This window comes from Pelecanus crispus, chromosome W (genome assembly GCF_030463565.1).
Source record: "Pelecanus crispus isolate bPelCri1 chromosome W, bPelCri1.pri, whole genome shotgun sequence".
Taxonomy (NCBI): domain Eukaryota; kingdom Metazoa; phylum Chordata; class Aves; order Pelecaniformes; family Pelecanidae; genus Pelecanus; species Pelecanus crispus.
In genome coordinates, this window is record NC_134675.1 from 6,626,519 (window position 1) to 6,914,876 (window position 288,358).

The 288,358-nt window shown below is 43.8% G+C and overlaps 4 protein-coding genes across 4 annotated transcripts; 3 read left to right on the forward strand and 1 right to left on the reverse strand.

The window, feature by feature from the left end:
* Positions 1–56,422: 56,422 nt before the first annotated feature.
* LOC142596578 (uncharacterized) lies at positions 56,423–61,491 on the reverse strand. The gene is given in 4 exon segments (XM_075725759.1): positions 56,423–56,584; positions 56,739–59,175; positions 59,177–59,731; positions 60,032–61,491. Coding segments are annotated over 4 exon segments (4,614 nt in total).
* A 30,031-nt stretch (positions 61,492–91,522) lies between these two features.
* On the forward strand, positions 91,523–179,352 carry LOC142596460 (growth hormone receptor-like). Its single transcript, XM_075725568.1, has 4 exons — positions 91,523–91,592; positions 170,922–171,051; positions 177,947–178,107; positions 179,168–179,352. Exons 1-4 carry the CDS (start codon positions 91,523–91,525, stop codon positions 179,350–179,352), a joined length of 546 nt encoding a protein of 181 aa, XP_075581683.1.
* Positions 179,353–197,342: 17,990 nt separating this feature from the next.
* LOC142596579 (growth hormone receptor-like) lies at positions 197,343–202,380 on the forward strand. Its single transcript, XM_075725760.1, has 4 exons — positions 197,343–197,493; positions 199,659–199,749; positions 201,087–201,156; positions 201,418–202,380. Exons 1-4 carry the CDS (start codon positions 197,343–197,345, stop codon positions 202,378–202,380), a joined length of 1,275 nt encoding a protein of 424 aa, XP_075581875.1.
* A 50,017-nt stretch (positions 202,381–252,397) lies between these two features.
* LOC104024006 (zinc finger protein 131) lies at positions 252,398–270,240 on the forward strand. The gene is made up of 7 exons (XM_075725655.1): positions 252,398–252,521; positions 254,015–254,116; positions 257,660–257,804; positions 260,988–261,348; positions 261,451–261,673; positions 267,034–267,164; positions 269,605–270,240. Exons 1-7 carry the CDS (start codon positions 252,398–252,400, stop codon positions 270,238–270,240), a joined length of 1,722 nt encoding a protein of 573 aa, XP_075581770.1.
* The last annotated feature ends 18,118 nt before the right edge of the window (positions 270,241–288,358 follow it).

The window sequence follows — 288,358 nt, forward strand, 5'->3', positions numbered from 1 at the left end:
GCAATCGCTAGCCCTTGTTCTCATGGGGGACTTCAACTTGCCAGACATCTGCTGGAAATACCACACAGCAGAGAGGCAGCAGTCTCAAAAGTTCCTAGAGCATGTGGGGGATAACTTTCTAATGCAGCTGGTAAGCGAGCCTACCAGGGGAGGTGCCCCGCTTGACCTGCTGTTTACCAACAGAGAAGGGCTTGTGGGAAATGTCGAGGTCGGAGGCCGTCTCGGGCTTAGCGACCACGACATGATAAAGTTCTCAATTTTGGGTGATGCTAAGCGGAGGGGCACCAAAACTATTACCATGGACTTCCGGAGGGCAGACTTTGCCCTCTTCAGGACCCTGGTTGGGAAAGTCCCTTGGGAGGCGGTCCTGAAGGGCAAAGGGGTCCAGGAAGGCTGGGCCCTCTTCAAGAAGGAAGTCTTAAGGGCGCAGGAGCGGGCTGTCCCCGTGTGTCGTAAGACCAACCGGAGGGGAAATCGACCGGCCTGGCTGAATAGGGAGCTTTTGCGGGGACTCAGGGAAAAAAGGAGAGTCTACCGCCTTTGGCAGAAGGGGCGGGCAGCTCAGGAGGAGTACAGGGATCTTGTTAGGTCCTGCAGGGAGGAAATTAGAAAGGCAAAAGCCCAGCTAGAACTCAATCTGGCCAGTGCTGTAAAAGACAATAAAAAATGCTTTTATAAGTACATCAGCAATAAAAGGAGAGCCAAGGAGGATCTCCATTCTTTGCTGGATGTGGGGGGGAACATTGTCACCGAGGACAAGGAAAAGGCTGAAGTACTTAACGCCTTCTTTGCCTCTGTGTTCAACAGCCAGACCGGTCATCCCCAGGGTACTCAGGCCCTTGAGCAAGAGGATAGGGATAGGGACCAGAATGGAGCCCTCATAGTCCAGGAGGAAGCAGTTAATGACCTGCTATGCCACCTGGACGCTCACAAGTCTATGGGGCCGGATGGGATCCACCCGAGAGTACTGAGGGAGCTGGCAGAGGAGCTTGCCAAGCCACTTTCCATCATCTATCAACAGTCCTGGTTAACAGGGGAGGTCCCTGATGACTGGAGGCTTGCCAATGTGACGCCCATCTACAAGAAGGGCCGGAAGGAGGACCCGGGGAACTACAGGCCTGTCAGCCTGACCTCGGTGCCGGGGAAGATTATGGAGAGGTTCATCTTGAGCGAACTCCACAGGCAAGTACAGGTCAACCAGGGGATCAGGCCCAGCCAGCATGGGTTCACAAAAGGCAGGTCCTGCTTGACCAACCTGATCTCCTTCTATGACCTGGTGACCCGCCTGGTAGATGATGGAAAGGCTGTGGATGTCATCTACCTCGACTTTAGCAAAGCTTTTGACACCGTCTCGCATAATATCCTCCTCGGGAAGCTGGCAGCTCACGGCTTAGACAGGCATACTCTTCGCTGGGTAAAGAACTGTCTGGGTGGCCGAGCCCAGAGAGTAGTGATAAATGGTGTTAAGTCCAGTTGGCGGCCGGTCACGAGCGGTGTTCCCCAGGGCTCTGTTTTAGGGCCAGTCTTGTTCAATATCTTTATCAATGATCTGGATGAGGGGATCGAGTGCACCCTCAGTAAGTTTGCAGACGACACCAAATTGGGTGGGAGTGTCGATCTGCTCGAGGGTAGGATGGCCCTGCAGAGGGACCTGGACAGACTGGATCGATGGGCCGTGGCCAACTGTATGAGGTTCAACAAGGCCAAGTGCCGGGTCCTGCACTTCGGTCACAACAACCCCATGCAACGCTACAGGCTTGGGGAGGAGTGGCTGGAAAGCTGCCTGGCCGAAAAGGACCTGGGGGTGTTAGTAGATAGCCGGCTGAACATGAGCCAGCAGTGTGCCCAGGTGGCCAAGAAGGCCAACAGCATCCTGGCTTGTATCAGGAATGCTGTGGCCAGCAGGAGCAGGGAGGTGATTGTCCCCCTGTACTCGGCGCTGGTGAGGCCGCACCTGGAATACTGTGTCCAGTTTTGGGCCCCTCACTACAAGAAAGACATTGAGGTGCTGGAGCGTGTTCAGAGGCGGGCAACGAAGCTGGTGAAGGGTCTGGAGAACAAGTCTTATGAGGAGCGGCTGAGGGAACTGGGGTTGTTTAGCCTGGAAAAGAGGAGGCTGAGGGGAGACCTTATCGCTCTCTACAACTACCTGAAAGGAGGTTGTAGTGAGGTGGGTGTTGGTCTCTTCTCCCAAGTAGCTAGCGATAGGACAAGAGGAAATGGGCTTAAGCTGCGCCAGGGGAGGTTTAGACTGGAAATTAGGAAAAATTTCTTTACGGAAAGGGTGGTCAGGCATTGGAACAGGCTGCCCAGAGAGGTGGTGGAGTCACCATCCCTGGAGGCGTTTAAAAAACGGGTAGATGTGGCACTTCGGGATATGGTTTAGTCTGGTCTACCCTTGATTAGTCTAGAGTGGGCTTGGTAGTGTAGGTTAATGGTTGGACTGGATGATCTTAAAGGTCTTTTCCAACCTAGATGATTCTATGATTCTATGATTCTATGATTCTATGATTCTATCACGGGCAAAAAAGACTCGACTTGAGGAAAATTAATTTAATTTATTGACAATCAAATCAGAGTAGGGTAATGATTTAAAGATTTAAACGCGGTGTAACCGAAACCAGCACTTAGTCGCCGAGGCGAGCAGCTCCAGTGCCGGCACGATCCACAGCGGAGCGCTCTAGCGCGGTGCACAGGGGGGTTTCCCGAACCGGGGGAACCTCAGGGGGAGCGGAGAGCGCCGCCAGGAGCCCGCAGCTCCCGCCACAGCGGCTGACGAGACCCGGGCGGGGCCAGGAGCAACGGCGGCCAAGCCCCCCCCCCATAAAAGAAGCCCCTGGGGAGCACTAGCGACCAGGGTGGACAAACAGGGCGTGGCGCGGCAGTTTGCGCGGTAGGGCGCGCAGGAAGGGCGCTGTGGCTCTGCCAGCTCGACCAGGGAGCAATGGTATGCACCCGGCAGAAAGCCATGGCCTCTGTAAGCTCTGCACCCACCACGACTGATGCAGTTTCCCAGACAGAGCTGTGGTGGGAACATGCTGCCACCCAGGTGTCAGGCGTGTGCCCTACTCTTATGCCAGTACTGGACGGCAGTAGTGAGCACACCTGCGGGAGGTGCGCCCAGGTAGAGGAACTCCTCAGCTTAGTGGCAGAGCTCTGGGAGGAGGTGAGTAGGTTGAGGAGTATCAGGGAGTGTGAGAAAGAAATAGACTACTGGATCCGCACCCTACCTTCCCTGAGACAGGCTTGTCAGGCAGACAGGACACATAATATGGAGGATTCCCTATCCTCTCTCCACCTCGATGAACACAGTGACTTAAGGGACAGGGGGCAATGGTGACAAGTTCCTGCCTGGTGCAGCAGGCGTGTCTCCTCTGTGACTGCCCCACCTTCCCAGGTGCCCTTGCATAATAGGTATGAGGCTCTGCAAGTGGAACCAAACAATAACGAGGATGATGGTTCATCTAGCTTGGAGGTGTTTCCGAGGTTAAGTTGGCCTATGCCCTGTGTCAAAACCACTTCCATTAGGAAAAAAAGATGGCTCATGGTCATAGGAGACTCTCTCCTGAGGGGAACAGAAGGCCCAATATGCAGACTGGACCCACTTCTTAGGGAAGTCTGCTGCCTCCCTGGGCCCGGGTTAAAGATGTGAAGAGAAAGCTTCCTACCCTGGTATGGCCCTCAGATTGATTTTTCAGGTAGGCAGCAATGAAGTTGCAAAAAGAAGTCCAAGGGAAATCAAGACAGACTTCAGGGCCTTGGGACAACTGGTTAAGGGATCAGGAGCACAAGTAGTGTTCTCCTCTATCCTTCCAGTTGCAGGGAATGATGTTGGAAGAAACAGGAATACCCAGCTGATCAATACCTGGCTCCGTGACTGGTGTCACCAGCAGAATTTGGGGGTGTTTTTGATCATGGGTTGGTTTACATGACACCAGGTCTGCTGGCAACAGACAGGGTACACCTGTCTCAAAGGGGGAAAAGGATCTTTGTGCAGGAGTTAGCAGGGCTCATTGAAAGAGCTTTAAACTAGATTCAAAGGGGGAAAGGGATAAAACCAGGCTCGCTAGAGATAAGCCTGGGGACAGCACGCCAATGTTTGAGGGACAATGTGCTAGTGAGGTCCTTCGGTCTGACGTCTCAATGGAGGTAGGGGATGGAGAGCCATGCAGTAGCAAAGATGCAAGGGATATGGATGTGTTAGAAACCACGAAAGTGCCTGAGAATGGTCATGTAGGAATTAGGGCTTCTCCCCACAAAAAAGGTGGCAGGATCAATAGCCCAACTGAAGTGCATCTACACCAATGCACGCAGCATGGGCAACAAACAGGAGGAGCTGGAAGCCCTTGTGCAGCAGGATAGCTATGACATAGTTGCCATCACAGAAACATGGTGGGATGACTCTCATGACTGGAGTGCTGCACTGCACTATAAACTCTTCAGAAGGTATAGGCAAGGAAGGAGAAGTGGTGGGGTGGCTCTGTATGTTAGGGAGTGTTTTGATTGTCTAGAGCTTGATGATGGTGACAATAGGGTTGAGTGTTTATGGGTAAGAATCAGGGGGAAGGCCAATAAGGCAGATATCGTGGTGGGAGTCTGTTATAGACCGCCCAACCAGGATGAAGAGGCAGATGAAATATTCTATAAGCAGCTGGGAGAAGTCTCACAATCACTAGCCCTTGTTCTCATGGGGGACTTCAACCTACCAGATGTCTGCTGGAAATACAATACAGCAGAGAGGAAACAGTCTAGAAGGTTCCTGGAGTGTGTGGAAGATAACTTCCTGACACAGGTGGTAAGTCAGCCTACCAGGGGAGGTGCCTCACTTGACCTGCTGTTTATGAACAGAGAAGGACTTGTGGGTGATGTGACGGTTGGAGGCTGTCTTGGGCACAGTGATCATGAAATGATAGTTTTCGATTCTCGGAGAAGTAAGGAGGAGGGTCAGCAGAACTGCTACCTTGGACTTCTGGAGGGCAGACTTTGGCCTGTTTAGGAGACTGGTTGACAGAGTCCTTTGGGAGGCAGTCCTGAAGGGCAAAGGGGTCCAGGAAGGCTGGGCCTTCTTCAACACGGAAGCCTTAAAGGCACAGAAGCAGGCTGTCCCCATGTGCCAAAAGATGAACTGGTGGGGAAGAAGACCGGCCTGGCTGAACAGAGAGCTTTGGCTGGAACTCAGGAAAAAAAAAAAGAGACTTTATGACCTTTGGAAGGAGGGGCAGGCAACTCAGGAGGACTACAAGGATGTCGTGAGGTTATGCAGGGAGAAAATTAGAAGGGCCAAAGCCCAACTAGAATTTAATCTGGCTACTGCTGTAAAAGACAATAAAAACTGGTTCTATAAATACATTAACAACAAAAGGAGGGCTAAGGAGAATCTCCATCCTTTATTTGATGCAGGGGAAACATAGTGACAAAGGATGAGGAAAAGGCTGAGGTACTTAATGCCACCTTTGCGGTTCTTGGGATACCCAGCCCCCTGAGCTGGAAGACAGGGATGGGGAGGAGAATGAAGCCCCCATAATCCAAGGGGAAATGGTTAGCGACCTGCTACACCACTTAGACACACACACAAGTCTATGGGGCTGGATGGGATCCACCCAAGGGAGCTGAGGGAGCTGGCAGAAGTGCTCACCAAGCCACTTTCAATCCTTTATGAGCAGTCCTGGCTAACCGGGAGGTCTCAGTTGACTGGAGGTTAGCAAATGTGATGCCCATCTACAAGAAGGGCCACAAGGAGGATCCAGGGAACTACAGGACTGTCAGCCTGACCTCGGTGCTGGGGAAGGTTATGGAGCAGATCATCCTGAGTTCCATCATGGAGCACGTACAGGACAACCAGGTGACCAGGCCCAGCCAGCATGGGTTTATTAAAGGCAGGTCCTGCTTGATTAACATGATCTCCTTCTATGACAAGGTGACCTGCTTAGCGGATGAGGGAAAGGCTGTGGATGTTGTCTACCTGGACTTTAGTAAAGCCTTTGACACCATCTCCCACAGCATTCTTATTAGGAAGCTGGCAGCTCATGGCTTGGACGGACGTACTCTTCACTGGGTAAAAAGCTGGCTGGATGGCTGGGCCCAAAGAGATGTGGTGAATGGAGTTAAGTCCAGTTGGCGGCCAGTCACAAGTGGTGTTCCCCAGGACTCAGTACTGGGGCCAGTTCTGTTTAATATCTTTATCAATGATCTGGATGAGGGGATCGAGTGTGCCCTCAGTAAGTTTGAAGATGACACCAAGCTGGGCGGGAGTGTCGATCTGCTGGAGGGTAGGATGGCCCTGCAGAGGGACCTGGACAGGCTGGATCGATGGGCTGAGGCCAACTGTATGAGGTTCAACAAGGCCAAGTGCCGGGTCCTGCACTTGGGTCACAACAACCCCATGCAATGCTACAGGCTTGGGGAAGAGTGGCTGGAAAGCTGCCTGGTTGAAAAGGACCTGGGGGTGCTGGTTGACAGCCAGCTGAACATGAGCCAGCAGTGTGCCCAGGTGGCCAAGAAGGCCAACAGCATCCTGGCTTGTGTCAGGAATAGTGTGGCCAACAGGAGCAGGGAGCTGATTGTCCCCCTGTACTCGGCGCTGGTGAGGCCGCGCCTGGAATACTGTGTCCAGTTTTGGGCCCCTCAGTACAAGAAAGACATTGAGGTTCTGGAGCGTGTTCAGAGAAGGGCAACGAAGCTGGTGAAGGGTCTAGAGAGCAAGTCTTATGAGGAGCGGCTGAGGGAACTGGGGTTGTTTAGTCTGGAGAAGAGGAGGCTGAGGGGAGACCTCATTGCTCTCTACAACTACCTGAAAGGAGGTTGTAGTGAGGTGGGTGTTGGTCTCTTCTCCCAAGTAGATAACGATAGGACGAGAGGAAATGGGCTCAAGCTGTGCCAGGGGAGGTTTAGATTGGATGTTAGGAGAAATTTCTTCACAGAAAGGGTAGTCAAGCATTGGAACAGGCTGCCCAGAGAGGTGGTGGAGTCACCATCCCTGGAAGAGTTCAGAAAACGGGTAGACGTGGCAGTTTGGGACATAGTTTAGTGGGCATGGGGGTTTTGGGTTGATGGTTGGAGTGATGATCTTAGAGGTCCTTTCCAATCTTAATGATTCCTAGTTTTTACTTTCATTATAAATGATCCAGCCACCAAGCCAGGAGGCGTCGGGTTGCTACTCTACCCTGAATTGGTTTAGTGGTGGACTTGGTAATGTTAGGTTAATGGTTGGACTGGATGATCTTAAAGGTCTTTTCCAACCTAAACGATTCTATGATTCTAATGACCAATAAACCCAAATCTTAAAACACCTTCCCCCCAGCCCTCCCTTCTTCCCAGGCACCAAGTTCACTCCCGGTTTCTATGTCTCTTCCACCCAAACGACACAGGGTGTCGCAACTATGATTTTTTTACACGGCTTTGATTTAGCAGCAATTTAGGATTCATTAATATTTTTGAGATAGATCACAAAATTAAGTTGTATAATTCTTAACAGTATTTAAGCATCAGCCAATTTAACAGAGCGATTCAATGCAATTTGTTACAATCAAAATAGTGACTTAGTTAAAGATTTGAGAATGGCAAGGATCACCCGAAACTTACAGCAGGGTTGCACACACAGATGGGGTTTAAATCAAATCTCACAGAGACAGACTGACAAACAGCTCTAAATCAAATCATGCACACACTCACCCCAACAGACAGACAAACAGTTCTGAATCAAATTGAACACACACACACACAGAGGTTGACCTGTGATTAAAATTTCCCTTTTCATGAGTTTCATTAATTACTCACTTTTATGTGCCAGCATTCATCAATGGACAGTCGGTGAACCTCGTGAAATCAGGCCTTTGAGTCCTCACGAAATCATTGACAGACGATCCTTCAGTCCTCACGAACTCTATCCTGAGAGGCATCCCAGCTCAGGGGGAGATACCAGGTCACACAGCCTGCTGTGGTCCCGGAGAGCTCAAAAGGTCTCCCTCTTGGATCGCTATTTATAGGATCTCAAGATGATTGGCTTTGGTCAGTATTTTACATTCTGGCCACAATTTGTGCTGAGTCATTCTGGTACACAATTCAGGCAGCAGATGGCCCAGGTGTGTCTGACACCCAAGTCTCTGCACTTATGACCAAGATAACAGCACAATAGGGCTTATCCTGGGATCTCAGAGTGGCCCAGGGTGTGGGGGGGAGGGGGCTGCACCACCACAGGCTTTTTTTGGTGGGTTGCGCTTTGCTTGTTTTTCTTCAAGCTGAGGATAGGATCTGTGTTATGGACCCTTGTGTTCATTTCCATTGTCTCTTCTGCTTCACTTCCCAAATCTTGATCCAGGGCTTCTCCTTACCATGGGGGAATTCAAAGACCTATCTTGTCAGGGAGGATGGAATCCTCTTCTGCACTGGCAGAGCAATGGGGCTCTGAATAGCAGCATCCTACAGTGAAACCCCATACTTCTAGAGCTCAGATGCTGATGAAATATAACTGGCCACAGCGAAACACTGTTAGTTGTGATGTGGGGCATGACTGCGATAGGACATAACTCCTGGGTTACCTAAAACTTGGAAAGTAGGAAGAGTGAACTGAGTCACCAGAGCTGGTAGAGCCAAATCCAAAAATGATGTTTGTTAAGGTTTAACAGCCCCCCCTTCTGAGGCTGCCTGCTTTGCCAAGGGAAATCACTGTATTCACCATTCCCTCACAGTAACCATCAGAGATGCTGTAGGCCCATCATGTGGAATAGCTTCTGGTAGGGAAAAATAGGGAAGATAATGAATAAGTGGCTAGTTGGAGGGACAAGGCCCTCATTTAAATGACCTTGAGTTGCCTTGGTCACAAGGCAGAGTCTGTCAGAGATGCACTCATGCTACTCCCAGTCTCTGCCCAGACCATAATCAGAGGTAATGCCATGAACCCTGCTGACCTAGGAGCTCTGCTGGTATTTATCGCTCCAGCAAACAGTAAACTTGTCAGCCTAATGAATTAAGTAGCTTTGGGGTGAAGCTGCAGCACATGAGACTCATTAGCTTATTGTGAAATAAGCAGAATGTTATGGAATAGCACAGATTATCAGAAAAGGCTACAGAGGACCAACATCTCCTTTGTCCCTGCAAGCAGGATTATCAGGTCATGGCATGAACTTTAGCAAGTCTTGCTGCTTCCAACACTTATAGGTACATAACTGCTCTAAACGTCTTGTTATTTAACTAGTTTTGAGCCTGTCGTGGTTTAGCCCCAGCCAGCAACTAAGCACCATGCAGCCGCTCACTCACTCCCCCTGCCCCAATGGGATGGGGGAGAGAATCGGAGGAGTAAGAGTGAGAAACACTCCTGGGTTGAGATAAGAACAGTTTAATAATTGAAATAAAGTAAAATAGTAATGATAATGATAACAATATAATAATGATAATAATACTAACAATATACAAAGCAAGTGATGCACAATGCAATTGCTCACCACCCGCCCACTGATACCCAGCCAGTTCCCGAGCAGCGATCGCTGCTCCCTGGCCAACCCCCCCCAGTTTATATACTGAGCATGACATCATATGGTATGGAATAGCCCTTTGGTCAGTTTGGATCAACTATTCTGGCTGTGCCCCCTCCCAGTTTCTTGTGCCCCTGGCAGAGCATGGGAAGCTGAGAAGTCCTTGACTAGCATAAGCAGTACTCAGCAACAACTAAAAACATCAGCATGTTATCAACATTCTTCTCCTACTAAATCCAAAACACAGCACTATGCCTGCTACTAGGAAGAAAATTAACTCTATCCCAGACAAAACCAGGACAGAGCCCCTGATTTGCTTGGCCCTAGCTATAGGGCTGATTTTTGTTGCTTATGAAATAGAGTAAGGAAAAGAATGAGTACTACGATGGTTATAGCAGCATTTCATTTCTGTTCTTCTAAGCTGCATTTCACTTTCAATACAAATTTCTTGGGTTCTGTCTTTGAAGCAGAAGAGGGGAGCCTCATCCTTCTCAAGGATGAAGGTTTGGTTTCAAAAAAGATAATGAAAACTGTACATTAGTAGATGCAAGTCAGCTGTTCTGCACTCTTGGCTGCCTATAAATAGCCAGGACACTGTTAAAAAAATAGCTAGCATTTGCAGATATAAGGGAAACATTTCTCTTAATAGCTCAAGGCATTAAAAAAATGTGGTGTTAGGCTAGATTATGGGAACTTTGAGGAATTCTAGCATAGTATCCTAGCATTAAGAATTCACAGATTTTATTTTAATGATATAGATGAACAAGATAATTCAGAATACCATTAAATCTTTGTTTCTGACAAATATCTTCACTGTCTCCTTTCTTCTAATATATTTATTCAAATGGATCTTTCAATCGTATATCTTTAAGAAACTTGCAAATAAAAAAAAGAAAAATCTTGAGAGTGGGGAAAGGAAGATACTTCCCCCCACAGTGCAATAGGGAAGGAGTTAACTGACTTCTGATAACAGAAAAGCCCGTGAGTCCAAGGTATTGCAATCATGGGTGCAGACAAATAATCAGATCAGTGACCAGATAAGAGAATCTTTCTCCAGCAAATCTTTGAAATTTATAGTTCAATTACAAGGGTGGGCTGGGAACGATCATAAGGAGCCTCAGCTTCCCAGAAAATATTAAGCTGAACAGAAGCAGAAAGTGCAGCTGAAAGTGGGGAAGGAGAGAGGTGGGATCTGAGAATGCTGGCAAAGGTTTGGAAAGAATATTAATATAAATAAGCATTAATGTTTTCCTTTTACATGGAACAGACTCCAGAAAGTGAGGCTTGATATAGGATGCAGCAGCTGAAAGGAGCAACTGAGACAATGAGGACAGTTGCTCTAGTATTTTTAATTCCATCTGTGTACTTCTGAACTGTGATCTCCAAAAGCTGTGTCTGGGTGGGGAGCAGGGGGGGTGAGATTGGAGATCACCAGCTGGGAGGGAAACTCTCAGAAGTTTACACAAAGCACCATTTAAAAGCTGAGTGCATTGGTTCAAAGCAAGATTTTGGTTGGGTTACATAGAAAGCTGGTAGATGTTTGGATAGAGTATAATAACCCCCCCTTGTTTTCACTCTACCGAGTTTTAAATTATGGAAATTTAATTAGAGACAGCTCAAGGAGGCAGATAACCATGGCTAAATTTGTACTAATAAATGAAAAAGAACCAGTCACAGATGGGCAATGCCCACACTACATAGCTTTTGGCCATGGGTTTTCTCTGGGCCCCCATCCAGCACTTGTATAGAATAATGATTATTTCTGTGTGGTGGCTAAAACTGTGTGAAGGCTCAGGTTTCAGTCTGCCAGCCCAGTATTTTCATTGCATGAAACTGAGGGCATGCGTTGCATGCCCCTGACATGTACTATGCTGTGTACCTGGGGATTCAGACACTGCTGGGATAGTGCTGGAGGACTGTGTAAGAGAAAGGAGCCAGTCCCGGTGGTTTAGGTATCTCCATACTGTCTACTAGAAGCAGTCCCCAGCAAGTGTTATCCCCCAGCATTATTTAGGACTTGTTGACTCAGGTCAAAACTATGCCAAGGAGCGTGTTAAGTGATGTGGGCGATTTAGGGCCCAGTGAGTGAGCTCATTGCCTGGTCCTGTTTTACTTAGCAATATGGTGAAAATATTTTCATTAAAATAGAGAAGATGGGATTTAGTACAAGGTGAAAAAGAGAGTGCAGAACTGATGACTGGATGTGGCTTTGCCAGTGATGCTTAGGGAATCAGGATACATACGTGCACATACTCCTATTAGGACCTCCAAATGCACTGCCTGTCCTGCTCCTCCTCCTCATGTGGCATGGCTTCTCTTCTTCCCCAGTAGCAGTGGCGTCTCTTCCCCCAGCAACCACCAGCTCCATCCAGCACTGTGGTGACTGTGGCTTGCTCTAAAGGAGGGGCTATGGTCAGAAAGATGTATCAGACAAGGGATTTTGTATGGAGATAGGAAGTATTAATAAGACAAAAAAAGCAATTCACTGAATCCTGAAATTCAGTTCACTGGAAATTTCAAAATGTTTGGGTTTTGGTCTAAATCAAAACAAAGCAAACAAAAAGGAGTAAAAAATAAAAGTATTTCCATTGAACTGGAAATTCTCCTTTTTGGTCAGCTCAGCAGCAGGATTATTAGAAAAACAAAATACAAAGCATGATTAGGGGAATCTCCATTCCTACTAGAATCAACTATTGTAGCAGCCACCTCCCTAAGAGGGGACTAAAGCAGCTTGATAAAAGCAAAGTGAAAGCTGAGAGGCAATAAAGTAACTATCAATATACCTAAGGAAAGCACTGGGGAGGAGGTGAGTAATTTTAGGTAAAGGACAATTTTGACACATAAGGAAATGGATTTTTGCAGGCCATGAATATATTTAAGCTGAAATGAGATGAATACTCATAACCATTAGAGAAGCTGAGTTTTGATGCCCCAAAACTCAAACCCATCTTGCTTAAGATGGAGTTTAAGAGAGTTTGAGATGTTTAGATGACACAATAGCTGGAAATAGTGGACTAGACCCCTGCATCTAAATTGCAGGGGATGTGTTGAAGAACATCATCATTCCCTCTCTGCCCATGTGAATAAGCAGTTGGGAGTCAGTAGTGTGTACCTGTATCTCATGTCACCCAACTATCAGGATGTATGTAGGCTATATACCTGATCCTATGCGTTGGGGATGTCTGTGTTTCACTCTTCAGCAGTTATTCAAAACTTTCCATCCATTTCTGGGTTTGCTGTCTCTGTAAACTTCATTAAAATTGGCAGATCCGGGGAAAAAAATAAAAATGAGTCAGTCCCAACATGTGAGTAGATTTAAAGCCATGACAGTATATTGTTGGAACCACTGAAATATGTACATACCAAAAGACAGTAATCTTACTGTCGTAATCCTTGTTCTGCCAGCCCCAACCCATCCTACCCAGCTGTACGTTATTCTGACTTTCTCCACTGCAAATAAATGGATAGGACTTGGAGGTCCCAGTCCTTTAGGCAGCTATGAAATCTCAGCATTGATGTTCCATTTCTTCTGTACGGTGTCAGAAACAGTGTCTGTGCTCCACACATAACAGAAGCTATAGTTTCTCACATGATATGTTTCCAGAATTACAAACTTCCCTTACATTTCCCTGCCCTCGGGAAAGTTAATGGCTTGTTTCATATTTTAAATTAAACTTCAGGAACCCAACAGAAATACTACAGTGGCACTTCTGTGCAGAGGCTTTGGCCAGGCATGGTTTGATCTGGGAGCGAAGGCAGAGGCAAACAGAACTTTAATCCTGTGCCCTCGGTGTGCGATGGAGACGTGGCCCTGGCTGCTGGCCTCCTCATCATGTCAGGGCTACGTCTGCCCCCGGGGTAATAGCTGGAAACTACTTCAAAGTTATAAAAGGTTGAATTTATGAAAACAGGAAACAGAAGTTTTGTGACAGTTTCTTACTAGAGGAAGTACACGTAAACATGTTGTGTAGTGAGTGTATAATATAGCACACATGAAGTCATGAGCACAATTGCTGGGGTGAAAGTAGGTGGTGTTCTTGCTAAACAGTGTGTATGCAAGTAGCACAAGTCTCTTAATGTTACAGGGCCCTCCTTTTGGCTGTGTCAAATTATGGGATTATTTCTGTACAAGCTATATTTAGATGTGGCCTGTGTCAGAGGTTTCAGCTGGCTGGACATCTAAGCATCTGTGTCAGGATGGATGGAATGTTATCAAGTACAGTCAAAGGGAAATGGAAAGGACACATCTGCTGGTGCTCCGCTTTGGGGTTGGAACTGTTCCGATTAAAAATGAAATAAAAAAACCACACTAGGTAAATGTCACTGCCATTGTGTGAAGCCATTTAAACACTGCATTTGCAAATTACTTCAGGGCTGATATCTAAAGTGCACTGTGCTCAAGTCAACAATGATAAATAAAAGCACAATTTGACTCCACCACCACAGAGAAACATGGGGGACTGGCATAGAAGTTGGATAAAAGACCTCTTTTCCCTGTTTCACTGTTGGTCTTTCTGTTCTTTCTGCTCACTTGGTCAATAATATAAAAATCCTATAAAAAATCCTCAAAAAGAAAGAATAGGGGAAAAGTGACATGCTTAGATTTAATTTTATATACGTGTCACTCTGTATGTGTCCCTCTATCATTCTGTTTTTATGTGATCATTTCAAGCGCATAAAGCAGATTTGAACAAATTTCATTTAAAAAAAAAGAAAGTGTGGGGTGGGAAAGATTGTGACAAGCCAAGTTAAAAGTATGAGGAAATGAAGGAAATCAACAAGAGGAGTAGGGAAACCTAAACCATGAACACAAAAATGACCTTGTTGGCAAAACATAGACTTATTAGTATGATCACTCACATAATAGGACTATTTAATAATAAAGGCTATGGCTCTGTACTGGTCCTGAATTCCAGACAGGGGAGGAAGTTAGACTTGTTGAAAGCCTCAGGCTAATGGTGAAAGAAGATAAGAACACATCTGCGACTGTTGTTAGACCAAGCCACCCGAACAGAGAATATCTGCTGAGGAAGCCTTTCTTACGAGTAACATGACAAATCATTCAATGCACAGGACAAGAGAGTCATGAGAGAGTTTAGCCCCAGCCAGCAACTGAGCACCACGCAGCCACTCGCTCACTCCCCCTACCCCAATGGGATGGGGGAAGAGAATCAGAGGAGTAAGAGTGAGAAACACTCCTGGGTTGAGATAAGAACAGTTTAATAACTGAAATAAAGTAAAATGGTAAGGATGATAATAACAATATAATAATGATAATAATAATAATATACAAAGCAAGTGATGCACAATGCAATTGCTCACCACCCGCCGACCGATACCCAGACAGTTCCTGAGCAGTGATCGCTGCTCCCCGGCCAACCCCCCCCAGTTTATATACTGAGCATGACATCATATGGTATGGAATAGCCCTTTGGTCAGTTTGGATCAACTATTCTGGCTGTGCCCCCTCCCAGCTTCTTGTGCACCTGGAAGAGCACGGGAAGCTGAAAAGTCCTTGACTCGCATAAGCAGTACTTAGCAACAACTAAACCATCAGTGTGTTATCAACATTATTCTCCTACTAAATCCAAAACACAGCACTATGCCTTCTACTAGGAACAAAATTAGCTCTGTCCCAGCTGAAACCAGGACAACTGTCCAAAGAACAGTTAGGAAAGGAATCATCAGGACAGAGATCAATTAGCAAGCTCTAAATTGAAAATCATCAGTCACCATTTCTGGTGCAGTAGAAAAAAACAGACAGAGGAGAGGCTCTTCTGGATGTGGTTCTAACCAGTGAAGTATAGTTGTTTGAGAATAGGATGATGAAAGGCAACTTGGAGACAGTGACTATGAAATTATAGAGTTCACAATCCTGAGAAAGAAAATAGGGGAAAACAAGAAAATCATGGACTTGAAGCAGGCAAACTTCCACCAGCTCAAGTCAACAACAAAATCAAAGGAAAATGTAATAAAGTTGTTGTGGCAGAAAATATAAGCTATCCCTATCAGAAGGGAAAAGTACTGAGAGATGAGTTTAGGTAAGCCAGAAGCTTCTAATTGATCTCAAGCTCACAAAGTTCCACCTGGAAAGTGGAAATCAGATCAAATTCTAAAACATATAAAATAATAGCACATGTATATAAAACCCAATCAGAAAACCAGGGCACAAAGCCAACATACAATTACAAAAGAATTCAAAAGGTAATGTGTTTTCTATTCTATTAATAATAAGGAAGAACAAGGAAAATGTTGGTTGTTTTTCCTGTCTATTTGGGGGAGCGGGGAGGAAGGCGATGACATATCAACTGATGATCCCAAGAAGGTCAGAGTATTTAAAACTTTTTTTGTATGTCAGCTGCAGGCACATGACTAGCATAATTAACATTCATGACAAATGGTTAAGAACTCAATCTAAAACAGGGAAGAAATAGGACAGGAGAGCATTATGAAATGTTCTTAAGTCAACCAAACCGGATAGACTATGGCCTGGGATATTTTAAGAATTAGGTGAAGTACTCAGATTAGCTATTACCTGAGAATTCATGAAAGATGGATAAGATATATAAGACTGGGAAAGGACAAAAATAACAGCTGCCTTTCAAAAAAGGAAGGGAGAGAGCAGAGGAAGAAGAGCCTGGAAATAATATACTAATCAATTTAATTTCAACTTGAAGAAAAAAAATCTAGAATCAATCGAACTACTTGCAAACACTTGAAAGATAGCAGGAAAAGTAATAGCATAAAAACTAATTTGCTAATGCATATATTTTTAAATCCATTTACTTTACTTTGATACTGTCATATCACAAAATTAGGGTTTTACAGGGACCTGTCTTTGTTATGACTATTCAACATTTTTATTAACAATCTAGATAACAGTCTTATTAAATGTGCAGATGAGACAAAGTTGGAAAGAAATGCAAATGTAAATGTGTTGGAAGACATAATTCAAATTCAGAATTATCTTGAGAAGTTGCAGCAGTGGAATGAAAAATGGAAGAAATACAACAGGGATGATGTACTGCATTTAGGTGGGAATAATCAAATACAAAAATACAGGCCAGGGAATGACTATTTAAGAATTAATTTTTCAGAGAAGTACCTGGAGGTAATAGGTCACAAATTGAAGATGTATCAAAAATATCAATCTATTACAAATGCAAGACGCAAGGAATGTGTTGTGAAGTATAAACAGTATAGCCCTTAAGCCTTCATTTTCTCAGCACTCCTAGAATGTCAGGTAGAGGACTTGGTCCCTTTGGGGCACTATACTTCAGAAAAGACATGGGCCAACTGGAGAAAGTCCAAAACAGCGCAAGTGATTAGAGGTAAAGAGAATGTGATCTATGGCAAAAGATTTTAAAAATAGAGATTTTTTGGCCTAAGAAAGAGAAAAGACTGAAGAGTACACGGCAATTCTTTTCAAAAAGAGAAGATAATCTGACCACAATTTCCACCGTGAATAGAAGAATTCAGGAATTTAAATTGTAGCAAGAAGAATAGTGGTTAGGCATTAAGGAAAACATTCTAATAATAAACTTGTGAAGTTCAGATACAGATGGCTTTGGTAGGTAGAGGGATCTTTACCACTGAGACTTGTTAAAAAAGCTAGTCAAGAAAATACCAAGAATTAGGTAGGGACAGTTAATCCTGCTCTGGGACACACGAATTAACTACATCAGGAGTAGGTAACCTGTAGGTTTCAACTGCATTTGGCTCCTCAGCAATTCAAATGTGGTTACCATGTCAAAGCAATGATGTGTCAAGCACGTCAAGTACATGATGAGCAGGTGGCCTGTCCTGGTATGGGAGCTACTGCTCAGTCTGAGTCTCTACCTATGAAAAAGTAGTAGTCATCAGGTCCTGTTTAGAGTGAAATCACCTATTTTCCTGGAACCCACTTTATTTTCAGCTTGGCCCCCATCCCATCATGGAGCTCTGGAGTCCCGTAAGAACACTGTTGTTCATAGGACTCCTGTTCCTTGGCCTTTCTAAGACATATGGTATGCATCACATGGCTTCTGTCCAAAGTAAAACATTGTTATGCAGCTCCATTAATCAGAAAGGCTGGACACTCCCTGAACTGGATGACTCTTGATGTCATTTCTCTGTCAGCTGACTTTTGCCCTCACTGCCTTTCAGTAGTTATGAGTGCTGAGAATAGTCAAAGTACAAGCATCCAGGATGAAATGAGTTTGAAATACTCTTGTGCAGCAATTTCACCCAGGCAGTGGCTGAGGGCCAAAGGACATTAGATCGTGTAGATGGACAACCAAACTGTTTTTTACAAATGGAATGGAAAGTCCATGGGAGAACTCTGACGAGGGAGGAGAGAAGGATTTGTCAAGCAAGAATAAAATGGTCCAGAGACCTGCATTTCTATTGCAGTGTAGTTATGGCTCAATTAAGATTTCTGAAGGGAGAACTATCAGTGTAATCCCATCAGCAAAAAGGGCTCTATAGGGAAACCTGGGAACTACAGACCAGTGGGTCTGATTTTTACACCTGATTTGATGGATAATACAGAATAGGGTTGGGAAGAATGTGAATGAACATGGTCTTCTGCGAGAGTCAAAGTTCTATCTCACATCATCTTATGAACATCCATGCATATAACAATATTCTGCTTTGAAAGACATTTCTCTGTAGAGCATATGAATGATACATTTGAATGAGCGGCCCTGTCCTTATCAGAAACTCCGTATTATGGCTAACAAGGGGAGCGAGTACAAACAACTACCCTGACAGCCTTGAAACAGAGCGGTATCATTGTTACTGGAATTCCAGTAATTACCGACCCAGATTGTGGCTCGGATGGAAATTTACTGGTGATTAAAGCCAATCATCTCACGATCCTATAAACAGCAGTCCTAAGTGAGGCCCTTTGAGCTCTCCTGGACTGCCGCGGGCCGCACCAGCATCTCCCTCTGAGCAGGACTCCTCTCAGAGCTAGCAAACTCTTAAAGTTTGCTATCGGAGGTCCATTGCCGAAGACCGATGGTGGAGGCTGGGCTGGAACCCTTCACTCCTTGAGGCTCAACCCTCACCCGCTGAGAAATGCCAAGACATTTGATGTGAATATTTCACTGAACTCGAGGGGAAATTTGAAAAGGTATACCATTTTTTTATGTGTATATATATATGTATGTATGTATTCATGTCTGTGTGTATGCATGTGTGAATCAATTTAAGTAGTCTGTAGATCATAGAACAGAAACATAGAATCATAGAATCGTTTAGGTTGTAAAAAGTCCTTTAAGATCATCCTGTCCAACCATTAACCTAACATTACCAAGTCCACCACTAAACCAATTAAGGGTAGAGTAGCAATTTCATGTTTCCTTGCTTGGTGGCTGGATTATTTATAATGAAAGTAAAAACTAGGAATCATTAAGATTGGATAGGACTTCTAAACCATCACTCCAACCATCAACCCAACACCACCATGCCCACTAAACCATGTCCCAAACTGCCACGTATACATGTTTTTTGAACACTTCCAGGGATGGTGATTCCACCACCTCTCTGGGCAGCCTGTTCCAATGTTTGACTACCCTTGCCATAAAGAAATTCTTCCTAATACCCAATCTAAACCTCCCCTGGCACAGCTTGAGCCCATTTCCTCTCGTCCTATTGTTATCTACATGGGAGAAGAGACCAACACCCACCTCACTACAACCTCCTTTCAGGTAGTTGTAGAGAGCGATAAGGTCTCCCCTCAGCCTCCTCTTCTCCAGACTAAACAACCCCAGTTCCCTCAGCCGCTCCTCAGAAGGCCTGTGCTCCAGACCCTTCACCAGCTTCGTTGCCCTTCTCTGGACACGCTCCAGCACCTCAATGTCTTTCTTGTATTGAGGGGCCCAAAACTGGACACAGTATTCCAGGTGCGGCCTCACCAGTGCCGAGTACAGGGGGACAATCACCTCCCTGCTCCTGCTGGCCACACTATTCCTGATACAAGCCAGGATGCTGTTGGCTTTCTTGGCCACCTGGGCACACTGCTGGCTCATGTTCAGCCAGCTGTCAACCAACACCCCCAGGTCCTTTTCAGCCAGGCAGCTTTCCAGCCACTCTTCCCCAAGCCTGTAGCGTTGCATGGGGTTGTTGTGACCCAAGTGCAGGACCTAGCACTTGGCCTTGTTGAACCTCATACAGTTGGCCTCGGCCCATCGATCCAGCCTGTCCAGGTCCCTCTGCAGGGCCATCCTACCCTCCAGCAGATTGACACTCCCACCCAGTTTGCTGTCATCTTCAAACTTACTTAGGGTGCACTCAATCCCCTCATCCAGATCGTTGATAAAGATATCAAACAAGACTGGCCCCAAAACAGAGCCCTGGGGAACACCGCTCATGACTGGCAGCCAACTGGACTTAACTCCATTCACCACTACTCTCTGGGCTCGGCCACCCAGACAGTTTTTTACCCAGCGAAGACTACACCCATCCAAGCCATGGGCTGCAGCTTCCCAAGGAGAATGCTATGGGAGACTGTGTCAAAGGCTTTCCTGAAGTCCAGGTAGATGATGTCCACAGCCTTTCCTTCATCCACCAGGTGGGTCACCAGGTCATAGAAGGAGATCAGGTTGGTCAAGCAGGACCTGCCTTTCATGAACCCATGCTGGCTGGGCCTGATCCCCTGGTTGACCTGCACTTGCCTGTGGAGTTCACTCAAGATTAACCTCTCCATAATCTCCCCCGGCACCGAGGTCAGGCTGACAGGCCTGTACTTCCCCGGGCCCTCCTTCCGGCCCTTCTTGTAGATGGGCGTCACATTGGCAAGCCTCCAGTCATCAGGGACCTCCCCTGTTAACCAGGACTGCTGATAGATGATGGAAAGTGGCTTGGCGAGCTCCTCTGCCAGCTCCCTCAATACTCTCAGGTGGATCCCATCTGGCCCCATAGACTTGTGAGCGTCCAGGTGGCATAGCAGGTCATTAACTGCTTCCTCCTGGACTATGAGGGCTCCATTCTGCTCCCCGTCCCTGTCTTCCAGCTCAGGGGGCTGAGTACCCTGGGGATGACTGGTCTGGGTATTAAAGACAGAGGCAAAGGTGGCATTAAGTACCTCAGCCTTTTCCTTGTCCTCGGTGACAATGTTCCCTCTCACATCCAGCAAAGGATGGAGATCCTCCTTGGCTCTCCTTTTATTGCTGATGTACTTATAAAAGCATTTTTTATTATCTTTTACAACATTGGTCAGATTAACTTCTTGCTGGGCTTTTGCTTTTCTATTTTCCTCCCTGCATGATCTAACAAGACCACTGTACTCTTCCTGAGTTGCCCGACCCTTCTTCCAAAGGCGGTAGACTCTCCTTTTTTCCATGAGTCCCTGCAAATCTCCCTATTCAGCCAGGCTGGTCGTCTTCCCCGCCAGTTGGTCTTACGGCACAGGGGGACAGCCCGCTCCTGCGCCCTTAAGACTTCCTTCTTGAAGAAGGCCCAGCCTTCCCGGACCCCTTTGCCCTTCAGGACTGCCTCCCAAGGGACTTTCCCAACCAGCGTCCTGAACAGGCCAAAGTCTGCCCTCCAGAAATCCATGGTAACAGTTTTGCTACCCCTCCTGTTGGCATCGCCCAGAATAGAGAATTCTTATCATATCGTGGTCGCTAAGCCCAAGACGGCCTCTGACCACAACATCTCCCACGAGTCCTTCTCTGTTAGTAAACAGCAGGTCAAGCGAGACACCTCCCCTGGTAGGCTCACTTACCAGCTGCGTCAGGAAGTTATCCTCCACACACTCTAGGAACTTCTGAGACTGTTGCCTCTCTGCTGTGTTGTATTTCCAGCAGATGTCCAGCAAGTTGAAGTCCCCCACGAGAACAAGGGCTGGCGATTGCGAGACTTCTGCCAGCCGCTTGTAGAGCACTTCATCTATCTCTACATCCTGGTTGGGTGGTCTATAGCAGACTCCCAACAGGACATCTGCCTTGCTGGCCTTCCCCCTCATCCTTACCCATAAACACTCGACCTTGTCATCACCACTGTCGAGCTCTATACAGTCAAAACACTCCCTAACATACAGAACCACCCCACCGCCTCTCCTTCCCTGCCTATCCCTTCTGAAGAGCTTATAGCCATCCAGTGCAGCACTCCAGTCATGAGAGTTGTCCCACCAGGTTTCTGTGATGGCGACTATGTCATAGCTATCCTGCTGCACAAGGGCTTCCAGCTCCTCTTGCTTGTTGCCCATGCTACATGCACTGGTGTACATGCACTTGAGCCGGGCTATCGATTTCACCCCCAATGTTGCCATGCTGCCCCTGGGCTCCTCACTAGTGAGCCTGGTTATATCCCCTTCCCCCTTCAAACCTAGTTTAAAGCCCTCTCGATGAGTTCCGCCAACTCATGAGCGAGGATCCTTTTCCCCTTTGGAGACAGCTGATCTCCATCAGCCGCCAGCAGGCCCGGTGCCGTGTAAACCTTCCCATGATGGAAAAAACCAAAATTCCACTGGCAGCACCAGCCTTTGAGCCACCTGTTAATCAGGTGAGATTTCCCATTCCTTTCAGCACACTTAACTGCCACTGACGGGATTGAGAAAAACACTACCTGCGCTCCCGATCCTGCGACCAATCGCCCCAGTGCCCTGAAGTCCCTCTTCATTGCTTTAGGACTTCTCTCTGTAATCTCATCACTGCCCACCTGTACAACCAGCAATGGCTAATAATTGGAGGGCCTTATGAGATCGGGGAGTTTCATAGTAACGTCCCTAACCCGGGCCCCAGGGAGGCAGCAGACTTCCCTGTGGGATGGGTCCAGATGGCAGATTGGGCCCTCAGTTCCCCCCAGGAGAGAATCGCCTACCACAACTACCCTCCTTTTTTTCTTAACAGGGGCAGTTGTAATCCGTGGGGGTGACTGACTGGCCCTCGGCAACCCCCTGGCTGGACCTTCACCTTCACCTCCTTCCCCACTTGCCTGGCCCTCAACTTCCAGAGCCCCATATCTGTTGTGTAAGGGCAACTGGGAAGGTGAGGGAGGGCAGGGACCTGTTTCCATTCCCCTCCGTCTCTTGGATCCCCTCCTTCTGCTTGCCGGCAAGAAGGTAGGGGATCCTCCACTCCTTGTGGGGCCTCCGCCTGCTGCCTTGGCCCCAGGGATGATAGTTTGCGGCTCCACCAATCTATCTCCCTCTCACACTCCCTGATACTCCTTAGCCTTTCCACCTCCTCCTTCAGCTCTGCCACCAGGCTGAGGAGATCATCTACCTGGTCACACCGAAGACATCTGCTGTCTCCGCTGCCCTCCGGTACAAGCGACAGGCTCAGGCACTCCCTGCAGCCAGACCTGGACGGCTGCATGTTTGTGCGGGAGCTCCGTCTGGGTCACCACATTCCTTCTGGCAGAGGCTTTTGGGCAAGTGGTAACCATAGCTGCCAGGTATTCTCCTGGGAGGATGATGACCACTGCCTAATTTTCCCTTTGGAACTAGGAGGAGGGGGACTTGGCCTTCCCCACTCACCCTGCCCGTGTGAACTGCCAGGCAAACTGACGTGCCACGCCCTTCTGACGCGCCACGCCCTGTTTTCCTGTCCTGTTCGTCATGCTCCTGGTCGCTCGCGCTCCCTGGAGGCTGCTTTTATAGGTGGGAGGGTTTGGCCGCCGTCACTCCTGTCCCCGCCCATGCTGCATCAGAGCTGCCGAACATCAGCAGCTCGCCCTTTCCCGCCCTTTCCCGCTCTAGGCGGGGGGCCGGGCTGCCCGCTCTCTCCCTGCGCTTTTGCTGCCTTAGCAAGGGTGCCCCGTCTGCTCCAGAACCCTTCGCCTCGGTGACTGCCAAGTGATATTCATCGAAGATACCTGAAATACAAGAACTCGAGATTTTGATATCAACAGAAGACATAAAATAAGAGAAGTTGGGGTACAGAACCATACAGCATTCTCACACATTATATGACACCATCCCTGGAAGCGTTCAAAAAACGGGTAGACGTGGCACTCTGGGACATGGTTTAGTCTAGTCTACCCTTGACTGTTTTAGTGTGGATTTGGTAGTGTAGGTTAATGGTTGGACTGGATGATCTTAAAGGTCTTTTCTAACCTAAACAATTCTATGATTCTATGCATCTTCACACGTAGACTAATAGGTCGCAGTCCCACCACGCAATCCATCAGTGTAAACAATTCAATTTCCCCTGTAGTTAATATTTTGGGAGAGATACCATCTAGAAGAATTTCAGTCCTCACCATGTTTTGTACTGGAGGTGGTGTAATACGATCATAGGGTGTTTGATTATGAATATTCTGGCTGTTTAACAAAAAAACTGCTTTAGTAAGATGTGAACGCCAATGTTCTAAAGTTTTAGTACTGGTTAGCTTTTTTAATTGTTCCTTCAACATCCTATTCATTCTCTCAATCAAGCCATCAGCTTGGGGATGGTAGCTGTCGTGGTTTAGCCCCAGCCAGCAACTAAGCACCACGCAGCCGCTCGCTCACTCCCCCTACCCTGATGGGATGGGGGAGAGAATCAGAAGAGTAAGAGTGAGAAACATTCCTGGGTTGAGATAAGAACAGTTTAAGAATTGAAATAAAGTAAAATGGTAATGATAATAATAACAATATAATAATGATAATAATAATAATAATATACAAAGCAAGTGATGCACAATGCAATTGCTCACCACCCGCTGACCGATACCCAGACAGTTCCCAAGCAGCGATCGCTGCTCCCCGTAGAACCCCCCCAGTTTCTATACTGTCCATGACGTGATATCGTATGGAATAGCCCTTTGGGCAGTTTGGGTCAGCTGTCCTGGCTGTGCCCCCTCCCAGCTTTTTGTGCACCTGGCAGAGCATGGGAAGCTGAAAAGTCCTTGACTAGCATAAGCAGTACTGAGCAACAACTAAACCATCAGTGTGTTATCAGCATTCTTCTCATGCTAAATCCAAAACACAGCACTATGCCTGCTACTAGGAAGAAAATTAACTCTATCCCAGCCAAAACCAGGACAGTAGCCAATGTGGAATATCCAGTCTAGCCCTTGAGCCCAGTCTTGGACCTTATGTCCACTTGTCCTGGTTTCGGCTGGGATAGAGTTAATTTTCTTCCTAGCAGCAGGCATAGTGCTGTGTTTTGGATTTAGTAGGAGAAGAATGTTGATAACATGCTGATGTTTTTAGTTGTTGCTGAGTACTGCTTATGCTAGTCAAGGACTTTTTCAGCTTCCCATGCTCTGCCAGGCGCACAAGAAACTGGGAGGGGGCACAGCCAGAATAGTTGATCCAAACTGACCAAAGGGCTATTCCATACCATATGATGTCATGCTCAGTATATAAACTGGGGGGGGTTGGCCGGGGAGCAGCGATCGCTGCTCGGGAACTGTCTGGGTATCGGTCGGGGGGTGGTGAGCAATTGCATTGTGCATCACTTGCTTCGTGTATCATTATTATTATTATCATTATTATACTGTTACTATTAGCATTACTATTTTCCTTTATTTCAATTATTAAACTGTTCTTATCTCAGCCCAGGAGTGTTTCTCACTCTTACTCCTCCAATTCTCTCCCCCATCCCATCGGGGTAGGGGGAGTGAGCGAGCGGCTGCGTGGTGCTTAGTTGCTGGCTGGGGCTAAACCACGACAGTCCTTCATGATCACACAACGGGCTCGAATAGGAAACCCCAGTCGCCCAGGAATCTTGGAAGTCATCATGGACTGGCCAGAAGGAAAAAACCTTAGAATATCACCAGAGGAGGAGGTGACACGTGCTGAAGAGGCCCCACTGTATAATAAATTGCCAGAAAATGAAAAGCAATATGCCCTGTTCACTGATGGGTCCTGTCGTCTTGTGGGAAAGCATCGGAGGTGGAAAGCTGCTGTATGGAGTCCTATACGACAAGTCGCAGAAACTGCTGAAGGAGAAGGGGAGTCGAGTCAGTTTGCAGAGGTGAAAGCCATCCAGCTGGCTTTAGATATTGCTGAAAGAGAAAAGTGGCCAGTCCTTTATCTCTATACTGACTCATGGATGGTGGCAAATGCCCTGTGGGGGTGGCTGCAGCAATGGAAGCAGAGCAACTGGCAGCGCAGAGGCAAACCAATCTGGGCTGCCGCATTGTGGCAAGATATTGCTGCCCGGGTAGAGAAACTGGTTGTAAAAGTTCGTCACGTAGATGCTCATGTACCTAAGAGTCGGGCCACTGAGGAACATCAAAACAACCAGCAAGTAGATCAGGCTGCTAAGATTGAAGTGGCTCAGGTGGATTTGGACTGGCAACATAAGGGTGAATTATTTATAGCTCGGTGGGCCCATGACGCCTCAGGCCATCAAGGAAGGGATGCAACGTATAAATGGGCTCGTGATCGAGGGGTGGACTTAACTATGGACAGTATTGCACAGGTTATTCATGAGTGTGAAACATGCGCTGCAATCAAGCAAGCCAAGCAGTTCAAGCCCCTTGGGTATAGTGAGCGATGGCTGAAATATAAATATGGGGAGGCCTGGCAGATTGATTACATCACGCTCCCACAGACCCGCCAAGGCAAGCGCTATGTGCTCACCATGGTGGAAGCAACCACTGGATGGTTGGAAACATATCCCGTGCCCCATGCCACCGCCCGGAACACCATCCTGGGCCTTGAAAAGCAAGTCCTGTGGCGACACGGCACCCCAGAAAGAATTGAGTCAGACAACGGGACTCATTTCCGAAACAACCTCATAGACACCTGGGCCAAAGAGCACGGCATTGAGTGGGTGTATCACATCCCTTACCATGCACCAGCCTCCGGGAAAATTGAGCGATACAATGGTTTGTTAAAGACTACCCTGAGAGCAATGGGTGGTGGGACGTTTAAACATTGGGATACGCATTTAGCCAAAGCCACCTGGTTAGTCAACACCAGGGGATCTGCCAATCGAGCTGGCCCTGCCCAATCAAAACTTCTACGTACTGTAGAAGGAGATAAAGTTCCTGTAGTGCACATGAAAAATATGCTGGGGAAGACAGTCTGGGTTACTTCCCCCTCTGGCAAAGGCAAACCCATTCGTGGGATTGCTTTTGCTCAAGGACCTGGGTGCACTTGGTGGGTGATGCGAAAGGATGGGGAAGCCCAATGTGTACCTCAAGGGAATTTGATTTTGGGTGAAAATAGCCAATGAACTGAATTGTATGATATTAATTGCTTTATAATACTGTATGTTATCTCTTAACTGTATGTTATCTCTTAACTGCATGTTAATATAATAATATAGTAGGTTAATATTAAGTATATAATACTGTATATTATGGTTGCTATATGCCGCATCAATGGTATTGCAGTAAGAATTGCCCAGCTTAATGAAAATGAACTTTGATGAAACCATGTTGGAATGAGAACTGACTTCAGCATGCAACAGTCCAACACTGCACACCACCTCTCCTGCTCTGAAAGACTGTGATGACAGATGGAACCCAAAGTCATGGGCTAAATGAACTCAATGGACATTTTAGAGGGATGGGCCATAGACGAAGGGAATGATATCTGTGTGTATATCAAGATAGGGAAAGCGGTGGTGATTAATTGGAACACATTGGAAAGGGGAGGGCCTGTGCATGATGTAGATGGTATAGAATAAGGGGTGGATACTGTCCTGGTTTCGGCTGGGATAGAGTTAATTTTCTTCCTAGCAGCAGGCATAGTGCTGTGTTTTGGATTTAGTAGGAGAAGAATGTTGATAACATGCTGATGGTTTTAGTTGTTGCTGAGTACTTCTTATGCTAGTCAAGGACTTTTTCAGCTTCCCATGCTCTGCCAGGCGCACAAGAAACTGGGAGGGGGCACAGCCAGAATAGTTGATCCAAACTGACCAAAGGGCTATTCCATACCATATGACGTCATGCTCAGTATATAAACTGGGGGGGGGTTGGCCGGGGAGCAGCGATCGCTGCTCGGGAACTGTCTGGGTATCGGTCGGCGGGTGGTGAGCAATTGCATTGTGCATCACTTGCTTCGTGTATCATTATTATTATTATCATTATTATACTGTTACTATTAGCATTACTATTTTACTTTATTTCAATTATTAAACTGTTCTTATCTCAGCCCAGGAGTGTTTCTCACTCTTACTCCTCCAATTCTCTCCCCCATCCCATCGGGGTAGGGGGAGTGAGCGAGCGGCTGCGTGGTGCTTAGTTGCTGGCTGGGGCTAAACCACGACACCACTAAAGTGTGTTCCTTTGTCACTTTGTATTTGGTGAGGAGGTCCGTACTGATGAATGAGTTGTTCTAATGCTTCAGTTGTGCTATGTTGATTAGCATATTTGGTGGGCTTAGCAAAAAACAGTCCTGACACTGTATCTACAGCAGTGAATACATATTGCCACCCCCTCGACAGGGGCAGGGGGCCAATGTAATCGACCTGCCAGGTATTCAAGGCCCACTGACCCTATTTTATCTTTCTCCATGGCCTATATAATGCCCTTAAATGTAGCTGCATACAAATAGTACAGTTATGTGCACATGGTTTATAAATATGTAATGGCAGAGGAGTTTGTGAGCAATGTCCCTTGTGTGCACAGTATGAGCTGATCAATGTCAACAAGCTATATGTGCATTTATAGCTTGAGCATGTACTTTGGCAGAGGTCATATCATATACTTCCCTATTATTTTCTGACTCAAGCGAATCATCTTTTTGATGAGCTGAGATATGCCTTACTTTTAAAGAATACCTTTGTACATATTGCCAAATTTGTTGCCATATGTCTGCCCCCATATAGGGTATTTTTGTACATGCCAATCCTCTTGGGCCCAGCGGGGTAACCACATTGTGAGGCTTTTGTATACAACCCAACTGTGAGTGTATATGTGCCCACTTTTAAAAAGGGAAGAAAGGAGGACCCTGGGAACTACCAACCTGTCAGCCTCACCTCTGTGCCTGGGAAGATCATGGAAGAGATCCTCCTAGATGATATGCTGAAGCACATGGAGGACAGGGAGGTGATTCGAGACAGCCAGCACGGCTTCACCAAGGGCAAGTCCTGCCTGACCAACCTAGTGGCTTTCTATGAAGGAGTGACTGCATCAGTGGACAAGGGAAAAGCAATGGATGTCATCTATCTGGACTTCTGTAAAGCCTTCGACACGGTCCCCCACAACATCCTTATCTCTAAATTGGAGAGATATGGGTTTGATGGGTGGACTGTTCGGTGGATAAGGAATTGGCTGGATGGTCGCATCCAGAGGGTCATGGTCAACAGCTCGATGTCCACATGGAGACCGGTGACAAGTGGAGTCCCTCAGGGGTCCGTACTGGGACCGGTGCTGTTTAACATCTTCATCAATGACATAACCAGTGGGATCGAGTGCACCCTCAGCAAGTTTGCAGATGACACCAAGCTGAGTGGTGCAGTTGACACGCCAGAAGGACGAGATGCCATCCAAAGGGACCTGGACAAGCTGGAGAGGTGGGCCTGTGTGAACCTCATGAAGTTCAACAAGGCCAAGTGCAAGGTCCTGCACCTGGGACGGGGCAAACCCCAGTACCAATACAGGCTAGGGGATGAAGGGATTGAGAGCAGCCCTGCGGAGAAGGACTTGGGGGTACTGGTGGATGAAAAGCTGGACATGAGCCAACAATGTGCGCTTGCAGCCCAGAAAGCCAACCAAATCCTGGGCTGCATCAAAAGAAGCATGGCCAGCAGGTCGAGGGAGGTGATTCTGCCTCTCTGCTCTGCTCTGGTGAGACCTCATCTGGAGTACTGCGTCCAGCTCTGGAGTCCTCAGCACAAGAAGGACATGGCCCTGTTGGAGTGGGTCCAGAGGAGGGCCACAAAAATGATCCGAGGGCTGGAGCACCTCTCCTATGAGGCCAGGCTGAGAGAGTTGGGGTTGTTCAGCCTGGAGAAGAGAAGGCTGCGAGGAGACCTTATTGCGGCCTTTCAGTACTTAAAGGGGGCCTACAGGAAAGATGGGGGCAATCTTTTTAGCAAGGCCTGTTGTGAAAGAACAAGGAATAATGGATTTAAACTAAAGAAGAATAGATTTAGACTAGACATAAGAAAGAAATTTTTTACACTGAGGGTGGTCAAGCACTGGAACAGGTTGCCCAGAGAGGTAGTGGAGGCCCCATCCCTGGCAACATTCCAGGTCAGGTTGGATGGGGCTCTGAGCCCCCTGATCTACTTAAAGCTGTCCCTGCTCCCTGCAGGGGGGTTGGGCTAGATGACCTCTAAAGGTCCCTTCCAACCCAAAGCATTCTATGATTCTATGATTCCCTTCCAGGATGGCAAGAGATGCTGCAATAACTTCAGCCCACTGGCTAGATGCCTGTACACCTGTTTGCCATAATATAATTCCTGGAACCAGAGCATATGCAACTGCTCTCCATTGTCTTTGTCCAGTTGCTGTATGTTGCACTTCCATCAGTAAACCAGGCATCTTTTTTGTGCTGTTCTATTAACTCATCATAAGGGGGAGCTTCCTCCACAGGAGATGTAGGAATCTATGAATGGAGATCCAAGAGGAAAAGTTTCCCCTAGTGTGGGCATATGATTAAATGATACAGTTCCTAGAAGAGTGGCATGTGGAGTGGTTACATGTGGTTTTCCCAGTAGAAATCGTTGCTGTAAATAATGTTTCCATTTCCAATGTGTGGCTGCCTGAGCTACCCCTGCATGGGCCCTAATGGAATCGTCAGTAACCTACCCATGAATAGGTATAGGTGTGTGTACAGTCACGCTGTCCTGGCCTGTGATTCTTTCAGTTTCTTGTAGTGCCCAAACTACAGCTAAAATTTGTTTTTCCGTTAGAGTATAATGTATAGTGGAGCCTTGTAATGCCTTGGACCAAAATCCTACAGGTTCTTTCTGATTTTTCGACCCAGTCATCTGCCACAGTCCCTTCAGAGGTATACCTGCTGCGGCACAGACATAACCACGGCCACAGACGTTAGCTGTAGATAACGACATGATGGATGCCTTAGAAACAACAGAGAGAGCAAGAGACTGCAGACTGTAGCAGGGTGTTCCTTCATTTTCCTTTCTCACTTTGCCTGTGCCTTCCTCTCCTGCATGCATGTTCATATTGATTCCTTGGAGATTAGTTCCTTAAAGAAAATACTCTGTTTCCACAGATATTTGTTGGTTAGGTAATTATTCTGCTTTCATGTAAAGTATTCAAGGGAGCTTTGCTCTGTAGCTTTAAAGGAAGTAACCCAGACAACCCACAACCTAAAATTTTGCACATATTCAGAGGCTGAGAGCAGGGCTGCTATTAAATATTGTTTTTATTTTTGCATACAGCAAGTACTGTGCATTCCCAGCTCTTGGTACAAGTCTGATCATGGTTGGAACATGCATTTTATTAGTGTGGTTTCTTTTTGTGGCAAGCAATCATGTGCCTTAACAGAATAACCTAAATGGTACTTTTTTCTGCAATTCAGTTTATGATGGAAATTTAGATTAAAAGAATGCTTATTTCTTTCAGCTATTCTTATATCTTAGATGAATAGAGAACATTAAGAAGGTGAAGTAAGGAAAGAGGAGGCATTAACCTAGTCACTGCACAGAATTTTGACTTGCTCCTATCCTATGAACAGAAATTTTGATGGAACACACAATATGTGCTTAAAAGATTGATTTACTCCCTATAGAAGTTATCACTTAGGTTTCACACACCACCAGTGCTTTTTTTTTTCTTTAGTTTTAGTTTTCTAAAGTCATGACATAGTGGGGGAAACACATTCATGTGAACCATTCTCTATCTTATTTCTACAAGACCAACATGTTCCTTTTACATCCTCCATTTTTCCCTTACTATCTAAATAAGATCAGTGGAGATTAATTGGAGAAAGATGTTATATTACTGAAAAAATATGGATTCATAGTCCCTATGCCTGGAGGCCAGTAACAAGTGGAGTACCACAGGATATATACTGGTATCTGTCCTGTTTAACATCTGTATCAATGACCTGGAGGAGGTAATGTGCACTCTCATCAAGTTTGCAGATAACACCAAACTGGAGGGACCAGTCAATACGCTCAAGAGCAGGGCTATCTTCCAGCAGGACCTAGACAGGCTGGAGGAATGGGCTGATGGAAACCATGTGAAATTCTGCCAGGACAAATACAAAATCCTGCCCTGTGAAGAAAGAAGCCCATGCAGTGATACAAGCTGAGGACTGACTGCATGGGGAGCAGTCCTGCTGAAAAGAACCTGGTGGACTTAGACAGCAAGCTGCTGTGTGCCCTGGCAGCAGTGAAAGCCAACAGCATCATGGGCTGTGTGAATAGGAGCACAGACAGGAGATTGAGGGAAGTCATTTTCCCCCTTCACTTGGCTGGCAGTCATGAGATGACATCTCGTGTACTGCATCCAGTTTTGCCCCCCTCCCTACAAGAGAGACATTGCCAAACTGGAGTGAGCCCAGTGGAGGGCCACCAGGATGCTCAGGGGCTGGAGCATCAGCCCTGCGAGGGGAGCCTGAGGGATGGGGCTGCTTCAGCCTGGAGAAGGGAAGGCTTTGGGGGCACCTCAGAGCAGCTTTCCCCTTGCTACAAGCAGGTCACTGAGAAGACAGAGCCAGGCTCTCCACAGCAGTGCATGGTGGCAAGAGGAGAGACAATGGGCATAAGTTGAAATGTGAAGTTCAGACTGGAGAAGAAAGGAAACCTTTTTCCCCATGAGGACAGTGCAGCAGTGGAACAGGTTGCCCCAAGATTGTGTTGTGCAGTCTCTGTCCTTGGAAGTTTCTGAAACCTAGCTGGGTGAAGCCCTGAGCAACAAGGTCTGACCTCTTCACTGACTCTGCCTCGAGCAGGAGGTTGGACTAGGGAACTCCTGAGGTCCCTTCCAAGCTGAATTTTCCTGTGATTCTATGATTGTTAAACACAAAGCAAAGAAAACAGATAAAAGCCCCCATAGATTTAAGCTGCAGGTAAGAATGTAGAATATGAACAATGTCTTGATTTAATTTCAGTCTCCTGCAGTTTTTCATGCAGTTTTGAAAAATAAAAACTGGTTTAGTAATTTAATATAAATAGTTCCTCACTCAAGAGAAACACATTCATAGTCACTTAAACGGCAAATGATATAGAATTTTGAGCTATTCAGACTAGCCCTCAGAGTCTCAAGCCTCGTCTAAAAGCTCAGCAGGTAGAGAAATATCAATTAAGAGTGCATTTTGCAATATTATATTGGCAAAAAACCCAGCAACAAAAATGTCACTTTATTTCCTTCCAGTATAAACTCTACCAGCCAAATAAACTCTTTTTTTCTAGCATGGACCCTGCATGTGGACCCCGTTATATTGATCTAGAGATGTATATATTAACATAGCTTTTGCTGACTATAAGAAACTATTGCCTGCTAAACCAAGCAATCAGAGTTTGATCAGTTAACTCCACCTATGACAGATTTTACTGATATAGCTACCTTTATGCTGTACAAGCACAGATTTAAGCTAGTGCTTACACTAGGCATTCACAGCTAGTCTTGCAGAAATTATTGCTGATCATAATATAATGTGTACCACCTGTAGCCACTTTAAAGTGAAGGAACATCTTCCAGATGAAGAACTATTAAGAACTGAGTTGTTAGAATCCTATTTGACATCCTGTTGATAAATATTGCATTATACACTAACATAAACAGAAAGCAAAACCAGATTCAGCCATCATTTTATCTTCTGCACCTGGTTTCAGAGCATCACGCTCAGAATGGAGAGGACTTTCAATATGCTGTTTGGAACAGATTCAAGTGGCAACTGCGTATACAGAGAAAAGAGTACTTACATTAGCTGATGTTGGTATTATTGGATATTATGTCAGTACAAATAGTCAGAATTCAGGTATCTTTACTAAGGGTATGCAAGTCAGACTTGCTTTTCCAGGCTTTCTAAAGGGATTGGAGGAAATCTGGAAAAGTGATAATACAGTGTAAATGGAGAAAAAAAAAGGGAAAAAAAGGTGAAGTACATAGTTATACATGAAATTATACAGAGTTTGAAAGGTAGATGTTTCCTAACAGATGTATAAAGAATATAATCAATTCCTATATTGTTGCTGAGCTAAATTGAAGATTCATGCTTCATACGATATCAAACTCAGATATTCTGAAGCTAATTTCTGTTGATGATTAAAATACTACCACAGACTAGCAGCACAGAATAAGTGTATCACAATATCCCCCCCAAATCCTCCAATGAAACTGAGTATACTAGTTATTTTAAAAAAAGAAGACAGATTTTTTTTTTAATAAGAAAGAAGCCAAGAGATCACTGACCGTGTATTATCCTATTTACTTGTATTGGAGCAATGGAGGGAAAACATGGCCTTAGAGCTCTGGCTCCAGGACTAGCTGTAGACAGTGTGGAGACCTGAAGCCTAATTTAGGGGTGAAGTCCTAATTATTAAAAAAAATATCAAATTCTCTTGTCTTCCACTTTCAGAGAATCTGTTACACACTTTCAACCCCTTCTTACTGCTGTAGTGATGACCTTCACCCCTCCAAAGCCCCCCTGCTATCGCAACCCAGGACCCCAAACCAGCACCTACCTACAACTCTTACCTGTCTCCTGTCGTCCCAACCCCGTCCACACCCCCACAAGCTTTCTGACTGAAAATTACTTTGGCTGCTTTTGCCTAAATCTGGTCTTGTTGGCAGTGAACTGTGTTTGACATTAATCCCTGTGAAACTAAACCACCTGCCATATGAAGAAGTAAAAACCACTATCTAGTATACAGAAAGTGCAGGGAGGTCTAAATCTGGAATATATAATAAATCTACTGATTTATTATTATCTATGCTTATTCAAACATATAATGAGGGAACAGTATTTTCTCTGGTTTATCTATGTGGTATTTTAGATGTTCAACTCTCACTGCTACTAGGCCAATACAAAACAATTTGTAATAATCTCAGATTTATTCTTGTTATGTTACAGGAATGTTGTATTAAACACCATAAATATCTCTGGAGCTGGAATGCAAGTCTTCCTCTCCTAACACAGTGCTCCAACCACAAAACTACACAGTCAGGATCAGGTCCATGATTGCAATTTCTAACCCAATGAGTTGCTAATCATGCTCTGCCATATCTTCAGTAGCAAGAGGTAACAATGAAAGGCCTGAGGAACAACCGCTAGTTTGGCAGCACAGGCATCTCCCAGGAGATGTGGATGTGAATCCCCTAACCAGTGGTAAGAACTGAAACTAAATGTTCTTTTCACATATATTAATGGAAACACTATGGTATTGCTTGACACTGTTGAAAGAATATAGAGTTCTGTTTCCACATTTTTTGAAATGAGAAAAAGGCAAGAGATGGTTCTGGTGTAGGAATAAGAAAGATGTATCTGTGTGCCCTTAGTTTAAAACCCAAGTGACACTTCTGGCAGATAGTTATCAAGATGTCAGATTTCAATTCCCTTAAGCTGATCGAAAATTGATGAGGTCATATTTGACTGTCCATGTTGCCCCAGCTGCATATCCCCCCCCCCCCCCCCCCATTTGGTCTGGCACTCACAGGAGTGGGCAGAGAGTCAGCCTGGAGTGACAGCCTGGCTGAGGACTGATCACTTGCTGTTTGCAGGTCAGTCTTTGAGGCACACCAGCTCCCTGAAGCCAAGCAGCACCCAGTTGCACAGCTTCTGGTGCAAGAACAAGGGAAGGGCAGCACCAACTTGAGCAGCAAAAGGTGCCAGGAACTGCACCATCCGCTGGCCACTGTAACCCAACAACTTCCATGTGGTGGCACCAGCATTCATGTTCATTGAACCACAGCAGGGAACTCAGGTGAGCTACAATTCTCTTCTAGGTTAATTTCAGAGGGGGCTCTGCATCATGGCTTACCAAAATAGCTTACCAACTGATTGTGAAACTCTTGCAACACTGGCTTGTGTGGCTCTCATCCCACCTCTGTTGTATGAGGAAGCCAGATGCTGAGCCAGCATAGAGGAGGCCACTGTAAGGCCTTAAAGATCAGTATGTAACTGCTGAAGTCTCCTTTGTGCATGTGGGTACTCTGTCAACATAAATGATACCTAAATAAAATAAACTGATGGCACTATGCTCTTTTTGACTGTTTTCTATCCTAAGGTACCTTTCAAAAGAAAAACCTGTATTATTATAAGAAAAGTCCAAGCAGTCGTTCTCCCTTTTCCTGTAGCTCATGTTTATGCTTGCACTACTTAGCCCTGTGTGTGCTCTGCCAGACGCCTGGTTGAGGAAGGTGCCCAGGCACATCACTGCACTTTCAGCTGTTCAAAACCACTTCGTTTCTACCTGGCAGCTGCATGCACAGCACACTGACACCTGCTTCATCCTAAAATCGAATTTACCACCTTCCTGAAAACAAACCTGGGCGCCAGCCCTGCCCTTACCGACACAGGCCGGGGCCGGGTGCCCGGGCCCTCGCCCCCCACCAGCGAGCCAATCCGCCGAGGACGGTCCGCGGAAGAGTGGCGCCGCGAGGATGGCTCCGGCAGCCGCTCCACGGACCTGCCAGGGGAGCGGCGTAACTTCTCCGCGCAGACCCCCACCTCCGCATCGCAGAGCTGGCATCCCCCTCCGCGGCCTCTGGGGGGAAACTTCTCCCTCCTGCTACCCCCTCCGGCAGGGAGATGCACTGTAGTAGCCACCGCCTTCCCCTAGGTGGAGCCCCACGGCGTAGTGAAAGTGACACACACCGGCTGGGGCTCCCGGGCGACCGGGCAGCTAGTAGCACTCCTGGGAACGCGCAGGGCCGCCCCCGCCCGCCCGGCCCTCCCGCCCCGAGGCGGCCACCCCCCCCCCCCCCGAACAGACATGTTTACCCAGTGCGCTATCAGCTCCGCTCACCGATCCTCTCCTCCCCACGCCTGACGGCCAGCGAGCTGCTAAGCGGGGCACGGCGGCTATGGGGGGAGGAGGAAGAGGCGGCAGCGGCGGGCAGGGCAGGGCAGGCGCGGAGGGGGCCGCGGCGAACGAAGTGAGTGCTTTCGAAGGCGGGGCTCGGCGGGTTGCCTGCGGCGGGGGAGCGGAGGCGCGTGTGCGGGGAGGGGCGGCAGCCTGCGCTCCCCGGCTGTCCCCCGCCCCTGCCTGATCTCCCCGCCCCGCGGGAGGGGGTGCGGTGGGGAGGGGTGCAGGCTCAGCCCCGCGTCCGGCTGTCCTCGCTCGCCGTTTTCGGTCGTTACTGTCCTAGAAGTTGGGGCTGACCCGGCGGAGGGAGCGCGATGCGCGGCGGACCCTCGCTGAGGCGCTTCGATGGTGCTGGCGCTCGCCGGGGTGGGCGGCGCCGAAACTTGGGGGAAGTTTCTGAGCGATTCGGTGAGTACTGGGCGGTGGCTTTGCGCCTCTTCTCTGGCGGCCGGGCGGCGGCTGCGTCCCGCGTGGGGCGGCTGCGGGGCAGCTTCCTCGCCCCCAGCCCCGGCAGGCCGGGGTCTGTCTCCTCTCGGGTTTCGCCTCCCGTCCACCTGGCTTTCGCGTGGGGGTGGCGGTGGGTCTCTGAACAGTCTCCGGCCACCCGCCCCGCGGTCCCAGTCGGATACCGTCGGTCCCCGGGGAGCGGTGATCGCTGCCGCGGCGCGGGGCAGAGCGGCGGCGTCGGTACCGTCACCCCTCTGGGAGCGGGGGCGCCCGGTGCGTCCCGCTGGCGTGGGCAGTGGGGCGCTGGACACGGGCTGTGGCCGCAGACCCGCGGTATGGACGGCTAGCACGGGGCAGGCGTGGGGGTGAAAATCTTTGTGACCCTGGGTGCTGTGGGTGATGAAAGGAGATAGATGATGGGGAAGCTGTCTGGAGAGGGAAAACATGGCCTTAGAGCTCTGGCTAAACACTGTTCTTTAGAGAAACCTTTTCTGTATGGACTTGAATTTAAAAAGCAGAGCGAGAACAGTACATGAGCTGCCAGCGTCTCAGTTTTTCCTTCTGTAATGAATCTATTTGGAGTGTTTCTTCTGTGTGGTTTATTCCAGTTTATACGATTTCCTCTCTCTCTTTTTTTTTAATTGTGCTGGTTTTGGCTGGGGTAGAGTTAATTTTCTTCATAGTAGCTTGTATGGGGCTATGTTTTGGATTTGTGCTGGAAACAGTGTTGATAACACAGTTACTGCTGAGCAGTGCTTACACAGAGTCAAGGTCTTTTCTGCTCCTCACCCCACCCCACCAGCAAGTAGGCTGGGGGTGCACAAGAAGTTGGGAGGGGACACAGCTGGGACAGCTGACCCCAGCTGACCAAAGGGACATTCCATGCCATATGACATCATGCTCAGCATATAAAGCTGGGGGAAGAAGAAGGAGGGGGGGGGACATTTGGAGTTATGGTGTTTGTCTTCCCAAGTAACCATTACATGTGATGGAGCCCTGCTTTCCTGGAGATGGCTGAACACCTGCCTGCCTGCCAATGGGAAGGAGTGAATAAATTCCTTGTTTTGCTTTGCTTGCATGTGCGGCTTTGCTTTACCTATTGAACTGTCTTTATCTCAACCCATGAGTTTTCTCACTTTTACTCTTCTGATTCTCTTCCCCCCTCCCACTGTGGGGGAGTGAGCGAGTGGCTGTGTGGTGCTTAGTTGCTGGCTGGGGTTAAACCATGACATTAATTTTTCATGCCATCAATAATTGATTGAGTTTCTTAGTGTGTGGTCTGCTGTAAGTACTGCACAGGCAGAGAAGCTGAAGAGAATATTTTTAAAAACAAATATTGCAAATATTCTGAGCAGAAGTATATGAAATAGAATGTGTTATTGCAGGAATAACTATTGTTTACTCACAGCAACATCTTCAGTGATATTTGTTGCAAACTCTCACAGGGCTAATTCTAGAGATCAAGTGAGTGGATGTGCATTACAGTTACTCATATTTTTAGTAGTATATATCTTGTTCAGAATCTAGTGTATTATTAACTTACTGAATTCAGTCACAGCTTCCCTTTCCTCCTCATGTAGCAACTACAAAAGACCCACACCTGGTCATCTTTCTGTTTGTGGTTAAATCAGAAATAAGAATGAAGCAATTAAAAAACTGTAGCCTGCCACTTGAGATGGATCCAATTTAAATACTGTGAACCTTTAAGCAGGTGTTTACTGATAGGAAAAATTGAAATTACTTACAAGGTAAATAGGTGCTTAACGTAAAAATCTGAAAGACTATTAGCTGTAGCATAGACTTGGTTGCTCACATCAGTGATGAAAAATGTAGTTTGGAATAGAATCAATATACAGGTATTTGGTAAGATTTATTTAAAATACCAGCATTTATTTAAAAGATGCTATTTTAAATACTGAGATTTGAGTAGATTGCAATTGAGATGTTTTGTGGCTCTCTGCTAAATATAAGTATTGCTGAAAGTTATTCAGACAGCTTGAAATGTTTAAATAGGAATGTGGTGTCTTTCATCTCCACCACATCTCAGTCTCGCATTACTAGATTTGCAACTTGCTGTGTTAATTCAGGACGTTAGCGTGTTTTAATAATTATAAAGGATTGACAAACAAGACAGCTTGCAATGCTTCTGAGGAGTCATTTCTAAAATTGCCAGTAAATGGTAGTGGTACTTTTATTAAATATATGAAAATAACTGCTGAAACTTATTCTAATGTATAGAGAAGTCATAGATACCCCCCAAATATTTTGGAGTCAAATTCTCCGAGTATGGTCAAGCACTGTTTTTATTACTATGGGCTGTTTCATTGTCTCCCAGTGTTGATATGTCTGCGCAGCACAGTGCAGCACCATGCAAATATATAAACTTGGGGGCTCTATAGCCACTTTTATAGAGGTGATATTTTTTGTAGCTGTCCTGGTTTCGGCTGGAATAGAGTTAATTTCCTTCCTAGTAGCAGGCATAGTGCTGTGTTTTGGATTTAGTAGGAGAAGAATGTTGATAACACACTTATGTTTTTAGTTGTTGCTGAGTACTGCTTATGCTAGTCAAGGACTTTTCAGCTTCCCATGCTCTGCCAGGTACACAAGAAACTGGGAGGGGGCACAGCCAGAATAGTTGATCCAAACTGCTCAAAGGGCTATTCCATACCATATGACGTCATGCTCAGTATAGAAACTGGGGGGGGGTGGCCAGGGAGCAGCGATCGCTGCTCGGGAACTGTCTGGGTATCGGTCGGTGGGTGGTGAGCAATTGCATTGTGCATCACTTGCTTTGTATATTATTATTACTATTATTATTATATTGTTATTATTATTTTACTTTATTTTATTTCAATTATTAAACTGTTCTTATCTCAACCCAGGAGTGTTTCTCACTCTTACTCCTCCAATTCTCTCCCCCATCCCATTGGGGTAGGGGGAGTGAGCGAGCGGCTGCGTGGTGCTTAGTTGCTGGCTGGGGCTAAACCACGACAGTAGCACTGTGCAGCACAGCAGCACCGCTCCCAGAGAGCGCTTGGGTGTCTGTGCCATGCTGGGTGTGTTGGGGAGATGAATGGAGCTCGATTATGCATGTTTTTACTAACTGAAGTAGCACACGATACTGTATGTGACCTCTTGTGCCCATTTCCAGTAGGGAAAGCTAAAATAAGTCTTTGATGGCAATTCCCCTATTTCTGGGTTGGTACCCTTCTTTACAATGATCTGGAGGCCAAGGAAGTATAATATATGTTGGTCCTTTTAGGTTGTATAACTTTTACTCACAGGGTCTTTCCCTTGACTATGCATACGTTTCCGTTAATGTGTATATAAATTAAAGGTAGGCCTTACTCCTATCAAATTAAGCTTCCTTTTGCTGCAGAAATTGTTTTTTTATCAAAGCTAGTATTTATCTTGTGCTACTAATGGGAGCATCAAACTGAATAAATATAACATTATGTATCGTATTTGAAATACCAGATTTCCATGGACAAAATAGAAGCTGTGAATATTTGTCATTGAGAAAGCAACATAGGCTGAGATGCTTTGATTATTTTTTTTGTCTGATTTAAAAAAAAAATATTTAATCAGACATGACAGCACTTGTATTCAGCCCAGTTGAAGCTCTTGCAATCTCAAGATAGGTGTCAAAACATTTTCAAAGTATTGCAAATAAATAAAAATTACAGTAATAACAAGAAGAGGGGATAAAGTTGGTGGGGAAAGGAAAGGCAAGGATACCAGTGGTGCAATAATGAGTCCCCTCAGTCCACATGGGAGTCCCTGAATGAAGGGTTTGCTAAAGGGTCAGGTTCATTTTAACTAAAAGGATCTTGCTTATTTTTTCGCCACATATTGATCTGATGGAAAGACAAATCTTTGGCCCAGTGGAGCTGGGATGGTAATTCTGGGAAGAGGGCAGTGTGAGGAAAGCAGGCAGAGAGGCGGCGGGGCTGCCACTACAGTCGTGGCAAAGGTGAAAGGCTGATGCAACGAGATACTAGCTTGGCAGGAACGGATTTATGTCAGGACTTGAAAGAACACTTTGTGCTCAAATTGTTTATCATAAGGGAAATCTTTATTGTATATGAATCCCAAGTTAAGCTCTTTGTGTGAGGTGGGTGTTTATTTGCACATAATTTTAATTCATGAGACAAGCATCGTTTTACCTGTCCTGGTTTCGGCTGGGATAGAGTTAATTTTCTTCCTAGCAGCAGGCATAGTGCTGTGTTTTGGATTTAGTAGGAGAAGAATGTTGATAACATGCTGATGTTTTTAGTTGTTGCTGAGTACTGCTTATGCTAGTCAAGGACTTTTTCAGCTTCCCATGCTCTGCCAGGCGCACAAGAAACTGGGAGGGGGCACAGCCAGAATAGTTGATCCAAACTGACCAAAGGGCTATTCCATACCATATGACGTCATGCTCAGTATATAAACTGGGGGGGGGTGGCCAGGGAGCAGCGATCGCTGCTCGGGAACTGTCTGGGTATCGGTCGGCGGGTGGTGAGCAATTGCATTGTGCATCACTTGCTTCGTGTATCATTATTATTATTATCATTATTATACTGTTACTATTAGCATTACTATTTTACTTTATTTCAATTATTAAACTGTTCTTATCTCAACCCAGGAGTGTTTCTCACTCTTACTCCTCCGATTCTCTCCCCCATCCCATCGGGGTAGGGGGAGTGAGCGAGCGGCTGCGTGGTACTGAGTTGCTGGCTGGGGCTAAACCACGACATTACCAAAGAGCTGGTTCTCAATGTATAAGAAACAGTTTTTCCTAGTAAACTATAAAGGCTGTTTCCTGACAGAGATGGATGTTTTCTGTATCACATTTGCTGCAGATTATGAAATGAAAATACATTTAAGCATGATATTTTATTGACCTTTAGAAAGCAGGTATTCTGTTGAAAATGAAAGGCATCACCAGAAACTTTATTTTTTTTATTAATAAGTTAATATAAACTTCAGAAACGCTTCACAGTAGCAGGGTGGTTTGCAATAGGATGGGACTTAATGTCTTACCTAAACAAGGTAATTTTCCTTACTGTTTGCTGAGCATTTCAGAGGTACAATATTGTGGGGATGTAAAGGACAATTCAAATGAAGGAATAACTGCTGGAAAACACCCTTGTCCAGTCGTCTGCTTTGAGCATTAATGGTCACTGATGTGAAAGATACTTGTATTAAGTGTGTGGATGCACGTGCACAGGCACTCAGTTCAGAATAACTTTTCAGGTGTAAGGTTGTCCCACTTCATTTGTTATCAATGTAGTCAGTAGCTAAAGGATTATAGCAGTAATCAAGCACTCTTCATTTATGAGCTCTAAAACTTCAGCTGTTATGCTATTCATACTTATCATGCTAATCACAATTATGTTAGTCTTTTGACTTTCCAAAAATCCACTGACTGCGATGCCAACATCCATATCTTCTAAATCATACTCAATTTTATAACTTTGAGTTAAGATATTCCTATTTGTGTAGTGATACAGTCTGCAATGTAGTCTTTTGTCCTGCTACATGGCCGAACTAGCAGTTATGTTTTGTGGAAGGGATCTACTGTGTGGGAATGTGGTCATACAGGGGAAGGAGAGGTAACACAGGGCTGTATGGAGAATGCTGGAGATGTGGTGGAGACAACGAACTCTACATGGGGAACGCAGATGGGAGGCTATGGAGCTCTAGTAGATTTAGGAGAAAATTTTAACCTCTCTACGTTAGAGAGTAAACACAGCACCCATTCTTCTGGCGTAGAAGGAGTTATGCTTTCCTGTCTCTCCTTTTCTGTAGTCACTTAGAGACACGCAGTGTTAGATACCCTGGTTTCGGCTGGGATAGAGTTAATTTTCTTCCTAGCAGCAGGCATAGTGCTGTGTTTTGTATTTAGTAGGAGAAGAATGTTGATAACACACTGATGTTTTAGTTGTTGCTAAGTACTGCTTATGCTAGTCAAGGACTTTTCAGCTTCCCATGCTCTGCCAGGGGCACAAGAAACTGGGAGGGGGCACAGCCAGAATAGTTGATCCAAACTGCCCAAAGGGCTATTCCATACCATATGATGTCATGCTCAGTATATAAGCTGGGGGGGGTTGGCCGGGGAGGAGCGATCGCTGCTCGGGAACTGTCTGGGTATTGGTCGGTGGGTGGTGAGCAATTGCATTGTGCATCACTTGCTTTGTATATTGTTATTATCATTATTATATTGTTGTTGTTATTACTATTATTATTATTTTTTACCTTATTTCAATTATTAAACTGTTCTTATCTCAACCCAGGAGTGTTTTTTTTCACTCTTACTCCTCCGATTCTCTCCCCCATCCCATCGGGGTAGGGGGAGTGAGTGAGCGGCTGCGTGGTGCTTAGTTGCTGGCTGGGGCTAAACCACGACAGTGCCTGACCAGTATGCAACAGTTTTGGGTTTTATTCTGTATGTGGTTCATCTCTACGACCTTACTGATATAGCTGAACAACTCCTTTTGTGCCTGTTGGAGTTTGAGGATTGGGTAGCAATGGTCTGACTGTGAGAGAGAGTCTGTAGGTCAGGAGAAATAGACTGAAAGAACCAACAAATTTTATTTCAGGTGTCTCGGTTAAATGAGCATGCTTGTCAGTTTTTGCTTCACTTCACAAACTGTGTGCCTTATTCTTAGCTGCTCTCAAATGTTCAGCTAGTAGTCTAATTTCTGCTGTATTTCATGTTTTTTTTTTCTTTTTTCGCCTGCCTTTTTCACACACACATAGGAATTTATGTCAGTGTTACCTTGAGAATGAATTGGTGCAGTGGGCTTTCCTTTATTGCAGTTGTTGTTTGAATTTGGTACTGAATGCTTATTAATTTGTGTTTGCTCAAGAACCATGTTATGAACCTACTTTATTAACTTATAATTGTTTTGAGTGATGCCTGGTATACTGTTTTCATCCCCAAAAGCTTGAACTGTTTGGTGTTTTGACTGTTCATGAGATTGCTTGTGGCTTTGTGATGCTATAAAAAGTGAGTGAAGAGGTTGTCGTGGTTTAGCCAGGACAGAGGTATAAGAAAGCGGGATTCCTTCTAGATTATGGTTCTTGTCCCTTGCTTCACATGAGTTGAAGAGGCCTGATTGTGATTACATTTGGGACCAAACTTTATCTGTTCTGCCTGGAGTAAGGAAGGTCTGGGATGAAGATTGAGAGAAGAAAAGCAATTAGAAGTAATGAGCTGGCATATCTTTAGATTTGATTACTTTTTATGGCTTAGCCTAGTTACGGGAAGAAGAATGCATAAGAAGAAAAGGTATGTCCAGGGAACTCTATGGTACTTTTACTTACAAAGAAACCCCCAAGAAAACTGTTGTTTTTGTAATGACTGTGACAGTTTGAACTCAGGCACAGAGCAGCTCTAAGGACTAAGTCAGATGTTAAGTAAACAGGGCAGAATATAGCACGGTCAGGGCTCTGGGACTCCACGAGCCCATCTGTACTTCACAGCACACACAGGTCAAGCCCAGTGAACTGTGTCTATGCTGGGGTTTTGGTCTTCCAGGTTGAGTCCTGGCTTTTGTAGGGCATATTCTAGGGCCATACTTGTCTCAGTGAGTTGAGCCACTGGAAGGAATGACTTAGAGCATGCAGTGGGAAATCTTGCCTATTTTTCCTGACTCCATTTGCAGTTCTTGGCTCATCCACACATGTAACTGAAGCACATGCAGCCAAAACTTTTCAGACTTGACTTGTGCTTGTTCTAGCCAGTGCCAACCGGCTGGTCCAGCATGTATAGGTAAACTGTTCTTGCTCATGGCCACAATGTTACTGTGATAGGATCCAAGAGAGTGTGTGAGACAGCATTTTACACCTTTTAGCTGTGATTTCTGACCTTTGGAGAGCAGCAGTGAGTCTCAGGGTCCGTTTGTACTGGGTGGTGGTAACAAACACTGCACAGGAGAGATGCTTGTTACGTGATGCAGTCACTGCTAGCCTCCTGTAAGCTAGCCACTTCTGCTGGTGCAGGACAGCTTGTACGGCACCAGAGGTCGACCTTGAGTCTCCCCTGGTGCTTTCTGCCAGAGGCTCCAGGTAGGGCCATTCTCCCCGGCTGAGGTGTAGAGCACATTCTTTACATCTTACCCTGTTGCATGAACTATCTCCTGTTTAATTTGTTCAGAGGCTTGTTGTTGCTCAGGGCCCCATTTGAAATCATTCTTCTTCCAGATCACTTGATAGAGAGGGCTTACAATCTGGCTGTAATTTGGAATATGCATTCTCCAAAACCCCACAACACCTAAGAAAGCTTGTGTTTCCTTTTTGCTAGTTGGTGGGGACATAGCTGTTATTTTGTTGATCACATCCATTGGGATCTGACGACGTCCATCTTGCCATTTTATTCCTAAAAACTGGATCTCCTGTGCAGGTCCCTTGACCTTACTCTGATGGCAAAACCATCCTTCAGAAGGATTTGGACTATTTTCTTTCCCTTCTCAAAGACTTCTTCTGCTGTGTTGCCCCACACAATGATGTCATCCATGTACTGCAGATGTTCTGGAGCTTCACCCTGTTCCAGTGCCGTCTGGATCAGTCCATGGCAAATGGTGGGGCTGTGCTTCCACCCCTGGGGCAGTCGGTTCCAGGTGTACTGAACACCCCTCCAGGTAAAAGCAAACTGGGGCCTGCACTCTGCTGCCAAAGGGCTTGAGAAAAACGCATTAGCGATGTCAGTTGTGGCATACCACTTGGCTGCCTTTGACTCCAGTTCATATTGAAGTTCTAGCATGTCTGGCACGGCAGCACTCAGCAGCGGTGTAACTTCGTTCAGGCCACGATAGTCCACTGTTAGTCTCCGCTCCCCATTAGACTTTCACACTGGCCATATGGTTAAAGGGTGAGCGAGTCTTGCTGATCACTCCCTGGCTCTCCAGTCGACGAATCAGGTTATGGATGGGAATCAGGGAGTCTCAGTTGGTGCGATATTGCCGCCGATGCACTGTTGTGGTAGCGATAGACACCTGTTGTTCTTTGACCCTCAGCAACCCCACAACAGAAGGGTCCTCTGAGAGACCGGGCAAGGTGGACAGCTGTTTCATTTCCTCCATCTCCAAGGCAGCTATACCAAAAGTCCACCAGTACCCTTTTAGGTCCTTGAAATACCCTCTCCTGAGGTAGTCTATGCCAAGGATGCACGGAGCATCTGGGCCAGTCACAATGGGGTGCTTCTGCCACTCATTCCCAGTTAGGCTCACTTTGGCCTCCAGTACAGTGAGCTGTTGGGATCCCCCTGTCACTCCAGAAATACAGATGGGTTCTGCCCCTCTATAGTTTGATGGCATTAGGGTACACTGTGCACCAGTGTCCACTAGAGCCTTCTACTCCTGTGGGTCTGACGTTCCAGGCCATCGAATCCACACAGTCCAGTAAACCCGGTTGTCCCTTTCCTCCACCTGGCTGGAGGCAGGGCCCCTCTAATACTGGTCATAGTATTCGCTGTTCACTTCCTGTAAATCTGAATCAAAAGTCCCTTCTTTAAGATCAGAAGTATCAATAGAAGTATCTTAAATGCCCAGGGATGTTCAAGATACTGAAAAGTTATAGCAATGAAGGAGGAAACATCATAGAAGAAGGTAGCGAAGGTGCCATTCTGTATTTCTTCCACGACAAACCTCTCAGAGGAAGAGGCATAATTCCTAATTATCTCCACGAGGTGGTACCTGAAGTTCAGTAATGGCTTCAGTACAAAACCCAAATACCAAAGAATCCTCAAGGTCAGTGTTTTAATAATAAATCTCCCAGGCAAAAAATCACTAATCACTGCAGAGCACATCAAACTGCAAAAACCAACACCATTCTTTAACACGTACAGCAAAAAAAGGAGCACGGTGCAGATCAGATGAACTAATGCCGAGAACAGATGAATCAATATCATGACCTGCAACTATTAGCAGATATAAATCCCTTCTAATACACTCTGGCCAATCTGTCATTATCTCAAATCCTTCGTGCCCCACATTGGGCACCAAAAAGGACTGTCGTGGTTTAACCCCAGCCAGCAACTAAGCACCACGCAGCCGCTCACTCTCTCCCCCCACCCCAATGTGATGGGGGAGAGAATCGGAAGAGTAAGAGTGAGAGAACTCCTGGGTTGAGATAAGAACAGTTTAATAATTGAAACAAAGTATAGTAAAATAGTTGTAGTAATAATATACAAAGTATGTGATGCACAATGCAGTTGCTCGCCACCTGCTGACAGATGCCCAGCCAGTCCCCAAGCAGCGATCGCTGCCCCCCAGCCAACCCCCCCCAGTTTCTATACTGAGCATGATGTCATATGGTATGGAATAGCCCTTTGGTCAGTTTGGATCAACTATTCTGGCTGTGCCCCCTCCCAGTTTCTTGTGCACCTGGCAGAGCATGGGAAGCTGAAGAGTCCTTGAGTAGCATAAGCAGTACTTAGCAACAACTAAAAACATCAGTGTGTTATCAGCATTCTTCTCATCCTAAATCCAAAACACAGCACTATGCCTGCTGCTAGGAAGAAAATTAACTCTGTCCCAGCCGAAACCAGGACAGTATCCACCCCTTATTCTATACCATCTACGTCATGCACAGGCCCTCCCCTTTCCAATGTGTTCCAATTAATCACCACCGCTTTCCCTATCTTGATATACACACAGATATCATTCCCTTCGTCTATGGCCCATCCCTCTAAAATGTCCATTGAGTTCATTTAGCCCATGACTTTGGGTTCCATCTGTCATCACAGTCTTTCAGAGCAGGAGAGGTGGTGTGCAGTGTTGGACTGTTGCATGCTGAAGTCAGTTCTCATTCCAACATGGTTTCATCAAAGTTCATTTTCATTAAGCTGGGCAATTCTTACTGCAATACCATTGATGCGGCATATAGCAATCATAATATATAGTATTATATACTTACTATTAACCTACTATATTATTATATTAACATTATACTATATTATTATATTAACATGCAGTTAAGAGATAACATACCGTTAAGAGATAACATACAGTATTATAAAGCAATTAATATCATACAATTCAGTTCATTGGCTACTTTCTCACAAAATCAGATTCCCTTGAGGTACACATTGGACTTCCCCATCCTTTCGCATCACCCACCAAGTGTACCCAGGTCCTTGAGCAAAAGCAGTCCCACGAATGGGTTTGCCTTTGCCAGAGGGGGAAGTAACCCAGACTGTCTTCCCCAGCATATTTTTCATGTGCACTACAGGAACTTTATCTCCTTCTACAGTACATAGAAGTTTTGCTTGGGCGAGGCCAGCTCGATTGGCAGATCCCCTGGTGTTGACTAACCAGGTGGGTTTTGCTAAATGCGTATCCCAATGTTTGAATGTCCCACCACCCATTGCTCTCAGGGGAGGCTTTAACAATCCATTGTATCGCTCAATTTTCCCTGAGGCTGGTGCATGGTAAGGGATGTGATACACCCATTCAATGCCGTGCTCTTTGGCCCAGGTGTCTATGAGGTTGTTTGGGAAATGAGTCCCGTTGTCTTACTCAATTCTTTCTGGGGTGCCATGTCACCACAGGACTTGCTTTTCAAGGCCCAGGATGGTGTTCCGGGCGGTGGCATGGGGCATGGGATATGTTTCCAGCCATCCGGTGGTTGCTTCCTCCATGGTGAGCACATAGCGCTTGCCTTGGCGGGTCTGTGGGAGTGTGATATAATCAATCTGCCAGACCTCCCCATATTTATATTTCAGCCATCGTTCACTATACCTGAGGGGCTTGAACTGCTTGGCTTGCTTGATTGCAGCGCATGTTTCACACTCATGAATAACCTGTGCAATACTGTCCATAGTTAAGTCCACCCCTCGATCACGAGCCCATCTATATGTTGCATCCCTTCCTTGATGTCCTGAGGCGTCATGGGCCCACCAAGCTATAAATAATTCACCCTTATGTTGCCAGTCCAAATCCACCTGAGCCACTTCAATCTTAGCAGCCTGATCTACTTGCTGGTTGTTTTGATGTTCCTCAGTTCCCCGTCTCTTGGGTACATGAGCATCTACGTGACGAACTTTTACAACCAGGTTCTCTACCCGGGCAGCAATATCTTGCCACAATGTGGCAGCCCAGATTGGTTTGCCTCTGCGCTGCCAGTTGCTCTGCTTCCATTGCTGCAGCCACCCCCACAGGGCATTTGCCACCATCCATGAGTCAGTATAGAGATAAATGACTGGCCACTTTTCTCTTTCAGCAATATCTAAAGCCAGCTGGATGGCTTTCACCTCTGCAAACTGACTCGACTCCCCTTCTGCTTCAGCAGTTTCTGCGACTTGTCGTATAGGACTCCATACAGCAGCTTTCCACCTCCGATGCTTTCCCACAAGATGACAGGACCCATCAGTGAACAGGGCATATTGCTTTTCATTTTCTGGCAATTTATTATACAGTGGGGCCTCTTCAGCACGTGTCACCTCCTCCTCTGGTGATATTCTAAAGTTTTTGCCTTCTGGCCAGTCCATGATGACTTCCAAGATTCCTGGGCGACTGGGGTTTCCTGTTTGAGCCCGTTGTGTGATTAGTGCAACCCACTTACTCCACGTAGCATCAGTTGCATGATGTGTAGAGGGGACCCTCCCTTTGAACATCCAGCCCCGCACCGGCAGTCGGGGTGCCAGCAGGAGTGGTGCTTCAGTACCAACCACTTCCGAAGCAGATCGAACCCCTTCATATGCTGCCAATATCTCTTTCTCAGTTGGAGTATAGTGGGCTTCGGATCCTTTCTGTCCCCAATTCCAAAACCCTAGGGGTTGACCTCGAGTCTCCCCTGGTGCTTTCTGCCAGAGGCTCCAGGTAGGGCCATTCTCCCCGGCTGCAGTGTAGAGCACATTTTTAATACCCTGCCCTGCCCGGACTGGCCCAAGGGCTACTGCATGAACTATCTCCCATTTAATTTGTTCAAAGGCTTGTTGTTGCTCAGGGCCCCATTTGAAATCGTTCTTCTTCCGGGTCACTTGATAGAGAGGGCTTACGATCTGGCTGTAATTTGGAATATGCATTCTCCAAAAACCCACGACGCCTAAGAAAGCTTGTGTTTCCTTTTTGCTAGTTGGTGGGGACATAGCTTTTATTTTGTTGATCACATCCATTGGGATCTGATGACGTCCATCTTGCCATTTTATTCCTAAAAACTGGATGTCCTGTGCAGGCCCCTTGACCTTACTCTGTTTTATGGCAAAACCAGCCTTCAGAAGGATTTGGACTATTTTCTTTCCCTTCTCAAAAACTTCTTCTGCTGTGTTGCCCCACACAATGATGTCATCAATGTACTGCAGATGTTCTGGAGCTTCACCCTGTTCCAGTGCTGTCTGGATCAGTCCATGGCAAATGGTGGGGCTGTGCTTCCACCCCTGGGGCAGTCGGTTCCAGGTGTACTGAACACCCCTCCAGGTAAAAGCAAACTGGGGCCTGCACTCTGCTGCCAAAGGGATGGAGAAAAATGCATTAGCAATATCAATTGTGGCATACCACTTGGCGGCCTTTGACTCCAGTTCGTATTGAAGTTCTAGCATATCTGGCACGGCAGCACTCAGCAGCGGTGTAACTTCGTTCAGGCCACGATAGTCCACTGTTAGTCTCCACTCCCCATTAGACTTTCGCACTGGCCATATGGGACTGTTAAAGGGTGAGCGAGTCTTGCTGATCACTCCCTGGCTCTCCAGTCGACAAATCAGGTTATGGATGGGAATCAGGGAGTCTCGATTGGTGCGATATTGCCGCCTGTGCACAGTTGTGGTAGCGATGGGCACCTGTTGTTCCTCAACCTTCAGCAACCCCACAGTAGAAGGGTCCTCTGAGAGACTGGGCAAGGTGGACAGCTGTTTCATTTCCTCTGTCTCCAAGGCAGCTATACCAAAAGCCTACCGGTACCCTTTTGGGTCCTTGAAATACCCTCTCCTGAGGTAGTCTATGCCAAGGATGCACGGAGCGTCTGGGCCAGTCACAATGGGGTGCTTTTGCCACTCATTCCCAGTTAGGCTCACTTCAGCTTCCAGTACAGTGAGCTGTTGGGATCCCCCTGTCACTCCAGAAATACAGATGGGTTCTGCCCCTCTATAGTTTGATGGCATTAGCGTGCACTGTGCACCAGTGTCCACTAGAGCCTTCTACTCCTGTGGGTCTGACGTTCCAGGCCATCGAATCCGCACAGTCCAGTAACCCCGGTTGTCCCTTTCCTCCACCTGGCTGGAGGCAGGGCCCCTCTAACACTGGTCACAGTATTCGCTGTTCACTTCCTGTAAATGTGAATCAAAAGTCCCCTGATCAAGGTCGGAAGTAAAATCAGCCCTCTTACTCTGTCTGGGGAACTGCTCACTGGAAACTGGAGCTGCAATTTTCCTGGGAGAACCGCCTTTTCTAATAGTTTTTCCTTGCAACTCACGCACCCGTGCCTCTAAGGTTGAGGTGGGTTTTCCATCCCACTTTCTCATGTCCTCTCCATAATCACGCAGGTAAAACCACAGGGTGCCCCGTGGTGTGTATCCTCTATATCTTCTCTCTTGAGCACAGGGACGTTGACTCCTAATGGCTGAGACACTGGTCCGTGCAGGTGGGGAGTAGCACAGATCCTCTCTGAGTTGTTGGAACTCTTGGCATATTTTTTCAGACAGTTTTTCCACAGCCGAGACACAGGCCCGTAGAGAGGAAGAGATACTTTCTTCATATTCCCGGAGACAGCCAGCCACTTCATCCACCGTTGGTGCCTCATCATCTTTCCAGGCCAGTATTGCCAATGAGTTGGCATACGATGCTGGTGCGCTCCGTACCACCTTCCGCCACATGGGTCGTGTGCACGTGACTTCATCTGGATCTTTGGGTAACTGCTCATCGTTCAGGTCACTGTAAATCACCTCCAGCACGCCTAATTCCCTCAGGTACTGGATACCCTTCTCTACGGTGGTCCATTTGCTTGGGCGGTATAAAACATCCTCCTTGAAGGGATACCTTTCCTTCACGCTTGACAGAAGTCGCCTCCAGAGGCTGAGGGATTGTGCCCCTTTTCCAATTGCTTTGTCAATGCCCCCTTCCCTGGAAAGGGATCCCAGCTGCTTGGCTTCCCTACCCTCTAAATCCAGGCTACTGGCCCCGTTATCCCAGCATCGGAGCAGCCAGGTGATGATGTGCTCGCCTGGATGACGACCGAAATCTTTTCACATATCTCGCAGCTCACTCAGGGATAGAGATCGGGTGGTCACCATCTCATTTATGGGTTCTTCCTCCTCTGGTTCTCGTGATGGCCCTGGTTCATCTTCATCCCTTACTAAACGAACTGATTTTCTTGTGTATTTTTTCTTCTGTATATGGGCAACTGATACTGGCGCGGGTTGGTTCTCTGGTTTAGCCACGGTGCCCGTCACCGGGGTTGGAGTAGCCGCTGTGCCCATGGCTGTGGTTTGAGTAGCCGCAGTGCTTGTTGTTTTGTCATCAGGTCCAGAGACCTTCTCTTTCTTTTGAGGGTACTGAATAGTGTTGACCACGGCTCGATAGGCATGGGCCAGCCCCCAGCATGTTGCAATGATTTGTGTCTCTCTGGAGTTGCCAGGGTGACAACATACTTTTTCCAAATACTTTACTAATTCTTCAGGATTCTGCACTTGTTCAGGGGTGAAGTTCCAAAACACTGGAGGTCCCCACTGCCCTAGGTACTTGCGCATACGATCCCACACACCCTGCCACTCATAACTATCCAGCCTTGGGGTAGATCTCTGGATGATACTTTTAAACTGCTTACTGACCTTTATCAAAATGGAAACAACATTCCCAAGAATTATCAATAGAAGTATCTTAACTGCCCAGGGGTGTTCAAGATACAGGAAAGTTGTTGTAATGAAGGAGGAAACATCATAGAAGAAGGTAGCAAAGGTGCCATTCTGTATTTCCTCCATAACAGGCCTCTCAGAGTAAGAAGTATAATTGCTAACTCTCTCCATGAGGTAGTACCCGAAGTACAGCAGTGACTTCTGTATGAAACCCAAATACCAAGGAATGCTCAAGGTCAGGGTTTTGATAAGGAGCCTCCCAAGCAAAAGGTCATGAATCACTGCAGAGCATAGCACACTACACAAACTGACAGCAAGCTTTAACGCGTGCTGCAAAAAAAAGAACATGGCGCAGATCAGATGAACTAATATCGTGACTGGCAACTGTTAACAGACTCCTTAATACACTCTGGTTAATCTGTTGTTATCTCAAACCCTTCGTGCCCCACGTTGGGCACCAAAAAGGACTGTCGTGGTTTAGCCCCAGCCAGCAACTAAGCACCACGCAGCCGCTCGCTCACTCCCCCTACCCCGATGGGATGGGGGAGAGAATTGGAGGAGTAAGAGTGAGAAACACTCCTGGGCTGAGATAAGAACAGTTTAATAATTGAAATAAAGTAAAATAGTAATGATAATAATAACAATATAATAATGATAATAATAATAATGATATATGAAGCAAGTGATGCACAATGCAATTGCTCACCACCCGACGACCAATACCCAGACAGTTCCCGAGCAGCGATCGCTGCTCCCCGGCCAACCCCCCCCAGTTTATATACTGAGCATGACGTCATATGGTATGGAATAGCCCTTTGGGCAGTTTGGATCAACTATTCTGGCTGTGCCCCCTCCCAGTTTCTTGTGCACCTGGCAGAGCCTGGGAAGCTGAAAAGTCCTTGACTAGCATAAGCAGTACTGAGCAACAACTAAACCATCAGCATGTTATCAACATTCTTCTCGTACTAAATCCAAAACACAGCACTATGCCAGCTACTAGGAAGAAAATTAACTCTATCCCAGCCGAAATCAGGACAGATAGACATAATGCTACTGCTAATGATAATGTGGTAGACACTGAGTGGGCACACCTCCCTGTCCTTGAAGACTTTGCAGCGTGGATAGGAAAGCTGTCACCCCTCATGTGGACAGGACAGCAGAGCCCTGGAGCACCTCTGAGTGAGCTCCACAGGGTCTGTGGAGGTTCTGCAGCACTGCAGGGTTGATTTGGTTTTCTTAATTACCTAGTTGGAAAGTTATTCAAAAAAAACCTTCTTCACCACAGTTGATGCTGTGTTAGCATGGCAGCCATGGATAACCACCAACCATTGCTTTCTCTGCAACAGCCTTTCCAAGCTGAGGCTGATACAAAAACTCGCAGATACTATTCTTCAATGTCCGAACCTCTCCTCAAGAGGAAACGGAGTCTTCAGAAAGTTCCCGAAATAAAACTCAATAGCAAAAAAGTTACTATTAAGCAGGCATTCTTTATTACAGCGCTGGGCAGCACTGGGGATCGTTCCACCATGAGTGCTCCAACGATTTGGCAAACTTCCAGAGATTTTATACTATCAAGTTATCCATATTCATATGATTTCTGGGAATTCATCTACATAAACATGAGATTTCTTGGAACTCATTAACATATGCAAATGTCTAATCCGCAGGCGTAGTCATCCTCTTTGGTGGTCTTCAGGGGTCCTCTGGTGGTCTCCAATAGTCGTCTTCACTTGTCCGCTAGTTGAACTTTTGGGCTTCCTTTGTCCATTTATGGTCATTCGAATTAGCTCATCAGTCCTTTGGCCTTGGAAAGCTACGAGACCAGCTCCTTGAGTGCTTATCTCAGCACGGGGGTCCTGAGTCTATGTTATCAGTGTTTTATGCAGGAAGCCTAACAAGCTTGCTCAGGGTCTGTTTTAATCGTGCCAGACAAGGAGTCACATTCAGCAGATAACTAAAACTATCTGAGTCAGGTATTGTCAGAGGTTTAGCCCTTTCATTCCCCCCTTTTCTTTAAACTTTGTATATTCCTTTACAAAGTTTCTAAATTTTCATATTTCATTATCTTAGGCAGAGCCCAAACTCTTATGGCCAGTTTCTTTAGCTTATACCACAAAAGGCAATTGACAATTGTTAGTATTATAACAAACACTAACAATATCAAAAGCGGATGAACTAAAATATTCAAAGTTTTCTCTGCAGAGGGTGAGTATCCTGAAAAGATATCCCACCAGTGATGGGCGGTATCAGATTCAATTTGACTAGACAGTCCAACAAGTTTGTCTTTAGTTATTACCGTTTTAATGACAGATTCTGCTAGTGTCTTGTTTCTTTTTCTTAAATGTTCTTGAAGTTCTTGAGACTGGTTTAAGATCTCATTTAGTTTTCTCAGAGATAAACTTGCATGGCTTAATTTTAGGCTCTCATAATGCCAAAACATTGCTACTTGTTCTTCTGTATATGCAAAGAACGAATACGTTTGGCCATGCCAAGTTAGATGGGTTATATTCTTAAGGCATCCTATGAATGGGGTGGTCACGTTGTATTCTTCAACTACTGATCGATTGTTAGTCACTAAACATACATATCTAGCATTAACTTCTACAAACATTTCAAATACATTAGGAGACAGGATTGTCCATTTACAATTGTTAATAGAATGTTCTAACAAGCAAGGTTCATATAATTGAGACTGTTGTCCACACAAAATGCCATCAGAGGTGGTTTCACAAAGATCCAAATCATATGTTTTATTATCATTCCCAATATACTTCCCTTGGAATTCTGGTAACCAATATTCTAGGCTCTCTTGACTCGAGAAGAGTGTTGGCAGAATTAAGAATTTACACATTATTTCAGGGTTGGTTACATTATAATATATTAATTTCCCTGCACACCATCTATCATAACACTGTACAAATTGTGAAAATGCTTTTACCCAGTGTTTAGGGTGGACCCATTGTCTAAATAATTTTCTCCACATAAACTCATTATTACTCATCAAGTAGGACTGTACCTTATTCTTTTGTTCCAATTGCCACATAACTTGTAGGGTACAAACAGTCCAATCCATAAAAGTTGTCAGATTTTTAAGTGATTGTAGCTGGGCAATTATACTTTTATTAAAGAGATTCAAGGACTCTTTATCATATTTTAAAGTTTGCATCTGAGGATTAAAGGTGGTTGGCATCCATTCAGCCTGAATCTTGATGGCTTGAGTTACATCAAATCCGGCTGCTCCAACTTTGTTTCTTAAAGTTTCGAGGTCTACTGAGTTTAGGAGTCCTATTCCAGTTCCTACGCCTCCAAGTAAAGTGTCATACCAAGCTCGTTTTGCTCTACAGGGAGGCGTAGCTGGAAAGGAAATATTAAAGAACAACATATGTTTTTGCCTTATCTTTGCTACCTTCTTACAAGTGGATGGTAACCTAATTATTTGGTCTTGATTCACAATGGGCCGTGGATTCAACAATGTTAAGGAAGCCCCCGCTCCAGCAGTTCTATTAACACTTCCATTTGTACACATTAGTGTATCCCAGTTACCTGTTTTCCAAGTCTGTGTCTCACTTATGAGGGGGTTATTTTGAAGAAAACACTTCTTCATTTGCAATGGAGGCCCTATGCCTTTGATAACACAACATTTTAAGGGGACATTCGTTATTACAGTGACATTGGTTAAATTTGAACATAATACAAAGGTCATTCCGTGCCATCCTGTCAATTTATCACTCCTAGTATAGGGTTTCCATAGAGAGCAGTTTTCAGCAAAAAGAACCAATGTCTCAGCGTTATTTCCCCAAATCCACCGAAAACCATCGACAGATTCATCTTTTTTCTCTAGTGGCCAGCTGGGAGTAAATGCACTTACCAATTCTAGACAAAAGCATAACAATATTAATGTTAGTTTCGGACTAGCCTTATAGATGTGGGTCCCATGCGTTGGGACTTCCATAGTCCATCAGGCGCTTTTTTAATTCTCGAATAGTGGATCCAAGCAACGTGCCTCTCAAGCTTGACTGCAGTGTAGGTCGTGAGCAGAACTTGAAAAGGGCCGTTCCACTTCTCTTCGAGAGGATCACCTGAAATGTTTTTAACATAAACCCAATCTCCAGGTTTGAACAAATGTACTGGGGAATCTAAACCCCATGCTCGGGTAGATATCACTAATCCATTTACTTTTTGTAACTGTTTCCCCAATGCAATCATATACCGTTGTAAATTAATTTCTCCCACCTGAGTGAGATCTTGCCCCTGATACCTAGTTTGAAATGGTCTCCCAAATAGAATTTCAAATGGACTCAATTTTTCCTTAGTTCTTGGTTTGACTCGGAGTCTTAGTAATGCAATAGGGAGGGCTTGGTCCCATCTTAAATTGGTTTCCTGAAAAATTTTACTCAATTGTGTCTTTATTAAATGATTCATCTTTTCTACTTGCCCACTCGCTTGCGGACGATAAGCTGTGTGTAATTTCCAATTAATTTCTAAAAATTTACTAACTTGTTGAACTACTTGTGACACAAAGTGTGGTCCCCTATCAGAGGAGATCACTTCTGGCACTCCAAATCTAGGAATAATTTCTTTCAGTAGAATTTTTGTTACTTCTCGGGCTTTATTTGTTCTGCAAGGGAAAGCTTCAGGCCACCCAGAAAAGGTATCAGTTAATACTAATAGATACCTATACCCCCCTTTTCTAGGGAGTTCCGAAAAATCTATTTGCCAATTTTGACCTGGAGCATTCCCTTTATCAATACTTCCAAATTTTACACGATTCTCTACCTTGGGATTATTCTTCAAGCATATTTCACATCTATTAACCACAGTTTTTACAGTTTGAAGCAGATTTCTGGCTACTATTTGCTTAGTGAGGGAATTACACAAAGCTTCAGTTCCCCAATGAGTTTTGTCATGTTCTGTTTTTACTAATTTCCATAATATTCTAAAGGGAACTATTATTCTGTTATCTTTCAACCTTGCCCACCTTGATGGGCAAATTTCAGCCTTTAAATCAGTAATTAATTTCTGATCCTTTTCATCATATTCAACTACCTCAGGTAGTGGCAAAGATTTTTCAGGAATTAGACTTAATATCTCACCTTGTTCGGCAGCTTGCCTTGCCTTATGATCAGCCAATTTATTTCCCACTTCCCTGTCAGTGTTACCTCTCTGATGTTCTTTGCAGTGCATAATCGCTACAGCTGACGGAAGCCGTACAGCATCTAAAAGTCGCAAAATTATATCAGCGTGTTTTATGACTTTTCCTTGAGCAGTTAAAAGTCCTCGCTCCTTCCAAATTGCCCCATGGGCATGAACTACACCAAAGGCATATTTTGAATCTGTCCAGATATTCACTCGCAATCCTTCAGCAAGCTCTAACGCCCTTACTAGAGCAACTATTTCAGCTCGTTGTGCAGATGTGCCCTTAGGGAGTGACTTCGCTTCCACCACTTGGTCTGTGGTGGTCACAGCATATCCTGCCATTCGAACTCCATTCTTTACAAAACTGCTCCCATCGGTATACCAGGTGTGGTCAGCTTCTTCTAGCGGCTCCTCCTTCAAGTCAGGCCTACTCGCATACACAGTCTCAATGGTTTCTATGCAATCATGCGCGACAGCCTCCATTTCCTGTTTATTGGTTAAAAAGGAAGCAGGATTGATAACAGTAGATGTGACAATTTCTACATCATCTTGTTCTATCAAAACTGCTTGATATTTCAAGAATCTTGATGGCGAGAGCCAGTGTCCCCCCTTTTGTTCTAAAACGGAGGTTACAGTGTGGGAAGTGTGCACAATCATCTTCTGCCCCAACGTAAATTTTCGGGCTTCCTGGATGATCAAGACAACGGCAGCCACTGCCCGAAGACATCCTGGCCATCCTTTGCTTACTTCATCCAATTGTTTGGAGAAGTACGCTACAGCTCGTTTATAAGGACCCATCTTCTGGGCCAGAATTCCCAATGCCACTCCTTGCCTTTCATAAGAGAACAGCCAGAAGGGCTTCGTTACGTCGGGCAGGCCCAAAGCTGGAGCTCTCATTAATTCCAGTTTTAGTTCTTTGAATGCCCTCTTGGCCTCATCAGTCCATATTAATTGTATCTGGCTGTTTTTCAGCAGTTCATATAGGGGTTTAACCAAAAGTCCATAGTTATATATCCATAATCTGCACCAACCTGTCATTCCCAGAAATGTTCAAAGTTCTTTTACCGTAGTCGGTTCTGGAGTCCTGCAAATGGCTTCTTTTTGGTCATTCCCGAGCTGTCTCTGTCCCTTAGAAATCACGAATCCCAGGTATATTACTTCCTTTTTCAAGATCTGGGCTTTCTGTAATGAGACTCGATAACCCCTCAGTCCAAGAAAATTTAATAAGCTCACAGTCCATTCTTTACATTCTTCATCCTTTTCAGTGGCTATTAAAATATCATCCACATACTGTAAAAGGGTACCTTTTCCTGGAGGTCTTTCCCAGGTCTCTAATTCCTTAGCTAATTGATTTCCAAAGATCGTGGGGCTATTTTTAAATCCTTGAGGTAACACTGTCCAGGTTAGTTGGGTTTTTCGTCCTGAATCAGGGTTTTCCCATTCAAAGGCAAATAACTTGCGGCTCTCAGGGGCCAAGGTGAGGCAAAAGAATGCATCTTTCAGATCTAGTACTGTGAACCATTCATGTTTCTTTTAAACTAGTTAATAAAGTGTATGGGTTTGCCACTACTGGGTGTAAATCTTCAACTATCTTATTTATTGCCCGCAGGTCTTGTACCAATCGATAGGTTTTGCCATCAGGCTTTTTGATAGGCAAAATAGGAGTGTTATACTCTGAAGAACATTCAATCAATAATCCAACTCTTATAAATTCTTCTATAATGCTTTTCACTCCTTGCCTGTCTTCCAATTTCAAGGGATATTGTTTTACCTTAATAGGTCGTGCTCCCTCTTTGAGTTTAACAACAATTAATTCTGCATTTTTGGCCTTTCCCGGTATTCCCGAGGCCCATACTCCTGGGTATACCTGGTCTTTTATTTCTTGTATAATTTCTTCTTCTTTAGCTCGAGGTTCAGTGAGAGCTAGACTTAGAATTTCTATGTGCTTTTCTTCTGGTATTTTAAAAACAATTTCTCCCCTGTTAAATTTTATTTCAGCACTTAATTGTTCTAATAAGTCTCTTCCCAAAAGTGGTCTAGGAGCTTCGGGCAGGTAGAGAAATTTATGAATCCCTACACTCTTCCCAATTCTGAATTTTAAGGGTTTCAAAAAGAAAGCCTTCTCAACCTGTCCTGTTGCTCCCACAATATTAACATTTTGCCTACTTACGGGCAATAAATTTTGATTTAATACTGAAAACGTGGCACCTGTATCTACTAGAAATTCTATAGGTTTTTCTTCTTTCCCTAGCTGTACTCTTACCAAGGGCTCTGCTAGGGAAGATTCCCTTGGTCCCCGTCAATCTTCTCCCATGTTGGCAACTTTCACCACTTTGCCCACTCTTGGGCAATCCTTTTTCCAATGCCCCATTTCTTTACAGTAAGCACACTGGTTTCTTAAGAGGGGCTGGTTTCCTTTGGGTGGGGCACTTACACCCCTTCTCATGGCTCCTCCTCCCTTAGTATTGTTTCCTGAGGAGTTCCAAGAGGGTGGTGTCCGACCCCCTGTGGTGCGCAAGGCAGCCACTATAGCATTAGCAATTGTTTTACTCATTATTTTCTCTTTCTGACTATCTCTGTTCCGATACACTTGCCAAGCAATCTCCAGCAATTTCTCTAAATCTCTCGCATCCGTTCTTTGCACCTTCTGTAACTTTCTCCTAATATCATCCATCGACTGTCCCAAAAACAGGAATATTAGCTGACCCTTTCCCTCCTGGGTGGTAGGGTCTAAAGAAGTATATTTCTGCATTGCTGCTTCTAACCGATTCAGGAAGTCAGTGGGTGATTCCTTTTTATCTTGTTTTATCTCGTACAATTTAGACCAATTTACTGATTTTGGGACAGCATTTTTTATTCCATATGCAATCAATTCCCTGTACCTCACTAATAAATCCCTGGCTCCCGCTTGGTTAGGGTCCCAGCCAGGATTGGTAACTGGAACATGATTATCCACCGTTCCTGGCAGAGTTCCAGACAGAACCAGCGTCTGTACCTGGGCTCTGGCTGCTCTCACAATCATCTGCTTTTCTGATTTACTAAATGCCGCATCCAACATTGCATCCACATCCTCCCAATCAGGGTCCTGAGTTTTCACAATCAATTCAAATCCTTTAGCAACCTTTTCGGGATCATCCCGATAATTCTTTGCAACAGCTCGCCAGCTGTCCAAGTCTGCTAAAGTAAAAGGCACTTTAATTCTAACAGGTCCTCCCACTCCCACTGCCTGCCTTAGTGGAGCCTGTATAATAGGTCCCACTTTACTCCGAGTTCTGGCAGTGATGGGTGAAAATCTGATATTAGTTTCTTCCCTGACTCGTGCCTCTGATTCTTCACCCCCGACAGCACCAGCATCTCCCTCCCAACCACCTTCTCTCTCTAGTGGAGGCAAATAATCCTCCAGCCTTTCATTCTGCGGGCCAACTTTTAAACATCTCTGTCCAATGCTACACGCCGAGCAACACCTCTTTAATTCTTTCCCCTGTCTATTTTTCTCTCCTTCTATCGCCAGAACCATAGGGTCCTGGGGCGCTAGATTAATTCCACATTGTTTCTGCCATTCAGGGTGATTTCGCAAAGTGAAAAACATATCTGCATAAACTACTTCATCCCATTTTCTCTCTCGTCTTAGAAATAACATAAGTTGCAACAAAGTATTATACTCTAAAGTTCCGTTAAAAGGCCATTTTTCGCTATCATCCAACTTATATAAAGGCCACCACTGATTACAATATTTTATCAAGGTTTTACGATTCACGTTCCCTCCAGATGGCCCCCCAATATCTTTCCAGTGAGCTAAAATGCAGCCCAAAGGGCTCTTTTTCAGAACTCCGCCTTGTTGGTTCCCCATTCTAAAGTTTACATAACACAAGGACAAGGACAGAGACTGGGACACAAACAACACACACAACTAACAATTACTATCATAGATACAATAACAAATGTCGACATAGGATGATCAGAGATTTTCAAATATGTGCGCACCAAACTTAGAACTATATGACCCACGGTATGTAAACCGAAATCAAATACAAATGCACAAACAGACGACGGTACTAACCAGATGATCAATACAACCATGCAACGTAGTAATCAGGTGATTAATACAAATCGTATATGCAATTGTATGCCAGAAAAACAAACACACGCGTATGTAAACCAAAATCAAATACAAATGCACAAACAGATGACCGTACTAATCAAATGGTCAATACAACCATGCAACGTAGTAACCAGGTGACTAATACAAATCATATATGCAATTGTATGCCACCCTGCGGGGTTCTCACGAACCGCGACTTACGAGTAGCTCCAAATGACCGGTCAAAACAGAAAAACAAAAAAGAATGCCTTATTCTTACCAGAGGTCCTTGTCTGCCCCCGCACGGATCCGCCGAATCGAAGAGTCCCTCCAGAGAAGTCTCCGGGGCCGGCCAAGGGAGTCTCCGACTCAGAGGGTCCTGCAGCCGGACAGAGATGGTCCCACCTGGGTCGCCAAAACTGATACAAAAACTTGCAGATACTATTCTTCAAAGTCCGAACCTCTCCTCAAGAGGAAACGGAGTCTTCAGAAAGTTCCCGAAATAAAACTCAATAGCAAAAAAGTTACTATTAAGCAGGCATTCTTTATTACAGCGCTGGGCAGCACTGGGGATCGTTCCACCATGAGTGCTCCAACGATTTGGCAAACTTCCAGAGATTTTATACTATCAAGTTATCCATATTCATATGATTTCTGGGAATTCATCTACATAAACATGAGATTTCTTGGAACTCATTAACATATGCAAATGTCTAATCCGCAGGCGTAGTCATCCTCTTTGGTGGTCTTCAGGGGTCCTCTGGTGGTCTCCAATAGTCGTCTTCACTTGTCCGCTAGTTGAACTTTTGGGCTTCCTTTGTCCATTTATGGTCATTCGAATTAGCTCATCAGTCCTTTGGCCTTGGAAAGCTACGAGACCAGCTCCTTGAGTGCTTATCTCAGCACGGGGGTCCTGAGTCTATGTTATCAGTGTTTTATGCAGGAAGCCTAACAAGCTTGCTCAGGGTCTGTTTTAATCGTGCCAGACAAGGAGTCACATTCAGCAGATAACTAAAACTATCTGAGTCAGGTATTGTCAGAGGTTTAGCCCTTTCAAGGCTTTGTGCTTTCCTTCCTCCCTCCTCCTCCCTCCTGCTCCCCCATATGTCTCATGTCTCTTCTGTAAGCCAAATGCCGCTCTTTAAACCTTTCTCAGTTGGTCAGGTTTTCTGAACTTCATATCTTTATTGCTCTCTCCTGTGCGTGATTTGGTTTGTCAGTAACCTTGGAAAGGAGAAGCAGCCCAAAAGGGAACGTGGTGTTCAGTAGCATCTGGGAGTGGGGCAACTAATCTCCTTTCCCACGTGTGCTGCTCCTGTTAATGTGTTACAGAATTCCTGGTGCCTTTGAGACGATGACATCGTGTTGTTGGCTCACATTCAGTTTGTGGCTTACTCCAAACTCCTCTTCCATTATAGGGCTGCTCCCCCCCCCCCCCCCCCCCCCCCCCAACCTGCTGGCTAGTGGTAGAATATGACACTCTGACATTTAATCTTATAATAAAGCAATGAGAAGACTGTCATGAATCATGGGAATTCCCTTGATATAATCACTTATACCACTGTGATTTAGCAGGTATTACTCTTTTTTTGTTTTGTGTTTTGTTTTGTTTAAGCGTTGCCCAAAACAAATGTGTGTTAGAAGAAGCTTTAGACTGAAAAATGCTTTAGTGAAATACACAAAATCCATCTTTATTTCCAGGTTAGGGGTGGGCGTAATGCATTTTGCTGTGGATCTGGACATGTCCCACAGCTACGTTAGCGTGACATTGGTGCCCTGCTGCTGGCACTGTCCTGTGTCAGAGCAAACACTCAAAGTCCTGTTTGGTTTGTGGTCAGTAAAGATCCCAGCACTGCTTTTTTTCATGGATTAAGGTGATAACTGTGATGGCCAAACTAAGTTTTTGACAGTATAGTTTCCCCTTTGGCCTTAACTGCTACTTATAAAACTTTGCAAATAAAACTCCTAAACTGGCAGGCTAGTTTTCTTCAGCTAGAGGGTAAGCCTTTCTAAGAGCTTTTGCTCTCCCTGAGGTTTATTGCAAAATGAAAATGTTCTCTTTGTCTCTGGCATCAGCTCAGGTTTGTAAACTTTGTTAACCAAAGAAATATTGAGTTCATATTCCAAAACACTTGGAATCTAGTTGTTGACTTTTGGGTACGCAGGGCCGTTGCTCTCACTCAGCACAGTTTTGCCCTTAAACTTCCGGATGATCCCTGTACACATTTTCTTGTTTATTCCCTTTTCTGTTAGAGGGCTCGTTCCTGGAAAATTGAACGTGAGCACAGTTTCCAAATTGTGCTGAGAGTGATCATTCTCTTTTGCTGTAAGAGTGCTTGGTGGGATGGATTGTGGACATTTTCATAGAATCATAGAATGCTTTGGGTTGGAAGGGACCTTTAGAGGTCATCTAGCCCAACCCCCCTGCAGTGAGCAGGGACATCTTTAACTGTACGTTACTGATTTTTTAGCACTGCAGATGGGAATATTTGAATTACCAGAGATGATGAATGGATGGGGTGCATACCTAGAGAGGGAGATGGGCAGGTAGGACGTGGGTGTGGTGTTCAGCTGGGAGTTTCTGCCTGTAGAGCAAGTGGGAAGGGGTGGTAGCTGGGAGGGGCTGCAGCAGGCAATGCTTGCCAGTAGTGATCTTCTGACCTTCGCCCGCTCTCCTTGGCACTACTTGCCCCCCTGTCTTCCAGCCCGTCTCCTTCCCTTGGACATAACAGCTTCTTTCTTCATCTAAAGTTGACCTTGGCTGCACGTGTGCCGAAAGGTGAGCTCCCATTGAACAGCCTGCTTCTTTGTCTTGGCTGGGCTCCCGATCCAGGTGCTGGATTATTTTATCTTTTAATTGTTATTTTCTTGGTTTTGGGGGGATGGGAAGGACAGAAGGCAGTGCCAGATTATAAGGACTGGTTTACAGAGACTTTGAAGGTGGAGCTGTTCAGTATTGAGGAATAATGTTTTCTTTGTACAACATTAATCACTTTGCATTCCACTTTTACCGTAACAGCTCAGATATAATTACTCCACACCATGGGCTACTCTAGATGAATACTGTATATTCAAGTGAACTTTTTAACCTGCTAAATGAATCATACATAAAAAGTTAATGCTATTTATATTTAATTAAACATTTGCAAACTACGCAGGAGGGAAGAGTGTACACAAAAGCAATGTTACCCTTTATGTTCAAGCTAATCAAGGGAAGCCTGGTGTCTTTTTGAGAGACGATGAGTATGAGCTTCTGCTACAGTCAGTTGATTGTAATAAAGGGGTTGATTTTTAAAAAGGACACTGTCCACTTGAATATTGTGAAATTCGGTAATGTTAAAAAAATGCCTGATCGGGGGTATAGCCTCCCTTTTCTGATTGGTCCTGCTTATTTCTTGATAATGTTATCTTCAGAGGGTTTGGGGAGGGGGCTGGAAAGAGATGAATGCATACGGTAAGGTTCATTCTGTCTGTTTTACTCCCTGTATGCCTCTGTGTCTATTTAGCACCTTGTTAGAGATTTGACCTTACACATGATGCTATAAAATGCCTGAAGGCATTTAATTTTTAAAGAGGTGCAGTATGCCTTTATCTTGCTTTTAATGAAACTTTATAGCCTTCCTTGTTGCCTACAGAATTTTGCAAATGTGAATCCTAAAGGCTGAGGCCCCAGAAGAAATAAGAAAACTAATTTTTTAAGCACAGTTTTAAGCCAACCTCATGAATATTGAATGCCTGTGGTAAGCTTGGCAAATCAAGTAATTTCTTAATACAGTCCCATTCACTGTCTTTGGTGTATGAATATCTCAGCTACTTAAAACAAAGAGAGTAGAAATAGTATCTTTCTCTAAATCTTCTTTTTCAACCTGTGAGCAAACTGATTTACAGATATACACGTTGTCCTGGTTTTGGCTGGGATAGAGTTAATTTTCTTCCTAGTAGCTGGCATAGTGCTGTGGTTTGGATTTAGTATGAGAATAATGCTGATAACACACTGATGGTTTAGTTGTTGCTGAGCAGTGCTTCCACTAAGTCAAGGACTTTTCAGCTTCTCATACTGCCCTGCCAGTGAGGAGGCTGGGGATGCACAAGAAGCTGGGAGGGGGCACAGCCAGAATAGTTGACCCAAATTGCCCAAAGGGCTATTCCATACCATATGGCGTCATGCTGAACAAAAACTGGGGGGGTTGGCCAGGGGGCGGGGCTGCTACTCGGGGACTGGCTGGGCATCAGTCGGCAGGTGGTGAGCAATTGCATTGTGCATCACTTGCTTTGTATATTCTTTTATCATTATCATTATTTTCCCTTCCTTTTCTGTCCTATTAAACTGTCTTTATCTCAACCCACAAATTTTACCTTTTTTTCTGATTCTCTCCCCCATCCCACCAGGGGGAGTGGAGTGAGCGAATGGCTGTGTGGTGTTTAGCTGCCTGCGGGGTTAAACCATGACAGTTGTATATTAGTTGCTCTCTCTATGTGGATGCTACTTAGGTCCTGATCCTGCAGTGAGATTTCTAAGCATAAGCCACTGCTAAAATCACTGGTGCAGGATGAGAAGGCATGCATCTCTCTGAAAAGGGCTCGTTTCGTGTCTGGACAGTGCTGAGGGAGAGCAACAAGGCATGTTTTATCATGGAAATGCTGGACAGACTGTTTCAAGTGTAGGGAAGGGACAGGAAGTTCTTAGTAGTAAAACTACTGTGTAGGACTGAGTCATACTTGTTTATATATAAAAAAAGAGTTTTCTTGTTAAAATAAGCAGCAGTTGTATTTGCTTGCTGGAATTTTCTCAGTTAAACTGTTATTTCAGGAGAAAGTCTTTACCCAAAGCTTACCAAAGTACAGAAATTTCAGAGCATTTCAGAGTTTAACTGCTTTTAAAAGTGAAGAAATCATCTTGCCCTCTGTTCTTTCTATTGTTTCTTTAAGCAACGGTTAAACCATCCAACCCTCAAGGTCACTTACCATTGGGAGAGATATGAACACCAAGCTGGAAAACAGTATTTCTGCTCTACAAGAAGTCTCTCAAGTAGCTACTATTAAAACGCAGAATAGAATGGTACTAGATATATTAGCCTCTCAAGGAGGAGTGTGTACCATTATTAATAGCAGTTGTTGTACCTATGTCGACCAATCAGGAAAGGTAACCACGGATTTGAATAAGATTTGGGAACAAACTTGGGTTTTTCATGAAATTCAGAAAGACAACACATCCTTAGGGTTTGGAGAAGTTTGGAAATGGTTAACTTCCTGGATTCCAGATTTATCTTTGTTAGTTAAGAAGATAATTGGATTAATAATAGTTGTAGTAATTTTGTTAGTGTGCATTTATGTTATTATTCAATGTGTAGTTGGGTTTTGTAGGAGAGGTGGAAGTCTCAAAAGAAGATTTTGAAACTTCCAAAGGGGGGAAATGTTGCCCTTAAGTAGTAGATCTTGTTATACTAATGAAATATAGTCCTTGAGTAGCAGTGAAGTAATGCATATTTTGCTATACTGATAAAATGTAAGGAGGAAGGGAGGATGGCTAAGCGGTTGGTTGCCGACCTTCAAAGATAAGGGGAAGGTAAAACAAATGGGCATGTACAAAATAGGAGAAACTGGGTAAAAGGTAATTCGGGCAGGGGGAGATTGTGACCACCGACCTAATTAAGGACTGAAGCAAGTACCCCCCTGCACTTCTCCTGCGCAAGCACAGTGAATTAAAAAGACACTATAGCTTTAAAGACTAGGTGAGTAAACTGTTAACCAATGAAGATGAGTGCACGAAGACAGGTTATTTTCTTTGTATGTTTATGTATTAACAGTTTGCCAAATCTTCCCATATACTATGTTTTTTCTTAGAGCAACGATGATTTTGGCAGCATGCATTTAATAGGTGATTTTTTTTAATATTCTATATTTCCTTTTGGAAAGATGTTTTCTTCTACCTTCTTATAGTCCTAGTTCCTTGAACCACAGTTTTTATCCTTGCAGTAGTTTTAGTCTTTAGTTAAAATTAACCGTTTTGTTTTCCAATATCCTTTTATATTTTATTTGCATATTTAGAAATGTTTAATCAAAAAGGAGTGGGAGATTGTGAGAGGAAAGGAAATCATATTATTCAGAAGCCAGGGTTTCCACTTTTGCAGAAAATTATCTGGAGCTGGCTGATCATGAGTCAACAATGCCATTCTCTTACAAAAACACAGATATAGTAGGATGCATAAAGCTGAAAGAGAACTACATGAGGTAATCCTTTCAGTTTAGCTTTGATAAAGCCTCAGATAGACTGCTATTTCAGACTTGGGCTAACTGAAGAGAATCCAGAGGAAAGCTATGAGAATAATCGGCAATCCAGAAAACTTAGTTGAAAAATTGGTTTTGTTTCATCTAAGGAGGAAGGGAAGTATAACAGTATTCAGGTAGGTAAAGGGCTATGACAAAAAGGTAGGGAATAACCTAGTCTTCACTCTCATGGGGGGAAAAAATAGTAGAGGAATTGAATTACATCAAGAGCAACTTGGGGTACATATTTGAATAACCTTCCTAGTGGCAAGGATAGTCATGCATTGGGAAAGACTGCCAGGGGAGGTTGCAAAATCTTTTCAGGTCTTTGTTGGTCTTTAGAAAAATCCAGTAGGCAAAGATGAGAGTCAAGAAAGAATTGATCTGGCTGTGAAGAGTGGGAGTGGACCAGATGATGTCTGGCATTCCTTTCCAGCCATATTTTCTGTACTTCTGTTACACAGGTCAGAGACTTGTACCCAGTAATTTGTTTTGCTTGAAAAGCAAGTTGAAGTGATGGAGATTTTTTTTTTTTATTCAGCATCTAGTAAATTCCAGTTTTCTCTTTATTTCAGTCTTGTAAAATATTTTTTCCTTATTTCTATTCTTGATTCCTCAGTATCTCTTCTACTTCATTAAAGACCAATCTAGTATTTATAGCTTCTTTCAAACGCGGGTTATCATCAGATACAGTTGAGTAATCTGTTATGTATTTTTCTCAAATAAACTGGGGATATTATCTTGATTATAAAAAGATGCCCTAGACTTCGAATAACACTTTTAGGTCCTTGCTCTTTTGAAGTTTGTTAGTCTCTTTAAGTGTGAACATGAGAACTGGCTACAATAATCCAGTAATACAACTTTCTTCTCAGCTTATACTTGGTATTTCCCTGTTAATTTATCAAGAAAAATTCCCTTTTAAGTTACTGATATGTCAGAAACAGTTTCAACTAGTGTAGAGTTCTGGATTTCCAGCTGCCCAGATCTCAAAATACTTTACATAAACATTGACTAAACAGTTCTTCATAGCATTTCTCCAGTTCAAGTAGATAATTAACTGTAGTATTTCACTCATGGAAGACAGCCTGAATTCTGTTTTCTGGATACCACGAGATCTATCTTGTATGTCAAGTGAAATTGCTACCTACTTAGAAAGTTTGGACTTCTTGTCTGTTTACATCCTTTACAATGCTGACGGTTTCCTTTATAACCCAAAGAGGTGTATTAATTCCTATATTTGGCCTTGGACTGCAGTGTTGACCTCCTGAGCTATCCTGTCCACAGATATACTTGTAAGCATAATGCAGTATAAAACATAAATTCACCTTTCATCCCTGCTGCAAGTGCCAAAACAAATATCAGTTGTTACTTAGCTTAGCACTGCTAAGAAAATGTTCTGGTTATTGTTATGTCAAAGAGGCAAAGACTGCCAAATCTGTAAGAAGAGAAATGTGGTTTAGTAAAGTGTTTAAAACATGAAGGGCAAGATTTATTGGTAGACTCCTAAGGATATGAAGGGATTGAGGTGAAAAAAAAAAGATTTGGAGCAAGAATGTGATCCCTTGTCCAGGGTATGCTGGTGAGGCAAGTGGAAGGGTTAGAGGAGGAAAACAGGTTAAAAGCCTTGGCTATCTGAATAGAGGAAGAGAGATGGAAGGTTCTGATGACTTTTGTTAGTGTTTCATTGAAAGAATTTAGGGAATTCCTGTGCAGAGAAAAAAGCTGATGAGAGAATTTAAGGAGTGGGTTTGCAGTTGCAAAAAGGTATTTCAGCTGAGGATGTGAAACCTCATTATATTTGAGAAGTAGAGTAAGAAGTAGTAAGAAGTTTGAACTTAAGAAGGATGGAATGACTTGATTGGAGAAATCTTAAAAATGCATGTGAAGAGCCCATTTTTCCTTCTGTTTAAGACAAATATTTTCAAAACAGGTTCAGGAGAAAGTAGTTCGGGCCTCTAAGCAAGTGCCATGCATCACAGCTGATGCAAACTGGAGAGATGAATAAAGCACATATCAGATACAATCAGAATAAAACTCAGGCAAATTACGTTTTGTCTTCCTTTGAGTTTAGTTGTAGAAGAGTTATTTAACTGGAAATGGAAAGAAGTAAAGTACAGGAGGAATACAATAAAGAGAAAATTAGGATTCCTTAGGCCAAATATTTCAAGCACAAATGCTCTGGAAATAGTTTATCACAGATGCCAGAGATCCTCTTATGCATCTGTTGGTAGCCCAGCATGATGGAGGGGCAGGACTTTTGAACAATCTGTTAGGACTTATTGTGAATCCAAGTCATGTGTCTGCTTGGAAATAATCCATCCTTCCTCGATGACCCATGCAATCATAGGGTGTCCGTAGTTTACCATCTTTCTTCCAAAGCATGTCATTGATATCCTCCTCTGTTTTTTGTCTGCTGCCAGCAATTTTTCAGTTCTGTGTATAAATATACAGAAATGTGGAATCACAGGATCATTTAGGTTGGAAGGGACCCCTGGAGATCATCTAGTCCAACCTTCAGGCTCAGAGTGGGGTTTCATTAATGCAGTTGCCCTGGGCCATGTCCAATTGGGTTTTGAATATCTCCAGAAATGGAGACTCAACAACCTCTCTGAGCAACCTGTTCCACTGTTAGATCACCTCTACAGTCAAAAAGCTCATTAATGAAGATATTAAACAGCATTGACCCTTGGGCTACTCCACTAGTGACTGGCCCTCAGCTGGACTTTGTGCCACTGATTACAACCCTTTTAGCCTGGCCTTTCAGCCAGTTTTCAGTCCACTTATCTAGTCTGTGCTTCATCAGTTTGTCAATGAAGATTTTACAGAAGATGGTGTTGAAAGCCTTGCTAAAATCAAGATAAATAACATCTTCTGTTTTCCCCTTATCCACCAAGCTAATAATTTCATTGTAGAAGGCTACCAGGTTGGCCAGGTATGATTTCCCTTTCACAAATACATGCTGACTACTCCCAATCACCTTGTCCTTTGTATGTTTCAAAATGGTTTCCAGGATTATTTGCTCCATCACCTTCCCAGGAATCAAGGTGAGGCTGACTGGCCCTCAGTTCTCAGTGTTCTCCATCTTGCTCTTTTTGAAGATAAGGAGTGGCATTTGCTTCCTTCCAGTCCTCAGGAACCTCCCCAAGTTGCCATGACCTTTCAAAGATCATGGAGAGTGGCCTTGCAGTGACACTGACCAGCTCCCTCAGCACTCCTATGTGCATCCCATCAGCTCATATGGACATATATACGTGCGGCTTATTACAAGTATTCAGTTGTAATTTTTCTAACTAAAGAACAAGCATATTATGCCTCCTCTGAATCTAAGCATTAAGCTGGCTTTGCCTTCTCAATTTCTCAAGCTTTTATGTTCATTCATATTGTGTGCGCAGTACGTAAGCCACTGAAAATATTTTTTTAAGTTTTCTGGAGAACTCATTTCTGCAAGTTAATGCTGGGCTGTAGAGCCACAATAACTGTAGTTTTCAGCACACAGCCACTAGAACGTCATTCATCTTAGTTTTTAGATTCAAATTTGATGCTTGTGTCAAGTGTCCATGTAAATTATAACCTTATTGTGTTTAAGATCAATTTAAATAAATACTCTAGCATATTGTCAGCATGACTGTATATGCATGCATATATGTGTGCATCTGTAAAAAGCAGGTACATCACCATGTGGTTAAAAGCATGTATAAATGAAGTGGCAGTGCTTGGTATCCGTCTAGTCCCAGGCCACTGTCCCACATTTCCTCTGTTAGGAGACCACACACTGAAGTGGAGAAAGGTAATTGCAGTGAACATAAAACTACATGCTAATTTGTTCCTCTGCCTGCCTTATCTCTTCACTTTCTGAGGATGAAATAACCTTGATCAAGTTAATGAGTAACACAGGGAAGTTTGAGCCTGCCCTGTTCTGGGGTAACAGGGCCGCTGGCATTTCCCTTTGATCTGACAACTTCCAAGTCCAAACGTGGAGTTAATTCCATCTCAGCAGCATTGCATTGGAGCTGTTCATTTGATTTAATGAGGGGGAGGCAGTGAGTGATCTGTATACATAGTAAAATGTCTACCTTCCAGATATGGCTGAAATCTCCTGGGAGCCTATGTGCTTCCCAGGCATTCTCTTCAAGCAGTAGGTTAATTTTGGTTAGCTCTCTCCCTGGGGAGCAGCTTCCTGCCCTGATAGCCAGTGCAGCATCTTGCCCTGCCCACCTTAAGACCAACCACAGAATTCTATCTGAAAATGCCATGAATGGTTTCACAAAGATGGGATTTTTCCAGCACTGGGTCTTTGCTTAGATGCTCTTCTGAAGACCAAAAGATCTTTTGGCACATTTGGATCCATCTCATCTTTTCCAGTTTTTTATTTTTTGATAGGTTAGCTTGGGACATGCTGAGGAGATAAAATGGGCGCAGATCCTGACATCCCAATCAAGAGCTGATTCTGTTTCTTAGTTTGGGAAGCAAACTAGTCCTGGATAGGCCCTATCTTAACTCAGTGCTGCAATCCTTTCATTTGCCACATGGCAAATGAATTCTAAATTCTAACGAATAAACAAATGTGTTTCTGAGAAAAAATGTGTCTCTGAAAAAAACTCACCTGTATAGTTTATTCACACAAATCTATGTTCTCCTTTTGCTGAAGTTGTAGTTTTTCCAAGAATCATTGAAAAAGTGGCTACTTGCCATTTAAACATCTAGCTCATTACCTTATGTGCAGTACTGCCTCTTTTTCACACATAATGAAGTGTCAGAGCCAAGTGCATAGCTGTCTTCATGCTTGTGTGGCTTGTTCTAAACTGCAATATTACAAATAAACAGTGTCACTGTGTGGAGTCTCTGTGCTATCACCACTTGCTACCAAGAGTGAAACAAAATGTTCCAAGTACAATTAGGTAATCAGAAGTTAGGACATTTCCCTTTTGTTGCCCATAAAATAGCTAAGATCTTTTCTGCTGTTGAACAGGATTTCAAAATATTTTGGAAAGGCTACTGGAATAGTTTTCCCTTTCCTATTGTAGTAGGATTCTGACTTTGTAACATGGAGATCATTTCCACTTGCTAATACCCTACTGAGTGTTTTGAAAAAGGAATTTGTCAGTAGTACTTGGTAGCTCACTTCAGTCAACAGCTGCCTTAGACTTTACAACTTTGTTTCAGTCTAAGCTGTCCCTTTATTTTTGAAAAAGTGAGTTGTGGCTCACTGGTCAGTTATTCTCTCTGAGATTAAGAGTTCTTTTGAAAATCAACAATTAAATCAACTTAAGACTCCTTATAGAATTATATATAAATGGGACAATCAGTTAGATCCTCAGCCTGATAAAATGTGAGCAGGCTCTTTCTGAAAAGTGGGATATTAGAACTTGGCTGTGCATATTATGGGGTAAAAGGTAAAGACTTACCATGTATGGACCTATCTAATTCTCTTGTTTCATTATGTGAATCAGGAGAGAACCCTGCTTACAGGTTTCACTTCAGCTAACCACACATAGAATGATTTATTTTAATCTTGATTGCTATTGCATATTATTCTTGGTTTTGCATGAAAAATTCCTTCTATTATTTTTGAATGTCTGCTTAATTTTTCTCTCTGTTCAGTTCAAGGATTTTCTCTTTTGGTAGTTGTGTTTTTTTGTTTTGTTTTGTTTCTTTTTTTTTTTTTAACATAATTACAAAGGTGCCACTTGGCCTTTTGCACATTGCATTGAAGAAGGATTCCTAAGAAATATGATTAAATTTTCACTCACATTCTGTCACATTTTGTATTCAATTCTATGTTGTTTAGGGATCTGTCTGTACATTAAAACAATACGTGTAAAAGGAAGAAAATTCTATGGGTACAAATCAAGATTGCTGCTGCTATTTCTTAAGCCAAGGAAAGCTCTCATTTAAAATATTACTTTCTTCTTGTTAAGGCTAGGGCTATGTGGCCCTAGCATTCAGTCTGAATGTATACAGCATTTCTTTGTGTGATATTTGTGGTTTTTTGCAGACTGCTGCTTTTTTCTGGTTGTTTAAAGAGCCTGATACTGTGAAATCTGGTCTTTCTTCTTTTCATAGTCCCACCCACTAGAAACCAAATTATTATGAATTACTCAATGTGAGCACCAGGGCTGACTTTTTTAAATACTTTAAAAAGCTGACTTGCATCCTTGGGAAGAAGTAACCTTCCATGTTGAATTAATATTATTTTTATTTAAATATAAAAGTATTACTAACTCAAAACCATTTTAGATGCTGCTGTGCCAAATATCATGGGAGTGATAATGTGCTTAGGAATTCTGAACATAACAAATGATGTACTTTTTTTTTAAGAGCGTGCCATCTTCCTGAGAATGTTATACACTGTCCTTCTAAAGAAAAAGGAAATGCTACTTTCTTAAAATTACCAGTTTATAAGTTACTACACTGTAATTTATTGTCTAAAGTAGTAGGAGTGAGATACTGCTCATCCAAACTCTCCTCTTGATAATTCTGAGTTTTCTTCCAGTCCAGCTGATTTACACCATGGATATGCACTGAAAATGAGTCTTGATCAGTCACCCTGACTTCTCTTTGCCATTTAAATCTATGTTTGTGCATTCTAATGTCAAGGTTAGCGTAGGATCCTGCAGCTTGGCAAGCCCCCAGCGACACAAGGAGTTTCAGGCAGCCATTGCTGTTTGAGTGAGAAGCCCAGGTGCTCCGCTCAGGGCCGCTCAGGGCCGTTGTGTAGACTGCCCAGTTGGTGGCCTTTCCTGAGGTGGCCTTCCCCGAGGGAGGGCAGTGCCAGGAGGCCCATTAGGATTTTGTTTTGTCATCTTCCTGTGTCAGTGTCCTTTGCTGTTCCAGAACTCATCAGTTTTCTCTGTTTCCCCTGATTTTGCGTAGGTGCTGTGATGGCTGGAGAAGGTCATATTTTGCAGTGGAGCTGAGGGAGGCATTGAAGCATCATCCATCCCCTGCTGACCTTTGAGGTAGTGTGATAACTTTTATCTTACCTGCATGTGACTTCATTATGAATGTTGGCTAAGCAGAGTGATCAATAGTATCCTGTAGCGCTCTGCAGATAATCCTCACAAATCCCATGGTCTGTTCCTACAGAAGGTGATAATGATAATATGCAGTATACAGAATTCTGATTGGGATCCAATTGTCATATTTTAATATTCCCCCAAACAATAGAAATATTTGAATTAAAGCTGTCAAATTCAATTCTGATGTAAACTGATGGCTTCACGCCCATTTCTACCAAGCTTTAGTAGCCAGTATTTGACACAAAGGGGGCAGTGACTGGTAGAAGTGCTTCAAAGCCATTTTTCCTTGACAGAGAGAAATTATTTTACTGTATTTTATGAGACATTTCCCATTTAGAATGTTATTTAAAGTATTAATTGCCAGACTTCTAAAATGCACAATATTGAAACAAATAGAGGAAAAAAATTCTGTGTTTTTCCAGGGAGAGAAAACTTGAAAATGCATTTCAGAGCATTGTAGGTAACAAATCTTGGTTTAAATGACACTTAAATGACATCTAGTTTGAATGTATGTATTGGGTCTAATTCATACCTGGAGTGTATTACTGAAAGCTTAATCAGATTACGGTGGGGTAAATCTGAATCAAACATCACAGAAATATGCTGTGGTATAAGGGATTCAGACTCATGACAGCTCATGCTGTGGAACAGATGTTATCTAGCGTTAAATGATTACATAAGCCCTTAGAGCTGCTATCTGTGTACCGCAGCAGTTTTATGAGACTTAACTGGTGCTACTTGGGAGAAGAGACCAACACCCACCTCACTACTACCTCCTTTCAGGTAGTTGTAGAGAGCGATAAGGTCTCCCCTCAGCCTCCTCTTCTCCAGACTAAACAACCCCAGTTCCCTCAGCCGCTCCTCATAAGACTTGTTCTCCAGACCCTTCACCAGCCTTGTTGCCCGTCTCTGAACACGCTCCAGCACCTCAATGTCTTTCTTGTATTGAGGGGCCCAAAACTGGACACAGTATTCCAGGTGCGGCCTCACCAGCGCCGAGTACAGGGGGACAATCACCTCCCTGCTCCTGCTGGCCACAGCATTCCTGATACAAGCCAGGATGCTGTTGGCCTTCTTGGCCACCTGGGCACACTGCTGGCTCATGTTCAGCCGGCTATCTACCAACACCCCCAGGTCCTTTTCGGCCAGGCAGCTTTCCAGCCACTCTTCCCCAAGCCTGTAGCGTTGCATGGGGTTGTTGTGACCCAAGTGCAGGACCCGGCACTTGGCCTTGTTGAACCTCATACAGTTGGCCACGGCCCATCGATCCAGCCTGTCCAGGTCCCTCTGCAGGGCCATCCTACCCTCGAGCAGATCGACACTCCCACCGATCTTGGTGTCATCTGCAAACTTACTGAGGGCACACTCGATCCCCTCATCCAGATCATTGATAAAGATATTGAACAAGACTGGCCCTAAAACAGAGCCCTGGGGAACACCGCTCGTGACCGGCTGCCAACTGGACTTAACACCATTTACCACAACTCTCTGGGCTTGGCCACCCAACCAGTTCTTTACCCAGCGAAGAGTATGCCTGTCCAAGCCGTGAGCTGCCAGCTTCCCGAGGAGGATATTATGCGAGACGGTGTCAAAAGCTTTGCTAAAGTCCAGGTAGATGACATCCACAGCCTTTCCATCATCTACCAGGCGGGTCACCAGGTCATAAAAGGAGATCATGTTGGTCAAGCAGGACCTGCCCTTCGTGAACCCATGCTGGCTGGGTCTGATCCCCTGGTTGACCTGTACTTGCCTGTGGAGTTCGCTCAATATGAACCTCTCCATAATCTCCCCCGGCACCGAGGTCAGGCTGACAGGCCTGTACTTCCCCGGGTCCTCCTTCCGGCCCTTCTTGTAGATGGGCGTCACATTGGCAAGCCTCCAGTCATCAGGGACCTCCCCTGTTAACCAGGACTGCTGATAGATGATGGAAAGTGGCTTGGTGAGCTCCTCCGCCAGCTCCCTCAGTACTCTCGGGTGGATCCCATCTGGCCCCATAGACTTGTGAGCATCCAGGTGGCGTAGCAGGTCATTAACTGCTTCCTCCTGGACTATGTGTAAAATTAAGTAGTGACAGCAATGGTTAGTTTTCTGCAGAACTTCTAGAAAACTGTGAAGACTTTTTTTTCCCCCGATGTACAGGATTTTTTAATTTTTTTTTTACAGATAATTAAAAAACTTTTACAAAGTAGGTAATTCCATACTAAGGGGCATAGAATCGCCATAAGATAGGCTTTCCATATATCATCTAAAGAGCCATGCGTAATTTCTGTTCAGTTCTGTGTTTCATTCCTATTAAGTTGGTCAAGGAGACTTACCTGGGAGTTTCAAAGAATGCAATAGGAAGCCCTTAAATATTAAGTGTAGCTGAGAATTTATCACTTATCAGCCTTGACACCAAAGTGGGATGTAGCAAATCTGACACCAATTTTAAAAAAAGACTCAAGGAAATTGCACACCAGAAAGTTTGTCTTCTGGGCAAGGCAAGTTGGAAGAAACTTGAAAAAAGCATAGATTGGTAAATGCATGGATAAATATGATATGTTTGGGAGTCTGTGCGTCATGTTTCTTTTAAAAGGCACTTGGTGTTTGCCACCCATGCCTACTGTAAAACAGGAAAAACTGTGTTAACACTTAATAAATATTAAATCTTAAGCAAGAACATGTACAAAGTAAAATAATGTCATTATATCCTTTGAATTTGTGTTCTGTCTCTTCATCACTGAAGCACAAAAAAAAGATTAATGTAATAATTTGACTTTGAACAGGAAATTGCAAGTGTTAGGGAAGCAAATGTAGGTAAAAACTATAAATGTTAACATGGTCTATTTATTATTTGCTGTTAATGATCAAATAGTTAATACTCATTATAATTATTTCAATGAAAATGCTGACGTCAGCTATGGTTACTGTTATATAGGATTTAATTCAAACCATCTGTTTTAATCCACTTGTATATATCCTGGGTTGATCTTTGCTTGCAGTGAACTGTTTTTCTGGAAGTTAAAAGTAATAATTAAAGGAATGGAAATTGCTAGTGGTTCATGGTTTGGCAAGGAAAATAAATGCCTTTTTAAGTTCTTAGTGTCTATTTTAGAGGGCTTCTACACCAGAAATGGTTGAGGGTGGAATGTAACTGTCGTGGTTTAGCCCCAGCCAGCAACTAAGCACCGCGCAGCCGCTCGCTCACTCCCCCTGCCCCGATGGGATGGGGGAGAGAATCGGAGGAGTAAGAGTGACTAAAGAGTAATTAAACTTAATTAAGTCCATTTATTTCATAGGGCAAAGAAAATACGAGTGAGTTATTAAAAAGGTATAAAACACTGGTGAAGAATGTGGAAAAATGGTGGTGTGTATATAGAGACAACATAATTTATTTTCTAGTGAACTGTTTCATTCTCCAGTGTATTCTTCAGTGGATTTGTAGTGGATGTTTGGTCTTGCTAACTAGTTTAGTTAGCTTTGAATGTAACTGCCTCATCTGTTTTAGTCAGAAATTGCCCTGTTATCCAAGGATGCCTCCACTTGGCTCCAGAGCTCAGCTCTTCATGCTGTGAAGATCTATCAAGCCACTTCACCGGAAAAACGTTTGCATCTGGGGCAGCTCCACAAGTAATGAAATAGATGTGCGATCAATAACTTATTATCTTTCCTTTCTGACTCCGTACCATTTGCACAATAGGAAGCTGTAGAAGTTAATCAGAAAAACCCAAGGTATCTCCTGTTACTCTTGGCACGTGCCTTTCAACGCACCTAGGGCCTTTCAGAATTAAATTAAAGTTCTGGCTGGATTATGCCATGTTTTGCAGAGGTTGAAGGCAAGACTTCGCTCTTGAAAGGATGCACTGGGAGCTCTTCAGGGTATCCAGCTGTCACAGCTGAGACTGTTTAACCTCCCGTTTCTGGCCAAGCCAGTTAAGTAGTTACATCCTTGTCTACAAAAATACTTGCAGTGATATTGCAGAGCCCTCCTGAACGAGACTTCATGTTAAGAGAGGTAGCAAAGACAAAACCAGTGGAATTTAATGTGGTTGCCCAAAATATCCAACTGCTATTGTCTACTTTCCCAAGACCATGAACACTGCTCATTGTTTGAAGTAGGTTTTTCTCCGGGTTGCCCTTTCTTTCCTCCACAAGTCAAGAAACATTTTTTACCAGGAGTAACATTCTTTACAGAAACTGGCACATTTGCATGTGGTGCAATCTTGTGAATGTTTTGTTAAGTGAGTGACAACTTCCAGTTGGTGTTCTGCAGGAGGTGAGGGCTTCTTTCCAGAAGTGCTGACCATCTCAAAATAATTATATCCTCCTTGCAGAGCTCCCAGTCTGACATGTTATCTTACCCCCCCAGTACAGCAGGCTTGATATTCTGCTTCACCAGTTTATCTAACTAATAGACTTAAGTAGCAGTTCTAGTTACAGGAAAAACTGTGCAAGGATTACATCTATCAGGGTTAGTGTTTGTTCTGTCTTGTCCAACTTTGTAATGGAAGGCTTGATTGTAAATTATTCTTAAATGCTGTTTTTCAGTTATGAGATCTTGTTACTGCTGGAATTCAACATGGGTTTTTTTCCCATTTGTTAAGCCAAAAGTTCAGTTTTTCTTAAGAGAATGAGGCTCTGTTTTCTTCTTGTTTAGAGAAGTGTCAACAATTAATGTCTTACTATTTAATTTCATTATATCCCCTTGAAATCCCTTAAGAAACATGAGTTATGACCATGACAATACTTTGCACTTCCATGGGTTTTACATCTTGGCAACTTGCAAAGATGTGTGAAATATAATTAAGATCTCCAGTAATCCCAAGATACCTGTATATACACACTGGCTTTCTAGAAACTGTTATTTTTCCCAAAGTCATAGCTATCCCTAAAAAAAATAGAATATTAGGCTTAGCATGTGGCTCTTAACCCCCTTTAAGAACAGAAGTAGGGACCAATAAAAAAAATAAATGGCTTACATTGATAGGACTTCTAGATTTAAACAGAGATGGTCTCTGTTGTTCTACTTGCCTATGGGAATCCCATCATGCATTCAACTGCAGTTTATGAAAAGCTGCTATAATCTTTTAACAAATTACTTTTAGAAAAGCCCTGAGTCCATCATATCTCTCCTTTACTAGAGGTAAGCTGCCCTGACTTATATAGGTGGGGAAGTCCCACAGCATTTCCTGGTTGTTAACATAATATACCATAGGTTTTAAATACAGCACATTAGAAAGACACGTGAATTTTAGAAAAACGCATAAGAAGAAATCCTCCTTCCTTTTAATCAGGGCAAGGCTTAGGTCATAGATAAGGAATAAAAATTGTTCCTACCTCCATATTTGGGATGGCTACAGGATGGACGTGTCCCTAGGAGGAACAGAGCTGGCATACTCAAATCCTTGCAGCCCAACGTATGGGATGTGTCAGGAAAGCCGCTGTGCGGAGTGCTCAGGCTATCCTGACTTCTCAAGTGGAGTTTATTTCAGTGCTAAGATGTGAATGAGATTTGTTTTACTGGGTTTTTTGGTTTTTTTGTTTTTATTAGTAGGTGACTCCCACACGATTGGTGTGAAATTACCATTTTCATTTTTTTATTGTTTCCTGGAGGAAACGTGCCCCAATTACCTGAGTTGTCACTAGCAGCTGTACCTGTCATGGATCTCAGCAGAAAGGCAAAGGGGTGGCGATAACCTGAGCTCTTCAGATGAGGCTGAGGCATGTTGACAGGAATGAGTGAGCTTCCAAAGCTTTCTAACATTTGTCCTAAAGTAGGCAAAATCCCCATGACTCCAGGAAGAGTAATAGTTCTGTAATAACGACACTGGTCTGAAACAAGCTTTCAGCGTCTGGCTGTGCCACAGAAATTCCTCTGTGTCCTTGGCAAATTGATTAATATCTATGTCCCAGCTCCCTAGCTGTAAAGTAAGAAGGCACGTTAAGGATGAACTCCTTAATTGTTTTGAGTTGATCAGATCTTATGGTGATGAAATTGTTCAGGTTATGCAATATCCTCTGTCAACAGCACTGCATTTATTGTGCAGAGCAAAATGATAGAAAAATATATTTCTTCTTCCAATACTCATGAAGCTGGCAGGCTGCCTCCTCCACCAAGACAGGAGAAGGTGGCTGTGTGTTTGTCAGGAGGTAGGGGACAGCACCAGCAAGCAGAGAAAATGCTGCAAGTTTCCTCGAGCTAATGTTTGCTTTCTGCATAAATCTGCATACTTGCAGAAACTGTGCTTTTCTTCCAACAGGCAAGGACTTGTACTAATGTGAGTCCATAATTAATTTTTGCCATGGGAAACTATGAAATGGCCACCCACACTTTTACATCTAAATAGAGCTTGTGTTCAGACATATTCTTCAATCTGTGTGTCAACACATGCACATAGTGTGTATATGTTTCTTCCCTGGTTGTCCTGGTTTCGGCTGGGACAGAGTTAATTTTCTTCCTAGTAGCTGGCATAGTGCTGTGTTTTGGATTTAGTATGAGAAGAATGCTGATAACACGCTGATGTTTTTAGTTGTTGCTGAGTACTGCTTATGCTAGTCAAGGACTTTTCAGCTTTCCATGCTCTGCCAGGGGCACAAGAAGCTGGGAGGGGGCACAGCCAGAATAGTTGATCCAAACTGACCAAAGGGCTATTCCTATTCCCTACCATATGATGTCATGCTCAGTATAGAAACTGGGGGGGGTTGGCTGGGGGGCAGCGATTGCTGCTCGGGGACTGTCTGGGTATCGGTCAGCGGGTGGTGAGCAATTGCATTGTGCATAACTTGCTTTGTATATTATTGTTATTGCTATTATTATTATTATTATTAATATATTGTTATTATTATCATTACCATTTTACTTTATTTCAATTATTAAACTGTTCTTATCTCAACCCAGGAGTATTTCTCACTCTTACTCCTCCGATTCTCTCCCCCATCCCATCGGGGCAGGGGGAGTGAGCAAGCGGCTGCGCGGTGCTTAGTTGCTGGCTGGGGCTAAACCACGACAGTCCTTTTTGGTGCCCAACGTGGGGCTCGACGGTTTGAGATAAGAACAGATTAACCAGAGTGTATTAAGGAATCTGTTAACAGTTGCCAGTCACGATATTAGTTCATCTGATCTGCGCCATGTTCTTTTTTTTTCAGTACATGTTAAAGCTTGGTGTTGGTCTGTGGGTCTGTGCAGCGTGCAATGCTCTGCAGTGATTAATGATCTTTTGCTTGGGAGACTCCTTATCAAAACCCTGACCTTGAGCATTGCTTGGTATCTGGGTTTCATACAGAAGTCATTACTGTACTTCGGGTACCACCTCATGGAGAGAGTTAGCAATTATACCTCTTCCTCTGAGAGGCCTGTTGTGCAGGAAATACAGAATGGCACCTTTGCTGCTTTCTTCTATGATGTTTCCTCCTTCATTACAACAACTTTCCAGTATCTTGAACACCCCTGGGCAGTTAAGATACTTCTATTGATACTTCTTGGGAATGTTGTTTCCGTTTTGATAAAGGTCAGTAAGCAATTTAAGAATATCATCCAGAGATCTGCCCCAAGGCTGGAGAGTTATGAGTGGCAGGGTGTGTGGGATCGTATGGGCAAGTACCTAGGGCAGTGGGCACCTCACATGTTTTGGAACTTCACCCCTGAACAAGTGCAGAATCCTGAAGAACTAGTAAAGTATTTGGAAAAAGTATGTTGTCACCCTGGCAACTCCAGAGACACACAAATCATTGCAACCTGCTGGGGACTGGCCCATGCCTATCGAGCCGTGGTCAACACTATTCAGAACCCTCAAGGGAAAGAGAAGGTCTCTGGATCTGATGACAAAACAAAACAAGCACTGTGGCTACTCAGACCCCCACCACAGGCACTGCGGCCACTTCAACCACAGCCACAGGTACTGCAGCCACTCCAACCCCGGTGACGGGCACCGTGGCTAAACCAGAGAAACAACCAGTGCCAGTATCAGTTGCCCCTATACAGGAGAAAAAATACACGAGAAAATCGGCTCGTTTAGTAAGGGATGAAGATGAACCAGGGCCATCACGAGAACCAGAGGAGGAAGGACCCATAAATGAGATGGTAACCACCCGATCCCTATCCCTGAGTGAGCTGTGAGATATGCGAAAAGATTTCAGTCGTCATCCAGGCGAGCACATCATCACCTGGCTGCTCCGATGCTGGGATAACAGGGCCAGTAGCCTGGATTTAGAGGGTAAGGAAGCCAAGCAGCTGGGATCCCTTTCCAGGGAAGGGGGCATTGACAAAGCAATTGGAAAAGGGGCACAATCCCTCAGCCTCTGGAGGCGACTTCTGTCAAGCGTGAAGGAAAGGTATCCCTCCAAGGAGGGTGTTATATACCGCCCAGGCAAATGGACCACCGTAGAGAAGGGTATCCAGTACCTGAGGGAATTAGGCGTGCTGGAGGTGATTTATGGTGACCTGAATGATGAGCAGTTACCCAGAGATCCAGATGAAGTCAGGTGCACACGACCCATGTGGCGGAAGGTGGTACAGAGCGCACCAGCATTGTATTCCAACTCGTTGGCAATACTGGCCTGGAAAGATGATGAGGCACCAACGGTGGATGAAGTGGCTGGCTGTCTCCGGGAATATGAAGAAAGTATCTCTTCCTCCCTACGGGCCTGTGTCTCGGCTGTGGAAAAACTGTCTGAAAAACTGTCTTGAGAGTTCCAACAACTCAGAGAGTATCTGTCCTGCTCCCCACCTGTACGGACCAGTGTCTCAGCCATTAGGAGTCAACGTCCTTCTGCTCAAGAGAGAGGATATAGAGGATACACACCACGGGGCACCCTGTGGTTTTACCGGCATGACCACGGAGAGGACATGAGCAAGTGGGATGGAAAACCCACCTCAACCCTAGAGGCACGGGTGTGTGAGTTGCAAGGACAAACTATTACAAAAGTTTTTTACAGCTGGGTTTACTGGACTGTGTGGATTTGATGGCCTGGCACATGAGACCCACAGGAGTAGAAGGCTCTAGTGGACACTGGTGCACAGTGTACCCTAATGCCATCAAGCTATACAGGGGCAGAACCCATCTGTATTTCTGGAGTGACAGGGGGATCCCAACAGCTCACTGTATTGGAGGCCGAAGTGAGCCTAACTGGGAATGAGTGGCAGAAGCACCCCATTGTGACTGGCCCAGAGGCTCCGTGCATCCTTGGCATAGACTGCCTCAGGAGAGAGTATTTCAAGGACTTAAAAGGGTACTGGTGGGCTTTTGGTATAGCTGCCTTGGAGACAGAGGAAATGAAACAGCTGTCCACCTTGCCCGGTCTCTCAGAGGACCCTTCTGTTGTGGGGTTGCTGAGGGTCAAAGAACAACAGGTGCCCATCGCTACCACAGCTGTGCACAGGCGGCAATATCGCACCAACCGAGACTCCCTGATTCCCATCCATAACCTGATTCGTCGACTGGAGAGCCAAGGAGTGATCAGCAAGACTCGCTCACCCTTTAACAGTCCCATATGGCCAGTGCGAAAGTCTAATGGGGAGTGGAGACTAACAGTGGACTATCGTGGCCTGAACGAAGTTACACCGCCACTGCGTGCTGCCGTGCCAGACATGCTAGAACTTCAATACGAACTGGAGTCAAAGGCAGCCAAGTGGTGTGCCACAACTGACATTGCTAATATTTTTTTTCTCCATCCCTTTGGCAGCAGAGTGCAGGCCCCAGTTTGCTTTTACCTGGAGGGGTGTTCAGTACACCTGGAACCGACTGCCCCAGGGGTGGAAGCACAGCCCCACCATTTGCCATGGACTGATCCAGATGGCACTGGAACAGGGTGAAGCTCCAGAACATCTGCAGTACATTGATGACATCATCGTATGGGGCAATACAGCAGAAGAAGTTTTTGAGAAGGGAAAGAAAATAGTCCAAATCCTTCTGAAGGACGGTTTTGCCATCAAACAGAGTAAGGTCAAGGGGCCTGCACAGGAGATCCAGTTTTTAGGAATAAAATGGCAAGATGGACGTCGTCAGATCCCAATGGATGTGATCAACAAAATAACAGCCATGTCCCCACCAACTAGCAAAAAGGAAACACAAGTTTTCTTGGGCGTTGTGGGTTTTTGGAGAATGCATATTCATGCCTTTGAACAAATTAAACGGGAGCTAGTTCATGCAGTAGCACTTGGGCCAGTCCGGGCAGGGCAAGATGTAAAGAATGTGCTCTACACCGCAGCCGGGGAGAATGGCCCTACCTGGAGCCTCTGGCAGAAAGCACCAGGGGAGACTCGAGGTCGACCCCTAGGGTTTTGGAGTCGGGGATAGAGAGGATCCGAAGCCCTCTATACTCCAACTGAGAAAGAGATGTTGGCAGCATATGAAGGGGTTCGAGCTGCTTCAGAAGTGGTTGGTACTGAAGCACAGCTCCTGCTGGCACCCCGACTGCCGGTGCTGGGCTGGCTGTTCAAAGGGAGGGTCCCCTCTACACATCATGCAACTGATGCTACATGGAGTAAGTGGGTTGCACTAATCACACAACGGGCTCAAACAGGAAACCCCAGTCGCCCAGGAATCTTGGAAGTCATCATGGACTGGCCAGAAGGCAAAAACTTTAGAATATCACCAGAGGAGGAGGTGACACGTGCTGAGGAGGCCCCACTGTATAATAAATTGCCAGAAAATGAGAAGCAATATGCCCTGTTCACTGATGGGTCCTGTCATCTTGTGGGAAAGCATCGGAGGTGGAAAGCTGCTGTATGGAGTCCTATACGACAAGTGGCAGAAACTGCTGAAGGAGAAGGGGAGTCGAGTCAGTTTGCAGAGGTGAAAGCCATCCAGCTGGCTTTAGATATTGCTGAAAGAGAAAAGTGGCCAGTCCTTTATCTCTGTACTGATTCATGGATGGTGGCAAATGCCCTGTGGGGGTGGTTGCAGCAATGGAAGCAGAGCTACTGGCAGCGCAGAGGCAAACCCATCTGGGCTGCCGCATTGTGGCAAGATATTGCTGCCCGGGTAGAGAACCTGGTTGTAAAAGTTCGTCACGTCGATGCTCATGTACCCAAGAGTTGGGCCACTGAAGAACATCAAAACAACCAGCAAGTAGATCAGGCTGCTAAGATTGAAGTGGCTCAGCTGGATTTGGACTGGCAAGATAAGGGTGAATTATTTATAGCTTGGTGGGCCCATGACCCCTCAGGCATCAAGGAAGAGATGAGCATGTAGATGGGCTCGTGATCGAGGGGTGGACTTGACCATGGACAGTATTGCACAGGTCATCCATGAATGTGAAACATGCGCTGCAATCAAGCAAGCCAAGCGGTTCAAGCCCCTCGGGTATAGTGAACGATGGCTGAAATATAAATATGGGGAGGCCTGGCAGACTGATTATATCACACTCCCACAGACCCGCCAAGGCAAGCGCTATGTGCTCACCATGGTGGAAGCAACCACTGGATGGTTGGAAACATATCCCGTGCCCCATGCCACCTCCCGGAACACCATCCTGGGCCTTGAAAAGCAAGTCCTGTGGCGACAATGCACCCCAGAAAGGATCGAGTCAGACAACGGGACTCATTTCCAAAACAACCTCATAGACACCTGGGCCAAAGAGCACGGCATTGAGTGGGTGTATCACATCCCTTACCATGCACCAGCCTCCGGGAAAATGGAACGATACAATGGACTCTTAAAGCCTCCCCTGAGAGCAATGGGTGGTGGGACATTCAAGTATTGGGATACACATTTAGCAAAAGCCACCTGGTTAGTCAATACCAGGGGATCTGCCAATCGAGCTGGCCCTGCCCAATCAAAACTTTTACGTACTGTAGAAGGAGATAAAGTTCCTGTAGTGCACATAAAAAATATGCTGGGGAAGACAGTCTGGGTTACTTCCCCCTCTGGCAAAGGCAAACCCTTTTGTGGGACTGCTTTTGCTCAAGGACCTGGGTGCACTTGGTGGGTGATGCGAAAGGATGGGGAAGTCCAATGTGTACCTCAAGGGGATTTGATTGTGGGTGAAAATCGTCAATTAACTGAATTGTATGATGTTAATTGCCAAATAATACTGTATGTCATCTGTTCTGTGGTTGCTATATGCCACAATCAATGGTATTACAGTAAGAATTGCCCAGCTTAATGAAAATGAACTTTGATGAAACCGTGTTGGAATGAGAACTGGCTTCAGCATGCAGCAATCCAACACCGCACACCCCCTCTCCTGCCCTGAAAGACTGTGATGACAGATGGAACCCAAAGTCATGGACTAAATGAACTCAATGGACGTTTTAGAGGGATGGCCCAGAAATAAAGGGAATGATATCTGTGCGTATATATCAAGATAGGGAATGTGGTGGTGATTAATTAGAACACATTGGAAAGGGGAGGGCCTTTGCATGACGTAGATGGTATAGAATAAGGGGTAGATACTGTCCTGGTATTGGCTGGGATAGAGTTAATTTTCTTCCTAGTAGCAGGCATAGTGCTTTGTTTTGCATTTAGTATGAGAAGAATGCTGATAACACAGGGATGTTTTAGTTGTTGCTAAGTACTGCTTATGCCAGTCAAGGACTTTTCAGCTTCCCATGCTCTGCCATGGGCACAAGAAGCTGGGAGGGGGCACAGCCAGAATAGCTGACCCAAACTGCTCAAAGGGCTATTCCATACCATGTGACGTCATGCTTAGTCTACAAGCTGTGGGGAGTTGGCTGTGGGGTGGCAATCGCTGCTCGGGAACTGTCTGGGTATCGGTCGTCAGGTGGTGAGCAATTGCATTGTGCATCATTTGCTTTGTATATTGTTATTAATATTATTATTATATTGTTATTATTACTACTACTATTTTACTTTCTTTCAATTACTAAACTGTTTTTATCTCAACCCAGGAGTGTTTCTCACTCTTACTCTTCCGATTCTCTCCCCCATCCCACCAGGGTAGGGGGAGTGAGCGAGTGGCTGCGTGGTGCTTAGCTGCTGGCTGGAGTTAAACCATGACAGGTGGCTTCTGTGAGAAGCTGCCAGAAGCTTCCCCTATGTCTGATAGAGCCAGTGCCAGTTGTCTCCAAGATGGACCCACTGCTGGCCAAGGCCAAGCCAATCAGCAACAGTGGTAGCGTCTCTGTGATAACATATTTAAGAAGGGGGAAAAAATGTGCTGTGCAACAGCAGCCGGAAGAGAGGCGTGAGAATATGTGAGAGGAACAACTCTGCAGACACCAAGGTCAGTGAAGAAGGAGGGGGAGCAGGTGCTCCAGGCACTGGAGCAGACATTCCCCTGCAGCCTGTGGTGAAGACCATGGTGAGGCAGGCTGTCCCCCTGCAGCCCATGGAGGTTAATGGTGGAGCAGATATCCACCTGCAGCCCAGGGAGGACCCCATGCTGGAGCAGGTGGATGTGCCCAGAGGAGGCTGTGACCCCATGGCAAGCCCGTGCTCAAGTAGGCTCCTGGCAGGACCTGTGACCCTGTGGGGGGGATCCCCGCTGGAGCAGTTTGCGAAGAACTGCAGCCCGTGGGAAGGACCCACATTGAAGAAGTTCATGGAGGACTGTCTCCTCTGCTGGAGCAGGGGAAGAGTGTGAGGAGTTCTCCCCCTGAGGACGAAGGAGCAGCAGAGACAATGTGTGATGAACTGATCGCAACCCCCATTCCCCATCCACCTTTGCCATTTGGGGGGAGGAGGTAGGGAAATCAGGAGTGAAGTTGAGCCTCGGAGAAGGGAGGGGTGGGGGGAAGGTGCTTTAAGATTTAGTTTTTATTTCTCATTATCCTACTCTGACTTGATTGGTAATAAATTAAATTAATTTTCCCCAAGTTGAGTCTGTTTTGCCCGTGACCGTAATTGCTCAGTGATCTCCCTGTCCTTATCTCGACCCACAAGCCTTTTGTTATATTTTCTCTCCCCTGTCCAGCTGAGGAGGAGAGTGATAGAGCAGCTTTGGTGGGTACCTGGCATCCAGCCTGGGTCAACCCACCATGTCCTTAATGATACAAGTATATGTAAAGCTGAGTATCAACTCAACAATTCACATCTGCGTGATAGCAGCTGAATGTTGCAATTTCTTTCAGCTGAGTTGCATCTGCTTTGCTGCTTTGATGTCTTTTGGGAGCAGAAAGGCAAACAAAGCAATTAAGTCTTTTCCAAGTTCAAAATTTTCTATATTTGTGGGAGACAGAAACTTAAGACTATAACTTCAGTTCTCTTTTAGAAACTGTCTTCTGACAGAGATGATCTACTAGTTTTATAGTTAAGATCCTCCCTGTATATACCTGGTTCACTAAGTTACTTTTGTAAAAGCATGACAGGTTTTATTGTAAATAAAGAATCAATGCACCATATGCTACAGCCATCCTTGGACTTCCTAGCCCAGTTCTTGGAGTATGACTTTATAGCTGAATTAACCTAGAACAGCTTTCAGTACAAGCCCAGAGCAATGTCCAAACTCCGGATTCACTGAAGGGCTCCTTAACCACATCTAAGACTTGATAAACATTTGGCCTGTTACCAGTTTAAATTCAGTTTAAATCAGAGTAATTAGGTGACACATCTATCCATGGGAAAAAGAAATCAGCTCTGGTAAAAGTATTGAAGGTGCCTGTTACAACTGAGATATAAATAAATTTGGTGTTAAAATGAAGCTTTCATATAGTCTGTATTCTAAAATGAAAAGTTTGTTTCAGAAAAAAAACAATTTTTCTAAAGCTGAAGTGAGCAATTATTTTAATAGATTCCATTTCCAATTTTAATACTTGAAACTATTATTGTATTGGGTCTGGCTGAGATGGAGTTAATCTTCCCCATAGCAGCCCTCATAGTGCTGTGCTTTGTATTGGTAGCTAGAAAGGTGTTGACAACACACCAGTGTTTTGGCTACTGCTGAGCAGTGCTCACACAGCATCAAGGCTGTCTCTCCACCATTTTTCCCTCTGCCTCATGAGTAGGCTGGGGGTGGGCAAGATCTTGGGAAGGGACATAGCCAGGACAGCTGACCCAAAGTGACCAAAGGGATATTCCATACCATATGACATCCACTCAGCAATAAAAACTAAAAGAAAGGAGGAGGAAGGGGGGGGATATCTGTTATTTACGGTTGTCTTCCGGAGCAACCGCTACACGTACCGAAGCCCTGCTTCCCAGGAAGTGGCTGGACATTGCCTGCTGATGGGAAGTAGAGAATAAAATCTTTGTTTTCTTTTTTTGCTTCTGCGTGCGGCCTTTGCTTTTGCTTTTTTTTTAAATTAAACTACCTTCATCTTGACCCACAAGGTTTTTGGGTTTTTTCCATCTCATTTTCTCCCCGCCTGTCCTGCTGAGGAGGGGAGTGATAGAGTGGCTTGGTAGCACCTGGCATCCAGCCAAGGTCAAACCCACCACAATTATTTAGTTTACATAGAGTGCTAATTTATAATATAAAATTGCCTCTGTTCCATAGTTTTAGTTTGTCATAAATATGTACCTTTTAATAATCCCCAAATTTGCATTAAAGCATGCATAATAATTGCAGCTTTATGTTAGAGTCCTTCATTCTTTTCCAGTGGTGCTGTCTTTTGTTGTTAGGTTGGGGTTTTTTTTGTGGGGTTGGTTTTTTTTTTTTTCAGAAATGTGCCCTTTATGAGATTTTTTTTTTTTTTAATTTGCAATACATAATTTCTGCTTCTGTGGTATTATTCCTTGTTCTTTTCATATCCTGGATTACCACACACACTAGGCGAATGGTGTGCTATTCATATCAACTGAGACAATTTGTTATTTCTGTTTCTTAACATGGCTGAGTATATAGCACTGACAAGGGTTCTATAAAAACAGGCATTCATCCAAGTGCTGCTGCTGACTCAATCAAGCTGTAATATCAGCAAGCAAGGAAAGAAGTCTTTAGGTCCGTGGCAGTTTTAGATTGTGTTGATTTGAAGGGCTGTAACTCATTTAATCTGCAGAATGACTCTGTCCTGTTGGCATTCAGGGGAATGAGGGTAAGCAGGCAAAGTGATTTCAGCTATGCATGATCAGCCAAACCGTTGTGAATGTTTTTACGCAAGCTCAGTTGTTGCTGAGCAGTGCTTATACTAGTCAAGGACTTTTCAGCTTCCCATGCTCTGCCAGGTGCACAAGAAACTGGGAGGGGGCACAGCCAGAATAGTTGATCCAAACTGACCAAAGGGCTATTCCATACCATGTGACGTCATGCTCAGTATATAAACTGGGGGGGATTGGCCGGGGAGGAGCGATCGCTGCTCGGGAACTGTCTGGGTATCGGTCAGTGGGTGGTGAGCAATTGCGTTGTGCATCACTTGCTTTGTATATTGTTATTATTATTATCATTATTATATTGTTATTATTATCATTACTATTTTACTTTATTTCAATTATTAAACTGTTCTTATCTCAACCCAGGAGTGTTCCTCACTCTTACTCTTCTGATTCTCTCCCCCATCCCACCGGGGCAGGGGGAGTGAGCGAGCGGCTGGGTGGTGCTTAGTTGCTGGCTGGGGCTAAACCACGGCAATACTATTAGTTAGTAATATCAGTTTATAAAGAAAATCTCATGTCTTTTATTATTACAGAATTAGAGGTATGGATCTTCAGCATCTGCTGTTTACTTTGGCACTGGTCTGTGCAAATGACTCACTTTCTGCAAGTGATGGTAAGTTTTATACCTTTCTGTGCCTCTGTGTGTGTGTGTGTGTATATAGCTTTATATAAAGAGTATTTTTATATTATATGTGTCAGGACTATGCATGTTCCTTGACTGCAGTAACCTGGGTACATCATGTGAAATGTGAAAAATATGTCAGTTAATCTTGTTGTAAAGATGGATGAGATTGAGACAATGTGTTGCAGAATGAAGGTAAATTTCATAGACAGCATTAGGTGTGTGATGTGTAAACAGGCTGGATCAATGTTGGTGTCAGATATCTGGATTTTCTTTGCTCAGGTACTGAAGTTATGAAAGAATTGTATGGGGTTAATTTTTTACAGAAACTTTTTTTTTCCCCCTTTAACAAGTCTTTTTAGTATAATCATATGTTAAATGTAGAGCTATTTGGAAGTATGGAGGAAGCATTTTAAGACTATGTGTTGGGTCTGAGGGCAATATGAACAAGTTTCATAAGAAATACACTTAGAAATTCTTGAGTAGAGGTTATAAAAGGGATTTGAAAAGAACATCTAGCCTCAACCAGCCAGCTGGCTGTGGGTAGCCAGTAGAAGCCTTTTTAGCTAGGAGAAGCTGTGAATGCACATCCTGTGGTCTTCATGATTCAGCAGATCTGCCCAGGGTTCACACCCACTGAATGTACCTCTGGCTTTCCACAGTTCTTCTTCCCATCCTTATTCACCTCAATTCTTCCATCTTCTAAATTAAATGCAGGGCTGGAAAGCACTCACTCCAGCTGAGCTTTCTCTGATGCTTTTTCTTGTTCAGTGTGCCCAGGTGGCCAAGAAGGCCAACAGCATCCTGGCCTGTATCAGGAATAGTGGGGCCAACAGGAGCAGGGAGGTGATTGTCCCCCTGTACTCGGCGCTGGTGAGGCCGCACCTGGAATACTGTGTCCAGTTTTGGGCCCCTCACTACAAGAAAGACATTGAGGTGCTGGAGCGTGTCCAGAGAAGGGCAACAAGGCTGGTGAAGGGTCTGGAGCACAGGCCTTCTGAGGAGCGGCTGAGGGAACTGGGGTTGTTTAGTCTGGAGAAGAGGAGGCTGAGGGGAGACCTTATCGCTCTCTACAACTACCTGAAAGGAGGTTGTAGTGAGGTGGGTGTTGGTCTCTTCTCTCAAGTAGTTAGAGATAGGACAAGAGGAAATGGGCTCAAGCTGCACCAGGGGAGGTTTAGATTGGATATTAGGAAAAATTTCTTCATGGAAGGACTGGTCAAGCATTGGAACAGGCTGCCCAGAGAGGTGGTGGAGTCACCATCCCTGGAAGTCTTCAAAAAACGGGTAGACATCGCACTCTCGACATGGTTTAGTTTAGTCTACCCTTGATTGGTTTAGAGTGGACTTGGTAGTGTAGGTTAATGGTTGGACTGGATGATCTTAAAGGTCTTTTCCAACCTAAACGATTCTATGATTCTATGATTTAGAACCATTTCTGTATCACCCGGAGGCCTGCTTTGACTCTGGCTGGTCCTTTGGGACTGGTCTTTTACTCGTTCAGAACAAAAAAATCCCATTAACTTCAGTGGGAGTTTTACGTTGTGTCAGATTGATCTGCTTATGCTGGTTATGATCTGCTCCTGTAAACAAATACAAGTTAACCTAGTCTGCTCTGTCTTGTTCTGGCCTTTAGAGAGAGCAGTAACAGTTTTCCATAATTACTGATTTTATACGAACGTGTCGCTGCTTCTCCCAGAGCTACAGAGCAGCTGCAGAAGGGTGACTCTGTAAGCAGGTGCCCCTCCTGACCTCCTAGCCAAAATCAGTGTTAGCAGAGAAAGTCAGAGGGCAGTTTGATGAGTAATTTTGGAAAAAGTTGGGTGAAAACAACTTCCACAACAAACTGTAAATAAGCTGTTAAAATTTTCAATGAAAATTTCTCACATCTCTCAATTTCTTTTTTTCCTTTAGCTCCATACTTAGGTGTTACTGAATGCAAATTACATACCTATAGAGATGCAAGCCATGTTTCGTTAGCCTTTCTAGTGGTAGTTTTAGAATATGGTACTAAACCAAAGGGCTATGGCATAGTTGCCTGTAGTCATAACTGCCCTACAGTTTAAAGGTATAATCATCCTCCTTTGCCCTGTTACAGTTCTGCATTTTCTTGGAGTTGCATACTTAAAATTTCTAGATATGCATATTTGCAGAAGCACTGGAGAGATATAAGTGGTATCACTTTGTTGTTAATGGAGACATTAAGCTGAAATAAGATGTAATTGGAACTCAAATGATCAGTTTTCAGAGAATTCTTCCATAAAGTTCATTTTATTTATTAAAAAAGGGTTTTGCATAGGGAAAACACAAGTTTCTGTTTGTTTACTTCTATGTATGTGGCTCAGTCTCTTATCCTCTGTGTTATCAGACACCAGCTCATCTATAAGATTCTCTTCTCCCCTGCTATTTAAGGCATTTTCTTTAACATTTACCAAATTTGGTTTGAGTTCCTAATGTAGCTGACTGTTGAAGGCAATGAATGAATCAAGTTTTCACTTTTGTTCCCTACTTTTATTTCCTACTTGCAGCAATACTTTCATTCTGCTACCTACATGTCCCATGGGAAGTGAGAGTGCCTATTTAAGAAGTGTGTAAGGAAGTGTGGGGTAGTGAAGTGTTTATTTTCATATTACAATTGGGCTGAAACAATGTGGGGCCTTTATTTAATGTATTTTGAATCCACTTCTGTGTTCTGATTTGGTTAAAAGAAGATGAATTTTCTGATAGGCATTTGCAGAATAAAGCTATATACTCATTTTTTTTCCCCTTTGTGTACCAATCTCTTTAGTTAGACCTATGAAGTTAAATAAAATTGAAATAAAACTAAAATAAAAAAGCCTCCACAACAAGGCTCTGGCAAGGTTCTCCTTGGGGAATAAAAATACCTGGCCTAGGCCGTTTCCCTTCTCTGTTATTGGAAAGGTGCTAAAAATGAACTATGGAAGAATAGCCTAGGGATGATGCTGTACATGAGAGGCAGAGCTACGGACCAGTAAGGACTCTTTAGCTTTTGAATTTGGGAGAAGTGCTAGTATTTAACAAGACAGGTTCTTCTACTTTGCTTTCTCCTCCTGCCTGTTACACAAACATAGAATCATAGAATGATAGAATCGTCGAGGTTGGAAAAGACCTTTAAGATCATCCAGTCCAACCATTAACCTACACTACCAAGCCCACCTAAACCAATCAAGGGTAGACTAGACTAAACCATATCCCGAAGTGCCACATCTACCCGTTTTTTGAACACTTCCAGGGATGGGGACTCCACCACCTCTCTGGGCAGCCTGTTCCAATGCTTGACCACCCTTTCCGTAAAGAAATTTTTCCTAATTTCCACTCTAAACCTCCCCTGGCGCAGCTTGAGCCCATTTCCTCTCATCCTATCGCTAACTACTTGGGAGAAGAGACCAACACCCACCTCACTACAACCTCCTTTCAGGTAGTTGTAGAGAGCGATAAGGTCTCCCCTCAGCCTCCTCTTCTCTAAGCCAAACAACCCCAGTTCCCTCAGCCGCTCCTCATAAGACTTGTTCTCCAGACCCTTCACCAGTTTTGTTGCCCGTCTCTGAACACGCTCCAGCACCTCAATGTCTTTCTTGTAGTGAGGGGCCCAAAACTGGACACAGTATTCCAGGTGCGGCCTCACCAGCGCCGAGTACAGGGGGACAATCACCTCCCTGCTCCTGCTGGCCACAGCATTCCTGATACAAGCCAGGATGCTGTTGGCCTTCTTGGCCACCTGGGCACACTGCTGGTTCATGTTCAGCCGGCTATCTACCAACACCCCCAGGTCCTTTTCGGCCAGGCAGCTTTCCAGCCACTCTTCCCCAAGCCTGTAGCGTTGCATGGGGTTGTTGTGACCGAAGTGCAGGACCCGGCACTTGGCCTTGTTGAACCTCATACAGTTGGCCACGGCCCATCGATCCAGCCTGTCCAGGTCCCTCTGCAGGGCCATCCTACCCTCCAGCAGATCGACACTCCCACCCAATTTGGTGTCATCTGCAAACTTACTGAGGGCACACTCGATCCCCTCATCCAGATCATTGATAAAGATATTAAACAAGACTGGCCCTAAAACAGAGCCCTGGGGAACACCGCTCGTGACCGGCTGCCAACTGGACTTAACACCATTTACCACAACTCTCTGGGCTTGGCCACCCAACCAGTTCTTTACCCAGCGAAGAGTATGCCTGTCCAAGCCGTGAGCTGCCAGCTTCCCGAGGAGGATATTATGCGAGACGGTGTCAAAAGCTTTGCTAAAGTCCAGGTAGATGACATCCACAGCCTTTCCATCATCTACCAGGCGGGTCACCAGGTCATAAAAGGAGATCATGTTGGTCAAGCAGGACCTGCCCTTCGTGAACCCATGCTGGCTGGGTCTGATCCCCTGGTTGACCTGTACTTGCCTGTGGAGTTCGCTCAATATGAACCTCTCCATAATCTCCCCCGGCACCGAGGTCAGGCTGACAGGCCTGTACTTCCCCGGGTCCTCCTTCCGGCCCTTCTTGTAGATGGGCGTCACATTGGCAAGCCTCCAGTCATCAGGGACCTCCCCTGTTAACCAGGACTGCTGATAGATGATGGAAAGTGGCTTGGTGAGCTCCTCCGCCAGCTCCCTCAGTACTCTCGGGTGGATCCCATCTGGCCCCATAGACTTGTGAGCATCCAGGTGGCGTAGCAGGTCATTAACTGCTTCCTCCTGGACTATGTGTAAAATTAAGTAGTGACAGCAATGGTTAGTTTTCTGCAGAACTTCTAGAAAACTGTGAAGACTTTTTTTTCCCCCGATGTACAGGATTTTTTAATTTTTTTTTTACAGATAATTAAAAAACTTTTACAAAGTAGGTAATTCCATACTAAGGGGCATAGAATCGCCATAAGATAGGCTTTCCATATATCATCTAAAGAGCCATGCGTAATTTCTGTTCAGTTCTGTGTTTCATTCCTATTAAGTTGGTCAAGGAGACTTACCTGGGAGTTTCAAAGAATGCAATAGGAAGCCCTTAAATATTAAGTGTAGCTGAGAATTTATCACTTATCAGCCTTGACACCAAAGTGGGATGTAGCAAATCTGACACCAATTTTAAAAAAAGACTCAAGGAAATTGCACACCAGAAAGTTTGTCTTCTGGGCAAGGCAAGTTGGAAGAAACTTGAAAAAAGCATAGATTGGTAAATGCATGGATAAATATGATATGTTTGGGAGTCTGTGCGTCATGTTTCTTTTAAAAGGCACTTGGTGTTTGCCACCCATGCCTACTGTAAAACAGGAAAAACTGTGTTAACACTTAATAAATATTAAATCTTAAGCAAGAACATGTACAAAGTAAAATAATGTCATTATATCCTTTGAATTTGTGTTCTGTCTCTTCATCACTGAAGCACAAAAAAAAGATTAATGTAATAATTTGACTTTGAACAGGAAATTGCAAGTGTTAGGGAAGCAAATGTAGGTAAAAACTATAAATGTTAACATGGTCTATTTATTATTTGCTGTTAATGATCAAATAGTTAATACTCATTATAATTATTTCAATGAAAATGCTGACGTCAGCTATGGTTACTGTTATATAGGATTTAATTCAAACCATCTGTTTTAATCCACTTGTATATATCCTGGGTTGATCTTTGCTTGCAGTGAACTGTTTTTCTGGAAGTTAAAAGTAATAATTAAAGGAATGGAAATTGCTAGTGGTTCATGGTTTGGCAAGGAAAATAAATGCCTTTTTAAGTTCTTAGTGTCTATTTTAGAGGGCTTCTACACCAGAAATGGTTGAGGGTGGAATGTAACTGTCGTGGTTTAGCCCCAGCCAGCAACTAAGCACCGCGCAGCCGCTCGCTCACTCCCCCTGCCCCGATGGGATGGGGGAGAGAATCGGAGGAGTAAGAGTGACTAAAGAGTAATTAAACTTAATTAAGTCCATTTATTTCATAGGGCAAAGAAAATACGAGTGAGTTATTAAAAAGGTATAAAACACTGGTGAAGAATGTGGAAAAATGGTGGTGTGTATATAGAGACAACATAATTTATTTTCTAGTGAACTGTTTCATTCTCCAGTGTATTCTTCAGTGGATTTGTAGTGGATGTTTGGTCTTGCTAACTAGTTTAGTTAGCTTTGAATGTAACTGCCTCATCTGTTTTAGTCAGAAATTGCCCTGTTATCCAAGGATGCCTCCACTTGGCTCCAGAGCTCAGCTCTTCATGCTGTGAAGATCTATCAAGCCACTTCACCGGAAAAACGTTTGCATCTGGGGCAGCTCCACAAGTAATGAAATAGATGTGCGATCAATAACTTATTATCTTTCCTTTCTGACTCCGTACCATTTGCACAATAGGAAGCTGTAGAAGTTAATCAGAAAAACCCAAGGTATCTCCTGTTACTCTTGGCACGTGCCTTTCAACGCACCTAGGGCCTTTCAGAATTAAATTAAAGTTCTGGCTGGATTATGCCATGTTTTGCAGAGGTTGAAGGCAAGACTTCGCTCTTGAAAGGATGCACTGGGAGCTCTTCAGGGTATCCAGCTGTCACAGCTGAGACTGTTTAACCTCCCGTTTCTGGCCAAGCCAGTTAAGTAGTTACATCCTTGTCTACAAAAATACTTGCAGTGATATTGCAGAGCCCTCCTGAACGAGACTTCATGTTAAGAGAGGTAGCAAAGACAAAACCAGTGGAATTTAATGTGGTTGCCCAAAATATCCAACTGCTATTGTCTACTTTCCCAAGACCATGAACACTGCTCATTGTTTGAAGTAGGTTTTTCTCCGGGTTGCCCTTTCTTTCCTCCACAAGTCAAGAAACATTTTTTACCAGGAGTAACATTCTTTACAGAAACTGGCACATTTGCATGTGGTGCAATCTTGTGAATGTTTTGTTAAGTGAGTGACAACTTCCAGTTGGTGTTCTGCAGGAGGTGAGGGCTTCTTTCCAGAAGTGCTGACCATCTCAAAATAATTATATCCTCCTTGCAGAGCTCCCAGTCTGACATGTTATCTTACCCCCCCAGTACAGCAGGCTTGATATTCTGCTTCACCAGTTTATCTAACTAATAGACTTAAGTAGCAGTTCTAGTTACAGGAAAAACTGTGCAAGGATTACATCTATCAGGGTTAGTGTTTGTTCTGTCTTGTCCAACTTTGTAATGGAAGGCTTGATTGTAAATTATTCTTAAATGCTGTTTTTCAGTTATGAGATCTTGTTACTGCTGGAATTCAACATGGGTTTTTTTCCCATTTGTTAAGCCAAAAGTTCAGTTTTTCTTAAGAGAATGAGGCTCTGTTTTCTTCTTGTTTAGAGAAGTGTCAACAATTAATGTCTTACTATTTAATTTCATTATATCCCCTTGAAATCCCTTAAGAAACATGAGTTATGACCATGACAATACTTTGCACTTCCATGGGTTTTACATCTTGGCAACTTGCAAAGATGTGTGAAATATAATTAAGATCTCCAGTAATCCCAAGATACCTGTATATACACACTGGCTTTCTAGAAACTGTTATTTTTCCCAAAGTCATAGCTATCCCTAAAAAAAATAGAATATTAGGCTTAGCATGTGGCTCTTAACCCCCTTTAAGAACAGAAGTAGGGACCAATAAAAAAAATAAATGGCTTACATTGATAGGACTTCTAGATTTAAACAGAGATGGTCTCTGTTGTTCTACTTGCCTATGGGAATCCCATCATGCATTCAACTGCAGTTTATGAAAAGCTGCTATAATCTTTTAACAAATTACTTTTAGAAAAGCCCTGAGTCCATCATATCTCTCCTTTACTAGAGGTAAGCTGCCCTGACTTATATAGGTGGGGAAGTCCCACAGCATTTCCTGGTTGTTAACATAATATACCATAGGTTTTAAATACAGCACATTAGAAAGACACGTGAATTTTAGAAAAACGCATAAGAAGAAATCCTCCTTCCTTTTAATCAGGGCAAGGCTTAGGTCATAGATAAGGAATAAAAATTGTTCCTACCTCCATATTTGGGATGGCTACAGGATGGACGTGTCCCTAGGAGGAACAGAGCTGGCATACTCAAATCCTTGCAGCCCAACGTATGGGATGTGTCAGGAAAGCCGCTGTGCGGAGTGCTCAGGCTATCCTGACTTCTCAAGTGGAGTTTATTTCAGTGCTAAGATGTGAATGAGATTTGTTTTACTGGGTTTTTTGGTTTTTTTGTTTTTATTAGTAGGTGACTCCCACACGATTGGTGTGAAATTACCATTTTCATTTTTTTATTGTTTCCTGGAGGAAACGTGCCCCAATTACCTGAGTTGTCACTAGCAGCTGTACCTGTCATGGATCTCAGCAGAAAGGCAAAGGGGTGGCGATAACCTGAGCTCTTCAGATGAGGCTGAGGCATGTTGACAGGAATGAGTGAGCTTCCAAAGCTTTCTAACATTTGTCCTAAAGTAGGCAAAATCCCCATGACTCCAGGAAGAGTAATAGTTCTGTAATAACGACACTGGTCTGAAACAAGCTTTCAGCGTCTGGCTGTGCCACAGAAATTCCTCTGTGTCCTTGGCAAATTGATTAATATCTATGTCCCAGCTCCCTAGCTGTAAAGTAAGAAGGCACGTTAAGGATGAACTCCTTAATTGTTTTGAGTTGATCAGATCTTATGGTGATGAAATTGTTCAGGTTATGCAATATCCTCTGTCAACAGCACTGCATTTATTGTGCAGAGCAAAATGATAGAAAAATATATTTCTTCTTCCAATACTCATGAAGCTGGCAGGCTGCCTCCTCCACCAAGACAGGAGAAGGTGGCTGTGTGTTTGTCAGGAGGTAGGGGACAGCACCAGCAAGCAGAGAAAATGCTGCAAGTTTCCTCGAGCTAATGTTTGCTTTCTGCATAAATCTGCATACTTGCAGAAACTGTGCTTTTCTTCCAACAGGCAAGGACTTGTACTAATGTGAGTCCATAATTAATTTTTGCCATGGGAAACTATGAAATGGCCACCCACACTTTTACATCTAAATAGAGCTTGTGTTCAGACATATTCTTCAATCTGTGTGTCAACACATGCACATAGTGTGTATATGTTTCTTCCCTGGTTGTCCTGGTTTCGGCTGGGACAGAGTTAATTTTCTTCCTAGTAGCTGGCATAGTGCTGTGTTTTGGATTTAGTATGAGAAGAATGCTGATAACACGCTGATGTTTTTAGTTGTTGCTGAGTACTGCTTATGCTAGTCAAGGACTTTTCAGCTTTCCATGCTCTGCCAGGGGCACAAGAAGCTGGGAGGGGGCACAGCCAGAATAGTTGATCCAAACTGACCAAAGGGCTATTCCTATTCCCTACCATATGATGTCATGCTCAGTATAGAAACTGGGGGGGGTTGGCTGGGGGGCAGCGATTGCTGCTCGGGGACTGTCTGGGTATCGGTCAGCGGGTGGTGAGCAATTGCATTGTGCATAACTTGCTTTGTATATTATTGTTATTGCTATTATTATTATTATTATTAATATATTGTTATTATTATCATTACCATTTTACTTTATTTCAATTATTAAACTGTTCTTATCTCAACCCAGGAGTATTTCTCACTCTTACTCCTCCGATTCTCTCCCCCATCCCATCGGGGCAGGGGGAGTGAGCAAGCGGCTGCGCGGTGCTTAGTTGCTGGCTGGGGCTAAACCACGACAGTCCTTTTTGGTGCCCAACGTGGGGCTCGACGGTTTGAGATAAGAACAGATTAACCAGAGTGTATTAAGGAATCTGTTAACAGTTGCCAGTCACGATATTAGTTCATCTGATCTGCGCCATGTTCTTTTTTTTTCAGTACATGTTAAAGCTTGGTGTTGGTCTGTGGGTCTGTGCAGCGTGCAATGCTCTGCAGTGATTAATGATCTTTTGCTTGGGAGACTCCTTATCAAAACCCTGACCTTGAGCATTGCTTGGTATCTGGGTTTCATACAGAAGTCATTACTGTACTTCGGGTACCACCTCATGGAGAGAGTTAGCAATTATACCTCTTCCTCTGAGAGGCCTGTTGTGCAGGAAATACAGAATGGCACCTTTGCTGCTTTCTTCTATGATGTTTCCTCCTTCATTACAACAACTTTCCAGTATCTTGAACACCCCTGGGCAGTTAAGATACTTCTATTGATACTTCTTGGGAATGTTGTTTCCGTTTTGATAAAGGTCAGTAAGCAATTTAAGAATATCATCCAGAGATCTGCCCCAAGGCTGGAGAGTTATGAGTGGCAGGGTGTGTGGGATCGTATGGGCAAGTACCTAGGGCAGTGGGCACCTCACATGTTTTGGAACTTCACCCCTGAACAAGTGCAGAATCCTGAAGAACTAGTAAAGTATTTGGAAAAAGTATGTTGTCACCCTGGCAACTCCAGAGACACACAAATCATTGCAACCTGCTGGGGACTGGCCCATGCCTATCGAGCCGTGGTCAACACTATTCAGAACCCTCAAGGGAAAGAGAAGGTCTCTGGATCTGATGACAAAACAAAACAAGCACTGTGGCTACTCAGACCCCCACCACAGGCACTGCGGCCACTTCAACCACAGCCACAGGTACTGCAGCCACTCCAACCCCGGTGACGGGCACCGTGGCTAAACCAGAGAAACAACCAGTGCCAGTATCAGTTGCCCCTATACAGGAGAAAAAATACACGAGAAAATCGGCTCGTTTAGTAAGGGATGAAGATGAACCAGGGCCATCACGAGAACCAGAGGAGGAAGGACCCATAAATGAGATGGTAACCACCCGATCCCTATCCCTGAGTGAGCTGTGAGATATGCGAAAAGATTTCAGTCGTCATCCAGGCGAGCACATCATCACCTGGCTGCTCCGATGCTGGGATAACAGGGCCAGTAGCCTGGATTTAGAGGGTAAGGAAGCCAAGCAGCTGGGATCCCTTTCCAGGGAAGGGGGCATTGACAAAGCAATTGGAAAAGGGGCACAATCCCTCAGCCTCTGGAGGCGACTTCTGTCAAGCGTGAAGGAAAGGTATCCCTCCAAGGAGGGTGTTATATACCGCCCAGGCAAATGGACCACCGTAGAGAAGGGTATCCAGTACCTGAGGGAATTAGGCGTGCTGGAGGTGATTTATGGTGACCTGAATGATGAGCAGTTACCCAGAGATCCAGATGAAGTCAGGTGCACACGACCCATGTGGCGGAAGGTGGTACAGAGCGCACCAGCATTGTATTCCAACTCGTTGGCAATACTGGCCTGGAAAGATGATGAGGCACCAACGGTGGATGAAGTGGCTGGCTGTCTCCGGGAATATGAAGAAAGTATCTCTTCCTCCCTACGGGCCTGTGTCTCGGCTGTGGAAAAACTGTCTGAAAAACTGTCTTGAGAGTTCCAACAACTCAGAGAGTATCTGTCCTGCTCCCCACCTGTACGGACCAGTGTCTCAGCCATTAGGAGTCAACGTCCTTCTGCTCAAGAGAGAGGATATAGAGGATACACACCACGGGGCACCCTGTGGTTTTACCGGCATGACCACGGAGAGGACATGAGCAAGTGGGATGGAAAACCCACCTCAACCCTAGAGGCACGGGTGTGTGAGTTGCAAGGACAAACTATTACAAAAGTTTTTTACAGCTGGGTTTACTGGACTGTGTGGATTTGATGGCCTGGCACATGAGACCCACAGGAGTAGAAGGCTCTAGTGGACACTGGTGCACAGTGTACCCTAATGCCATCAAGCTATACAGGGGCAGAACCCATCTGTATTTCTGGAGTGACAGGGGGATCCCAACAGCTCACTGTATTGGAGGCCGAAGTGAGCCTAACTGGGAATGAGTGGCAGAAGCACCCCATTGTGACTGGCCCAGAGGCTCCGTGCATCCTTGGCATAGACTGCCTCAGGAGAGAGTATTTCAAGGACTTAAAAGGGTACTGGTGGGCTTTTGGTATAGCTGCCTTGGAGACAGAGGAAATGAAACAGCTGTCCACCTTGCCCGGTCTCTCAGAGGACCCTTCTGTTGTGGGGTTGCTGAGGGTCAAAGAACAACAGGTGCCCATCGCTACCACAGCTGTGCACAGGCGGCAATATCGCACCAACCGAGACTCCCTGATTCCCATCCATAACCTGATTCGTCGACTGGAGAGCCAAGGAGTGATCAGCAAGACTCGCTCACCCTTTAACAGTCCCATATGGCCAGTGCGAAAGTCTAATGGGGAGTGGAGACTAACAGTGGACTATCGTGGCCTGAACGAAGTTACACCGCCACTGCGTGCTGCCGTGCCAGACATGCTAGAACTTCAATACGAACTGGAGTCAAAGGCAGCCAAGTGGTGTGCCACAACTGACATTGCTAATATTTTTTTTCTCCATCCCTTTGGCAGCAGAGTGCAGGCCCCAGTTTGCTTTTACCTGGAGGGGTGTTCAGTACACCTGGAACCGACTGCCCCAGGGGTGGAAGCACAGCCCCACCATTTGCCATGGACTGATCCAGATGGCACTGGAACAGGGTGAAGCTCCAGAACATCTGCAGTACATTGATGACATCATCGTATGGGGCAATACAGCAGAAGAAGTTTTTGAGAAGGGAAAGAAAATAGTCCAAATCCTTCTGAAGGACGGTTTTGCCATCAAACAGAGTAAGGTCAAGGGGCCTGCACAGGAGATCCAGTTTTTAGGAATAAAATGGCAAGATGGACGTCGTCAGATCCCAATGGATGTGATCAACAAAATAACAGCCATGTCCCCACCAACTAGCAAAAAGGAAACACAAGTTTTCTTGGGCGTTGTGGGTTTTTGGAGAATGCATATTCAAGCCTTTGAACAAATTAAACGGGAGCTAGTTCATGCAGTAGCACTTGGGCCAGTCCGGGCAGGGCAAGATGTAAAGAATGTGCTCTACACCGCAGCCGGGGAGAATGGCCCTACCTGGAGCCTCTGGCAGAAAGCACCAGGGGAGACTCGAGGTCGACCCCTAGGGTTTTGGAGTCGGGGATAGAGAGGATCCGAAGCCCTCTATACTCCAACTGAGAAAGAGATGTTGGCAGCATATGAAGGGGTTCGAGCTGCTTCAGAAGTGGTTGGTACTGAAGCACAGCTCTTGCTGGCACCCCGACTGCCGGTGTTGGGCTGGATGTTCAAAGGGAGGGTGCCCTCTACACATCATGCAACTGATGCTACGTGGAGTAAGTGGGTTGCACTAATCACACAACGGGCTCAAACAGGAAACCCCAGTCGCCCAGGAATCTTGGAAGTCATCATGGACTGGCCAGAAGGCAAAAACTTTAGAATATCACCAGAGGAGGAGGTGACACGTGCTGAAGAGGCCCCACTGTATAATAAATTGCCAGAAAATGAGAAGCAATATGCCCTGTTCACTGATGGGTCCTGTCATCTTGTGGGAAAGCATCGGAGGTGGAAAGCTGCTGTATGGAGTCCTATACGACAAGTGGCAGAAACTGCTGAAGGAGAAGGGGAGTCGAGTCAGTTTGCAGAGGTGAAAGCCATCCAGCTGGCTTTAGATATTGCTGAAAGAGAAAAGTGGCCAGTCCTTTATCTCTGTACTGATTCATGGATGGTGGCAAATGCCCTGTGGGGGTGGTTGCAGCAATGGAAGCAGAGCTACTGGCAGCGCAGAGGCAAACCCATCTGGGCTGCCGCATTGTGGCAAGATATTGCTGCCCAGGTAGAGAACCTGGTTGTAAAAGTTCGTCATGTCAATGCTCCCGTACCCAAGAGTCGGGCCACTGAAGAACATCAAAACAACCAGCAAGTAGATCAGGCTGCTAAGATTGAAGTGGCTCAGCTGGATTTGGACTGGCAAGATAAGGGTGAATTATTTATAGCTTGGTGGGCCCATGACCCCTCAGGCATCAAGGAAGAGATGAGCATGTAGATGGGCTCGTGATCGAGGGGTGGACTTGACCATGGACAGTATTGCACAGGTCATCCATGAATGTGAAACATGCGCTGCAATCAAGCAAGCCAAGCGGTTCAAGCCCCTCGGGTATAGTGAACGATGGCTGAAATATAAATATGGGGAGGCCTGGCAGACTGATTATATCACACTCCCACAGACCCGCCAAGGCAAGTGCCATGTGCTCACCATGGTGGAAGCAACCACCGGATGGGTGGAAACATATCCTGTGCCCCATGCCACCGCCCGGAACACCATCCTGGGCCTTGAAAAGCAAGTCCTGTGGCGACATGGCACCCCAGAAAGGATCGAGTCAGACAACAGGACTCATTTCCGAAACAACCTCATAGACACCTGGGCCAAAAAGCATGGCATTGAATGGGTGTATCACATCCCCTACCATGCACCAGCCTCCGGGAAAATGGAACGATACAATGGACTGTTAAAGCCTCCCCTGAGAGCAATGGGTGGTGGGACATTCAAGTATTGGGATACACATTTAACAAAAGCCACCTGGTTAGTCAACACCAGGGGATCTGCCAATCGAGCTGGCCCTGCCCAATCAAAACTTTTACGTACTGTAGAAGGAGATAAAGTCCCTGTAGTGCACATAAAAAATATGCTGGGGAAGACAGTCTGGGTTACTTCCCCCTCTGGCAAAGGCAAACCCTTTTGTGGGACTGCTTTTGCTCAAGGACCTGGGTGCACTTGGTGGGTGATGCGAAAGGATGGGGAAGTCCAATGTGTACCTCAAGGGGATTTGATTGTGGGTGAAAATCGTCAACTGAATTGTATGATGTTAATTGCCAAATAATACTGTATGTCATCTCTTCTATGGTTGCTCTATGCCACAATCAATGGTATTACAGTAAGAATTGCCCAGCTTAATGAAAATGAACTTTGATGAAACCGTGTTGGAATGAGAACTGGCTTCAGCATGCAGCAATCCAACACCGCACACCACCTCTCCTGCCCTGAAAGGCTGTGATGACAGATGGAACCCAAAGTCATGGACTAAATGAACTCAATGGACGTTTTAGAGGGATGGCCCAGAAATAAAGGGAATGATATCTGTGCGTATATATCAAGATAGGGAATGTGTTGGTGATTAATTAGAACGCGTTGGAAAAGGGTAGGACCAGTGCATGACGTAGATGGTATAGAATAAGGGGTGGATACTGTCCTGGTATTGGCTGGGATAGAGTTAATTTTCTTCCTAGTAGCAGGTATAGTGCTTTGTTTTGCATTTAGTATGAGAAGAACGCTGATAACACAGGGATGTTTTAGTTGTTGCTAAGTACTGCTTATGCCAGTCAAGGACTTTTCAGCTTCCCATGCTCTGCCATGGGCACAAGAAGCTGGGAGGGGGCACAGCCAGAATAGTTGATCCAAACTGCTCAAAGGGCTATTCCATACCATATGACGTCATGCTCAGTATATAAACTGGGGTGGGTTGGCTGGGGGGCAGCGATTGCTGCTCGGGAACTGTCTGGGTGTTGGTCGGCGGGTGGTGAGCAATTGCATTGTGCATCACTTGTTTTGTGTATTGTTATTACTGTTTTTATTATTATTATATTGTTATTATTACTACTACTATTTTGCTTTATTTCAATTATTAAACTATTCTTATCTCAACCCAGGAGTGTTCCTCACTCTTACTCTTCCAATTCTCTCCCCCATCCCATCAGGGTAGGGGGAGTTAGCGAGCAGCTGTGTGGTGCTTAGTTGCTGGCTGGGGCTAAACCACGACACCCAGATGCCCACAGTGGCAGGTAGTGAGTGAGACATCTCTCCTGGGATAGGAGAAGGGGGTGCCATCTGTCCATGGTTTCTGATAACCAGCAGGTGCTTGTGGAAGGTGCTTGTACAAGCAGGTGTTTGTATCAGTTCTAGATAGACTCTTTGACAGGTTAAATTTGACTTTTTTGAAGTAGCTTAGTTTCTGAAAGCTTTTAGATATGCTATTGAAGCCGATCTGCTTGCTAGAAAGCTGCATTAGAAAATCACTAGGGTCAAGAAATGTAATTGTTTCTCTGTGTGTCAGCAGAGCAACGAATTCTCTAAGCGTAGCTGCACCACTGTCCTTTTCAGAGAGGATCTGCGTGAAGCATGTTAAAACGTATTGATGAAATGTTGTGGAAAAGGCTGCAGTGTCACTGGCTGAGCTGCACATTTGCTTTGGACTGTGAATTTAGCACTGTTTAGTGAGACGAAAGAAATACTAACACTAGAGTGCAATGCTTGACTTCTTCCCTGTCCTCAAAACAGTCTAATCTGCCAATTCCTTCTGCGTACCCAAATACTGACTAGATTAATATAAATGTCAATTATAATATTATAATAAATGTAATAATATAATGTAATAATAATAATGTTAGGACAGCAAGCAATCACTTGTTCCTGTCTGGCATTTCTGTGGTGTGCATGAGCACCTTTAGCACCAGCAGGTCCTTTACTAAATAAAGGATGAGCCGCAGGTGTCACACAAGCATGGGCCTTAGTGATCCCTTAACTGAGTAGCTTTGTGTCTTTTATCAGGGTGGTCCTCTACTCTCCTCCCTTTTTTGTTTTGGGGTTTTTTTAGTCTGAAAAGATGGAGACTGTACATGTTATTAATCTAATTTGTTTATGATGGATGTACTAATGTAGAATTGGAATTTCAAGGATGAGAAGATGACTACACGCAACTAGATAGTGGGATTTTGAAAAGTGATAGACATCTAATTGTTACACTGTTTGTATGCTTATATTTCTTTAAATTACAATTTTAATTTAAACTTAAGAGATCTCTCATCCAACTAAAGTCCTTTACCTATTATTGTGAAAGTAACAACTAACAATACTGAAAGTAGCAAATTAAACATCTCCTCAAGAAGCTGACTGTTATGCATTACCTAGCTTTCCAAGACTGAGTAATTTTCTAAGGAAGAAAAGATGTTACTAAAAGTATGTGAATATAAAACCTATTTTATAAAAAAGTTTTACTCTTTTTAGATGGTCTTAAAGAATTTTAAGAATTAGTTAAACCAAATTGCTTAAATGCAAGCAGAAGATGGGTCAAGCTACAAAAGATTTTAACGACCCTAAAAAGTATCTTTCTCAGTGAAATATCAATATTGTAGATTTAAAAGAAGAATAATTTTAATGGTTTTTCCACCCTCAAGGTAGCTTGTCTAGCTGTTACCTGTATTTTTGATGAGTTACCTTAATACTCTGTATGTGCTATGTGGGCCACTTAAAATGTTTTTCTTTTTATAGATCTCTAAGTAGATAAATTGCTGGCTTCGGTTCCTTGAAATTACATAAAAGTATCCAGATATTTGTCATATTATAGTTGTGATTGTAGAACCGTAGACACAATGAAAGTTTCTAATTGAGAGTATTTTTCTTTCACTTTGTAAAATACCTTACTGAAGAATCATAGAATCATTTAGGTTGGAAAAGACCCTTAAGACCATTGAGGGCAACCGTTAACCTACCACTGCCAAGTCCACCACTAAACCATGTCCCTAAGCGCCACTTCTACGCATCTTTTAAAAACCTCAAGGGATGGCGACTCAACCACTTCCCTGGGCAGCCTGTTCCAATGCTTGACAACCCTTTCTGTGAAGAAATTCTTCCTAATACCCAATCTAAACCTCCCCTGACACAACTTGAGGCCATTTCCTCTCGTCCTATCACTAGTTACTTGGGAGAAGAGACCAACACCCACCTCGCTACAACCTCCTTTCAGGTAGCTGTAGAGAGCGATAAGGTCTCCCCTCAGCCTCCTCTTCTCCAGGCTAAACAACCCCAGTTCCCTCAGCCGCTCCTCATAAGGCCTGTGCTCCAGACCCTTCACCAGCTTTGTAGCCCTTCTCTGAACATGCTCCAGCACCTCAATGTCTTTCTTGTATTGAGGGGCCCAAATGTGAATTCGAGGTGCGGCCTCACCAGCGCCGAGTACAGGGGGACGATCACCTCCCTGCTCCTGCTGGCCACACTATTCCTGATACAAGCCAGGATGCTGTTGGCCTTCTTGGCCACCTGGGCACACTGCTGGTTCATGTTCAGCCGGCTGTCGACCAACACCCCCAGGTCCTTTTTGGCCAGGCAGCTTTCCAGCCACTCTTCCCCAAGCCTGTAGCGTTGCATGGGGTTGTTGTGACCGAAGTGCAGGGCCTGGCACTTGGTCTTGTTAAACCTCATACAGTTCACCTCGGCCCATCAGTCCAGCCTGTCCAGGTCCCTCTGCAGGGCCATCCTACCTTCGAGCAGATAAACACTCCTGTCCAACTTGGTGTTATAGAATCATAGTATCATAGAACGGTTTGGGTTGGAAGGGACCTTAAAGATCATCTAGTTCCAACCCCCCTGCCATGGGCAAGGACACCTTCCACTAGACCAGCTTGCTCAAAGCCCCATCCAACATTGCCTAGAATCATAGAATCATTTAGGTTGGAAAAGACCTTTAAGATCACTGAGTCCAACAGTAAACCTAACACTACCAAGTCCACCACAGCTGTGGTTTAACCCAGCAGGCAGGTAAACACCACACAGCCATTAACTCACTCCACCTTCTCCCAGTGGAATGGGGGACAGAATCGGGAAAAGAAAGTAAAATTTGTCGGTTGAGATAAAGACAGTTTAATAGGACAGAAAAGGAAGGGAAAATAATAATAATAATAATGATGATAAAAGAATATACAAAATAAGTGATACACAATGCAATTGCTCACCACCTGCCAACCGATACCCAGCCAGTTCCTGAGCAGCGGTTGCCACCCACCAGCCAACTCCCCCCAGTTTCTATACTGAGCATGACGTCATATGGTATGGAATAGCCCTTGGGGCAGTTTGGATCAACTATTCTGGCTGTGCCCCCTCCCAGTTTCTTGTGCACCTGGCAGAGCATGGGAAGCTGAAAAGTCCTTGACTAGCATAAGCAGTACTTAGCAACAACTAAAACACCAGTGTGTTATCAGCATTCTTCTCCTACTAAATCCAAAACACAGCACTATACCAGCTACTAGGAAAAAAAAAATTAACTCTATCCCAGCCGAAACCAGGACAGTATCTACCCCTTATTCTATACCACCTACATCATGCCCAGGTCTCACACTTTCCAATACATCCGAATTAATCACCAGCACTTTTCCTCTCTTTTGATGTATACACACAGATATCATTCCTGTAGTCTATGGGACATCCCTCTAAAACGTCCGATGAGTTTATTTAGCCCATGACTTTGGGTTCCATCTGTCACCACAGTCTTTGAAAGCAGGAGAGATGGTGCGTGGTGTTGGATTGTTCCAATCTGAAGCCACTTCTGGTTCCAAGCCATGCTTGTCTGGTTCTATCACCGCTGCACTTTGCTCATTTTCACCAAAGTTCATTCTTAATTAATCTGGGCAATTCTTACTGTAATACCATTGATGTGGCATATAGCAACCACAGAACAGATGACATACAGTATTATTTGGCAATTAACATCATACCATTCAGTTCATTGGCTGTTTTCACCCAAAATCAAATCCCCTTGAGGTACACATTGGACTTCCCCATCCTTTCGCATCACCCACCAAGTGCACCCAGGTCCTTGAGCAAAAGCAGTCCCACGAATGGGTTTGCCTTTGCCAGAGGGGGAAGTAACCCAGACTGTCTTCCCCAGCATAATTTTTATGTGCACTACAGGGACTTTATCTCCTTCTACAGTACGTAAAAGTTTTGATTGGGCAGGGCCAGCTCGATTGGCAGATCCCCTGGTGTTGACTAACCAGGTGGCTTTTGTTAAATGTGTATCCCAATACTTGAATGTCCCACCACCCATTGCTCTCAGGGTAGTCTTTAACAATCCATTGTATCGTTCCATTTTCCGGGAGGCTGGTGCATGGTAAGGGATGTGATACACCCACTCAATGCCGTGCTCTTTGGCCCAGGTGTCTATGAGGTTGTTTCGGAAATGAGTCCCGTTGTCTGACTCGATCCTTTCTGGGGTGCCATGTCACCACAGGACTTGCTTTTCAAGGCCCAGGATGGTGTTCCGGGAGGTGGCATGGGGCACAGGATATGTTTCCAGCCATCCGGTGGCTGCTTCCACCATGGTGAGCACATAGCGCTTGCCTTGGCGTGTTTGTGGGAGTGTGATATAATCAGTCTGCCAGGCCTCCCCATATTTGTATTTTAGCCATCGTTCACGATACCCGAGGGGCTTGAACCGCTTGGCTTGCTTGATTGCAGCGCATGTTTCACATTCATGAATAGCCTGTGCAATACTGTCCATAGTTAAGTCCACCCCTCGATCACGAGCCCATCTATATGTTGCATCCCTTCCTTGATGGCCTGAGGGGTCATGGGCCCACCAAGCTATAAATAATTCACCCTTATCTTGCCAGTCCAGATCCACCTGAGCCACTTCAGTCTTAGCAGCCTGATCCACCCGCTGGTTGTTTTGATGTTCTTCAGTGGCCCGACTCTTGGGTACGGGAGCATTGACATGACGAACTTTTACAACCAGGTTCTCTACCCGGGCAGCAATATCTTGCCACAATGCAGCAGCTCAGATGGGTTTGCCTCTGTGCTGCCAGTTGCTCTGCTTCCATTGCTGCAGCCACCCCCACAGGGCATTTGCCACCATCCCGGACTGGCCCAAGGGCTACTGCATGAACTATCTCCCGTTTAATTTGTTAAAAGGCTTGTTGTTGCTCAGGGCCCCATTTGAAAACCTTCTTCCAGGTCACTTGATAGAGAGGGCTTGCAATCAGACTGTAATTTTTAATATGCATTCTCCAAAAACCCACAACACCTAAGAAAGCTTGTTTTTCCTTTTTGCTAGTTGGTGGGGACATAGCTGTTATTTTGTTGATCACATCAGTTGGGATCTGACGACGTCCATCTTGCCATTTTATTCCTAAAAACTGGATCTCCTGTGCAGGTCCCTTGACCATATTTTCTTATGGCAAAACAAGCCTTCAGAAGGAGTTGGACCATTTTCTTCCCTTTCTCAAAAACTTCTGCTGTTTTGCCCCATACGATGATGTCATCAATATACTGCAGATGTTCTGGAGCTTCACCCTGTTCCAGTGCTGTCTGGATCAGTCCATGGCAAATGGTGGGGCTGTGCTTCCACCCCTGGGGCAGTCGGTTCCAGGTGTACTGAACACCCCTCCAGGTAAAAGCAAACTGGGGTCTGCACTCTGCTGCCAAAGGGATGGAGAAAAACGCATTAGCAATGTCAATTGTGACATACCACTTGGCTGCCTTTGACTCCAGTTCGTATTGAAGTTCTAGCATGTCTGGCACGGCAGCACGCAGTGGCGGTGTAACTTCGTTCAGGCCACGATAGTCCACTGTCAGTCTCCACTCCCCATTAGACTTTCGCACTGGCCATATGGGACTGTTAAAGGGTGAGCGAGTCTTGCTGATCACTCCCTGGCTCTCCAGTCGACGAATCAGGTTATGGATGGGAATCAGGGAGTCTCAGTTGGTGCGATATTGCCGACTGTGCACAGTTGTGGTAGTGATTGGAACCTGTTGTTCTTCGACCCTCAGCAACCCCACAACAGAAGGGTCCTCTGAGAGACCGGGCAAGGTGGACAGCTGTTTCATTTCCTCCGTCTCCAAGGCAGCTATACCCTTGAAATACCCTCTCCTGAGGTAGTCTATGCCAAGGATGCACGGAGCGTCTGGGCCAGTCACAATGGGGTGCTTCTGCCACTCATTCCCAGTTAGGCTCACTTCGGCCTCCAGTACAGTGAGCTGTTGGGATCCCCCTGTCACTCCAGAAATACAAATGGGTTCTGCCCCTCTATAGCTTGATGGCATTAGGGTACACTGTGCACCAGTGTCCACTAGAGCCTTCTACTCCTGTGGGTCTCATGTGCCAGGCCATCGAATCCACACAGTCCAGTAAACCCAGCTGTAAAAAACTTTTGTACTAGTTTGTCCTTGCAACTCACACACCCGTGCCTCTAGGGTCGAGGTAGATTTCCCATCCCACTTGCTCATGTCCTCTCCGTGGTCATGCCGGTAAAACCACAGGGTGCCCCGTGGTGTGTATCCACTATATCCGCTCTCTTGAGCAGAAGGACGTTGACTCCTAATGGCTGAGATACTGGTCCGTACAAGTGGGCAGTAGGACATATCCCTTTTGAGTTGTTGGAACTCTCGGGACTGTGTTTCGGACAGTTTTTCCACAATCGAGATGCAGGCCTGTAGGGAGGAAGGGACACTGTTGCCGGAGTTGGCTAGCGAATTCATCCACCGTTGGTTCCTCTCCGTCTTTTCAGATCATTACTGCCAATGAGTTGGCATACGATGCTGGTGCGCTCTGTACCACCTTCCGCCACATGGGTTGTGTGCACCTGACTTCATCTGGATCTTTGGGTAACTGCTCATCATTCAGGTCACCATAAATCACCTCCAGCACGCCTAATTCCCTCGGGTACTGGATACCCTTCTCTATGGTGTTCCATTTGCCTGGGTGGTATATAACATCCTCCTTGAAGGGATACCTTTCCTTCATGCTTGACAGGAGTCGCCTCCAGAGGCTGAAGGCTTGTGCCCCTTTTCCAATTGCTTTGTCAATGCCCCCTTCCCTGGAAAGGGATCCCAGCTGCTTTGCTTCCCTACCCTCTAAATCCAGGCTACTGGCCCTGTTATCCCAGCATCGGAGCAGCCAGGTGATGTTGTGCTTGCCTGGACGATGACTGAAATCTTTTCGCATATCTCGCAGCTCACTCAGGGATAGGGATCAGGTGGTTACTGTCTCATTTATGGGTTCTGCCTCTTCCTCCTCCTCTTCTCCTGATGGCCCTGGTTCATCTTCATCCCTTACTAAATGAGCTTATTTTGTTGTGTATTTCTTCTTGTGTATAGGGGCGACTTATACCGGCACTGGTTGGTTCTCTGGTTTAGCTACAGTGCCTGTTGCCAGGGTTGGAGTAACTGTGGTAACTGTTGTGGTGGTTGGAGTAGCTGCATTGCCTGTAGCGATGGTATTCTTAAATAGTTGTTTAACCCTAAACGAGGCCTGAACCACATTCAGGAGACATAGAAATAGGAACATGGTGGTTTGAACATCCCAAGGATATTCAAAATTCTCAAGAGCTGTTGTAACTCCTCCTTCCAGCCCTTCTTATAGATGGATGTCACATTTGCTAACCTCCAGTCAACTGGGACCTCCCGGTTAGCCAGGACTGCTCATAAAGGATTGAAAGTGGCTTTGTGAGCACTTCCACCAGCTCCCTCAGTACCCTTGGGTGGATCCCATCCAGCCCCATAGACTTGTGTGTGTGTCTAAGTGGTGTAGCAGGTCGCTAACCATTGCCCCTTGGATTATGGGGGCTTCATTCTGCTCCCCGACCCTGTCTTCCAGCTCAGGGGACTGGGTACCCCAAGAACAACTGGTCTTACTATTAAAGACTGAGGCAAAGAAGGCATTAAGTACCTCAGCCTTTTCCTCATCCTTTGTCACTATGTTTCCCCCTGCATCCAATAAAGGATGGAGATTCTCCTTAGCCCTCCTTTTGTTGTTAATGTATTTATAGAACCATTTTTTATTGTCTTTTACAGCAGTAGCCAGATTAAGTTCTAGTTGGGCTTTGGCCCTTCTAATTTTCTCCCTGCATCACCTCACAACATCCTTGTAGTCCTCCTGAGTTGCCTGCCCCTCCTTCCAAAGATCATAAACTCTCCTTTTTTCCCTGAGTTCCAGCCAAAGCTCTCTGTTCAGTCAGGCCGGCCTTCTTCCCCACTGGCTCGTCTTTTGGCACGTAGGGATGACCTGCTCCAAGAAGATAGATTCTTAAGAGAATGGTTTATTTTAAAGTATCAAATGTAAAACATAAGAACATATTCTCATGTGATATTTAATGCTTTTGCTGAATTTATCTTTTGAAACATGACGAAAAATTTGTAATAAAACACTCTTTTAAATAACTGAGAAAATTGCACTTATTTGTGTTTTCAACAACAAAATCCTGCTATTTAAAGGATTTGCACAACAGTTGCTTTGAATTTTTTTACTGTAGCTTGTTCTGATTTTTTTTTTCATCCATTACTGTGAACTTTAATAGTGTTGAGCTTAGCCCAATGGTTTCCTGTGTTCCAGCTTTTTAAGCTACCTATCCTGTGTCAATACAGTAGGGCAGTTCTAAACCATTAAAAACAAGAGGAGATGGACGTGCGCAAATTTCAAATGTGTTCTGCTGGCTTTTATCATCTGTCTGAATCGTGGCAATTTAGATGCTTAAAATAGTTTGTTGTTCATAAAACACAGTGTCCTGGTTTCGGCTGGGATAGAGTTAATTTTCTTCCTAGCAGCAGGCATAGTGCTGTGTTTTGGATTTAGTAGGAGAAGAATGTTGATAACATGCTGATGTTTTTTAGTTGTTGCTGAGTACTGCTTATGCTAGTCAAGGACTTTTTCAGCTTCCCATGCTCTGCCAGGCGCACAAGAAACTGGGAGGGGGCACAGCCAGAATAGTTGATCCAAACTGACCAAAGGGCTATTCCATACCATATGATGTCATGCTCAGTATATAAACTGGGGGGGGTTGGCCGGGGAGCAGCGATCGCTGCTCGGGAACTGTCTGGGTATTGGTCGGTGGGTGGTGAGCAATTGCATTGTGCATCACTTGCTTCGTGTATCATTATTATTATTATCATTATTATACTGTTACTATTAGCATTACTATTTTCCTTTATTTCAATTATTAAACTGTTCTTATCTCAACCCAGGAGTGTTTCTCACTCTTACTCCTCCGATTCTCTCGCCCATCCCATCGGGGTAGGGGGAGTGAGCGAGCGGCTGCGTGGTGCTTAGTTGCTGGCTGGGGCTAAACCACGACAGTCCTTTTTGGCGCCCAACGTGGGGCTTGAGATAACAACAGATTAATCAGAGTGTATTAAGGAGTCTGTTAACAGTTGCCGGTCACGATATTAGTTCATCTGATCTGCACCATGTTCAATTTTTTGCAGCACGCGTTAAAGCTTGCTGTCAGTTTGTGTAGTGTGCTATGCTCTGCAGTGATTCATGATCTTTTGCTTGGGAGGCTCCTTATCAAAGCCCTGACCTTGAGCATTCTTTGGTATTTGGGTTTCATACAGAAGTCACTGCTGTACTTCGGGTACTACCTCATAGAGAGAGTTAGCAATTATACTTCTTACTCTGAGAGGCTTGTTGTGGAGGAAATACAGAATGGCACCTTTGCTGCTTTCTTCTATGATGTTTCCTCCTTCATTACAACAACTTTCCAGTATCTTGAACACCCCTGGGCAGTTAAGATACTTCTATTGATAATTCTTGGGAATGTTGTTTCCGTTTTGATAAAGGTCAGTAAGCAGTTTAAAAATACCATCCAGAGATCTACCCCAAGGCTGGATAGTTATGAGTGGCAGGGTGTGTGGGATCGTATGGGCAAGTACCTAGGGCAGTGGGCACCTCACATGTTTTGGAACTTCACCCCTGAACAAGTGCAGAATCCTGAAGAACTAGTAAAGTATTTGGAAGAAGTATGTTCTCACCCTGGCAACTCCAGAGAGACACAACTCATTGCAACATGCTGGGGACTGGCCCATGCTTATAGAGCCCTGTTCAACACTATTCAGTACCCTCAAGGGAAAGAGAGGGTCTCTGGATCTGATGACAAAACAACAGGCACTGTGGCTACTCCAACCACAGCCATGAGCACTGTGGCTACTCCAACCACAGCCACAAGCACTGCAGCTACTCCAACACCCACCACAGGCACTGTGGCTACTCCAACACCCACCACAGGTACTGCAGCCACTCCAACCGCAGTGGCAGGCACTGCGGCTAAACCAGAGAACCAACCTGCACCGGTATCAGTTGCCCCTATACAGAAGAAGAAATACACGAGGAAATCAGTTCGTTTAGTAAGGGATGAAGATGAACCAGGGCCATCACGAGAACCAGAGGAGGAAGAACCCATAAATGAGATGGTGACCACCCGATCCCTATCCCTGAGTGAGCTGCGAGATATGCGAAAAGATTTCGGTCGTCATCCAGGCGAGCACATCATCACCTGGCTGCTCCGATGCTGGGATAACGGGGCCAGTAGCCTGGATTTAGAGGGTAGGGAAGCCAAGCAGCTGGGATCCCTTTCCAGGGAAGGGGGCATTGACAAAGCAATTGGAAAAGGGGCAAAACCGCTCAGCCTCTGGAGGCGACTTCTGTCAAGCGTGAAGGAAAGGTATCCCTTCAAGGAGGATGTTTTATACCGCCCAAGCAAATGGACCACCGTAGAGAAAGGTATCCAGTACCTGAGGGAATTAGGCGTGCTGGAGGTGATTTACAGTGACCTGAATGATGAGCAGTTAACCAAAGACCCAGATGAAGTCAGGTGCACACAATCCATGTGGCGGAAGGTGGTACGGAGCGCACCAGCATTGTATTCCAACTCGTTGGCAATACTAGCCTGGAAAGACGACAAGGCACCAACGGTGGATGAAGTGGCTAGACAACTCCGGGACTACGAAGAAAAGCTCTCTTCCTCCCTACGGGCCTGTGTCTCGGCTGTGGAAAAACTGTCTGAAAAAATGTGCCAAGAGTTCCAACAACTCAGAGAGGATCTGTCCTACTCCCCACCTGCACGGACCAGTGTCTCAGCCATTAGGAGTCAACGTCCCTATGCTCAAGAGAGAGGATATAGAGGATACACACCACGGGGCACCCTGTGGTTTTACCTGTGTGATTATGGAGAGGACATGAGAAAGTGGGATGGAAAACCCACCTCAACCTTAGAGGCACGGGTGCGTGAGTTGCAAGGAAAAACTATTAGAAAAGGCGGTTCTCCCAGGAAAATTGCAGCTCCAGTTTCCAGTGAGCAGTTCCCCAGACAGAGTAAGAGGGCTAATTTTACTTCCGACCTTGATCAGGGAACTTTTGATTCACATTTACAGGAAGTGAACAACGAATACTGTGACCAGTGTTAGAGGGGCCCTGCCTCCAGCCAGGTGGAGGAAAGGGACAACCGGGTTTACTGGACTGTGTGGATTCGATGGCCTGGAACGTCAGACCCCCAGGAGTAGAAGGCTCTAGTGGACACTGGTGCACAGTGCACGCTAATGCCATCAAACTATAGAGGGGCAGAACCCATTTGTATTTCTGGAGTGACAGGGGGATCCCAACAGCTAACTGTACTGGAAGCTGAAGTGAGCCTAACTGGGAATGAGTGGCAAAAGCACCCCATTGTGACTGGCCCAGACGCTCCGTGCATCCTTGGCATAGACTACCTCAGGAGAGGGTATTTCAAGGACCCAAAAGGGTACCGGTGGGCTTTTGGTATAGCTGCTTTGGAGACAGAGGAAATGAAACAGCTGTCCACCTTGCCCGGTCTCTCAGAGGACCCTTCGATTGTAGGGTTGCTGAAGGTTGAGGAACAACAGGTGCCGATTGCTACCACAACTGTGCACAGGCGGCAATATCGCACCAACCGAGACTCCCTGATTCCCATCCATAACCTGATTCGTCGACTGGAGAGCCAGGGAGTGATCAGCAAGACTCGCTCACCCTTTAACAGTCCCATATGGCCAGTGCGAAAGTCTAATGGGGAGTGGAGACTAACAGTGGACTATCGTGGCCTGAACGAAGTTACACCGCCGCTGAGTGCTGCCATGCCAGACATGCTAAAACTTCAATATGAACTGGAGTCAAAGGCAGCTAAGTGGTATGCCACAATTGATATTGCTAATGCATTTTTCTCCATCCCTTTGGCAGCAGAGTGCAGGCCCCAGTTTGCTTTTACCTGGAGGGGTGTTCAGTACACCTGGAACCGACTGCCCCAGGGGTGGAAGCACAGCCCCACCATTTGCCATGGACTGATCCAGACAGCACTGGAATAGGGTGAAGCTCCAGAACATCTGCAGTACATTGATGACATCATTGTGTGAGGCAATACAGCAGAAGAAGTTTTTGAGAAGGGAAAGAAAATAGTCCAAATCCTTCTGAAGGATGGTTTTGCCATGAAACAATGTAAGGTCAAGGGACCTGCACAGGACATCCAGTTTTTAGGAATAAAATGGCAAGATGGACGTCGCCAGATCCCAATGGATGTGATCAACAAAATAACAGCTATGTCCCCACCAACTAGCAAAAAGGAAACACAAGCTTTCTTAGGTGTTGTGGGTTTTTGGAGAATGCATATTCCAAATTACAGCCAGATCGTAAGCCCTCTCTATCAAGTGACCCGGAAGAAGAACGAATTCAAATGGGGCCCTGAGCAACAACAAGCCTTTGAACAAATTAAACGTGAGATAGTTCATGCAGTAGCCCTTGGGCCAGTCCGGGCAGGGCAGGATATTAAAAATGTGCTCTACACCGCAGCCGGGGAGAATGGCCCTACCTGGAGCCTCTGGCAGAAAGCACCAGGGGAGACTCGAGGTCGACCCCTAGGGTTTTGGAGTCGGGGATACAGAGGATCCGAAGCCCTCTATACTCCAACTGAGAAAGAGATGTTGGCAGCATATGAAGGGGTTCGAGCTGCTTCAGAAGTGGTTGGTACTGAAGCACAGCTCCTGCTGGCACCCCGACTGCCGGTGTTGGGCTGGATGTTCAAAGGGAGGGTGCCCTCTACAGATCATGCAACTGATGCTACATGGAGTAAGTGGGTTGCATTGATCACACAACGGGCTCGAATAGGAAACCCCAGTCGCCCAGGAATCTTGGAAGTGATCATGGACTGGCCAGAAGGAAAAAACCTTAGAATATCACCAGAGGAGGAGGTGACACGTGCTGAAGAGGCCCCACTGTATAATAAATTGCCAGAAAATGAAAAGCAATATGCCCTGTTCACTGATGGGTCCTGTCGTCTTGTGGGAAAGCATCGGAGGTGGAAAGCTGCTGTATGGAGTCCTATACGACAAGTGGCAGAAACTGCTGAAGGAGAAGGGGAGTCGAGTCAGTTTGCAGAGGTGAAAGCCATCCAGCTGGCTTTAGATATTGCTGAAAGAGAAAAGTGGCCAGTCCTTTATCTCTGTACTGACTCATGGATGGTGGCAAATGCCCTGTGGGGGTGGCTGCAGCAATGGAAGCAGAGCAACTGGCAGCGCAGAGGCAAACCAATCTGGGCTGCCGCATTGTGGCAAGATATTGCTGCCCGGGTAGAGAACCTGGTTGTAAAAGTTCGTCATGTAGATGCTCATGTACCTAAGAGTCGGGCCACTGAAGAACATCAAAACAACCAGCAAGTAGATCAGGCTGCTAAGATTGAAGTGGCTCAGGTGGATTTGGACTGGCAAGATAAGGGTGAATTATTTATAGCTCGGTGGGCCCATGACGCCTCAGGCCATCAAGGAAGGGATGCAACGTATAAATGGGCTCGTGATCGAGGGGTGGACTTAACTATGGACAGTATTGCACAGGTTATTCATGAGTGTGAAACATGCGCTGCAATCAAGCAAGCCAAGCAGTTCAAGCCCCTTGGGTATAGTGAACGATGGCTGAAATATAAATATGGGGAGGCCTGGCAGATTGATTACATCACGCTCCCACAGACCCGCCAAGGCAAGCGCTACGTGCTCACCATGAAGTCTCATGAAATGAAGTCTCTCTAGAGGAGACAAATATATATTGAGCATTTCAATTTGGGGTTATGGGAAGTTTCTTACTGGAAGGAGCTAGGTTTTTTCCATTTGTGTGTTTTCATTTTTATTTAAAATTATTTTTGGTGTACTTGAAATGGTGTTTGTTGAAAGCTGCGGAAACTGAAATCCTTCTTTCATCCTCAAAAATGAAATAATATGGGAAATTAAAATATATGCTTCCAGGACAGGGGTAGATCACTAAACAGGATTCAGTCTTCCTGCTGAATCAGTTTCTCACCTCTTTCTGTTATTTCTTGAGACCTCTAGCTTAATTTCACATCGCATGCAGAATCAGTGAATAAAAGTGTTTAAAAAATTTAAAAAGCCTTAAAGATGACATTTCTTGTGCCAGATATGGAGTGATGCTTCTGTCTCTGGACGGAGGCTGACAGCTCTTCCTTAAAACCAGCAGGCACAGTGTGCCAAACCAGCAAAGACCTGTGGGAGAATACAGCTGTTCAGGAAAGTATATAAAATATAGTTGTCAAGTGTGATTGTCTTTTTTTGGTTTGTTTTTTTTTTCATCTTGAATTATTATTACTGTGCATACATAAAACAGTAGATACTTAAGCAGCAAGCATAATAAGAGGGAGTCCATCTAAATCTGTGTAAGGAAAAGTTAATCCCTTAGAGGTATAAGGGAGGTGGCACTTGCATGGACAAGCAGGCTAGGAAACAGAGCAGGAGTCAGTGAAGGGAGGTGGCTACGGATGTTGCTCGGGCACCTGTGCTGGGACCTGTTCTTTTCTACATATTCATAAACAACTCTGCAAAGGAGGCAAATGCTGAGGTAACAAGAAGTTTGCCAGTGCTCCACTAAGCAACTTTAGAACCTTAAAGGGCTAGCTGAAGAGCTGCAGAAAGGCCTTACAAGGCAAGTGCCTGGGTAGTAAATCAGCAAATGAAACTTGGTGTAGATAAATGTCGAACAATGCTTGTAAGCAAAATACAAACCTAATGTGGCATATAAATTCACAGGCTCTGAACTTTATGACTAAGAACTGGTATTTTGCAGTTGTGGCAGGCTGTCCCCCGAGAAGGTCAGCTCACTGCTTGTTGCAGCTCCACTCTTCCCTACCCCAAAAACATGCAGCAGAGCTGGAAAAATGCAGAGAAGGCCAACAAGGATGAGCAAAGGTCTGGAACAGATTCTGTGCTGGAAACAGCTATGGTCCTATTCTTCAGTCTAGAAAAGAGATAACGGGGAGGAGGAAATATGGCATGGGGAGGTGCGTTGGGATCGTTGTGTCCCCTAATAGAAAAAACAGGAATTACCAAGCTAGGAAAAGGGATGTGCAGAGCAAAAAAAAAAAAGGTGGTTCTTCGTATAATCCACAATTAGGTTCTAACTCTCTGCTGAAGCTGTGGATCCTTAAGTTTACGTAGGTGCAAAGAGGTGCTGAACAAAGGACACCCAGTGGGTGTTACTTCATGCGTGGAAGTGAGACGCAGCTCAGGACATCTCTGAAGCAGCGTGTTACACATGCACCTTGCTGCTGTATGCCTCCCCAGGGACCTGCTGCTGGTCACTCTGGGAGGTGGGATACCGACTGGAGGTTTTCCTCAGTGTGGCCTTTCCTAAGCTGTAATTCCTCAGATGCCCCTAAAATCAATGTCCTGAAATGAAGAACCAAAAGCTTCAACAACAAAGGTGTCTTTCATGTGCACTCTCACAGACTGCAGCTGGGATGTTGGGTGCAGATACTGTCTGATGGCAGTGTACAGGTTGCATCAGAGCGATAGATACCCTAAAGGGAAGAAGCCTGTTGGTGTAGCTAATTTTACACTGTGTCCCAGTGTGTGCAGAATAATGAAAGTAATTCTGGTTGGGTCTAGTCCATTTTATACTAATTATTGCATCTGATATAAGGTTTCTGGAGTAACATGGCCAAAAATAGTGTTAATTCAGACAAATACTACACAGCCAATTTTTAAAAGAAAGCAATAAGAGTAAGGGTCGCAAAAGTCTTACTTTTTCATGGACATTTCCTTTTTCTGCCAAACTTATGCTAGATTTCAAAGATATTATGCCTAAGTGAAAGTTCAGTTATTGAGCAGGAGTAATAGAAAAATAGTGCAGAATCAGTGCAGCTCCTGTGTTGGTATGTCCTCCTTCATTCTGGTATTTGTGCTATTTCCACAGAAAATATTAGAAATAGTCAAGTGTCTAGTCAGCTTCAGGGAAGCTTCTTTTCTGCTTTTGATATGAAATGAGTACCATTCCAGTTAGAGTAAAAAAAAGAGGGGGGGGCACCAGAAGAAAAACTTAAGAACATTTCAGAACAAGGATGGGCAACACTCAACGTCTCTTCTGGTAGTTCCTTCTGCAGCCAGATTTTTTCAGCTGAGGAGGCCTTATCCCTCCTTGGGAACTGCAGCCGCATCCAAGAACACAGGCTCTTGGCAGCGAGCTGGTGCCATCTGATGTAGCTGGAGAATACCTGCTCTAAGGGAAAAATTTCAGATATAAAAGACTTTAGGCATGGTTATCTAATGTTGGTAGGTTTTAGTGTATTTTGTGTGATTAGAGAATTGGAAGATTTGGTTTTTTTTCTTTCCTCTCAAAAATAAGCAGCTGAACAGTCTACCCACAAAGATAATACAGGGCATAGTGAATTGTATCAAACCTGCTGTCACTTGTGAAATCTGAATTCTCTCTCCGCCTTTTTGAATTATGTGGAAAAAATTCAGTCACTGAAATCAATGTTCAGTCTTTGTTTTATACTCTTTTGTAAGTGCAGTTGGCTTATTTTCCAATTTCTTCATTTATGTTAAAGGCAAAGTTGTACAGCTAACCATAATGTTGGATAAATTGTTATCAATAAAACCTTAGCACATTTGGTGAAAAAAAAATGTGGTGTTTGGATCAGCACATTGTTTTAACAGGATGAGCTGCTTTCAAATAATTGTTTGCAGTGCCTGTTAATTTAAAGCAATCTCACCAGCCGCAGCTGTGGGAGGATTATGACCTGGTCACATGTCCAAGGCAAGATGCAATATAATTTAAAAAGAAAAATATCCCTAGCCTATACTAGTGTTACAATTTGATTTAAAATAAGTGAAACAGTTTATTATTATAAGTAGCATAGCATGTTATAAGTGATCTTTAAAAAGCTCTTGGTATCTTCATATACAGTGCAGACTTGGTAGCAGAACCATATATATATATATATATAAAAAAAAATTACCAAAATGTGCACTTCTTATAGAGGACCTTGCGTTTGAGATTATCAAAATACTTTATAGAATAATAGAAATTTAATATAGAATCACAACAACATGTCTCATAAGTATTTTTTTTGTTTAACATATGAGGGAAACAGAGATAAAGAGAAACAGTGATTTTTCCAGAAATCTTAAGGTGAATGTGATGGTTGAGAGTGTGGCAGCTTGACAGAGAAAAAAATTAAATCCTAATAGAGAGTCAGGTTTCTCATTTTACTGGGTTTCACATTTTTCTCTTATATTAGTAATAAGGAAGATTTTTTTTTAAAGTATGAAGTATATTGATAGATTATGATCCAGTAATACTGTGAACAAACTTTTTTTTGACTTTTCAGTTACTAGAAGGGAAGATTAATAGATCCTTGTGTATACAAGTCAAATCTGGTGTTTTGAGAAGGGGTAGAAGAAAATTTCTCTTGTGTTTGTTTTTATTTTATGTTTTACTTAACTTCAGATACTGTTCCCTTCACTGAAAGCATGAAGTAGAGAGATTGTGGTGCTTATATCACTCTTCAGATTTTATTAGCTCTTATTCCGCTGAGATCAAAAATTCCTGGCAAGTAACATCTTGACAGTTTCACTTATTTACCATATATAATTTATGAGAATACTTTGGCTTTTCTGAAATGGAGAGATGTGTTTATGGAATGATATGAAGGATGTCTGAAACCTGAAAAAATATGCAAAATGTGCAAAGAAAAAAGTGTTATGGTACGGATCATGCTGTTTAACAATGGTGAATTCATGAAGGTGTGCTCTCTACAGATCTTCACACCAGGGTGCTTCTTGAAAGATTGTTCAATGCCACATGAGAGAGGAGAAAACAGAAAAGCAGAAGAGGTGGATGACAATGTGTGAGATTAAACTCTAACCACATAGTGGACCGCATTATTGAGAGCATTGCAAGCAGGTCAAGGGAGGAGATCGTTCCCCTCTGTTCCACGCTGGTGTGCTGTATCTGGTTTTCTTATTTTGTGAGACTTCCCAGCAGAAGACAACGACAGACCAGAATCCAGTGGATGGCCACTACGTGGATGGAGGGCTGGAACACTTGGCATACAAGAGGCTAAAGAAACAGGGCTTGTTTAACCTGAAGAAGACGGGTCAGGTTTCTGTTTTCTGCAATCATTAGTACAGCAAGGGCAGTTACATGTAAGGTGGAGCCAGTTTCTTCTCAGAAGTACACACAAAAGAACAAGGGGCAGTGGTCACAAGCTGCAACAGCAAACATCTGCTTGGATATAAGGAGAAAATTCTTCCCCAGTGAATGGTTAAGCACTGGAGCAGGCTTTGCTAGAGAGGCTGCAGGATCTCTGTCTTTGGAGATATTCAACATGGGCTTGGGCAAGGCAGCTTGATCTAACTTTGAAGTTGGCCTTGCTTTGAAGCTGAACTAGATAGCTACCAAAGAGACTTCCCATTTAAATTATTCTGTGCTTGTGTGATCCCAGATGGGCTGACATGGAGGGTAGTCAGAGGTGGCCTGTATTGAGGACCTGATACCCAACCATTTCATAAACAGAGAGCAAGCCCTCTACATAAGGTGGAGTTGCATGTAGATATGTCCACACAGGTTGCAATAATCTTTTAGTAAGGATTAATTACAATTACATCATCTGATATATATTAAATTCAAAGGTAGGAACAGCATATCTGTGTTCTGAATGAACAACATTCAGAGTTTAATGATTTTCAGTTGCATTAATATTTAAATACTTGTAGGAGCAAATTTTCAGAAGTGCTCTGTACTGCAGTTTACAGTCCTATAAAGTTAATTTATTAATCTCTGTCAGAACATTTAATTTTCAAAGGATTAAGTATGGCTGTTAGGCCCTAATTTCATTCTATAAGGAGCTGAGAACCCTTTGCACCCAACAACACTCAAAATTAAAGGCTCTTCCTGGATTTATTTTACTGCCTGGGGGAAAATTGCCAGAATGGTTAAGTGGTTCAGGGAAGCTAATGCTAGAAAATGGTAAGCTGTGCTGAAGGACACCAATTCTGCCAGATCTATGGCTCTGAGTGCTCACCGAGCAAAACATGGAAATGCAAACAAAGAAAATACTGGAAGCCCAGAGCAATTAAAAAAGGTGGACTGAGTATGAAACTTTCTGGAAAAAGGAAGGATAAATGAAGAAGGCTGATACTGCTTTTCCCTGCATATGAATGCAAAATGGGTTCCAGCAAAAAAGTATTTTAGGCCTTTTCTTTTCTAGTGGAAAAAAGGATTTTGTAGCAACTACATATTTTTAGTGTAAAACAATGTGACAACAAGGCAGGCAATATTTTTAGTTGATGAACACCCAAAACTCTATATGAGTTCTATACGAGTTCTATACATACCACAGTCATCAGTAGGAACCCATTCCTATGCTTTTGAAATTTGGGTTGCAAGACATAAAATGCATTAATGCTTTGATTTAGGTTGCCTTCAGAAACAAGCAAACAAATTCTGTTCAGATTTAGGAAACAGTAAGTTTCTCACCACGCTGAGTGTGTGATTTGACCTTTCTGTCTGCTGTCACAAGTTGGACAGTCTTGTTTATGCTTTGAAGAATGATTAAGGATCTTTATTAAGATGATTCTCTAAAAAGTAGATATATTCCACTCTGAGAACAAATGATGGATTAAGTCTGTCAGGCTCATAATGCCTTGACATGATCTTATGAGCAGACACAATGGAATCTACATACAGTATTGTCATGGAAATTTGAGATGTTTGTTTCTATGTCAGAATAGTGAGCCCTAAATCTCTGCCTGTCATAACTAATTGTTGATTCATGACATTCATCCTGGATGTGATAAGCTGTTCCATTTGTTAACAGGACTTCATAATTCTCATAATTATGGCCTTTCCTTAATGAGTGGCACCATTTTTTACTGACAGAGGCACAAGCTAAAATAATGTTTTTCAGATTTGTTTTCTTTTGTGAGGAATAGTAAGAGGTTCCAGGGAGACAGTAAGATTTATTGTTGGAAACACTCTTGGTGGGTTTAGAGATGTACAACTATCATTTTCCGAGTCTTGCTGCCAGATGTCCAAGAAGCCTGTTTCCAAATGTTATTATGGTGACAAACCTGCAGTGAATCAGCAGAATTTTGTACATTGTCCTACAGGTATCCATTTTTCTAGCTCTGTTTTGAACTGTGTGAAACTCTGGTATAAGACAAAAAGAAAAATAGTGTATGGAAGATTAGGAAAAAATAAACATCATTTGGCCACTAGATGGTGTCGTGGTTTAGCCCCAGCCAGCAACTAAGCACCACGCAGCCGCTTGCTCACTCCCCCTACCCTGATGGGATGGGGGAGAGAATCACAGGAGTAAGAGTGAAAAAAACCACTCCTGGGTTGAGATAAGAACAGTTTAATAATTGAAATAAGGTAAAATGATAATAATAATATAATGATAATAATAATAACAATATACAAAGCAAGTGATGCACAATGCAATTGCTCACCACCCGCCGACCGATACCCAGACAGCTCCCGAGCAGCGATTGCTGCTCCTCGGCCAACCCCCCCAGTTTATATACTGAGCATGACGTCATATGGTATGGAATAGCCCTTTGGGCAGTTTGGATCAACTATTCTGGCTGTGCCCCCTCCCAGTTTCTTGTGCCCCTGGCAGAGCATGGGAAGCTGAAAAGTCCTTGACTAGCATAAGCAGTACTTAGCAACAACTAAAACATCAGCGTGTTATCAACATTCTTCTCCTACTAAATCCAAAACACAGCACTATGCCTGCTACTAGGAAGGAAATTAACTCTATCCCAGCCGAAACCAGGACAGATGGAAACAGAAGCAGCAAGCGTGCATATGTGTGTGTTAACTATATATATTTGCATATTCACCTCAATATTTTAATCTCTTATCTTTACATGAATAGAGAGAGAGTAAATAAAGTAATTTTTAGCATTACAGTTCAAGTCAAGAATGAACTGGACGGCAGAGTATGGTTGGAGTAGACTAAAAATGCATACAAGAGAGATGAAATAAAAAGGGGAAGGGAAAGAATATCAATGTGAAGGAAATCAAACTCAGGGAAGCTCTAAAAAAATGCTGTAAACCATGAAAGCAGCATAATGCTGGCTCATCAAGAGGGGCAGAGTCTATAAGAATATCTTCTTTTTTTTTTTTTTTTCCTGTGTTGTTAGGTTTTACCATTTTACTGTTCCTTTGCAGCAACAAGGAAAGGAGTCATCTTGGGTCTTTGAACGTGTCAGGAGTGATTTTCTGTGAGGAAGCCTTGCTTCTGAAAAGCCTTAGAAGTTCTCACCACATCTCCAAATATTGCTGTTCTTATCCAAAGCTGAATCTCTGAATCCTATATCATTAAACTAAAGAACCGCAGCCTGCTTAGTTAACAGTTAAGCAGCTGTTCAGAATGGTCCCTATTGAGTCATGGAATCGTTCAGTCACAGAATAATTTAAATTGGAACAAAACTCTTCAGGTCTCTAGTGCAACCTCCTGCTGAAAGCAGAGCTGATTTTGAAGTTAGATCAGGTTGCTCAGAGATTTGTCAAGTTTTGACTCCAACGATGGAGATTCCACAAACTCTCTGGCAAACCTATTCCTGTCCTTGACCACTGTGGGGAAAAAAAAAAAATCTTTGTCTAACCAGAATGTCCCTTACAGCAACTTCTGTTGCCTTCACCAGTTCTTAAACTCTCATGGTCTCCACAGCCAAAGCTGCTGTAAATCTTCACATTCCCCTGTCCAGTGTCTGCAGTAAAAAATTGTCACTGAGGGACTCAAATCAATAGGATTTTGAAAGTAAATCTTCCTCACCTAACATTTTCGGGGAAATTTTAGACGTCTATAGAGATACTTTGGAAGACAGAATGATGGTAACACAAGAATGACAGGCACGCTTCAACCATGGATATTCAGCTCATCCTAAAGTAGATGTTATATGAATTGTGCCTATTCCTCTCCACTGATTATAAAGGCTTCTGACTATACTACATACATCATGGATATCTAAAACTGAATGAAATGAATCTCACCTTTGCTGACTCTTACATAGATGACCACATCTTTCTGTTACTTGTGGATACTGAAATCCATTCTGCAAGTCAGGGTACAAACACTAAATATGATAGATGCTATATTTTGAAGTACCTGTCCTTTAGGAATGTTGTTGTGGCATTGACAGCAACATATTTACTGATTTAACATTCACAAGAATGTACCTTAATTTAGCACAAAACTTTTATTGGCACTAAATATCCTGTTCCTCTGCTCTGAAATGTCTGCAAAGCCTTTTAAATTAATGTAGGTTATAAGGGCTTTCTCATTCATTGTGCACATTTGCTGACATGTTGATAGTTTTGTCTGCTGTTTCTGTTCCACAGTGACATATTATAATGTTTGGCTGGATTAGGCAGTATGAATTTGTTGTTCATTCTGTGCAAGCCTAGATAGAGCTTTAACAACTGTTGATAGAAAAGGTCTGTCATGGACAGGTATGTGGAAAAATGCCAATCTGACTGGGTGTTCAAAGGAAAGCAAAAGAAATAATTTTCTGGCATCTTGGAAAGAAACCTGAATCTGTTTGCACAGATATGCTGGCCTTCTGGAGAAGGTTCACAGGTTCTTCTCTTTCTGTTTCAATGCGTATAAAAATTAATAGAAATAGAGAGAAAAGGTGTTTTTAGCTTGCAGCCTTCCTTTCCCTGCTGAAGAGTATCATTCTCAAACCGGGCTAAATATCCCCCCCTAATTAGTAGCAGATGCAGCAGTGTGTGCACAAGCATGTGTCAAGAGGATATTTGGAAATCATAGCAGAAGGTATCATGCCAGATAGGAAAGGAATATGTGAAGCTGAAGCAGGGAGTTGTTAGGGGAGTTCAACAGTTGTTTTGTAAAGATAGGGAGGAAAAGGGGACAGCTGTTACGGGTTTTTAGGTAATGCTGCAAATCAAGCACATGACCCCTGCTTCTCTTCAGCAGAGGTCTTCATCTGTTATTTAGATGTGTCAGAACCGCATAGGACTTAAAAGAGACACCTCCATAATTCATCTTCAAAAATCTCTTAAAACATTTAGAGTTTTCCTCCTGTCTGCAAATCCATAAGCCTTCTAGTAGTGTAATGTGCACATTTTCATTTTCCATTTTTTTTCTCTTGCTATCACGCTGTTGTGTAAAAGAGACAGACCAACTGCAAAGATATTAATTGGCTGTATAACAAAACAGACAGTAAAACTGCCTCCTACAAAGAACATAGAGGCAGACAGAATTAAAGAGAAAATATTTTTGTCACCTCTTTTAGCAATGCTACTACTATTCTTTTATTATTTTTATTACTTCTAATGATGTTAAAAATACAGTAATAGATAGATAGCATATTTTTAAATGTAAGTTCAGAATTGTTATTGGGCACTTAAATGTACTTGCACCAAGCTCAACATACTCAGCCCTTCAATTTCAAATGCATCATAATGCTAAATCTCAGAAGTCTTTTTTATTTTTAGGTGTTGTTGGGTTTTTTTTATTTTAGAATAGTACCACTGATAAATATTTGAAGTTACATTGCACGGTTTCTGTCAGTCTCACTCAACACCATGACAACAGTCAAAGGATTGTACTGGATAGGCTGTGATTTACAAATAATGACCTTTTCAGTGTGGTTTTTTTTACCAGCCTTTGTAGCCTAATCCAAAATAGTTTAATTTTATTATCAGAAAAAGAGATTAAAAAGGTATTTTTAAATATAATTGGAGAAGTAGGATCAGCCTTATGGGTCATGAGTGAATATAGGAGTGCAGAGCCTTGGGTGGGCACTTGACCCACAACAGTGTGACCAAGGGGATAGAGTCGCACCTCTGGTGTCATATGAATAAGTAGCATCAAGCAGTATTGATGCAGCTCTTCTGTCTGTTTCCCATTCTGAAGTGTTCTGTGGAAGAAGGATGCTTCCAGGAAACCTGGCCTCACATTTCTCCAAAGCCACTAACACAGTGTTAGGAATGTGGGAATGAGGTTGGCAGCCCTGCTATTTGCAATGTCAAACATTGTCAGAAATACATAATTTTTATTCTCCTTTGGGAATATCATAACCACTGCCACATGGTCCCCGCTTTCCTCATTGTTTTTCTGCATAATGAAAAGAGAGGAGACAGACTTCACAAGGGCAAGAACAACTCAACTGTGGCCTGACAAATCCATAAAACTCTGTGTGAGGGTTACAAAATAATGCCATAGGATAAGGTAACTGCCTTCACTATGCTGGAGGAGTTCTCTTCAGTTGCTGTTTCCCAAGGTGGGGGGGGGGGGGTAATTTGGACAGCTTCTCTGTAGACACAAGTTCAAACAAACTGACCAGCATTCAGTCACAAGGAGTGTTTCCAATTCCAAAGTATAGAAAATTATTAATGAGGCTTTCTTTTCTGAAATATTGTTCAGAAGCTCATCAAAATCATCTCAGTTCACAGAAATATGTGGCTTTGATATAAGTGGGATATTCTAACAGAAAGGAATTGCAACTGAAAATTTGTAACCAGGCAGAAACTGCCCTGTACTCTGCCGTAATTACTGCCCAGATCTACTACTTCGCTAGCAATCATTTTCTTTAGTGAATTATGAAGGATCCTGTCCTGGTTTCGGCTGGGATAGAGTTAATTTTCTTCCTAACAGCAGGCATAGTGCTGTGTTTTGGATTTAGTAGGAGAAGAATGTTGATAACATGCTGATGTTTTTAGTTGTTGCTGAGTACTGCTTATGCTAGTCAAGGACTTTTTCAGCTTCCCATGCTCTGCCAGGCGCACAAGAAACTGGGAGGGGGCACAGCCAGAATAGTTGATCCAAACTGACCAAAGGGCTATTCCATACCATATGACGTCATGCTCAGTATATAAACTGGGGGGGGTTGGCCGGGGAGCAGCGATCGCTGCTCGGGAACTGTCTGGGTATCGGTCGGCGGGTGGTGAGCAATTGCATTGTGCATCACTTGCTTCGTGTATCATTATTATTATTATCATTATTATACTGTTACTATTAGCATTACTATTTTACTTTATTTCAATTATTAAACTGTTCTTATCTCAGCCCAGGAGTGTTTCTCACTCTTACTCCTCCAATTCTCTCCCCTATCCCATCGGGGTAGGGGGAGTGAGCGAGCGGCTGCGTGGTGCTTAGTTGCTGGCTGGGGCTAAACCACGACAGTCCTTTTTGGCGCCCAACGTGGGGCATGAGATAACAACAGATTAATCAGAGTGTATTAAGGAGTCTGTTAACAGTTGCCGGTCACGATATTAGTTCTTCTGATCTGCACCATGTTCTTTTTTTTGCAGCACGCGTTAAAGCTTGCTGTCAGTTTGTGTAGTGTGCTATGCTCTGCAGTGATTCATGATCTTTTGCTTGGGAGGTTCCTTATCAAAGCCCTGACCTTGAGCATTCTTTGGTATTTGGGTTTCATACAGAAGTCACTACTGTACTTCGGGTACTACCTCATAGAGAGAGTTAGCAATTATACTTCTTACTCTGAGAGGCTTGTTGTGGAGGAAATACAGAATGGCACCTTTGCTGCTTTCTTCTATGATGTTTCCTCCTTCATTACAACAACTTTCCTGTATCTTGAACACCCCTGGGCTGTTAAGATACTTCTATTGATAATTCTTGGGAATGTTGTTTCCATTTTGATAAAGGTCAGTAAGCAGTTTAAAAATACCATCCAGAGATCTACCCCAAGGCTGGATAGTTATGAGTGGCAGGGTGTGTGGGATTGTATGCGCAAGTACCTAGGGCAGTGGGGACCTCCAGTGTTTTGGAACTTTACCCCTGAACAAGTGCAGAATCCTGAAGAACTAGTAAAGTATTTGGAAGAAGTATGTTCTCACCCTGGCAACTCCAAAGAGACACAACTCATTGCAACATGCTGGGGACTGGCCCATGCTTATAGAGCCCTGTTTAACACTATTCAGTACCCTCAAGGGAAAGAGAAGGTCTCTGGACCTGATGACAAAACAACAGGCACTGTGGCTACTCCAACCACAGCCACAAGCACTGCAGCTACTCCAACACCCACCACAGGCTCTGTGGCTACTCCAACCACAGCCACAAGCACTGCAGCTACTCCAACACACACCACGGGGCACCCTGTGGTTTTACCTGCGTGATTATGGAGAGGACATGAGAAAGTGGGATGGAAAACCCACCTCAACCTTAGAGGCACGGGTGCGTGAGTTGCAAGGAAAAACTATTAGAAAAGGCGGTTCTCCCAGGAAAATTGCAGCTCCAGTTTCCAGTGAGCAGTTCCCGAGACAGAGTAAGAGGGCTAATTTTACTTCCGACCTTGATCAGGGGACTTTTGATTCACATTTACAGGAAGTGAACAACGAATACTGTGACCAGTGTTAGAGGGGCCCTGCCTCCAGCCAGGTGGAGGAAAGGGACAACCGGGTTTACTGGACTGTGTGGATTCGATGGCCTGGAACGTCAGACCCACAGGAGTATAAGGCTCTAGTGGACACTGGTGCACAGTGCACGCTAATGCCATCAAACTATAGAGGGGCAGAACCCATTTGTATTTCTGGAGTGACAGGGGGATCCCAACAGCTAACTGTACTGGAAGCTGAAGTGAGCCTAACTGGGAATGAGTGGCAAAAGCACCCCATTGTGACTGGCCCAGACGCTCCGTGCATCCTTGGCATAGACTACCTCAGGAGAGGGTATTTCAAGGACCCAAAAGGGTACCGGTGGGCTTTTGGTATAGCTGCTTTGGAGACAGAGGAAATTAAACAGTTGTCCACCTTGCCCGGTCTCTCAGAGGACCCTTCGATTGTAGGGTTGCTGAAGGTTGAGGAACAACAGGTGCCGATTGCTACCACAACTGTGCACAGGCGGCAATATCGCACCAACCGAGACTCCCTGATTCCCATCCATAACCTGATTCGTCGACTGGAGAGCCAGGGAGTGATCAGCAAGACTCGCTCACCCTTTAACAGTCCCATATGGCCAGTGCGAAAGTCTAATGGGGAGTGGAGACTAACAGTGGACTATCGTGGCCTGAACGAAGTTACACCGCCGCTGAGTGCTGCCGTGCCAGACATGCTAGAACTTCAATATGAACTGGAGTCAAAGGCAGCTAAGTGGTATGCCACAATTGATATTGCTAATGCATTTTTCTCCATCCCTTTGGCAGCAGAGTGCAGACCCCAGTTTGCTTTTACCTGGAGGGGTGTTCAGTACACCTGGAACCGACTGCCCCAGGGGTGGAAGCACAGCCCCACCATTTGCCATGGACTGATCCAGACAGCACTGGAACAGGGTGAAGCTCCAGAACATCTGCAGTACATTGATGACATCATTGTGTGGGGCAATACAGCAGAAGAAGTTTTTGAGAAGGGAAAGAAAATAGTCCAAATCCTTCTGAAGGCTGGTTTTGCCATAAAACAGAGTAAGGTCAAGGGGCCTGCACAGGAGATCCAGTTTTTAGGAATAAAATGGCAAGATGGACGTCGTCAGATCCCAATGGATGTGATCAACAAAATAACAGCTATGTCCCCACCAACTAGCAAAAAGGAAACACAAGCTTTCTTAGGTGTTGTGGGGTTTTGGAGAATGCATATTCCAAATTACAGCCAGATCGTAAGCCCTCTCTATCAAGTGACCCGGAAGAAGAACGAATTCAAATGGGGCCCTGAGCAACAACAAGCCTTTGAACAAATTAAACGTGAGATAGTTCATGCAGTAGCCCTTGGGCCAGTCCGGGCAGGGCAGGATATTAAAAATGTGCTCTACACCGCAGCCGGGGAGAATGGCCCTACCTGGAGCCTCTGGCAGAAAGCACCAGGGGAGACTCGAGGTCGACCCCTAGGGTTTTGGAGTCGGGGATACAGAGGATCCGAAGCCCGCTACACTCCAACTGAGAAAGAGATACTGGCAGCATATGAAGGGGTTCGAGCTGCTTCAGAAGTGGTTGGTACTGAAGCACAGCTCCTGCTGGCACCCCGACTGCCGGTGTTGGGCTGGATGTTCAAAGGGAGGGTCCCCTCTACACATCATGCAACTGATGCTACATGGAGTAAGTGGGTTGCATTGATCACACAACGGGCTCGAATAGGAAACCCCAGTCGCCCAGGAATCTTGGAAGTGATCATGGACTGGCCAGAAGGAAAAAACCTTAGAATATCACCAGAGGAGGAGGTGACACGTGCTGAAGAGGCCCCACTGTATAATAAATTGCCAGAAAATGAAAAGCAATATGCCCTGTTCACTGATGGGTCCTGTCGTCTTGTGGGAAAGCATCGGAGGTGGAAAGCTGCTGTATGGAGTCCTATACGACAAGTCGCAGAAACTGCTGAAGGAGAAGGGGAGTCGAGTCAGTTTGCAGAGGTGAAAGCCATCCAGCTGGCTTTAGATATTGCTGAAAGAGAAAAGTGGCCAGTCCTTTATCTCTATACTGACTCATGGATGGTGGCAAATGCCCTGTGGGGGTGGCTGCAGCAATGGAAGCAGAGCAACTGGCAGCGCAGAGGCAAACCAATCTGGGCTGCCGCATTGTGGCAAGATATTGCTGCCCGGGTAGAGAACCTGGTTGTAAAAGTTCGTCATGTAGATGCTCATGTACCTAAGAGTCGGGCCACTGAAGAACATCAAAACAACCAGCAAGTAGATCAGGCTGCTAAGATTGAAGTGGCTCAGGTGGATTTGGACTGGCAACATAAGGGTGAATTATTTATAGCTCGGTGGGCCCATGATGCCTCAGGCCATCAAGGAAGGGATGCAACGTATAAATGGGCTCGTGATCGAGGGGTGGACTTAACTATGGACAGTATTGCACAGGTTATTCATGAGTGTGAAACATGCGCTGCAATCAAGCAAGCCAAGCAGTTCAAGCCCCTTGGGTATAGTGAACGATGGCTGAAATATAAATATGGGGAGGCCTGGCAGGTTGATTACATCACGCTCCCACAGACCCGCCAGGGCAAGCGCTATGTGCTCACCATGGTGGAAGCAACCACTGGATGGCTGGAAACATATCCCGTGCCCCATGCCACCGCCCGGAACACCATCCTGGGCCTTGAAAAGCAAGTCCTGTGGCGACATGGCACCCCAGAAAGAATTGAGTCAGACAACGGGACTCATTTCCGAAACAACCTCATAGACACCTGGGCCAAAGAGCACGGCATTGAGTGGGTGTATCACATCCCCTACCATGCACCAGCCTCCGGGAAAATTGAGCGATACAATGGATTGTTAAAGACTACCCTGAGAGCAATGGGTGGTGGGACGTTTAAACATTGGGATACGCATTTAGCAAAAGCCACCTGGTTAGTCAACACCAGGGGATCTGCCAATCGAGCTGGCCCTGCCCAATCAAAACTTCTACGTACTGTAGAAGGAGATAAAGTTCCTGTAGTGCACATGAAAAATATGCTGGGGAAGACAGTCTGGGTTACTTCCCCCTCTGGCAAAGGCAAACCCATTCGTGGGATTGCTTTTGCTCAAGGACCTGGGTGCACTTGGTGGGTGATGCGAAAGGATGGGGAAGCCCAATGTGTACCTCAAGGGAATTTGATTTTGGGTGAAAATAGCCAATGAACTGAATTGTATAATATTAATTGCTTTATAATACTGTATGTTATCTCTTAACTATATGTTATCTCTTAACTGCATGTTAATATAATAATATAGTAGGTTAATATTAAGTATATAATACTATATATTATGATTGCTATATGCCGCATCAATGGTATTGCAGTAAGAATTGCCCAGCCTAAGGAAAATGAACTTTGATGAAACCATGTTGGAATGAGAACTGACTTCAGCATGCAACAGTCCAACACTGCACACCACCTCTCCTGCTCTGAAAGACTGTGATGACAGATGGAACCCAAAGTCATGGGCTAAATGAACTCAATGGACATTTTAGAGGGATGGGCCATAGACGAAGGGAATGATATCTGTGTGTATATCAAGATAGGGAAAGGGGTGGTGATTAATTGGAACACATTGGAAAGGGGAGGGCCTGTGCATGACGTAGATGGTATAGAATAAGGGGTGGATACTGTCCTGGTTTCGGCTGGGATAGAGTTAATTTTCTTCCTAACAGCAGGCATAGTGCTGTGTTTTGGATTTAGTAGGAGAAGAATGTTGATAACATGCTGATGTTTTTAGTTGTTGCTGAGTACTGCTTATGCTAGTCAAGGACTTTTTCAGCTTCCCATGCTCTGCCAGGCGCACAAGAAACTGGGAGGGGGCACAGCCAGAATAGTTGATCCAAACTGACCAAAGGGCTATTCCATACCATATGACGTCATGCTCAGTATATAAACTGGGGGGGGTTGGCCGGGGAGCAGCGATCGCTGCTCGGGAACTGTCTGGGTATCGGTCGGCGGGTGGTGAGCAATTGCATTGTGCATCACTTGCTTCGTGTATCATTATTATTATTATCATTATTATACTGTTACTATTAGCATTACTATTTTACTTTATTTCAATTATTAAACTGTTCTTATCTCAGCCCAGGAGTGTTTCTCACTCTTACTCCTCCAATTCTCTCCCCTATCCCATCGGGGTAGGGGGAGTGAGCGAGCGGCTGCGTGGTGCTTAGTTGCTGGCTGGGGCTAAACCACGACAGATCCATAAAATGTATTCATAATATTTATTTTACTGTTGTCAAGTCAGTGTGTTCTTGTGGGATTGTGCAATCTAGAGAGCTTTATAAATACTTACGAATATTGTTGGCAAGCTGGAGGCATTCCAGTGGAGGGCCACTAGGATGGATAGAGGGCGGGACCACATGATATACAAGGAGAAGCTGAAGAAACTGGGTTTGTTTTCCATTACCTACAGGAGTTTTTATGGACAAGCCAGTGTCTTCTCAGAGGTACACACAAAATAGCAAGGGGTAATGGTCACAAAATGCAACAAGAGATGACCCATTTGAGCATAAGGAAAAAAAAACCAGAACAGAGCAAGGCCCTCAGCAGCCTGATCTAACTTCGAAGATGGCCCTGCTTTGACTATGAGGTTGGACTAGATGACCCCCAGAGGCCCCTCCTAACCTAAATTATTCTGTCATTCTCATAAATAAATGCATCATAAAAAAACACAACTTTGTGTGCTCCTCTGTGCTTCCAAGCGCACTGATGATATAATGACTGTAGGAAGTGTTGCTAACACTTTATGTGATTGCCTAAGTCTTCCTACTGAAATGTTCTCAGTTGCATGTAGCTCACCAGGGAATTGTCTTTTACTGTGTTTGTGAAAACATACTCAGATTTTGATACTCCTGTGAGAATTCTCAATTTTGTGTGTGCGCGCTAAGTAGAAACTTGCTTGCACTTAGTAACTACAATTTCCAAAGACTCTGACATCACAGTTTGCTTAGGCTCTCCTAGCAATTAGGTCTGACGAGCCTGCATGTGTTGCTGATGGAAGGTGTCTGAGCACGCCCCATCCCAGGGCTGCAGAGACAAAGCAGAGTTTCTCTTAGTGGCTACAGCCAGCTGGTGCAGGCTGGGACGAGGCCAAGCCCTGGAAACGAGAGCAGGAAGCCTGTCTCTTGTGTGCATTTAGTGATCCTCCTTGTTGGTGCCAAGGCAGCGTGGAGGAGGGAATAGGTTCAAATTTAGTGGGGACAAGAACTAAACTGGGGGAAAGGGATATGGGCAAGGGCTGAATTTATGTGGCTGTGTAGAGCAGACCTAAAGTAGTCTCTGGCCCCGTAGATGCCTGTCTGCATTATTTACCTGCTTGCACACCTTTGGGGCTCCTTCCTGGAGTGACCATCTCCAGATTTCAGGAGAAACTTCCTGGAAGTGTTGAAATTTTGTTTGGATAGCCCTCTAGAATGAGCTTACCTAGGGTGTAATTGGATACAGCTCTCTGTACAGCCTCTACCTGTGTTATCTGCTGCTGTCTTGGTAACATCAAGCAGGTATTTCCTACAGGTGATCTGGTATTGCATAATAGCAGGGCAGATAAGATAAGCAGCAGCCAGAGTTCATGTTCAACTGACTACAAGAGACATGCAGTCCTGCATCCAGGGGCGTGCTGCAGTGCAGGACAGCAGGTGTGATGGATATGCAGCCAAGGAGCTAGATCTGACTGGTTTAGATGGGATGGAAGAGAAGGAAACTGTACAGCAGCTTGCTGTATATTGGAGGACCACTAAGGCAAGCAAAGAAAAGATTAGGGTTGTCTGAACGTAAAAAGTGGGACTGTAGTGAGTTGAGCTTGGCTGGATGCCACGTGCCCACCAAGCTGCTCTATCACTCCCCTTCCTCAACTGGACAGGGGAGAGAAAATATAACGAAAGGCTCGTGGGTTGAGATAAGGACAAGGAGATCACTCAGCAATTACCTCACACTCTTCCCCTGCTCCAGCATGGGGTCCTTCCCGTGGGAGACAGTTCTCCACGAACTTCTCCAACATGGGTCCTTCCCACAGGCTGCAGTTCTTCACAAACTACTCCAGCGTGGGTCCCTTCCATGGGGTGCAGTCCTTCAGGAACAAACTGCTCCAGTGTGGGTCCCCCATGGGGTCACAAGTCCTGCCAAGAACCTGCTCCAGAGCAGGCTTCCCAAGGGGTCACAGCCTCCTTTGGGTGCATCCACCTGCTCTGGTGTGGGGTCCTCCCCGGGCTGCAGGTGGATATCTGCTCCCCGTGGGCCTCCATGGGCTGCAGGGGCACAGCTGCCTCACCATGGTCTTCACCACAGGCTGCAGGGGCATCTCTGTTCCGGCGCCTGGAGCACCTGCTCCCCCTCCTTCTTCACTGACCTTGGTGTCTGCAGAGTTGTTCCTCTCACATATTCTCACTCCTTTCTCCCAGCTGCTGTTGCGCAGCAGTTTTTTTCCCCCCTTCTTAAATATGTTATCACAGAGGTGCTACCACCATCGCTGATTGGCTCAGCCTTGGCCAGCGGTGGGTCCATCTTGGAGCCAGCTGGCACTGGCTCTGTCGGACGTGGGGGAAGCTTCTAGCAGCTTCTCACAGAAGCCAATCTTGTAGCCCCCCCCTGCTACCAAAACTTTGCCACACAAACCCAATACAGGGACTGATCACAGGAGCTTGAAGACTGGATCCTGTGATAAGAACAAGAAGTCAGAAGGAAATAAGGACAGGTTTGTGATACTGAGACACAAGGGATCACACTGGCAAAAAAATGCACAGAAAAGCTCTGTATAAGCTCTACAGCCTACTTTCTTCCAGAGCCTGAATTAGAACTGGATTCCTTTGTCTTATTGGTCTGCTGCTTCATGCTGAAGAGATGCAAATCTCACTGGCAAAGTGCATGTCCGAGCCAGCTATAGAGTGCCAGCAATTAGGCCTTTCCTATCCAAGTAGTGTTGCTGGAGTTGGCATTCTGGAAGGTTGGCTCATATTTGTTACATATTTTCTTCCCATGTACATATGTCTTTTTTCTACTGTACACTAGAGCTGCAGAAAGAAAATCTAAATCTGCTGGTGACTGAGATTCATCTAGGCACTATATCGGAAGTGTACCAGAGTTTGGTCTCATTAGAGGCAACAGATTAGCATTTTAAGGCATTAAAAAGGGAATGTTTTATTACATTTCTTTTCTCAATTTAATCTGAAGAGGCCTGTACTACATTTTGCAGAAGATTTGGGGGAATTGTCTAGGTACACCCTGGTCAGCATGAGTAAGTGTGGTAGAGCCAGTCCCACCCTCTGTTCATTTCATAATGAATTTGTGTCTTTTTTAGTGTGAGTGATAGGAATTAAATTGCTCAGGAGTCACTGTGATCCTGACAGTTTTAATTTATAAGCCAGTTTTCTAAAAAGCTGTTGAAATGTTAATGTCTATTCAGTGTATCTTTGATGTGAACTTAAAAGATGTTTTTCACAGAAGAAACTGCCATTGTCTGTGTCAACAAGAGGTTTCTCACCAGGATGTCTGTGACAAAAAGTAAATCCATTTATAAACTGTGTAACAAATGGCTAAATGCTGCAACAGCTGCATTAGATGAGGCTTTTAGAAAGGATGACAACGATTATGTGGCAGCAGTTTGGAGGGAGCTTTGTAGTATTTTAGGGACTTGATACCTTTTCATTTGTAATACTTGTGAAGTTCATCTCATGTGTTATTGTTGCAATCTTTAAACATGCTTCGGTAAGTGCTCAAGGTCACATAACAGAGCTGTAGTTCTCATGAGCCCTTTTGGACTTCAAGTTCAAATTGTAAAACAAAATTTACACAAATGTTCGCCAAAATGTATTTTCTGACTTTTTAGGTAGTCAAGTTCTGTTGTCTTGATAGCAAAAGCTCAGTGTTCCCTGTGGAGCAGCAGCACAATTGTCAGATGAGCCCTAATTGTACTACTTTAAGATGCCAAGGTAGATCCCTTAGTAAATCTTTTTTTTTTTTCCCTGGATTGAGCTGAACTAGCCAGTTTCCACCCTCCCACTTCACGAGGTGTCCTGGTTTCAGCTGGGATAGAGTTAATTTCCTTCCTAGCATAGTGCTGTGTGTTGGATTTAGTATGACAATAATGCTGATCACACACTGATGTTTTAGTTGTTGCTAAGTAGTACTGACACCAGTCAAGGACTTTTCAGCTTCCCATGCTCTGCCAGGTGCACAAGAAGCTGGGAGGGGGCACAGCCAGGACAGCTGACCCAAACTGCCCAAAGGGCTATTCCATACCATATGGCGTCATGCTCAGTATAGAAACTAGGGGGGGTTGGCCGGGGGGCAGCGATCACTGCTCAGGGACTGGCTGGGCATTGGTCGGTGGGTGGTGAGCGGTTGCATCACTTGTTTTTTCCTGGGTTTTGTTCCTCTTCTTGTTGTTTTCCTTTTCACCATTTTTTTTTATTTATTATTATCATTATTATTATTATTTTATTTCAGTTATTACACTGTTCTTATGTCAACCCACAAGTTTTCTTACTTTTACCCTTCCAATTCTCTCCCCCATCCCACCCAGGGGGAGGGTGAACAAGCGGCTGTGTGGGGCTTAGTTGCCAGCTGGGGTTAAACCACAACAGGAGGTTAGCTGGAAACTCTTGGCCCTGAACAGAAAACAAAGCTGCATCCTGGGACTGCGTCTGGATCTGTCCCTCTGCAGCAGCCTGCTCTGCGCTGCAACCACAAGCTGCCTCTCCTGGGCATTCAGCAACAGTGTGTCACACACACTCCCACATTCACCCATCAGGGAAAATGCTGAAAATCAACTCAGAATTGCAGAATTCAGAATTGCAGTCAAGAAGAGTGGGATATCAAAGAGAGAAGAAAATAAGGGTAGAGGGAAAGCACCTTGAGGAAAGAGGCAGGGAATTCATCAGTGGAAGCAAAGCACTCAGGGAAGGAAAGAGGGAACATGAAACGACAAAATGGAGAAAATGGAAAGTGCAAAAGGATTTCTGTCACTAGGTTAAGTGATAAAATCTGAGATCCTCAGTGCTCTGAAACAGCATGAAAGGGAATTTTTTCTCTGATATTCCCATCATGTGAGCTATTTCCATCGTATTAGCTATTATCTTTTTGAAAACTGTACTTAAAAATTCCCAACGTTGCCTTTTCTTTGACTCTCACCCTCCTAGGAGCCTAGCACCAAGTGTGCTCAGTTCCCACTGAATGAAAGTTGATTGTGCTCTTGGATTAGATTATTCCACTAATCACATTTTCTTACTAGTATGTCCTTGGCTGTGCTGCACTATCACACATCGCTCACAAACAATACCACACATTTGATTCTTCGGAGCTTGAAAATGGGAGACATTTTTGGCTCTTCTCATAGTTTACAGGCTTACAAGCCACGATGGCCCCTTCCCTTTGCTGAACCCTCCTATTCTGCTCGCAAACTGATTGTGGTATATCATCAGTGACTAGTTCCCAAAAGCTATGTATCCTCTGCCTTATCTTCATGTGTGCATGTGTGGTATAGAAGTCATGGAGAGAGTTAATGCTGCATGAACTGCTCCGCAAGATTTACGGGGGGGGGGATGAGGAAAAGGCTGAGGTACTTAATGCCTTCTTTGCCTCAGTCTTTAATAGTAAGACCAGTTGTTCTCGGGGTACCCAGCCCCCTGAGCTGGAAGAGAGGGACGGGGAGCAGAATGAAGCCCCCCTAATCCAAGGGGAAATGGTTAGCAACCTGCTACACCTCTTAGACACATACACAAGTCTATGGGGCCGGATGAGATCCACGCAAGGGTGCTGAGGGAGCTGGCAGAAGTGCTCACCAAGCCACTTTCAATCCTTTATGAGCAGTCCTGGCTCACCGGGGAGGTCCCAGTTGACTGGAGGTTAGCAAATGTGATGCCCATCTACAAGAAGGGCCACAAGGAGGATCCAGGGACCTACAGGCCTGTCAGCCTGACCTCGGTGCCGGGGAAGGTCATGGAGCAGACCATCCTGAGTGCCATCATGCGGCACGTACAGGACAACCAGGTGATCAGGCCCAGCCAGCATGGGTTTATGAAACGCAGGTCCTGCTTGACCAACCTGATCTCCTTATATGACAAGGTGACCCACTTAGTGGACGAAGGAAAGACTGTGGATGTTGTCTACCTGGATTTTAGTAAAGCCTTTGACACCATCTCCCACAGCATTCTCCTGGAGAAACTGGCTGCACATGGTTTGGATGGGCATACTCTTCAATGGGTAAAATATCTGAATGGATGGCTGGGCCTAAAGACTTGTGGTGAATGGAGTTAAGTCCAGTTGGTGGCCGGTAAAAAGTGGTGTTCCCCAGGGCTCAGTATTGGGGCCAGTTCTGTTTAATATCTTTATCAATGATCTGGATGAGGGGATTGAGTGCACCCTCAGTAAGTTTGCAGATGACACCAAGCTGGGCGGGAGTGTTGATCTGCTCGAGGGTACGATGGCCCTGCAGAGGGACCTGGACAGGCTGGAACGATGGGCCGAGGCCAAGTGTATGAGGTTTAACAAGGCCAAGTGCCGGGTCCTGCACTTGGGTCACAACAACCCCATGCAACGCTACAGGCTTGGGGAAGAGTGGCTGGAAAGCTGCCTGGCCAAAAAGGACCTGGGGGTGCTGGTTGACAGCCAGCTGAACATGAGCCAGCAGTGTGCCCAGGTGGCCAAGAAGGCCAACAGCATCCTGGCTTGTATCAGGAATGCTGTGGCCAACAGGAGCAGGGAGGTGATTGTCCCCCTGTACTCGGCACTGGTGAGGCCGCACCTGGAATACTGTGTCCATTTTTGGGCCCCTCAGTACAAGAAAGACATTGAGGTGCTGGAGCGTGTCCAGAGAAGGGCAACAAAGCTGGTGAAGGGTCTGGAGCACAGGCCTTCTGAGGAGCTGCTGAGGGAACTGGGGTTGTTTAGTCTGGAGAAGAGGAGGCTGAGGGGAGACCTTATTGCTCTCTACAGCTCCCTGAAAGGAGGTTGTAGTGAGGTGGGTGTTGGTCTCTTCTCCCAAGTAGTTAGCAATAGGACGAGAGGAAATGGGCTCAAGCTGCACCAGGGGAGGTTTAGGTTGTATATTAGGAAATATTTCCTCACGGGAAGGGTAGTCAAGCATTGGAACAGGCTGCCCAGAGAGGTGGTGGAGTCACCATCCCTGGAAGTGTTCAAAAAACGGGTAGATGTGGTACTTTGGGACATGGTTTAGTCTAGTCTACCCTTGATTGGTTTAGTGTGGACTTGGTAGTGTAGGTTAACGGTTGGACTGGATGATCTTAAAGGTCTTTTCCAACCTAAACGATTCTATGATTCTATGGAAAGATTCCCTGCACTCCCTTATTTTGATATTAGCAGAGAACCCACAAAGAGATTATCCAACCTGGAGCTATTGTATATACTATCCCTCCCGTTTAATGCAAATATGTTATTTTAGGACATCGTTTGATTTACTGTTTAGGTTTCTTAGCTGTATCTTGATATGTTTAAGGAAATCTCCAACAGCATTGGATCCTTCGTGGGCAACAAAGGGATCAAATTGAGTAAGGTCAGTGTAAATGAGGTTCTTTGGAACCTGACATAATGATAAAACTGCATCAGACAGTTGTATCAAAACTCACTGTTGGTCCTGTAAGTGTGAAGAAGGGCTTTGTGAGCTGTGGATTGTACCTGCACCATTAATATTATGTTTGCATTGCCTGAGAGCAGCAGCGTTTGCTCAGAAAGCCCTTGCAGAGCCTTTCCTGGCCACATGCACTGCAGCACAAGGAACGTGGCTCCTAAGCACTGTTGTCAGGATCGAGATCCTTCACAGCTCAAGTCGGTTTTCTTCTCTTCTCACACTTGTTCCTGTTTCTTTTTCACTGTAATATCTGAAGACTTTTACCAAGACAAAGCATACGAAGAGCGTGTCTTCACTTCTCTTTTCTCCAAGTCCTGAAACCATAGCATCTTGACAGGAATCAGAAACAGAAGTTGTAAAATACAGAGGGAATTTTCTGTCACCAGTGAGGCCTCTGTCTTTCTGACAGTCCCTCTTATTTATTATATTACTCTTCTATCTCAGGGAAGAAGGGTGAGCTTAAATATTATAACTTCGAGGACCATTACTGGATATATCTACTTAGAGATTATTTTTTTGTAAACTAAGCTGGTATGTATTTCAGCGCTCTGTTGTTTCTATAAAGATTAATTGGTTAGAGCAAGCTGTGTGATTACCTGGACACTGTCAGATGCGATCCATGTTTTTGCTTACCTTTTCAAAAGAAACAGCTCTAGGAGCAGCTGGAGAAAGAAAGATTTTCATGTTTCTTAAATTACCGACAGTTTTTTCCTATTTTGAAATTAAAATAGTATTTATATTTTTATTGTCTTGGGCCTGACCATGCTGTGTTAGGTCTACATGTAGTAGCTAATCATACATCCTAATACCATATCCTGTGCAGACATACCAGAATTTGTTTGCATTTTATTTCTGGAGTAACCATGAGAATATGATGGCTCATGTCATTCACTATAGTGTTTTCTTGGTCACGGACATAAAAAAGATGAAAGAAATGCTGAAGTTTGCCACAAACTCAAAACTTTGCAGAAGAGTTTGATGCTGACTTGAGCCTTAAACGGCCCCTGTGCAGTTTGCATATTCCCTCTGGACACTGATTTTTATATGCGGCACAGTGCTGAGTGTTTCAGAGTAGGTGAAAACAAGAGAGAGAGAGCTTCTCTAGGCATAACTATTTTCTCCAAAGCATAACAAAAGCACGATTAATAACATGGCTCTTCACAGATTCTCAGCTTTTTTTTTAGTGGAAATTGTATTGTTCTTTTGGTAGATTCTTTACTGCAAATGTTTTAAGAGACAAAGCCATGTTTTTCACAGTCTGCAAGGTTCAACATTAGCAGTTGATGTAAACCTGTCCAACTGTTCAGGATAATTCTGGTCTCAAAATCAATGATGAAGAGCAACCATTATGGGCCTTTGTTGATGAGTTCACTTCTTAGACATGCCAGAACGTGCAAGTAGATCTGAAATGTTGCAACATGCTCTACAGACTGTTTGCTTTTACCATCTAGTCTTTTTCCTCTGTTGTGAGCTTTTTGAGGTCTAATCTTTTGCCTTAGCTTTTGCCTTTCTGTTGTTTCTTGAATGTCAAGCTTCCACAGAAAAATTTTGATTTTTCTTTTTATCTGTTTTCATTAAAAAATATTTTTCTAGCTACCCAGAATAGCAAAGATTGAATCTTCTGAAAGAACCAGCGTTTGCTTCAGATTAGGGTTTTTTTTGTCTGTTACTCACAGCTTGTGCATGAGCCTAGACTGGTTCTTAAGGCAAACACCAATTTGTGCAGGTTTTACTTTCTGACTTTTTTGAAAACCAGAATAAATATTACCCATGGCTGTAATACAGAATAATTGGTGTAACATATTTCAGTTGAATAACCACATGTGTATATTTGTGCATGGGCTTTCTGTTCATAGGCAGGTATATGTTGCTGAAATCTTCTTATCTTCCTATTTAGAAATATTTAGCCAATCTCCTGCTATAGCTTCTGGCCTCTCTCACGATCAGTCAAGCACTCAGCCAAGTGTTCATTTCACCAAGTAAGGCAGTGGGAACCACTGTCCTCCCTCGTGCAGTTGAGTTTGTGTGTGCACTGTTGTGTGAGCTGTGAAGCTGTCTCTCACTGTCCAGACTTGGAAATGACTTTGAATCTCCTACACTTGAGATCAGCTTGGCACCAAGCAGCAATTCCTCACTGGCTTGGAAACGGCTCCTAATCTCGTTCTGCTTCTTTGTTTGGTGTGAGACGATAGTAACCACTGCAAAAAGCACAGCAGAGAGCATGGGGCAGGTGGTATCCATCCAAAGGAGGAGGGGGATGGGGCAACTCCCCAGCCTGCATCAGAAATCAAACACACTTCTAGTGCAGGGCTGTGCAACACCGGCCAGCAGTCAGGCAAAAGTAAACCTCTGGTTGTAAAGCTCTTTGGTATACAAAGAATCACAAAATTTAGGTTCATTTTGAGTATCTGTTTAGCAGTTGCTTTCTATAGCATGCATTTAAAAAGAAGCAGCTTCCAAGTATAGGTGTCACTAGGATTTATAGTTCATGGCTTCAGTTTTGTCTTCTTCCTGGGTGCCTTTTTTTTCCATTTTCCTTTTTTTTCTCTGCCTGTTTCTGCCTACTTATTCTGGGCTGCTTGTAGCTCAATGTAATGTCTGAAGTTACTGAAAATACAGAAATATTTAAAGGTTAGATGAAGGGTTCAGCACTATAAATCTCAAGGTAAAGATTCTGCAATCGTCTCTGACAAATTCTGTTGAAACACGGGCCATAATGTAGAATTAATCTCACCTTTCCAAACTTGCACTGGCCCTGCAGGGCCATCAAGATTCAGCATTTGCTTAAATAAACTGAGACAGTATGATTTAGTGTATAATTAAGAATTAGATCTAAGTAAAAGGGTGACATTTCACAAGGTAACTCTTGTTGCTGTAACAAAAGCAACTGTCTGTACAGTGAAAGAATGGGAATAATTAAGAAGACTTTCTGAACCCAATTAGAATTGAAATCAAGAAACATGGGAGATATGCTAGATTAGTTATCATAAATGTTAGTTTTTCTCTCTTCAGATATTACTTTATCATTAAAATCTTATCAAACAAGTAATTTATCTTTTATTTCAGCAGATTTTGTTTTATTTAAGTATATTACTGCTACTGAGCCAAAGCTGGTTTTCATTTTCTTTCACACTGCACATTAGTTGCTTTAAATCAGGTGTTTGCATTTACTTTTTGCCCTAATGTTTTCTAATTCTAGTCTTATCATTCAGTCTCTCTGTTTTCTTAAATTATATCAATATATCCTTAGACATTTCTTAATTTACATGACTAAGAAAAATACTATCCATAACATTTCAAATTTAGAAGAGCTGTAAGAGAGCATATTTTATACCAAAAAAAAAATCACAATAGCAAAATCTCACAAACTGTTTCTATATATTATTGCTGAGACTGTCTCAGACTTCTGTGAGTAATAGAAAGATTTACAGTTGATATGTGTCCATAGCAATTAGGATCTGACAGTTTGTACCACAGGAAACTCCACATTTAGTATGACGGTGAAAACTTGGATTTCAAAAATGCAGGAGTTTAAATTTACAAGTAAGCCTACTGTTCTAGAAACAATGGATGTTTATATACACAGTATGTCTGAAGACACTGTTAATGTATCTGTGCTATAAGTATGCAGAAATTAAATGAACAGACTAATAGTGTTCTATGATTGTCCCTTTTGTTATCATAAAACTACTTAAACGTAATTTAAAAATATCTAAAGATCCTTCAGAAATGGTATGATAAAAATGAGCATACACTTATTGTAGATTACTACAATTCTGCCCTTTAAAATTTTGGAAAATACTGCTATCAAAGTCTTGCTGTTGAAAAAAAAGATAACATCCTTCTTTATTGAGGTCCACTGCATTTGGACCTACCAGGACTAGTGCAAAAGACCTGTTGCTATGTGGCATCATGATAACATCTATGAGACTTCCTTAAAGACACATTCCAGGGCAATTTCTTGAATAAATTTATAGAATCATAGAATGGTTTGGGTTGGCGGGGACCTTAAAGATCATCTAGTTCCAACCCCCCTGCCATGGGCAGGGATACCTTCCACTAGATCAGGTTGCTCAAAGCCTCATCCAACCTGGCCTTGAACACTTCCAGGGAGGGGGCATCCACTACTTCTCTGGGCAACCTGTTCCAGTGCCTCACCACCCTCACAGTAAAGAATGTATTCCTAATATCTAATCTAAATCTACCCTCTTTCAGTTTAAAACCATTACCCCTCGTCCTATCACTACATTCCCTGATAAAGAGTACCTCCCCATCTTTCCTGTAGGCCCTAAGTACTGGAAGGCCGCTATATGGTCTCCTCGCAGCCTTCTCTTCTCCAGGCTAAACAACCCCAACTCTCTCAGCCTGTCCTCATAAGGGGAGGTGCTCCAGCCCCCTGATCATCTTCATGGCCCTCCTCTGGACCTGCTTGAGCAGATCCATGCCTTTCTTATGCTGGGGGCCCCAGAGCTGGACGCAGTACTCCAGGTGGAGTCTCACGAGAGCAGAGGGGCAGAATCACCTCCCTCGACCTGCTGGCCACGCTTCTTTTGATGCAGCCCAGGATGTGATTGGATTTCTAGGCTGCGAGCGCACATTGCTGGCTCATATTCAGTTTTTCATCCACCAATACCCCCTTCTCTGCAGGGCTGCTCTCAATCCACTCATTGCCCAGCCTGTATCCATGCTTGGGATTGCCCCATCCCAGGTGCAGGACCTTGCATTTGGCCTTGCTAAGCTTCATGAGGTTCACATGGGCCCACCTCTCTAGCCTGTCCAGGTCCCTCTGGATGGCATCCCTTCCCTCTAGAGTATCAACCTCACCACTCAGCTTGGTGTCATCTGCAAACTTGCTGAGGGTGCACTTGATCCCACTGTCCATGTCCCCAACAAAGATGTTAAATAATACTGGTCCCAATACGGACCCCTGAGGAATACCACTCGTCACTGGTCTCCACCCAGGCATCGAGCAGTTGACCACAACTCCAGCCAATTCCTTATCCACCGAGTGGTCCACCCATCAAATCCATGTCTCTCCATTTTAGAGAGAAGGATGTTGTGTGGGACAGTATCAAATGTTTTGCACAAGTCCAGGTAGATGACGTCAGTCGCTCTTCCTTTATCCACCAATGCTGTAACCCCGTCGTAGAAGGCCACCAAATTTGTCAGGCACAATTTGCCCTTAGTGAAGCCATGTTGGCCGTCACCAATCACCTCTCTGTTTTCCATGTGCCTTAGCATTGTTTCCAGGAGGATCTGCTCCATGATCTTGCCAGGCACAGAAGTGAGACTGACTGGCCTGTAGTTCCCCGGGTCTTCCTTTTTTCCCTTTTTAAAAATGGGGGTTATGTTTCCCCTTTTCCAATCACTGGGAACTTCACCAGTCTGCCACGACTTTTCAAATATGATGGAGAGTGGCTTAGCAACTTCACCTGCCAGTTCCCTCAGGACCCTTGGATGCATCTCATCAGGTCCCATGGACTTGTGCACATTCAGGTTCCTTAGATGGTCTCAAACCTGATCTTCTCCTACGGTGGGCAGTGCTTCATTTAAATATTCTGAGTCAAATTGGTAAACCACGTGCGATGTGAAACAAAGCTGCCAACATTAAATGTAGTAGGAAATTATAGAATAATTTTCTACCCCAAACTAAATTGGATCTTAGCTCGGTTTCATCTCTCTCTTGCACTCATGTAAATCCATTTTACCTGCTGATGTTGATTCATACAACAGTAAAAACAGCACCAATTAAAGAGGAGTTTTTCACCGAAGTGGAACGGTTTCCTGAAGTAAAACTTAATATCATCATGTGACTTGAATGTTATCACATTAACTTCTATCCTCATTACTATTTCTATTTATTGTTACAAAAGTACTTTTAAAGACTAACCCTCCTGAACTCATCAGGTTTTTCTGCTCACCTGTAGAGGGGGTGAATGAATCAATCCCACGTGCCTCTGTGTGCCAAAAATGTAGTTTTGGTCATTTTGTATAATTACAGTTTGTGGTTGTTGCTGAGGAAATGGTGTCATTATAATGTTATTCTTGAGACCTGTCTGAGTAGAAAACTCTTTCTGTTATTGTGCTGGGGTGTAGATGGAATCACAGTTGCTGAGACCATAGTCAAGATATATAAATCTGGCTAAATGCAAGCAAGTGATCTGTGGGCTGTTGTAAGACCAGTTTTCTCTAAGGCATTGGAGCAAAATCAGCAGAATAACTGCTGGCTTAAATGGTGCATTTGTTGACACCTACAGAATAGCAGAGGGATACCAAGACAAAAATTAAGAGAACGAGAAAAGTTGGGCCAGAAGCAAGGTGACACACAATTGCTGTGGGAGATGAGTTCTGCAGTATCTGCCCTCAGGCTTTCCAAAGTTACAGGGTCTTCAGAGTAGGAAAGGTGTATCTCGTAGTAATACCTAGCGTCAATCTATAGCACATATATCAGTGATTAATACCTGTGTTTAGAAACCTGAATGTAAATGGAGTTTCCTAACTGACTGGCAATGCAACATCTGACACATTAAAGCAAGTTGTTGGTGCCAGGATTTTCTGAGTAACATTTTGGCTTTGACAACTGTTCTTCCTTCCCACTTTCTAAGCTCAGTTGGGGTTCACATAACGAACCTCTCTTCTTCCCCCATTTTCCTACTGCAAAAAGCAGAGAAATGCATATGTCACAATAATCTTAGGGGGATTATGTGTTTTTGTTTGAATGACAGGTTGAATGAGGGGATGTACACTTAATGTATTGTGTGTTAAATGTCCAGAACCTGCTGACCTTAAGTGTGTATTGGAAAGCTACTAGAGGAGAAGCAAGTACTATTATAGATGATATGTAAGAGCATTTTTTGACTGACCTATGTTTCTTTGATTGTTTTAAATAATCATTAGGTGTACACTTATTGACAGTGCCTATTAATCTTTTGTTAATCTAAACAAACCATGAAAACTGTATTGCTTCTGTATGAATGTCACTCAGGGGAATGAGCCCCTCCTTGGCATAGTATCCTTAAAGGCCATGCTTTTGTCAGAAGTGGAGACTTCTTAGGCATGCTTAAGACCTAATATAACAGTAGTTCTAGAGACTTAGGTTGGTCTTTAGTTAACTTGAATGTTTGCTCTTTGTTTTGTCCAGTCAGGAAATGACTGTGTTTTCAAATTAAAAAAATCAAGGCTTCCCTCTAAACTCCTCCTATGGTTATTTGAAAAGACTAGTTTATGAAAAGACATTGGAGGAAGACATTGGAAACAAGCTGAGTGAGAAAGGCCCACTTTTTAATAGTGATCAAACTTCACCTCTTATAAGCACACAGATCTTTAACTCCATGAGTTCAAATATATCTCTGGAGCCTCTATTTCAAGTACTGAGAAGAAAAGCCCCTACCACCTCTGTCTGTGATTCTTCCCTAACTAAGCTCTGAAGCCCGGGACTGACAACACTGGGTTCTCACAAAGAGGGAGCAAGTGTTAGAGAAAGTAAAATTCAGCAGAGGATACATAAAACGTAAATAATTTTTGGCAGTCTGTCAGAAAAAAATGACATGCCATTTATAAATCTGTCCACTGTGCTTTTGAATATGATTGTTTTGTCCAAATCTCTTCTGCACATGAATCACTAAATGCAATAGTAAAATAAGGATGAGTCTGGAGGCTTACTTCAAGCCACTCAATGCCATACAGATTACCAGAAGATTCTTTTAGGGTCATAGCCAGATCACAGAAATAAAAGCTGAAGGAAAAATATATGTTATTCTGTTAAGCTCAACTCCCTTCTGAGTCATGAGTGCTCCCTGTTTGTGTGTTCTCTAGTGCTTTGTTCATCCTAGCATTGAATTGCCAGTACTTCTGGCGGGGGGTGTTTTTCCACTACTAACTTAATTCCAATAGTCTCATATCATTGGCATGATTTCTCTCTCTTTTGGTATTTACATCATCCTGAATTTCAGAGTAAGTTAAAATGTATCCAGCTCAGCAACTTTCCCATTTTGGGAAGAACATCAAATACTCCCTGTTTGTAACTTTAAATGTGTCACATACATTTCCTTTCATGTGCAAGAGTCCAGATGGGATCCAAAACATGTATGTCTAGTCATAGCCTTGAGAACTGCTTGGTACTCTGGTTGGTTGGTTGTTTTTTTCAAAGAAAAGTATTTTGTAAATTAGCAGGATCTTTACATGATATATCACAATATTGGCTTCATTTCTGACCATTAAGAGTGGAGATTGTTGCTTTATAAATACTGTTAAAAGGACAATCCTAGTAGGTATACAAGAACTCTACTTAAGCGGGGGACAGAACTGTTGTTAGTCATTTTCCTTTTGAAACCCACTAGAAAGGATGTTCTTACAAGAAAACTGCAAAACTGCAAAGACTCAGGTTCTTGATAAGTTTGAGGATAAATTGAGTGGAAAACAATACTTTTATTCCTCTCTAGTTTCTTTTTTTAAATTTCACTGGATCTTATTTGAAGCTGGGAACTCATAGTTCATGATTCATTGCAATAATAAAGCTCTGAATTACTGAACGAGTAAAAATCCTGGCTACAGTAATAAAACAGACACTCTAAAAAGCACAGGAGAAATACTGTATGCCAGAAAGTTCTAAAATACTGTCACGAATGCAGGTCTGTGAATCCTGCTGATTATGTCAATTCACTATGAATGAGTGACTTTACACAGTTTGATTTAGTAACAGTTAGAATGTACTTGTAGTGAATTGCAGAATTTGATTATAATATTTTTAATAGCACTCAATCATCAATGATTAATAAAGTGATTAGACAAAATGGATCAAAACAGTGGCTTAGTTACAGATTCGAAGATGGCAAGGTTCACTCTATTACTACATAGAAGCACATAAAAGAGAATTAAATCACAATGAGTTAAAATGATTCATAAAAGCATTGCGTATATATGGAATAAAGGCAAAAGGGGGGGGGCCCTCCCGTTGAGTCACGAGGTTTAGACTAGACCCCCTTGCTTTCTGAACTCCTTCTCAGAGAGGAGCCTAGGTGCGGCTAGGTCTAGTCCTAGTCTCAGACTTGGTCAACGGTTTATATGGATAAGGGTAATGTATATATATGTATATATGTATATCTAGTACATAGGAAAAATATATAAAGGAAATTGGATTATATGAGAGAGAGAGAGAAATCATATGTAGGGGATACGGAAACCCTCCCGTTGAGTCACGAGGTTCAGAATGGACCCCCTTGCTTTCTAAACTCCTTCTCAGAGAGGAGCCTAGGTGCGTCTGGGCCCACTCTTAGTCTCAGACTTGGTCAACGGTTTAGGAGAGTAATGCTATAAGAATAGTACAGCAATATAAAACTCCTTTTAAAATTAAATCATACATCTACAAAACTACTTAAATTGATTCATGCATGCACACTTACAACTATAAATGCATATATGAAAATGGTATACCTGTTAAAAATTCCCCTCAAGTTTAGTGAAATACTCACGTCTAATGCCTTGGCATTTCTCAACGGGCGAGAGTAGAGCCTCGAGGAGCGAAGAATATCAGCAGCCCAGGCTCCGTTGTCAATCTCCGGCAATGGAGTTCTGGTGGCAGCAGACTTTCAGAATCTGCTAGTTTTCGCTGACTCTGAGAGACATTTCAATCAGAGGGAGATGCTGCTGCGGCCCGCGGCAGTCCAGGAGAGCTCAAAGGGCCTCACTTAGGACTGCCGTTTATAGGATTGTGAGATGATTGACTTTAATCACCAGTAAATTTCCATCCGAGCCACAATTTGGGTCGGTAGTTGCTGGAATTCCAGTAACAATGATACCGCTCTGTTTCAAGGCTGTCTGGGGTAGCTGTTTGTTCTCGTTCCCCTCGTTAGCCATAATATGAACCTTGATAAGGACAGGGCCGCGCTCTGCTCCAGCCATGTAGGAGTTTCTGGTACAATTAAGGGGCGCTTAACTGACCAACTCGCTACACAAAAGCTGCGGCCTGGAATTCCTGAGATTGTAAAGCAGACGAAGTAAAGGGGAAAAACAGAACAGAAAAACAAGGGGGGCGGGGGGGGGAAGATGTACCACCACAAATACTCAAATTTATTCAGTCTTCTTTGTGACCCAAGAAAAGATATTATGGTCCAGATGTGAAAAAAGAGTGAGAATATTTTATAAGCCCCTGTATTCTTCATAGTCTTTGTAAAGATGAAATTGGGTGGTTATCATCATGAAGAATTGTGAAGAATCAGCATAACTTTCAGTCTTCAGGTATTCAAAGCCACATATAATTTTCAGTCGTCACTGTCACTGATCTGTATAGTACAAGGTAGGATTTTTCTGTCATATATGCAAGTGTTATTGCACATAAATCAGGCAGTCGTTATTTTGAAGAATGGTTAAAATCTGCAGAAGCCAGAATTAGCTTGAAAGTTCAACAATGACAAGTTCAAGAATTTACAGCTTGATTCTGGTCTCCCGAAAGCAGCGTGAATTAAAAGGACCAAATGTCAAGAACAACGCCAGATTGAGGGCCAGTATCTTCATGAGTTACTTCATCCAAATGTAACAAGAGTGTGGAGGGGGAATAAATAACAGGAAACATCAGGATGGATTTGTGCATAACCAGTACTATTTCAGTGATGAAATACAGAGTTTGGAACATAGTGCCATTGGTAATTGATAATACACAGCTGTGTCTGTCTAATGAAACCTGGTAAATTCATGGCCCTGCTTTTATGGAGCACTGATTATAGTGAACCTCATGATTGAAACCTTGTTAGATTTGTGAGGAAGACCTCAGTGTTTCTGTTGACTTTTCATTATTCTGCAGATATCCTTAAACAGAGGTGCACTGTGTCATTGCTTGCTTGTTTCCTCGGCCTTGTCACTCACACTGTCCTTACAGCCACTTGCTTTTTCCTCCCGTCTCTTACCTCAGTATCTCTTTTGGGTGATCCCTAATACATGCAATTTCTTCTCTATGCTATCAGGAAATGTATGTGCCAGACCAAGAAATTGTCATCTTCACTATTTAAACTGAGTGACAGAGTGATTGCAGGTTTGTGTCACCTCACGTTTCATTTACAATTTGTCAATATTATGTTTCTTCTGCCTTTACATCAAGTATTTGCTACCCTTTTCTGTCTTCCTCTTATACACACACCATTTGTGTCCTCTCATGCTTTTCTTTCCAAATGTGTCATCTTCTTTTCTCATCCTTTTTTCCTCCTGTGTCTTTGTCCTTCTTTATCTTGCTTTTGCTCCCTTTGTCCACTCCCACTGCAGACATTAGCTATGCTGTAACTTTTGCTTTGTAAAAACATTCTCCATGTTGTTCTCACTTTGGCACTTCTGTTGTTTGCTTTCCTAATGCTGCTGTGCAGCCGTTTGCTGCCACCTGACGCAGCGATGCGCTCACTGCAGCGCCCTGCCCGCCACCGGGCTCCGCTGGCCCCCTGCCGCCTCTGCCTGGCTCTGGCGCTGGAGGCTTGGTCGCCCCTTGTCCCCTGGTCAGACCAAAGCATGGCTATCCTCTGTGACTACTCACTCCAGTGCTGTCGAAGTGCCCCCTCTGCACAGCTTCTTATTTATAGAAAATGAGCTAATGTTAAAACAAGGGAGGTAAGTTGTCTGATTTAGCCAGGACCATCATGATGTGCCCTTGCATGACTTTTCCATAAAGGCAATTGTAAAGTTGCAGTTCTGGGTTCACACCTAACAGTCTTACTCCCCAGACCCTCCAAGTATTTTCCTCTTAGAGTTTGGGGAGATGAGTGTCAGCTTGGAGCCCAGTTTGGGAATGCCAGATTATACTTCAGCTTGTCTTTCTGGAAAAATGTCGGTCCTAGTTCTGAACACCCATCTCTGGTGGGAAGCTGGCAGCTTCAGAGGGGCTGTGTCTCAGCTAGGATATCCCCTCACCACTGAGTGGCTTTATTATGCTGCATTATGGTGAAGCAATGGGTTTGCTTTTAAACAGCTCTTAACTTTGAACTGCACTTCAGACTGGAAATTACTAGTACATATGCAAGAGAAAAAAGGATGCTGGAGGCTCTTGTCAGTACTGTAGAACTTGCTTGCTCAGAGAAGAGTATGGAAGAGCTTTTGTGATGTTTGCTTACTGCACATACTGTTTGCCTGTATGACCTCATTTGTGCTTCCAGTCCGAAAGCAGCTTTCCTCATATGCCCTACCACATAATGTTAGTCAGTACTGAACATCTACAGCAATGGCCGTGTGGTGGGTTGAACTTGGCTGGATGCCAGGTGCCCACCAAAGCATCTCCATCACTTCCCCCTCCTCAACTGGACAGGGGGAGAAAAATACAATGAAAGGCTCATGGAACGAGATAAGGACAGGGATATAACTTGGCAATTACTGTCACGGGCAGAACAGACTCAACTTGGGGAAATTAATTTAATTTATTAACAATCAATTCAGAGTAGGGTAATGAGGTATAAAACCAAATCTTAAAACACCTTCCCCCCACCCCTCCCTTCTTTCCAGGCTCAACTTCACTCACGATTTTTCTCTACCTCCTCCCCACAAGTGGCACAGGGGGATGGGGAATGGGGGTTGCGGTCACTTCATCACATGTTGTCTCTGCTGCTCCTTCCTGATTAACACCTGATTAACAGGTGGCTCAGAGGCTGATGCCATCAGTGGAATTTTGGTTTTTTCAATCATGGGGAGGTTTACATGGCACCAGGCCTGCTGGCGGCTGATGGAGAGGGGAAAAGGATTCTCGCCCATGAGTTGGTGGGACTTATTGAGAGGGCTTTAAACTAGGTTTGAAGGGGGAAGGGGATATAACCAGGCTCGCTAGTGAGGAGCCCAGGGGCAGCATGGCAACGTTGGGGGCGAAATCAATAGCCCGGCTCAAGTGCATGTACACCAATGCACGTAGCATGGGCAACAAACAGGAGGAGCTGGAAGCCCTTGTGCAGTAAAATAGCTATGACATAGTTGCCATCACAGAAATGTGGTGGGACGACTCTCATGACTGGAGTGCTGCACTGGATGGCTATAAGCTCTTCAGAAGGGATAGGCAGGGAAGGAGAGGCGGTGGGGTGGCTCTGTATGTTAGAGAGGGTTTTGACTGTATAGAGCTCGACAGTGGTGATGATAAGGTCGAGTGCTTATGGGTAAGGATGAGGGGGAAGGCCAGCAAGGCAGATGTCCTGTTGGGAGTCTGCTATAGACCACCCAACCAGGATGTAGAGATAGATGAAGCGTTCTACAAGTGGCTGGCAGAAGTCTTGCAATCGCCAGCCCTTGTTCTTGTGGGGGACTTCAACTTGCTGGACATCTGCTGGAAATACAACACAGCAGAGAGGCAACAGTCTCGGAAGTTCCTAGAGTGTGTGGAGGATAACTTTCTGACGCAGCTGGTAAGTGAGCCTACCAGGGGTGGTGCCTCACTTGACATGCTGTTTACAAACAGAGAAGGGCTTGTGGGAGATGTCGTGGTCGGAGGCCGTCTTGGGCTTCACGACCAGGATATGATAGAGTTCTCGATTCTTTGCGATGTAAAGAGGAGGGGCAGCAAAACTGTTACCATGGTCTTCCAGAGGGCAGACTTTGGCCTTTTCAGGATGCTGGTTGGGAAAGTCCCTTGGGAGGCAGTCCTGAAGGGCAAAGGGGTCCAGGAAGGCTGGGCCTTCTTCAAGAAGGAAGTCTTAAGGGCACAGGAGCGGGCTGTCCCCCTGTGCCGTAAGACCAACCGGTGGGGAAGACAACCGGCCTGGCTGAATAGGGAGCTTTTGCAGGGACTCAGGGAAAAAAGGAGAGTCTACCGCCTCTGGAAGAAGGGGCGTGCAACTCAGGAAGAGTACAGTGGTCTTGTTAGGTCATGCAGGGAGGAAATTAGAAAAGCAAAAGCCCAGCCAGAACTCAATCTGGCCGCTCTTGTAAAAGATAATAAAAAATGTTTTTATAAGTACATCAGCAATAAAAGGAGAGCCAAGGAGGATCTCCATCCTTTGCTGGATGTGGGGGGGAACATTGTCACCAAGGACAAGGAAAAGGCTGAGGTACTTAATGCCTTCTTTGCCTCTGTGTTTAACAGCCAGACCAGTCATCCCCAGGGTACTCAGGCCCCTGAGCTAGAAGATAGGGACGGGGAGCAGAATGGAGCCCTCATAGTCCAGGAGGAAGCAGTTAATGACCTGCTATGCCACCTGGACACTCACAAGTCTATGGGGCCAGATGGGATCCACCCGAGAGTACTGAGGGAGCTGGCAGAGGAGCTCACCAAGCCACTTTCCATCATCTATCAGCAGTCCTGGTTAACAGGGGAGGTCCCTGATGACTGGAGGCTTGCCAATGTGACGCCCATCTACAAGAAGGGCCAGAAGGAGGACCCGGGGAACTACAGGCCTGTCAGCCTGACCTCGGTGACAGGAAAGATTATGGAGCGGTTCATATTGAGTGAACTCAACAGGCAAGTGCAGGTCAACCAGGGGATCAGGCCCAGCCAGCATGGGTTCATGAAAGGCAGGTCCTGCTTGACCAACCCAAACTCCTTCTATGACCTGGTGACACGCCTGGTGGATGAAGGAAAGGCTGTGGACATCATTTACCTGGAATTCAGCAAAGCCTTTGACACCGTCTCCCATAGCATTCTCCTTGGGAAGCTGGCAGCTCATGGCTTGGACGGGCGTAGTCTTCGCTGGGTAAAAAACTGGTTGGGTGGCCGAGCCCAGAGAGTAGTGGTGAATGGAGTTAAGTCCAGTTGGTGGCTGGTCACGAGCGGTGTTCCCCAGGGCTCTGTTTTGGGGCCAGCCTTGTTTAATATCTTTATCAATGATCTGGATGAGGGCATTGAGTGCACCCTCAGTAAGTTTGCAGATGACACCAAACTGGGTGGGAGTGTCAATCTGCTGGAGGGTAGGATGGCCCTGCAGAGGGACCTGGACAGGCTGGACCGATGGGCCGAGGCCAACTGTATGAGGTTCAACAGGGCCATGTGCCGGGTCCTGCACTTGGGTCACAACAACCCCATGCAACGCTACAGGCTTGGGGAAGAGTGGCTGGAAAGCTGCCTGGCTGAAAAGGACTTTTGGGGTGCACAGGCCTTATGAGGAGCAGCTGAGGGAACTGGGGTTTTTTAGTCTGGAGAAGAGGAGGCTGAGGGGAGACCTTATTGCTCTCTACAACTACCTGAAAGGAGGTTGTAGTGAGGTGGGTGTTGGTCTCTTCTCCCATATAGTTAGCAATAGGACGAGAGGAAATGGGCTCAAGCTGCGCCAGGGGAGGTTTAGATTGGATATTAGGAAAAATTTCTTCACGGAAAGTGTAGTCAAGCATTGGAACAGGCTGCCCAGAGAGGTGGTGGAGTCACCATCCCTGGAAGCATTCAAAAAACGGGTAGACATGGCACTCTGGGACATGGTTTAGTCTAGTCTACCCTTGATTGGTTTAGTGTGGACTTGGTAGTGTAGGTTAATGGTTGGACTGGATGATCTTAAAGGTCTTTTCCAACCTAACGATTCTGTGATTATATGATTCCTCCTCAGGGGGAGGACTCCTCATACTCTTCCCCTGCTCCAGCATGGGGTCCCTTCCGTGGGAGATAGTCCTCCATGAACTTCTCAAACATGGGTCTTTCCCATGGGCTGCAGGGGAATCTCTGCTCCGGTGCCTGAAGCACCTCCTCCCCCTCCTTCTTCACTGACCTTGGTGTATGCACAGTTTTTTCTCTCACATATTCTCACTCCTCTCTTCTGGCTGCACTTGCACAGCAGTTTTTCCCCCTTCTTAAATATGTTATCACAGAGGCACTACTACCGTTGCTGATTGTCTTGGCCTTGGCCAGCAGTGTGTCCGTCTTGGAGCCAGCTGGCACAGGCTTTGTCGGGCATTGGGGAAGCTTCTATCAGCTTCTCACAGAAGCCACCCCTGTAGCCTCCCCCGGCTACCAAAACCTTGCCGTGCAAACCAAATGCAGGCCATAACAGATAAAAGCATTGTTCATTATTATTCTTAAACATACTTTCTTGAAAATGTAATTTCAATTTGCGTTACAACTATATAAGCAATTAAGAGATAATTGGAAATGGGTTTGTTACATTAACTGCCTTTCATTTACTAATACTGTGTCCTCCAGCTCTGCTTCCCTTTATATGTTATATTTTGGCAGGCCAGTTGATATGACTTGCCTGTAACAGAAATCATGTGGTTTCACCACTGCACATGGGAGGGCATGATTTGGAAAGCACATGCCAAAAACCATGGAACATGGTAGATGTCCACATCCTCGCTCATCCCTGTACTTTCTCATGTGCAATAATACTGGATAATGCTGCATGATTTTTTTTTCCCCCAGTTCTGAGCTTTATTTACTTAATTTTCTTGTGTACCTGAGTAGCTGAGTGTACCCTTATGGACACTACATCAGTGAGCCACATCAAGTTCTATTCTGTGGATGCTCAGTATCACAGAGAGTGTGGGAAGCCAGCATAGTCATTGGACTTTGATGCTGTGGAAAAGCTCTGCTTCTGCAAGGCTTTTATTCTTTTAACTATATCAGTCTTCCTTGACAAAAAGGAGAAGTTTGTCCTGAAAGAGAATAACCTGAAAGAGAAGAGTGATTGCCTCTTCATTCTGTGTTACCAAGCTCCAAAGCTGTTTTGGGGGTTTTTTTTGTTCATCGATTACACTGCAAACTTGCTAAAAATACCTTCTGGCATTCACCAAAACACTATGCACACCTCCCATCTGTTATGCAGGGATGCCTACATATTATTGTTCAAAGTAGCAGTCACCAAATTAGTCTTCAATTTAGTGGTGAAAACATATTCCTCTTCCATATTCCTCAGCAAAACATCCATAGTTGAACTATTACAACATTTAGACTTACTCCATGGGCAAAATACTCTTTTATGCAGCATTTGCCTTCAGTTTTCACTGGGATATAGCATCCATTTTAGAGCTGTTAAACTTTGCTTTCTTTCTGTTGAGTACTTTATGGAAAAGGATCTTATTCATTACTAGATACAAAAGAAATTATTTTCTTTTCCCCAAAAAGTTGTTCCAGAACTTTACTGTTGGCCCTTCACAGACAGGTTGTACCTAGAGCAAAAGCTAAGTCAGACTAGCAAGCAGCCTGATTAGGAAGTGACCTTGTTGTCTCTGCTTACTGCATCCCACTTTCTGTATGTGTGATATCTGTCAATTTATTAGTACTAAACTGTACCTATTTAAAATATCATCCACTGACAGCAAATGTTCATTTTGCTGTGCAATTTGAACAAATCAGAATTTCCTGGTACCAGAGAAATCAACCTGCCCCTATTAAAGTAAATTGCCCAACATTTGTCGAGCTTGGTGGATTCGGGAGCAGAACCTAATTGATAGGGCATTCATTTTCAATATACAGATTTGAGCTACAGTAAATAACACTCCAGGTCTTCATAACTGTTTCCAATTTAAAATGTAGTTAATTCCCCTGTTTATGTTTCTGTCTTTCTCTATTATGCTCTAGCAATGATGCATTGTGTATGCTTTGAGAGTGGATTATATGAAGATATACATTGGTGTGTAAGGCTTCTTCTATCATTGATTTGTATATTGGAACATGTTATTTTTCTGTAAGTTTAAGTTTTCTCTAGGTTTGATAGGTATCATACATTCTGATAATTCTACATAAACCTTCTAAAATTACCACAACCAGAAATACCTCCTTTTGTTCAGCAAAAATATATCCTCCTTTTTCATTTACTGCTTAGTTAGCTTGATTTTTTGGTATCATTCATATGCTCATTATTATTTCACCTACCTAATCCCCATACTAGTAAGAGATGTTTCTGTATGACTCATGTACTGCTCCAACATTGTTCCTGCAGAACTACTGGAGCTCTGGTGGCAGTAGGAATTTCCCTGAGGTGAGGATAATCTACGTTGTTACATTCCAGTTATAAACTTTAGTTCCTGTTGGTATTTAGTGATTACTGTTATATACTCAAGGCCAGCTCCTTTTGAAGTTAAAATTTATTAGAGGAATTTTTAAGCAAAAAAACAAGGGAACTTCATCTCTAAAGGAATTAGCCTTCTGACACCTCTAGATTTTTAAGACTATTTTGTTTTAAAGTCCATCTATATATAACTTTCAGTAAGCTGCAGTTACAGTATCATATTCTTTTTTTAATGATTAAAGAATATATAGTATTGAAACTGCACTAAATGGAAAACTGCAGGCTGGTGACCCGCAAACAAATGTAAGCAGAAGAGATGGCACATCTGCATTCCTGATTCTTTCCGTAAACGGCACTATTGTTTTATCTACTGTTTTGGCACAGTTTCTTCTGGCTGAGCCAGAGTTTAGCCCATGGCTAATCTGTGGTCATAACATAATGAGAGCAGAATGTGAAGAGATTTTACTCTTTTGCAGCACACTTGTGGCAGCTGAACATACCTTCAGCTAAACCCAGGGGCAGGACCACAGATTTACCATTTTTTTCCATATTTTCTAATGTTCAATCTCTATATTCAGCCAAGCCATTATCTTGAATGAAGTGAGTGGTTTTATTCATGGCAATTTGACTGGAACTTATTGGATCAGGTAGGAAAAGGGCGAGTGTCTATCCATGTTTTGTTTTGCTTTTCTAGTCTATTTTAAATCTCAGTTTGACAGCCTTTACTTTCAGTACCCTGCTGCTTTTATGCCTAAATGCATTCAGCTGAGCTATTGTATTCATTTATCATATTCTGGTACAGTTTGTTCAGGAGATGGAGCTCACACAGGGTCCTGTACAGTGTTGATAATTTAATTCTGTGGGAAACAAGGAATTCAGGAGATCTACCCCAAGAGCGCCAAGCATTATACAAGTCAATATGACAAAGTTTCCTCCAGTCAGTCACAAAGGCCTGCGGTTTTGAAGGCTGGAAGTTTGACACAGAAACTGGAAACTATCGATCAGAAGATAATTTTTCTTACAAATGAAACTGGTCATAAAAAAACCCAAAAATTCAAATTACAGACCAGTAAACCAAGAGTATAAGAATCCCAGACAAATCTGCTTCCTGCTCAAAAATTCTTGTGCCTATTGAAGGAACATCTGTGAGATAAAGAAATAAGAGTCCTGTCATGAGGAAGTGGAAAAGAAAGTGGGACCTTAGGGATACATTACTCTGAAGTTTAGGGTGTAAGAGACCGAGTCTTAATGTTTATTCTGTGTGCATTGGTAATCGTCTCCATTGTAACCGATGCTACTTCTGGCTGTGTTATAATCCATTTTCCTAGAAGAGTTTGTATGTCTGTGTTGTGGTTTAGCCACAGCCAGCAACTAAGCACCACGCAGCCGCTCGCTCACTCCCCCTACCCCGATGGGATGGGGGAGAGAATCGGAGGAGTAAGAGTGAGAAACACTCCTGGGTTGAGATAAGAACAGTTTAATAATTGAAATAAAGTAAAAGAGTAATGATAATAATAACAATATAATAATGATAATAACAATAATAATATACAAAGCAAGTGATGCACAATGCAATTGCTCACCACCCGCCGACCGATACCCAGACAGTTCCCGAGCAGCGATCGCTGCTCCCCGGCCAACCCCCCCCCCAGTTTCTATACTGAGCATGACGTCATATGGTATGGAATAGCCCTTTGGTCAGTTTGGATCAACTATTCTGGCTGTGCCCCCTCCCAGTTTCTTGTGCGCCTGGCAGAACATGGGAAGCTGAAAAGTCCTTGACTAGCATAAGCAGTACTCAGCAACAACTAAAAACATCAGTGTGTTATCAGCATTCTTCTCCTACTAAATCCAAACCACAGCACTATGCCTGCTACTAGGAAGAAAATTAACTCTATCCCAGCCGAAACCAGGACAGTCTTATAGTCCTTAATTTATCTTGTATATAAAGCTGATGAATTAAAAATAATTGATTATTAAGACATTATAAAGCCTATATCTAAGACCCTGCTGGACCTCTCAAAATGTAAGTGACGTTTGATTCTATTCAATTAATTTCATCATGTTAAGAAGTGACTGTGTGACTTTACCCCTGGAGATGAGGACATGATCTGCATGGGCTTTAAATATTGTATGTTCTAGTTATAAATATAGTGCAGGCATCAACAGAAATATTCTAACTTAGGAGAGTTTTCCAGTATATCATTGTCTCAAATTCTTAACTTGTTTCAGTAAAAATAGCTATGTTTGTTCTTGATTCATGTAGCTAAGGATAGAAACAGGAAACACCATAACACATACTTTCTTGCACACTATCTGTTTATAGAAGAAGGGAGAGACTCTTGTTGATTATAAGCATTATGCAATTGAGGTAATTTTACTCATGTCTCTGAAGTAGAGGCACAAAATTTCTTTTTTTTTCTTTGTTTTGTTTCTAAACAATGGTTTGATTTTCCATTAAATAGAAAAGAAAGTTCAAGTTTGAAAGCTGGAACATTCCTGAATTTAAAAAGTTATAAATATAGTACTGTTCTTGAATATTTTTTCTGATTTATTTTTGATCTATGTTATAATAGTTTGCAATTTCATGATCATATGCTGGTTTTAACCAGGTGAAAATTGTTTGATAAATGGTATAAAAACGTGTAAAAACTCAAATCAAGGTCAACCAAAAGCATTTTGGGATTTAGGCCAAAACTGTCAAATATTGAATACCATACCAAACAAAACCAGGTGCAATAGTCAAAATGTTTAATTTCAATATTTTCAGAAAAAGAACAGTGTGATTTCTTCCATTTGCTGCAACACTTCATTTCAAATTTTTTTTCAATTTAAAAAAGAAATTTCTGTAAAGTTCAGTGAAATGTAACATGCTGGCTAAGGAACAGAAAAAAACCTTTCTGTTCAAATCTTTCTAATCAAACATCAGTTATTTTCAATTGGCAAGAAGAATTTTGCATACTTTGGGGGGGACAATAAGGCACCAGAATTACAAAATATCTTATTTACACACATATGTTCAGGCCTTATTCAATGTCCAAAGTGTTAAATGAGGCAATGATATGGGGTGAGCAAAACAGAAGGTCATCCATCTAGTTGACCAAGGGAAACCAATAGATGTGGGGCTTTTTTGATATTAGCAAAGCTTTTAATGCTGTCTCTCACAGTATCCTTCTGGATAAAATGTCCAGGACACAGTTAGACAAGTCCATAATACGTTGGGTGAACAATTGGCTGACAGGTCGGGCTCAAAGAGTTATAGTCAGTGGGGTTACATCAGGCTGGCAGCCAGTCACCCAGTGGGGTTCCCCACGGCTCAATTTTAGGGCCAGTGCTCTTTAATGTTTTTATAAATGAGCTGGACACAGGAGTCGAATGTACATTAAGTTTGCCAACGATACTAAACTAGGAGGAGCTGTGGACTCCCTCGAGGGTAGAGAGGGCTTACAGAGAGATCTGGATAGACTAGAGAGCTGGGCAATCACCAACCATATGAAATTTAACAAGAGCAAGTGCCGGATTCTCCACCTGGGATGCCGTAATCCTGGTTATACATACAAATTGGGGGACGAGAGGCTGGAGAGCAGCCCCATGGAAAGAGATCTGGGGGTTTGGGTTGATGGCAAGTTGAATGTGAGTCAACAGTGTGCCCTGGCAGCCAAAAGGGCCAACCATGTCCTGGGGTGCATCGAGCACAGCATCGCTAGCTGGTCGAGGGAGGTGATTGTCCCACTCTACACTGCACTGGTGCGGCCCCACCTTGAGTACTGTGTGCAGTTTTGGGCACCTCAATATAAGAAGGACATCAAACTATTAGAGTGTGTCCAGAGGAGGGCAACCAAGATGGTGAAAGGTCTCAAGGGCAAGGCTTATGAGGAGCAGCTGAGGTCACTTGCTTTGTTCAGCTTGGAGAAGAGAAGGCTGAGGGGTGACCTCATCACAGTCTACAACTTCCTCAAGGGGGGCAGTGGAGGGGGAGGTGCTGATGTCCTCTCTCTGGTGACCAGCGATAGGACACGTGGAAATGGAATGAAGCTGCATCAGGGGAAGTTCAGATTGGAAATTAGGAAAAGGTTCTTCACTGAGAGGGTGGTCAGTCACTGGAACAGGCTCCCCAGGGAAGTGGTCACAGCACTAAGCCTGTCAGAGTTCAAGGAGCGTCTGGACAATGCTGTTAGTCATATGCTTTAGTTTTAGGAAGCCTTGCGAGGAGCAGGGAGTTGGACTCGATGATCCTTATGGGTCCCTTCCAACTTGAGTTATTCTATGATTATATGATTCTATGAATATTCCTGTGTTAGTTACTGCCTGATGTGGATGCTTGGCAGTGTAGAATGTAGAGGACACAATTTGAACCATGTATTGGGTTTGCATGGCAAGGTTTTGGTAGCAGTGGGGCTACAGGGGTGGCTTCTGTGAGAAGCTGCTAGAAGCTTCCCCTATGTCCAATAGAGCCAATGCCAGCCGGCTCCAAGACAGACTTGCCACTGGCCAAGGCTGAGCCAATCAGCAACGGTGGTAGTGCCTCTGTGATAACATATTTAAGAAGGGGGGAAAAAACTGCTGTGCAACAGCAGTGGGAATAGAGGAGTGAGAATATGTGAGAGGAACAACTCTGCAGACACCAAGGTCAGTGAAGAAGGAGGGGGAGGAGGTGCTCCAGGCGCAGGAACAGAGATTCCCCTGTGTCAGGAATGCAGGTTTGTGAATCCTGCTGATTATGTCAATTTACTATGAATGAGTGACTTTACACAGTTTGATTTAGTAGCAGTTTAGAATTTACTTGTAGCAAATCGCAGGATTTGATTGTAATATTTTAATAGCACTCAGTCATCAGTAATCAACAAAGTGATTAGACAAAACTGATCAAAACAGAGACTTAGTTACAGATTTGAAGATGGCAAGGTTCACTCTATTACTACATGGAAGTGCATAAAGGAAAATTAAGTTACACTGAGCTGGAATGATTCACAGAGAGATTGTGTATGCAGGGGATAAGGGGGACCCTCCCGTTGAGTCACGAGGTTCAGAACAGACCCCCTTGCTTTCTAAACTCCTTCTCAGAGCGGAGTCTAGGTGCAGCTAGGTCCACTCAGTCTCAGACTTGGTCAATGGTTTATAGGACTAAGGATAATGCAGCAGTATAAGACTCACTTTGAAATTAAATCATACATCTACAGACTACTTAAACTGATTCACACATGCATACACACAAACATGAAAACATATATATATAAATGGTATACCTGTTAAAAATTCCCCTCGAGTTCAGTGAAATACATCTAATGCCTTGGCATTTCTCAATGGGCGAGGGTTGAGCCTCAAGGAGTGAAGGGTTTCAGCCCAGTCTCCACTGTCGGTCTTTGGCAATGGATTTCTGGTTGTAGCAAACTCTCAGAGTTTGCTAGCTCTGAGAGGCGTCTCACTCAGAGGGAGATGCTGGTGCAGCCCGCGGCAGTCCAGGAGAGCTCAAAGGGCCTCACTTAGGACTGCTGTTTATAGGATCGTGAGATGATTGACTTTAATCACCAGTAAATTTCCATCCGAGCCACAATTTGGGTCGGTAGTTGCTGGAATTCCAGTAACAATGATACCGCTCTGTTTCAAAGCTGTCAGGGGTAGCTGTTTGTTCTCGCTCCCCTTGTTAGCCATAATACGAAGATTTTGATAAGGACAGGGCCGCGCTCTGCTCCAGCCATGTAGGAGTTTCTGGTACAGTTAAGGGGCGCTTAACTGACCAACTCACTACACAAAGGCTGGGGTCTGGAATTCCTGAGGTCATAAGGCGGTTGAAGAGAAAGAGGAAGGGGGGGGATGCACCACCACACCCTGCAGCCCGTGGTGAAGACCATGGTGAGGCAGGCTGTCCCCCTGCAGCCCATGGAGGTCCACGGTGGAGCAAATATCCACCTGCAGCATTGAGGACCCCACACCAGAGCAGGTGGATGCACCTGAAGGAGGCTGTGACCCTGCGGGAAGCCCGTGCTGAAGCAGGCTCCTGGCAGTACCTGTGGACACGTGGAGAGCGGAGGCCATGCTGGAACAGGGTTGCTGGCAGGACTTGTGACCCCGTGGGGGACCCACGCTGGAGCAGTCTGCTCCTGAAGGACTGCACCCCCTGGATGTGACCCACGTTGGAGCAGTTCATGAAGAACTGCAGCCTGTGGGAAGGACCCACGTTGGAGAAGTTTGTGGAGAACTGTCTCCCGTGGGAGGGACCCCACGCTGGAGCAGGGAAAGAGTGTGAGGAGTCCTCCCCTGAGGAGGAAGGAGCAGCAGAGACAACGTGTGATGAACTGACTGCAACCCCCATTCCCCAACCCCCTGTGCCACTTGGGGGGAGGAGGTAGAGAAAATCAGGAGTAAAGTTAAGCCCGGGAAGAAGGGAGGGGTGGGGTGAAAGTGTTTTAAGATTTAGTTTTTATTTTCTCATTATCCTTCTCTGTTTTGATTGGCAATAAATTAAACTAATTTCCCCAAGTCGAGTCTGTTTTGCCTGTGACAGTAATTGCTTAGTGATCTCTCCCTGTCCTTATCTCGACTCAGGAGCCTTTCGTTATATTTTCTCTCCCCTGTCCAGCTGAGGAGGGGAGTGAGAGGGCAGCTTGGTGGGCACCTGGCATCTAGCCAGGGTCAACCCACCACAAACCATTAAGCCAAAGAAATACAAATTGTTCTGGCATTGAATGCCTGTGTCTATCTGAGCCATAAATAAAGTAGTTAACATGCAGGAAGGCTACAAAATCCTCATGCATTGTAGGAAGCATCTGGTGCATGTGGATGTCTGTACCTTAATACTTTTTTCCAACTTTGAGTGTAAATGTTTTGTATGAAATATTTACAGTTGTGATACTGCAAAAATGTTTGCAAAGATCTTGACATGCAGAGTCCAGTAGCATCATGTAATTCCCTGGCCAGGGATCATTTAATTGATCATAAACAACTGCCTAATATCTACATTTTAGGTGCCTCAAAGAGAAATTTTCTTAAATAAATGATCATATTTCCCAGATAGTGAAGAGAGGTAAATGCTTCCATGTGCATGTGATCTCCCTCTGGAAAGCTTTCCAGGCCAAATAGGAAACACTGGCATTTTAGAATGACTGCTTCATTAGACCCTTAAAAATCAGGAAAAAGTTAAGTACTTACTTTGAAAGCAGTGAATCATACCTGCAACTTTTGTTTTTAATTTTCTCACAAGGATTGACGAGGGTGACTAATTTTACCAGTCATTTCATGGCCCTACATCGTTTCAGTTTTGACAAAGAACAAAAATTATGAATATAGAAGCAGCATGTGGCAGAACAGGCACATGCTTAGAGCTGCACTTATCTCTCTCAGAGCAAGGTTATATCTACACAATGTAGTATACACAAACCTGAACTCAGTTCAAGGTAGCTACTCTAATGAGTAGACACATTGTAAAACTGCTCAGCTGTGGTTAGTCTAATACTGAGCTCTGCAGTACCACACTTTCTTTAAAGTAAGTGCAGGGATAATTCAGGTATATCTGTACTGAACTACAGCTACAGTGCTGGCATATCCCGATGCTGTGTGTCAGGCTGTGATGCTAACATTTCCACACCGCACAAAAGAGAGCTTGACCCTTCTTTCAAATTTGGCTTTCTACATGTATAGTCATCTACGTTTATGCATGTAAGAAGAATTTAAATCTTGCCTCCTTGTACGTAAGCAATTGGAAGGAAAGTTAATTACTCATAAAAAATGCTGAGTTTCATTTTAACAGCATGTTAATCTGGCTTATGGATTTGTTTAATGTATCTCTTTCTGTCCCCTGCCATTTTTCCTTACAGACCTTTTGCGGTGGCCACAAATCAGCAAGTGCAGATCACCTGAGCTGGAGACATTTTCATGTTATTGGACTGATGGACATTTTTATAACCTCACTGCTCCAGGAACAATACAACTATTGTACATGAAAAGGTAATAATATGGAAACAATGAAAGAAAGAGGAAAAGAGAGATGTCATATACTTTGATAAGCCTGTTAGCTCGTTGCTGTTAATTTTTTGCTATGATGTGAACCATACTATTTTAAGGGCATAAAACTGTGGTTTAAGTACACATTTTTCAATGTCAAAATTTGTTGTTAATTATCAAGCATTTTGCAGTGACAAGCATTACTTGGCAGATAATTAAGAACACATTCTTATTAAATTTAGGTCCAGTTTGCAGAATCTAAAACTGAACACTGTATGGCTTAGGAAAGGAGTTTTTAATAGGGAACTTCAGTTTATTCCTTATCAACCTAACATGCAACTGTGAGATTCCTTATATCTGTGCTCAGATGTGGAGTTTGGATACAAGCCCCTTTCAATTTTTTATTAAAGTTTTTTAGAACTTCCATTGATCAATTGCTAGATTAAAGTCTGAATGTGCAAATCCAAGCAAAAAGGCTGCTCTGAGACTGGGGATTATGTTTCATTGAGCCCTGTTCAATTCTGATTCACATTCCACTTAAACTCTTGTAATTTTCAGGTTGTTACAATGATTAGCTTGAAAGAGGACACAGACATCACCAGTAATGGCTATTAAGGAAAACAGGCCTTTTGTTCACAGGAATAGGAGGATGTGAGTTTCTGTTCCATCTAATGTTTCAACCTTTTTGATCTACAGACACTTTCTACTGGTGATGATACATTTGCCTAGCAAGCTTAAGCTTAATGGCAAAGCTTGATTTCTTACTTTTCCGAGACCTCTCAGAAATATAGGAGTCCAAGTTAAACCCACTATTTAAGTGTAAATGTTTACTTGACAGTTGTCAGTGGTATGCATCAAGACAGTACAAACTTTAAAAATTAATTAAACTCTACAATAAAGCAGTACCACATATGTTGAACAGATCACATTTCATCTTTGCCCCAGAAATTAGTATACTACAATAAAAGAAATGGATTGAACATGCATATTAAAAATATTTCTGTTTCAATGTGCAAGCAACACAGCAACACAAGGCTCAGGACTGAACTATAACTAACCCAGTCTCCTGCTTAACACAAACCATAGTGTCTAACTGTGTACACCTTTAGCAAGTCACCGAGGCGAAGGGCTCCGGGGCGGACGCTCGTACCGGGGCACCCTTGCTATAGGCGGCAAAAAGCGCAGGGCGAGAGCGGGCAGCCCAGCCCCCCGCCTAGAGCGGGGAAGGGCGGGCTGCTGACGTGCAGCAGCTCTGACGCAGCGTGGGCGGGGCCAGGAGAGATGGCGGCCAAACCCCCCCACCTATAAAAGCAGCCCCCAGGGAGCGCGGCGACCGGGACGGGCAAACAGGGCGTGGCACGTCAATTTGCGCGGCAGTTGGCGCGGGCAGGGCGCGCGAGGAAGGCTGAGTGCTCCCATTCCTAGTTCCAAAGGGAAACTCAGGCAGTGGTCATCGTTCTCCCAGGAGAACACCTGGCAGCTATGGTTACCACCCACCCAAAAGCCAGCACCAGAAGGAACGTGGAGACCCAGACGGAGCTCCCGCACAAACATGCAGCCGTCCAGGACTCCGGCTGCAGGGAGTGCCTGAGCCTGTTGCTTGTACCGGAGGGCAGCAGAGACAGCAGATGTCTTCACTGTGACCAGGTAGATGATCTCCTCGGCCTGGTGGCAGAGCTGAAGGAGGAGGTGGAAAGGCTGAGGAGTATCAGGGAGTGTGAGAGGGAGATAGATTGGTGGAGCCGCAAACTATCATCCCTGGGGCCAAGGCAGCAGGCGGAGGCCCCACAAGAAGCAGAGGATCCCCTACCCTCTTGCTGGCAAGCAGAAGGAGGGGATCCAAGAGACAGGGGGGAATGGAAACAGGTCCCTGCCCGGGGAGGCAGGTGAATCCCCTCCCGGCCTCCCTTAACTTCCCAGCTGCCCTTACACAACAGATATGGGGCTCTGGAAGTTGAGGGCCAGGCAAGTGGGGAGGTGAAGGTGAAGGTCCAGCCAGGGAGTTGCCTAGGATGAGTCAGTCAGCCCCATGGATTACGACTGCCCCTGTTAAGAAAAAAAGGAGGGTAATTGTGGTAGGCGATTCCCTCCTGGGGGGAACAGAGGGCCCAATCTGCCATCTGGACCCATCCCACAGGGAAGTCTGCTGCCTCCCTGGGGCCCGGGTTAGGGACATTACTAGGAAACTTCCTGACCTCGTAAGGCCCACGAATTATTACCTGTTGCTGGTTGTAAAGGTTGGCAGTGATGAGATTACAGAGAGAAGTCCTAAAGCAATGAAGAGGGACTTCAGGGCACTGGGGTGATTGGTTGCAGGATCGGGAGCGCAGGTAGTGTTTTCCTCAATCCCATCAGTGGCAGCAAAGAATGCTGAAAGGAACAGGAAATCTCATCTGATTAACAGGTGGCCCAGAGGCTTGTGCCATCAGTGGAAATTTGGTTTTTTCAATCATGGGGAGGTTTACATGGCACCAGGCCTGCTGGTGGCTGATGGAGATCAGCTGTCTCCAAAGGGGAAAAGGATTCTTGCCCATGAGTTGGTGGGACTTATTGAGAGGGCTTTAAACTAGGTTTGAAGGGGGAAGGGGATATAACCAGGCTCGCTAGTGAGGAGCCCAGGGGCAGCATGGCAACGTTGGGGGCGAAATCAATAGCCCATCTCAAGTGCATCTACACCAATGCACGCAGCATGGGCAACAAACAGGAGGAGCTGGAAGCCCTTGTGCAGTAAAATAGCTATGACATAGTCACCATCACAGAAACATGGTGGGGTGACTCTCATGACTGGAGTGCTGCACTGGATGGCTATAAGCTCTTCAGAAGGGATAGGCAGGGAAGGAGAGGTGGTGGGGTGGCTCTGTATGTTAGAGAGGGTTTTGACTGTATAGAGCTCGACAGTGGTGATGACAAGGTCGAGTGTTTATGGGTAAGGATGAGGGGGAAGGCCAGCAAGGCAGATGTCCTGTTGGGAGTCTGCTATAGACCACCCAACCAGGATGTAGAGATAGATGAAGTGTTCTACAAGTGGCTGGCAGAAGTCTCGCAATCGCCAGCCCTTGTTCTCGTGGGGGACTTCAACTTGCTGGACATCTGCTGGAAATACAACACAGCAGAGAGGCAACAGTCTAGGAAGTTCCTAGAGTGTGTGGGGGATAACTTTCTGACGCAGCTGGTAAGCAAGCCTACCAGGGGAGGTGCCTCACTTGACCTGCTGTTTACTAACAGAGAAGGGCTTGTGGGAGATGTCGTGGTCGGAGGCCGTCTTGGGCTTCACGACCACGATATGATAGAGTTCTCTATTCTGGGCGATGTAAAGAGGAGGGGCAGCAAAACTGTTACCATGGACTTCCGGAGGGCAGACTTTGGCCTTTTCAGGACGCTGGTTGGGAAAGTCCCTTGGGAGGCAGTCCTGAAAGGCAAAGGGGTCCAGGAAGGCTGGGCCTTCAAGAAGGAAGTCTTAAGGGCGCAGGAGCGGGCTGTCCCCATGTGCCGTAAGACCAATCGGCGGGGAAGACGACCAGCCTGGCTGAATAGGGAGATTTGCAGGGACTCATGGAAAAAAGGAGAGTCTACTGCCTTTGGAAGAAGGGTCGGGCAACTCAGGAAGAGTACAGTGGTCTTGTTAGGTCATGCAGGGAGGAAATTAGAAAAGCAAAACCCCAGCAAGAAGTTAATCTGGCCAATGTTAGAAAAGATAATAAAAAATGCTTTTATAAATACATCAGCAATAAAAGGAGAGCCAAGGAGGATCTCCATCATTTGCTGGATGCCGGGGGGAACATTGTCACCAAGGACAAGGAAAAGGATGAGGGACTTAATGCCACCTTTGCCTCTGTGTTTAATACCCAGACCAGTCATCCCCAGGGTACTCAGCCCCCTGAGCTGGAAGACAGGGACGGGGAGCAGAATGGAGCCCTCATAGTCCAGGAGGAAGCAGTTAATGACCTGCTATGCCACCTGGACACTCACAAGTCTATGGGGCCAGATGGGATCCACCCGAGAGTACTGAGGGAGCTGGCAGAGGAGCTCACCAAGCCACTTTCCATCATCTATCAGCAGTCCTGGTTAACAGGGGAGGTCCCTGATGACTGGAGGCTTGCCAATGTGACGCCCATCTACAAGAAGGGCCGGAAGGAGGACTCGGGAAACTACAGGCCTGTCAGCCTGACCTCGGTGCCGGGAAAGATTATGGAGCGGTTCATATTGAGTGAACTCAACAGGCAAGTGCAGGTCAACCAGGGGATCAGGCCCAGCCAGCATGGGTTCATGAAAGGCAGGTCCTGCTTGACCAACCTGATCTCCTTCTGTGAACTGGTGACATGCCTGGTGGATGAAGGAAAGGCTGTGGATGTCATCTACCAGGACTTCAGTAAAGCCTTTGACACCGTCGCCCACAGCATTCTCCTTCGGAAGCTGGCAGCTCATGGCTTGGACGGGCGTAGTCTTCGCTGGGTAAAAAACTGGTTGGGTGGCCGAGCCCAGAGAGTAGTTGTAAATGGAGTTAAGTCCAGTTGGCAGCCGGGCACGAGTGGTGTTCCCCAGGGCTCTGTTTTGGGGCCAGCCTTGTTTAATATCTTTATTGATGATCTGGATGAGGGCATTGAGTGCACCCTCAGTAAGTTTGCAGATGACACCAAGATCGGTGGGAGTGTCGATCTGCTGGAGGGTAGGATGGCCCTGCAGAGGGATCTGGACAGGCTGGAACGATGGACCGAGGCCAACTGTATGAGGTTCAACAAGGCCAAGTGCCGGGTCCTGCACTTGGCTCACAACAACCCCATGCAACGCTACAGGCTTGGGGAGGAGTGGCTGGAAAGCTGCCTGGCTGAAAAGGACCTGGGGGTGCTGGTTGACAGCTGGCTGAACATGAGCCAGCAGTGTGCCCAGGTGGCCAAGAAGGCCAACAGCATCCTGGCTTGTCTCAGGAATAGTGTGGCCAGCAGGAGCAGGGAGGTGATTGTCCCCCTGTACTCGGTGCTGGTGAGGCCGCACCTGGAATACTGTGTCCAGTTTTGGGCCCCTCACTACAAGAAAGACATTGAGGTGCTGGAGCGTGTCCAGAGAAGGGCAATGAAGCTGGGGAAGGGTGTGGAGCACAGGCCTTCTGAGGAGCAGCTGAGGGCACTGGGGTTGTTTAGTCTGGAGAAGAGGAGGCTGAGGGGAGACCTTATTGCTCTCTACAACTACCTGACAGGAGGTTGTAGTGAGGTGGGTGTTGGTCTCTTCTCCCATGTAGTTAGCAATAGGATGAGAGGAAATGAGCTCAAGCTGTGCCAGGGGAGGTTTAGGTTGGATATTAGGAAAAATTTCTTTACGGAAAGGGTAGTCAAGCATTGGAACAGGCTGCCCAGAGAAGTGGTGGAGTCCCCATCCCTGGAAGTGTTCAAAAAACGGGTAGACATGGCACTCTGGGACATGGTTTAGTCTAGTCTACCCTTGATTGGTTTAGTGTGGACTTGGTAGTGTAGGTTAATGGTTGGACTGGATGATCTTAAAGGTCTTTTCCAACCTAAACGATTCTATGATTCTAAGTCCTGACTCTGGCAGAGCTACAGCATTTCCTTTAGAAAAGCGTCTGGTCTCATCAGCTAAGTGCAAGACCTGTGCTTATTCGCAGAAATGCTTCTTTCTCAGTTTATGTAGCATCTGCCTTTTTACTTCTTAAGCACCCACTGCAGTATTGAAGGCTGCACTTGGCATAATTGGTTTAGCTTAATCCTCCTTCTGTACAGCTTGAATGGCTCTTAGTAAGAAAAGGCATTTACAGTATATTTTTAACAAACCAAGACTGAATTTTTTTAAAAGATCCCTATTCGGTCTATATTTGGTCTGAGAGAGAGTACTGAGATAAAGAACAGCAACAGCAGATCTGTTCGTTATGAGATTTGTTGTTCTAAAGTGACTTCAGAAATACTGAATAAATGTCTATCACTTTTCCTGTAGAATATTTCTAATAATCTGGTTGTTCCCATTTTGCTTTACTGAAGACTTCTTTCGTTTTGGACCTGATGCATAGTTTCAGCTTGGCCATATGAAAATGACTCCACAATACACAAGTAGCAGTGTTTCTCAGTCTAAGAATTCATGCCACTCTTTATAACTGCTGGTTTTAAGAGATGAAATGAAATATATGAATTTAATATTTCCTGCTGCAATTCTTTTATTTACAAAGAACACTTATGAATTTTTGAACAAAGTGAGAATGGAAAAGCATAAGGGGTTTCTTGCTAGTAGTTCCAAGTCTGTGTTTTAGAAATTCTGTATCCCAAGGAATTTAGTCCTTCCTCACTCAGAGCTGTATTTCTCTTCCCTTCTTTCACATCCTGCAGTCATGGGTTGGTTTGTGCAGGGTCTCCTGCAGCATTCACCCTCGGGCACTTTCCTGTGTGAGCCAATGCTCCAGTGCCTACATCCCAATTCAGCTCCCCAGGGCAACGCACTCCCCTGTGCATAGCTTTGCAGGTGGTGCAGTACTGATCTGCCTTAAGGACTGGCTTTCAGTGTTTCAGATCTCATTATGTAGATGACCATCTTATTGCAATTTAATTTTGCCTGAACAACAGTTGCTTAAATGCATATGAAATTTACCTAAGTTTGTGCTTGCTGGTAGTCATTAGCACCTACCAGCATGACATGTGCTCTCTGACCCATCTTTTGGAAACACCATCCAAAGCACAGAAATGCCATTACCAGTACATGAGAACCTAAACACATTTATGCAGGCTGCTTGGATAGTGGTTTGGCTTTATTCTAAGTCACAGTAAATATTGACATGTATTTCTCACTTCCATAGAAGTTATGACTTATCAACAACATGTCTTGTAACATCTATAATTTGTACCTTGTAAGATCTATAAATCTCTCTCTCATGTATATTATATTTTTGTTGTCATTCTAGGAATGATGAAGACTGGAAAGAATGCCCTGATTATATTACTGCAGGAGAAAATAGCTGTTATTTCAACACATCCTACACTTCTATTTGGATACCATATTGTGTTAAGCTTGCCAATAAAGATGAAGTATTTGATGAAAAATGTTTCAGCGTTGATGAAATAGGTATGCTTCCATTATGCATTTTACCTCTATATTTTTATACCACAATAGATGTGATTCTATAAGCTTTCATATTAATCTTACTGTATTTAAATTCTGCCTCTCAGAAAGGTTAGTTTCTAAAAAATATGATATATAGGAAGGGATTTGGTTTTGTAACATATGTAATGTGATCCACACCAGAAAATATTGCCCAGGTTGGAAGAAAGCTAAAAGGATAAAAGCAAATACGTGGTTTCTCTTTATTTATATTTATTATTGAGAGACCAGTGGTGTCTCAAATGTCTGCAGATGAGTTTGCCTTTGCTGTCACTCTCAGCCCTTTCTAATGGATGCTACATCCACTTGTTCAGTGTGAGCAAGGATGGCATTAAAATCTTGATTCTGAAAAGTTCTGGAACCAAACAGGTTTTTGTTCCCGAATCAAAAGTAATCTGCAGAATCAGGATGTCTAGCATTTCTAAGCTAGAATTTATATTTATTGTGACTGTCTGGGATTTTCCAGACATCATTGTCTGTTCAGAGCAGTGGTGTATGTATATGCAATTAACACTTTATTCCTGCAAGTGACTAGAATACCCACTGTTCCCTTTTCTTCAGCTGAGCAAAATTAGAATAATTTTTCAGATACCATAGTTTTTCAATGTATTTCTATATTATTTCTGAAGTAGTTATTAAATATTTATCTTTCTGTGTTACTCCAATTATTATTTTTATTTATATTGAGAACTCTAAATTTAAGTTTTGATGGAGAACTGTTTATGTCTCAGTGTTTTATAAGCTGCTATTGGAAAATGTAGTGTATTAGGTAATACATTCTTAGTCTTCTTCATTAGTCACTCAGGTAAGATTTATGCAGAGCATGTCTACTGCCAATGGCAGGGTGTCTTCTTGTTACCAAACTTGTAGTGACTTTGCCATTGATTTATAGGTTTAGATTTTGATCAGCAAATGTGTGGTTAATATGCTTTTTTAGTCCTGAAATCATTTAACAGTATGTAATAAGAATGATCATTTCACATTGAAAACTGGCTGGTTTATTCCAAATACTCTGTTTAAACAGTACTACCAGATCCCCCTGTCCACCTTAACTGGACTCTGCTAAATACTAGTCAGACTGGGATCCATGGGGATATCCAAGTAAGATGGGATCCACCACCAACAGCAGATGTTCAGAAGGGATGGATTACTCTGGAGTATGAATTGCAGTACAAAGAAGTTAATGAGACAAAATGGAAGGAGGTATGAAGCAAATACTTATTATACAATAGTCATAGTACAGTACAGCCTTGTTCTGTCCCTAACACTTTTGTATTGTTATGAAAAGCAACAGGTTTGTAATTGCTAACTAGACGATACCTTAAGTCTTAAACAATATGCCCATATTCTTCTGAAGTTTTTTGACAAACATTGTAACTTTATGTGTCAAGATAGTTGGCACGCAGAATAATGATGAGACCCTGAAATCCCTGTGTTAGATTAGGAAGTATAGCAATAGTCACATATATACAAGTTTTTTCAAGGATAAAATATTTCTCTATTGTTTTCCTAAACCTCAGCTATTTAAAACAGTGCATGGTATTTTTAGTAGTTGGAACAGGAATATTATGGTTGGAAAATGTCACTGTGTCAGTCCAGATTTTTCAGGGTACCTGTAAAGTTCTAATACTTATAAATATTGTTTCAATATGATATATGGTGTATATGGCTATGGTGGATCTTCTTGCACCCCTCCTGGGAAATATGTATGCTCGATTACCTCTCTGAAATGCCTGTACACCAACGCACGCAGCATGGGGAATAAACAGGAAGAATTAGAGATCTGTGTGCGGTCGCAGGGCCATGATCTCATTAGAATTACGGAGACGTGGTAGGATGGCTCACATGACTGGAATGCTGTCACGGATGGCTACGTACTTTTTAGGAAAGACAGGCCAGCAAGGCGAGGTGGTGGAGTTGCTCTTTATGTGAGAGAGCAACTGGAATGTATCGAGCTCTGCCTAGGGGTGGATGAAGAACAAGTTAAGAGCTTATGGGTAAGAATTAAGGGGCAGGCTAATATGGGTGACACTGTTGTGGGTGTTTACTACAGGCCACCTGATCAGGAAGAGGAAGTCGATGAGGCCTTCTACAGACAGCTAAAAGTAGCCTCATGATCACAGGCCCTGGTTCTCATGGGGGACTTCAATCACCCTGATATTGTTGTCTCACAAAGGGAGTTCGTTACCTGGTGTGCAACAGTCCAATCCACACAGAGGATTTCAGAGTAGCCTTCAACAATATCTGCTGGAAAGACAACACAGCTAGGCACACACAGTCCAGGAGGTTCCTGCAGAGCATTGATGATAACTTTTTGACACAGGTGGTGGAGGATCCAATAAGGAGAGGTGTGCTGCTGGACCTTGTACTAACAAAGAAGGACTGGTTGGGGATGTGAAGGTTGGGGGCAGCCTTGGCTGCAGTGACCATGAGATGGTGGAGTTCAGGATCCTGTGTGGAGGAAGCAGGGCAATAAGTAGGTTTACAACCCTGGACTTCAAGAGAGCTAACTTTGGCCTCTTCAAGGACCTACTTGGAGGAATCCCATGGGTTAGGGCTCTAGAAGGTAGGGGGGTCCAAGAGAGCTGGTTAATATTCAAGCATCACTTCCTCCAAGCTCAAGATCAATGCATCCCTATGAGTGAGAAATCAAGCAAAGGGGGCAGGAGACCTGCATGGATGAGCAAGGAGCTTCTGGCAAAACTCAAATGGAAGAAGGAAGTTTATGGAATGTGGAAAAAGGGACAGGCCACTTGGGAGGAATATGGGAATGTTGTCAGAGTATGCAGGGATGCAGTGAGGAAGGCTAAGGTCCACTTGGAATTAAATCTAGCAAGGGATGTCAAGGACAACAAGAAGGGCTTTTCAAGTACATCAGTAGCAAAAGGAAGACTAGGGAAAATGTGGGGCCACTGCTGAATGAGGTGGGTGCACTGGTGACAGAGGATACAGAAAAGGTGGAGTTACTGAATGCCACCTTTGCTTCAGTCTTTACTGCTAAGGCTGGCCCTCAGAAATCCCAGACCCTGGAGGTAGGAGAGAATGTCTGGAGAAAGGAAGACTTTCCTTTGGTCGAGGAGGATCGGGTTAGAGATCATTTAGGCAAACTGGACACCCACAAATCCATGGGTCCCGATGGAATGCACCCATGAGGGTCCTGAGGGAGCTGGCAGATGTTATTGCTAAGCCACTCTCCATCATCTTTGAAAGGTCATGGAGAACAGGAGAGGTGCCTGAGGACTGGAGGAAGGCCAATGTCACTCCAATCTTCAAAAAGGGCAAGAAGGAAGACCTGGGAAACTACAGGCCAGTCAGCCTCATCCTCCATCCCTGGAAAGGTGATGGAACAGCTCATTCTGGATGTCATCTCTAAGCATGTGGAGGAAAAGAACATTATCAGGAGTAGTCAATATGGATTCACCAAGGGGAAATCATGCTTGACCAATCTGATAGTCTTCTCTGATGGCATGTCTGGCTGGGTAGATGAGGGGAGAGCAGTGGATGTTGTCTATCTTGACTTCAGCAAGGCTTTTGACACTGTCTCCCATAACATCCTCATAGGTAAGCTCAGGAGGTGTCGGTTAGATGAGTGGACAGTGAGATGGATTGAGAACTGGCTGAATGGCAGAGCTCACAGGGTTGTGATCAGTGGCGCAGAGTCTAGTTGGAGGCCCGTAGCTAGCGGTGTTCCCCAGGGGTCAGTACTGGGTCCAGTCTTGCTCAACTTATTCATCAGTGACCTGGATGAAGGGACAGAGCATACCCTCAGCAAGTTTGCTGATGATACAAAACTGGGAGGAGTGGCTGATACACCAGAAGGCTGTTCTGCCATTCAGTGAGACCTGGACAGGCTAGAGAGTTGGGCGGAGAGGAGCCTAATGAAGTTCAACAAAGGCAAATGTAGGGTCCTGCACCTAGGGAGGAATAACCCCATGCACCAGTACAGGTTAGGGGTTGACCTGCTGGAAAGCAGCTCTGCGGAGAAGGACCTGGGAGTCCTGGTGGACAACAAGTTAACCATGAGCCAGCAATGTGCCCTTGTGGCCAAGAAGGCCAATGGTATCCTGGGGTGCATTAGGAAGAGTGTGGCCAGCAGGTTGAGGGAGCTTATCCTCCCCCTCTATTCTGCCCTGGTGAGGCCACAGCTGGAGTACTGTGTCCAGTCCCAGGCTCCCCAGTTCAAGAAAGGCAAGGAACTACTGGAGAGAGTCCAGCGGAGGGCTGCAAAGATGATTAGGGGACTGGAGCATCTCTCTTATGAGGAAAGGCTGAGAGAGCTGGGTCTGTTTAGCCTGGAGAAGAGAAGACTGAGATGCTTACAAATATCTTAAGGGCGGGTGTCAGGAGGATGGGGCCAGACTCTTTTCAGTGGTGCCCAGCGACAGGATAAGGGGCAACGGGCACAAACTGAAACACAGGAAGTTCCATCTGAATATGAGGAAAAACTTCTTTACTTTGAGGGTGACAGAGCACTGGAACAGGCTGCCCAGAGAGGTTGTAGAGTCTCCTTCTCTGGAGATGTTCAAAACTCACCTGGACACGATCCCGTGCAACCTGTTCTAGGTGAACCTGCTTTAGCAGGGGGGTTGGACTAGATGATCTCCAGAGGTCCCTTCCAACCTCAACCATTCTGTGATTCTGTAATAGATTAAAAAAAGAAAGAAAAGCTTTGAGTTATAATTTAAAATTTGATACAATAAGCAAGTAAAAACAATGCAACATAGATAAGACATACAGATTTCATACCAGACAGCAATGTTAAATTCGTGACTATATGGATAGTCCATAAAAATATAAAAAGTTTATACCCCAAATCTTTTAAATTTTATTTTGAAAATCACTAACTTCTCATGTAGTTAGTTTTCCTGTTATGGGGAAAAAAAATTGCACCCAGCTTACCTGAATGCATAGGCTAAGTGCCAGTGTGTCATGGAATATTTGCATATGGAGACTTCTTCCTGAATACCAGTTCAATGCAATAAGAACCTCATTTCAGAGCAGAACACTTCCTTTACTTTCTTATTAATATGAAGTGAGTTAACTGACAGAAGGCAGGCAGATAATACTGTTATGAATTTGTCTTAATTTACAAAAGGCAAATTTGCCAACTGAAACATAGTCAAGTTGGTTGGCCTTCATCTGTGAAAGACCTTGGACCCCTCTTCACCTCTGATCCTTCTCAATGTTAGCATTTTCTGTTTAGCCTACTCCTTATTAGTAAGTCTACAGCCAAACAGGTCTACAATGTCTATAACTTTTTCCTAATACTTGTCTGAATTTCTTTCTATACTGGTTTAAGCTACACTTACTGTATAGCCTCTATATTTTAAAGCCTATGAAATGAGTTAAGTTTAGGCAGTAAATCAATACTGCTTAAGAACTTGAAAATATGCAGAGTATTTACGGGATTTACAAAAGCAGGCAGCAATATAGATACCTCTTTAAAAATGCACAGTTTAGATTTTTTTATAAGCCTTTAGAAATCAATCATATAAATACCCTAATAAAGCTTTGTTCTTGCTCCAGTACCATCAATAATTCCAGCATGCCTTGAGAATAGTTCTTCTCAGCAGAGCAAAGGTTTGAAGTTCAGTGTTTCTTCTTTCAGAAAACAGATAAGGGATTGCTGAATACTATACTTGCCTCAAGAAAAATAGTACTATAGATTATGTTGTACTGCAGCTGTATATATTGTATGTTATTGTGCCTTTCAGCTTAAAAGCACAAACATGGCATAATTCCCTGAGACACTATCAGAGCACAAAAGAGAATTTTTTGAACAAAATCTTGGTATGGGCTGAGACAATTGCAAAACTCTTAACAGCAGCATTAGAACAATGCTTTCACTCTGCATTCTTTGCTACAAATATCTTCGGTAATGAATGTTGAAGCAGTAAAGAGAGGGATGTCCAGTATACTGTTATTACTAGTTTTATACACAAAGGATAATCTTTGCTTAAATATATCATAATGCATTGTACATATAATTGATACAAAAATGAATTTATAGTACTTAAATTGTATTAAGTCTCCCCCTTACTGAGACTTGTTTGTAATTTTTTAGAGGTTTTTGGATGAACTTGTTTGATTTTTCATGTATATCATTCATTTTTTTCAGTCCATTTACTAATTGAAAATAGATAATTTCTGACTTGAAAGAGGACTAAAACATTAATTAGTAAAGTGTTATAACAATAAGTCATAGTGATAAGAGGATCAAAATTGTTTTCTGAGAAACTTCCTAAAAACAATAAAATCCCCACCCTCATATAGTGGCTGTTCATGAGAGCGCCAAATTTAATCTGGATCACAGTTTGAAAAACTTTCATCATTGTTAGTAGCTCCTTGCTGGGTATCTTTTTAAAATTCTACTCTTATCTTGAAGTGTTGCCCATTACATTCACTAGACTAAAATTCTGTCCCCTCTTACATCTATCCAAGTTTACTAGTCATGACTAGCAATAGCTATACAGACCATGTTAGGCTGCTGTGTTTTTCAAATAAGGTGTGAAAACACACATCATATGAGCAGTAGTGAAGAATGATGACTTAGTAGTGAAGTGTCTAACTATGAAGTGCTTAAAAATGTATGCGTGATAGGGAATCTTGAAAGTCTAATTTTCCTTTAGTTATTTATCGTATTTTAAATTAGGCTGATATTTTGACTTATTAAAAAAAAACCAGGCCCAGATCCACCTGACATGGGATGAAATTGGTGATCACAGCTCAGTCCTCAGTGAAGAGGGCTGGACCAGGGAGGACTCTGCTGGCTCTTGTTATCTTGTTGAATTTCTGCTGGAAAAGGCCCATTTCACACTGCAGTGAAGTGCACTTAGGGCAACGAAGCATGGAGTACTAACTCCAGAGCAGAACACCATCATTGTGTCCATACAGCACTGTGGCTGAGATACAGGGCTTACTAGTTTGGGGGAGCAAAACTCATCTCCTCGCACTGCATTAGATATACAGCCTAATATCTTGCCAAGCCACTCTCCATGATATTTGAAAAGTCATGGCAGTCAGGTGAAGTCCCTGCTGACTGGAAAAAGGGGAATGTTGTGCCCATTTTTAAAAAGGGAAGAAAGGAGGACCCTGGGAACTACCGACCTGTCAGCCTCACCTCTGTGCCTGGGAAGATCATGGAACAGATCCTCCTAGAAGATATGCTCAAGCACATGGAAGACAGGGAGGTGATTCGAGACAGCCAGCACAGCTTCACCAAGGGCAAGTCCTGCCTGACCAACCTAGTGGCTTTCTATGAAGGAGTGACTGCATCAGTGGACAAGGGAAAATCAATGGATGTCATCTATCTGGACTTCTGTAAAGCCTTCGACACAGTCCCCCACAACATCCTTCTCTCTAAATTGGAGAGATATGGGTTTGATGGGTGGACTGTTCGGTGGATAAGGAATTGGCTGGATGGTCGCATCCAGAGGGTCGTGGTCAATGGCTCGATGTCCCCATGGAGACCGGTGACAAGTGGGGTCCCTCAGGGGTCCGTACTGGGACCGGTGCTATTTAACATCTTCATCAATGACATAGACAGTGGGATCGAGTGCACCCTCAGCAAGTTTGCAGATGACACCAAGCTGAGTGGTGCAGTTGACACACCAGGAGGACGAGATGTCATCCAGAGGGACCTGGACAAGCTGGAGAGGTGGGCCTGTGTGAACCTCATGAGGTTCAACAAGGCCAAGTGCAAGGTCCTGCACCTGGGATGGGGCAACCCCCAGTATCAGTACAGGCTGGGGGACGAAGAGATTGAGAGCAGCCCTGCAGAGAAGGACTTGGGGGTACTGGTGGATGAAAAGCTGGACATGAGCTGGCAATGTGTGCTTGCAGCCCAGAAAGCCAACCGTATCCTGGGCTGCATCAAAAGAAGCGTGGCCAGCAGGTCGAGGGAGGTGATTCTGCCCCTCTGTCGTGGTTTAGCCCCAGCCAGCAACTAAGCACCACGCAGCCGCTCGCTCACTCCCCCTACCCCGATGGGATGGGGGAGAGAATTGGAGGAGTAAGAGTGAGAAACACTCCTGGGCTGAGATAAGAACAGTTTAATAATTGAAATAAAGTAAAATAGTAATGCTAATAGTAACAGTATAATAATGATAATAATAATAATGATACACGAAGCAAGTGATGCACAATGCAATTGCTCACCACCCGCCGACCGATACCCAGACAGTTCCCGAGCAGCGATCGCTGCTCCCCGGCCAACCCCCCCCAGTTTATATACTGAGCATGACGTCATATGGTATGGAATAGCCCTTTGGTCAGTTTGGATCAACTATTCTGGCTGTGCCCCCTCCCAGTTTCTTGTGCGCCTGGCAGAGCATGGGAAGCTGAAAAAGTCCTTGACTAGCATAAGCAGTACTCAGCAACAACTAAAAACATCAGTGTGTTATCAACATTCTTCTCCTACTAAATCCAAAACACAGCACTATGCCTGCTGTTAGGAAGAAAATTAACTCTATCCCAGCCGAAACCAGGACAGTATCCACCCCTTATTCTATACCATCTACGTCATGCACAGGCCCTCCCCTTTCCAATGTGTTCCAATTAATCACCACCCCTTTCCCTATCTTGATATACACACAGATATCATTCCCTTCGTCTATGGCCCATCCCTCTAAAATGTCCATTGAGTTCATTTAGCCCATGACTTTGGGTTCCATCTGTCATCACAGTCTTTCAGAGCAGGACAGGTGGTGTGCAGTGTTGGACTGTTGCATGCTGAAGTCAGTTCTCATTCCAACATGGTTTCATCAAAGTTCATTTTCCTTAGGCTGGGCAATTCTTACTGCAATACCATTGATGCGGCATATAGCAATCATAATATATAGTATTATATACTTAATATTAACCTACTATATTATTATATTAACATGCAGTTAAGAGATAACATATAGTTAAGAGATAACATACAGTATTATAAAGCAATTAATATTATACAATTCAGTTCATTGGCTATTTTCACCCAAAATCAAATTCCCTTGAGGTACACATTGGGCTTCCCCATCCTTTCGCATCACCCACCAAGTGCACCCAGGTCCTTGAGCAAAAGCAATCCCACGAATGGGTTTGCCTTTGCCAGAGGGGGAAGTAACCCAGACTGTCTTCCCCAGCATATTTTTCATGTGCACTACAGGAACTTTATCTCCTTCTACAGTACGTAAAAGTTTTGATTGGGCAGGGCCAGCTCGATTGGCAGATCCCCTGGTGTTGACTAACCAGGTGGCTTTTGCTAAATGCGTATCCCAATGTTTAAACGTCCCACCACCCATTGCTCTCAGGGTAGTCTTTAACAATCCATTGTATCGCTCAATTTTCCCGGAGGCTGGTGCATGGTAAGGGATGTGATATACCCACTCAATGCCGTGCTCTTTGGCCCAGGTGTCTATGAGGTTGTTTCGGAAATGAGTCCCGTTGTCTGACTCAATTCTTTCTGGGGTGCCATGTCGCCACAGGACTTGCTTTTCAAGGCCCAGGATGGTGTTCCGGGCGGTGGCATGGGGCACGGGATATGTTTCCAGCCATCCAGTGGTTGCTTCCACCATGGTGAGCACATAGCGCTTGCCCTGGCGGGTCTGTGGGAGCGTGATGTAATCAATCTGCCAGGCCTCCCCATATTTATATTTTAGCCATCGTTCACTATACCCAAGGGGCTTGAACTGCTTGGCTTGCTTGATTGCAGCGCATGTTTCACACTCATGAATAACCTGTGCAATACTGTCCATAGTTAAGTCCACCCCTCGATCACGAGCCCATTTATACGTTGCATCCCTTCCTTGATGGCCTGAGGCATCATGGGCCCACCGAGCTATAAATAATTCACCCTTATGTTGCCAGTCCAAATCCACCTGAGCCACTTCAATCTTAGCAGCCTGATCTACTTGCTGGTTGTTTTGATGTTCTTCAGTGGCCCGACTCTTAGGTACATGAGCATCTACATGACGAACTTTTACAACCAGGTTCTCTACCCGGGCAGCAATATCTTGCCACAATGCGGCAGCCCAGATTGGTTTGCCTCTGCGCTGCCAGTTGCTCTGCTTCCATTGCTGCAGCCACCCCCACAGGGCATTTGCCACCATCCATGAGTCAGTATAGAGATAAAGGACTGGCCACTTTTCTCTTTCAGCAATATCTAAAGCCAGCTGGATGGCTTTCACCTCTGCAAACTGACTCGACTCCCCTTCTCCTTCAGCAGTTTCTGCGACTTGTCGTATAGGACTCCATACAGCAGCTTTCCACCTCCGATGCTTTCCCACGAGACGACAGGACCCATCAGTGAACAGGGCATATTGCTTTTCATTTTCTGGCAATTTATTATACAGTGGGGCCTCTTCAGCACGTGTCACCTCCTCCTCTGGTGATATTCTAATGTTTTTTCCTTCTGGCCAGTCCATGATCACTTCCAGGATTCCTGGGCGACTGGGGTTTCCTATTCGAGCCCGTTGTGTGATCAATGCAACCCACTTACTCCATGTAGCATCAGTTGCATGATGTGTAGAGGGGACCCTCCCTTTGAACATCCAGCCCAACACCGGCAGTCGGGGTGCCAGCAGGAGCTGTGCTTCAGTACCAACCACTTCTGAAGCAGCTCGAACCCCTTCATATGCTGCCAGTATCTCTTTCTCAGTTGGAGTGTAGCGGGCTTCGGATCCTCTGTATCCCCGACTCCAAAACCCTAGGGGTCGACCTCGAGTCTCCCCTGGTGCTTTCTGCCAGAGGCTCCAGGTAGGGCCATTCTCCCCGGCTGCGGTGTAGAGCACATTTTTAATATCCTGCCCTGCCCGGACTGGCCCAAGGGCTACTGCATGAACTATCTCACGTTTAATTTGTTCAAAGGCTTGTTGTTGCTCAGGGCCCCATTTGAATTCGTTCTTCTTCCGGGTCACTTGATAGAGAGGGCTTACGATCTGGCTGTAATTTGGAATATGCATTCTCCAAAACCCCACAACGCCTAAGAAAGCTTGTGTTTCCTTTTTGCTAGTTGGTGGGGACATAGCTGTTATTTTGTTGATCACATCCATTGGGATCTGACGACGTCCATCTTGCCATTTTATTCCTAAAAACTGGATCTCCTGTGCAGGCCCCTTGACCTTACTCTGTTTTATGGCAAAACCAGCCTTCAGAAGGATTTGGACTATTTTCTTTCCCTTCTCAAAAACTTCTTCTGCTGTATTGCCCCACACAATGATGTCATCAATGTACTGCAGATGTTCTGGAGCTTCACCCTGTTCCAGTGCTGTCTGGATCAGTCCATGGCAAATGGTGGGGCTGTGCTTCCACCCCTGGGGCAGTCGGTTCCAGGTGTACTGAACACCCCTCCAGGTAAAAGCAAACTGGGGTCTGCACTCTGCTGCCAAAGGGATGGAGAAAAATGCATTAGCAATATCAATTGTGGCATACCACTTAGCTGCCTTTGACTCCAGTTCATATTGAAGTTCTAGCATGTCTGGCACGGCAGCACTCAGCGGCGGTGTAACTTCGTTCAGGCCACGATAGTCCACTGTTAGTCTCCACTCCCCATTAGACTTTCGCACTGGCCATATGGGACTGTTAAAGGGTGAGCGAGTCTTGCTGATCACTCCCTGGCTCTCCAGTCGACGAATCAGGTTATGGATGGGAATCAGGGAGTCTCGGTTGGTGCGATATTGCCGCCTGTGCACAGTTGTGGTAGCAATCGGCACCTGTTGTTCCTCAACCTTCAGCAACCCTACAATGGAAGGGTCCTCTGAGAGACCGGGCAAGGTGGACAACTGTTTAATTTCCTCTGTCTCCAAAGCAGCTATACCAAAAGCCCACCGGTACCCTTTTGGGTCCTTGAAATACCCTCTCCTGAGGTAGTCTATGCCAAGGATGCACGGAGCGTCTGGGCCAGTCACAATGGGGTGCTTTTGCCACTCATTCCCAGTTAGGCTCACTTCAGCTTCCAGTACAGTTAGCTGTTGGGATCCCCCTGTCACTCCAGAAATACAAATGGGTTCTGCCCCTCTATAGTTTGATGGCATTAGCGTGCACTGTGCACCAGTGTCCACTAGAGCCTTATACTCCTGTGGGTCTGACATTCCAGGCCATCGAATCCACACAGTCCAGTAAACTCGGTTGTCCCTTTCCTCCACCTGGCTGGAGGCAGGGCCCCTCTAACACTGGTCACAGTATTCGTTGTTCACTTCCTGTAAATGTGAATCAAAAGTCCCCTGATCAAGGTCGGAAGTAAAATTAGCCCTCTTACTCTGTCTCGGGAACTGCTCACTGGAAACTGGAGCTGCAATTTTCCTGGGAGAACCGCCTTTTCTAATAGTTTTTCCTTGCAATTCACGCACCCGTGCCTCTAAGGTTGAGGTGGGTTTTCCATCCCACTTCCTCATGTCCTCTCCATAATCACGCAGGTAAAACCACAGGGTGCCCCGTGGTGTGTATCCTCTATATCCTCTCTCTTGAGCATAGGGACGTTGACTCCTAATGGCTGAGACACTGGTCCGTGCAGGTGGGGAGTAGGACAGATCCTCTCTGAGTTGTTGGAACTCTTGGCATATTTTTTCAGACAGTTTTTCCACAGCCGAGACACAGGCCCGTAGGGAGGAAGAGAGCTTTTCTTCGTAGTCCCGGAGTTGTCTAGCCACTTCATCCACCGTTGGTGCCTCGTCGTCTTTCCAGGCTAGTATTGCCAACGAGTTGGAATACGATGCTGGTGCGCTCCGTACCACCTTCCGCCACATGGATTGTGTGCACCTGACTTCATCTGGGTCTTTGGTTAACTGCTCATCATTCAGGTCACTGTAAATCACCTCCAGCACGCCTAATTCCCTCAGGTACTGGATACCTTTCTCTACGGTGGTCCATTTGCTTGGGCGGTATAAAACATCCTCCTTGAAGGGATACCTTTCCTTCACGCTTGACAGAAGTCGCCTCCAGAGGCTGAGCGGTTTTGCCCCTTTTCCAATTGCTTTGTCAATGCCCCCTTCCCTGGAAAGGGATCCCAGCTGCTTGGCTTCCCTACCCTCTAAATCCAGGCTACTGGCCCCGTTATCCCAGCATCGGAGCAGCCAGGTGATGATGTGCTCGCCTGGATGACGACCAAAATCTTTTCGCATATCTCGCAGCTCACTCAGGGATAGGGATCGGGTGGTCACCATCTCATTTATGGGTTCTTCCTCCTCTGGTTCTTGTGATGGCCCTGGTTCATCTTCATCCCTTACTAAACGAACTGATTTCCTCGTGTATTTTTTCTTCTGTATAGGGGCAACTGATACCGGCGCAGGTTGGTTCTCTGGTTTAGCCACAGTGTCTGTCACTGGGGTTTGAGTAGCCGCAGTGCTCATGGCTGTGGCTGGAGTAGCCACAGTGCCTGGGGCTGGGGTTTGAGTAGCTGCAAGGCCTGTAGTGGGGGTTGGAGTAGCCGCAGGGCCTGTAGTGGGGGTTTGAGTAGCCACAGTGCTTGTTGTTTTGTCATCAGATCCAGAGACCTTCTCTTTCTTTTGAGGGTACTGATTAGCGTTGACCACGGCTCGATAGGCATGGGCCAGTCCCCAGCATGTTGCAATGATTTGTGTCTCTCTGGAGCTACCAGGGTGACAACATACTTCTTCCAAATACTTTACTAATTCTTCAGGATTCTGCACTTGTTCAGGGGTGAAGTTCCAAAACACTGGAGGTCCCCACTGCCCTAGGTACTTGCGCATACGATCCCACACACCCTGCCACTCATAACTATCCAGCCTTGGGGTAGATCTCTGGATGGTATTTTTAAACTGCTTACTGACCTTTATCAAAACGGAAACAACATTCCCAAGAAGTATCAATAGAAGTATCTTAACTGCCCAGGGGTGTTCAAGATACAGGAAAGTTGTTGTAATGAAGGAGGAAACATCATAGAAGAAAGCAGCAAAGGTGCCATTCTGTATTTCCTCCACAACAAGCCTCTCAGAGTAAGAAGTATAATTGCTAACTCTCTCTATGAGGTAGTACCCGAAGTACAGTAGTGACTTCTGTATGAAACCCAAATACCAAAGAATGCTCAAGGTCAGGGTTTTGATAAGGAGCCTCCCAAGCAAAAGATCATGAATCACTGCAGAGCATAGCACACTACACAAACTGACAGCAAGCTTTAACGCGTGCTGCAAAAAAAAGAACATGGTGCAGATCAGAAGAACTAATATCGTGACCGGCAACTGTTAACAGACTCCTTAATACACTCTGATTAATCTGTTGTTATCTCAAGCCCCACGTTGGGCGCCAAAAAGGACTGTCGTGGTTTAGCCCCAGCCAGCAACTAAGCACCACGCAGCCGCTCGCTCACTCCCCCTACCCCGATGGGATGGGGGAGAGAATTGGAGGAGTAAGAGTGAGAAACACTCCTGGGCTGAGATAAGAACAGTTTAATAATTGAAATAAAGTAAAATAGTAATGCTAATAGTAACAGTATAATAATGATAATAATAATAATGATACACGAAGCAAGTGATGCACAATGCAATTGCTCACCACCCGCCGACCGATACCCAGACAGTTCCCGAGCAGCGATCACTGCTCCCCGGCCAACCCCCCCCAGTTTATATACTGAGCATGACGTCATATGGTATGGAATAGCCCTTTGGTCAGTTTGGATCAACTATTCTGGCTGTGCCCCCTCCCAGTTTCTTGTGCGCCTGGCAGAGCATGGGAAGCTGAAAAAGTCCTTGACTAGCATAAGCAGTACTCAGCAACAACTAAAAACATCAGTGTGTTATCAACATTCTTCTCCTACTAAATCCAAAACACAGCACTATGCCTGCTGTTAGGAAGAAAATTAACTCTATCCCAGCCGAAACCAGGACACCCTCTACTCTGGTGAGACCTCACCTGGAGCACTGCGTCCAGCTCTGGGGCCCTCAGCACAAGAAGGACATGGACCTGCTGGAGCGGGTCCAGAGGAGGGCCACCAAAATGATCCGAGGGCTGGAGCACCTCTCCTATGAGGCCAGGCTGAGAGAGTTGGGATTGTTCAGCCTAGAGAAGAGAAGGCTGCGAGGAGACCTTATTGCGACCTTCCAATACTTAAAGGGGGCCTACAGGAAAGATGGGGAGAATCTTTTTAGCAAGGCCTGTTGTGACAGGACAAGGAATAACGGATTTAAACTAAAGAAGAATAGATTTAGACTAGACATTAGAAAGAAATTTCTTACAATGAGGATGGTGAAGCACTGGAGCAGGTTGTCCAGAGAGGTAGTGGAGGCCCCATCCCTGGCAACATTCAAGGTCAGGTTGGATGGGGCTCTGAGCAACCTGATCTAGTTAAAGCTGTCCCTGCTCCCTGCAGGGGGGTTGGGCTAGATGACCTCTAAAGGTCCCTTCCAACCCAAAGCATTCTATGATTCTATCTCCATGTGGTATATACTGTGTTGTATGGGTGCCTGACCCTGTGCTATGACTTCCTAGGGTACCTATGAACCTTTCCCTGGTACTGCCCATCTCCCAGTTTTCACTATTTTTCTGTTAAAGTTAGTGAAAGCCATTGCTTTGGTTGTTGTGTTGCCTGTCGTGCCTGGGCCAGCCTCTGCCTCTGGTGCTTGGTCCCAGAGAGCGCTCTCTGCATCCTCCGGGGCTCCAGCTGACTAGTGACAAACAGTTCCTCCGCAGTCTGTGTTAACCCCCTGTTACAGGGCCAGACTCACACAGGCAGCACAGTCACACAGCTCAGCGTGACAGCAGGTTTGTCACACATTTCTTTAGTAAGGCAATCACAAGCATCTCTCTGTGTACACTAACTGAACAGCCTGCAGTAAGTCCAGCAACCCAGTGGTCTGGTTCCAAGCTCCCCTTCACATCCTTCAAATGAGTTTTCTATATGCTGTCATGCATTTTTATTAGTTATCTTTTATCATGTGTCTCTGTCGTGGTTTAGCCCCAGCCAGCAACTAAGCACCATGCAGCCGCTCGCTCACTCCCCCTACCCTGATGGGATGGGGGAGGGAATTGGAGGAGTAAGAGAGAGAAACACTCCTGGGTTGAGATAAGAACAGTTTAATAATTGAAATAAAGTAAGATAGTAATGATAATAATAACAATATAATAATGATAATAATAATATACAAAGCAAGTGATGCACAATGCAATTGCTCACCACCTGCCGACTGATACCCAGACAGCTCCCGAGCAGCAATCGCTGCTCCCTGGCCACCCCCCCCCAGTTTATATACTGAGCATGACATCATATGGTATGGAATAGCCCTTTGGGCAGTTTGGATCAACTATTCTGGCTGTGCCCCCTCCCAGTTTCTTGTGCGCCTGGCAGAGCATGGGAAGCTGAAAAGTCCTTGACTAGCATAAGCAGTACTTAGCAACAACTAAAACATCAGCGTGTTATCAACATTCTTGTCCTACTAAATCCAAACCACAGCACTATGCCAGCTACTAGGAAGAAAATTAACTCTATCCCAGCTGAAACCAGGACAGTCTCTCATATGGTTTTTAATTGATTTAATTCATATGATAAATGCTATTCATCTGTTCAGTTCATGCTATACCTTCCCCAGTCTATACATCTTGCTCCATCCAGGTGTCTTATATAAAGTTTTGTTAGTCCATTGATGGACTAGAGACATCCTGCCTATTAATCAATTATCTGCTCTTTAGCAACTCTTGCAATTTCAGCTGTACAGCTACAGTAATTCTACTTCATATTTTTCAGGGCTCTATTTTGGCCTGCATACTGCCTTTTCCAAGTGCAACCATTATTTGTGGTACATAAAATTTTGTGTGGTCCAGCATCCCTCTTCTAAAAATTTCCACTAATTGTTTCAGAAAAATAAAAAAAAATTATATACTGTAAAACCTTAGTGTACTATTTCTTTGTAGCTTCATAGCACAAAATAAGTAAACTGAACTAGTATAGATTGTATTCCCTTCCCAACACTTTCTAACTGGATTATAGAATCATAGAATCGTTTAGGTTGGAAAAGACCTTTAAGATCATCCAGTCCAACCATTAACCTAACATTACCAAGTCCACCACTAAACCAATTAAGGGTAGAGTAGCAATTTCATGTTTCCTGGCTTGGTGGCTGGATTATTTATAATGCAAGTAAAAACTAGGAATCATTAAGATTGGAAAGGACCTCTAAGATCATAATTCCAATCATCAACCCAACACCACCATGCCCACTAAACCATGTCCCAGAGTGCCACGTCTACCTGTTTTTTGAACTCTTCCAGGGATGGTGACTCCACCACCTCTCTGGGCAGCCTGTTCCAATGCTTGACTACCCTTTCCGTGAAGAAATTTTTCCTAATATCCAACCTAAACCTCCCCTGGCACAGCTTGAGCCCATTTCCTCTTGTCCTATCGCTAGTTACTTGGGAGAAGAGACCAACACCCACCTCACTACAACCTCCTTTCAGGTAGTTGTAGAGAGCAATAAGGTCTCCCCTCAGCCTCCTCTTCTCCAGGCTAAACAACCCCAGTGCCCTCAGCCGCTCCTCATAAGACTTGTTCTCTAGACCCTTCACCAGCTTCGTTGCCCTTCTCTGAACACGCTCCAGCACCTCAATGTCTTTCTTGTACTGAGGGGCCCAACACTGGACACAGTATTCCAGGTGCGGCCTCACCAGCGCCGAGTACAGGGGGACAATCACCTCCCTGCTCCTGCTGTCCACACTATTCCTGACACAAGCCAGGATGCTGTTGGCCTTCTTGGCCACCTGGGCACACTGCTGGCTCATGTTCAGCCGGCTGTCAACCAACACCCCCAGGTCCTTTTCAGCCAGGCAGCTTTCCAGCCACTCTTCCCCAAGCCTGTAGCATTGCATGGGGTTGTTGTGACCCAAGTGCAGGACCGGGCACTTGGCCTTGTTGAACCTCATACACTTGGCCTTGGCCCATCGGTCCAGCCTGTCCAGGTCCCTCTGCAGGGCCATCCTACCCTCCAGCAGATCGACACTCCCACCGATCTTGGTGTCATCTGCAAACTTACTGAGGGTGCACTCAATCCCCTCATCCAGATCATTGATAAAGATGTTAAGCAAGACTGGCTCCAAAACAGAGCCATCTTCACATGTTAAAAAATTCTGTGATGTAGAGCGGTGGTTCTCCAGGATCTTGTGCTCAACAGAGAAAAGCAGTCTGTGTGGGATCACTGCCTCCTCTAAAATCTGACTGGTTAGTTCTCGGAACACTTGAGTCTGGAGTCACCAGGGATCATGAGAACTCTGCATATCGTAGCTACCAACAGAATGTTCTCAAGTTTAGATTATGCAGCTACAGTGATTATAGGATTGTATTATTCAAGCGTCTTTCAAATCCCCAATGGCTGTTGTTTTCCAGGTGTTTTAGTTCTTAGCCCATGATGAGTTTTGCCAGTATCATACTTGATTCTAAAGTAAAAGTAGAATATATATCTGCCACATGCATTTATATTTTGTGCATTTTCCTTATTTTCATATACTTGTGTTGGGCTGTTGGAGAAAGGGAAAGGGAAAGGGAAGGGAAGGGAAGGGAAAAATACATATTCTTAGAGGAGGAAGAGAAGACAGATTTCACATATTAAGACTTCCAATGTGACTTCCTACATAGTTTCATGTGCAGCAGTATCTAAATATGTTGCAGTTAATACTTAATATAGAAGTCTCAACACCGACAATCTGATGCCAGCTCTCCCAAAGTCTCCATTTTATATATAGCTGAAGATTTTGGGAGCTATGCAGTCTTCCCCAAATAAATACATTTGTAAGATGCAATGCAGGTTAGGCGGCCTTTAAATCATTTTTCTTCTTAAAATTAATTCTGTAGTGGAGATTGTACTAGTTTTAAAACTCCCATGTTATTTCAACAAGGTTTTTGGCATTGTGAAGTCAGTAATGTGTTATAACAGTAAAAAGGATTTACAACTTGATAAGATCAGTGGGACATATTCACACCACCTACTTATGGCATGCAACTGGGAGCAGCTGCCTTTCTTCACTGACTGTATTTACAAAGAGCTTGGATTCTCTGCTTTTGGTCCCCTGAATCACAGCAAAGCCTGATGGCTAGTAAGTCGAAAGTAAATGGTGTGAATTTTCTCTGAACTCTTCTCATGGTATCCTTACAGTTCCAAGTAGTAAAAAGGCCTTCAAATGTTTATTTCTGAAATCAAGAAGTGGTGTAAAATTGCCAGTACAACTCAAACAAATAAATCACAGTCCTTCTGTCTTTACAGTTAGAACCCAGGCTCTCAACAATGGTTCCACTGTACTCTCTGAAGATGGGAAGAGATTATGAGATACGAGTCCGATCAAGACAACGTACCTCCGAAAAATTTGGGGAGTTCACTGAAATCCTTTATGTATCTTTTTCTCAAACAGGCATTGAATTTGTTCATTGTGCTGAAGGTAAATAAGCAAAGTGCAGCAAAGTGGGTTTATAACCATTGCTGTCTTCTTGTCTTTTGGGTGTTGGGTTTTGGGGGGGGGGTTCTCCTTACCTTTGATGTTGTATGCTTGAATGGATTGATAATTCAGCCTACTACATGAAAATCATTTGGTGAGATTGAGAGTGTACAAATTCCACATACAAGTTCAGAAGTAAACTCAGCAAGACTTTCCCAGCTCATCAGAGAGCAAAAATACAGATAGCTTTAAGAATCAGAAATAATAACTGCTGTTGCATATCCTATAGAGCCTAAAATACAGTTAAATCTCATACTTCATTGTGTAAACTGAGCACTCCAGTAGTGAAGAATTGTCACTTCTATTAAAGTGTTATACTTCTGGCTACGTTTCTTACCGGAATGATGTGCTTTTCTGATCTGCCTGATACTATCAAGGACATTGTTTTTCTGATTCCTGCTTCTGTCTTGTACTTGTTTTTAAAGTGCTATTAAAGACAGAAGAAGAAACAGCCATTGAGCACCACAGTTTTTTCTATTAAAAGAATGAGACAGTGCCTTTTCCTAAAGCATTCTCAGGACTGAGCTACTAAATTAACTCTTCAAAATATGAGCTCTTAGCAAGTTATTTTAACAAGCTGCTTCACTTAATTTTAACTCTTTGTATTACTAGTTTTCATTCCTAATTTATATGAACAGCTAATGTTCTGTCCACGTGGCATTATTTTTTCAAGGTTTTCATATGAACTGCATTAAGTTGTCAAGATTTTATATGAACAAAATTAAAATACTATGAAAATCTAAGGCCATCATACAAGTACAGTTTTCTTCAGTCACTACAACCCAGATTCTGCAAGTTGATCCATATCTATACATCTCACACAGCAGCAGTGATCTGATTTGATGGATCAGTTCTCCACCATGTACTACATTGCTGAATTGGGACATAAGTTGGAAATTTGCAAAGGAAAATTGAGAAACCATAAGATGGTCTGGCAAAATTTATTCTTTCTTGGTTTGTATTTTACCCTTAGGAACACAGAATTAAAATTGAAATTTTCCATGTTAAAAGTTAAGTATTTAAATTCAAATGTAATATTTTAACTGTTTGAAGCAGCTGGACATTCACAGGTCTCACTGACATGACAAGGAGTTACTGATTCTCCATTAAATTAGGGACCTAACATAGACATATCCAAATAGGACTTTAAATACTCATGCCTGAAAACATGTCCAGTCAAAATCTAAGCTGAGAGCAGAGAACTAAAACTGATGCCTGATTTTTTTTTTTTTTTTTTGTCCAAAAGGCTGTATATTATGTTCATGTATAGAATTCTAAAGTTTCCTGTCCAGGATTTCTTAGCCCAAAAAAAATGAGTGAAGTTTGTATGGAAAACTTAAAATTGGGAACAAATGAGAAGAATCTAAGGCTACAGCCAGAATAAATTTCTCTATACTTTGTATTCTACAGTATCAGCTTAAGTATGATGGAATTGCCAGTATTTAAAAGATAAAACATTTCATTTATCAGCATTGTTATTCGTTCCTACCAAATTATATTTCTCAATTACCTAAATTCTCTCTTTCTAGCCACCTGCAAGGTAAATAAAAGGGAGAAATATTTTTTCTTTTTCTTTTTTTTTTTTGCAATTGGCAGTTCACAACATAATTAACGTTCTGCCTTTAGAAAGAGTAGTATTATGCTTTTTGACACCACCATATTTTAGTTTCTGTGAGAGAAGACTAGTTTGTCTATGATTTAGCATGCTATTAATAATGTTCTCTCAGCTTGGGCTAACAAGCAGTAACATGGTCTGCAGCATTATATGCCATCAGGACTACTGGTAGCATGTTCCAAGCAGGCAGAATGTTCCTCATGGCTTGTTTTGCTACATATATTGTCTGTACTAAGATCTTGTTTATATTAAAAAACTCAGTCTGTCTTTGCAAGGAGTCTCAGTGGAGTCACAAATGCAATATGGAAACTGTTGAGACCAAAAGGGTATTTTTATTTCTGCTTTACACAGAACTTTCACATTTAAGTAACCAAAAATTCTCCTATCAGTTTTTATGACTTTGGAATACTCAGGCAGCAGAAGAGAAGGCTGAAATTAAAGATGCAACAGAGATGCAGATTCCTGCTAACATGTTTTTTTTCTGTTGTTTCAGAAATTGAGTTTCCATGGTTCTTAATTGTTATTTTTGGAGCATGTGGGCTGGCTGTAACAGTGATCTTAATCCTGTTGTCCAAACAACCAAGGTAGAGAGTTTTTAGTTGTCAGATTTTATGTACTTGTGGGTTAAAAAATAGAGTGCTTCAGTGTTCTCCCTCCTGAATGATTTCTCCAGGCAGTGAGTGGTAAAATCCTTTGTCTGTTTCGTTAGAAGCAGTGCCCAATCCTGTCAGAATAGCTGATTTGTGGATTCAACTGTAAGTGAATATCTTAAAATAGTACTCTGAGAGACCAGCCAGTGCACAGTTAACACCGCCCCTCCAGGGATTAGGTGGAAAATTACTGGATTTCTGGCTCTCATTAAGACTTGCTGGGCAGAACTTTGAGGGTCTGCCAAAAACAAAAACAGCTGGGGAATTTGGGCCTGCCATAGTTAAGCAGAAGTTGCCTAAATTTCTCTCTAACACTTAAGACCACTCTGATCCTCCCTGGACCTCACCAAGGTCACTAACAATGCAGCAAAACTAATATTTGGATTTGGATCTACCATTCCCACAGCTTACTTTCTAAAATAGGCAAGTAACCCAGTATAAAGAGAATGCTGAATTTTCCTTTTGGGAAGTACAGTTTATCTGTTTGCAAAAGAAGCAGGGAGGTAAAATGGAGGAGATAGGCATGACCTGCTATTGCTGGTTTATTATTAATGGAAAAATCATCTTTCTATTTGGGTTTTCTTTTTTGTTGTTTGGTTGTGGGTTTTTTCTCAAAGAATTAGAAATTCACTTTATGAAGAATTAGAATAATATCTATTTCCACAGTATGTACATGCATAAGCAAGTTACTAGTTCTTTCTCTACAAGGGTAAAACCCTGTTGTTATTATATATTACTTGTTATATTAATAATTCAGAAAACAGAAGTGTCATAGAGATGGCAAAATAATAGCCTAAATTTTTGAAGTTGTGTTTCTGTTTTATTTATTAGTTCTAAAGTAATTCACTCTTTTCACCAACTCCTTTTTTTCTGTTCCCCTATTTAAATTTATTTGGCTTATGCAAGACTACTTTGTCCCTGAAAAAAAAATTGTATCAGGTTCCTTTGAAAATTATGTAAAAAGGGAAACTATTAACAGTGCTCTAGGAATTTACTCTCTTTCTATAGAGCATTAAATTATCAAAGACCAGAGTCCAAAATTGATTCCCACATAAATGTATGTGATTTCAACAAGGAAGGCTGCAGAAAACTTGTTTTTTATTTGGAATGAGAGAAAACAATCATTCTTTTCCTTAGCACTATTTGAAATTGAATCTTCAAACATTTCAGTTTTGAAGTAAATAAGTATAAATGCAATGTAAATATCTCTTCTTTCTAAACTCCTCATAAAGGACCACTGTCAATTAAAAGCCATCATTTATTTTTTCCAGGTTAAAAATGCTGATTTTTCCTCCTGTGCCAGTTCCAAAGATTAAAGGGATTGACCCAGATCTCTTGAAGGTAATATTGTGCTCTAAAATCTACAGTGGGAATCATTGTAGTAGTAGCAGGTTACAATTGTTGTCCCAGGCAGAACAATTTTGTAGGAAAATATTACGACATGGGGGAGTTGCCACAGAATTAGTTTTCATAAAATAAAAAAACCCCAATACTTTGCAATTATTACATCAGTTACAGTTACCTTTTCTTAAGTTAACACCATAAAAAGCACAAGCATTTTTATTCTTTCCTTTATAACATGATTTTTTTCTTGCTTTGCAGAAAGGAAAACTGGATGAAGTGAACTCCATCTTAGCCAGCCATGACAGCTACAAGACACATCTATACAATGATGACTTGTGGGTTGAGTTTATTGAGTTGGACATAGAAGACCCCGAAGAAAAGAACAGAGTCTTGGATACCAACAGGCTCCTGAGTGAAGATCATCTGAAATCACAGAGTTGCTTAGGAACGAAGGATGATGATTCTGGACGGGCCAGTTGTTGTGAACCAGATATTCCAGAGACAGACTTCAGTGCAAGCGACACATGTGATGCCACCTCTGATATTGATCAGTTCAAAAAGGTAACTGAAAAAGAAGAGGATCTCTTGTGCCTTGATAGGAAAGATAACGGTGAGTCACTTCCAACTCTTGCCAGCACAGACACCCAAAAGCCGCATACTAATACTCAGTCCAAAACTAGCCAGTTGTTGCCACCTTTTGCAGACAGCATTGACTCAGCTAGTCCATCGGTCCATACCCAGCTAAGTAACCAGAATTCATTGACAAATACAGACTTTTACGCGCAAGTGAGTGATATTACTCCAGCAGGCAGTGTTGTACTTTCATCAGGACAGAAATCCAAAGTGGGGAGAGCACAGTGTGAAGGCTGCACAGAACAAAACTTCACCATGGACAATGCCTACTTCTGTGAGGCGGATGTGAAAAAATGTATTGCTGTGACTTCTCATGAAGAGGATGAGCTGCATGTCCAGGAGCAAAGCTGTAATGAGGACGCTTACTTCACCACAGAGAGCCTTACCACTACCGGTGTCAATCTTGGAGCTTCAACAGCAGAAACCCCAAGTTCAGAGATGCCTGTCCCAGACTATACGTCTATTCATATCGTTCACTCTCCACAAGGCCTTGTGCTCAATGCAACCGCACTGCCTGTGCCAGACAAGGAATTTAACATGTTTTGTGGCTATGTGAGCACAGACCAGCTGAACAAAATCATGCTGTAGCTCTTCTTTGACTAGGTGTGTGCAGTATTTCACAGCAGAGAGTCAGCTCGGGCTTGTACGCTGAAACCAAAATGAAGTCTAAAAGTTTCTCATGGCTCTTATTTTTTTCTGAAATGATTAAACATAAAATATTCATCAAAATATTCCTATTGTGTTCTGTAAATATTATCTACGAATTTGTCTTGAGACTGTTTTACTAGCAGCGACTGTCTTGTTCTTGTGGGTGTTGATTTTTGTGATACTAAACATTGAAATTACTATGTTTAATGTACAGTAAATTATGCTTTTTGACAAAGCTAAAAAACAGGTGGTTTAAAGTCTAAGAATTTAGTAAAAATCGTGCTGTTGGCAGAGATCTTTATATCAATAACTGGGAACTGAACATATAGGTGAAAAAACAAAAGCAGTTTCAATAACAAACACATCTATTTTTATTTATATAAATTAATAAAATATATTTTAATATTTTAGTCATAAAAACATAAATGTTTTCTATTACACTACACACTGTAGGTTAATTATGATGACCCATCTAAGGAATGTAATTGCTGCAATCTTAAAAAAGGAGTTTTCTGTTGTATAAAACTTTCGTTTGCAGCAAAAAGACAAAATAAATTTTTACAGAGCCATTTTATACCTCCAAAGAAACCTGTATAGAAATTTTCAAATATTGTAGAAACTTACAGTAACTGATTCTATTCCTTTCTTATGGTAACTAATATAGAAATATACATTAAATTGAAGTTTTGTAGAAAATTTTAAAATATAAAAAATATTTGGGCAAATAATTCTGTTTTTCATCAGATTCTGGTTAATGCTAATAATATACTATTTTATAAGCAAGATTTTGTTGGCCACAGTATTAAACAGTGTGCAAATACACTTTCATTGAAAATTTTTGAAAACACATGAACAAACTCTGGTGACTTAGCAGCATTATCTTTTCACCATTTGACCAACTTCTGAAGCCCTCCTACAGCCAAAGGTATCACTACAGTTATTAGTTTGCACCATATAAAGTCTTGATTAAAAAAAATAAAATAAAGACTTCAGGATTTGGCCAGCAGTTCATTTTTAAAGCTATAACAGGATTAAAAGACTTAAGTGAAACAAGGGAATCGAATACAGTATTGTTCAAAAGTGTTTATCATTTTTGCAGCTGTCATGGTTTAACCCCAGCCGGCAACTAAGCACCACGCAGCCGCTCACTCACCCTCCCCCCCAGTGGGATGGGGGAGAGAATTGGAAGGGTAAAAGTAAGAAAACTCATGGGTTGAGATAAGAAGAGTTTAATAATTGAAATAAAATAATAATAATAATAATAAAAATTGTGAAAAGGAAAACAACAAGAAGAGGGACAAAACCCAGGAAAACCAAGTGATGCAATTGCTCACCACCCGCCGACCAATGCCCAGCCAATCCCTGAGCAGCGATCGCTGCCCCCCCCCCCCCGGCCAACCCCCCCCAGTTTCTATACTGAGCATGACGCCATATGGTATGGAATAGCCCTTTGGGCAGTTTGGGTCAGCTGTCCTGGCTGTGCCCCCTCCCAGTTTCTTGTGCACCTGGCAGAGCATGGGAAGCTGAAAAGTCCTTGACTAGTGTAAGCAGTACTCAGCAACAACTAAACCATCAGTGTGTTATCAGCATTCTTCTCCTACTAAATCCAAAACACAGCACTATGCCTGCTACTAGGAGGAAAATTAACTCTATTCCAGCCGAAACCAGGACAGCAGCCTAACAGCATCTCCTCTGACTGTGTTAGGCAGACTTTCAGAAGGAGAGAAAACCAAAACTTGGTGGGAAAGCTCTTTGTTCTTACATATATTAAGAACTTGACAGAGCTTTGCAATGAACTGTTATTGCTTCAGAAGTTATCTTCCTAGGTCATAGTGCCATCACAGCAGGGTTCTTCTTAGAAAGTAAATTAATTTCCTTTCTCTGACCTGAACAGAAATGTATGAAGAAGAACCCTTTAGCTCAGTTGGTTAGAGCGTGGTGCTAATAACGCCAAGGTCACGGGTTCAATCCCTGCTCACTGCAGGGGGGTTGGGCTAGATGACCTCTCAAGGTCCCTTCCAACCCAAAGTATTCTATGATTCTAAGTGCAGTGAATGCAGGTCTTGCTCATGATGTCTCCCACTGAACTCACTGATGCTCTCTTTGTGATCAAGGGCTACAGGACCAGGCCCAACTACTGGGTGGGATTTTTAAGTTTAGCACGTACTTTATGGTAAATCTGCATTAGATATTCTGCTAATTTGCTGCTATGTTTTTCTAACAGCTACATTATTTAGTTTCATATAAAATTTCATAGATGATAGACACTAATGCAAGTAATGCCTATGTGTGTGTTCAGAAGAAGTTTCTTACTCTGTTTTTATTGCCAAAAATAGTTAAATACCTTAATCAAACTCGGAATATCATTTTGGTACTTTACTGGTCACACAAGCCATTATACACCAGTCAGAAGATGTGTCTTTCAGTTTCTATTTAACTTTCCTTATGTCAGTGTTTTTTTTGTTTTTCTCGAAGTTTAATAAATGTATTGTCTTTGATCTGCCCTGACACAATGTGTTTTATTGCAGCTAATTAAATTTTTATGGGAAATAGAGACTTTATCAGGAGAAACCAAGTATTTCTCATTGAATAAAGTAGAATGCATCTTTCCTTAGAATAGAAGCAATGCCTACTGGGATCAGTGTTTTCACTGATTGATATGTATATAGTTAAAAATAGAAGCACAGACTTAAATTTATAGATGGAGATAGGACATGCTGTACCCAGAACCGGCCAAGACATGTGTTACTAATTTAGCAGACCAGTTCACCTTTGGCTGGAACAGCCTGTGGTTGCAAATAAATAAGCTGCACTAGTTCAAGATTTACACCTGCAATTGAATCCACAAATCAGATATTCTGACAAACCTCGATAGTTACTTGTTGTGATAGTTAAAACCTAGCAGTATATGAACTCTGAAATGTCAGAAATGTCAGATACTCTGTCTCTATGAAAAATGCTGTATCTTGAACGTCTCCCAGTGTGTAACTTAGTAATGTACTACTGCCTCTCCTCTCTCTTCTTCTATCTCTTCTATAAGCTAGACTTTGGGGAGATACCTCTGGATATATTTCTCTGTTGGAACTCCCTCCATTTAAATCTAATTTTACAGTACAAATTCTGCTTTCTGACTAATCATTATTTGCACACACAGTCAGTGCTTTAACTGCCATAGAAACCATGCCCTCAGGTCAAACAGAAGCAAGATGTAGCCCAAATCCATTTCCATGATTTGTATATTACTTAAACACTCTGGCATAACTGTATTGAGCAAGCATTTCCTCACCTTCTCTAATCAGGGCTATTAGAGAGAGTAGGTGACATTCAGAAACAGGTGGAAGAGAAGAGAAACAGTAACAGTGGTGTTACAGAACCAGGCTCAGTGGAGCAGCTGCCAGAAGGAGTCAGCAAATGCAAAGATTGTTATGAGCACCCTGTCCTCCATCTGTGGCCTAGCTGTGTAGGATTCCTTATGCTAAGTTTTTACCTATGTGTTAGAATTCTTTCTTTGTCATGGCGTGTTTTTTTTTTATGGAATCGGGAAGATTTGCTAGTGCCTTGAAATGCCATGAAAACTTCTAAGTGAAATTTCCTGAGCCAAACTACTGATAGAAGAATGTGCAACTCTGGGCAAGGACCTGTGTTAACTGCAATTAGATTTGGAAACCTACAGTATTTAAAAATGCAAAATTTTGCTTAAGTTTCGTTCATACAATTTGTAGTAGTAGTCAGACTACAAGAACAGACTAGCCAAAGAATGACCTATTTTATGAAAAGCTCCAGGGACACAAAGTCTGTTGCTTTTATAGTGTAAATAACGGCAAAATTGTGTCACTTCCTTTTTGGAATGTGATTAGTATTAATTAGTTGATTTCTACCAATCACCAATCAATCAATTATAACAGCCTTCTGAATTTACTTCCTTGAGGAATGTATTAAATGACTATTTAGAAGCAAAATGCATGCTTTTAGCCTGGCACTGATAGTTGAGCACTGTCACAAACAGAAATGCAAGAAAATAGAAGCATATGTGTCTTTACAAGTTGTCTTCCTACTTCCATAGTGTAGTAAACAGTGCTTTAGACACAAGCATTCCTTTCTCACAAGACTACCCCCAGCTGTTTATCTTCTATAGAAGAAGGGCTAATAGTCAATGGAGGGAAAATTAAGAAACAAATGAAAATAAACAAAATACTGTCCAAATGGACTCCTTCGGATAGGATCAATTAGACAAGATTTGATAATCTCTGGAAAATGTGGTCCCTAACAAAGCAATATGTTCTTATGGTGTATTAGATGTATTTAAGAAAATATGCTCCTTGCCAATCTGACACATACATACAAATTTGTGTGGTTCATAAACTCACTACCACCCTGATTTTTTTAGGAGTATAAGAAAACTAGGTCAGGAGAAGTTTAGCATTACTTTAAAAGTACAAGAGATCCAGAATTACAAATAAATTATAAGAGTATAATTGTTATAAGTGTGCTTAAAATTATATCAGTTTGACCCATCAGTGTGTCAACAGAAAGATCAATCTGATGTAAATGAGAAAGCAAAGACTAGGTTACTTAGGAAGCCACTGGAAGCAATGCAATTACTTCTCTTGACTTCGTCCTTCTTTCTCTTTTGCTCTTCATCCCTAAGGTTCATCAGTCTTCTTTTTCATATCCTATTTAAACTGGATAGAATATCTATCTGTTAAATGCTTCCAAGCAAAGACTGTTTTTGTAGGCTTGCACAGTGGCTTGCAGGACAGAGCTTTGGCATGGTTGGAATGCTGACATGGTTGCAGTATGAATAGTAAATGGTAATTCATAAAGTGAAAATCTTTTGAGAAGTAATTATTCTAGTGACTTCAAGTTTTACAGAAGCAAATCTTCAAAATCAACAATATATTTTTGCATAATTATGTTCTCCCAGAAACTGACTCAAAGTGGATGATATTGATACACTCTAATGAAGAATCCTTGACTACTGAAGAACTACATTTAAGTTACACTCAGGGCATAAGAATATCTGAATCTGCCTGTGTGCAGATAAACACTTTCTTCCCTGTAGCATAGATTAAACTTTTGCATTAATGCAGTTAAATTATTTAGTCTAGGTATGTGCTTTCTCTTTGGGCATAGGTATGTCTGTATATGCTTGAGAGAATTTAAACAGAGTCAACATAAATGAGCATCTGTGTCAGACAAAGAGCAAACAAGCTGTGCGACAAATTAATGTTTTCACTCCTGCTTGGGTGATGGTTGAGACTTTTAAAGCAAAACTATTGTTCTGACAAGCTAAATGACTGCAAAGGTCTCTTAGGCTCTAATGACATATGAGGGGCTTTTTTCCTCTTAGAAACAGCACGTACCAGTCTGTCTATGCAACAAAGTGCTGGAACATGCTGTCTACCTTCAGCACCATATGGCTAAATATTTTAATAAAAGTTATGCTGCAGATGAACACAGGCTATTCCAAAGACTTGTAGACAGCATGATACAGTGAGCTGGTTTTCCATCCATGGTCACTTAGAAAGTTATTTCAGAAGGCAAACCAAAGCCATTTTAAGTTGAGCATGTGGTACAGCTAACACAGAAGACTGTGTGATTTTTACATCTGACCCTAATGACTCCTTCTGGAGATTACAAAATCCAGGTTTTTACAGAGTCACAGAATGATACACATTTTAGGAGATTTCATTTCCAATTTACCTAGTGTTTACCTTCCTTTTTTTTAGTTCATCCTGCTTCACAGAACACACCTGTTGAGATTACAAGAATATGGAATTCATATAAGCAACATCAAAAATATACTGCCTACCAATGTTCCGTCACAAATAATGAAACTTGTATTTTTGATACATACTGTAAACACTAATGCTAAGCCATTATTTTTTCAATTACTGAAGCTATAAAGGAAGGATTAGGTCATCTTTTGCGAAGCAAAAAGACAAAAGTACACAGGAAAAAAATACTTTGTGGAAGAACATTTCTGTTCTGTTTCCAAACAAAATAACATCTCAAGCACATGCTGAAACTAAGTGGCCTTTTATGTTGTTTGATAGCTCCAATTATGAGGATAAGGTCACAAAATTATTCTTTTTTTTTTTCCAAAAACCTCCTACCTCAAGACTTGGGTAACAAACATGCACGAGTGATGGTAACATGCAATCAACTATTTTTACTGAGGTTATTTTACTGGTTACAGATATTGTTTTAACAGATATATGTGCCTACACACTCATATATATTTATTTATACTTTTAAATATCTATATTTAAATGTGTTCTAGTATATTAACCTACTTAATAAACATGTGTTTGTGTATATTTGTATGTTTTCATTCTTTGGCCAAATATAGAACATTTTGGAGAACACAACAGTAATGGGTGCTTCTGTAACAAAAATCACTCCTGACAGAGATCTTTCATCTCCTAAAACAGAAAAAAATAAGTCCTCTCAGCAAGAGGAATACAACATAGCAAACAGTATGTTGATGCCCAGGATGCATGATAGTATAATTTATTCCCCCCATCTTACTAAGCTACTCTGCAGCCTGATACTGTAGTGTGTTAAACAGTGATGAGTGTTAACACTAGCAGTTAACACTAGTAGTCTAGAGCAGGTTAAAACCTATACTCTTCCTTCTATGTGCTCTTCAACATAAGAGGAAAACAATAATTTTGTAAACTGAGTTGAATCTTGCAAATCTTAATTCTGGTAAATGCTGTTACTGTTGGTATTTTAACTGCAGCTGACACATTCGTCTGATATGGCTGGAGTTATAGGGAAGGGTATTAAAGAACATCAAAATGTAATAATAACATGAAGATCGGTAAAAACTTACTCAAGCCCATGCCTAACTATGACATTTTAAATGCACACAGACTATGCTGTTTGTGAGAAACAGAACAGGAAACATGGCTGGGACTGCCATGTCATAGGTCTTTGGCACAGAGAAGTTTCTCTTACAGGGACGCTCATAATGGCAAAAAGAGGCATTGTGTTTTCCATTTGTGTTAGAAACTCTCTGTAGGTTGCACTGTATTAATACAGCATTACCCAGCTATCTGCTGATTTCTGCCACAAAGGACCTCCCTACTTGGTGGATGTCAGACATTTTTTCAATAACCACTTGTCGTGGTTTAGCCCCAGCCAGCAACTAAGCACCACGCAGCCGCTTGCTCACTCCCCCTACCCCGATGGGATGGGGGAGAGAATCGGAGGAGTAAGAGTGAGAAACACTCCTGGGTTGAGATAAGAACAGTTTAATAATTGAAATAAAGTAAGATAGTAATGATAATAGTAACAATACAATAATGATAATAATAATAATATACAAAGCAAGTGATGCACAATGCAATTGCTCACCACCCACTGACCAATACCCAGACAGTTCCCGAGCAGCGATCGCTGCTCCCCAGCCAACCCCCCCCAGTTTCTATACTGAGCATGACATCATATGGTATGGAATAGCCCTTTGGGCAGTTTGGATCAACTATTCTGGCTGTGCCCCCTCCCAGTTTCTTGTGCACCTGGCAGAGCATGGGAAGCTGAAAAGTCCTTGACTAGCATAAGCAGTACTTAGCAACAACTAAACCATCAGAGTGTTATCAACATTATTCTCATCCTAAATCCAAACCACAGCACTATGCCAGCTACTAGGAAGAAAATTAACTCTGTCCCAGCCGAAACCAGGACAAACTGTTTAAGGTAAAAGAAGAGTGGGATTTGTGAAGGAAATGCAAAGGAAGAAAGAAAACTTATAAAACTCAAGGGAAAGGGGAGAAAGAAAAACTTTAACTAAAGATAAGGTAGAAAAAGTTGAGCACCTGGGAAAGTGTATACATGTTCTGAAAGACCATAAATGAGCTTTGTTTTGTCTTGCTAAACAAAGGTGAGATTCGGGACACAGTTTTTGTTTAGTGTAAATCATTGCAGATCCACTTAACACAGACACAAATCTGGCATTCTCGTTTTCTACTCCTAAACGTTTTCTACGGTGACTAAATACTGAACGAAAATCTACCATAGAAAGCGATCACATTATTGTCTATGGAACACTTAAGGTAGTTCTAGTTTGAATGAATTAGTATTTTATTTTAAATTTTTTGCCAATAATTACTTAACTTGCTTTAAATATTTCTTGTAGGAATTGCTGTGTAGTAGTAGATAATGCTTCCAAGTAACCAAGGTGGGACAGGCATATTGAATGCAACATTTTCATAGTATCTTGAGCATTGCATATTTGTTGACTTAGTGTTTTGAAGATGTTAAAAGAAAAAACTGGTTGATGTAATTACCCTATTAAAAAGAGCCAATAACTTCAATTATAAATGCAGATGGAAGAAACTGCAATAAATTGTATTTACAAAAAACTTTTTTTTTTTAATTTTTTATTTTTTTTTTTAAAAAAATGTTTTTACAAGTACATTAACAGAGAGAGCCAAGGAGAATCTCCATCCTTTGCTGGATGTGGGGGGGAACATTGTCACCGAGGACAAGGAAAAGGCTGAGGTACTTAATGCCTTCTTTGCCTCTGTGTTTAATAGCCAGACCAGTCATCCCCAGGGTACTCAGCCCCCTGAGCTGGAAGACAGGGACAGGGAGCAGAATGGAGCCCTCATAGTCCAGGAGGAAGCAGTTAACGACCTGCTATGCCACCTGGATGCTCACAAGTCTATGGGGCCGGATGGGATCCACCCGAGAGTACTGAGGGAGCTGGCAGAGGAGCTCACCAAGCCACTTTCCATCATCTCTCAGCAGTCCTGGTTAACAGGGGAGGTCCCTGATGACTGGAGGCCTGCCAATGTGACGCCCATCTACAAGAAGGGCCGGAAGGAGGACCCGGGGAACTACAGGCCTGTCAGCCTGACCTCGGTGCCGGGAAAGATTATGGAGCGGTTCATATTGAGTGAACTCAACAGGCAAGTGCAGGTCAACCAGGGGATCAGGCCCAGCCAGCATGGGTTCATGAAAGGCAGGTCCTGCTTGACCAACCTGATCTCCTTCTATGACCTGGTGACCCGCCTGGTAGATGATGGAAAGGCTGTGGATGTCATCTACCTGGACTTTAGCAAAGCCTTTGACACAGTCTCCCATAATATTCTCCTTGGGAAGCTGGCAGCTCATGGCTTGGACGGGCGTAGTCTTCGCTGGGTAAAAAACTGGTTGGGTGGCCGAGCCCAGAGAGTAGTTGTAAATGGAGTTAAGTCCAGTTGGTGGCCGGTCACGAGCGGTGTTCCCCAGGGCTCTGTTTTGGGGCCAGCCTTGTTTAACATCTTTATCAACGATCTGGATGACGGGATTGAGTGCACCCTCACTAAGTTTGCAGATGACACCAAGCTGGGCGTGAGTGTCGATCTGCTGGAGGGTAGGATGGCCCTGCAGAGGGACCTGGACAGGCTGGAACGATGGGCCGAGGCCAACTGTATGAGGTTTAACAAGGGCAAGTGCCGGGTCCTGCACTTGGGTCACAACAACCCCATGCAGCGCTACAGGCTTGGGGAAGAGTGGCTGGAAAGCTGCCTGGCTGAAAAGGACCTGGGGGTGTTGGTTGACAGCCGGCTGAACATGAGCCAGCAGTGTGCCCAGGTGGCCAAGAAGGCCAACAGCATCCTGGCTTGTATCAGGAATAGTGTGGCCAGCAGGAGCAGGGAGGTGATTGTCCCCCTGTACTTGGCACTGGTGAGGCCGCACCTGGAATACTGTGTCCAGTGTTGGGCCCCTCAATACAAGAAAGACATTGAGGTGCTGGAGCGTGTCCAGAGAAGGGCAACGACGCTGGTGAAGGGTCTGGAGCACAGGCCTTCTGAGGAGCGGCTGAGGGCACTGGGGTTGTTTAGTCTGGAGAAGAGAAGGCCGAGGGGAGACCTTATTGCTCTCTACAACTACCTGAAAGGAGGTTGTAGTGAGGTGGGTGTTGGTCTCTTCTCCCATGTAGTTAGCGATAGGACGAGAGGAAATGGGCTCAAACTGCGTCAGGGGAGGTTTAGATTGGATTTTAGGAAAAATTTCTTCACGGAAAGGGTAGTCAAGCATTGGAACAGGCTGCCCAGAGAGGTGGTGGAGTCACCATCCCTGGAAGTGTTCAAAAAACGGGTAGACGTGGCACTTGGGGACATGGTTTAGTGGGCATGGTGGTGTTGGGTTGATGGTTGGACTGATGATCTCAGAGATCCTTTCCAACCTTAATGATTCCTAGTTTTTACTTGCATTATAAATAATCCAGCCACCAAGCCAGGAAATGTGAAATTACAACTCTACCCTTATTTGGTTTAGTGTGGACTTGGTAGTTTAGGTTAATGGTTGGACTGGATGATCTTAAAGGTCTTTTCCAACCTAAACAATTCTATGATTCTATGATTCTATAAATTATAGATATTAAACATGGAAAAAGACCGCTTAGGCTGTTCAGTCTTTCTGCCTGTAGGGAGTGTTCTTTACAGAGAAGAAACCACACAGAATCCATAACAGATGGCATGCCAGTGATCCACAAAGCTGCAGCCATTTAGCAACGTTTTGCTTTTTCTTCCCTAATGTAGGCATGCAGAACTTGTGCGTTCCCAGTAATATTTTCCTGTCACAGCTATAATTACATAAGGAATTTGTCAAGATACATCCTTTAAAGATAAGAAAGATAAGGAAATATTCTTGGGACTGGACAAAAAAGTGGCTTGCACTTAAATAGCTGTGATTCATTGTAAGGCTAGCTGCTGTCCTGTTGTTTACTCAAATGCATAGATGTATTTCCAATTTGTGCATGAATTACAAGCATTTGAGTTTATTTCCATACATTTTCAAATGGGAGATAATTGGTAGTAGAACTAGTCAGTACAAATGGTCATGCTAACCTAGCGCTTCAGATTTTTAATAGGATTTTTTCCACAAATGCTTTTGGTCCAGCACATGAACTGAGAGCAGGCAATGTTTCTGTGCTGTTTGTGCTCTCTCTACTGGTTTTTTGGAAGCATGGAACGGGGGAATGTAGCTGGCTAACACACTTGGCTGCATGAAAAGCGGACTTGATTGAAGAATAGATTAAAGGTCAAAAAGATTGAGTGGAAAACTGAACCTTGGAGCTGGGATCTTAATTCATCTCCCTGACTCCATTATTTGTGATGTAGTCTTTAATTATAAGATCTACAATTTTCAACAGAGCTTTGGTCTTATGAGATGAATGACTGTTATTTAGCATACTTTATCTGTTGCACAAATTAAAAGCCACTTCAGAAATGCAGTGGTACTCTGGAAATAGAGAGAAAGGTTTTAACAGTAAGCAACATCAGTTTTAGTGTCCCCAGTCTTCCCAGTCTTTGAATGTTTTGTAACTTTACTGATAAGGTTACAAGGAACATAAGGGATAAAAATAGTATTTAATGAAAACCAAATGTTATATTACAGGAAGTCCATATGGTGTTCAAATATTAAAAATAGAATTTAAAAAATAAAATTATGGAATATAAATATGTAAACTGGTAACAAGCTGCATGTGTATACGTACACACACACATAGTTATTTTGTTTAAAATTAGATAATAGGAATGTAGTAGCATATTCTGAATTTTTCCAAGTTTATGTTGAGCCACAAGATGAATGTTAATATGCACTAAAAAGGGGGTGAGAGACTGTGATGAGTGGATCTTGTTAAAAAGAATCTTGGCAATAATGCTGTCAGGAAAGAAGTAAGCCTAAATTTCATTAATTACATCAAATTGTTGGAATGTTGATATGGAAAACTTCCATTATTGCCCAAAAAACAATAACAGCCTTATTTGCTGGCTAGAAACAAAAATGTAATAGTTTTATGAAACTGTTCATATTGCTTGTTAAAATGGGTTTTAGTCTATCATCAAACTAAAAGCTAAAATTAAGCAGTAATCATGTAATAATAATCTGAATTCTTTGTATAGCCAGTAAGACTTAGGCTAATATTTAATCAAGATGATTATAAAATATTTGAGAAATGTTTATAAAAAAAATATAAAATACAGGAAAGCATGTTTAGAGGGGATGGATCTTTGAAGTCTTTCCTGTTACAAATTTTGAAGTCTTTGCATTCTGTCATGCCATGGGAATTATTTCAGTTTTACAGATGTGGATTATACTGAAGTATCAACATCAAAAATATCCTTCAATTATAGGTGTCCACTTTGAAACATAAGAGGTCTAATTTGTTGATGTACCTTAACCATTTCATAGGTTCAGCATGCTTCTTTTCATTGATTTGTAGTTACACATTTTCACTACCTGGAAGCTCAGATGTCAAGGTGGGTATCCATATAATGAGGAACACATGGTCAAGAACACTTTCATCTGGTTTTAATGTGCATGCAGAGTTGTGGTATATTGCATATGGACATTGGTTTGCAGTATGCCTTGTGGCATAGAATACGGACAATGGCATGTGTGGAGTGATTGCTGGAGGTGACTTAGACATCAGACTTAGATTTACGATTACAAGAAAGGCACAGCATTGAAAAAGCTTTCTGGATGGAATGCAGCTGGATGCAAGGAATCTATCCCACAGGAAGTTCCTAAGCCTGTAATCTTGGATGTCGCAACCCAGGGGAGCCTGGTGTGCCGATTCTGAGAGGAGCTGCCCAGGGGGTGGAGTGGTGTGGAGACATCACGGCCAAGCCCTGTGATAAGGGAACTCGAAGGGGCACCATGGCCCTGATAAGCTGCATAAGTGATACCCTGCGTCAGCAAACTATCATGATGTTGACAAAAATGCTGTCCTTTAGTAAACTCTACTCATTATAATATCATTATAATACTAGAACACACTCCCATCCCAAAACCTACCCGCCTCCAAGGTAAGACCCCCCCTCACTGAGCCTGCGCTCTGAATTTTTCTGAGCCTGTACCTTTAAAACGAAGCGAGAAAGTTTTACACCAATCGTAACAAAAGTATGTATGACTAGAGTCCCTCAAGCTCCACCTAATGTGTAAAAATACTATAAATTGGCCTAAGAGAGAGGAGATGTTAGGGAAGATACCATCGTGTACCACTCTGACCTCTGGGATCAGTCGACGGGCTGAGCCTCTCTTTCCCCCCATCGGGACGCCTTTGGGTAAGAATCTAACACTTGGTTATACCAAGTGCCTCCCCGGGAAACTTAGAAACCTCTATAGAGTCACTTTTATGTCTTTTGATGCATCTGTATTATCCAAAGCTTTGGTATTTGCATGTGCCTTGCAGTCAGTGAATTTATCACCAGTAATCCAAAGAACCTGTGTGTCTGTTGCTTTAATAAATTGCTTTGATTTATTGGTCTAGCTGTGATAGTTCTCATTGAACGCGACCAGACACTTTAAGTGTGGCCGTGGTAGTTCATGCAGCATGACTAGACCAAAGGTGCCTACATTATTTGTGCATCTGTAATCGTGATAGTTCAGTGCGCTGAACGCGACCGGACTTATAACGATAAATTGAGTACCTTCCAAAGCCTCTCTTGACACAACAGCATGCTAAAACTGTCTCCTGATATGGAATGTGGCCTGCAAGTGTGAAAGGCTGGTCACCATTGGCATAAGTGGCTTAACAGTACCACAAACTAACTCTTTGAGAGAGGTAGGGATAGAATCTGCTGCTCAGTGGTGACAAATCCTTCATTTTCATACAGCATCTTGTCTCATAATAAAATTTTGACTTTCTATAACTAAGAAGAGAACGGTAGTATTTTATCCCCAGATCACTATCTTTATCACTCACCATTCTCTTCACCTTCTCATCCTGGGGAGAAACTGGATGACTACACATGTATTCAAGACAAATTATGATTATGAGCATTCATAATTTGGATATGATAGAACTAAAAAGTTTGACTTGAGTTATTGGACTCGCAGTATTCCTAAAGCCTGTTTTCTTATATCCTGACTTTATCCTACCCTGGATTTCCTGTTTATCCACCTCATTTCATTGCACTGTGTGTCTGTCATCTTACCACTACTAAATTGTGGTATCACATATCACTACATTGGGTGAACAATTGGCTGACAGGTCGGGCTCAAAGAGTTATAGTCAGTGGGGTTACATCAGGCTGGCGGCCAGTCACCCAGTGGGGTTCCCCACGGCTCAATTTTAGGGCCAGTGCTCTTTAATGTTTTTATAAATGAGCTGGACACAGGAGTCGAATGTACATTAAGTTTGCCAACGATACTAAACTAGGAGGAGCTGTGGACTCCCTCGAGGGTAGAGAGGGCTTACAGAGAGATCTGGATAGACTAGAGAGCTGGGCAATCACCAACCATATGAAATTTAACAAGAGCAAGTGCCGGATTCTCCACCTGGGATGCCGTAATCCTGGTTATACATACAAATTGGGGGACAAGAGGCTGGAGAGCAGCCCCATGGAAAGAGATCTGGGGGTTTGGGTTGATGGCAAGTTGAATGTGAGTCAACAGTGTGCCCTGGCAGCCAAAAGGGCCAACCATGTCCTGGGGTGCATCGAGCACAGCATCGCTAGCTGGTCGAGGGAGGTGATTGTCCCACTCTACACTGCACTGGTGCGGCCCCACCTTGAGTACTGTGTGCAGTTTTGGGCACCTCAATATAAGAAGGACATCAAACTATTAGAGTGTGTCCAGAGGAGGGCAACCAAGATGGTGAAAGGTCTCAAGGGCAAGGCTTATGAGGAGCAGCTGAGGTCACTTGCTTTGTTCAGCTTGGAGAAGAGAAGGCTGAGGGGTGACCTCATCACAGTCTACAACTTCCTCAAGGGGGGCAGTGGAGGGGGAGGTGCTGATGTCCTCTCTCTGGTGACCAGCGATAGGACACGTGGAAATGGAATGAAGCTGCATCAGGGGAAGTTCAGATTGGAAATTAGGAAAAGGTTCTTCACTGAGAGGGTGGTCAGTCACTGGAACAGGCTCCCCAGGGAAGTGGTCACAGCACTAAGCCTGTCAGAGTTCAAGGAGCGTCTGGACAATGCTGTTAGTCATATGCTTTAGTTTTAGGAAGCCCTGCGAAGAGCAGGGAGTTGGACTCGATGATCCTTATGGGTCCCTTCCAACTTGAGATATTCTATGATTCTGTACTATCCTTTTTCTCCTGGCAGCTGCCATTTCTCTTCACCATTGGTTGCTGCTTGGCTCATAGTTCTAGAATCTCTCCCCCGGTAGAACCTAGCTCTGTTGTGACCTGCCCCTCCCATTTGTGCCTCAGTTTCTTCCACAATGTTTTTCCCAGTCTCTGCCTTTTTCTTCATTAAGCGTCATTAATCACCAGCAGAAGGAAACACCATGGTTTAGAGTCTGACATCAGCTCTAATTACAGAGCAGCAGTTACCTCTTTGAACATACAATAGGAGAAGTCTTGTTCTGTTTTGGGAGTGTTGATTTGAGTCTTGACAATTTAGTAGCCACTTGTAAAAAGTCTCTAGGGAGCATGTACAAACTGAGATTTTCTGAAGTCAATAGCTTGACTGAATGTGAAATGACCACATTTTCAGAGGGAAGGTCAGACAAGTATTTGATAGAGGCTAGATCTCCTCCACTGACAGCTGAAAAGTTCCTACTCTGAAGAATAAATATTTTAGCAGTAACAGCCATTCATGCGATAGGAGGACAGACACATGAAAACTAATGACAAAGGACATTTTAGGAAAGCACCATTTCTCATAGCCCATAATGGACTTTTTCTTCATGTTCATTTTTACTACCTTTAGGTATGCAATTCAATTATTGTAAGCTTATTATTTTAAGTACTTACTGTTAGTTTTCATACCTTCATATACTTTTTATCAATTTATAATACTCACTGTATGTAAAACTTAAATTTGAAACAACCTTAAAATCAGTATTTAGCCAGCTTCTGTAAGCTATCCAAATGGATTTACAAAAGGGAGATGTTTTAAGATAGGAAAGAATTTAATAAATTTAATTAAATGATAAGAAATTAAACATTTAGGCCCTGGAAGTGTGTCTTCATCACTGATATTTTCAACAGCCTTGAAGAACTAAAACATTGTGATACTGAAAATTACAGCTTACGGAAACTCTCTAAGACTCATCTTGGAGTTTTAGAAAGCAGGCATTCTTTATTTACGGTGCCAGATGCACGGGGGATACTTCCACCTAACGTGCATACCACACAACCAAAAGCATACAGTTTATGTAGAACAAAGATATGCATATTCATCATATTTCCTGGAAAGGGCAGTCTTATGATAATGAGGTCCCGGAATTTATTTACATATTCTTTTCCCAGCTGTGCATGCTCAGTGATTTGAGTCGGTGGTCCTTGGGGGTCCCTAGTGGTTGTTGCAGAGGGGTCTCTCAGTGTCCTTTCCATGAACTCCGGATCCTTTCTTCCATATACGATCATGAGTTGGGTCACTGAGCAGCTTGTCACAGCCTGTTGCAATATGTGCTAGTTTCAACTGGTTTTTCTGCGCTTATCTTGGGTGATGATGTTCTTAGTTCCTCTGACCTTGGTGTCTGCCGGTTTCAGGCTGTGACTTAAAGAACTTGTTCAAGGTTTGTTAGTCTTACAACAAAGAGATACTATTTCAAAGAGTCTCTAAACAAGTCAGCATTTTTCTCTTCACTGAGAGTTAAAGCCGCAGACCGAACCTTTTGATACAGAATGTATAAATCTTATATTCTGTATCAATTGCAGCAGAAAATCCTCATTTAATGTAGAAAAGTAATTTCTTCTTCTTTTAAATTTCCTTTATTAAAACATTTCATTGTAGATAGTGTCATATAGCAAAGTTCCCCAGTGCTGCAGTCTTCCTCCCTTTATAGATTGCTGAGTTTAACAGAGATTTCCAGGGAGTTTGATACTCTATCTGGAAACCCACAGATCCATCCAATAACAACTGGCTTGTTATCATTTTTCAAACCCCTATCCTATACACTGTGTTCACTGCATCTTTTAAAATAAACTATAATTTCTGTACACACCAAACTTTTCCTGTTTAAATAGCTACTAACAAAATACTCAGCAGGCTTTCCTCTTGCATGCAATTGTCTTACCTGAAGTCCATCTATGAAAACAGAAACATGGGATAACACCACTGCTAAATAAGCTAAATCTCAAATATGAAGTAATTTAAATTATTCTTATTTTAAATGCCCAATCTTCTTTACTTTTTCTGAAGTTTTGTGGTCTGCTAATAGAAGGCTAGGAATCTTTAGGCTGATTTATGTGCTGAAAGAGAGATTTAAATGAATATAGTCCATAAGTCATTCCTGCAAAAGACGTCCTTCTCCAAAGTTATGTGATGAACTAAATAAGATTAACTCCCTAAAAAAAAAAAAAAAAAGCCAACAAAAAACCCCCAAACAAACAAAAAAAACCCCCTGATTTGTAAAGCAAGATTTTCAGTCATCTTTACAGTGGGCAAAGCAGTATAATTTTCCAACTATTCAAAAAAAAAAAAAGGAATATTCTCTTCTTCATCCAGGAATCCTTTGAACTATATTTTTACTTCAACTCAGTTAATCAAAGTTAAGGAATGCTAAGCTACAGAGAAGTTATACAAGTTTCAGTGGTATATTACCTTACTAATCAATACAGATTTATCCAATTCAGCACTGTTATAAACAAAGATAAACCTTAAACCAAGACTGAATTTGTTCTGCCCCTCCCTCTTTTTGATACTGATTCTGCTTGAAGACTTGTTAACATTGTTTCTCACTTTAGGCATGATCTTACTGATTTAGTGGGATTTTAAAAGCTGTAGCAGTATGTATTAATGGACCCTGGTACCATACCTAAGCCACAAATGTTAAGCATATAAATCTCTTACATTAAAACAATGCAATTACTGCTTGTATCTTACATTTGAGATAAAAAGTTATTTTGGCACATTGCTTAGGAATAAGTTTTTCTTGTACATAGTTTGTATCTGTTGTGTTAAGGGGTTTTGGAAGGTACCCGGTTTATTGTTATAAGTCCGGTCGCGTTCAGCACACTGAACTATCACGATTACGGATGCACAAATAATGTAGGCACCTTTGGTCTAGTCGTGCTGCATGAACTACCATGGCCACACTTAAAGCGTCTGGTCGCGTTCAATGAGAACTATCACGGCTAGACCAATAAATCAAAGCAATTTATTAAAGCAACAGACACACAGGTTCTTTGGATTACTGGTGATAAATTCACTGACTGCAAGGCACATGCAAATACCAAAAGTATGAATAACACAGATGCATCAAAAGATATAAAGCGACTCTATATATAGATGCTTCTAAGTTTCCCGGGGAGGCACTTGGTATAACCAAGTGTTGAAATCTTACCCAAAGGCGTCCCGATGGCGGGGAAGAGAGGCTCAGCCCATCAACTGATCCCAGAGGTCAGAGTGGTACGCGATGGTATCTTCCCTAACATCCCCTCTCTCTTAGGCTAATTTATACTGTTTTTTACCTTTCAGGTGGAGCTTGAGGGACTCTAGTCATACATACTTTGTTATGATTGGTGTAAAACTTTCTTGCTTCGCTTTAAAGGTATAGGCTAGGAAAAATTCAAAGCGCAAGCTCAGTGAGGAGTGGTTGCACCTTAGAGGCGGGTAGGTTTTGGGATGGAGGTGTGTTTTGGTATTATAATGATATTATAATGAGCAAAGTTTACCAAAGGACAGCATTTTGTCAAAACCATGACGCGCTGTTGGCCCAGGGTCTCATACCTTTCCTATTGTCCTTCTTCATTCATCCATCGTTTGCCCAAGTTCTCGCAGTGTTCCATTATACTGCACTCTGTTCCTTTGGTAAGTACATCTACAATAAATTGTTTGCCATGTTCTGGCACGGTCAGGACTATATAGGGACCAAAAGCAGCATCAATAAGGCCCTTTCCACTTTTCGACGAGTGCTTTGTCTTTCCACGTCCATAGATAGACCAAGTCTCCGGGCTTGATGGAGTGTACTGGGGAATCCAGGGGCACAGGAGCTGCCCCCGCTGGGCAGAATGCTTCACAGCAGTCCCATCTGGGGTGCCACACCGAGCCTGGCCGTGGTGTCTCCACACCGCTCCACCCTCCGGGCAGTTCCTCTCAGAGCCAACACACCAAGTTCCCCTGGTGTTGCCGACGTCTAAGGTTGCAGGCCCAGGGAACTTCCGTGAAATGGATTCCTTGCATGCCAGCTGCACTCCACCCTGGAAGTTTCTTCAGTGCTGTGCCTTGCCTAAAATTGTGAATCTAAGTTTAATTTCTAAGTCACCTCCAGCAAATTCTCCACAGTATCCCTGGGTTAGGAAAAAAAAAAACCACACTTTTGAATATATTCCATCTTCTTAATAAAAAAATATTAAAATATCTGTTTTGGTTATCTTCTATTCTTGATTGCAAAACATCAGACAGAAGCACCTAGGTCATAGTTTATGCTCTTGTCCTCACAAATTCAAGCAGAATGTTAGAAGAGAAACAAGACAGACAAATTAATCAAGAATGCAGACACCTTCCCAGGCAACTGAAAAACAAACTACAGGTCAATTAAATTTCTTTAAATTATGAAGCTTTCCAGTGATGGAATTTAACAGGTATTGTGTAATCCTAAGAACACTGCTCTAAAAGTCTACTTTGCAATATTTTAACTCTACACACCTGTCAGCATAATTTTTAATTGAGGGCAAAAAAACCCATAATCTGTTAATATTTCCGCTCTCGCAATTATATGAATGTAGGCAGTAGGACTCCTTTGCATCTTTAATGTACTTTGTTTGTTTTTCAGGCTCAGTTTCTTGCCCTTTCCTGTCACTGTCAGGTGTCACTAGTTTCACTTGCTGCTGGTGACTCTCAGCCAGCAGTGAGCACATCATAGAATCATAGCATCATTTAGGTTGGAAAAGACCTTTAAGATCATCCAGTCCAACCATTAACCTAACACTACCAAGTCCACCACTAAACCAATTAGGGGTAGAGTAGCAATTTCATGTTTCCTGGCTTGGTGGCTGGATTCTTTATAATGAAAGTAAAAACTAGGAATCATTAATGTTGGAAATGACCTCTAAGATCACCAGTCCAAACATCAACCCAACACCACCATGCCCACTAAACCATGTCCCAGAGTGCCACGTCTACCCGTTTTTTGAACACTTCCAGGGATGGTGACTCCACCACCTCTCTGGGCAGCCTGTTCCAATGCTTGACTACCCTTTCCGTGAAGAAATTTTTCCTAATATCCAACCTAAACCTCCCCTGACGCAGTTTGAGCCCATTTCCTCTCGTCCTATCGCTAACTACATGGGAGAAGAGACCAACACCCACCTCACTACAACCTCCTTTCAGGTAGTTGTAGAGAGCAATAAGGTCTCCCCTCGGCCTTCTCTTCTCTAGGCTAAACAACCCCAGTGCCCTCAGCCGCTCCTCATAAGGCCTGTGCTCCAGACCCTTCACCAGCTTCGTTGCCCTTCTCTGAACACGCTCCAGCACCTCAATGTCTTTCTTGTAGTGAGGGGCCCAACACTGGACACAGTATTCCAGGTGCGGCCTCACCAGCGCTGAGTACAGGGGGACAATCACCTCCCTGCTCCTGCTGTCCACACTATTCCTGACACAAGCCAGGATGCTGTTGGCCTTCTTGGCCACCTGGGCACACTGCTGGCTCATGTTCAGCCGGCTGTCAACCAACACCCCCAGGTCCTTTTCAGCCAGGCATCTTTCCAGCCACTCCTCCCCAAGCCTGTAGCGTTGCATGGGGTTGTTGTGACCCAAGTGCAGGACCCGGCACTTGCCCTTGTTAAACCTCATACAGTTGGCCTCGGCCCATCGTTCCAGCCTGTCCAGGTCCCTCTGCAGGGCCATCCTACCCTCCAGCAGATCAACACTCCCACCGATCTTGGTGTCATCTGCAAACTTACTGAGGGTGCACACAATCCTCTCATCCAGATCGTTGATAAAGATGTTAAACAAGGCTGGCCCCAAAACAGAGCCCTGGGGAACACCGCTCGTGACCGGCCACCAACTGGACTTAACTCCATTTACAACTACTCTCTGGGCTCGGCCACCCAACCAGTTTTTTACCCAGCGAAGACTACGCCCGTCCAAGCCATGAGCTGCCAGCTTCCCAAGGAGAATATTATGGGAGACTGTGTCAAAGGCTTTGCTAAAGTCCAGGTAGATGACATCCACAGCCTTTCCTTCATCCACCAGGCGGGTCACCAGGCCATAGACAGAGATTGGGTTGGTCAAGCAGGACCTGCCTTTCATGAACCCATGCTGGCTGGGCCTGATCCCCTGGTTGACCTGCACTTGCCTGTTGAGTTCACTCAATATGAACCTCTCCATAATCTTTCCCGGCACCGAGGTCAGGCTGACAGGCCTGTAGTTCCCCGGGTCCTCCTTCCGGCCCTTCTTGTAGATGGGCGTCACATTGGCAAGCCTCCAGTCACCAGGGACCACCCCTGTTAACCAGGACTGCTGAGAGATGATGGAAAGTGGCTTGGTGAGCTCCTCTGCCAGCTCCCTCAGTACTCTCAGGTGGATCCCATCTGGCCCCATAGACTTGTGAGCATCCAGGTGGCATAGCAGGTCGTTAACTGCTTCCTCCTGGACTATGAGGGCTCCATTCTGCTCCCTGTCCCTGTCTTCCAGCTCAGGGGGCTGAATACCCTGGGGATGACTGGTCTGGCTATTAAACACAGAGGCAAAGAAGGCATTAAGTACCTCAGCCTTTTCCTTGTCCTCGGTGACAATGTTCCCCCCCGCATTCAGCAAAGGATGGAGATTCTCCTTGGCTCTCCTTGGCTTCTCTTCTCATTAGGGAATTTCTTTTTCCTTTGCAATACAAAAATATTATTTTTAAATGTATGCATGCTTCCAGACATAAGTGATTTGCCACATTTATCAAAAGTTAATATTTTCCATCTTGCTTTCATTACAGTGAATATTATTTCCTCCCAGTTTTAATGACAACAGTCTAACACTATTGAAACATTATTGCCATTTCCCCTGACTATCAACTATACTGTCACCAAACCAGACTCTACAATAGCTAACATGTCATGGTTCCTGTCATTGTAAGTAGAATGCAATACTAAGTAAAGCAGACATCTGTTTTCAGACTGAATTCAGTGTTATTTTTATTTCATTTTTTTTCACACTCTTCATGGTCTAACACAGTTAGTTTCTCTGATGTCTTTATTTAAATGCTGAGTTTTAGGTCACAGTTGGTTAAAGAATGCATAGAGTAAATACAGCAGGAAGGTGAATAATCAAGAAAGCAAACCTGCAGTAAAAGGCCGATAGCTCTCCTACTCATCTTGACATGGCTATTTTCTATAATAGCCAAAAAAGGGATGTTAGAGCAACTCGGTCAAAAGGATGGCTATAGAATGTGTGCATGACCTGGCTGGCAGTTATTAGTCTTCCCCTTTGGTGTCCCATCACAAAAATCTTTCCTTGCTATATAGTACAGAAAGCTGCTTTCTTGCTGTATGATGTGTTGGGGTTTTTTTCCATTTCATTTGTATCAGGATCATACCTTCCTCCTGAATTGCTCTAGAAAATTCTTTTATTTTTTCAGTTTCAGGAAATAGCCTAGAACTTAAAAGATTCTTTAGAGCCTTTCTAAAATGTACGGAATTAAACCCAACTACCTTGAAATCCAATCATAAAGCCCACTTTTTATTTTGATGGAGCCAGAGATTTACCTCCACTTTTTCAAAACCAGTTCTTGAAAAACTTGCAAAGACTATTATAATATGAAGTATGCAGCCTAGAAGGGGAAACTAAGATGTTATTACAGTGATCAAAATCAAGCTCTGAAACCGGTACTATGAGTTTTTAAGCCAATGTGATTTCACAATCACCAAATGAATCCAGGATAAAGGATGTATGCAATTCCTGTTTGGGTCAGCTCAAAATTATTTTCTTGCTGCTATTACTATCATGATACCTAATTATTTGTACAGAGGTAGGTTCCAGAAACGAGAACACCAATGTCCCAGATCTTGTATGAAAATATAACACTGATGATTCCCTTGAATGCTTCATCTATATTTCACAAGGCCAGCCTTTACCTTATCTTCTGGATTTTTTTTTTATATGTAGGACCTCTGAACAGGGGCTGGGAAAGCACATTAAAAGCACATGTTTTGATTTGCCTTTTTCCCTACAGACCTTACATAAGAAATGAGTGATCATGGATCTGTTTCAGGTGTTCTAGCCATGTCAGAGAATTATGATGTTTCTTGGCTTCAGCATCTTTGCTACATTAATCATCTGTTACTAACTGAAGCATAGCTCTTGAGGAACTGTTTCTGTTGGCTTTTCATGTGTTTTGAGTTTCATTAATGTCAAGTTGATCATACTTTTACATTGTAAATACAATCTGGAGAAGGTGATCTGTCAGTCAGGACTAAGCCAAGAGCTGAAGAATCTGAGCCACTGGCACAGAACACTCCCACTGGGAATTAACCTGGTCACTGGGTCACACATGCCAGCTGGGATGGCGGCATTTGGGGAAGCTAGAGTTCACCGAGTGCATCTGTAGTTGGGCACATATATTATCCTCAGATGGCATTAAAAAATTACCCAGTCATGTTTTAACAACTGGGAAAGAGATTTACATTTACCTGGAAGCCTGCAGAAGGCACAAGTATCAGCTAGCTTGGAGGAGAGCCACCACAGTCACTGAGCCCCTAGAATTTACCATTGGGTTCTCCTCCCCAATATGCCATTCTGGGGGCTCCTTGAAGTTCTGGATCTCTGTCCCTCCTCCTGGGAGGAGATAGAGAGCCAGAACTAGCCCCAGCTCTGCCCACATGGCTGGGCTTTATCTGAAAAGAGAGAAAATAAACAAAATGAGATCCATGCCTAAACAAAGTTCAGACTCTGAACTTCCCATAGCAAAACACAGCAGGATATTGGCTCCATTCAGTTAAAAAAAAAAAGAAAAGTAAGAATAAATTTGAGCTACTATGTTTACTGCTTGATCATATTTCTTTCATTTTGCAGTGGAGTTCCCCTATAATAAATAGGCAATTTTTTGTTGTTGTTGTATGTAAACAGCTGAAGAGTAAGTGTTCAGAATAACTGGATTTTCTTTTAATGCTACTAATCAGACTAGGTTGTTCCTTCCTCTTTGTAATTTCTTCTTGACTTGTTTTTAACACTTCAGTGATTTTAAAGTGGCCTCATTTCTCGTGTTTAGAAATCAGTGGTGCTGAGCCAGTTTACACCAGTAAGAATCTAGACCAGTTCATTCCAGATTCCAGTGTGATTCCAACCAATTCCAGAGTAATTCTACTGACTTAAAAGTAATTGCACCAACAGTGTATTTCAGTACATAGCAAGTATTACAAAACCTGGCAGAAAAAAAAGACTTAAAGTCAGTCTGTAGCATTTGGATCCCATTGAGAAAAATCTCTTAAGAATGCAGGCACTAGAAACAATTTTGCAAAAACAGGAAATGAAAACTCAGTTTCAGGATTCCCCAGATCTTACAAAATCACCTGCCCACACTGAGTCCATTTAACATTTATGAAAATCAAAACATATGAGAAATTCTGTAATTATCCTTTCCTTTTATTCCATTAACATAATAATTTTGGCTTAATGTATTCAGAAAACACCCATTATTGAGAAATATATAACATTATAAAACTGGTCCCCAACATATCCTATAATTGTATAATTCCACCACTCACATCAGAGTCTGACAGTAAACACAGAATGTTTTGGAAACATGAAGTTCTGATAAATAACATGCTTTTCACCAATCTTGTCATATTCCACAAAATTAAAGCATTTTAATAATTGATCTTTTAAAACAAAAGCCAGCTGCTGCAAAGCCAACATCATTTGTGAAATCCTGCTGTCCCTAATGTTTCTTTCCTGCAGTTCTACCAAAAGCATTTTAGGTACAGTACTTTGAAGATTAAACTGTGGTCCAATAGATATCAACAGGGACAGTTTTTTACTCTTTCCATACATCTGGAAAGCTACCCGCCTTTATAGGGATCCATTATAAACACATGAAACTCCCATGACATCTTGAGATCCTTCTATGCCTTTATAGCTGTCGTGGTTTAGCCCCAGCCAGCAACTAAGCACCACGCAGCCGCTCGCTCACTCCCCCTACCCCGATGGGATGGGGGAGAGAATCGGAGGAGTAAGAGTGAGAAACACTCCTGGGTTGAGATAAGAACAGTTTAATAATTGAAATAAAGTAAAATAGTAATGCTAATAGTAACAGTATAATAATGATAATAATAATAATGATATACGAAGCAAGTGATGCACAATGCAATTGCTCACCACCCACCGACCAATACCCAGACAGTTCCCGAGCAGCGATCGCTCCTCTCCAGCCAACCCCCCAGTTTCTATACTGAGCATGACATCATATGGTAGGGAATAGCCCTTTGGCCAGTTTGGATCAACTATTCTGGTTGTGCCCCCTCCCAGTTTCTTGTGCACCTGGCAGAGCATGGGAAGCTGAAAAAGTCCTTGACTAGCATAAGCAGTACTGAGCAACAACTAAAAACGTCAGCGTGTTATCAACATTCTTCTCCTACTAAATCCAAAACACAGCACTGTGCCTGCTACTAGGAAGAAAATTAACTCTATCCCAGCCGAAACCAGGACATCTAGATACATTTCTGAAAAAATTTGAAACGGACATGGAATTATGAGGGTGTCAGTAATTATACTCTGGTAAAGTCTGCTGTAGTGATTTGCAACATGTGCAAATAATGAGAGGACAGAGGCAGAACATGGATCCAGTATGAATTCTGTCATGAGACCTTAGGACTTCGGTGTCTGTTTTGCTCTTGTGACTGAAGGATGTCACAAACAGGGAATTCAAAGTCCATTGGCAGATTGTAAGTCTCTACTGATTCTTCTCATGTCTTTTCATTTTATAACAGTGTAACTGTGTCAACTCAGTGGAGTTTTTCATACTTTATAGTGGAATAAATTGCAACAAAACCAGGCTGTTGAGGTTTACTTAATGCTTACATAAACAAATTTCCATTTGTTTATGAGACCTTAAACTCTTGGTTAAATGCTGTAAATAAAGGGTAATTTAAGTGAAGGTTAAGATATATTAAGGTAGATTCAACAAAAAAATTAGAACCAAAATTTCATTAGTTAAAGTAACTCCAGAAAGAAGGATAGTGGTGCAATATTGGTCTCGTGCTCCTCTCACGTGAGATTCAGAGCAGCCTAAGATAACCAGATGCATACTTCTCAGAATTCAAAGGAAGCAACAAAAGCTGACATCCTCTGATATAGGCCTGGAGATTGCTTCAGTGAACTAAGGAATAGCTGATACATGCAATTGTCTATTTAAAAACAAAATGAGACTTAAAGGAGCTCTGATCTTGTAGATAAATGTTTTGGTTTTCTGCTTGGAAATTCCATTATAATAATGAAGTATCTTTCTCTACTTTAACCTACCTGTAGCACACTGTAGCAAGGAAAATCTTTTTTTCATCAGACGTGTCCTGAGTCATAATCATTGCACAGATTAAAAATGCAAACTGACCCTAGTTGCTGAATACCTACATGTATTCTGAGTTCCTTATTGGCTCTGTTCACTTTCTGCATTTATCCTGCAATAACTCTATCAGCCTGCAAGTGCCCCATGTCACCTCAGTGGGCCTAAGACCAATGGTCAACTTATCATTTGAAGGAAGGACAAATTACCCAATGGTACCCAAGAGGGGGTTAAGAAGATCATAGCTGTAGGACATCTTCTGTATTTTTGTATGTTTCAGTGTAGTAATACTTGGCAGTCCTGTGATCTACAGAAGAAAACTAAAAGTTCCTTCAGTTTGGTCTGACTCTGCTTAGGCTCCTGGTGTTGTGGATCAACAGGATCAGGAAGAAGCAAACATGATCATGCAACACCCAAAGCAGGGTATCTGTACAGATATCCTATATGGATCTCATATCCCACACAATGATCAGTGATCCCTCTTTCTACAGGAATGATGCAGTTGCACCAGGAATTTGGCAGGCAGCTTTAGGCTTTCCAGTACTGTGCACTGAGTCAATGCATAACTAAAGTGATTAAAGATCTGGACCAATTAATATGAAGAAAGTTAAACAAAAACCCTGATTTTGCTGTATTCAGACAGTTCTCTTTACATTAACAGATCAGGTCTCAAAGGGGATGTAACTGTAATCATAAATTCAGAAGTATCATCAGCAATACATACAATTCCCATTAAAGTCTTTATACCCAATAACTCTCCTTAGGAGATGTGGAGGAAAATGATTCATCAGCTAAATCCACAGCAGTTCATTCCAGGTGACTTTAAAGACCTCTCACCAGAAATACCTGTACAAGCAAATTCTTGTTAATGATTTATAACAGCTCATTCGAACATAGTTCACTGCATTGAACCCTAGCCAGGGAATGGAAGTTATGACAGCACAGTACATGAGACTCAGTGACAATATACAGTGAACTTACAGGAATTTCAAGTCTGTTCTTTGCTTGTCTGTTGTAAAATACATGAAAACTGAAGTGAAAACTGGGTCGGGTCCAGCTAAAGAATAAGAGGGATTTGTATGAAAAAAATCTCTTTCAAGAACTGTTGAATTGTGATGAAAGATGGATGACATATTTTTAGTTAAATTTCTTTTTGTGGCTCTATGTTGCTTTATTTTCCTGAGAGTACAGCAGTGGCTGCAAACATCATGGTCTGCAACAGATGTTAAGAGAGCTTAGGGACAGATTCAGATAGCTGAGTGCTTAGATGTGGTGCTTAGCGACATGGTTTAGTGGTGGATTTGGCAGTGTTAGGTTAACGGTTGGACTTGATGATCTTAAAGGTCTTTTCCAACCTAAATGATTCTATGATTCTATGGTATTGCACAGATAGATGGAAGGCTGCGCTAGAAAGAAAAAAGTTCTTGAAGGAAAAAATCCTCCCCTAGATATTGAAAAGAATTATTTCCAGGTTGCCCACTTTTCCACTTAATTGCTCTTAATATTATCTTAATTGCACGTGGAACATTTCCTGATTGTCTCTAGGTTCTGAAGTAAACTTTAATCTATAGTGAACATTTTATGAACATATCAGACATTATTTCTCCCAGCGATAATATAGTCCATAGGTCTACAGTTTTCTAGGAAGATTATATGGAGTGAAAGAAGGAGTAATCTAAAATTATCTGATAATGTTTCTGCATGTATAATTGTCATGGTTTAGCCCCTGTAGACAACCAAGCACCACACAGCCGCTCGCTCACCCTCCCCCCACCCCCAGTGGGATGGGGGAGAGAAACAGAAGAAAACTCATGAGTTGAGATAAGAACAGTTTAATAAGTGAAATATAATACCACTAATAATAATAATTATAATAGTAGTAAAAATTGTAATGAAAAGGAGAACAAGAGAGAGAAACAAAACCCAGGGGAAAAACAAACAAAGAGACAAAACAACAAGTGATGCAACTGCTCACCACCCACCGACCGATACCCAGACAGCTCCCGAGCAGCGACCACTGCTCCCCGGCCATCTCCCCCCAGCTTCTATACTGAGCATGACATCATATGGTATGGAATAGCCCTTTGGGCAGTTTGGGTCAGCTGGCCTGGCTGTGCCCCCTCCCAGCTTCTTGTGCACCTGGCAGAGCATGGGAAGCTGAAAAGTCCTTGACTAGCATAAGCAGTACTGAGCAACAACTAAACCATCAGTGTGTTAGCAGCATTCTTCTCATCCTAAATCCAAAACACAGCACTATGCCAGCTACTAGGAAGAAAATTAACTCTATCCTAGCCAAAACCAGGACAATAATACATGGAACTGCAGCACTTATAGTGGGCTAGGTCAAAATCTTTTCTGCCAGTTTAGCTTTAATCCTTTCCAGACCCTGTAGATTTCCATGGATTATTAAAGAAAACTAGAAAAATCACATTTCATGTCCTGATGTGCTATGTTCACTGTTGCTTATCAAAAAAAACCCACAAAACAAAAACATTTTTGCAAATCAGGTTACAGAAGATTTCCTTGTGAAAATCTGGGTTACCTCTGAAGAGGTAATATCTACATATACAAAATCTTTATAAACTATGTGTATGTATGTTATTTCTACTCATGAGGCACAATGCATACCCATACAGAAATGGCATGGTGTATATTTATTTTAACAATAAACACAGGTAACTTTTTAACACAGGTTTTCCTTAAGAGGTTTCCCAGACAAATACTGACCTAGCCAAGGCCTGCTGAATTTATATTGGGAGTTGGACTAGATGATCTTTAAAGGTCCCTTCCAACCCAAACCATTCTATGATTCTACGATTCTATATTCTGGGATGAAAGGAAAAAAATAGTAAAGTACTTAACATTTACTGCTATTTAACATCTATGCTTTGATATTATTCCCAAACTCAGCTGAATGTTGTGTCCAGAAGCCTTATCAGGTTATCTTAATGAATACAGATTTCTCCAGAGTGTCATTGAGGTGATTCTAGAAAAGGAAAAAAACATAGGGAATGATTAGCCATAGAAATGGTTAATACAGATGAAACTAGAGATATGGAGAAAAATCATTTGGGCGTTTGCTTAACATTTTTTTCCTCGTTTAAATAAAATGCACTATAAACCAGGTTATTTTGAGACTTATAACTAAATTGTATTGTTTTGTAACATAACTCTCATAAATCCTAGAGGTAGTGCTGGGAAACACCACACTGATCTCGAGGAGAGAAAAAGGAGAACCTGAAAAGTTATAGCTCAATCAGTCTAATTTTATATTTGAAAAGCTATTAGGACAAATTATGAACCATTCATTTAAAAGCTCCAATATAATCTGACAGAACAATTAGAAGGGTGAAGCCATAGGAAAAAAGGAAAGAAACACTATGGAAAATGACATGGAAAAAAAGCAAATGGTCAGAAATAAACATAAACTAAGGAAAAATAAGCAAACCATGAACCTTGTCTGGACAGGTAGAACGTGCTGCAATGAAAAAACGAAATTATTTTTAATTATTGTGTTGTGTTTTGGTCCTACAGTGGTAACTTTAGCAATATTTCGATTTGAATTACAAGCTATTGGAGAAATAGTTCTTCAACTAAAAATTAGATCTATAATGATTTAAAGTGAACCTTTATATCTTATAAATGCAGGAGACATCAACATTCCTCATGTACTACCATTGTGTAGAGCACATTTTTTACATCTTGCCCTGCCCAAACTGGCCCAAGGGCTACTGCATGATCTCTCTCCCATTTAATTTGTTCAAAGGCTTGTTGTTGCTCAGGGCCCCATTTGAAATCGTTCTTCTTCCGGGTCACTTGATAGAGAGGGCTTACGATCTGACTGTAATTTGGAAAATGCATTCTCCAAAAACCCACAACGCCTAAGAAAGCTTGTGTTTCCTTTTTGCTAGTTGGTGGGGACATAGCTGTTATTTTGTTGATCACATCCATTGGGATCTGACGACGTCCATCTTGCCATTTTATTCCTAAAAGTTGGATCTCCTGTGCAGGTCCCTTGACCTTACTCTGTTTGATGGCAAAACCGGCCTTCAGAAGGATTTGGACTATCTTCTTTCCCTTCTCAAAAATTTCTTCTGCTGTGTTGCCCCACACAATGATGTCATCCATGTACTGCAGATGTTCTGGAGCTTCACCCTGTTCCAGTGCCGTCTGGATCAGTCCATGGCAAATGGTGGGGCTGTGCTTCCACCCCTGGGGCAGTCGGTTCCAGGTGTACTGAACACCCCTCCAGGTAAAAGCAAACTGGGGCCTGCACTCTGCTGCCAAAGGGATGGAGAAAAACGCATTAGCGATATCAGTTGTGGCATACCACTTGGCTGCCTTTGACTGCAGTTTGTATTGAAGTTCTAGCACGTCCGGCACGGCAGCACTCAGTGGTGGTGTAACTTCGTTCAGGCCACAATAGTCCACTGTCAGTCTCCACTCCCCATTAGACTTTCGCACTGGCCATATGGGACTGTTAAAGGGTGAGCGAGTCTTGCTGATCACTCCTTGGCTCTCCAGTCAACGAATCAGGTTATGGATGGGAATCAGGGAGTCTCGGTTGGTGCGATATTGCCGCCAGTGCACTGTTGTGGTAGCGATCGGCACCTGTTGTTCTTCGACCCTCAGCAACCCCACAACAGAAGGGTCCTCTGAGAGACCGGGCAAGGTGGACAGCTGTTTCATTTCCTCTGTCTCCAAGGCAGCTATACCAAAAGCCCACCGGTACCCTTTTGGGTCCTTGAAATACCCTCTCCTGAGGTAGTCTATGCCAAGGATGCACGGAGCCTCTGGGCCAGTCACAATGGGGTGCTTCTGCCACTCATGACACCCATGTACCAGAAAACAAGAATGGGTGTGGCAGATAACTCCTAGATTGAAAACAATTGTCTGAACAGACCTACTATCAGGAAAATTAATATTATTACATTAGCATAGCCACTAAGCAATAACTTGAGGAAATAAAAGATACATAAATTTGACTTCAGCCTTTTTTATATTACATTGTAAACCATCTGTATTGATAAAACTGGCAATCTTTCTGTATTACTGCGCAGACTCTTAGGAATTTCTGCATTAAAGACCACATAAAAAATGAATTTGAACTTGACTGAATGTCTATTGTTTATGTTTTGTTTGATGTTGTAGGATTTCTATGCTATATGGCTGTATTAACTTCATATGCATTTACCCTGTTAGTGGAGGACAAACACGGTAACGGTAATCATGTAGATTTGGCACTAGGGAAAAGTGCTGGAGAAGTTAATAAAACAAATTCATTCACAGGAATTATGCGGGCAAGCTCATAAGAGCATATAGTCATTGCATGCAGCAGCTCTTCTGTTCTCATGACTGATATAAAGGCTGTCAAAGGGATGAGCATTGTGTCTGTTTTGACAAATTAAATTATTATGCTTGTTTATTTGGATGAATATGTTTTCATCCAGTGACAACACATGAAGCCCAGCTGACTATGGATGCCCCTGAAGGCTGTGGCCTAGAAGAGAAATTCGCATTTCACGTTGCCAACATTCAGACAGGATAGCAGAGGGGCTAGTTACAGCCAGTGCTGCTCACTTGTTATCTTTTCCTAAGGCACCTCAGCCAAATAAACCAGCAACTCTGTTGGAGCTTTTAGGTTGCTCAGCTGTTTTCTTCAGCTGTGGGGAGTTGGAGCTACAGGAGCAGAGCTGGGCACCACAGAAAGGAACGCTTAGACTTGCTGAGTAGTATTTCAGTGCAGTTTTTGATGCCACTTAACAATACTCATTTCAAGTACCACTGTTTAAATTATAAAAGAAAAACAACATGGTGTGCATGCCCTGCATATAAGAATGGTTGTGTAATGGAGGGAGGTTGGTTCAATGAGAGGAGCTGAAGAGAATCATGTATTGATTCATGCTGGTAAGGGCTGGAGATGTAAGCATTCCCAGGTCCCCTGCCAGTCAGGCTACCAGAATATTTTGGCAGATCACATTAAGTAACATAGTCACTTGCACAAAATACAGCAACATAACTTCCCAAAGCACATCTAGAAGAGGAAACACATGCATTTTCCTTCAACAATCAGAACACATATGTGTATTTGTTTGTTTTGATCTCACAGTAAGGGCAGTCAAATATTGCAGGCACTTTGTTACGACGGTAATTTGCACGGACTTGTTGGTTCAGGTATGAAACTGGTGAACGCACAGACTTAAAGTCTGGGAAAAACGACAGTGCTTAATCTTATCTTAATGGTGAATTTAATTGCATTTTTCTTTCATGTTCAGAAAGCAGCCGTGCACCTCCCAGTGGCGGAACAGCCGAGGCCACCTCCCCGCCGCCACACCGCCCTCCGGCGGGGCGCCAGGCAGCCGCCGCCGGCCGCTCCCCCAGCCAACCGTCCTGCTGGGCAGAGTGTCCGCCCGGCGCAGCTCTGGACCGGGACTGCACGAAGGGACCGCCAGAGCCGCCAGTTCCCGCAGCTGCCCCATCCCGCGCGAGCACTGCCTGCTTTTCTGCGAGGAGAGCCAGCGACACGGGGGTGTACCAGCCCTAGGGGAGGCAGCCCGGCCGCCCCGCTCCCAGGCCCGCGCCAGCTGCGGCTCCTCACAGCAGCACCGCACACCCCCAACGGCCGCTCCCTACCTAAAGACGTGCGGTGCTGACGCTAACACACACGCACGCACGCACGCACGCACCCACCCACCCACGACTACAACTCCCAGAATACACCGAGTAGTCGACCCACGCTCCCCACCGACACCTGCGCACCCTGCCGTGTGAAAGGTGACTCTACCGTCACTTCCGCCGCGTGGTGCAGGCCGGGAATGCGAGTCGCGATTGGCCGGCGCCTGCCCCGCTTTTCAACGTGCTAGGGAGCAGGAAGCAGTAACAGTGGAGTGAGCGCAGCAGGACGAGGGGCTCCTCGCGGTGAGTACCTAGCGGAACCGCCTCCCCACCCCGCGGAGCGCCGGGGCGCGACCCGGCCGGGAATTGAACAGGGATTGATTTAATGCGCGTTTTGATGACGTAATAACGACTAACGAGGCGGAGGTGCTACTAAAGGCATGGCTCGGGCCGGTACCGGTCGGGTCCCCTTCTCAGGGGCGCCCCCGCGGGATACTCGCGCCTGCTGGCGGTCGCCCGCGCCGCTCTCAGAGCGCCCGTGCCCGGCAGGCGCTCAGCGCTGGCTAGGCCTTCCGCCTTCTCTCGCTCCTGGTACTCGGCGGGTATTTATTGGCTCTTCCGTCTGGGGCGGGTTCCGTCGCCGCCTTACGATTGGCGGGGGTCGCGCTGACTGCCACCACGCCTGCCAATGGGGCTGCGGCTGTCCACGGAGTGCACGGGCTGAAGCTCGGAGGCGGCGCGCGGCTGAGAGAGGCTTTGGCGGGGCCTCGCCGGGCCTCGCCTCTGAGAGCTTTGCGGAGCCTCGGGCCGGCGGGGACTGCAAGGGGCACCGGCGGCAGGTCGTGGTGCCGCTTCGCAGCCGCTATGGGTAACGATAGACCTCTCCTGCGTCTTGGTAGTGCGGCACCTGGCGTGTGCCCCTGCTCGGCTCGGTACGGCGTGGGTGCCTGGGTCTCCTCTGCCTCAGCAGGAACGAGAACTTGTCCGTGGCTGAGAGGGGACCGAAGGGTTGGCTTGCATCCTTGCTCTGCGGTTGTTATTTTTTGAAGAAAAATATATAGCAAAGTGTACACGAAGTCTTCATGGCTGTGTTATCTTGAAGCAACCACTGCTGTTGCCCACCAAACACCCCTCATTGTCCTTTACTGAGATGGCTACAACGAGATGGCAGGGGTTTCAACAGTGCTCAGTCTGCTGATCCGTGTTGTCTGAATTGCCATAGATCTGCTCTGCCTGGCTGCATTTATATATGATCCGTATAGGGAAAGAAAACAAATGTCTAGTGCCTAAAATAAGAGGAGTTCCTGTTGAAGTCCAGGACTATGGAAATAATATTAAGATGGTGTCCTGGTTTCGGCTGGGATAGAGTTAATTTTCTTCCTAGTAGCAGGCATAGTGCTGTGGTTTGGATTTAGCATGGGAATAATGTTGATAACACGCTGATGGTTTAGTTGTTGCTAAGTACTGCTTATGCTAGTCAAGGACTTTTCAGCTTCCCATGCTCTGCCAGGTGCACAAGAAGCTGGGAGGGGGCACAGCCAGAATAGTTGATCCAAACTGCCCAAAGGACTATTCCATACCATATGATGTCATGCTCAGTATAGAAGCTGGGGGGAGTTGGCTGGGGAGCAGCGATCGCTGCTCGGGAACTGTGTGGGTATTGGTTGGCGGGTGGTGAGCAATTGCATTGTGCATCACTTGCTTTGTATATTATTATTTCTATTATTATTATATTGTTATTATTATCATTACTCTTTTACTTTATTTCAATTATTAAACTGTTCTTAATCTCAACCCAGGAGTTTTCCTCACTCTTACTCTTCCAGTTCTCTCCCCCATCCCATCGGGGTAGGGGGAGTGAGCAAGCGGCTGCGTGGTGCTTAGTTGCTGGCTGGGGCTAAACCACGACAGTCCTTTTTGGCGCCCAACGTGGGGCACGAAGGGTTTGAGATAACAACAGATTAACCAGAGTGTATTAAGGAGTCTGTTAACAGTTGCCGGTAACGATATTAATTCATCTGATCCGTGCCATGTTTTGTTTTTTTTTTTTGCAGTACATGTTAAAGCTTGGTGTTGGTTTGTGCAGTGTGATATGCTCTGCAGTGATTCATGATCTTTTGCTTGGGAGGTTCCTTATCAAAATACTGACCTTGGGCATTGTTTGGTGTTTGGGTTTCATACAGAAGAAAAAAATACATGAGAAAATCAGCTCGTTTAGTAAGGGATGAAGGTAAACCAGGGCCATCACGAGAACCAGAGGAGGAACAACCCATAAATGAGATGGTAACCACCCAATCCCTATCCCTGAGTGAGCTGTGAGATACGTGAAAAGATTTCAGTCGTCATCCAGGCAAGCACATCATCACCTGGCTGGTCCGATGCTGGGATACCGGGACCAGTAGCCTGGGTTTAGAGGGTAAGGAAGCCAAGCAGCTGGGATCCCTTTCTAGGAAAGGGGGCAAAAACGCTCAGCCTCTGGAGGCGACTTCTGTCAAGCATGAAGGAAAGGTATCCCTTCAAGGAAGATGTTATATATTGCCCAGGCAAATAGACCACCGCAGAGAAAGGTATCCAGTACCTGAGGGAATTAGGCGTGCTGGAGGTGATTTATAGTGACCTGAATGATGAGCAGTTACCCAAAGATCCAGATGAAGTCATGTGCACACAACCTATGTGGCGGAAGGTGGTACAGAGTGCACCAGCATCGTATGCCAACTCGTTGGCAATACTGGCCTGGAAAGATGATGAGGCACCAACGGTGGATGAAGTGGCTGGCTGTCTCCGGGAATATGAAGAAAGTATCTCTTCCTCCCTACGGGCCTGTGTCTCGGCTGTGGAAAAACTGTCTGAAAAAATGTGCCAAGAGTTCCAACAACTCAGAGAGGATCTGTTCTACTCCCCACCTGCACGGACCAGTGTCTCAGCCATTAGGAGTCAACGTCCCTATGCTCAAGAGAGAGGATATAGAGGATACACACCACGGGGCACCCTGTGGTTTTACCGGCATGACCACGGAGAGGACAGGAGAAAGTGGGATGGAAAATCCACCTTGACCCTAGAGGCACAGGTGCGTGAGTTGCAAGGAAAAACGATTAGAAAAGGCGGTTCTCCCAGGAAAATTGCAGCTCCAGTTTCCAGTGAGCAGTTCCCCAGACAGACTAAGAGGGCTAAGCTTACTTCCGATCTTAATCAAGGGACTCTTGATTCACATTTACAGGAAGTGAACAACGAATACTGTGACCAGTGTTAGAGGGGCCCTGCCTCCAGCCAGGTGGAGGAAAGGGACAACCGGGTTTACTGGACTGTGTGGATTCGATGGCCTGGAACGTCAGACCCACAGGAGTATAAGGCTCTGGTGGACACTGGTGCACAGTGTACCCTAATGCCATCAAACTATAGAGGGGCAGAACCCATTTGTATTTCTGGAGTGACAGGGGGATCCCAACAGCTCACTGTACCGGAGGCCAAAGTGAGCCTAACTGGGAATGAGTGGCAGAAGCACCCCATTGTGACTGGCCCAGAGGCTCCGTGCGTCCTTGGCATAGATTACCTCAGGAGAGGGTATTTCAAGGACCCAAAAGGGTACCGGTGGGCTTTTGGTATAGCTGCCTTGGAGACGTAGGAAATTAAACAGTTGTCCACCTTGCCCGGTCTCTCAGAGGACCCTTCTATTGTGGGGTTGCTGAGTGTTGAGGAACAACAGGTGCCGATTGCTACCACAACTGTGCACAGGCGGCAATATCGCACCAACCGAGACTCCCTGATTCCCATCCATAACCTGATTCATCAACTTGAGAGCCAGGGAGTGATCAGCAAGACTCGCTCACCCTTTAACAGTCCCATATGGCCAGTGTGAAAGTCTAATGGGGAGTGGAGACTGACAGTGGACTATCGTGGCCTGAACAAAGTTACACCGCCACTGAGTGCTGCCGTGCCAGACATGCTAGAACTTCAATACGAACTGCAGTCAACGGCAGCCAAGTGGTATGCCACAACTGATATCGCTAATGCATTTTTCTCCATCCCTTTGGCAGCAGAGTGCAGGCCCCAGTTTGCTTTTACCTGGAGGGGTGTTCAGTACACCTGGAACCGACTGCCCCAGGGGTGGAAGCACAGCCCCACCATTTGCCATGGACTGATCCAGACGGCACTGGAACAGGGTGAAGCTCCAGAACATCTGCAGTACATTGATGACATCATTGTGTGGGGCAACACAGCAGAAGAAGTTTTTGAGAAGGGAAAGAAAATAGTCCAAATCCTTCTGAAGGCCGGTTTTGCCATCAAACAGAGTAAGGTCAAGGGACCTGCACAGGAGATCCAACTTTTAGGAATAAAATGGCAAGATGGACGTCGTCAGATCCCAATGGATGTGATCAACAAAATAACAGCTATGTCCCCACCAACTAGCAAAAAGGAAACACAAGCTTTCTTAGGCGTTGTGGGTTTTTGGAGAATGCATTTTCCAAATTACAGTCAGATCGTAAGCCCTCTCTATCAAGTGATTCGGAAGAAGAACGATTTCAAATGGGGCCCTGAGCAACAACAAGCCTTTGAACAAATTAAATGGGAGAGAGATCATGCAGTAGCCCTTGGGCCAGTCCGGACAGGATATTAAAAATGTGCTCTACACCGCAGCTGGGGAGAATTGCCCTACCAGGAGCCTCTGGCAGAAAGCACCAGGGGAGACTCGAGGTTGACCCCTAGGGTTTTGGAATTGGGGACAGAAAGGATCCGAAGCCTGCTCTACTCCAACTGAGAAAGAGATATTGGCAGCATATGAAGGGGTTTGAGTTGCTTCGGAAGTGGTTGGTACTGAAGCACAGCTCCTGCTGGCACCCCGACTGCCGGTGTTGGGCTGGATGTTCAAAGGGAGGGTCCCCTCTACACATCATGCAACTGATGCTACGTGGAGTAAGTGGGTTGCACTAATCACACAACGGGCTCAAACAGGAAACCACAGTCGCCCAGGAATCTTGGAAGTGATCATGGACTGGCCAGAACGCAAAAACTTCAGAATATGACCAGAGGAGGAGGTGACACGTGCTGAGGAGGCCCCACTGTATAATAAACTGCCAGAAAAGGAGAAGCAATATGCCCTGTTCACTGATGGGTCCTGTCGTCTTGTGGGAAAGCATCGGAGGTGGAAAGCTGCTGTATGGAGTCCTATACAACAAGGCGCAGAAACTGCTGAAGGAGAAGGGGAGTCGAGTCAGTTTGCAGAGGTGAAAGCCATCCAGCTGGCTTTAGGTATTGCTGAATGAGAAAAGTGGCCAGTCCTTTATCTCTGTACTGACTCATGGATGGTGGCAAATGCCCTGTGGGGGTGGCTGCAGCAATGGAAGCAGAGCAACTGGCAGCGCAGAGGCAAACCAATCTGGGCTGCCACATTGTAGCAAGATATTGCTGCCTGAATAGAGAACCTGGTTGTAAAAGTATGTCACGTAGATGCTCATGTACCCAAGAGTTGGGCCACTGAAGAACATCAAAACAACCAGCAGGTGGATCAGGCTGCTAAGATTGAAGTGGCTCAGGTGGATCTGGACTGGCAACATAAGGGTGAATTATTTATAGCTGGGTGGGCCCATGACGCCTCAGGACATCAAGGAAGGGATGCAACATATAGATGGGCTCGTGATCGAGGGGTGGACTTAACTATGGACAGTATTGCACAGGTTATTCATGAATGTGAAACATGCGCTGCAATCAAGCAAGCCAAGCGGTTCAAGCCCCTCGGGTATAGTGAACGATGGCTAAAATATAAATATGGGGAGGCCTGGCAGACTGATTACATCACACTCCCACAAACCCGCCAGGGCAAGCGCTATGTGCTCACCATGGTGGAAGCAACCACTGGATGGTTGGAAACATATCCCGTGCCCCATGCCACCGCCCGGAACACCATCCTGGGCCTTGAAAAGCAAGTCCTGTGGCGACACGGCACCCCAGAAAGAATCGAGTCAGACAACAGGACTCATTTCCGAAACAACCTCATAGACACCTGGGCCAAAGAGCATGGCATTGAGTGGGTGTATCACATCCCTTACCATGCACCAGCCTCCCGGAAAATCAAACGATACAATGGACTGTTAAAGCCTCCCCTGAGAGCAATGGGTGGTGGGACATTCAAACATTGGGATACGCATTTAGCAAAAGCCACCTGGCTATTCAACACCAGGGGATCTGCCAGTCGAGCTGGCCCTGCGCAGTCAAAACTTTTACGTACTGTAGAAGGAGATAAAGTCCCTGTAGTGCACATAAAAAATATGCTGGGGAAGACAGTCTGGGTTACTTCCCCCTCTGGCAAAGGCAAACCCATTCGTGGGACTGCTTTTGCTCAAGGACCTGGGTGCACTTGGTGGGTGATGCAGAAGGATGGGGAAGTCCAATGTGTACCTCAAGGGAATTTGATTTTGGGTGAAAATAGCCAATGAACTGAATTGTATGATGTTAATTGCTATATAATACTGTATGGCATCTCTTTTATGGTTGCTCTATGCCACAATCAGTGGTATTACAGTAAGAATTGCCCAGCTTAATGAAAATGAACTTTGATGAAACCGTGTTGGAATGAGAACTGGCTTCAGCATGCAACAGTCCAACACCGCACACCACCTCTCCTGCTCTGAAAGACTGTGATGGCAGATCATAGAATCATCATAGAATCATAGAATGCTTTGGGTTGGAAGGGACCTTGAGAGATCATCGAGCCCAACCCCCCTGCAGTAAGCAGGGATTGTACCTGTGAACTTGGCGTTATTAGCACCATGCTCTAACCAACTGAGCAGATGGAACCCAAAGTCATGGACTGAATGAACTCAATGGACATTTGTCCTGGTTTCGGCTGGGATAGAGTTAATTTTCTTCCTAACAGCAGGCATAGTGCTGTGTTTTGGATTTAGTAGGAGAAGAATGTTGATAACAGGCTGATGTTTGTGGTTGTTGCTGAGTACTGCTTATGCTAGTCAAGGACTTTTTCAGCTTCCCATGCTCTGCCAGGCGCACAAGAAACTGGGAGGGGGCACAGCCAGAATAGTTGATCCAAACTGACCAAAGGGCTATTCCATACCATATGACGTCATGCTCAGTATATAAACTGGGGGGGGTTGGCCGGGGAGCAGCGATCGCTGCTCGGGAACTGTCTGGGTATCGGTCGGCGGGTGGTGAGCAATTGCATTGTGCATCACTTGCTTCGTGTATCATTATTATTATTATCATTATTATACTGTTACTATTAGCATTACTATTTTACTTTATTTCAATTATTAAACTGTTCTTATCTCAGCCCAGGAGTGTTTCTCACTCTTACTCCTCCAATTCTCTCCCCCATCCCATCGGGGTAGGGGGAGTGAGCGAGCGGCTGCGTGGTGCTTAGTTGCTGGCTGGGGCTAAACCACGACAGTCCTTTTTGGCGCCCAACGTGGGGCTTGAGATAACAACAGATTAATCAGAGTGTATTAAGGAGTCTGTTAACAGTTGCCGGTCACGATATTAGTTCTTCTGATCTGCACCATGTTCTTTTTTTTGCAGCACGCGTTAAAGCTTGCTGTCAGTTTGTGTAGTGTGCTATGCTCTGCAGTGATTCATGATCTTTTGCTTGGGAGGCTCCTTATCAAAACCCTGACCTTGAGCATTCTTTGGTATTTGGGTTTCATACAGAAGTCACTACTGTACTTCGGGTACTACCTCATAGAGAGAGTTAGCAATTATACTTCTTACTCTGAGAGGCTTGTTGTGGAGGAAATACAGAATGGCACCTTTGCTGCTTTCTTCTATGATGTTTCCTCCTTCATTACAACAACTTTCCTGTATCTTGAACACCCCTGGGCAGTTAAGATACTTCTATTGATAATTCTTGGGAATGTTGTTTCCATTTTGATAAAGGTCAGTAAGCAGTTTAAAAATACCATCCAGAGATCTACCCCAAGGCTGGATAGTTATGAGTGGCAGGGTGTGTGGGATCGTATGCGCAAGTACCTAGGGCAGTGGGGACCTCCAGTGTTTTGGAACTTCACCCCTGAACAAGTGCAGAATCCTGAAGAATTAGTAAAGTATTTGGAAGAAGTATGTTGTCACCCTGGTAGCTCCAGAGAGACACAAATCATTGCAACATGCTGGGGACTGGCCCATGCCTATCGAGCCGTGGTCAACGCTAATCAGTACCCTCAAAAGAAAGAGAAGGTCTCTGGATCTGATGACAAAACAACAAGCACTGTGGCTACTCAAACCCCCACTACAGGCCCTGCGGCTACTCCAACCCCCACTACAGGCCTTGCAGCTACTCAAACCCCTGCCCCAGGCACTGTGGCTACTCCAGCCACAGCCATGAGCACTGCGGCTACTCAAACCCCAGTGACAGACACTGTGGCTAAACCAGAGAACCAACCTGCGCCGGTATCAGTTGCCCCTATACAGAAGAAAAAATACACGAGGAAATCAGTTCGTTTAGTAAGGGATGAAGATGAACCAGGGCCATCACGAGAACCAGAGGAGGAAGAACCCATAAATGAGATGGTGACCACCCGATCCCTATCCCTGAGTGAGCTGCGAGATATGCGAAAAGATTTTGGTCGTCATCCAGGCGAGCACATCATCACCTGGCTGCTCCGATGCTGGGATAACGGGGCCAGTAGCCTGGATTTAGAGGGTAGGGAAGCCAAGCAGCTGGGATCCCTTTCCAGGGAAGGGGGCATTGACAAAGCAATTGGAAAAGGGGCAAAACCGCTCAGCCTCTGGAGGCGACTTCTGTCAAGCGTGAAGGAAAGGTATCCCTTCAAGGAGGATGTTTTATACCGCCCAAGCAAATGGACCACCGTAGAGAAAGGTATCCAGTACCTGAGGGAATTAGGCGTGCTGGAGGTGATTTACAGTGACCTGAATGATGAGCGGTTAACCAAAGACCCAGATGAAGTCAGGTGCACACAATCCATGTGGCGGAAGGTGGTACGGAGCGCACCAGCATCGTATTCCAACTCGTTGGCAATACTAGCCTGGAAAGACGACGAGGCACCAACGGTGGATGAAGTGGCTAGACAACTCCGGGACTACGAAGAAAAGCTCTCTTCCTCCCTACGGGCCTGTGTCTCGGCTGTGGAAAAACTGTCTGAAAAAATATGCCAAGAGTTCCAACAACTCAGAGAGGATCTGTCCTACTCCCCACCTGCACGGACCAGTGTCTCAGCCATTAGGAGTCAACGTCCCTATGCTCAAGAGAGAGGATATAGAGGATACACACCACGGGGCACCCTGTGGTTTTACCTGCGTGATTATGGAGAGGACATGAGAAAGTGGGATGGAAAACCCACCTCAACCTTAGAGGCACGGGTGCGTGAATTGCAAGGAAAAACTATTAGAAAAGGCGGTTCTCCCAGGAAAATTGCAGCTCCAGTTTCCAGTGAGCAGTTCCCGAGACAGAGTAAGAGGGCTAATTTTACTTCCGACCTTGATCAGGGAACTTTTGATTCACATTTACAGGAAGTGAACAACGAATACTGTGACCAGTGTTAGAGGGGCCCTGCCTCCAGCCAGGTGGAGGAAAGGGACAACCGGGTTTACTGGACTGTGTGGATTCGATGGCCTGGAACATCAGACCCACAGGAGTATAAGGCTCTAGTGGACACTGGTGCACAGTGCACGCTAATGCCATCAAACTATAGAGGGGCAGAACCCATTTGTATTTCTGGAGTGACAGGGGGATCCCAACAGCTAACTGTACTGGAAGCTGAAGTGAGCCTAACTGGGAATGAGTGGCAAAAGCACCCCATTGTGACTGGCCCAGATGCTCCGTGCATCCTTGGCATAGACTACCTCAGGAGAGGGTATTTCAAGGACCCAAAAGGGTACCGGTGGGCTTTTGGTATAGCTGCTTTGGAGACAGAGGAAATTAAACAGTTGTCCACCTTGCCCGGTCTCTCAGAGGACCCTTCAATTGTAGGTTTGCTGAAGGTTGAGGAACAACAGGTGCCGATTGCTACCACAACTGTGCACAGGCGGCAATATCGCACCAACCGAGACTCCCTGATTCCCATCCATAAACTGATTCGTCGACTGGAGAGCCAGGGAGTGATCAGCAAGACTCGCTCACCCTTTAACAGTCCCATATGGCCAGTGCGAAAGTCTAATGGGGAGTGGAGACTAACAGTGGACTATCGTGGCCTGAACGAAGTTACACCGCCGCTGAGTGCTGCCGTGCCAGACATGCTAGAACTTCAATATGAACTGGAGTCAAAGGCAGCTAAGTGGTATGCCACAATTGATATTGCTAATGCATTTTTCTCCATCCCTTTGGCAGCAGAGTGCAGACCCCAGTTTGCTTTTACCTGGAGGGGTGTTCAGTACACCTGGAACCGACTGCCCCAGGGGTGGAAGCACAGCCCCACCATTTGCCATGGACTGATCCAGACAGCACTGGAACAGGGTGAAGCTCCAGAACATCTGCAGTACATTGATGACATCATTGTGTGGGGCAATACAGCAGAAGAAGTTTTTGAGAAGGGAAAGAAAATAGTCCAAATCCTTCTGAAGGCCGGTTTTGCCATAAAACAGAGTAAGGTCAAGGGGCCTGCACAGGAGATCCAGTTTTTAGGAATAAAATGGCAAGATGGACGTCGTCAGATCCCAATGGATGTGATCAACAAAATAACAGCTATGTCCCCACCAACTAGCAAAAAGGAAACACAAGCTTTCTTAGGCGTTGTGGGGTTTTGGAGAATGCATATTCCAAATTACAGTCAGATCGTAAGCCCTCTCTATCAAGTGACCCGGAAGAAGAACGAATTCAAATGGGGCCCTGAGCAACAACAAGCCTTTGAACAAATTAAACGTGAGATAGTTCATGCAGTAGCCCTTGGGCCAGTCCGGGCAGGGCAGGATATTAAAAATGTGCTCTACACCGCAGCCGGGGAGAATGGCCCTACCTGGAGCCTCTGGCAGAAAGCACCAGGGGAGACTCGAGGTCGACCCCTAGGGTTTTGGAGTCGGGGATACAGAGGATCCGAAGCCCGCTACGCTCCAACTGAGAAAGAGATACTGGCAGCATATGAAGGGGTTCGAGCTGCTTCAGAAGTGGTTGGTACTGAAGCACAGCTCCTGCTGGCACCCCGACTGCCGGTGTTGGGCTGGATGTTCAAAGGGAGGGTCCCCTCTACACATCATGCAACTGATGCTACATGGAGTAAGTGGGTTGCATTGATCACACAACGGGCTCGAATAGGAAACCCCAGTCGCCCAGGAATCCTGGAAGTGATCATGGACTGGCCAGAAGGAAAAAACATTAGAATATCACCAGAGGAGGAGGTGACACGTGCTGAAGAGGCCCCACTGTATAATAAATTGCCAGAAAATGAAAAGCAATATGCCCTGTTCACTGATGGGTCCTGTCGTCTCGTGGGAAAGCATCGGAGGTGGAAAGCTGCTGTATGGAGTCCTATACGACAAGTCGCAGAAACTGCTGAAGGAGAAGGGGAGTCGAGTCAGTTTGCAGAGGTGAAAGCCATCCAGCTGGCTTTAGATATTGCTGAAAGAGAAAAGTGGCCAGTCCTTTATCTCTATACTGACTCATGGATGGTGGCAAATGCCCTGTGGGGGTGGCTGCAGCAATGGAAGCAGAGCAACTGGCAGCGCAGAGGCAAACCAATCTGGGCTGCCGCATTGTGGCAAGATATTGCTGCCCGGGTAGAGAACCTGGTTGTAAAAGTTCGTCATGTAGATGCTCATGTACCTAAGAGTCGGGCCACTGAAGAACATCAAAACAACCAGCAAGTAGATCAGGCTGCTAAGATTGAAGTGGCTCAGGTGGATTTGGACTGGCAACATAAGGGTGAATTATTTATAGCTCGGTGGGCCCATGACGCCTCAGGCCATCAAGGAAGGGATGCAACGTATAAATGGGCTCGTGATCGAGGGGTGGACTTAACTATGGACAGTATTGCACAGGTTATTCATGAGTGTGAAACATGCGCTGCAATCAAGCAAGCCAAGCAGTTCAAGCCCCTTGGGTATAGTGAACGATGGCTAAAATATAAATATGGGGAGGCCTGGCAGATTGATTACATCACGCTCCCACAGACCCGCCAGGGCAAGCGCTATGTGCTCACCATGGTGGAAGCAACCACTGGATGGCTGGAAACATATCCCGTGCCCCATGCCACCGCCCGGAACACCATCCTGGGCCTTGAAAAGCAAGTCCTGTGGCGACATGGCACCCCAGAAAGAATTGAGTCAGACAACGGGACTCATTTCCGAAACAACCTCATAGACACCTGGGCCAAGGAGCACGGCATTGAGTGGGTGTATCACATCCCTTACCATGCACCAGCCTCCGGGAAAATTGAGCGATACAATGGATTGTTAAAGACTACCCTGAGAGCAATGGGTGGTGGGACGTTTAAACATTGGGATACGCATTTAGCAAAAGCCACCTGGTTAGTCAACACCAGGGGATCTGCCAATCGAGCTGGCCCTGCCCAATCAAAACTTTTACGTACTGTAGAAGGAGATAAAGTTCCTGTAGTGCACATGAAAAATATGCTGGGGAAGACAGTCTGGGTTACTTCCCCCTCTGGCAAAGGCAAACCCATTCGTGGGATTGCTTTTGCTCAAGGACCTGGGTGCACTTGGTGGGTGATGCGAAAGGATGGGGAAGCCCAATGTGTACCTCAAGGGAATTTGATTTTGGGTGAAAATAGCCAATGAACTGAATTGTATAATATTAATTGCTTTATAATACTGTATGTTATCTCTTAACTATATGTTATCTCTTAACTGCATGTTAATATAATAATATAGTAGGCTAATATTAAGTATATAATACTATATATTATGATTGCTATATGCCGCATCAATGGTATTGCAGTAAGAATTGCCCAGCCTAAGGAAAATGAACTTTGATGAAACCATGTTGGAATGAGAACTGACTTCAGCATGCAACAGTCCAACACTGCACACCACCTGTCCTGCTCTGAAAGACTGTGATGACAGATGGAACCCAAAGTCATGGGCTAAATGAACTCAATGGACATTTTAGAGGGATGGGCCATAGACGAAGGGAATGATATCTGTGTGTATATCAAGATAGGGAAAGGGGTGGTGATTAATTGGAACACATTGGAAAGGGGAGGGCCTGTGCATGACGTAGATGGTATAGAATAAGGGGTGGATACTGTCCTGGTTTCGGCTGGGATAGAGTTAATTTTCTTCCTAACAGCAGGCATAGTGCTGTGTTTTGGATTTAGTAGGAGAAGAATGTTGATAACAGGCTGATGTTTGTGGTTGTTGCTGAGTACTGCTTATGCTAGTCAAGGACTTTTTCAGCTTCCCATGCTCTGCCAGGCGCACAAGAAACTGGGAGGGGGCACAGCCAGAATAGTTGATCCAAACTGACCAAAGGGCTATTCCATACCATATGACGTCATGCTCAGTATATAAACTGGGGGGGGTTGGCCGGGGAGCAGCGATCGCTGCTCGGGAACTGTCTGGGTATCGGTCGGCGGGTGGTGAGCAATTGCATTGTGCATCACTTGCTTCGTGTATCATTATTATTATTATCATTATTATACTGTTACTATTAGCATTACTATTTTACTTTATTTCAATTATTAAACTGTTCTTATCTCAGCCCAGGAGTGTTTCTCACTCTTACTCCTCCAATTCTCTCCCCCATCCCATCGGGGTAGGGGGAGTGAGCGAGCGGCTGCGTGGTGCTTAGTTGCTGGCTGGGGCTAAACCACGACAACATTTTAGAGGGATGGCCCAGAAATAAAGGGAATGATATCTCCGTGTATATATACAGACAGGGAAAGTTGTGGTCATTAATTAGAACGCATTGGAAAGGAGTAGGAGCTGGGCATGACGTAGATGGTATAGAATAAGGGGTGGATACTGTCCTGGTTTTGGCTGGGATAGAGTTAATTTTCTTCCTAGTAGCAGGCATAGTGCTGTGTTTTGGATTTAGGATGAGAAGAATATTGATAACACACTGATGGTTTAGTTGTTGCTAAGTACTGCTTATGCTAGTCAAGGACTTTTCAGCTTCCCATGCTCTGCCAGGCGCACAAGAAACTGGGAGGGGGCACAGCCAGAATAGTTGACCCAAACTGACCAAAGGGCTATTCCATACCATATGACGTCATGCTCAGTATAGAAACTGGGGGGGGTTGGCTGGGGAGCAGCAATCGCTGCTCGGGAACTGGCTGGGTATTGGTCGGCGGGTGGTGAGCAATTGCATTGTGCATCACTTGCTTTGTGTAGTATTATTATTATCATTATTATATTGTTATTATCATCCTTACCATTTTACTTTATTTCAATTATTAAACTGTTCTTATCTCAACCCAGGAGTGTTTCTCACTCTTACTCCTCCAATCCTTTCCCCCATCCTGCTGGGGCAGGGGGAGTGAGTGAGCGGCTGCGTGGCTGGGGCTAAACCACGACAGATGGTTTAATTGAGGTAGATTTATAATAACAGATCTGCAAATTGCATACATATCATGTGAGATGCATCCAGTGTCAGAAGTTGATATTGTTAAGTCAGTAGTCAACTGGGTCTTTCAAAAAAATCCAGATAGGTAACTAAATTAGTCTAGGTTTCTATCACTCATCTGTGAGCCTGCATGTAAGCGTCAACTTGGATCATTTCTGTCTGCCTTGGTTTCTTGCTTTTTCTCTGAGGACTGTGCTTTTCATTTCTTGCTCCGAAGTAGTCATGCTCTCATTGAACGTATGCTGTTCTATTGGGCTTTCTTCTGCAGTATCACTGAGTTTAAAATGAGAATACTCAATGAATTCTGCAACTGTATTTAGGTATGTGATAAATTCACATATTTTACTAGTTTTGTGTTAATTCAGGACAATAAATAACCTATTGTTGTTTTCTTATTTATGATTTTCAGTGTTCTGAGAGACTGAAACTTGTTTAAATTTCTTGGATTTGGAGCGGGGGGCTTGCTCTATTATTTTGAGGGGTTTTTTTGTAAGATCTTCCTACAAACATACAATTTGGAAGTAAATTTTGGATAGGTGGAAATTGTGAGATTTGGGGGTCGAAATTTTGTTTGGTTTAACTTTTAGGGAATTACACTTTTAAATGCAAGTCATCTATCCTTGTACGATGTGCCAAAAATGGGCAAGAAGAATTAAGCAGTGAGTAAATGGCTGACAACTTCCCACATGAGACTTTATGTGAAATACCAGATGACGGAAAAAAGGCAGGAGCTGCTGGTCATCTGTCTTGGACACATCATTACAGATGAGGTGAAGTGAAGGCAGCAGCAGCATTCTCTCTCTTCAACCTCACCTTCCCCCTTGCCCTCACAAGATCCTGATATGTATTTCAGCATCTGCTTGGCAAAGCAGTGATAGCAGATAGAACTAGACTTCCATAAGCAGTTGCTTCTGCTCTTCTCTTGGCAAAATGACTTCTCCATGGGACAGTTTTTCTGAGATGCAAGAAAGAGTGTGTTTTGTGGTAAAAATAGGAATTCCACAATTTAGTCATAAGAAAATAACTTTGCTTTTATCATAACCTGGTAGTTCTTCTCTCTACTTCTATTGAACCCCATATACCAGTATGTGTGTGTGTTGGAAGCGAGGTAGAATTTACACAGCTGCACAGGGGAGTTAGCAAGCATGGTGGCATCAGCTCAGATGTGGTTAGTAGACGTAAGGAACAGGTTTGTGCTTGGGACTTTCCAATTCCAATCACACACAAAAAATCTGCACCAGAAGTTAGGGAGCACCTGCTATCTAGTTTCTTCTAGCACTCTGAAGGTAACCACTTCTTTGCCACACCATAAATTTCCATTTCTGTGTTCAGTGTTTGGTTTGATACTAGCTGCTCTCCTGACTTTCTTCCTTTTGTCCATACTAAGTATAACAATATAGTGAAGGGTACGTCTCAAATTCCTTTAAGACTCATTCAAGCCTACCCACTGTCTTCTCTCAGAAACCATATGTTCTTCGAAGTGAATTAAACTGTGAAAAGAAACAAAGTTTCTGCGTTAATGTGACTTTGAAATCTCTTTGCTTTTTCTGTGGCATTCTCAGTGTGAGAGCCATGTGAATGTGGGAGTTGAAGATGAGTGCTGCTGCACAGATCTGAAGTAATTTTGCCTGGAGTTAATTTGTGAAATGCTTTCATTGAAGCACTTGGACTCTCTCCGGAGATTCTTTTGCATAAGCAGCACACTAACATCTGTGTCTCATCCACAGGCACAGAGTTCTGCTAAACCTCTTCAGGTTTGAGAACCTCTGCAACTCCCACCCCCAGCTATGTTTATTGTATAAGTGAGGAAGAGCCATCAGATTACAAACCTACATGTCTCTTTCAAAAGGTTGGCACCTTGCAGGGGGAGAAGTGTAAGAAGGCTGGGTGAATAAGAAGCTCTTTGCTCTTGGGTGTGACAACACATTAAATCCCTGGCAACTCCTATGTACTCAGCAGCTGAGAAGTGCTGCTTTATTACATCCTTATTTAAAGGAAGTAAACATCTTGTGTTCACTAGATACAAAATGTGACTTAAGTATGAAAATTTTCAGAACTGTTCTTCTACCAAGTGTGTTGGTAGAATTGCAAGAAGTAACTTTATATAGATTCTGACATTATGCTGCTGAGATGATGAATAGTTAGCTGTGGAGATGTTACATCCCTGCAGTATTTGCTTTGAGGGAAGTGGGTCCCTGCTGAATCTGTAGAATAAATAAATGCACTTACCCACTGTGACAGTTTTTTCATGTGTATAAATAAGGCCATATTCCACTTCATTAACCCTAATGTTTCCTACCTGTCAGCTAAAATCAGGTAAACCTGTTACCAAGACAGTTTGGTGTTTCTGTTGGTTTTGTAGTCCCTGAAAAGTGCTAGTTAATTCATGTTTGTATACTAACCTGACTGTGCATAGTATTTACTGAGCGGTGTGGTATTCTTACTGTCCTACCACATCTTTTGCAGACTAGTCCTTTTGCTATGGAAGCCGAAGAAACGATGAAATGTATCCAGGAATTTCCTGAACACTATAAAGTTATTTTGGATAGACTGAATGAACAACGTGAGCAGGACCAGTTTACGGATATCACTCTGATTGTCGATGGTATGTATAGGCCTGAGAACCAGTTGGTATACAGAGAATTCTGAAAGCTGTGCTGGGAAGCTGTTGGGTTTGTCACAGGTCACAGCTGTCAAACTGGGTTGCTAACAAATTCTTGGTTCTGTATTAGTGTGTGAGTTGCTTGCAGAGTTTCATTTAAAATCTTGGGGTGAACAGTCTCCAGCAGTGATTAATAATTTTGCTTCTGCTTTTCCAAATAAAGGGCTAAATATTTTCAGATAGAAGCCTACTTTGAAACTGCTGTACTATATTTAACATGTTGTCTAAGGATTTCCAAAACATTGTAAAAATATCTTTCCCTAACTTGAGCTGACTGTTTGCATGCAGAGAACTTGTACAAATAGTGGTTGACTGTTTAAAAAAACCCAAAAAAACCCCACAAAAAAAAACAAAACAGAGAAGCAAGAAGGCAATCTTACTTCAAGCTGTTATCTGCCTACTATTTTAATATATAGTTAAAATAGGGTAGAACAACTTGCTTTTCTTTTTCTATGTGTTCTAAAGACATAAGTATTGGTTTAAAAGGAAGATGGAGATATAAGTGCTTATTATCTCATTAGAAAAGGTGGTGTCTGATAGATCACCTAAGATTGCTTCTTATCCCAAACATGTCTTAAAATGGATGAGCACTTCAAGGAAGATAGGCAGTGTCCACTAGGACAGACCTAGCTAAAGGAGTACCTCCTGATCCTTAAAAGGATAGCAAGAACTCACTTGAAGGAAAAGGGTCCTACAGAGCCTGGATTAGAAAAAAGTAAGCAAATGAAGAAAAAATTACTCTTCTGGAATCACTGTAGTTTCACTGACAGCGCTCGCACAAAACTTATCCTGAATGTTTGTTCCTGCTCTAGTGTTACCAAATCCATGTGTTTGAGCTCAAAACTGTTTTCTTGTGCAGCTGTGTAGTTCTAATCCATGTTGCTTCTCTTACCTCTGTCCCATGGAGCCTTATAAATGTTCATGCCTGCACCAGGGAGAAGGCAACACAGTGATGGGGAATACACAGTCTGGAAAACAGGAAGAACAGAGCAGAACTACTTTTGTTCTGCAGGGGCCTTTATGCTGGCAGAAGTGATGATAAAATACATCCATATGTAAGAGCAGCAAAAACCAAGGAGAGCCTGGATAAAACCTGAGAGCTGAACCCAAGACATACAGAAAAAGCTTGCACAGGAATTTCCCATAACTTAAATATCTGAAAAGATAAACACTCCAGAGTGAGTGAGTCCTCCAGCTGATTGAGTTGCAGAGCTTCAGCAAGGTCAGCGATGTCAGCAAGGGTCTGCATGAGATGGGACAGGCTAGCTGCAATGGTATCCCATGTTACAAGGAGACATACTAAGTGACTATATGCTGCTGGAATAGATTTGTAGACTGGGTGGTTCTGCAGCTGTTCTCTTCACTGCATCTGCATTTATTCTGCACTATGAGTAAGGAAGGTGTTATCCTAAAACAAATTTTTTTTCTCTTTATAGGTCACCATTTCAAAGCTCATAAGGCTGTTCTTGCTGCCTGTAGCCAGTTCTTCTACAAATTCTTCCAAGATTTCACTCAGGAGCCCTTGGTGGAGATTGAAGGTAGTCTGATTCCTGCAAATAAAAACCTTCAGAGTTGTGTGCCCAAGCTCAAAATGAATGTAGTACCCTTGGTATGGGCTTAAATGCATGCTTGGTCATATTGATTAACTTTCTAGATCTCAGCTCTTGAGTTGTTCTGAGGTAGTGTCATGGTTTAACCCCAGCCAGCAGCTAAGCACCACAGAGCCAGGCTTGCTCATTCCCCCCCAGTGGGATGGGGGGGAGAATCAGAAGGGTAAAAGAGAGAAAGAAACTCATGGGTTGAGATACAAACAGTTTAATAATTAAAAAGAAATAATAATTTTTTTTAAACGGTAAGGAAAAGAGGAAAAAATAACAAAGAGAGAGGAAAATAAAACCCAAGAAAGACAAGTGATGCAAATGAAAACAATTGCTTGCCACCAACCGGCCAATGCCCAGCCAGTCCCCGAGCAGTGGCCCCTCTGCCCACCTCCCCCCCCCCCCCCCCCCCCCCCCAGTTTTATTGCTGAGCATGACATCATATGGTGTGGAATATCCCTTTGGTCAGCTGGGGTCAACTGTACCAACTGTGTCCCCTCCCAACTTCTTATGCACCCCCAGCCTACTCGCTGGTGGGGTGGTGTGAGGAGCAGAAAAGGCCTTGACTCTGTGTAAGCACTGCTCAGCAGTAACTAAAACATCCCTGTGTAATCAACACTGTTTTCAGCACAAATCCAAAACATAGCCCCATACTAGCTACTATGAAGAAAATTAACTCTATCCCAGCCAAAACCAGTACAGGTAGCTATCACCACTGGAAAAAACTTCCCCTGAAGAAAAATGAAAAAGAAAAAGATTCCTTGGCTGGGGTGCAAGAACAGGATAGATATAGAGCAATACTTGTCTGCTAGGCAAGGACCAATTTCCTGGAGCAATACTTCAGCTTCTGGTAACTTGCTGCTCAGACATCTCTTGAGAGAGAGATCATATTTTTATGTTTAAAGATAACTTTCTGATGCAGCTGGTAAGCAAGCCTACCAGGGGAGGTGTCTCGCTTGACCTGCTGTTTACAAACAGAGAAGGGCTTGTGGGAGATGTCGTGGTCAGAGGCTGTCTTGGGCTTAGCGACCACGATATGATAGAGTTCTCGATTCTTTGCGATGTAAAGAGGAGGGGCAGCAAAACTATTACCATGGACTTCCGGAGGGCAGACTTTGGCCTGTTCAGGATGCTGGTTGGGAAAGTCCCTTGGGAGGCAGTCCTGAAAGGCAAAGGGGTCCAGGAAGGCTGGGCCTTCTTCAAGAAGGAAGTCTTAAGGGCGCAGGAGCGGGCTGTCCCCATGTGCCGTAAGACCAACTGGCGCGGAAAACGACCGGCCTGGCTGAATAGGGAGCTTTTGCAGGGACTCAGGGAAAAAAGGAGAGTCTACCGCCTTTGGAAGAAGGGGCAGGCAACTCAGGAGGAGTACAGAGATCTTGTTAGGTCATGCAGGGAGGAAATTAGAAAAGCAAAAGCCCAGCAAGAACTCAATCTGGCCAATGTTGTAAAAGATAATAAAAAATGCTTTTATAAGTACATCAGCAATAAAAGGAGAGCCAAGGAGGATCTCCATACTTTGCTGGATGTGGGGGGGAACATTGTCACCGAGGACAAGGAAAAGGCTGAGGTACTTAATGCCTTCTTTGCCTCTGTGTTTAATAGCCAGACCAGTCATCCCCAGGGTATTCAGCCCCCTGAGCTGGAAGACAGGGACAGGGAGCAGTATGGAGCCCTCATAGTCTAGGAGGAAGCAGTTAACGGCCTGCTATGCCACCTGGATGCTCACAAGTCTATGGGGCCAGATGGGATCCACCCGAGAGTACTGAGGGAGCTGGCAGAGGAGCTCACCAAGCCACTCTCCATCATCTATCAGCAGTCCTGGTTAACAGGGGTGGTCCCTGATGACTGGAGGCTTGCCCATGTGACACCCATCTACAAGAAGGGCCAGAAGGAGGACCCGGGGAACTACAGGCCTGTCAGCCTGACCTCGGTGCCGGGAAAGATTATGGAGAGGTTCATATTGAGTGAACTCAACAGGCAAGTGCAGGTCAACCAGGGGATCAGGCCCAGCCAGCATGGGTTCATGAAAGGCAGGTCCTGCTTGACCAACCCAATCTCCATCTATGGCCTGGTGACATGCCTGGTGGATGAAGGAAAGTCTGTGGATGTCATCTACCTGGACTTTAGCAAAGCCTTTGACACCGTCTCCCACAATATTCTCCTTGGGAAGCTGGCAGCTCATGGCTTGGACGGGCGTAGTCTTCGCTGGGTAAAAAACTGGTTGGGTGGCCGAGCCCAGAGAGTAGTTGTAAATGGAGTTAAGTCCAGTTGGTGGCCGGTCACGAGTGGTGTTCCCCAGGGCTCTGTTTTGGGGCCAGCCTTGTTTAACATCTTTATCAATGATCTGGATGAGGGGATTGAGTGCACCCTTAGTAAGTTTGCAGATGACACCAAGTTGGGCGTGAGTGTCGATCTGCTGGAGGGTAGGATGGCCCTGCAGAGGGACCTGGACAGGCTGGAACGATGGGCCGAGGCCAACTGTATGAGGTTTAACAAGGGCAAGTGCTGGGTCCTGCACTTGGGTCACAACAACCCCATGCAGCGCTACAGGCTTGGGGAAGAGTGGCTGGAAAGCTGCCTGGCCAAAAAGGACCTGGGGGTGTTGGTTGACAGCCGGCTGAACATGAGCCAGCAGTGTGCCCAGGTGGCCAAGAAGGCCAACAGCATCCTGGCCAGCAGGAGCAGGGAGGTGATTGTCCCCCTGTACTCAGCGCTGGTGAGGCCGCACCTGGAATACTGTGTCCAGTTTTGGGCCCCCTCAATACAAGAAAGACATTGAGGTGCTGGAGCGTTTTCAGAGAAGGGCTACAAAGCTGGTGAAGGGTCTGGAGCACAGGCCTTATGAGGAGCTGCTGAGGGCACTGGGGTTGTTTAGTCTGGAGAAGAGGAGGCTGAGGGGAGACCTTATTGCTCTCTACAACTACCTGACAGGAGGTTGTAGTGAGGTGGGTGTTGGTCTCTTCTCCCAAGTAACTAGCGATAGGACGAGAGGAAATGGGCTCAAGCTGTGCCAGGGGAGGTTTAGGTTGGATATTAGGAAAAATATCTTCACGGAAAGGGTAGTCAAGCATTGGAACAGGCTGCCCAGAGAGGTGGTGGAGTCACCATCCCTGGAAGTGTTCAAAAACCAGGTAGATCATAGAATCGTTTAGGTTGGAAAAGACCTTTAAGATCATCCAGTCCAACCATTAACCTACACTACCAAGTCCACACTAAACCAATCAAGGGTAGACTAGAGTAAACCATGTGCCGAAGTGCCACATCTACCCATTTTTTGAACACTTCCAGGGATGGTGGCATGTCTCTGTAGTTGTTCCAGATTCATGTGTTTCTTTAGTAGACTCTTTATTTCAACGTGAGCCTTTCAAGGGTGGCATCTTCATGAAACTGGCTGTTGCTGTGAGCAGGCAAGTGTGCAAGATTCAGCAGATAGATGAGACTGAGGAATTGCTAAAAGAGGCTGTTTTTCTTGCTTGTAAACAGGTGTAAGTAACATGGCATTTCGTCACCTAATTGAGTTCACCTATACAGCAAAACTAATGGTCCAAGGTGAGGAAGAAGCAAATGATGTTTGGAAAGCAGCTGAGTATCTACAGATGTTAGAAGCAATCAAAGCACTTGAAATCAGGTAAACACATAAGCCTCTTTTTCTTCCCAACACTGAAATGTAGAGTCTTAAGAATCCTATTACAAGAGCTGTCTGCCAGTATTTTGCAGTGCTGCTCTTTATCCTGGAACCTCCTAAGCTTGTGTGGGACTGTATACTCTTCTACTATAAGATATGGGTCAGAATTATAAAGGCTAAAAAATGAACATCGCATTCTTTGGGCTGGAACACAATGACAAGTGACATGGCTGGTAAATGTTGCAGACATTGTAGGGCTGTGACTTTGTGGTAACTAATACCAGGTCTCTGTGCTATCTGCCCACACCTGATTTAAGAGCTGGGTGTACAGTGATGATGTGTCTCAGGTAATTAGACCACATTAACAAGTTTGTGCTGGTGTTTTGTTTTCATGCAGCTTTCTGCTTTCAAGAGAATAGGCAGTGATTTTTAAAACTTCTTGGTGCAAAATTAATCTCTCAAACTTCTTGAACGAATGTAACTGTTATAATCAGTTTTATATGGGATCAGTAGTTAATCAAATGTTGCTGTGGCACCTTTTATCCAGTACCAGGAACTGTACTCCATTACCAAACTCTAACCTCAGAAAAGCAAGGTGCCATTCCCATCATGCTGGTTTTCTTCCCCTTTGTTCCCTTTCACAACGTGCTGTCATGTTCTTGTTCCTTCTGTATGCTACACTGTTCTTCTGTTATGAATCATAGAATCATAGAATCATCTAGGTTGGAAAAGACCTTTAAGATCATCCAGTCCAACCATTAACCTACACTACCAAGCCCACTCTAGACTAATCAAGGGTAGGCCAGACTAAACCATATCCCGAAGTGCCACATCTACCCGTTTTTTAAACGCCTCCAGGGATGGTGACTCCACCACCTCTCTGGGCAGCCTGTTCCAATGCCTGACCACCCTTTCCGTAAAGAAATTTTTCCTAATTTCCAGTCTAAACCTCCCCTGGCGCAGCTTAAGCCCATTTCCTCTTGTTCATGAAGCAGAGGGAGGGGCAATAAATGCCTCCCAGCATTACGGTTATCCTTGCTTTCTCTTCTAGACCTGCTGAAAGGTCTTTGTGTTCAGGCTAAGGAAAGACTGTTGCTTCCTCTTTATCTCCCCATAGACACACTAGCTAAGGAGAGTGGTATTGACCCCAAGTTCCTCTAGTAGCCAGCGAACTTTTTTTTTTTTAAACAAACAAACAAAACCTCTGTGACATGGTACACTGGAAACTTGGTTATCAACATCAGTGTTGATTTTTTTGAATCAGCTTATTCTGTGGATTGGTAGCAGAGCTGATTAAGTATGTAATTTTTTTTTAATTTTTATTTTTACATTATTAAGATTAAGCATGGTATCACCAAAAGAACTTTTTTCATTTGGGGAAAATAGCAGACCTTTGCTGTCTGCTTGAGAAATTTAAAAGACACTTGAAACTGAAAAAGTATGTTCTAATTGGTATCACTTTGAGTCTATGTACACTGGTAGAGCTGTTGAACCAGGATTCTGATCAGTACGTCAAGCTAAACTGACCAGCCTGCAATTATTTTCCACTATTGTATAATGTTAAGCAGTTTGTTGATTATGCATCACTAGTAAATGCTGTAATTCTTACGTTACAAGGAAACAAATGTTTTGCTTAACACACACATGTGCAAGCTAGTCTATTCTTAGGGTTTTTTTTTATTTTTGGTGGGGTTTTTTTGGTTAGAAAACCAAACTTGAATACCACTGTCAGTCTCGGTTTTTTCCTCCACAGTAGGAGGGGGAAGAATTGCAATACAGTGCCTCTGTCTGAGCTTTGACTGAAAGGGGTAAGCTTCAGAAAGTTCAGCTAAAGTAGAGATTATTGTAGAACTAACCATTTGTGTAATGCATCAGAGTTGCACATCGCATAATCTAGACTAGAAAGAAAACAACCAGCTGTTATTCCTTGAAGTACAGTTGTGTTGTATGTGTGTATCCCCATTCAAAGTTTCACACCTGAGCCACACAATGTGTTCAAGGACGGTAGTCACCTCTTTGTTGAGCAGATTATTATTTTGGTACGTGATTCTGGAGCTCCTTGCAGTAACATGCAAAGTAACTGTCACCTAGACATCAGAAATCCAGGCTAGATGAAACTATAAGTTTAGCTGCTCTGTCTTCCTGTATCTGAATATAGTAAGGTGCAATTTAATAAGCTGTATCTTGCATTAGGTCATTAGCCACTCATCTCTGCCATATAACGTACAGATACTGGAGAAAAACCTTTCTCCTATTACTAGAAAACCTGAAAGTGATAGGGAGTGGGTTACATAAAAGGATTCATCAGGCTGCAAAGGAAGGTAAAAGCACAAATTACTCTCGTCAGTCTGATTTGGGGGGAAGATAGCCACTCATTTTCAAAACTGATAATCAGTAGTAAAACCTCCAGCATGTAAATGCTGTGGATAATCGTGAGGGTGTGACTTGAAAGCATTGGCCCACTCAGTTCTGTCTGTGTTTGAGATGGGATGCTATCCCTGACATCTTGGAGGAAGGGGGTTGTGTCTTTATGGTGCAAGGAGAATAGGAACAGATCTGGGGGTTGTGTTTAAGCACAGAAAATTAAATTAGAATACTCTTTCCACATCCAAGTGGCTTTTTTTTTTTAACCTCAGCTGTTAGCTGTGTGCTTTCCTGAAGTACAAGATGTTATAATAATTATTGTGTGAAGTCACAGCTGTAGTGTTTTCTAACAAGCTGTAAGCGCTGCAGGCAATTGCATGCACTCCAGAGCTTAAGAGGTGGATAGCATAGGAAGGACTTGAATCTTATTTCTGAGTAGGCAGGCCAAAGAACTCCTTCCTTTGGGGAAGTTTTCTTTCCAAATACAGAATTTCACAAGTTTCTTATATAAACCTATGTCATTAGGCTAACTGGCCTTTCTTCTTGACAGGTGGTGTGTATCGTTCAAGCAGAGCTATTTAAAACACTTTAGTAACCTTATGTCAATGGCTCCACAGCTTTAACCGTGCTATTCTACAGCTCTAAGGAGTATAGATTAAGAACAAATTAGCTTCTGAAATGCATGCAGGTTATGTGGTTGTTCATCATTCAGCTTCTTTGAGAAACAGGTAGCGAGTGTTTAATGCAGAAGCTCAGTATCAGGCAGGAATTGTTATGTAAGTGCTTATGGATCTTAACTATGTTTATGTAAATGCTTTGCAGGAACAAAGAAAATTCATCACCCTTAGAATCAAATCAAACGCAAGGTCAAAATAAACCGAAAAAGAGGAAGATAGCTGAAACCTCTAACGTTATCACAGAAACACTGCCATCTGCAGAATCGGAGCCTGTTGAAATTGAGGTTGAGATTGCAGAGGGGACAATTGAAGTGGAAGATGACAGCATCGAAACACTTGAAGTAGCTTCTGCAGAACAATCTATAAAGTACATACAGACAACAGGTACATCAGATGAATCTGCTTTGGCTCTTTTGGCAGATATCACCAGTAAGTATCGTCAGGGAGAGACAAAATGCCAGATCCAAGAAGAAGGTGATAGCGCAACTGATCCCTCATGCAAAGAGGTAGAAGGTATTGAAATTGTGGAACTTCAGCTGTCACACATGAAGAATTTATTCCACTGTGAGAAATGTAACCGTTCATTTAAATTGTTTTACCATTTTAAGGAACACATGAAAACACACTCTACTGAGAGTTACAAGTGTGACATATGCAGTAAAAGGTACCTACGAGAGAGTGCTTTGAAACAGCACCTCAGCTGTTACCACCTTGATGAAGGTGGTGCCAGCAAGAAGCAAAGACCTGGCAAAAAAATACATATATGCCAGTACTGTGATAAGCAGTTTGACCACTTTGGACATTTTAAAGAGCACCTCCGGAAGCACACAGGTAAGAGCACTGTTATGGTCCTGGTACCTGTGGCTTTGGCTCTGGCATTTTGGGTTTTTGCATGTTTTGGGGAAATAGAGAATATGCTGAGGAGAACACATGAGTCCTGAGTGCTAGAAATACTTGGCTTCTAGTTAAAACTAAAATGCTGCTTTGGTTTTTTAATTTTATTTTTTTGTTTTCCATTGATATAAACTTTGAGGGATTGAGGTGGTTAAAAATAGGCACCTAAAACCAGAAAGCACTAATGAAGCTTCTCTCTCAAGTCTATTAAATCTTAAAGATTTTTTTCAAAATCATTTCTTAAAGCATGTTTTCTTCAAAAGTACCAAGCTGAGGAGCTACTCTTATTTTCACAATTCTACTAGTAAATGTTTCTGTTGAAATGTGATCTGAACTGTGAGCTTCTCAGTGGAATACACAGTTTAAAGGGTTTCTTTAACTAACAGAACTTCTGAGCAAATGCCTATTAATGCATTAGGCATAAAATACCCCCCTAACAACTCTCTCTTGTACCATCTTGTTTGAAAGCTTCATCCTTGCTCTTGACATCTCATCTATGATTTCATTTTCTTTGTTAATTAACACAGCAAAACATTTCTAGTGACTATAGTAGACTTTTGTTACTGTAAAATCTGCCTCTTCGAAATCTGGATAGCATCTTTTGAGTACAAAATGACTTGGGCTCCTTTTTCTATATAATATGGGAGGTTAAGATGCTATTTCTTCATCTCACTGAAAAGTCTGTACTATCTGAATAGGTACTGAGAATTATATAGATAGATCTCTGAATGTAAAATATATGTTCTGATCTTTCAGATATTTTTGTTTAATATGTCAGTCATGAGTCATCAGTAAGAATTTAATGGAGAGTAGCAGTCCTATTTCTTTTGCAGCTTGTTGTTGCTAAAGCCTTTTAATTGGAACTTTTTTGCATCTGTGTATAGGACTGCTGAGTATTGATATATGACACTGTATCCAGTCTACTCCCAATAGCCCCTTAAAAGTTGCATTTATAAAAAGTCTTTGGCAAATCCTTATTCCCTATGAAGCAGGGAGTCTTTCTCCATTATGACCAAGCCAAATACAAGCTACTTAATAAAAGTCTTTTCAGAGAAAGGTTTGTGGTGGATTAACAGAGTAACCCAAATATCACAGTATGCTGGTTGCTGTTGTGACAAAGGATTTTGGGGATGAAGCAACTTAGCATATCACAGGAGATGCAGAGTACTTTCTAAATATTTATTGATACAATTATAACATATGGAATCGAATTACTTCCAGTTCAGCATTTTGAAAGCCTTAAGCTTAAAATTAAACCAGATACTACCATTTAACTGTGGTCTCCTAAGGTCAGTGGAAAAACTCCTATTGAGCCAAAGGCTTTCTAAGTTCTTAATTCTGTATAGCACTGGTTGAATATGAAAATGAAATTAAAAGGCCAGGGAGAAAATGTCCTACAAAGTATTTAATCCCGTTGCTGCTTAATCACAACATTAGCAATAACATGAAAGTAGCAATTGGGGCAGAAATAGACACCTTATCAGGGTTGGTAATTCTTTTTGATGTAGGAATTTGACATTACCAATGGCTATTATCTTTGTCTCAGTAAAAGAAAGGAAGAACTATGGAGTTTTTCTCATGCATGTGTACAGTGCCTTAAGCAGCTACTGAGTCTCTGGAAAAAAAACTCAAAATTGTCTTGTATGTCATGTAACTGAACGTACTAACAAAGTCATCTCCAGAACTTATAAAGAGGGAGGTTTTCTGGCCTGATCTAATGATTCTCTTTTTTTTTCCCTTTAAGAGAATGAATGAGATTTCACTTGCCAATCATAAATAACTCGTAGGACAGAAATTAGAATAGAATAGAAGAAGAATAGTATCATTAAGGTTGGAAAAGACCTCTAAGATCATCTAGTCCAACCATCAACCCAACACCACCATGCCCACTAAACCATGTCCCAAAGTGCCATGTCTACCCGTTTTTTGAACCCCTCCAGGGATGGTGACTCCACCACCTCTCTGGGCAGCCTGTTCCAATGCTTGACCACTCCTTCCATGAAGAAATTTTTCCTAATATCCAATCTAAACCTCCCCTGGCGCAGCTTGAGCCCATTTCCTCTTGTCCTATCACTTGTTACTTGGGGAAAAAAAGAGACAGAAACCCACCTCACTACAACCTCCTTTCAGGTAGTTGTAGAGAGCAATAAGGTCTCCCCTCAGCCTCCTCTTCTCTAGACTAAACAACCCCAGTGCCCTCAGCCGCTCCTCATAAGGACTGTGCTCCAGACCCTTCACCAGCTTTGTTGCCCTTCTCTGGACACGCTCCAGCACCTCAATGCCCTTCTTGTATTGAGGGGCCCAAAACTGGACACAGTATTCCAGGTGCAGCCTCACCAGTGCCCAGTACAGGGGGACAATCACCTCCCTGCTCCTGCTGGCCACACTATTCCTGAGACAAGCCAGGATACTGTTGGCCGCCTTGGCTGCCTGGGCACACTGCTGGCTCATGTTCAGCTGGCTGTCAACCAGCACCCCCAGGTTCTTTTCAGCCAGGCAGCTTTCCAGCCACTCTTCCCCAAGCCTGTAGCGCTGCATGGGGTTGTTGTGACCCAAGTGCAGGACCTGTCACTTGGCCTTGTTGAACCTCATACAGTTGGCCTCAGCCCATTGATCCAGCCTGTCCAGATCCCTCTGCAGGGCCATCCTACCCTCCAGCAGATCGATACTCCCACCCAGCTTGGTGTCATCTGCAAACTTACTGAGGGTGCACTCAATCCCCTCATCCAAATCATTGATAAAGATATTAATTCTGCAAGGCTGCACTTAAATAATGTATATCTGTTGAGTTCTATAGCTCTAATTTGTCTTACACAAGAAGAGTGATTTCCTCATACAGAAATCAATCTTAGAATGAAGCTACTGCTCTTGTCTAATCCTGGTATTTTTGCAAAGTTTATATGCCCTAGCAGGAAGAGACACTGAACAGCTTTGATTCCCTCTGATTTTACTGGGAATTTTGACTGCTGAATATTTCTCAGTGTTAGGCTTTCTTGATTATTTTTTTCTTTTTTTTTTTTCCTTTTATGGAGTGTGTATGTGCTCACATGAGCGAAGGTGGAAGTGAAGGAGTTGTGATGTGCTCTAAGCAACCAAATTAATCAGTCCTTGGCTGAAAACCCTGTAACTGAAGTAATTTGTATGCAGATTATACAGACTTCTTAGGAAAAATTAATCAAGGTGTTTGCCATTCTTCATAAATCTAAAATATGTTTTATAGGAAGTGTACTTTGAATTGCAAATAACATCTTCCATAGGAGTGAATAAACGGACTCTATTTACATACCTTGAATAAATGATCCCAAGAAGTTAATTTGATAAACGCCTGCCTTTAGTGTGTTTGTGGGGGGAAAAAAGAAAAAAAAAAAAGCCAACCAAACAAACAAAAAACCCCAACTAGGCTTACTATTTCTCTCTAAACCAAATCTAAATAATGATATGGTAGCTTTATGGTTATGGTTGAATTCCCTGGTATTTCTTACATATTAGGCAAATAAAAGTCACTGTGTTATGAATGTCTTTGGGTTAAAAAATATTTATTTGGGGCAATCTCCTTCCTGTGGCTGTAGGATTATAAAGGACCAGCACAATATCTTAGGACTATCTTAGGTCAGAATTTCTGCCCTGTGAGTTACTTATGATTGGCAAATGAAATCTCACCTGTTCTCATAAATGGAAAAAAAATAATTGTTAGATCAGGCCAGAACCCTCCCTCTTCATAAAATCTCACTTAGATGAGACTAAACTCTTAGTTGGATGACACCCAGGGGAAGAGAAGCAAGTTGTCGCCTTTAGCAGAGGAGTTTATCCCCTAGCTCGCCAGTGCGCTAGAGACAGGCTGACATGCTCTCTGTGTCTTCCATCACTGCTGTGACCAGTGCAGCTGAGGTTGCAGCATTGATTTGTACTGTGCAAGAAGTCACGCGGTGTCTTTTGGCCTTTGGATATCGCCACTGTTGTCTTTGAATTGTCACTTTCAGATACTTTTGGCAGAATATGTTGAAGATTATTGAAGAATTTGAGTAAGAATAGAATAAATCTGTCCTTGACTGGGCGGTGATTGCTCCAAGTAACTCTTTAAATGTGACCAGATTGCAGGGCAGGTGAAAGTCTGTGGTGTGAATTTTATTATGTAGTATCCTCTTGGCTCACCAATGTATTTGGTTGCTTGTGCAAAGTCTGTGATTTTTAATCTACAAGACTGATGGCAGTTCAGCATCCTCTGCATTACCTGTACAACAGTCTCCATAAACAGCCTTTTATAACCATTAAGGGGAATATTCCCACCATTTAACATTTTTCTGTGGCCTTTAAGTGTATAAGCGAGAATTATAGGCTGCTTGTGGATTTCTTTTGAAAAGCTAGTTAGGCACTTCTGAATATCTTTATTTCTGAAAATACAGGTTTATTGGCTTTCCATCTCAGTAGTCAATAACTACTGCATTCCTGAAAATGTAGGCTTTTAAACTTAATCTAGCTAGAATAGATTCTTATGTTACTCACTGAAATGTCTCAGCCTCTTTTGGAGTTCATTAAGTAGTTTGTTTCAGTAGTTATGTTGGTATCAGTACCTCCATAGATTAATTATCAGACTTTCAGAAGAAACACACTGTTCCTAATTTTTTGTACTTTAATTTCCCTGAATTTCATTGTGTCTTGTACATGATGAAATTAGTAAACAGAGACACCAGTTGTTCTTTGTTACTACTTGATGATGGTAATAACAATATACTACCTTGGATGCAAGTTTTTTGTTTTGTTTGTTTTAATACTGATGCATTGTTACTCCATGGTCATTCTGTGCCAACTTCTTTTTCTGGAGCTCATTTTCAGCTCTCAAGCATAAGCTGTTATTGTTCTTGAAAATAAAACTTTGTATTATTTAAATACTTCCTTCTTTAATGTGTCACTTTCTATATACTAATGTTGAGTCTTTAACTGTTAATATTATCAGGTGAAAAGAGAGAAATAGCTGCTGTTTCTTTAAGATATTTCATCAGAATAGTAATCTAACTTCCATAAAAACCTAAATGTACCTTAAATGGCACTGGTAATTATGTTAATTGTTGGTTGTTTGTTTATAAATGAGAGTTATGGCTCCAGGTTAGGTTTTTGCCCTTTTATTTACATAAATAAAGTTTACATAGAATGTCTTTCTCTTCTGTAGAATAATCCAGTTGGCCATGTCTTTACAGCGTATTTATCAACCTACACAAAAGGGAGAGGGGAAGAAGGGAGAACTGACCAAAAACTGGCTGGTTTTATACGCTTACAAATCTATGTGTCTGTCTTAACAGGTGAAAAACCATTTGAATGTCCAAACTGCCATGAACGTTTTGCTAGGAATAGCACACTCAAATGTCACCTGACTGCCTGTCAGTCTGGAGCTGGAGCTAAAAAGGGAAGAAAGAAGCTGTACGAATGTCAGGTGGGTAATGGAAGTAGCAGAGTCTCCTTCTTGTGCTGAGGGAGTGTGGGAGTACTGAGCAGGAAAGGCAACAAGAGTGGACTTATGTCTCCAAGAGCTACTTTTAGTAAAATAAATCATAAAGATTGCATTCAACCACAACATGAGGGTAAATTCTTATATCTAAGTAGTTCCATTTAAAATATGTAATTACTGATATGGAGCTTTGTTAATCAGAGAGATTCTTGTGGGTAGGTAAGTGTTCGTCTGCATCTTACTGATCTTTCTGCTTCCTTTTCAAGGTTCTTGATGCACTGACCTAGGCCTTTCCTGCTTGTGAGCATGCTTCACTAAAGTCCAAAATACAAAGTACTATTTTATTTCCTATTTTGTTATTCTTCTGTTTGATACCAATATATCGACTTTGCCTGGAAAGTCATTCCAACTTATGATGACAATCTGTAATGTCTTTTAAGCAAATATAAATGCCATAGATGGATAGCTAGGGTACTTGGTTGCTATACGTAGCTGACATTTGAAAAGCTGTTCAGAAGAATGTTACTTAGCTTTTAAAAGTTGATTCTGAAAAGCTAGAAAATATGAGATCTGAGGTTGGTTGTAGCATTTTTATTTGCCATTTTGCTGCTCCACTGCTGTGACAGTCTCAAATAAGAACACACTTCCCCTCCTCCCCCCCTTAAGGCTCTCACCTTACTCAGTTCACAGAATGGCTGTGGTTTGAGGTTAAATTGGGTTGTGTAGTAAAGAAAACTGCTGGATATCGGCTTTATTTGTTCAAAAAAGAGAGTGTGATTTTATTCATAGAAAGCAGTGAATACTGCAGGAGATGAATGAATTCTGTGTGTTGCTAATCAAATCATTTAATCAGAAGTTTCACCAATGCTGTTGCATCATTTCGTTGTTATGCATGAGAACTACTGTATAACACAAAGTTGTACCCAGTAGCTTCATTGAAGATACTGTTTTGTCTTTGTGACCCTTTGGTTTAATTGCTTCACATAGCTTTCTCTGTTACAGATATTGTGAATGTGAGTTAGTGTTATTTCAGCCTGCAGCAACTACAGCAATTCTTGGATAAATTTTTCTTGAATTTTTTTCTCTTTAGAACTAAATTTGAGTAGTGTTCAATAAATAAAATCTTGGCTCACTGAACAAAGAGGAGAAAACAAAATTGCGCTTGCTTGATGAGCACTTTTGGTGCTCTTCATTGTATGCCTTGAGTACTGAATTAGGCTCCATGTGGCAAGAACAGTAATTATGTGCTTGGGTATTGCTGATAGTCATTACCTTTATGTATGACTAAGTAATTTTAAGTGCTTATCTATAAGGTTAGTATTTTAAGAAGTGTGTGTGCAACTTCTTTCTAAAGTGTGAGTTGGGGGGGACAGACGGACATGACAAAAAGCATGTCACTAGCATCACAAACATGGTTTTAAGACTTCAACAGCAAAATGGGGATATTCAGCTCCATTACACAGACCTGTTCCTTGAGTTAATCCCTGTCAGATACTCCATCATCCTTCTGTGCTGTTGCTGAAAATTGAGGAGATGGAACATTCTGTTTTAAAAATATTTGCCAACAGTGAAGGGGTGCCAACAGTGAAATGCATGTTCTTTGCTTCTTTCTGCAGCCAAGAACACTTGCATGGACAAAGACCCCTGAGCCTGTTTCTTTACTCTGAGCCTGACTCTACCCCACTCTGCTCTCTCTCTTCTACCCTGGCACCTCATTCATTTCTGCAGTGTCTTTGTGTGTTGTTTTTTTCAGGCTATTTACCTCAGTGCCAGCTGAAGGGAAGGAAGTGTGCTCAAGTGCTTTGTGACAATAGTATGTCTGCAGTCAAAGCAGTACTTTTAGCTGGAAGAGACTTAAAGGGATGGAGTTTTAAGAGATTTTTATCTGCTGAAATCACTCAAGTATTTTTTTGAAATGGCAAAATGGGAGAGTTTAGGCTAGCCAGGTAAATCTTATAGTGCCATGAACAAATGAAAGCTGATAAGGAAAAGTTGGCTAGTAGTACTGCATCTAGAACTTCAGTAAAAGGACAGTTTGTATTACACTTTCATCATACGATATTATTACATAATAGCTTTCCACCCAAAATTCTATCACCAGACATTTATTGGGGCATGAATCTGTGTGTGAATTTCACATAAGGTTAAAATAAGAAAACTTTCAAATGCTGTACTGACTCCATAAATTTTGTAGGTATCCTGTGCATGCACAACTCAGAATGGCACACTGTTTCTTAAAAATAAATAAATACCAAGTCTTCTGTTCATCTGAAGCTGACTTCTTGGCTTTTACCTCTAACGTACATGTTTTTTTTAATCCAAGTAGCAAGAAACTACACTATGTGAAGCTATTGATCTGAAATAGGCACTATACTTTGTCATATTTCTGTTGGCACTGTTTAACATACTGTATCTTTTGTTTTAGGTTTGTAACAGTGTGTTTAACAGCTGGGATCAATTTAAAGATCACTTGGTAATACACACCGGTGACAAACCCAACCACTGTACCTTATGTGATTTGTGGTTTATGCAAGGCAGTGAGCTGAGAAGGCATCTCAAAGACATGCATAATATTTCAGAACAAATAGTGACAGAAGAGGTTCTTCCAGTGGAAGCTGAACCAGTAACATCAATGACTATAATAGAACAAGTGGAGCAAGTCCATGTCTTACCAGTAATTCAGGTACAAGTGGATCCTGCACAGGTAACTGTGGAACAGATGCACCAGGATCTCATACAGGACAGTCAAGTGAAAGACACACAGATGGAGGAGCTGCAAGAACAGGTGCAAATTAGTTACTTGGAAGTTGAACACATTCAGACTGAACAAGGTGCTGAAGTTCATGTGGAACAGTTACATGTTGAGCATGTAAATCAAATACAGATGGAAGAAGTACAGGCAGAACTTATAGATGGAACAGACCTGGAACAAGTAGAATATGAAATTGTTGATCAAGGAGAACCAGAAGAAAAGGAAACTAGTCAAGTAGATGATGTAGATAAGGAAGATCATGAACAAGCTGAAGACTTAAACTCAACAATTAGTGGACACACAGAATGAAACGGTGGATGACTAGGACAAATAACCACACTGTGCAGGTTTAGGAATGAAATACCCAATTATTTTCGTTAGCTTTTACATTGGTTTTTGAACCGTCAGGGGTCATCTTTCCAATATGCTGTCCTTAGAAAGCTGGACAAGTGGACCAATGTTAGCTTTCTTCATGTACAACTAAACTCTCATATGTGAAAATTTTCTCATTCATGTAATACCATGGAACAGAAACTACCACAGAGATGGACAGCTTTGTGATGATTTTAATAATGAATAGCTTGTATCACTGTTACACCATCCCTGGGTATATGTAAGAGTAACTTTACCTCTTTTCCTCTTGCCATAGAAGCAAACTCTTGTTATAGATTTGCAGGGTGTCTGTGGCAGAAGAATCAGTAAAATCTGGTGGGTTCTAATGTAAGTGGTCAATCGGGTACCTGTGAATTTTCTGGGCAGACTGTTTGCTATTTCCTAACAGCAGTCCCTAACTTTCAGGCTGGGGAAAAAACATTGTTGCTGGAGGTCTCGGAGCACAAAACTCTTGTGCCTCTTCAACACTGACTGGTTAAATTTCCACAAAGTTCCTAGAGTGTTCAAGAACCTAGTTCAGTAAAAGGCAATGTAGGTAATGCTATAGCGCTTTATATTTTTGCTTAAAATTGTCAGCTACTGATTTTTTTTTTCTTCATTAAATTTAGGGGGGTGGTGAGGGAGGAAACAGATTACATGTGGAGGCAGCAGGACACTCTAAAAGGGATGCTTTAAATTAGGAGAAGCTCAGTAGAATCTGTGGTAAACATGAGCTGGAAGAAAGCTACCAGCAGACTCTTCTTTTATAAATCGTCATTTTTGAAAATGAATATTTTTAAACATAGAGAAGACTTGTCTATATGGTATCAGGTTCCTGGTTTTTTGAAATGAGATTCTGACACTTGACACAAAGATGTGTAAAAGCCATAGATATGAGCGCTAAAATGTGGATTGAAAAGTAGGAGTGTAAATATTTTAATATTAGACAATAAAGCAATACCAGCCATGAAATGTTGCATTATTTGCTTCATCCAATAAATTAGGAACAACTGAGTGACTGGCAATTACAGTGCCAGATCCCAGTGGCAAGAATCAATCTCATTTTAATAAGATTAATAGCTCATTACTGTAAAGCTAAGTTTGTTTAGAAAATACTTGTCTAGCTCTATGTTTAAGGATGCTAAGGACTTCTAATTCTCAATTATTGCCTTGAGATTAGAGGTGCCTCCATACTTCTGAAAAACTTTATTTTCAAAGCCTTAACTAAAGGGAGAAATTTTTGCAAGGATGTTCCCTAATGTTCCTGGTAATCCTGTAGATCTTGGTTAAAATCAGGCTTTTCTATTCAGTCTTCTCCAAATGCAGAATTATTTCCTGGGATTTGTGTTTTTATTTAGTCTCATTCAAAATGATTCCTGTGTTTCATCGTAGCTTAGCCTTTGAGAAACTGTTGCAAAACAAACATGGATATCAATTAAAATTTCAAACAATTTGATTAATGTAACTTGCATTCTTTTTTTATGATGTTTTGTGTTTTCTGAAATGCAAGTAATATGTCATGAGATTCTGTGCAGAGGGAAGAATGTGGCCCAATGTTAATCATGAAAGTAAAAGTTGGCTATTGTATTTATACCTGGCTTCTGATAAGAAGCTCGTCTTTTGATAACATGGAGGGGACAGGCCTGCTTGCTTAGCTGCATAACTCTAATTTTTTAGGTATTTGTGCATATAGACACAAGGTCTGTATCTGTGGAATTAAAGGAACGATCTGGCTGTGTGGCTAACCACTGAAACTAACTTTTAGGTAATTTAAATTGAGAAGGTATGTGGTATTGGTAACAGGGCTGTGGTTTGGTAAGCACAGTTGGGCTATTTTTTTTTTTGTTCTGTTTGATCTCCTCTTTTCAACAACAGCTTGCGAATTTGGTAGGAGAGAAATGATGCTCTGTTGTTGTGCCCAGTGCTGCCTCCATCCAGACTCCTGCTGAGCCTGGGTGGGAGTGTGGTGGGGGCATGAGCAATCCCCTTCTCACCCTGAGGGACAGGGTGAAAGGCTCTCCTCAAGTAATAACTCCACTGGAAAGCATTTTCCTTTGCAACCCCCTCTTCCCTAGAATTTCCTTCCCAAATGTCTAAAGCCCAAATTGCTTCCACCGGTAGAGTCCCCCATGCCTCCTTACTGCAACAGCTGATACTGAGGGAGGGACAATTGACTTTGAGAGTTAGAAGTTCTGGTTGCTCTCTGTAACAGCCACCTTGCCATCCTTTCTGCCCCAAATGTCTGTATAGACACACAGACCTCTCCAAACTTTATATTACCTATGCACCATTGGAGGAGTTCTTCCCTCTAAATAAGTATATACTGCTGGTCCCCAGAGCACCATGTGTTATGCAGGTACTGGTCTGTAGCTTGCAATGGGGTGGCATGTGGCTGCACTTGTTGCCTGGGGCCTGCAGTGGACCATGTCATGTGGGGTGAATGCTTGAATTTATGCTGAATGAAACTAATTGGCTAAAGTAGTGGGGTCTAGGCAGTGAGAAATGGAAAAGTGGGAATGAACAAAAACCTGTGAGGTGTGTCTGGATAAAAAATAAAAAGCATTAAATTGAGACTGATGTTAGGGGTAGACTTGTAGATTTATATATAATATTCATGAGAGGCCACAAGCTATTTCTGAAAGAAGGGCAGGGAGGGAGAAGGGAGCTGATCAGTAGTTTGAGAGCTGCTGAATTATTCAGACAATATTAAGAAAGGATTAGCTGCTTTTTTTGAAAACGGTTGCCAAAGCAAGTTTCATCTGCAGGCTTATGAGGATGAAATCGGATGTCAGTCCTGTGTGAAATGGTCACTAGAGGAGGATCATGCAGCCTCTGCTTTGTTTTACACCTGCAGTGGAACTTTTAATTAGCTAATGGTGCAGAATATGTTACTCTCTTACACAAATTCTGTAACTCGTTATTATTTTGAATGAGAAAACATTTAAATAGATGTTTAATTTGGTTGCTTACTTTTAAGGACTGAAGTATCTCTTCTATAGGGACTATCATGAAAATGTAACATGCAGTTAGATTTTTTTTTTTTTGTTATTTCTAACAACTTTATTCTTAAACTGTAGTGTTTGCTGCTAGCAAATAATATAAAAATTAAAGCAACCTGTTTATAATGAAAATACAAATAATTTGTAGTTTGTCAAACACTTGCCAACTCAGGCAGGTACAACAGAAGCTGGAGCCCTTTCCTGATTCACCAGATCAGACCTAGTCCAGCTTCAGCTACAGCTGGACCCAGCTTTGGGTACGTGCCTGTGTTTGCATCTTTGCCATGGCTTTGTGTGAATTGTGAGAAATGCTCGTGCAGCTCACTGATAATTTCTGCCTTATTTGAGGAAATAATTTGTACCATTAAAAGAACTGAAACGAGGAAGGGGGTGCAGCCTGTAGCTCCTAGTGTGTGGGTCTCAAACATGGTGACATGAGGACCTGGAGGGTATAAGTGGGGTGCAGGGAGCTGTGCCTGGCAGGTGATAGCCGATCGCAGGATCGCAGCCCACCGCAGCTATCCAAGTTTTTGCAGCAAAAGCAGCGGCCCCTCAGCATCCTCCGAGGGCAGGCGGGGGCCAGTCCCCGCCGCATGGGGGGAAGAGTGAGGCGGGTAAATGGGGGTCTCTTGGCAGGGGCTGTGGCGGCGCTGAGGCCCGCGATCCGGGGCGGGCAGCCTCTGCCCGGAATTGGTCTGCTGGGAGGTGGGAAGGGGCGGTGAGGCCCTGTGGAGCTGGGGCTAGAGGCGGCGGGAGGGAGCGCAGCTCCAGTGGCGGCTGGCTGTGTCCCCATGCCCAGGCGGAGATCCGGCCACTGGAGGTGGCACTGCCCCAGTCGAGCGCCCCGGAGTGGTCCTCGCCGGACTCCGCCGGCCGATCACTGCGGGAAGCAGAGGCTGAGTCGCTGTGCGTCGCCAGCGTGCTGCGAACACAGGTGGACTCCCCGCACCCGCGGGTGCTGAATTTTATAGTTCTAGTGCTCTTCCAGCACAGCTGGGTCTTATAGCCTTTGCCAAGGTGTGATGGGTTGACCCTGGCTGGATGCCAGGTGCCCACCAAAGCCACGCTCTCACTCCCCTCCTCAACTGGACAGGGAAGAGAAAATATAACAAAAGGCTTGTGGGTCGAGATAAGGACAGGGAGATCACTTGGCAATTACCATCACGGGCAAAACAGACTCGACTTGGGGAAATTAATTTAATTTATTACCAATCAAATCAGAGTAGGGTAATGAGAAATAAAAAACAAATCCTAAAACACCTTCCCCCCACCCCTCCATTCTTCCCAGGCTCAACTTCACTCCCGATTTTCTCTACCTCCTCCCCCCGAGCGGTGCAGGGGGACAGGGAATGGGGGTTGCAGTCAGTTCATCACACGTTGTCTCTGCTGCTCCTTCCTCCTCAGGGGAGGACTCCTCACACTCTTCCCCTGCTCCAGCATGGGGTCTCACCTACGGGAGACAGTCCTCCACGAACTTCTCCAACGTGGGTCCTTCCCACAGGCTGCAGTTCTTCACAAACTGCTCCAGCGTGGGTCCTTTCCACAGGGTGCAGTCCTTCAGGAATAGACTGCTCCAGCATGGGCTCCTCTCTCCATGGGTCCACAGGTCCTGCCAGGAGCCTGCTCCGGTGCGGGCTTCCCAAGGGGTCACAGCATCTTTTGGGCACATCCACCTGCTCCAGCGTGGGGTCCTCCCTGGGCTGCAGGTGGATATCTGCTCCACCATTAACCTCCATGGGCTGCAGGGGAACAGCCTGCCTCACCATGGTCTTCACCATGGTCTTCACCATGGGCTGCAGAGGAATCTCTGCTCCAGTGCCTGGAGCACCTCCTCCCCCTCCTTCTTCACTGACCTTGGTGTCTGCAGAGTTGTTCCTCTCACATATTCTCACTCCTCTCTTCCAGCTGCTGTTGCACAGCAGTTTTTTTTCCCCCCTTCTTAAATATGTTATCACAGAGGCGCTACCGCTGTTGCTGATTGCCTCACCCTTGGCCAGCAGTGTGTCCGTCTTGGAGCCGGCTGGCACTGGCTCTGTCGGACGTGGGGGAAGCTGTAGCCCCCCTGCTACCAAAACCTTGCCATGCAAACCCAATACACAAGGAGCCTAAGTTTGTATTCCTGTCGTGTTGGCAGGGCTGTAGGAAGACTTCCACTGATGTTAATGAGCCTTGCCTTGAGCCTGTGCTTATGCCACTGGAGAAGTTTTAAGAATTTCAATAATATTAATTTTTATGTTAATTTGCCTAGAGAAAGTATACTGGCTAAAAGGAATTATTTTTCTTGGTAAAGTTACTGGTATAAGATCCTACATTTTTCTAATGCTGACTTTTGTTTAAAATATTCTAAACAAATTAAAGTGTTTCCAATTGCTCTCTCCAGCTGGAGGTGTAACTCTGTGTATGATATCCTTTGCTGGGGCTGTAATCTGATTCATGAAAACGCTGTTATATCCTGGTGCCCTGCTCTGAAAAAGGAACAGAAGAACCCTCCTGCTTTCAGGGGCCACACTGCAAGAGTGTTGCTTCATGGGCAGACACAGGGGTTTTTGCTGTTAAAATCAAGTAAACAAGAGACAGTGCCAATGTGGGTAGTTTTTAATTGTTATTTAAATTCAGGTTATTTGAAAGACACATGTATTTTATCTGACACCCTCTTCTTATGCTAGGGCTAATTGGAGCCTGAAGCCAAAATATTTTCAGTCTAAGAAATCCCATACTGTGTTTAACATAAGAAGCATATGACTAATTCCAGGGAAGAAGCCAGGACATGCTTTAGTGTTTTCTTGATTCAAGTATTATTCCTTATATAGTGTAATCTGTTCATATAGCTTTAGAGTGGCTGACACAGTTATTGATAAACAGAACAGCATGTGTCACAAGAAATTTGTAGTTTCAGGGCTTTCTCCTTTAAGGATGTAGACTGATGTTTCAGTTGGTTCACACCAAACAGATTTGTTGAAGTCATGGGTGCATATATGTTAGAGCGTGTTTAGATTGTCCCCCTCCACAATTAAGGAGGAAAATACAGTAAATTATAAACCGGTACTTATTTTCAGGGAGAGAAGGGTGTTTGTGCACATGTGTGTTAAAAAACAGAATTAAAAAAGTATCATTCTAACAAAAAGGGTCCTAAACTATATATATCTCTCTCTCCACATCTTTATTCCCTATTACATCTCTGTTACTAACATTACCAGAGAGAAAGAATAATTTTTTTCTATTTTATTTCTTTTTGCCACTTTTTAAAACTATTTTTTCTTGCACTAGGTAATTTCTTTTTAAATATTTTCTCAGATCTAAAACAGTTCCAAGGGCTGAGCAACCCCATTGCTGTAAATGGCAGGGAATAATTTGGTTGAGTTTATTTTTCCTGACCACTTAAATATTATCATCCATCTTCTAGTGCCTTTAATTCAACTGATACTTCTTTTCTAAATAGATTTATCCCACAAATAGATGCGAGGACTTAAGGATTTTAGTTAGTTCTAGACAGTTGGTCTGTTTGGGAATCAGGAACTAAAGATACCTGAATATGCTGGGTTTACTATTCTTACAGTTGCTTGTTTGGGATCTTTTGAGACTGTGTTTTTAAAAATTGCAGCTTCTAGGGTATTTTTTAAAATTTTGTCCAGTTGTGGGTTCCTTAGCTTTGTCCTATGAAAATGCTCAAAATTATTTTGTAAACTAACACAGGGCCTGCACTATTGCAAATATAAATAATTTACTGTAATACATTCTGATCTAGTAATTCTGTTTTGAAGGCAATTAAGCTACACTGGGAAAGAATTGGTTGTTCATATTTTAGCGAAATTACAATAAACTGATCAATTAGCCCTTTGCTGAAAAGGGTTTTTCTTTGGGTCCTGTAGGTTGAACTTCATAGGAGGATTTTCTGGACTTTACCACTGGGGAAATGAGATGCTCTTGGAAGTGGATGCGTTGCAAGTTCCCACTCCATGAGATACAGAGCACTGACCCAAGCAGATGCAACATCACGGCAGCTGTAGTGCTTTGCCTAGGGGAAGCACAAGTGACAGAGGTGGTTGTAAGATATAAATTGAAAATGTGCTCTTTGGGGGGGGGGGGATTTTGGTTTTTTTGCTTTTTTTTTTTTGGAGGTGAAGTTACATTGGGGTGGGAACATAACAAATGAGAGCACACAAATTTGAACCATACTGACAAGCGATGGGATTAGCTCCTTACAGCTGGAAACACCACACAACTTTTGCATGTGCAGTCTTGGCCTCTGGTGTTATTCCAGAGCCCCATAAGTTGGAAGTGCTTGATTTTCTTCCTGATTTTTTACTGTGAGGTGGGGAAGAAAACCATCCTTTGAAACTCTCATCTAACAATGAGAAAATCTCCAGCATAGCTCTTCTGTGTGTTTGGATAAAACTAGACCTTTGTGCGCAGATAGCTCTCTTTTAGGACACTTGGCAAATATTAATTATCTCAGCCTCTGACTGTTTCTATAAAGCAGGTAAATGGCTTTTTTTTTTTCATTTTTTTTTAATTTTCTGTACTTTATTATGGTTACACAGATTAAATGATACTGCAAGCAGGCAGTAGTGGACCTACTAGTGGCTTCCTGACTTTCTTTCCTGAAGCATAAAACCAAAGACTCTTCTCCCCATAGCAAGGAAAACAAGTTATTGAGAAAAATAACTCCAAAACAAAAATCAGTGTGTCTTGCTTGAAATATGACAGGACTCTACCTAATGTGGGAAGCATAAGATAATAGTAACTTTATTATGTTTATAAAATAAATACATATTTGCACACTCAGTATGCTTGAAAATTAATTGAAAAACACTAATATTTTCTAAGAAATTATACATCTCAGATAACATCCAAGGATGATTCATTGCTTCCAGCATTCATTCATAAACTGAGCTTCTCTTTCCTTCTGGTTGTGAATTGGTATTTTAAGCTGCAGAGAGAGTCAGAGATTATACCAATCTAGATACCTGCAATGAAATCACTGTAAGTATGTCTTTGCTAGTGATAAATCTTGTTAATGCTGCATGGAGACAGATCTGCTGGGAGAGGATTAGTGGGATACATTTTCTACTGGAAGCATGTTAATCTGTGCAGTTTAATCCAGTTTCCAAATTAGATCATCAATATTGAGCTGTGTCGTGGTTTAGCCCCAGCCAGCAACTAAGCACCACGCAGCCGCTCGCTCACTCCCCCTGCCCCGATGGGATGGGGGAGAGAATCGGAGGAGTAAGAGTGAGAAACACTCCTGGGTTGAGATAAGAACAGTTTAATAATTGAAATAAAATAAAGTGAAATAATAATAATAACAATATAATAATAATAACAATAATAATATACAAAGCAAGTGATGCACAATGCAATTGCTCACCACCCGACAACCGATACCCAGACAGTTCCCAAGCAGCAATCGCTGCTCCCCGGCCAACCCCCCCCCAGTTTCTATACTGAGCATGACATCATATGGTAGGGAATAGCCCTTTGGGCAGTTTGGATCAACTATTCTGGCTGTGCCCCCTCCCAGTTTCTTGTGCACCTGGCAGAGCATGGGAAGCTGAAAAGTCCTTGACTGGCATAAGCAGTACTTAGCAACAACTAAACCATCAGAGTGTTATCAGCATTCTTCTCATCCTAAATCCAAAACACAGCACTATGCCTGCTACTAGGAAGAAAATTAACTCTATCCCAGCCGAAACCAGGACAAATGCTAATGAAAATGAGCCACTGGGATTTAAACACTGACTACCCATTTTAAATATTACATTTATTGATGCTGTTAAGTGATCAACTCTCCTTTGGTGCAATTATGCCATGCTTGGCCAGAGAAGAGGAACTTTATTTAAAAGTAGAGCCCCAGGCTCAGTTCTACAGTGTAATTTTTGTACCTTCTGAATACTGGACCAGGCTTGGGCTTGATCTGACAGAGACTCTTCAACTTGACTTCTGAAAAACCAAGTTTCTAAATCAGTATTCTGTGGAACCTGTAACCGATAAGAAAAAAAACTTACACAACTCCATTGTGTATAAAAACAAAACCAAAAATGAGGAGTACTGGTGGATCCTCCCTCTATAACTAGTAGTGCAGTTTCATGCTGTCCCTCTCTCAGCCTAGAATTAATCCAATTCATGGTGGCCTAGCAGGTCGGAGAAGATAACCACCAGTGCAATCACTTCCTGCAGGACCTGGAAAAGCCCATTCTTTCAACTGTGCTATATAAAAACCAGCATTATATATGGGCCTATTGTGGAGGACAGGGCTGTCATTTTACACAAATACAGTGTCTCAAAGAGGCCACCTTGCACACATGAACTGGGCCTGGTTACCTTGACTTCATGAAAGCTTTCACAAACACTGAAGTTCATGAGTACATCTCAGTAACCTATAGGAAAAACTATGGAAGTAATACCATATTGTCCTGGTTTTGGCTGGAATAGAGTTAATTTTATTCCGAGTAGCAGGCATAGTGCTGCCTGGCCGAAAAGGACCTGGGGGTGCTGGTTGACAGCCAGCTGAACATGAGCCAGCAGTGTGCCCAGGTGGCCAAGAAGGCCAACAGCATCCTGGCTTGTATCAGGAATAGTGTGGCCAGCAGGAGCAGGGAGGCGATTGTCCCCCTGTACTCGGCGCTGGTGAGGCCGCACCTGGAATACTGTGTCCAGTTTTGGGCCCTTCAATACAAGAAAGACATTGAGGTGCTGGAGCGTGTCCAGAGAAGGGCAACGAAGCTGGTGAAGGGTCTGGAGCACAGGCCTTATGAGGAGCGGATGAGGGCACTGGGGTTGTTTAGCCTGGAGAAGAGGAGGCTGAGGGGAGACCTTATTGCTCTCTACAACTACCTGACAGGAGGTTGTAGTGAGGTGGGTGTTGGTCTCTTCTCCCATGTAGTTAGCGATAGGACGAGAGGAAATGGGTTCAAGCTGTGCCAGGGGAGGTTTAGGTTGGATATTAGGAAAAATTTCTTCATGGAAAGGGTAGTCAAGCATTGGAACAGGCTGCCCAGAGAGGTGGTGGAGTCACCATCCCTGGAACTGTTCAAATAACGGGTAGACGTGGCACTTTGTGACATGGTTTAGTCGGCATGGGGGTTTTGGGTTGATGATTGGACCGATGATCTTAGAGGTCCTTTCCAACATTAATGATTCCTAGTTTTTACTTTCATTATAAATGATCCAGCCACCAAGCAAGGAGGCATGGGGTTGCTACTCTCCCCTTAATTGGTTTAGTGGTGGACTTGGTAGTGTTAGGTTAATGGTTGGACTGGATGATCTTAAAGGTCTTTTCCAACCTAAATGATTCTATGATTCTATATGATGTCATGCTCAGTATATAATCTGGGGGGGTTGGCTGGGGAGCAGCGATCGCTGCTCGGGAACTGTCTGGGTATCGGTCGGCGGGTGGTGAGCAATTACAGTGTGCATCACTTGCTTTGTATATTATTATTGTTATTATCATTATTATATTGTTATTATTATCATTACTATCTTACTTTATTTCAATTATTAAACTGTTCTTATCTCAACCCAGGAGTGTTTCTCACTCTTACTCCTCCGATTCTCTCCCCCATCCTATCGGGGTAGGGGGAGTGAGCGAGCGGCTGCGTGGTGCTTAGTTGCTGGCTGGGGCTAAACCACGACACCTTGACTTCATGAAAGCTTTCACAAACACTGAAGTTCATGAGTACATCTCAGTAAACTATAGGAAAAACTATGGAAGTAATAACATATCAATTTTGACTTAATAAGAGAGGCATACATAACTGAGGATCAATTTAAACCAGGAGTAGTTCTCCTGAATTTTTCAGTGCCAGATGAGTTATCAAGCACACTCTAATCGCCTTGCAGGGATTATTCACATTTTCTAACTGCCTTCCAGATTAAATACTTTCTCATTTTGCAACAAAAGCTTTAAAAGTCATGATAGCATCAGCACTCATTGTTGCAGTGTAATAACCAGACTATCTTAATGAGGGACTAAAGAGTCCTTAAACTTTTGATACAATCTCTAAAATATAAAGACCCAGACAGTTCCCGAGCAGCAATCGCTGCTCCCCGGCCAACCCCCCCCCCAGTTTCTATACTGAGCATGACATCATATGGTAGGGAATAGCCCTTTGGGCAGTTTGGATCAACTATTCTGGCTGTGCCCCCTCCCAGTTTCTTGTGCGCCTGGCAGAGCATGGGAAGCTGAAAAGTCCTTGACTAGCATAAGCAGTACTTAGCAACAACTAAAACATCAGTGTGTTATCAGCATTCTTCTCCTACTAAATCCAAAAACACAGCACTATGCCTGCTACTAGGAAGAAAATTAACTCTGTCCCAGCCGAAACCAGGACACTTGCCCACATCCCCAGCTCTCACATTGGGTACTCTGAATCCTGGCAGGGCTGGGGGCCTCATTTGTAAGCAGTGTTATATGTTGGGTTGTACTGAAGCAGGCACCATTGTCCTGAATTTTTGGCCCCGGATGTAGGGGAAGCGTTAGTCTGAGATTTTGTTTTGGTAATGATAACTGAAGAAACAGGTAAAAAATACAAAGTTTTTTCAAATCTTGTTCTGCCAGTGAGCTGCTGTGTCAGAGAGACCATCTCTTCTGTGCACTCTCTTGGCTTTTTATCTGTTTTGTCCACTTAGACAAAGGTCTTTTGATGTGTTTGTACCTGTTACAGTAATACCAAATCAGAGCATAGCAAGATCAACTGAATTAGGTTTTACTGCTTGGACTTTTTGGCGTGAACATTAAGTAATGTCCTTGCTCTCACCTCTGTAACACAGGGAGACGGTGGCTCTGCATCCAGCCAGCCCTCCATACTCTGCTTCAGACATGCAGGGCTCAGGCTTGTTAAACTTCTAAATAGGTTGCAAAGTGCTTTGTCTTCTCCTTAGTTGCAATTGTGGAAGAATATGCGGGCTAGAGTCAGTGTGTTCCTGGGTGGGTGGTTTTTGGTTGTTTTTTTTTTTTTTCTTTTTTACACCAGGATTTCTTATTTTCTTGGTTTGGCAGCAGCATGTAGAATAGGCCTTTTGTTGTGGTGAAGGAGTCAGTACAATACAACTATTTGTTATATCTTCCTGCTTCCCCTCTTGGTGCTGTGGCTATCAAGTGAGGTTTTGTGTGGAAGCTGTTGAAGGTGTTTGTGTTCTCTTTCATCAAGTAATGTGCAGCAGGAAAAATAATAGAGTCCATGATCTTTAATTTTTTTTGTTAGCCTTCTCTTTCACTTTGTCATCTTGAAGGTAGCCTTGCATCTGTGGTCTAAGATGTGCATAGAGGACAGCAGAGTGCTTTGCCTTGACTCTACTGATGTGCTGGCACAGCTTGCCACAAGTGACTGGAGTTACCCTGTGTCTACAGATTGTTGTGTGGCAGCACTGGGAGGCTCGTGGAGGAGGTGAAGGTGACTGCTCTCTAGGTGCTGTGTCAGACCGTCAGAAGATCTGCTTGTTACAGTGTGACCCATACATAGTTGCTTATATGTTGGTACCTTTGTGCCTAAAGTGTGCTAAATAAGGTAATGGAAGGAATGAGTGCTATAACTCACTACAATGAACGTTACAGTCATTGTCTTAAAATACTGTGGCATATATCTTGTATTAAATAAATAGGCTTTAATTTAACTGAAAAAGTAAATAGAGCTTATGCATAGTCTGCTGTACAGGGCCTGTCTCCCATTTCGCCATCCTAAATTCCATCTGATACAACACTTGTGTGGTTATACTTTCATGTTTCTTAAAAGTGTGTACAGTGTTGTTTTATATTGCTTTAGCCAGGGCTGCTGCATACATTAATCTTCATGTGTGGAAAAACAATATGGTGTCTTAGGCAAGGATATTTATAAGGTTAAAAATTATGTTGATCATGTCTGGTTTTCATTGAACAATAATTGGCAAACTGAATGCTATGCTAACTGACAGTAGTAATTCTGGGATGTACTGAAATGGGTGGCACGTGGACCCAAGCAGAGAGAGCAAGTTGTTTCTGGAGGCTCTCCACAGTCAATGCTGAGCACTGTTTGTATTTCCTCCTACCTGAATTGGGAACATACAGATCTTAGTTCAGTCTGTAACTGTGCTATATTGTGTGTTTTGAATCTTTTTTTTAACTACTCGCACAAAGCTCTGGGGTGCATATTTTATATAGTCACTCTTTTCTGGCATTCACAGAAATAACGCTGAGAGTGCTTCTTACTCAAATCCAAAAAATGTGCTCAGAGCAAACCTTGAACAAACATTGATTTCCTTTGGCAATGACAGCCATGCACTGAACCAATATTACTTGAGCAAAAGTACAAAAGTGGAGCTATTACTTTCGCTGTGTGGCTGCTCAGGAGACCTTTTCTGCTGTATTTGATCTGTGGTACAGGTCTTGTGGACTGTTCTGCTGGGCTCTCATCTTTTATAAAAGGTAGGCCTTCTAAACATAGGGATATACTAGGTTGTTGGTATTTTCTTGCAATAACTGAACTTTCAAAGCTATGGTAAAAAAGAAGGATCGATATTTTCTTACCAATGACTTGACAAAGCCCCACTACTTTAAATTCAGTTCATTTTCACAGCTGGCTCACAATACGTATAATGTACTAAGGAGACAAGCTGTTCTTCAAGAGAAGTCAAACAAATCGAGCTAATCCCCTACCCTAAGGAAATACCTCCAAAATCCTGCTCTCCTCAGGCTAGACAGCAGAGGGCTGAAAAGGGAACTCTATCTAGTGAATGTGTTGCAATATCCAGTGGCATCATTAAAAAAAACTGTTACTCTGAGGACTTGAGCAGTAGGAGACCATCCAGTGTGACTTCTTTCACATTCATTGGAATATGAGCTGAAGCAGTTTAAGCACACAAAGCTGATTTTTTTTTTTTTTTTTTTTTTTTTGCCTCTCTGAAAGACAGGCTTAATAAAAGAGACCAATTTGCAAAGCACAGTGCTTGGAGCTCTGTTCTAGCTGCTTCTACATTTCTACATGCTCCATTCAAAGCTCCTTAAAACCAGGTCACTTTTATTTACCTGCCAAGATGGGATTTTAGGAACCAAAGGCTGTATATCCAGTGATCTCTTTTTTTTTTGGTTTTGTCCTTTTTCCTTTCATTCTAAATTTCCTAGGATCTGTGATGCAGGGTTTAAACTGAGCCTGCAGCTCCAGCCTGAGGGTATTTAGCACTTCTTAGAATAGGACCAGAACATCAGTACCTGGAAATATTTGAACAATAAGGTCAAACAAGAGCAGTGTTGGGCTGGGATGTGTCTTAAAGGCTTGATACATCTATTCGCTCTGTCTTGTGTTGCTTTTTGTAGTGTGATTTTTTTTTCTTGTTTATTTTGTTTTTTAAAGTAATGAATAATTTGGGCAGATATATTCTCCTGCTCCTGAGGTTTTTCAGGTTACCAATTGGCCAGACAGAAAAAAAAAAAAAAAATTTAAATCATTGTCCTTCATTGTATTTGGATGACTTCTGATTTCCTAGTTTCTCCTTTCTCTCTTAGAATTATTTTCTTTTACAGTCAGTGCCCTTTTGTATGGTATCAGGGTGGATTTTACTGATTTAGATTACAGGAAGGAACCTAGGCCATAGATGGTATATATTCTGCTAACTACAAGAATACTGAAATAGCTCATCTTAAAAGACAGGGGAAACCTAGCCAGTTGGCCAAGCGCCAGGAGATTGCAGGGTTGACAATTAGTGGGAAGCCTAAAAGGGAGTTTAATGGTAGGCTGTGCTCTAAAAAGGAGCATGTTGGACACCAGTAGAAATTTGTCAGGAGCAAATTCTGGAAGAGCTGCACGCTAATGCCTTAAAACACAGTTTTGCCTTTCTCTTGACACCCCCATCCCCACAAGGTCATGGCATTCCCATGTGGTATGTTTGTGTTACCGAACATTCACATAGACTGGGCTAGCTGCCTTCCTTTTGCCTTTACCAAATGTATTCAGGAGGGGCTCGTATAGGTCTGTTTGAAGGAAATTTTTCTTATGTAGTCAGCCCTTTCCATACAGCCAGTTAACTACAAAAGCCCCGATTATTTTTGCAGAAGATTGTCTTAAGCTGGGTGACTTCTAATGCTGAATAGGCTGGCGTTCATAAGACTCAGCTATCCAGAGCATTCTTTTCTCCCCCCCCCCCCATTAGTAGTAGTTTTGTGTTTCTCATTCTACAAGGGCAAAATTGTCTCTACTTGCCACTCTGGAGTGCTCAGGCTATAGCCATAAGCTACAGCTGTTCTTCAGTAAGGTGATGAGGATGTCACTGCCCATCCAAAGATACTTAATTAAATCATAGTTTGTAGCTTGTACACGGCCTCTGATGTTGCTCACAGTTTTCTAGACCTTTCATATGGACAGCCTGAGCTGCTGTGGTTTTCCTCAAGATCAAACAGCAGAATGGGAACAGAGTTCGACCTCTCTAATATCTGAATCACTGTGGTGGTATACAGTAGACAAGTGGCTTCCAAAAGCCTTGCTCTGCCAGAGTGCTGTCCATCATTAAAACTGTGAAACACAGGTGAGGTTCATATAACAAGTTTTTTGTTACCTAAAATACTGTTAAAATTGTGATGTGAAACAGGTTAAAACAGAAAACAACTATGGGCCAGCATTCAGGCAATCCTGCAAGAAATTGTCCTTTCCCCAAATGGAAAAGGAGAACAAATAGAGAATATAAGGTTTAGGTGGGTTTCTGGTTTGGTTGGGGAAGGGGTATCTCTCCACATAGGAGTTTCTTCCTTGGTATCAAATAATAACTTCAGAGGGAATATTTGGTGCTAAGCGAGGCTGGGTTGATGGGTGAATCCTGAAGACTTTGTTCAGTTGCCTCTCAGTCTCTCCTCTACTAACAATTGCAGGATTCGGCAAATAGTTCTTGCACACATACAGTACTTGTCAGGGTTTTCACTCTAGATCCAGAGAATAAAATATGGAAATATTTGAACACTCTGTCTTAAAGTTAAAGCACTGTTTACAAGTAGCTTGCTTCACAGCAGTTTTCTCCACATTCATTGAAAGTGTGTGGCAATTTCACAGTATCACATAATGCAAGAACTAATTAAATATTTATTATTATTTTATACTTTTTCTGTCAACCATGAAAACAGCTCTCAGCTGCTCAATATGTAACATTCAAACAGGAGTAAACCAAAAAGAGTAACGAGAGTTCAAAGGCATCATGAAACATAATATATTCTCCCTCCATTCCAGTTACAAACTACATCAGCTATAAGTTTGCAGCACGCACAGTAAGAAGCATCCCTAGCTCAGAAAAGTGATGGGGAGAAGTGACAGATCCTCCTGCACCCTGAGGGTGAGAAGCCAGGCTCTCTGCCTCTCCCTGGGTCACAGAGACCAAAATCACTCACATGTGTCTCAGGGCAAGGAGCAGCTTCCTGGAGGCTGGGTCTGTTGCCTCAGCCTCTCTACAGAAGCAGCCAAACACTTCTGTGCCACTCCAATTGCCATTTAATGAAATATGTTGCCAGGTGCCTTTTCTTTGCCCTTCTGTGGTGCCTTCGGCTTCTCCTCCTCTTGCTTGCACAGGAGATTGGGGTTTAGAGGACAGCTCCTCTGTCACATGCATTCTTCTAGTGCAGCACCTTAGGTGACTGTCTACCTTCCCTAAGCCCCAGGTGTTGAGCGACCAGTCTAATTCTCACCCCCTCAGTCTGGTGAATCTGTACACAATAGCAGTGAGGTGTCTCCCATGTTCATCAGTCAGGTGGTGGTGCTGCAGGCTGAGAACAGGGGAGGTGAGCATTGCCACCACCTGTGCTATCTCAAAGCTTTTGTGCCCAGCTCACTACCCTCAGGCATGAAGCTGCATGATTAGCAGTTGCTAATCAACTCCTATTTTTCAAAGTTAAAGAAAGGTAAAGAAGAAAAAATGCTGTACTGTTTTAAAGGTGATTGCTTGTGTATTTAGAATAAGGACTTCATGTGCACTGCCAAACAAATAGAATTAAATTGGTGAAATGGTATGTGGTGTGCTGTTGTTTAGTGAAGCGTATGGCTGTTATGTAAAGATTTTAATGGCTTTCTTCATCTGTCTGCTTAGGAATACCATGCACCTGGCAAAATTTTGAGAACACTCAAGGCATTAAAGAAAGCTTATCTAAATAAAGGAGGGTTAACATGACAGTGCAGTTACTCAATCCTGTATTGTCCTGCCATGTGATTGCAGGGATACTGAGACATAGCATTTCTTTTGCCTGGTGCACAGATTATGCTTTTCCTGGCATCTGCCAGGATCAGTTGCTTTGTTAAACCCACCATGGGAAGGAAATAAGAGAGGGGGGCAACAAACTTTTTACAGCATTTGACATTTCCAAGGCACAGTGACAAGCTCACAGGCTGAAGAATGAATCAAAGGCAAACCCTACATTCAGCTCTTGGACTGGTACCAGAATCAAGGAGAACTACACTCTTAAGGTCAGCTATTCAAGATGAACTGGAAGCATCTGGATTTATTCAGAGCAATTAATCAGCTGTTTGTTTGACCTTTATCTATCAACTTAGTTTTCAAAGCAGCAAGCTAAAGCCTGAAAATTTGTGTCAAATATTTTGCATGTGTCAAATGTACTGCATAGACTGTGAGCAACTCCCTGCTTTTGTGCACAAAGTTTACAGTTTTAATTGCAAAGCCTCTTTTACCTTGTAGATGAAGATCCTGACACACTAAATCTGTTAGTGAGAGATGGACATAAACAGCTTCCAGTTTTATCTCTGATTTTGAACAGAACTGAAATATGCCAGATTCATTTTTGAAGTAATTTCCAAACTAATCCTTGGACTTTCAGTAAGCTGCTTTTTTTTTTTTTTTTATGCTAAGTTTGTCACAGTGTTCTTATGTGCAGGATTGCATATTCATATAGAATTATTTGAACTCCTTATTGGGACATCTTGTTAAATGGGGATGCGATTACCCTACAGACTATGACAACAGGATATGTAAATGGCAGAGGTCTTGGAAAACACTATGCCAGGTGACATCATGAGGACAGTGGAGAGGATGATGAGCACCTAGAGGGCTATGGAGATGAAGAGGGCAGGCAGCACAGGCTGACCCCATTTGAGAAA

What these genes read in the sequence shown, in the direction of transcription:
- LOC142596579 (XM_075725760.1), top strand. Translation starts at nt 197,343, where the DNA reads ATGGTTCCACTGTACTCTCTGAAGATGGGAAGAGATTATGAGATACGA. An exon ending in ATTTGTTCATTGTGCTGAAG is followed by an intron (nt 197,494 to 199,658) that starts GTAAATAAGCAA and finishes CTGTTGTTTCAG; the next exon opens with AAATTGAGTTTCCATGGTTC. An exon ending in CTGTTGTCCAAACAACCAAG is followed by an intron (nt 199,750 to 201,086) that starts GTAGAGAGTTTT and finishes TATTTTTTCCAG; the next exon opens with GTTAAAAATGCTGATTTTTC.
- LOC142596460 (XM_075725568.1), top strand. Translation starts at nt 91,523, where the DNA reads ATGGATCTTCAGCATCTGCTGTTTACTTTGGCACTGGTCTGTGCAAAT. An exon ending in CTCACTTTCTGCAAGTGATG is followed by an intron (nt 91,593 to 170,921) that starts GTAAGTTTTATA and finishes TTTTCCTTACAG; the next exon opens with ACCTTTTGCGGTGGCCACAA. An exon ending in CAACTATTGTACATGAAAAG is followed by an intron (nt 171,052 to 177,946) that starts GTAATAATATGG and finishes TTGTCATTCTAG; the next exon opens with GAATGATGAAGACTGGAAAG.
- LOC104024006 (XM_075725655.1), top strand. Translation starts at nt 252,398, where the DNA reads ATGGAAGCCGAAGAAACGATGAAATGTATCCAGGAATTTCCTGAACAC. An exon ending in GCACCTCCGGAAGCACACAG is followed by an intron (nt 261,674 to 267,033) that starts GTAAGAGCACTG and finishes CTGTCTTAACAG; the next exon opens with GTGAAAAACCATTTGAATGT. An exon ending in AGAAGCTGTACGAATGTCAG is followed by an intron (nt 267,165 to 269,604) that starts GTGGGTAATGGA and finishes CTTTTGTTTTAG; the next exon opens with GTTTGTAACAGTGTGTTTAA.